This window comes from Equus quagga, chromosome 8, assembly GCF_021613505.1.
Source record: "Equus quagga isolate Etosha38 chromosome 8, UCLA_HA_Equagga_1.0, whole genome shotgun sequence".
Classification (NCBI taxonomy): Eukaryota; Metazoa; Chordata; class Mammalia; order Perissodactyla; family Equidae; genus Equus; species Equus quagga.
Genome location: NC_060274.1, coordinates 54300989 through 54589346, shown reverse-complemented (window position 1 = coordinate 54589346; position 288358 = coordinate 54300989). Strand labels below are relative to the sequence as shown.

The 288358-nt window shown below is 35.5% G+C and overlaps 1 protein-coding gene and 1 non-coding gene across 4 annotated transcripts; one reads left to right on the top strand and one right to left on the bottom strand.

Annotated features, from left to right (window-relative positions):
- Nucleotides 1-53776: 53776 nt before the first annotated feature.
- SEMA3D (semaphorin 3D) lies at nt 53777-239564 on the top strand. 3 transcript variants are annotated; one of them, XM_046670512.1, is made up of 18 exons: nt 53777-54165; nt 116089-116279; nt 136435-136595; nt 154391-154453; nt 163126-163245; nt 168181-168274; nt 170850-170978; nt 180805-180947; nt 196074-196188; nt 197378-197447; nt 199667-199811; nt 210792-211014; nt 213360-213448; nt 215272-215313; nt 218154-218311; nt 220588-220652; nt 228250-228278; nt 235324-239564. In XM_046670512.1, exons 2-18 carry the CDS (start codon nt 116129-116131, stop codon nt 235747-235749), a joined length of 2223 nt encoding a protein of 740 aa, XP_046526468.1. In that variant the 5' UTR covers nt 53777-54165; nt 116089-116128; the 3' UTR covers nt 235750-239564. The 3 variants fall into 3 exon arrangements, with proteins under 3 accessions (XP_046526468.1, XP_046526467.1, XP_046526469.1); XM_046670511.1 differs by having other exon boundaries at nt 228250-228389; XM_046670513.1 differs by lacking the exon at nt 235324-239564 and adding an exon at nt 228676-228790 and having other exon boundaries at nt 228250-228389.
- LOC124244295 (U6 spliceosomal RNA) lies at nt 148488-148593 on the bottom strand. The gene has a single exon (XR_006889945.1). It is a non-coding gene; the product is annotated as a U6 spliceosomal RNA (small nuclear RNA).
- Nucleotides 239565-288358: the final 48794 nt, after the last annotated feature.

The window sequence follows — 288358 nt, the reverse complement described above, 5'->3', positions numbered from 1 at the left end:
TTTAATTCTTGACATTTTAATTATGATATGTCTTGGTTTGGGCCTCTTTGGGTTTATCTTGTTTAGTGTTTTCTACACTTCCTGTACCTGGATGTCTGTTTCTTTCTTTAGGTCAGGAAAGTATTCAACTATTATTTCTTTGAAGAGAATTGCTGCCCCTTTCTTTCTCTCTTCTCCTTCTGGTACACCTGTTATATGGATGTTAGTGTGCTTGATGTTGTCCCAGAGGTCCCTCAGACTGTCCTCATTCTTTTTAATCCTTTTTTCTTTTTTTTTGTTCAGCTTGGGTGATACCCTCTATTCTTTCACCCAGCTCACTGATCCATTCTTATGTATCATCCACTCTGCTATTGATTCCTTCTAGTGAATTTTTCATTTCAATTATTATATTTTTCAGTTCTGATTGGCTCTTTTTTATATCTTCCAATTCTTTGTTGAAGTTCTCACTGTATTCATTCATTCTTTTCCCTAAATCAGTGAGCATCCTTATGACTATTAGTTTATACTCTTTATCAGGTAGGTTGTTTATCTTTGTTTCATTTGGTTCTCTTTCTGAGGATTTTTCATATTTCCCTATTTGGAACACATTCCTTTGTCTCCTCATCTTCCCTCTTTCTTTATGCTTATATCTATGTATTCGGTAGATCGGCTATGTCTCCCGATCTTAGAGAATTAGCCTTATGTAAGAGATGCCTTATGAGGCCCAGCAATGTGCTTCCCTCTCATCACCAGTTCCAAATGTTCCAGCAGTGTCCCCTGTGTGGGCACATGTGACCTTCCATCATGGCAGAGTTGCTCATGCTACAGGTGCTTGGGAAGGCTAGGCTGTCCCCCTCCTGACTAGTTGTAGCATAGCTACTATGGTCCCTTCACTCACTTTATTGGGTGTGAGGAGGCCCAACACAGTTGGCTACAAGGCCTAATAGCACATTCCTGTTGCAGTTTTTCTGTTAAGTGAGTAAGCCCCAGCATGGCTGGTTGCTAGGCTCAGGGGCTTACAATTGCTGTAAGCCTCTGGCCTGTAAAGCTGTTGTCAGCTCTTTCAGTAGTGCAACTGGGTGGGGCCAGACCCAGGCATGGCAGCACACAATTTTTTCAGGTGTTGGAAAGAGGGTGCTGATCCCCTATGTGGCTTTTTGAGAAGCACAAGTCTGCTGCAGCTGACAAACTCCACTGCCCACAGGTCCACACTCCCCATCAGTGCAGTCCTGCCCCATGCACATGCTCCACCCACTGAAGTGGACCCACTTGCCCTGCTGCAGAGTTCCCACACTCCCTACCTATGTGGACTCATAAGTTGCCCAAGGGCTTTTTGTTGGGTGGGGCTAGTCCCTAGGGCAGGCTGCCTTCCTTAGCTGAGCTGGATTAAATTGGTGCTCTAGTTGGTGAGGCAGACCCCTGCACTAACAGGCCAGGGGAAGAAATCCAATGGCATCTACCAGCATCTGTGCCAGCATGCCTGTACTAGGTTACAATAATGGCTGGTGTCAATCTCTCAGTTCCTGGGGAAGTGGTCCCAGCCTAGGGAGGTCTCACCTCTTGCTGAGATTCACCCAGAGCCAATCAAGTGAGTGTCTTTTCACCAAAGGATTGTGCATCTTTCTTTCTGGTGGTATTAGGTTGCTTTCTGAAATAGGTGAATTTGTGTGTGGGTCCTTTAAGAACAGGCTTTTCTTTCCCTTATGTTTGATAGCTTTTCTGGGGGTATTCCCTGTTATATTTAATAGCAAGCAAAGCCAGATATTATGACATTCATCTTGGTTGTGCTGAGTTCAAAAGCTGCTTATTATGGCTAAGCTCTTGGGCTCAGATCCCCTGCTTCTCCAGGGAAAGAGTTGTACCTTAAGATTGCTCCTGACTGTGAAGTGCCATGGCTGGAAATTGACTTTTTTCTCTCCAGAAAGGAATTTGGCCCTCTTCCACCTCAATCAGTACTGTCCCTTGTTGTGGGTTCTTTTAATCTAGTTTCTGGTTCTCTCTCAGAGGTAATTTTTCCAAGGATGTTTGTAAATCTGTTGTGTCCATGGGAGGAGGTGAGTTCAGAGTCCTCCTATGCTGCCATCTTCCCAGAAATCTGTTCAAAATAAGAAATTCTGAATTAGCAAAGTCTTCAGTGGGATGATGTTAGAATGAATCCAAGATAAAGGCATTTCATACTCTTTCATACATAAGGCAGTCCTGAAAAGAGCTACAACTCAAATATTAAAAATGTTTCATTTGGAAGATTCCATTTTTAGTTAGTTAAAAAAATCTATAAAATCCATTAACTATCAGTGCATGTGAAACTGGTAAAATTTGAATAATTTCAGTTTATGGTACCAGTCCAAATGCTGATTTAATTTTGTAGTAGAGTATTGTTAAATTTTAGTAATATGCGAAACTTTGTGAAGAGTGCACTATATTTCTCTGTACTATTTCTTGCAACTTCATGTGAATATAAAATTATCTGAAAATAAAAATGCATTAACTCTATCTCCTTCTTTAGACAAATTTTCAATTATATAGCTCTAGTATTTTGTGCCTATTCTTCATGTTAGGTACTTTACTCAAAAATTGATAAGTTGACTCACTTATGTCAAATTAGAATGCAATCAATGGTCAAAGATTTGATCTTTTTAAAATACCTAATTATTTCCACTTTATCTCAGTATATTCATTTAATGAGATATTGATTTTAACATGAGTGACATCACTTTTATTTTTCTATATTCCATTCATTTAATGAAACCTCAAAACAAAATACTAAAAATTAAAATCATTAAACCAGCAAAGTGTTCTGATAGAGAGGATGACACTGTAAAAAGGAGTTCTTGGATTGCAGGCAGTGTCACCAGGAAATAGCTTGAAATGTTACAAATCTGTTCATAATAGTTTGACTTTGGTATATAAAAGCCAGTGAGAAGTGTCAATGTGCAACTTCAAAAAGAGTGGGCTGTCTAAATGCATGTATGAAAATCTGGAGTAAAAGGTAATAGCATGAAGTCTAAAGGGCAGATGACCTTACAAAATCTTAGTTGCACAAAATAAACTGATAATCTAATACATTTTTTATAGGAAGTTTAGACAGTGAAGAAATTAGAATATCCCTATAACAAAATGCAAATATTTAACTTTGACCAGCCACCTCTCCCATTTCTTTTTTTTTTTTTTAAGATTTTATTTTTTTCCTTTTTCTCCCCAAAGCCCCCCAGTACATAGTTGTATATTCTTCGTTGTGGGTCCTTCTAGTTGTGGCATGTGGGACGCTGCCTCAGCGTGGTTTGATGAGCAGTGCCATGTCCGCGCCCAGGATTCGAACCAACGAAACACTGGGCCGCCTGCAGCGGAGCGCGCAAACTTAACCACTCGGCCACAGGGGCAGCCCCTCACCTCTCCCATTTCTGTCACCTGTTTGCTGCTTGCCACTCTCCTCACACTGCCCTCACTATCTGCAGCAGCACTCCGTGCTATTCATAGAGAAAACATATGTCTCACATAAAATTGTGCCTACATGGTCATCATTTTCATCCTCTGACACACAGTTAAAAGTGTTCCTCATTATTCTAGGCCAATTCTTCCACTTGTGTCTCAAAATCATGAACTCTATTTCTTTTGAAGACTTTATCAATATTATTTTCCTTTCACCCGTATCATTCACTAACCCTCTCAAGTGACTCCTCATCCTCAGCTGAGTCCTGCTCAAATCGCTTCCACCAGAAAAACCCAAAAATCCTTCTCTTGAACATATATCCCCTTCTAAATATTACCTTTCTTTGCCTTCTGAGAAACAGCCATAAAATTATGACACTTTGGGTATATGTTAAATTAGTATACTTAATTGTCTTTTTTATAATGTCCACTCATCGGTTGTTTAGATTTGTTTTTCAGAAAAAATGAATTTTTTTTTTTTTTGGAGAGGAAGATTTGGCCTGAGCTAACATCCATTGCCAATCTTCCTCTTTTTTTTTTTTTTTCTGTTGCTTGAGGATGATTAGCCCTGAGCTAACATCTGTGCCAATCTGCCTCTTATTTTTTTGTATGTGGGATTCCTCCACAGGATGGCTGATGAGTGGAGTAGGTCCACGCCAGGATCTGAACTGTTGAACCTGGACTGCTGAGGTGGAGCATGCAGACTTTAACCACTTGGCTGTGGGACCAGCCCCCAGAAAAATTAATTTTTTTTTTCGTGAGGAAGATTGGCCCTAAACTAACACCTATTGCCAATCTTCCTCTTTTAGCTTGAGGAAGATTGTTGCTGAGCTAACATCTGTGCCAATATTCCTCTATTTTGCATGGGATACTGCCACAGTATGGCTTCAGGAGTGGTGCTAGGTCTGCACCTGGGATCCGAACCTGTGAACCCCAGGCCACTGAAGTGGAGCATACAAACTTAACCACTATGTCACCTGGCCAGCCCCAGGAAAGACTAAATTTTTAAGCCATAAATAAGACAGGAGCACACACTCTTTGCTTTATAAAATACCTTATTCTCATACATTTAATAGGACATTCAAATTCTGCTGGACAAAAATAATTTTTACATATCTAAAAGAACTCACAACAATATGTAAATTTGGAAGAGAAATAGCACATATATAGATTTCTTTTCCCTACTACTAACAGAATTGCAATGATCTCAGAGAGTGAATTTTTTTAGAGAAGGGAAAATAAAACTGTCCACCACCAGTGTTATTTTCCTCTTCCTTAATATGCCCAAAGGTGCTGCAGAACAGTCCTGGGGCAGTTATGGCTTATCTGTCTAAATACCTTGCTGAGGTTAATGGTATACACACCTGTGCCAGCTCCTATCAAGCTCAGCTGGCTCCCTAAGCAGCTGAGAAATTCCTTAGGAAGCAGTGTTTATCTGAGCCCCTGAGGGCTGCTGGCCAGCACCTGGTGAGAGAGCCTCTGCTCAAACAGATCTGTGATAAAGAACCAGGCAGTGGCACAAAAAGACTCTCCCTCGTCTCCTTATTTTGCAAACTTTGTTTTGCCAAGCAATACATTCTAAGAGGAAGAATTAAAGTGAATAATACTATTTGCCTCATTATTTCTTAGAACTGTCAAAATAATTTTAGTTCTTCTAAAACAACTATTCTATTATCTTTTAACATGATTTCTCTGAAAATATGTTTTATGCTGGATATCTATTTATTTCTAAACGTGATTAAGAGGGGAAAGTTTTAACTTTATAAGCATTTCAAGAGGTTTTCTGAGCTTTTCTTAAGCTTTTCTAGGTGCAGCCCTCAAGCAACTGTCATTGGAGAGTTTGCCAGTGAGCAATTCATTTGTAATAAGACCACTGATCTCTGCACAATCTCTTGCTTATTTTCCAGTGGTTTCTGCTTCACAGTTGCCTCCTTTTGGGCCCCAGTAACCCTGAAGGAAAATATTCTGGTGGATGGCATGATATGAACCTATTCTGGTTTGTCTCAAAGGGTTTGGGCTTATATCATTTTGTCCTTTTCCAACACTTTACTAAAGCTTCCAGCTTTCTCTTCTTTTTTTTAAATTGCAGTTACATTGGTTTATAGCATTATATAAGTTTCAGGTATACATCATTATATTTCGATTTCTGGGTGGACTACATCATGTTCACCAGCTATGGAAAACAGTATGGAGATTCCTCAAAATATTAAGACTAGAACTACCAGCTTTGTCTTCTTTATCACAATCTTCAGAGTATGCCCAGGGCCATTACAAAAGATGACAGATGAGAGTTAGATACTGAATCCTTCATCTTGGCTGGTGGCCTTCAGGGTCTTTCAGCAACTACACCCACTCTACTTCCAGAAACCTGAAAAGTTTCAGTTGAAGCTTTTATTTTTTCCTGAAACATTTAAGAGAAAAGTTGTAGACAGCATTCCCCTTTACCTCTAAAAACTTCGGCTTGTAATATCTAAGAACAGCAACATTTCTTACATTTATAAATGTACAGTTATCAAATTAAGGAAATTAAACATTGATAAAATATGGTTATCTAATATACTTCCTTCATTCAGTTTTTTGACAGATGTCCCTATAATATCATTTATGACATTTTCCCATGATCTGGATCCAGTTCAGTATCTTGCATTGCCTTTGGTTGCCATGTCATTCTAGTCTCTTTCAATCTGGAAGAGTTCTGTACCTTTTCTTGTCTTTCATAACCATGATATTTTCGAAGTACGGGCTGTTTTGTAGGAGTAGAAGCTTTTATTATTGTTTTCTTTATTCTTATTGTTATTATTGATATCTCTTCCTCTACATCAGCCATCAGCACTGATAAAACTAGCCATCACCCCCTATTCCCATAGCCTATCCAAGATGATTACAAACATCTTTCTCTTCCCTCCTTTTCATAACAATATCAAGAACTGAACAAAGTTGGTAAGGGTGAAGGTTGCACAGAGGCATGCTCTGTCTAGGTAAACATAATGTGAAGCCTAGATTCAACCTAGTTCTAGAGTATTTAATAATCCTCTGGACTGTGTGTTCTGATCAGATTATCCAACCTAATCATATATGTACACACTTTCTTTTTGCCTTCTGGTGAGAATTTGCAAGTGAGGAAACTTCAGTGGCACAGGATTCATAAGTTAACAGTGTTTGTATCATGGCCCATATGTAGGAGGATATTGTCCCACCTTACCCAAGATAGATGCCAAGCTATTCCTCTCTACACTGCCGCCACTCCTCTGGGTGTAAAGTCCACCTATCTTTTGTTAGAGGTTCTTACAAATGTCCAGACATTAGAAAAACAGGATAATTTAGATGAGGGTTAGCAAGTGTTTGGTAACGGGTAGTTGTTCTGCTGGATGGTGTAATGGTGATTTGAATTCATGAGTTCAAGCTCACATTCCACAAAGCAATGGCATGTGGTCAGCAAGTATTGAGCTAGCTTCCAGTGATTCCCCAGTAGTGACAGTTTGATGCTACTCTACTCCTTTTCCCAATGCCCACTGCATCCCTCCCTCATCCCTAGCACTCCTCCCTCAGGTCATTGTCTCCTATCTACTTCTCTTCCCTGTCTCAGCCCAAGTAATCCTCTGCTTATGGCCTACTCCATCAGGTGGAGGGAATGAATCTTCTTCATTTTCTTTCTAATTTGACTACTTTTATTAACTATTTCCTGCTTTCTTCTACCCTTCCTTCTGATAGACGGGGACCTTATTTTTTAAGAAAAAGAGGAATTATTTTGTTTTTCCTCTTTATACTCTGCCTATAACTGTGCCACTTTTCCCTCAGCCAACATGAAGCCTCTGAATGACTTGAAGAAAAATCATATGTAATGAAATAAGAAAAAGAAAAGTGCAAAAAGTAAAATCTCAACATATCTTGCTACATAAGAAACTCAGTGAAGATTGATACCAGAGGACTTTATTGCTAGTTCAATGTGATGGTTGAAAGAATTCAGTGATGATTTGGAGATTTCACTCTTAGATGTTTAGGAAGCTTACAGTATTTTTTAAAAAACAGAAATACAGAAATTAACAATTAATTTGGAATTGCAGAGGTTGAGTTCTCAGTGCTTACAACACACCAAGATGGATAATCCTAACAACCGTTTAGAAATATGTTTCTGGAGTTTAGGAGAGATGTTGGAATAAGTCTACACAAAGGTGTAGATTCATCCATATAGACAATGGAGTAAATACTATAACACAGTAATGGGATTGGAGAGGAAGAAGACAAAGCCAAGGCTAAAATCTTGAGAGTGTCTACATTTAGGGCAGAGAAAGGAAAGAAACTTATGAAGACACAAATGATAAAAAGGCAAGGTGAGAGAACTAGAAAAAAAATTTACAAGAACGACAACCAATATAACAGGCAAGGAGCACTCCTCAAAGAGGAGAAGGTGTAAAATATCACAGGAACTGAGCTCAAAGTGTTCAAGGGCTGGAACCAAAGCACATCATTAGGGGGAAACTGTTGTTCTTGTTGAGTTTGTTGCAATGGGCAACAGGAGATGAATGGGAAGCTGAGTGAGGATAAGAAAATTCAGCAGGCAAGCAGAGATTACTCCTTTGTGCCCTTTGACATTGAGAGGAAGGAGAGTGGTTTAAGGACTGCATGAGAAAGTGAAAAGGTTGAAGGGAAGGCCTTTTGATGTAGGGACGAATTAAGCAAGCATGAAAAGTAGCAAGCAAACAGCCTAGGATGAGAGGAGATCTCAATACCATGGAAGAAGTGTGATCATTAATGAATTAAATGGCCAGGGGGGATCCAGCACATTAATAGGGACTTTAATCTTAATAAGAAAAACGAGAGAATGGATAATGAGAAGAAGAGAACTATTAAACCTTCTCTCAATCAATGACCTCTATTTCTACAGTGTAGGAAATGAGATATGTTGACTGATTTAGCAAGAGTAGGGCATAATTATGCAAGATAAAAATAATCTGAAACACTGTTGGTAATTCAATAGACTGTCAAAATCAAGGACCTTGGAGGGTTGATTTCATGCATACGTATTGAACCCAAAGAACAGCCCAAAATTACCAACACAGAAACTATAGTGTAGAGACACCCAAGGTTTTGATTTTGGTAAAGTAAGTGAAGGAAAGAAGAGATTCTTAGGGTTCTAGCAATGCCATCGTGAAATTGGTTGAGCATGATAGAGACATGTGATTCTGTAAGGGCTCTAAAAAGCTTAGTGAAGAGAGGCTGAATAAGTTACAGAGGAGACTCATGGTGGCAAAAGTCAGATTCAAGAGAATGGAGGGGATAAGAGATGTCAAAACAAGGGGGGTCATGGATTAAGATGCAGAGATACAGATGGACAGTCAAACTTGTTTTGTTGTACAATGATCTGGAAGTGGTGGTGGAAGAGCAAGATATACTGATTGGAGGTCAATAAATGAACTACAGAACAGAAGATATTTGAGTTTTGCCATTCAAGTTAACTAAGCTTTATTTAAAGCAGTTAAGAGGAGTTGTTTGTTTGTTTGTTTGTTTGTTTTTAAATAAGATGCACACTGGAGTTTGCTTACATTTAAAACCAGATTCCAAAGGATAGGATAGAAAGTAAATAGTAGTCTGGCAAAGTAGGTAGTTGGGAATAAATGATCAACAGGAATAAGGGAAGCAAAAGATTTAGAAAGAGGCTGGATCAAAATGTTAGTTAAGCAGAGGGGAAAATTCTAAATACGTTAAATATGTAAAATTCTGCTGTTGGAAGATTTTATATTTAATCATTTCCAGTGTTCCATTGGAATGCTAGCAAGACAAAATACGACTATAAAATTTTACTTACTTTATTTTTATTTTTCATAAAAGACACTAAAGCCGTACTCATATTAAAGTGAGACATGTTACCAAACAGTATAGGTAATATTTGAGGTTTAGCAATAACGCATTTATTAAAAATAATTTCTTAAAAATAATGACCATTGTTTTGGATAAGATCTAATGGGGTAGATCCTCTTCCCATTGGATGTTCTTGTTAAATATGAGAAAGATTTTATATGATTTTATTGAATAAAATATTCAGTTATTGGAGGACATTTTTCAAGTTGGCAATGAATCATGACACTTATTTAATAATGCAGCATTTCAAGTAGATTTTGAAAAGTATTTTGCTTTCTTTGAGAGTGAACTGATAGTTGGCAAAATCTTTCTAAGATAAAAGGATTATCTCATAAACTAATATGTTTTTTTTAAAGATGTTTATCTTCTGGAGGCTTAAGTTTATATGTGATTTCAAGATTTCTAAAATATTGTGACATTTTCTCTTTATTAAACACAGAAAGGTTCTATTTAATTCCTGAGCATTTCCTCTTTCTTATAGTGAACAACACTTGGATAAGAAAAGAAATAAATACAATGGAAATAAGAAATGCAATTTTCAAAGAAAAGTTAAAAAATTAAGGTTTTATTTTATTTAGGAAATAAACTGAATGTAAAATCATTGAAACAAGTCCTGGAGTTCCTTTTATTACTTTATGGAAAACTTACATAATGTATTGTGGCCAATATGCTGTGCTAGGTAAGGCTTTGTATAAACCGGACAACTCAGCTGTCCTCTAGAAATTACCCGCATTGCAACAAATAGGTCACAAGACACTGACTAGGTTTAGTTTGTTGCTGTTTGCCTCCTAGCCTAGAGCAATGAGTTGCAAAGTAGGCATATGACTTCCTCTCTCTTCACCCTTCTCATAATTCTCTCATCTCCACTTTAAAAAGTGGAATCACAAGGGCCATCCCTGTGGTGTAGTGGTTAAGTCTGGTGCACTCCGCTTTGTTGGCGTGGGTTCATAGTTTCAGATCCCAGGCCCAGACCTACACCACTCATCAAGCCATGCTGTGGCAGTGACCCACATACAAAGTAGAGGAAGACTGGCACAGATGTTAGCCAAGGGCTAATCTCTGCAAGCAAAAAAGGAGGAAGATTGGCAACAGATGTTAGCTCAGAGCGAAACTTCCTCATCAAAAAAGAAAAGTGGAATCACAAAACTGGCAGTTTTTAAGATGGCAAAAAAACAATAAGAAAAATAGAGGAGGTAAAATGAAAGATCAGAAGAATAAAGGATCGCTAGGCCCTTTTGAAAAACAATTTTTCAAAACATGTGGGTGGTTGAAGAAAAGAATAGAATCAAGAGATTACATGAAGAAAGATAGAATTTCAACTCTGCAGCCTGAAAGGCGTCAACACAGGTTATCTGATGAGATTTTCAGATCTTACATTGGAAGTAAATATTAGACCACTGGGTACCAGTAGATTTTTGTAGTCTTACATGTCTCTCAATAGAAAAATAGATAAATGATAGTTATCTAGATAGATAGGTAGATAGAAAGATAAATAGATAGATAGATAAAGAGGGAGAGATATCTCTGATTTGTTCCATTTTTGAATAAGCATACTGCTTAGTTAATGATAAAAACCTGATCAAAAAATGAAAATAAAGTCATTCAGAAAGTTGACATTTAGTGTAGAAAAATATCTAGATGATTGTTTCTTTCCCTCTTTTTATCTGGACATATTTAAATTATTTAGCCACAACTTTGTAGTGTGTAGAATACATATAGACTTTTCATGGGCAAATGTTTTACAAGAAAAACAAAAATAGAATCCCCCAAAATATATATCAGTATGACAAACATATTAAAAGTTCAAAGTTACATAAGAAAGTAGTCACAGTTGTAAGTGAAAATATGTTGCTGTCCTGTATAAAATTTTAAAGTACAGTACAATATTGTGCCTGTGACCAGTTTAATACATTATAAAATAACAAATATTAAAAACAGTGTTTTCCTATATCTCTATGCCAAGTTGATTAGTATGAAAATTGAGGAGGGAGATAAGAATAATTTTTTAATTTATAAATTATTTGATGCACTTATTCATTGCCAACGTTGATCTTTGTTTTTAATGTGATTTGCTTTGGAAAAATATATTATTGATCACAAGCAAATGAAAGACTTTCATATTGTACAAAGAACCTGAGAGAGATTGTACTTATAAGTAACGAAGTTTAACAGTTTCTTCACAACTAAACGGTAAGCAGAACTCTTGTGAAACTCATCATATATTTTATTCCTAAAAAAGGAATACAAACTTTTTATCTCTAGACTTTATATTATATCTATTTATATATATTACATATGTTTCAATTAAATGTTATATGAATTGACAATGTTTCAAAGCTAGTGATGTGGATATTTTTATTTTGTTCAAACATTTTCAGCCCTAATCCTTATAATTCACAGACAGAACATTTACAATTTTTAAAGAAGTATTTTCCAGCAAGATAAATACTTTGCAGTAAAAGATATATATACAAAGGATAAAAAGAGTCAACTAATATTTTTTCAAAAAAATAAACTGTAGAAAATTATCTCAATCATTATTTTTATGATTCTATTTTATTTTTATTTGAAAGAGCACAAAGGTTATTGTGCTTAATGCACATGCCTTATAAGGAACCACAAGGCATTTTTTTATTTGCCATCAGTTATTCACTGATATCTGGATAAACCTTTACAGTCCCATAAATTTCCACAATATAAACTCAATAAAAGGCTACATGGCATGTACTTTGAAAACGTCTGCCTTTGCTATCTATAATGTTTCTATACCAAAAAGAAGACTATGTTTAATCTTCACTTTAAACAATACTAATTAATTTGACGCAAATCTTTGGCTTAGGATACAAACACTTTTCTTGGATATGATCAAGAACATCAAAAATCAGTATCTTAGGCTTTCAATGTCAAAACTGGAAAACTGCCTTCCTTTCATGTAACCATGTCATCAAAGCAAACTCTGAGTTCAAAATCCTTTTTGATACCACAACTACCACAAAATCTGCAAACATGCTATCTAGGATCCTTACACCACCACAGAAATTGAAGGAATATTTGCTATCATTTATAGTTTAATTCTTAAGTAAAGAAAAAGAGGTCACCAAGTGCACAATGTGTGCCATTACGTATGTGAACTAGTTTTATAAAAATATGGATACTGAATTGTCTCTGGATTGAAACTGAAAAAACTTCAAGCTATATTATTTTCACCTGCAACATGAAGTTGCCATTTTAATTTGTCAAACCTTAAAAAAAAAGGGATGTAATGGGTATATCTTAGGTTTTTTTGAAACTGAACTCGAGCCCACTTCCAAAAAAAGCTTTATGTTTAACAGGCTATCATATAAATTCAAGCTGGTAAAGAATATTTATACTAGAGAGAATGAATAAAACAGATGAAAGCCATGGAATTTTAAACAGACTTAATACCGTAGAAAAATGTGCTAATAATGCACTTGTAGAAAAATATGGTAATTTGATGGAGAGGGGCCGAACAAGACTTTTGACAATTTAATGATGAATTGATGAAAGAGAAACTATAAATGTAATTTAAGGAAAGTTTCTCCTGTTTTAAATCAAAATTAGTACAATGTAGAAGCTTTAGAGTCTATTGCGTAATTTTGTATTTGTATAGTTTAGTAAGTAAGGCTTTCAAGGTAATGTAGTTAATGTCTTTTAAAAATTATGTTTGCAGCATGAAATCATAAAATCCATTTTTTTATTTAAAAATTTATGCTAACATTAAAAGCTTAAAATATTTCAATGCAACATGCTGTAGGAAAAATTCAAGACACAACCTATACTGAGGAATAAATTTTGATGTAGCATATATATATTGATTGCTGATGTTTCTCTGTGCCGGCAGTAACAATCATGTATTTCACAACTTTTTTATTTCATAAGTTGAGGATAACTTCACAGTTATATCTTTCAGAGAAAGTGAAGGTAAAATTACTTTAAAAATGTATCTAGTAAAAGTGTGTTTAATAATAGATCTGTGTTTTACATCTAAATAAGCCACTAAATACAGTAGGCTTGTGGTACTCATGGCACTCCTTTTACTTACTGATCCTAACCAGTTATAGAAAATCCTTTGAAAAATTATCCAAAAGATAATAAATACTCAAGGTAAACATAATTTAAAAATTAAAGAAGAGTAGGGGCTGGCTCAGTGGCATAGCAGTTAGGTTCGCGTGCTCTGCTTTGGTGGCCCGGGGTTTGCCAGTTCAGGTCCTGGGCGCAGACCTAGCACCGCTTATCAAGCCATGCTGTGGCAGGCGTCCCACAAATAAAATAGAGAAAGATGGGCACAGATGTAGGCTTAGGGCTAATCTTCCTCAGCAAAAAGAGAAGGATTGGCAAATGTTAGCTCAGGGCCAATCTCCCCCCCCCAAAAAAAATTAAAGGAGAGTATAGCCTAAAAAGTACAGTCTCTCAGTTAACTCCTCCTTCATTCCAGAGTATCTATGAAATATACTTATCATATTTACATACATTTCCTTGCATATATTTAGTATTGCCACTGCATATACATAAATTCTTTGCTTTATACAAATAACTCTCCTCAATCATGTTGTTTGCAATAAAAATATAGATTGGCCACATTTCCATATCAGTACATATAGATCTCCTAAATTCTTTTGAAGTTATATATTATTCCACTATACTGATACATTAAAATTTATATTACTGTTCTCTTAGAAATGAAACTTTAATTTGCCTCCAGCTTTTCTTACTACTTTAATGCTGAAATGAAAATTCTTGAACATATATATCACTGTAACTTATTAGAGTATGTTAGTAGAATACGTGATTAGAAATTAAATTTTTGGCAAATATTGATTGTAAAAATAAATTTGATTAATTATGTCTGCAAATGAGATTTATTCAATCCATTGTCTGTAAATTTATGCAATTAATAGATTTCTAAAGAAGAAATTAGTTCCTATTAATATTGATGTTATGGACTGAATGTTTGTGTTCCCCTCCAAAATTCCTATGTTGAAGACCTAAGCATGGACTGGCTGTATTTGGAGATGGGGCCTCTAAGGAAGTAATTAGGGTTAAACGAGGTCATAAGAGTGAGGCCCTGTTCCAACAGGATTAGTATCGTTATAGGAAGAGATGCCAGAGAGCTTGCTCACTCACTCACCTCGCACACACACTGAGGAAAGGCCATATGAGAACATAGCGAGAAAGTGGCTGTCTACAAGCTAGGAAGAACGCCTTCACCAGAAACCAACCATGCTGACACCTTGATCTCAGACAGCTAGCTTCCAGAACTGTGAGAAAATAAATTTCTATTCTTTAGGCCACCCAGTCTGTGGTATTTTGTTCTGACTGCCTAAGCAGATTAAGACGATTGATGTCACAATTTTTCTGTCAATTAGATAGAATAATTATCTAAATAAAAATTGCTGATAATTATCCAGAAAAACTTTTATATTTATATATACTTACTGTATATACTTAACATATCTTTATATACTTACTCTCCTACATCCCCCATAATGAAAATCACACACTGTAAGATAGAAGTAGTATTCTTAGTGAAATTTTGCAGATGAGGAAACTCGGGCTCAGGGAAATGAGGAAATGCACCCAAGGTCTCAAAACCAGTAAATTATAGTGTAAAGATACGAACCAAGATTTCATGAGTATCAAAGCTTATGTCCTTTCACCTGCAATGCATTCAGGTTATACCCTCAGTGATTTAAGCTTTGGGAAATATTAAAATTAAACAGCATAAAGTAAATCTTTTGAATTTGACCTTTACAAGTAAAAATATTTAGGGAAATAAGAAAGAGAGAAATTTTATCTCTGAGCATATCTAAAAATTCTCTGTTAAGAAATTGTGGAATGTATTACCTTGAGCTGTAGGTACACAGTGAATGATCTAGAAAATCAGTATCTTTCTTTAGCCACTGTATGAAAACCAATGAAATAAAATTTGTATATCCCAATTTCTAGCATGAAAAATTCTGATTACTAGAAAAATGTTGTTCTACCTAGCTAGTTCAAGAAACACAGTGAATTAGACTACATCTATTTTTAAATTTACTTTGTGACATCAAGTAGGTTAATTTGAAATACTAAGGTAGTGATTACTGAGTAGGAGGGTGATTATAAACTACAGGAGAATAGTCTTTTAATTTAATATTTCCTGTCAGCACAGAGAATTTCAAAACCAGTAGCTACTGTACAATTTCATTTCTATAAATTTGTTTAGGTGTTTGTGTTATAAAGAATAACACACTATCAAGAGAAGTTAAGGATGCTGTAGTAACTTATAAACCAAGGTGTGTGACTTTATGAAAAGCAGCTATATCTTCTTTCTGTTAGAACCAGAGTACTAAGCTACCTAAACAGACCAGGGCAATACTGGTGGTGTTTACAGTCTTATTTTGCTCTAAATTTGGAAAACAGTCAATAAATATCAGCTGAGAGTTAAATAATTTTCTCGAGTGTATCTCTCTTTGAATTTTTATTAAAATAAACATTCTCCTTAATTACTACTTTTGGATTATGAAAGGATCAATTTTTCAAGCACTTCTCTATATCATGGATTATAACCAAGAAATTTTCTGGTAGGATACTGTGCATCTCTCTAACAGAAAACCATGAAATCTATTTGTGAAGTGCTGTCTTCACCCCAAGAGGAATGTTATGATGAGATCCTATTGTGCTACTCTCTGTGATACTACAGTTCAACCACTGCAAACTGTTACAACTCATTGTCCCATCAGAAGAGGATACAAGAGCTTTTTTCAACTTCCCTTCTCTATTACCTACAGTCGTTTGAGCTATGCAGACTCAGATATAAATGCAGGTAAGCCTGCTGCTGTTACTGACGTGACCAGTTTCCCCCTGGTACAACGCTCTGTATGCAAAGTGGAGATAAACAAAATCAGTCCATTTCCATCATTTCTATGATGTTAAAAAAAGAGGCTGATGCCTTGTATAAAGGTCATTTGCCCTTTAGTTTGCAGAAACATAGAAATTCATGTTGTACACTTATTGCTTGGAGGGGTCTTTTGACTATATATTGTAGTTGAAATGTGAATTTTTGTATTTAGTAAAAACGTGATTGAGTTTGTATGAGAACTAGCAGAATGTAACAGCTGTCTGTGGTATAATGAGGGGGCCATCATATGAATTGCTAGTTATGGGTGCACATTGATTGTTTTTAACATGAAATAATGATTTTTTATTCATGGTCCTATTATACTGAAACAAAAACCAGAGCAAGCAGAACTGTTTTAGAAAATTTATGTTATAAAGTCCAAAGCCTGAATGTGAGCCCAAAGTCTGCTATGTGTCCATCAGGAGGCAATTTTTGGAATGACTCATTTGTAGGCAAAGTCAAAATTCAAGAAGATTGAAGCACTTTACTTACTCAGTCTTGCAGTAGAGATAGCTAGCTGCCTATGGAAATCTGTGTTCCTCCATTTACCATGCAGATTTATCACTGGAAAGTGCTGTCCAGCCCTCCTTGCACCTAGAATGGGACATATGATAGTTCGTGCCAATGCAACACAAGCAGAATTGATGTGTGCTATTTATGGGCCAAGGCATTTAAGATGAGTGTGTCATCTCCACTTTCCCTTTCTCTTCTACCAGCGGAATGCATAGAATTCCATGCTTTAGGGGAGGAAGGAGCCACGAGATAGAAGAAGCCTGGTTCCCTAAATGTCCCTATGGAATAAAGCTTCCCACAGACCAGAACAACCGTATCAGGCTAATTGATATATGAGCAATAATTAATCATGTTAAGGCACGGAAATTTGGGGATTATTTAAGAAATTATCATTACTCTATACAGTTCTCTGTGATAATCAAATAATGATTTGGGGCAGGGAAAAGGTAGGGTACAGGAAAAAAGAGAAGAGATGAGCATAGATGTGATGGGGATGTTATTAATGTGTGAACAAAATGATATACTAAACGATATAGCTAATACTGGACTAGTGGTTAAAACATGCACGTTCTAGTCCCACATCTATTACTGTTACTTTAGGCAACTTTGCTTTACTTTACATAACTTTTCTGGGCCTTTTCTTACTTGCAAAATAAGAAATTCCACTAGATGAACTTTATCATTACTTTCAGCTATAACATTCTCGTTCCATATTTCCACTAACACGTGAAGTGATGTACTTTAAGTTACAGGGTGAACTAGCATTTATCCAAGAAGAATTGTGCCACAGAGTAAAGAACACAGCACTGGGAGTCACCGACCAGGATTCCAGGGTTTGCTCTACCTCTAGATGGCTGTGGGTATTTAGAAAGGTTATTTAAATTCTCTGGACTTCAGTTCCATCACCTATAAAGTAAAAACAAAGGTAAGACAGTTTTTAGATTTCTTTTAAGCTCTATATTCAGCAATTCTATAAATAGTCCAGTTGGTGTGATTTTTATGGAAATGAAAAGCAATAGCACTAGTGTGCTTCTAAGTACAGGACATACCTTTCTTTATAAAGTGTTATCAAGAAGTTAGGCAAAAATCTGTAGACCCATAAATAATTTTTAAGAGCGCATGACATTTCACCAGCCCTTTTCTCACTTATCTTTTCCTTAGTATAAGGAAACTCCCCCTGAACAGTATGGGAGAAGCAGCAGAAGTGCAAATTTATAGTTAGCTCCTAGCCCCTAGGCCAGGGTCACATTCCTTACTGGTGATGTACTCCCAGGGCTGGAGCCCACTGGAGACTGAAATGCAGTGCAAGGCCTTCCTTTCTGTGAGGCAGAGGAGGGTTGCTTGTGCCATGACTAGCCACGGATGAGAAGATGAAATTTTCTCAAATTAAGTTTTGAAAGCATCAATTAATTCTGTCCATGTCTTTATGAAAGCTCAAATCCTTCATACACAGAAAAGTGAATCGCCTGAAGTCATCTAAAAAATAAGAAAAAAACAAGGGAAATGACAGGTCAATTTAACCTTTAACCATTAGTAGGTGCACACGTGCACACACAGAGACAGAGAGAGAAAGAGAGAGAGAGAAATCTTTTTTTATTATTAATATATGCATTGTAGTGGAATGGTTAGTTTCTACCCATCTCTAGACAGCCACCTTAGGTAGTAATTTGAATACAAAATTCTAATTTTAGCTTTAGCTACTTAGAAAGGAGCTTCATTTAAATAAAATGTCAACTCATTGTCAAAAGTATAAACACAAGTAAATGTTTAGCTTCGGGGGGGGGAGTAGTATCAGAATAAATTTGAGAAATAAAGACTTCCAGATTTTCTTTTAGTTTTAAGGGTGTATATTCTATAACTGAGGGTACATATTATGATAAGTGGACAAGTAACGTACACATCTTGAGAACCAACAGCTAAACTTGATTGGCGACTTCTAATGTGTATGTGTGTACATTTTATGTGAGTGACCATAATATGGAAAATTGAGCTATTACATACTTAGCTATCTATTTTATATTTACTCATATTTTGAGAGCACTAAACATGATAAACTATCATTGGTGACCACCAGATGAGAACACGTTGACAACCATCTTGGAGAGTATGATGTAGGGTTCAAGAACACGGGGTTTGACAGCAGACAAAACTATATTCAAATCCTGATCAGTATGTCAAGTGACCTTTGGCCTATGCTGTATTCTCTCAAGGCTCAGTTTTCTTGGCTATAAAGTGAGGGTGTGTTAAAGCCTTAGCATTTAAATTGATGCAGTTTCTACTTCAAACAACAGAGTGTTATCTGAATTTCTATTTTACCTCCTTTTGCAGTTTAATTTGCATTTTAATAATATTTTTTTGAATTTTTTTTTACTCATATTTTCCTCTCTCCCTAACATGGGCATCTACTGTCCAAAATGAAATTGCCTGGTTGAACAATGGACAGTTTAGATATGGTCTCATCATTCCTTCTCTAATGGTTCAATGGGATCCATGCTAGTTTTGTCTGTTTCTCTGCTAGGGTCATGATATCGGAGTGCAGGTCTGCTTGAAAAGATCTAAGTCAGGGCTCTCTGGACTCCCCATCATTTTTCTACCCAGCCCTGACCCTTATTTTAAAAATGTACATTTGCTGCTCCAACTTCTTCACTGCTCTGACCCAGTTTTCTGTTGCATTCTTTGTCCTACAGTTTGTGCAACATGATTTTCTAAAATTGAGTCCTGGCCCCTCTGACCTGAAACAACTGATTGCATGATGAGTTTAAGTGATCACTCCGGTTGGATCAAAGAAGCAGAAACTTCCTTTCATTCTCTGTCAACACCATCTCAGTAGCTGTCTTTCAAACAGCAATGACTCTTTTTCAGGCAAAAGTAAAACACTAATTTTAAATCTGTAGTCTTTAGATTTTACAAAGCCCATATATACCTGTTATCTTTTTAATACCTTCTACTAATAAAATGCTGTAGATAAAGCAAGTGTTACCATAGTCCTGATTTTATAGACAAGAAAGCTAAAACCCAGAGACGTTAAATGGATTGCCCAAAGTCACACAGTAAACAAGGCACAAAACTGAGATATAATCTCACACTTTTTGAATCAAAAACCACCATGTTTTTCCCATCATTTTCTTTTCTCTGACTTGAGCTGTTCATAAAGTGTGAATTAAAATGAGGGAAGACAGGGCCGGCCAGTGGCCAAATGGTTAAGTTCGCACATTCTGCTTCAGTGGCTCAGGGTTTCGGCGTTTTGGATCCTGGGCATGGACATGGCACCACTCATCAGGCCACACTGAGGCACTGTCCCACATAGCACAACCAGAAGGACCTACAACTAGAATATACAACTATGTCCTGGGGGACAATGGGAAGAAGAAGAAGGGGGAAAAAAGAAAAGAAGATTGGCAACAGGTGTTAGCTCAGGTGCCAATCTGTTAAACAGAAAAAATGAGGGAAGACAGAGTACCAATAAACATTTTTTGTTTCTTTTCAGGAGAAGAAGTGTGGCCAGAAATAACATAATGATAAATTGTACATAAATTTATGAATAGAACATTGCCTGAAGAGAAAAAAATGGACCTTGAAACTCTGCCACACATAAGTACTTTTTATTGAAATGTTTTTAGGCTGGCTTGTTGATACAGCCCAAGAAACCAAAGTGTCACTAAAAGAGTGTACTGTTTAGGTACACAGCCGCAATACATGGTGTCCAGATCTGACTCAGAACATCTAGGATATATTACCAGTTGTTAATATAAAGAACACCTGAAAGAATAAGATGACATAAACTAGGAAAATAAAAACAGTGATTTTTTATTATTAAAGCTAGAAGCAAATGTATTTGGAGGAGTTACTGACAATTTGTTAATGACATAAAATAACATATTTAAGTCTTGTTGATTTGAAATTTCGTATTGACAAAATTGGAATAATATTGATGAAAAAAATCCTCCGAGCCAATTGTGGGAGATGTTAAGTGTGTTCTTTATTTGTGTATGAATAATTTATCATTCAAAGTACTTTACAGTAATTTTTATTTATTTTTCTTCCACAAATTTCCTGTGGGGTGGTTAAACCATATTGCTGAGTGTAATATGAGATACTTTGTGTGCATAATTATAGAATTATGCAAATCTTCCACCAGTATTACTATCTCTCCCATGATAAGCATATATTTTGATCATTCTCTCATCATTTCAAAGATGTCTACAGTCTGCAATAGCTTTCCTGTGACTGCATGCGTGTGTGTGGGTGCATGAGTTATGACTCTGCACTCTTCTATTAGGAATCTTATTTAAAAATAGATATTTTACTGTAACTACCTAACTGCTTTTACTAGATATATTGCATCTATGAAATAAACTAAACTCACATATAATTACTATATGATAGAGAATACCTATAGAATTGGTAACATATTGTTGAGCAAACCAAAATATCCTCTATTCCATATTAATCAATTATGAACCTGTACCAGGTATGAATACAATACTTGAAATACAAACATGAATGAAATATGATCGGTGTCTACTCTGAGCTCTGATGCACTGAGGTATTGTCAGAGAGGCCAATAGAACCAATTCTGATATTTTGTAGTAGGAACCTCTTCAGGTCCCAAACGGCTCCTAGATTTCTTTCTTTTTCTTTTCTGAGTTCTAAAGAACAGTCGACATTCTTTTCTCTGGCAGCTGCCACTGCAAACTCTTCTCCATAGGGCTTTTCACCACACATGCCTGAGTATACAGAGGATTTGGCCTTCTAAGCTGTACTTCCCTTGCTTGGTACCACTCAAGATGTGAGGATGCACCATATTCTATTTAACAGATCTCCAATTGACCATGATTAAGAAGCAAAGAGATTGTCCAAAATTAGTGCATAGAAACTTCTAGAGTCTATATCTTCTACTTCTCAATTTCAAGTGTATTTCAGAATCACTTGGAGAGTACACTAAAAACATACAACATGGGGCCCACCCAGGACCTATTGAATCAAATCTATGGTAGTTGGGACCTTGGAATTTTCCTATTTTAAACAAGCCTCCTAAGTGATAAAAATTGCTTTAAAATCTCGTAATATAGTCCCTCATTACAGATGGTAAATATAATTCGAGGACATTGTTCTCAAAAGAAGGTAAATGACCCTGGCTTGCTAAAAACAGGAATACAATAGTCCAACTATTATATATATTAATCTCCATCTAAAGTGAATGATTAAATTATTTTCTGTTAAAGCTCAGATTGAAGATTATGCTGCTAGTACAAACACAAATGAAACACAAAAATAAGAGGAAGAGCAGACATATCTTCCCCAAGCATAAACTCTTTGAACTATGCATCATAAAGTAAAATCAATGATGATCTCATCAGATATACAAAGAAATCATACAAAAATATCCAAAATCTTCAAGACTATTTGAAATATAGAGTCACATCAAAGATAGTTAATAGTATACTTTTAATGAAAAAGTCAAAATATATTGAAATACTATTTACTTAATAATTATTTTATTCCTAATTCTTATTTTATGCATGTTTTATAAGGTACATTATGTATTAGTACAGTAGTAAATGTACATCATTTATAAATAAACAAATACATATATGTTGGGATACATTCAAATAGTTTTCACTCAAAGAAGTGTGCAGTCAGAAAAGTCTAGAGAACAAGTCTAGAGACCTCCTATTTTATCCAGTGAAAGGATACATTTCTTCACAAAGTCTCTACTTTTAATGCAGGAAACTCAGTCAATGAAGAATAATTGAGTGCCCTTTTATGTCAAATGAACAATTTGTGTTTCTTTGGGACTCCTACCCAGGTGGCACTATTCGGGCCCTCAGCTATGCCCAAGAATGACTTCCCCTTGTAGACAAATCTATAAATGGCAAATTAATTAGCTAACGAATGATTATTATCAAAGCATACAACTCTGTGAATGCTACAATTGATCACTTAAAATGATGAGCCCAGTGAATAGTAGTAATAAGTGATAATAATTTAACGACAGGTTGATGGCAAGGTGCTAAAAATTTATCAAAAGCAGTTATTATCTCCATGTATAAATGAGGAAACACCTATATCAAGGAAACTAATTGCTTGGCAGAGTCATGAAAGTCTTTATAAGAGACAACATTTTTACTGGTCCTTGACAAATAAATGGGTGTTTGCTTATGCTCCTCTTGGCAAAAGACATTCCTGGACAAAGAAACATCATAACAGAAGGGTCCTCACAAATTAGTTTCTGGGAGTTAGAACACTCTCATTCATCTATCCTCTGTTTTACTGGCTAAGTCTTACACTTCTTTATGATATTGACTTCTCTCCATTTATCAGTCTTCCTTGTTTATTGAATTGTGTTCCAAAACACATATGTTGATTTCTCATTTTATTATTTGTCTGTAATCTCCCAACGTTCTTTTCACTAGACAATAAGAACTGTGAAAACAAGGACCTCTCTCTCACCCATCTTTATCTTTCCAGAGTCTAGGAGTATGTAAACATATAGTAGGTACTGAATAAATATTTGATGGATGAATGACTGAATATATTAATCTGGCTTGATAACAGGCATATCCAACTATCACCTCATTGTAACTAGGCAGAGTAAAAATAAGTACTAGTTTAGCTTAAGTTTTGAAGGCCTATAAATAAATAGAAGTCACAGCACTATAATTAAAGAAGTGTAGATAACCAGAGGAGAAAAAAAAGGGTACATACCAGATGAAACAAATTGGCCTTGAATCCAAGATGCTCCAGATTATTCACTCTGCGATACTAGCCAGCAATCTCTTGATACTTCTAAGCCTCAGTGTCCTTATTACTAGTATGTGAATAACAATAACACCTATTTCATAAGCTCTTTACAGAGGTAGATGTAACATGAAACTAATGAAGCTTCTGCTTCAAGGCCTGTGATTTGCACAGGCACCTTCAAAGTCCTAGTAAATTAGTGTAGTAGTTACTATTGAGAGTAGTTTCCATTCTCTGTTAAAGAAAATCTGAAATGTCCTAAAACCTCACACCTTTTATATGAAAAACTTAGTAGAATTTGCTGCAAATTTGACATTCCTAAATGTTTATATGACCTTGGCCATAAGAAGTTATAAAGCTGAAATGACCTTTCCTAAATTATCAATAATAAAATACAAATTTTAAATAACCTTGATAGAGAAAAAACTGATCTTTTTCCTATTTTTTGTAGGAAAAAATATTACAAAAATATTGTCACATGAGAAGGCCAAATAAGAATCATAGGAAGATGTGTATATGTGACATTCCCTAGCTTACTTGATTTGGGGTTTATATGTAGGAAGAACCACTTAAATCATCATTATGTAGAACAGACGTTAAATTAAAACTATTAAAGGAACAACCATCTCACTCTCACTAGAATAAAATTAAATAACCTCTTTCTTTTTATTTGTCATTTGTTTCTCCCCTTCCCTAATGAATGATACTAGAGAGGTCATCCTAGGTACAACTGATAAAATAGTGCAACCGTTTTATTATGAAATGAACATAACTAAACCATAGTTTCTAATGATGACCAATGTTGGAATGTGGAAAAGCTCTTTGTTGCTATCAATCCAAACACTGAATTAATGATTTTGCTCTAAATAGTGGATTGTGTTCGTTAGGAAGAAAGTGCCAACTAACCAAAATAATATGTGTATCCTATTATTCTTCCCATTTGATATTCGACAAAATAAAATGGTACCTACCCAAACCACAATATCAGGTTATGTATCCAACTGGATTTTCTTTATTTGAATTGATACACAGGATTGTGCACGTTTATGGGTTTATATTACCATAGCCACAGATGGTAGCCACTGAATGTATGACCTTTTTACATAGATGCACATGTTTTCAATGATGCTAAACTTAATAATTTACATATTTTTATATAGCCCATGAGACTGAAAGGCAGCCAAAGAGAGCCACATCTAGAAATGTTGCTGATGTAAACTAAATTAAGTTTAGCATAATGTTGGGCAAACAAAATGAAAATTAAAAATAAAACACATGTATCAAGTGCAGTTTTAGTACTAATAAAATACTGTGGGTCACAAAGGTTAAAGACATAATGCACTTATATTAAGTGTTTAAAGGGAGAACAGCTTCTGTTTAATGCCCCAGAATACTCTCCCCTCTTCTCTTCTTAAAGGATACACAGCACTAAAGAGAAGAACATACTTCATCTATCTGTGAAGAAATACAGACTGTGGCAGATACAGGCGGATCATCAATACACTGAATCACTAGAAAACAGTTCCCTGGAGATACAGAATTTAAAGAGTGACTGTTTAGAAAACAAAAATATGCTCTAGAATTTTACAATAACAAAAAATCCCTTACCTGAAACTTACTGGAAAGCAGTTTTTTTCTTGCAATTAATATTTAGCTCACCTGATACCATATAAATGAAGTGAAAAATGTCATAGTGGAATTTAGCAGACTATGCTTTCAAAGGAATTTCAACTATTAAAGCTTAGTATCTCTTCAGGTGCTTTCAGCATTTGTAGAAATTATTCAAAAGTCTCGTAAAGTCTTTTCACATGCTATTGCTGAAAATAGAAACAATTTTTAATTCTTTACAGGTGCGTTTATAAACTAAGCACACTATGTTTATTAGTTAACTGCTTACTGATAAAATATGTGGCAAAAAAAATGACCATAACTGATGTGTCCAACATATGGCAACTGTGAGTCTTTAAAATCAATACATTGCTTAACATCTGGGAAAACTGATCTCGTAATAATACTAGTATTAAAATCCCTAAATGCATTCTAATATGTTTTGTTATAAACCGATAATTTAGAACTTCTAGGATAAATTTGCAAGAATAGGAAAGAGTTCTTTTAATATTTGACAAAATAAGCTTTCCTATAGGCAAAATTTAGGCAAGTCTATGATTCTGTCTAATGCACCATTATTACATGAGGTTTCATTTAACAGACAGTTTGCCTGAAATGCAATTAGATGGGATAAAGTTGCTATAAATTGAGTGGAAATGAAAAATACCTAAAAATGAATAATAAATAGTGCATGTTTTCAAAATAATGCTATAAATGTATAAATTAGATTTTGGAAGAAAACCTTGTTACCAAAGCTGAAGTTTTAATATCAAACAAGTTATCTTTGATAAATCATTGAACAAGGGTTAATTTATTCCAACTGTATAAAATTTTGATATTAAAAGGAAGAATATTTTTCAAGTGTGTAATTACATGAATACACCCACACATACATGCACACACACACGATTCACAAACAGACTTATTTTTTTTAAACCTAAGCCCATGTCAAAGCTGAAAAGTGGAAGAGACCACATGGGTACCATATTTCTCAGAAGAACTGATTAGCCCTGAAGTCTGCTTTGGGAAAAAAACAAGCTTAAAAGGCAGCCACGATGTTCTGAGGCTGGGGGTTTTCTGGCAAACACAATTTTTGCTCTGCTGAAGTTCTTTGATGCTAAGAATGAAAGTATCATATGAAAGAAAATTATCAGGCTTCCCATCTCCACCTAAAGGTGTGGGACGCATGAATGCTCGCTAAAAAAGATACAGCAAAGAAAAAGACAGAGGGAAAATAGTGAATTCAATCTGGAAAAAGCCTTCAATAGAGATTAGCAAGCACAGAGGAGAATCAGAGAATAAAAACAACCAAATGTTTAGATTTGGAGCCTATCTCTCTTTATATTTGCACCGATTTTTAGGAATTCATCTTTAGTGGCTCAAAATTTTTCAGAAATTTCTTAAACTTGCTTTTAAACCTTTTCATCCTCTTTGGTTAAATAGCATTGATGATTGCTGTGTGTAAAACGCTGAGTTGGGAGGGTAGAGAATCAGGGAATTCCCTACTTAATCTCACATAGCACCATGCACCCTACTTCCCAACATTTATCACAGTTCCAATTTGACATTTATTTGAGAGTTAATTTGATAGTATCTGTTTCTCAACTAAACCATAAGTTCAGAGATTGTTTTCACTGACCATTTATCTCTAGCATCTGCAGCATTGTCTGAGTCATAGTAGGCATTCAATATAATATTAGATGAATGAATAAAAAGAGGTGACCATAAAAAAATCCTTTGGCCTAATCCTGCTGAAGACCATAGTAAGCAATAAGCTTAATAGCCCTGCAGATCATATATTGACTCATATCTTACAGTATGTGCAGATCAAACAAATTAGATGGAGTAATGCTTCACATAAGTTAGCAGAGCAGCTTTCTATTTTTTGTCCTCTGTTCTTTAGAATAGATAAAACAGTTTCCATCTCTAAATATGGTCTCTTTCAAAACAATCTTTAATCCTATTGAATGTTTAATTTTATATCTAACTCTTTGAACTGGTTACTAATGTAAAAGAAAGAATATGGTCAATGATGTAATTTTATTCATTTCAGATCTATGCTTTGCATCTAGTTACCTGGAATCTTTTGTCATTGTACCTTTCCTATGTGAACTCCTAATGATCTTAAAATGTGTATGCACATATAGAAGATTTCCATTTAACTTTGGAATGTTGAATGCTTGTAATTGAGGAATTCACTAAAATCATAAATTAAATAAAAAAAGGAGTAAGCCTATCTTGTATAAAGTAGTTTAAAATTAACTTTTCATTTTAAAAATGATTTGTTATGCTACATGATGATTAACCAATGTTTTGATAGGAGAAAGAAAGGCAAGATATCAATTGATTATCTTCCAAAGTATAGAAATGTATGTTTTGTTATCAAAAGGAAGGTTTGTGATGATATTACTATATTAGTATCTGCTAAGAGAGGCTGTGGTATCAAATAGAATCTGCACAAGATGGATCCTAGTTCAGGATCTCCCAATTAGCTAATGGTGTGACCTTGGGAAAACCATTCTGACCCTCAATTTATTCATCTGTAAACAAGGAGGTTGGATCAATAAATTCCAATCCTAAAGTTCCACAATTTTCTATAGTAGCCCCAGAGGTTATCATTCTAGTTCTTGCAAATGTTTTAATGGAGAATTTGAACACATTGTAGATAGTTTGCTAGGTTTAATAATAACCAAGACAAAGACTAAGAACTGCAGTAAAGAGTAGTTTTTTGTTGTTGTTTTAAAGAAAACATATTTCAGTTGACCTTGATGAGAATTGGATATGTAGACACTGCATGTAAAATGTTTACAGCCTACGAGCTCAAAAACTAGTTGATCATTTATTATTGAAAAATCTTAATGTATTGAATTGAACATTTTGAGTTTTAGAGTTTGTACTGCTTGGTATAAAATTTTATTTGAGGAGAAAAGAAATGAAGCATTAGAAAATGTCCAAGGAAAGTTGGGGATGAGGGGGATAAGATGGAGAGAAAGGGAGATGATCAATAAAGCATAATAATTCTTTTTGGTCTTAAAAGCTTTTAGATAATTGGTTGGTGAGAAACAGAACATCTACTCAGTGGTGATGCATTGTGATGTGTTCATCTCCCCGCACTCCCCCTCCCTTAGCCTTTCAGAGACTTCCTCCTGATTCACAAATGCCTAACTAGCACCTACCCAGGGGACCAGATTGTGTACGTCAACTATGATGACTATAATTTGCACAAAGCTTTTGTACTATAGCACCGGTTGTACTGTGTGTATATGTGTATATTATGTTTAAAATCTACACTGTTATACACTAGAAAAAATAAGCGGTAATCTTACAGACTCAGTTTTGCCGTCAGTCATATCAGTTGATGTATTTGAGTCTGTTTTGTTGAAGAAATTTTACGCTCAAACTACTCTATACACTAATTTTGACTAATACATTTTATTGTTTAGTACTAGTTATTAAATTGAAAAGTTAACCATATGTTGTGCTGAGTTGGTGTTAAATAAGACTAATTGGGTTGGAGTTAAATAAGATGGATGTTAAATAAGATGGAGTTATATAAGACCAGTGGGGTGTAAAAGAGCCAATTGCCCTTGGCTACATTCAATTAGGATGTTCACATAACTTATACTTGTCTTTACTCAGAGGGATTGATCTCTCAAAGTCTGAAACAAATTTTCCCCCTTCCAATGAACGTATCTACATTATTTGTAATGATGTGTGGATTTTCTTTGCTCTTTAAAGCTGTGTGTGTGTGTGTGTGTGTCAGAGAAGGATATAGCTGATAAGTGCCTTGGCTTACTTACTTTCCTTGCCACTCTTCTCTTCTCACATTTCTCAATGGCAGTGTAGGGTGAGACATGGAATAGGTGAGAGTAAGGAAAGCTTATCATCTTCTCAAAGTCACCACTGTTGTTTCTCCAGGCCAGATTTCCAATTTTTTTGATTCCGTACAAAGGATATGATGAATTTATATTTTGGAAAATGTCAAATGAGCAAGTAGCAAATCAAAATTAGGCCTAACCTGAGATTAAATCTGAATCTCACCATCATAGAACAAACACCTAGGAAACAAAAAAATTAAAACATTATTTAAAAATTATTTTCCAAAACAATTCAATGGTTAAGTTTTTAAAGTTTGGCTTATAATGCACTAATTTCTTAACACTGTCCATAGCTTCTTTGTTTGTGCAGTTACTCTATTGTAAATTTGCAATATCATATGGTTGCTCAAATATGATACTTTTTGGTTGCTATGATGATGATAATACAATGATTAAATAAGGCAGAGTCTCAAATTGTTTTGACACATCTGTATGTTAAATTTTTAAAATTAAGCAATGTTTTACAATTGATGTAGTTTCAATAGATGCAAATGTAATTATGCAAATCAAATGTTTATGATGTTTTATAATTAATAAAGAGTTACTGACTTTCCTTTATAAATTAGTGTGTGCAAGTTTGAAAATTGAATCTACGTAAATTAGTATTCATTTATCATATTATTTAAATAAATGAAATTGAAATTTTGAAAGATAGATGCCCATTCTCTCCTGAGGTCAGTAAAAGAAACAAGATATTTTCCTCTAACTCTGTCAGTAAGCACTAAGATGGTGATCCTCTAACTAATTTATTAAACTATTTTTCTTCCTATAGTAAGTGACCAAGATAAAGACCTATCTCCACGTTAGCTCCAGAACTTAACGACTGGTAAAGATGAAATTTCACTGAGGCAATTCACAAATAATTTTTAATGATTAAAGAAAATACTTACAGAATATTTTCACAAAGTTAACATGATTGCCCCAACTTATATTTTTATTTGTATTTGTATGTACCTGCTACTTCACAAAATCACTTGGAAAAAAATCCTTAATCCTTGGAACTAGATACATGGCAACAGATCGATGCAATTGGCATTCAAGATAAAAAGAAATAAATTTTCTGAATTTCCACTGGATCTTCACTTTCATTGAATATACAGTTTGTTCAACATCTTTTCTAGAGTAGTGTGATTAGTAGAGGCTTCACAGCAGATATCACAAGAAACATTTGCACTCTGAAACAATATCATTTTGATTTCTCCTACAGCTGCTTTCAGCAAACTACTTTCTGTGCAAGCAACCATTGGATGTTATTAAGTATATGCTATCTGAAAAGCACTATATTAAGACATTTGTTAAAGCATCCTTTTCAATGTGAAAACAGCTATTCTACCTTGTTGGAACATCTTGCATAAATAAATGCCAACACAGTTATAAAACCTCTCCTCTTTTATGGAGTTTGGCTGAAGGAGAATGATGAAAACATCCTATTATCTTTCCGCTTACAACCAGTAATTCTGTCACATCTCATTTTAACTTCTTTATAAACACATAACTAAAGAATGTGAAAAAACATTTTAATATTTCTCAGTTAATCATAACCTTCACTGTGTCTGTTCTCTTATCTATGACAATTGTATAATAATTACTAAATTTCCATGATATAAATATTGCTACTTTTATGAGATCAAGAAATCTGTTGGTAAGAATGTAAAGCAGAAATAGAATTTATTTGATATGATGATGATCTAGTAATCATAGAATCGTTGATCATGCAAATATTCAAACACAACAAAAATAGTGTGGAAGTAGGTATTTGGCAAATAGCATGTTTGAGTGAAGCACTAAGTCGGAAGCTACACATTAATGACTACATATTGTACATAGACTTTCCTTCCCTAACTCTAGGCCAGAGTCAAAAGTCATTCACATTCTGGTGAGGAAATGCCATCTAGATGATATTCTGGGCATCTTCTCCCAAATTGGTGATATTATTTTAAGCATTTGAGCATCTTACTTTAATCTTTAGACCCTAAAGATACCTCATTAGCGTTTCAGTATACATAACAAGGATACGATTTTAAAAGTTCTTCATGTACTTCCCTTCCACCTTTCTGAGCCCTTGGCATTCTCCAGTTCTGCCCATAGTGTCTGTTTCCTGGAGCCCTGGAATTTGTTTCAGAAATGATGCATAGAAAAAGAACAACATTCTGCATATGACGTGCAATGATAAGATTTTGCAGCAAGCAATAGTTTTGTGAAGGAGGATTTTCCTCAAAGAAAGTTGTCTATTTTTCCCTTCATCCTCTAACATGTTCAGAGCCAAGTTTGGCTTGCTAGATCAAAGAGTTTTATATAAAGTAAGTTATACATATTTGGAAGTAAGAAGAGGAGAAGGAAAACCTTGGTGATTTCCAGCCAATGGGGGTTAAAAAGCAGAAGAGAGAATGAAGGCAGAGGCATGAATCAGTCAAACAGATCCCAACGTAGGCCTGGAGAGGGGAAAGTTTATTGTAAGTCAGTGTAGAGGGAGGTTATTACCCCAACCATGTACCAACCCTGGGCCCACATACATCAACTTGGTGATCTCTCCGAGGGAGGCCCTGAGATGCCATTTTCCTCAAACTTTCATTCTCACGGGACCCAGCTAAAGAGACAGCTAAGTTTCTGAAGAGACTGCCAAAGTCAAGATGTCATAGCAAGAAACTCTGCATTGATTGTTTCAGAGGAAACTGCCTGAGCTGTGGCTACATGGGCATAGGAGGAAGATCTCAGTGTTCTACAGAACCAGTGAGGGCTGAGGTAAGCCTGAGATAGTCATGAAATGCTACTGGGCCTGAAGAAATCAAAAGATCACTAGTCGGCCCCATCATGGACCTTAGTGAAGAAGCCGACAGGGCAATCATCACCTGTATAGGTAAGGGTATGCTGTGGAGGACAGAAAAAGCGGAAGACATCACGCTCCAGGACTCTGGTACTTCCCTGCTCCTGGGAGGCTATGCAAGCACCAGGTCATGATTTTAGGGAAAGAAGCAAAGGGAGGGACAAACTGTCCCATAGTTTGGTCACTTTTTTATCCAAAAGAGACTGAAAACAACTTAAAGGAAAGTTTGAATTATTGATTTTAGCTACGGTAAGTGAAGGTAAAGGAGAACAGAGGAAAGAGATAGTGAAAAGTGACAAAATAAAGGAAAATTTTTTTGTTTTAATTTCTCTCTGATTACTGATGTTACAACTTATTAGAAAATTTCAAAATGTCTCTGAGTTTCTTTCTGGGTCTAGATAGTACCACGAAAAATTGTAATAATGTGTCAGAGTTCTTACTGAATTTGGAAAGAATGAAACCAGGAGTGTTGATAGGGAAAAAGAATGCAAGAAAGCCAATTCCTAAGGTAAGAGGAAGAAAACACTGAGATGGGAAACTAACCCTGGTTCCAGGGATCTCCTTACTTCCCAAAACCTCTATTCAGGACACTCCTTCCTCTTAGCCTCATCAGTGTGTAAGAAGCCTCTTCCCTCTGATCACACTAACAATTAACAATATGGAAGGGAGCAGGTACCCATACCCATCACTGCTAGGAGTCCTCTCCTCATCCCACATTGAAAGAACTATAAATGTCTTCTCCATAGAAATGTTATCTATTACATAGCAAGTTTAGGTTGCATTGCACTGGCTTAGGTCTGGGGGCTGTTACTAGGAAATGTTAATTTCTAAGTCTAACCAAATCAATATATGACCTTGGAAGGCTATTTTTATGTGGTCAACAGTCCGTTTTTATCATATTAGATCAATAGCTGCCGTTTGAAAGGTCTATTCATTCAAGTGCTTTTGAGTAGTGCTCAGTCAGTTTCAAACGCCTTTAGCAAATTGGAAAAGTCACTGCCCTCAGATGACTAAAGCGGAAAAGGTCAATTAAGTAATAGTCTATTCCAGTCTACCAAGCCTCTTCCCTGCCAATGCCGAAGTATGAAGTTAAGTTTTAGGAACTCAAAGATTTTAAAAATGTTTTAAATTATGAATTAGTTATACAAAATATGTATTTATTTTTAAAAGCTACTTTTTCTGTTTAATCTAGGTTACATGGGATACATTATTTTCAACTATTTCTCATACCTGAGCATTCTCCCAATTCTATGAGTCATTCCTTGGGTTCAGATTCTTATTACTCTGGAATATTGGAATAAATTCTTAAAAGGACTTCTTGCTTCTAATTTCTCCCACCTCTAACACATGCTCTTGGCAGGTTAGGCTTCTTCAACCAAGAAGTGTTGCTATTACTACTGTGTTCAAAGGTTTTTTTATTTGTTTGGTTTTTTGTTTTGTTTTTTTCAATCGTTTTCAGTTGGTTTGTTTTTCTCTCTCCTATTCAATTTGTAAAGTCCTAGCTTTCTTAGTCAGGCATCCCAAACCTGCTGTGATATCTTGCACATCTACTTGTTGAGTCTTGTTTCTTACTCTCCACTTTGATAGATCCTCATTCTAGGAAAATCAGACATTTTCATATTCCCTTAACACATTGCGCACGTTCTCACCTTTTTACTTTGTTCACATGGTTTTCCCATGAAATAGCCTCACCTTGTAACTTCTCCCACTTATATCCGCACACTTCCCAGGCGCTTATATCCTGTTCATCCTGCAGGACCTTGCTCAAAAGCCATCTTAGCTACAGTCTATCCATACACTTAACTTTATAATCTCTTCTGCACAACCTTAGGTTATGTCTGTTTTCTCCGAACACCAATAGAACTTTATAGTGAGTCTTTTTTGAAATATCCCTTTTTGTCTTCAAAACAAGACAGAATTACAATTCTGGTTAAATTTAACACTTCATTTAATCAGCCTATGAAAACATATATTATATGAACATATTCATATTTCCGAAATAAATTAGGATAAAAACATACAACCATGCTGATTTTCTTGCTAGCATGCCCATGTTCTTCTGGATATCTATTCCAAACTTCCAGTCTCTCCTCATTATACCCACTCCACTTTTCACTTCAGCTACTGGTCTTAATCCTACATTCCTAAGAAAAGAGAGGCAGTAAGGAGAGAACCTCCACAATCTCACACTGAATCTTCTACCCATTGACCTGCACATAACTCTGCCCTCCCTCACTTTACCACAAACTGTCCTTGCTATTATTAACAGTAACTTTTCATCTTGAGTACTAGACCTCATCCTCTCTGACCTATGCAAGAATATCATTCCAGAATTTCTCTCCTAATTCTGAAGAATCGAATACCTTTCTATTTCTACTATATAATTTCCATCAGTACAAAACCATACTGTAATTGTTTTTATGGAAAAAAGAAAAATCTTCTGGGTTTCTGTAGAATAATGGCAACCACCTACATTGGAATCCTTCCCCAAAGCCTCTAAAAACCCATATAGAACAAGAAGGAATGCACATGAAACCACCCTTAAGTCATTCTTAGATCTTAAGGAGACATAAAATACCAAAATCCTAAATTTAAATGTAAATAAGGAAATGAACATCCCAAAATGAGTAGGACCATATCTGGAACCCACAGTGGAACTAAGACTGAGGAAGAAACTGAATAGAAACAAGCAGAGGGTGGTAGGCCCTAAGCAATGGTAGAAAATATAAAATGACCCATGAGAGAAAGAGTCCCGCACTTAGATACTGAGAAGAGGTCACAGCATGGACTGCTGGGGAATTGTAAAGAAGGGACTTGAAAATGCAGGATCAAAACTAGTAGGTTTAGAAAGGCACAGCTCCTGGGAGAGAGGGAAGCATTCCTTGGGAGATGGTACTGGTGGGAAAGAACAGAATAAATGGTGGAAACTAAGGATCCTATGGAAACAAAAGAGAATTGTAAAATCAGAAGAGTTACCCATCTTTCTTGTCTCCTGAAATGAAAGAAGCCATCTATGAATAAAACTGCCATTTACTGTACCAAAAGAAGACTGTATTTTAGAACTAATAAACTACACACTTAAATTCTCTTCATAGAGAATTACCTGTATTTGCTGGTCTAGGAAAATCTGTTCTTTCAAAAGGAACAGACATTAGCAAAAACATCCACATATAATTTAGTGACAAGAAAGCATAAAATGAGAATCGAAACATTTTAGCTGATGAAAATCATTCTCATTTGAAATAAACAATATTAAAAAAGAGAAAAAGAGAGCAAAACAAAGGAAAAGAAGACAACATAAAAAAATTATAAAAATATAACACTATATATACAGTACATAGAGCACATAATAATACGACTGAGTTTTGTAAAGAGAAATTAGTCATATTAGATGTAATGGGCTTAATCCACCTACTAAAAGATAGACATATTCAAACTAGCTCATGAAGTAAAAGTCAATTATATGCTGAATTCATGAGACAAACCTAAAATGATGTTATTCAGAAAGCTAAAATAAAAGGATGGGCAAAGCTGTAACAGGAAATGTAAACAATAAGAAAACATGGGTTGTAATCCTCATAACAGATAAGGTAGAAGAGGTAAAAAAGCATTAAAAGGGACAATTTCTATTACTAAAGAGCACAATACACAATGGAGATGTCATGGTTGTCTATGGAACAAATATCAGAACAACCAACTTTATAAAGTAGAAACTACAGGTAATGCAAGAGAAATAGACAGACAACCACTAAAAGTAGGAGACTACCACTCTCAGGGCAATAGAAAGCAAGGGAACAAAAAAAATAAGGTTAAAGAATAATTAAGCAACATAATCTAGAGGATAGACTTTGTGGAAATATATAGAATAGCAGAAAAATTGCCTTCATTTTAAGTGCACAAAAAAATAGACATGAAAATTGACCAAATATTTGGTCCCTCAAATCCCCAAAATTTCTGTAAAGTATATTACAAAGAACATTTTCTTACAGAGATACAATAGATTTAGAAAATAACATAATTTAAAACTAAACAATAACGGGGGTCAGCCCCATGGCCGAGTGGTTGAGTTCCACGTGCTCTGCTTTGGCAGCCTGGGTTTGTGGGTTTGGATCCCAGGCACAGACCTACTCCACTCACTAGCCATGCTGTAGAGGCATCCCACATACAAAATGGAGGACAACTGGCACAGATGTTAGCTCAGGATGAATCTTCCTCATCAAAAAAAACCAAACTAAACGATAACAACACCAGCATCTCCTTCTCCTGGAGTTAAAAAAACAAACAAACTGGGAGGCACTGGGGTAAAAGGGGCCTGGCCAGCTGAGCAATCTGCTGGCTGCATCTAGCAAGCAAAGCCCTGCTGCGGCCCTGAGGAGGCAAGAGAGACCCAGTGGGATGGTGCAAGTGGGCAGTGACAATTTGGAGCCCCAGCAAGACTGCTCCTCAGTCCAGGCGGAAAATCCACAGTCCCTCTACTCGGCAATAGCAGAGAGGCCCTGCCCAGCAATCAGACCACTGGAAGGCCCTGGGGCAAAAGGGACCTGGTTGGCTGAGCAACCTGCCAGCTGCACCTAACAAACAAAGACCTGCTGTGGCCCCAAGGATGAAAGGGAGACCCACTGGGATGGCACAAGTGGGCAGTGACAATCTTGAACCCCAGCCTGACGCTCCCTGTCCAGGGGGAAAATCCATGGTCCCACAGATGCCGCAGGGAAAGCCTCTGCCCAGCACTAGTGGAGAGGCCCTGCCCAGCAATCAGAAGGCTGAGATGCCCTGGGGCAAAAAGCACTGCCAGCTGAGCAACCTTTGGCTGCATTGAACACACACAGCACTGCTGTGGCCCAGAGGGGGCAAGGGAGAGCCAGCAGGACTCTGTGAGTGGGCAGTGACAATTTGGAGCCCCAGCCTGACTGTTCCCTTGCCCAGGGGGAAAATCCACAGTCCCACAGCAGCCACATCGAAAGCCTCTGCTCAGCAGTATTGGAGAGGCCCCACCCAGCATGCACAAGTCTGGAAGACCCTGGGCAGAAGTGGCACAGCTGGGTGAGCTCACCACAGACTGCAGTAGATACCCATAGCTCTGCTGCAGCCCACTGTGGACAAGTGAGATCTTGCAGGACCTAATGGTGGCAGAGCTGCGAGTCTAGGTGAACCTGATCCCGGCCACTGTGAAAGCCCATAACACCACTGTAGACCCTAAGAAGGGAGTGTGTCTAGGTGGTCTGTGAGAGTAGGTACCAGCAACCTGAGGTCCCCTTGCAATTGTTCCCACAGCTGACGAGAGAACCCACAAGGCCACTGCAATTACAAGGAGGGGCCCAGGCTTGGTCAGGAAGAGCTGACAGGGATCCTGGTCAGTGCAGATTACACAGCTGCTGCCCACCCACACCACCAGTAGAAGCAAGGGGAAGCAGTAACCAAACTCTATCTCTATGCAGAGGCACAAACCCACACCATCAAGCAGTATGAAAAAATATATTAAATCTCCAGAACAGAAGGAAAATGACAAGTACCCAGAAAATAATACCGAAGACACTGAAATCTGTAACCTAAATGACAATGAATTCAAAATAGCCATCATTAAAAAACTCAATGAGTTAAAAGGGAACACACATAGACAACTCAACAAGTTCAGGAGCTTTGTCACAAAAGAGCTTGATACTATAAAGAAGAACCAATCAGAAATGTTGGAGATGAAGAACACGATGGAGGAGATTAAGAAAAATCTGGAATCTCTGAAGAGTAGGGTCAATAATAGAGAAGACAGAATAAGCAATTTGGAGGATAGGAATATAGAAATGCTGCAGATAGAGGAGGAGAGAGAATTAAAAAAGAAATGAAGAAACTCTCCGAGAAATATCCAACTTAATCAGGAAATGCAACATAAGGATTATAAGTATCCAAGAGGGAGAAGAGAAGGAGAAGGGGGCAGAAAGCCTGTTCAAAGAAATAGTGGCTGAGAACTTCGCAAACCTAGGGAGAGAGATGGAACTCCATGTGACAGAAGCTAATAGAGCTCCGAACTTTATTAATGTAAAAACACCAACCCTAAGGCATATAGTAGTGAAGCTTGCAAAAGTCAATGACAAAGAGAAAATATTAAGGGCAGCAAGGCAGAAGAAAATAACCTACAAAGGAACCCCCATAACGCTGTCAGCAGATTTCTCAGCAGATGCCTTAGAGGCTAGAAGAGAGTGGAATGATGTATTCAAAACTCTGAAGGACAATAAATTGCAGCCAAGAATACTCTATCCAGTGAAAATATCCTTCAAATATGATGGAGAAATAAAAACATTCCCAGATAAACAAAAGTTAAGGGAGTTCATTGCCACAAGACCCCCCACTCCAAGAAATGCTCAAGAACACCCTCATACCTGAAAAAAGAAAAAAAGGAAAGGGGTTACAAAACCCAGACCTAAGGAGATAAGTAGAAAGACAAAATCAGAAACTTGCAGCTCTCTGTCAGAACAGGCTACCAGAGGCTAAGTATAACATTAAAGATAAAAGGAAGGGAAACACCAAGAATAAACATAATCTTGTCATTTTAACCACAAACTCACAACACAAGAAGGAAGAAAAAAAAATCTGACAATAACAACCTAGAAGGGTAAGAAGAAAGGGACCGAATGGCTTAATCTAAGGAAATAAGATGCTATCAGAAAATGGACTATCTCATTTATGTGATGTTTTATACAAACCACATGGTAACCACTAAACAAGAACAAAGACACAAATTACCAATAAGAAGAAAGCCAAAATAGAAAACTACCTACCTGAATTGGGAGTCCAAAAATCGTGGGACAAGACACAAAGGAAATGTAAGAGAACCAGAAAACAAGTGATAAAATGGCAGCATTAGGCCCCCACATTCAATAATCACTCTAAATGTAAATGGATTGAACTCTCCAATCAAAAGATACAGTGGCAGGATGGATTAAAGAACAAGACCCAACAATATGCTGCCTCCAGGAAACACACCTCAGCCACAAAGACAAACACAGACTTAGAGTGAAGGGATGGAAGACAATACCCCAAGCTAATAACGAACATAAGAAAGAAGGTGTTGCCATACTTATATCAGACAAAGTAGACTTCAAAGCAAAACAGATAAAGAGAGACAAAGAGGGGGAGTTTATAATGATAAAACGGACACTCTACCAAGAATACATAACATTTATAAATATATATGCACCCAACACAGGAGCACCAAAGTATGTAAAGCAAATATTAACAAAATTAAAAGGAGATATCAACAACAATACAATAATAGTAGGTGACCTCAACACCCTACTAACACCAAAGGATAGATCATCCAGACAGAAAGTCAACAAGGAAATGACAGAATTAAATGAAAAACTAAACCAGATGGACTTAATAGATATATATAGAACACTCCATCCAAAACCAGCATGTTACACGTTTTTCTCAAGTGCACATGGAACATTCCCAGGGATCGACCATATGTTGGGAAACAAAGCAAGCCTCAACTAATTCAAGAGGGTTGAAATAATATCAAGCATCTTTTCCAAACATAATGCTATGAAACTAAAAATCAACTACAAGAATAAAGCTGGGGAAGGGGCAAAAATATGGAGATTAAAAACCATGCTACTGAACAACCAATGATCATTGAAGAAATTAAAGAAGAAATAAAATATTATCTGGAGATAAACGAAAATGAAAACATGCCATACCAACTCATTTGGGACACAGCAAAAGCAGTCCTAAGAGGGAAATTCATTGCAATACAGGCTCACCTCAATAAACAAGAAAAATCTCAGATAAGCAATCTCAAACAATACCTAACAGAATTAGAAAAAGAAGAATAAAGAAAGCCCAAAGTCAGTAGAAGGAGGGAAATAATAAAAATTAGAGCAGAAATAAATGAAATTGAAACAAAAAAGACAGTAGAAAGGATCAATGAAACAAAAAAGACAGTAGAAAGGATCAATGAAACAAAGAGTTGGTTCTTTGAGATAATAAACAAAATTGACAAACCCTTAGCCAGGCTCACTAAGAGAAAAAGAGAGAAGACTCAAATAAAATTAGAAATGAAAGAAGAGAAATCACAGCAGATACCACAGAAATACAAAAGATAATAAGAGAATACTATGAAAAAAATATGCCAACAAATTGGACAACCTAGAAGAAGTGGATAAATTCTTAGACTCTTACAACCTCCCAAAACTGAAACAGGATGAAATAGAGAATCTGAACAGACCAATCACAAATACAGAAATTGAAACAGTAATCAAAAACCTCCCCAAAACTAAAAGTCCAGGACCAGACAGCTTCTCTGGTGAATTCTACCAAACATTCAATGAAGACTTAATACCTATCCTTCTCAAACTATTCTAGAAAATAGAGGAAGATGGAGCACTTCCTAACACATTCTATGAAGCCTACATCACCCTGATCCCAAAACCAGGCAAGGACAGCACAAAGAAGGAAAACTACAGGCCAATGAACATAGATGCAAAAATTCTCAACAAAATTTTGGCAAACCGAATACAGCAATACACTAAAAAGATCATACAGCATGAGCAAGTGGGATTAATACCATGGACACAGGGATGGTTCAACATCCGCAAATCAATCAACATGATACACTACTTTAACAAAATGAGAAACAAAAACCACATGATCGTCTCAATAGATGCAGGGAAAGCTTTTGACAAGATGCAACATCCATTTATGATAAAAACCCCCAATAAAATGGGTATAGAAGGAAAGGACCTCAACATAATAAAGGCCATATATGACAAACTCACAGCCAACATCATACTCAATGGGCAAAAACTGAAAACCATCCCTCTAGGAACAGGAACAAGAGAAGCGTGTCCACTCTCACCACTCTTATTCAACATAGTACTGGAGGTTTTGGACAGAGCAATTAGGCAGGAAAAAGAAATAAAAGGGACCCAAGTAGGCAATGAAGAACTGACACTCTCACTGTTTGCAGATGACAGGATCTTACATATAGAAAACCCCAAAGAATCCACTGGAAAGCTATTATAAATAATCAACAGTTACAGCAAAGTTTCAGAGTATAAAATCAACTTACATAAATCAGTAGCATTTCTATACTCTAACAACGAACTAACTGAAAAAGAACTCAAGAACACAATCCCATTCACAATTGTGAGAATGAGAATAAAATACCTTGGGGTAAATTTAACCAAGGAAGTGAAAGACCTATACAACAAAAACTACAAGACTTTCCTGAAAGAAATTGATGATGACATAAAGAGATGGAAAGAGATTCCATGCACATAGATTGGAAGAATAAACATAGTTAAAATGTCCATACTACCTAAAGCAATCTACAGATTCAATGCTATCCCAATTAGAATCCCAATGACGTTCTTTACAGAAATAGAACAAAGAATCCTAAAATTCATATGGGGCAACAAAAGACCCTAAATCGCTAAAGCAATCCTGAGAAAAAAGAACAAAGCTGGAGGCATCACAATCCCTGACTTCAAAACATACTACAAAGCTACAGTAATCAAAACAGCATGGCATTGGTACAAAAACAGGTGCACAGATCCAACAGAACAGAATTGAAAGCCCAGAAATAAAACCACACATCTATGGACAGCTAATCTTCAACAAAGGAGGTGAGGGCATACAATGGAGAAAAGAAAGTCTCTTCAACAAATGGTGCTGGGAAAAGTGGAAAGCCACATGTAAAAGAATGAAAATTGACCATTCTTTTTCACCATTCACAAAAATAAACTCAAAATGGATCAAAGACCTAAAGATAAGACATGAAACCATAAGATTTCTAGAAGAAAATATAGGCAGTACACTCTTTGACATCAGTAACAAAAGAATCTTTTCAGACACCATGTCTTCTCAGAGAAGGGAAACAATAGAAAGAATAAACAAATGGGACTTCATGAGACTAAAGGGCTTCTTCAAGTCAAGGCAAAACAGGATTGAAACAAAGAAACACCCCGCCAATAGGGAAGAAAATATTTGCAAGTCATATATCCGACAAAGGGTTAATCTCTATACTATATAAAATACATGCACAACTCAAGAACAAAAAATCAAACCACCCAATCAAAAAATGGGCAGGAGATGTGAACAGACATTTCTCCAAAGAAGCTATACAGATGGCCAATAGACACATGAAAAGATGCTCATCATCACTAATCATCAGGGAAATGCAAAGCAAAACTACACTAAGATATCACCTTACACCTGTTAGAATGGCAAAAATAACCAAAACAAAAAGTGACAAATGTCAGAGAGGTGTGGAGAAAAAGGAACCCTCATACACTGCTGGTGGGAATGCAAACTGGTGCAACCACTAGGGAAACAATATGGAGATTTCTAAAAATATTAAAAATAGAAATACTGTATGACTTCGCCATCCCACCACTGGGTATCTATCAAAGAACTTGAAATCGGCAATTCCAGAAGTCCCATGCACCCCTATGTTCATTGCAGCGTTATTTACCATAACCAAGATGTGGAAGCAACCTAAGTGCCCATCAACTGATGATTGCATAAAGAAGATATGGTATATATCTATATCTATATCTATAGATATATATATACAGTGGAATACTACTCAGCCATAAAAAAGGATAAAATCATCCCATTCACAACAACATAGATGGACCTTGAGGGTATTATGTCAAGTGAAATAAGCCAGATAGAGAACGACAATCTCTGTATGACTCCACTCATATGTGGAAGTTAAACATGTAGACAAAGAGAACAGATTAGTGGTTACCAGGGGAAAGGGTGGGTGGGGGAGTGGACACAAAGAGTGAACGGGTGCACCTACAACATGACTGACAAACAATAATGTACAACTGAAATTTCACAAGGTTGTAAACTATCATAATATTAATAAAAAGTAAACAAAACAAAAACAACAACAAAACACCCCCAAAAACTGTACTCATTTATTGGAGAGAGAGGAAATAGGAAATTAATTTGAAGAATTTCTGAAAAAAGAATTCAGCCCTACATATCAGACACCACTGGCTCTAATTAAAGTTATAATCAGAAGAAAATGTAATGCTTTATGTTTTTATATTAATAAAAAGCAAAGACTGAAAATGGTTGAATTACCAAAACAAATCTTAAAAAAAAAAAACAGAAAGGGGGCTAGCCTGGTGTAGTGGTTAAGTTCATGCACTCTACTTCAGTGCCCAGGGTTCACAGGTTTGGATCCTGGGCGCAGACCTAGCACCACTTGTCAAACCATGCTGTGGCAGCATCCTACACATAAAACAGAGGAAGATTGGCACAGATGTTAACTCAGGGCCAATCTTCCTCACCACAAGAAAACTAAACAAAACCCCAAAACAGTTGATATACTACTGCTTTATGCCTGCTTGCTAAATGTGATTTAAAATAAAAAATAAATTTAAAAAATTTTAAAAACATAAAGAAAGCATAAACATAAGAAATTACAAGTGCTAAGAATTATTGAAACAAAAATATTAAAAATTAAATCACTATTTTGTCTGACTCTACACAAATAAATTTGTAAACCTAAATGAAACAGATAGCATTCTAGGAAAATACAATTTACCTATATTTATCCTAGTAGATATAGAAAGGTTAACCTTCTAGAGAAGAAAAAAGTTATTAAAGATTTCCACCAAAAATTTCATAGACCAGATAATAACAATCATATGATAGTATTCATGAATAATCCAAAAGAATCCATGATAAAGTAAAGAAAGAATAAAAGAATTTAGAAAATTAACAGAATATAAAATTAACATACAGAAAGCAATAGCTTCTACACATACAAACAATATCCAGTTAGAAGACATAATGAAAGAGAAACTTCATTTACAATATCAGAAATAAAGTAAAATATTTAAAAGAAATATTATTTAAAAATCTACAAAACCAATGAGAAAAGTTTTAAAACGTTATGGAAAGACACCAATGGAATGATGTTCCTTGTTAGTGGTTTGGAAGAGTCAAGATCATAAAAGAGTCAATTCTCCTAACCTTGCACGGTAATTTTCTATATGAATCTTAAAGTCAACTTGTTTACCTAGGGAAAAAAAAAGATTAATTATGAATTATACTATGTGTGTCTGTCTTCTTTCACTAACCATTGGTTTTCCGAAATTCATGTAAATTGGTGGTACAGTTGACTTTATTTACTTTTATTTCTGTATAACTTTCCATTGTGTGAACTGCCTACAATATGTTATCGATTCTATTGTTGAGGATAGTTTGCATGGTTTCCAATGTGAGATTATTTTACAAAATTTTGCCAGGGAATGTTATTGTACATTTATTTTGATGGACCTATGCATAAATTTTTCTTGGGCTCTATCTATGCATAGAATTTCTGGTTATAGGGTATGCATATATTTAGTGTTTAGCAAATAATGCTAAAGAATTTTCCAAAGTGGTTATATAAATTTATACTTTTTGCCCACAGTGTATGAGAATTCTGATCCTTTCATCCTTACCAACTATTGGCAATTTATCTTTTTCTTTTAGTCGTTCTGGTAAATATGTAGTGAAATCACATTGAGGTTTTAATTTGCATTTCTTTAATGACTACAGAAGTTATTGGCCCTTTGAAAACCTTTGAGTCTGCTCAAGTCATTAGACCATTTTTCTATTGGATTATCTGTCTTTTTCTCAATCACTTGAACAATATCCTGAATTCTGAGACTTTGTGAAATACAAGGATTGCATATATCTTCTCTAACCCTGTGGATGTCCTTTTCCTGTGTTAATGGTGACTTTTGATGACCAGAAATTCTTAATCTAATATAGTCCAATTTTTCAAGTCATTCCTTTATGATCAGCAGCTTTGTGTACTGTTCAAGCTATCTTTGCCTACTCCAAGGCATGAAGATGTTCTCCCTTGTTGGCTTCAAGGGATTTATTGTTTTACCTTTCACTCTGAGATCCGAAATCCACCTGTAATTACTTTTGTATAGGTGTGAAGTAGGGTTCTAGATTCATTTTTATTTTAATTCTGAATCTTCAATTTTCGTAGACCCCGTTGGTTCATTTTTACATTCAAAACATTAATAAATGCATTCTATTTGGGGAAATATTGTAAAAGAAAAGGTACTAAATTTTCCCAATATTTAATTAGTCATTATATTCTAATAATTATTATTTATCTTTGTCTCACTAATTTAAAATACCATCTTTGAATATATCTATATCACATATATTTTGGAGATAACATTTTTTGGGGTACAAATATTTTTATCTCAATTGTTCCTGGTTACCTCACGACCCACTATTCACTGAGTCGCTAGTATTCCAGGCCCTAGGGGGTCATTAATTGAAAGGAAGACCCAAAGGAATGCCATGAAACAAAGAGAATCAATTTTGAGCTTTAAGATTTCCAAACAGATTTCTTAGAACTCCTATCAGGATCTCAAAAGGCAAGCCTTTGTATTTGCACAAAAAAATTCTGTTTGTTTTCAAATTTGTAAATCCTCAGTAATAAAGTATATACTATAAATGAGAGATAAGAAAGAGAATAGATGAAAAACCAGATTATCCCTACTCAGCGACTACATGAAGTTTTACCATTCTGGGAAGTTAGCATTTTGTGGAAGAGGCAAAAAAATTAGATGGGAATACGGGTTTCCTCCAGCTTACCAATGTTTGACAAAGTCTGTGGATGATAAAATATCTTGTATATTTGGTAAAATAATAGTAAAGGAGATTAGTATCTTACCTCTGGACCTCTGGAGCTAGCAGCCTTACAGTTTGTGCACCATAATACAACGGTGTAGAGTCGATAAGTAGCACCGAGAGACTAAGATGTTTAGCTATAAGAGGACCCAAGAAAGCCACCAGCATTCCCAACCCTATTTTTCACAGACTTTGGAGTATCAAGGGAGAACATGGCATGTAAGTATCTGAGAGGGGGCTAATGATCCCAACGGAGCCTTGCATTTAGAACAAAGAATAACCTGAGAGGAATTTATGACTGGATGATGGGTAATCAAGAGACAGAGTGGGAAAAGAGGATAAATTCCAGGAGGGGACTTTGTATTCATTTTAGTGTATTCCAGTGGAAGAAAGAAAATGTCTATAAACAAGATATCCCCTTCCCTCTTGTTATGGACTGAATTGTGTCTCCCTCAAAATTCATATGACAAGATCCTAACTCCTAGTACCTCAGATTGTGACTGTATTTGAAGATAGTGCCTTCGAAGAAGTAACTAAGGTAAAATGAGGTCATGTGGGTGGGTCCTAATCCAATATGACAGATGCCTTATAAGAAGAGGAGATAGGACATACACACAGAAGAAAGACCATGTGAAGACACTGCAAGAAGATGGCTATCTCTAAGCCAAGAAGACAAGGAGAGAGGCCTTAGAAGAAGCCAATGCTGCCAACACATTGATCTCAAACTTCTAACCTCCGGACCTATGAGAAAATAAATTTCTGTTGTTTAAGCCACCCAGGCTATGGTGCTTGTTATGGTGGTCCTAGCAAATTAGTACGCCTTTTTTCAACTCTTGGATTTATTTACGCCCCCTTAGAATTTAAATACTATCATTGAGAGAAAGTAAAGAAGAACTCTGGATTTGAATGTTATTAAAGTTTGAAATGACTGAGAAATCACTACTTGGCTGTTTACCTGAGAACAACTAAGTTAAATTTTCTGCTGTCTGTTAGAAATGAGGGCTTGTGTTGCTTATTTGCCTATCTCTGAACCCAATATCACCTCTTTTATACTTTATCTGGCCCTAGGAATCTGAAAATTACATTTTGTACTACTTTGCCATCTGGCCCTTGGTAAGATTCAGTCAGGAGAAGAAATTTTCAGAAGATCAGTAGGCAAGAGAAACAGAAATGCTTTATGCTTCTGGCTCTCAGAATGAGGCAGGTACTGGCAGTTTCTGGCAGTTGCAGGTTGAGAAATAACAGGGTCAAGGTGTTTCTACCTCCAGCACTGCAGAGACAACACCTTTCAGAAGTCCAGTCCTGGTCAAAGCAGCTCATCTTAACAGATCCAATATGTACTGGAACATCATGCCCAACAGTGCAGCAGCTGGTGGATTTAGAGACTTTTAGCCTTGGGGCATTAGTAGCATCTAATCTCTGAGTATCATTCTACCTTTCCTTTCACTCTTGCAGATCCCACCCCCCTTGCTCCTTCCACTATCTTTTCATCCAATTCCCTATATTAAATCCTTTGGTTTGACACACTTGGGCTGGTTTCTGTGATCATAACCGGCTCACAAAGGCCTTGAGACAGACTTTAAGTTGGGTAACAAAAATAAGGTGACGTATACAAGCATGTTTATGCAGCATGGTTAGAAATAGCAAAATATTGGAAACAACCAACCATCAATCTGATAATGGATAACTCATGATATATTTATACAATCATATAATTAAAAGCAATGAAAGTAAACAAAACAATAGCACACACAATAGGGAATATGAATTGTAGTGCTGAGTAAAGAAAGTCACAGAAAATTACTGTTTTTATGAAGCTGATACTACTTATAAAAAGCTAATAACACATCATGCAATGTATTGTTTAGAGCCATATACCTATGTGGGGATAAACAGAAGAGAAAATAAGCACTAAATTTAGAATATTGTTTACTTCTGTGTGGTAGGCAAAAGGATGGAATCAGGGAGGAATGCATAGATAATTTCAAAAATACTTGTAATGTTCTAATTCTGAAGTTGGGTACCATATCTTGAGTGGGAATTCTATTTTATTGCACGTGTGTGTTTGTATATAGTATTTATTGTATTTCAAATGCTACACAACAAAAGCAATTTTTAGAAAGGAAGTCATTTATTGTCCACTCAACTTTAGAGCCAGAAAAATTCCAAATATATACGTAGATTATAATATATATCTAAATCTGTTTTCTGGACTTCTAATTTGTTTTATTTGGTTATCTATTCACTAACCAGCACCCCACTGTTTTAATACCTTAAATTTATAATGTCTTAATAGCTAATATTGGCAGATCACCATTTTTAACATTGGGCATGCTATCCACAGCATCATAACTTAAAATATTGACTTTTATTATTATGAATGACTTGTCTTTTATTCTTAATTAGTGACATGTTAATTTTATTTCTTAATACAATATTTCAGTGGCCATGCTTTTGTGTTTTAAAATTGGCTCCATTCTTTGAATTGGAAGTTTTAAATATAATAAAATTAGAGATGATTTTTAAAATAAATGTATTATCATAGACTTTTAATGTAGACACTTTTTTGGCAAACACGTGAATAAAATTTGGAAAGTAAAACTTTGCTTTACACAGGAAAAGAAAATTTCACTGAAATGTCAAGAAGAAAGAGAATTCAATTTGTTAATAGTATACTATAGTGATTCATTATTTTTCACTAAATTAAAAGCAAATAAAATTAAACATCTTGAACTGTTTTATGAATGCTCTTTGCAAATGATAATTCTAATGAAAGTATATCTGTGCTTTAAAGGTAAGAATGATCACTGAACGAGATAAACTTAAAGAACAGGATTTGATTTTAGCAATAACTTAGAAAAACAAGAACTCTGTGTATTAAATTTTGGAAAGTTGTACTTATTCTTTCCAATAAGTAAAACATAATTTGGTCCATTTCAGCAGCAACTTGCTACACAAAGGATGCAAGTTAGGAAATGGCCCACTGGCCCGCTCACTACACACGCAGATCCAGTCAAATGGAAAAGATGTGATTTAAGTGACTTAACTTTAAGTTTCTTTGCATGTAAAATAATAATAATGTTAATCATAATTATTATTATTATTATTATTATTATAGGGCTGACTAAGGAGTTAGCAACCTGGCCTGTTTTAAATCTTTGACATTCACTTAGTTGCTAAGTTATTTAAATCACAGTTATGTGAAAGTCATTCTCTAGATCAGCAGAGGTCATTTCCCACTAAACCCATCTCCGCTTTGCTGTTTTAGGACAACACGGTAGGCATTTTTTGTGGTATCAGGAAATTACTTATATCCGCAAATCATAGGATGTAACACATTTGTTATATACTCATTTCTGTGTAAACCGGGGGGAAAGAAGAAAAAAAATACACACAGAATGATAATCAGTCTTCTCTTAATTGGTTTATGTTTTACTTTTCTTAATGGAAAAATCAGCATTGTCTCACAGTTAAAGAAATAGAGGCACAAATACAGTAGGAAAGGATATCATGAATTTTCTCCTATTTGTGGAAACTGATGGTTTAAGTTTGTCCAAAACAAACCTATTTAGGAAAGAAATTCTATCTAATGCATTTATTTGGAAGACATTTTTATAATATCCGTAAGAATCTGTGGGTTATTTTGGAAAATATTCCCCGTTTTTAGGAATACTGATTTTGTTGTGGCTAGGCAGCTGCTTATGACCTTGAACAAAGCAGAAGTCTTGGAATGCCATCCTGCGGTGTGCATGGACCTGTTCTCTCCAGTTATTGCACAAAGAAATAGTTTAATTCCACTTGGAATATAGGTATGTTTGAGTTTCAGGAAATAATAGAGAACTGTTGATAATTTGTGAACTAGAACAAATAAACCACAAGAGGGCATATTTTTCTTGGTTTCATCATTTTTATACAAATAAGGCATGCCTTGACTAGGTATCATAAGAATCGCTCCTCCTCCCCCACCTGCTCTCCCATTGTCTTAGAAGAATACACTGTATCTAAAGTATGCTCTAAGGGTGCAGTGGTGGTGGTGTGAGTTATTAAGAAAAGCAAAGTTTAAGATGACTTTTTTTTCTTATATGATGTAAGTTATATGATGATGAAAGTTGTTTATTTTTCCTAAAATCCTTCCTTGGGGATGTTTGTTGATGTAAGAACATTGTTAAAAATTTTAAAAATTAAAAAACAAAGAGTCGTTTATTTGACTATAAACCCACCCCCATTTCTGCAACGGCTATGTGGAGTCCTGTATCAGGCACAGAAAGGCTTTCTAACCTCTAGCAAATGTTCATAGTCAAGGAGGTTTTCTCTTCTGAGGTCTCAGGACTTGAGCCAAAGGGGTTGGGCTGTGTTTTTATTTTTATTTTGAAGTGCATTCCTGCTGAATTTAATTATTCACCACACCCCAACCCAGCTAAGTAAATATAACCTTAAGATTCTGGCTTGGAAAGGTTTTGAAAAATAGCTGATTTTTTTCTTTTTTTCTTTTTGCTTCAAGGAAAGTCTCTATGGCAGGGTGCTGTATTGTGGAGGGCAGTGAGGCTGGAGTCAGAGGAGCTGGGTGATCATTCCTTCTTCTTGGCATTGGTTTCCTCATGTATAACATCGGAGCTACAAGGTCTCCAGGCCTCTCCTAACTCTGAATGTTTATGATTATTTATGGTGTTATGAGTTTAAAACTAAAGGACATAAAGCAAAGTTCTAACAGTTTTACATTCTGATTAACTAACCATAAATGATCTTCCGTCTTTATCTGATGATGAGACTCAGGGATACATTTACTTTTGAGAGTTCTATGTATATATAAGTAATACCGTAATAAAGATAAAAGTAAACTGTGTTCTTTTCCATCACTAAATATGATCTAATGATCTTAATATGTAACTAATGATCCAGCGATGAGTAGATTGCCACAGTCAAATGAAACAGAGTGAAACAAAAATATCTGAAGTTTATAAAGGGAAAACACCTGACAGAAGATCAGGAGGTGGGTGAGTTGCTTTCAACTCATGTCATCACTGGTTCCAATTAGACATAAACTAACATATATTCCAGTTTTCTCACATTTCTTATCTGTCAGTACTGATATGTTAGGATGTGGGAGCACATTCATAAAGTAGTACTTATTATAAGGCAGAGAGGTTTTATGTATGACCAAAGTATGACTAGTTTTATAGAAGTGACACTGAAAGGCTTGGGTTTTATCTCCATTTTCCTTGTCTCTCGCACAGAACTTTGCAATTTGTCTTTATCTATTTCCCTTCAAATTCACCAAATTTGTCTTTGTTTTGTGAATAGAAAACTGTACAGAGAGAACGAGGACTATAGATTTTGTTGGAAAAGAACCACAGGCTAGTAACTTCTGCTGAAAGTGCAGCCAAATCCTCTGAGATCCTGCTAGATTTATATTCTAGACCCAGTAATTATCTTCCTCCTGTCTTCTGGACAGAAGCAGCTATATGTGGAGTTGGAGAAGCCTAGAATACACCTATTCTACCTCTACCTATCCCTGCTGCCTTCCTCTTTGGCTCCCAACATAGATCGATGATTCCTGAAATTCTACAATTAGAACTTTATTTTTTGGCTTCATTCAGTATCAAAATGTAAACCTTTGAGAAATAGTGTATTTCACATTATCTAACAAATACCTACTACCATACGGTAAGAATCACTTACTCAGATTCAATCTGCGAGCTCCAACGGCGAAGGGTGAGGGGTGGTATGTCACAGAGGAAGAGTCGTGACAAGCTTACTTATTTAACAATTTTCCAAGCACCTGGAAAGTACTTTGTTTTCTTTCCTTATTTTTTCCCCTCTCAGACTGAAACAGGCATAGCTGCAGCAATTAGGTCGTTCTAACTGATGATATACACATCTCTTTCAGTGCAATTAAGGATCACTTGTTGAATCTTGAATAGTCACTCTTGGAAATCAGCTAAACTGTATAATACACCTAACATTTTAGCAAAATTTAATGTAAAATAGACTTTTCCCATTGGGTGGTACTGCAAGAATCCAGATAGGGTATTGCCAAATTGCTTCTGGTGACAGTAAATCTCAGACTCTTAGAGAGGACTGTAAAACCATGCTGGTGGGGTCCTGTATAGTTAGTAGAAATTCAGAAATAAATTGACTGAAAATAAAGTGACTGATTATCATCATCATATCCACTGTTTTCATTAACTCATTTAACCCCCAAATATTTGTTAAACACCTACCACATACAAGACACTCAGAGAAGTACCTTGAGGATTGCGAAGCCGTGGACACAGCCGAGGCCATTCATCACAACTTTGGGCTGTGCAGCTGATTTTGCCTGCTGTGTGTTCAGAGTAATTAAAAGGAAGGAAAGCACAGAGCCTAGTTTCCAGATGCTGTCTTCTCATGGTATATTCAGGATGCCCTAGTTAATGCAGTCTGAATTTGAAGTCAGGATACTTCAAACTAAATCAGTTCAGTACAAATTTACAGGCATTGTTTTAGGGGCTGAGACAACAAGACACAAAACAGCCAACACACTTGTTTGAGATGCAGACACATGCATAACTAATTATGATATAACATGAAAAGGCCTTATAATAGTGAAATCAAAGTGCTTTGGGAAAACAGGAGGGTGTGATTAATTCTGTAGGGGTTTTGTAGAAAAGGCTGAAATAGCAAGAGGGAGATATCATTTGGTTTGAGTATATTAACCTAGAATTTAGACAGGAAGGAAAAAGGGGAAATCCAGAGTTAACCACAATGCTAGTTAAACACAATATTCTGGCCAAAAAATGACAAAATTATTAGAAAAAAAAAATAAATAAATAAAGTGACAAAATTATTAGAAAATTCATAGAGAGTTTTTAAGGATCAAAAACTACTCATTATGAATGCACCATATGCAAAAAGCTAAACTATGCTGTGGGAGACAAAGGAGGTACTTTGTCCTCAGACTGAGCTTGCAGTTTGGATTGAGAGGCAATGGCATAAACAAATAAAAACAATATAAAAATACAGAAAAATGCAATAAGCACACCAAGGATACAGTTAATTAAAAAATCAGTGGTAGAACATTAACTATGAAGCATTCAGGAAAAAAAAGTTGCTATAGGTTCGAATAATCTATAGGGACTTAAATTTTCTTGTATCCAAAGAGGAAAATTATGAGTTTGGTTGGTTGACAGTCAAAACCAAAGTCACAGAGATGGGGCAGCATGAGATATAGGAAAGAACCTTGGTGAGAGTTAGAGAACTTGAGTCCCTTCTGAGGCTGGCTCTGCCACCAACTACCTGTGACTTAAAATGATTCATTTAGTTTCCGTGGCCTTCAGCTCTCTGCTGCTGAGGGGAGGCTGAATGAGGAGTCTCCTCCCCACTTGCAGTTCTTCCATTGTAGCCATTGTCTGCTCACTACCCCCAAACCAAAACACCCTTTCGCATTTGCCAAGGGAGCTCTGGGACTTTACAAGCTGTGCTCTTAAATCAAGCTGACAAATGCAGGACCCCGGGGCTGCGTTTTTTCTACTACTCCATCTCAAGTCAGCTTTATGTTTTGGACTAATAAGTGCAAGGTGTGTGACTACAGACCTAGAGTTCCAATTACAAAAGGATTTACCATGCAGCTAATAAGGCCCAAGCTTCAGGACTCATCACTTGCACAGGCCCTTTCCATGACCCTGAGGGCAGCCCGACAATGAATTCACATGGTCATATGTTTCTGTAAAAATCTGTAAAATTAAGCTATTTCTGCATAATTTTCTTTAAGAGGATCCCATCTCCAAATTGTCTAAGCTCCAGGCTCCTCAAAATGTGGATCCACTCTGGTCCCCATAAACTTCCAAGTTTCCTGTTGCATTACCAAGGTATGTACACATCAACAAAGGAAACCTCCTAAGACATATCCTTGTTGGCCTGGTATGAGGTAAAGAGGACAGAAGACTTACACCTTGTTATTTTTTTCTTTCTTTCCCCTGTTTGCTCCTTCCTCGGTGCCAGCCCCTTAAAGGAGGGCTGATCTCTGTCGCTCATCCTCCTGTCTGCTCTTTCAAGGCCAGTCACAGTGGACCGGGGTTTTACATACTGGAATATAGCTACTTTATCTGTGGCTCAAAATTTGTAAGACACTGTCCAGTTTTTTCCCGCAGGTCCTTAGAGACTTTATGGTACAGAATAAACAGGTCCTAAAGTCATCCGGGCGCAGGCTCAAACAGCAGAGGATTCTTTACAGACAAAGTGCCTTGTCCGGAGGAACACCCCTCGGCGCGCCCAGAGCTGTCTGTGATCTGCGCTGTGGCCGCGCCAGCACGGATGGCCTTCTAGAAGCACGCCCGGGAGGGCTGGCGCGCGCCGGCGGGGGGCGAGGGCTGGGGGTGGAGATCGGAAGGGGAGAGGTAATCCCCGGCGTTTGGAGCATCCCCTTTTTAGAAAGACTGAGTCTCTCCCCGGACAGCTGCTGCGGTCACACCACAAACTTAAAAGGCGCCCTCCCTCTTGGAGCGCGTCTCTCCGCGCCAGCCTCGCCTTCCCGCAGCTCAGCTGGTGCCTGGCGCGCCGCCTGGCCGGCGCGGCGCTCGCTCGGGGCCCGCAGCGCCCCCTGCCTCCAGGCCGGCCTCGGCGGCGCAGCCTCCGCTCTCCGCCAGGGCCGCCGGCGGCTCCGGCTCAGGCAGCGCAGCGGCTCCGAGGAGTCTTGCCGGCGCCCGGGTCGCTGCTCGCACGCCCCCAGCCCGCATCCCCTTCCTCTCGCCCTGAAGGGACAGCAGGCAGAGAGAGCGGGAGTGAGGAGTTCGCGGCAGGTAAGGCTGGTTTCAGGTCACCTGCTATTCCAGTGGGAGGGCGCGCTGGGGACCGCGGTGGTAAGCAGAGGTGACGGAATTTAGGGGTGGCTGTGGGTCCGAAGTGAGGATGCGGAGCGGCTGGGAGATAAGGAATCGTCCTGGGACGGAGAAAGCGCCCTGGAGCTGACGGAGGGGCCGCGCCGGGGCCCAGGCGGGGTCGGTGCGCCGAGGGGCGGCGGGCCGGGCATGCGGCGCCGGGCCAGCGTGGCGGCCGGGCGCGCTCCCACCCCTCGCCGCCCCCGCCCGAGCCCGGCGGCCGGCCAGCGCGGTTTGCCTCCTCGCGCGCCCAGGAACTTCGCTCGCCCTCGCCTTCGCGCCGGCGCAGCGGAGGCGGCGGGGAGCGCGTTTGCACTAGCCCCCCGGCTTCCGCCGGCTGCAGGTTCACTCGGCGACGTCTCGGTACAGGCCGTCTGCGGAGGACCCGACCGACGGCATCTGCGCCCTCGCTCGCCCCTTTCCGGGTGGGCCGGGGAAGGGCACGGGGAGACCATAGTGCTAGTTTGGTTGTGGTGCTTTTGGGGAGGCACGGGCGACGCCTTTTGCTTGGGGCGGGAATCGCCGCGCTCCGGCTGCACGCGGCGTGCGTCCTTCTTTCCTGAGCCGGAGGGGAAAGTTGGCGTCGGACGGCAGCCCAGCGTTGGCTGGCAGGGAAGCGCGGTGCCTGCAAACGCGCGCTGCCCGAGCGGGGCATCCCTTGGCAGCCTGGGTTTGGCTCGCTCGGGAAAAGCCTGGATTCGATCCCCCTGGGAATTGGACCCTCGGGTGTTCCCTTCCGGCCCGCTGCCGCCGCGGGCCACCCTGGCCACTTCTCCAGCTCTCCGGACTTGTGCTCGGCTTCGGGGACTGAGGTGCTCTGCCTCGGTCCCAGCGCGCGGAGGGGACTTGGCTGGAGGCCGAGCCGCCGCGTCTCGCTGCAGCCTGGAGTCGAGAGCCCTGGATGGCGGCGCGCGCCCCGCCACTGCGACCGGGAGGTCCCGGGTGCCTCGCCAGGGAGACCCGAGCTAGATAGGCGGACTTGCCGCCATTTAGCCCCGAGGGAACCCGTAATAAAAGGGAGGCGTCCCCACGAGGACTCTTCGTTTTCCACCCAAACTTCTCCCAGAGGGTTACTTTAAGTCTCAAGTTTAGCTGGAAAGGGTTCTTCTGTGACTATGCGTGTGTCTGTGGGGGGTGGGTGGGGGGGGGTTCCCTAACGGGCAGGAAAGCGTTGAGAGGGAGGTAGAGGAAAGGACATGAGACCCCTTCTGGGTCTGATGCGGCTATTGTGTAACCATGGCAACCGCCAGGGCAAGTGTGGTCAGAGCTTTCTGGGTTCCGCACGTGGAAAGAAAAATATGAAGGCTGGGGAAAGGAGAGAGCCACATGTCATCACTCCAGTGATGCCTTCGCTTCTCCCGCAGCTCCGAGGCCAGACAGCTAGGAGGATGAGCGGGAAGAGTCGGGATTGGAAGTGAGCAGCACCAGCCAGAAATTGCTTTAACTCTGTCCAGCCTTGGAGTCGCTGAGGCTTGCCTGATGAGCTAAAGCTGGCCAGAGAAGCCACTGCTAACAGACTACAAAGTGATGGTCCAGGTCAGGGAGATGGGAAAAGACCTTGGTCCTTGGAAGAGAAAGGCCAGGAAATACAGGAAGGTGATGTGGGAAGAGATAAGAACAGGGTCAAGAGGTAGCCTAGAGACAACAAGACGGTGCTGATCTGGACTGCCAACATTTCAAATGGAATTTGCCCATTTATGAAATGGAAAATTGGTGGAGAAGGGAAGGGATATTTATCTAACAGTTATTGCATTGCATGTGCTTTGTACGTTATCACCATTAACATGCCCAACAATACTACACAAAGTGTCATTCCTTTTTTGTGGATGGAAAAAAGGCAGAGAGACAGAGTTAGAAATGGGTGGTGTCCTGCTCTGGCCCTTGCAATCTTAACCAAGAATTATAATTTTTAAAAATAGTATTGATGGTTAGGGGAGTGGACAAAGCAGTTCTTCTCATTTTAGAGATGAGAATGAGATGTAAAAGTGTGAATTGATGTGTCCAAATACAAGCTAGTGAGGGGCAAAGCCGAGACTAGAACTGTTTTACCTGGATGTGGATCACCTTTCAGGGACTTCAGGCCACTTTCCATGACCTCACTTAAGGGGATGACCTTTATAAGATCAGGTTGACGCTGTATCTGTATATTATAATTTGTAGGGGAAGAACACTCACAAATTTAAACGGGATCCATGGTTGAGGATGTATCTGTGCCAGCAAGTCTGTAGGCCATGAGTCATATGTACATGATATTAATAATCTATACAGTTCTTATTGTACCACCATATAGGAATTATTAGTGGCTTTAATAATGTTTCTAAAGGAAAAATGAAAACAAAAGAAACATATTTTGTCAAATGGTAACCCCATGGCTGTGTTGAGAAAATTTCCTGAGATTAGTAACGTTTCCCTTAGTCTACTTACTGCTTTCATGACCTGAATACCTAAAAAATTATTTCATATTTCAGCACCACTGGTTTACCTTTATAAGACTCTGTTGCCCATTCCCTTAGCAGGAGTAATGATTTGACTCCTATTACCTTCCTGCTGTCTCTCTGAGAAGGGAGACCAAGAAAAAATGGGGCAATGCAGAGTGTTTTGGAATTATCAGCAAACTATAATCAACATGAGCAGAAACGAAGGGTAAAAAGGAGATAAATTATTATGTGGCTTTTCTTTTGCCTTCTTATAGAATTGCCTTTAATGAATTTTGATTTATAGTTTTTCATAGGAAAAATGCGCAAAGATAAACTGAATATTTAATCTCTTTTTGTGTGTGTGGAGAGGGTTGGTAAGGGTGGGACTGGGAATTATTTTTGGTGGCAGAGAAGGTCAGGAATATAAACAATTACAAAGGCAGAGGAAGCACATGTACTGTTTCAATGATAGGGTATAGGTTTCAACTTGAGTCACTGAGCTGGGTTACTCTCACATCTTTTCTTTTCCAAATCTAGGAAATACATTGTTTGGGGTTGGAGTTAAATTAAGACAGGACGTTTCATGGTGCTTAGTTCTTATTCTTCATACAATGTTCTCTTTCCATTGCATGGGCATTTGTGAACTACCAAAAGGTTTATCACAGACCTGAAAGTGTTTCTGAAGATGTCTTTTGGAATTGGCAGGTATCTCTGTGGCCCAGCTTGTGTTGACTGCTTTTACAGAGTTCTTAGGTTAAATCCTCCCCATTTTTATTAAACATTTGGAATATCAACTTCCCAGTCTCAAGGGGAAAACATTCCATTTGGTGCTGGTTTAATGAGCATTAATATATCTTCAGATTGTTTGTCATAGCTTCGTTATTTTGGGAAAAACAAATGTGACTCTGAACTTTACCTTTCTGTCTGGGAGATAATGCTTTGATGACATATGTTCCTTGGGAAGCGTTCTTGTCAATTAACAAATGATTTATTTAAAAAACAAGAGTAACTGTAGCTCTATTTTGAAAAGTTATTATTCTATATTTAGGGCCGGCCCGGTGGCATAATGGTTAAATTCGTGCACTCCGCTTCAATGGCCTGGGGTTTGCGGGTTCGGATCTGGGTGCAGACCTATGCACAAATCATGAAGCCATGCTGTGGCTGTGTCCCGTATACAAAATGGAGTAAGATTGGCACAGATGTTAGCTCAGGGACCATCTTCCTCAAGCAAAAAGAAGAAGATTGGTAACAGATGTTAGCTCAGGGCCAATCTTCCTCTCCCAAAAATAAAATAAATAAGATTAACCAAAGCTCCATTTGGAAAAGTTGTTATTCTTTCTGTAAATATCTGGAGCTATATGGAGTACACAAGTTAAGTGGTAAGTATTTCAACACTCAATAACATATTCCCTGAAAGGAAAAAGAAATATTCACATTTGTGAAATAAGTGATAATAACAATAATAATATTGATTGACCATGGACAAAACTTATCACATTCCTTCCTATCTCAAAACTTGGTGAAAAAATACTCCCTTGCTCTAAGAAATGTTGGCCAAAATCCCTTTTTATTTTTACGTCTTCATCATGCCTTTCAATCTAATATTCTAAGTTTTCAGTTATTTGTTTTCTTCTTTACTTTTGTCATTGTTTATGATTCCTGACGAGATCATAAAAACCTTGAAGAAAGGAATTTGTCTTTTCTAACTTTTTATACCTTCAGGTTAGTACAGTGCTAAACATATTCTAGATACTTAGCACATATTGAAGTCTGATTAATTAAGCAGTTAATAGAGTGATTTTGAATCTCTTCATTGCCTAGAAAAGATTTTATGCTTTACTTTCTCTGAGATTTTAGGAAGGAGAGTTTTCTCTTATTTCTGAGTTTAACCTTTTCGTAGAAAACAGTGGTGAGATGCTCAGGGTTTTATCGTAATACATAACATCCAAGAGTGGCGTAATGATCATGTGAAATAGGGTATATAAGAATAGTTAGTAAAAAGTTGCATGCTACAAAGTTATTATTTTATTTTTAAATTTTTTGTGTCTTTTAGAAAGACCCAGTTGATCAATTACATCATCCATGTCCAGGTTAGTTCACCTTAACTTTAAATACCTAAATAATAATTAGAAAGAAGATACAGAAAAAGCAAAATTGACTATAAACTAGAAATACACTGAGAAGCAACTGAAACACCTTTGAGATTATTTTGAAATTTAAGTAATAATAATGAGATACACTTCAATTATTAGACAAACAAATATAACATTAAAAAGTTAAGTGCTTCAAATCACTGGAATATATAATGAAGTATACTATTCATACTTAGATTTTAAATGATTTTGATGATTTTTAATCTTTGTTAATATTTGATCATTTGTCTCCATGTTAATTAACAATATTTAATAATTTCTAACAGTCATGAACCAGGATATCTTTAACCAGCTTTCTAATCTTTTACTGGTAAATTTAGACAGTTTGTTCATTCTTTTAGAAAGCTCAATAAACTACAGATATTACCCTCCCATAGTAGGGTATACAAGAAATTGAGATTTACTGCCCAAAGGCTCCTAGAAGAGTCTCTGCCTCTCTGAATGTGCATCTGTCATCCCTTTAAAGATGTGATACCTTCTGCTTCAGAGATTAGGAATGACATACTTCACGTCCCTGTTTCTTCTATTGGGTATTTAACAGAATAACTTCAACATTTTGTTTTTAAAACTGGTGGTTAATAATGTGTTCTGTTAGTGAGTTTTACTAGCAAATCACAGGAGAAATGGAAACATTTTGCTGTGTTTTTCTAATTAAATAGAATTAAGTGTTGTGAAATGGGACTATTACTACTAACAGCAAAGTCAATTGAATAAGCAGGAAAGTCTCAATTACTGAGTATCTTAAAAGAAACATAGTACAGTACTGTTACTTTCATGGAAAATAAAATGGTATCAGTATATAAAGCTGACATTAATCTACTATTAGATAAATGTCCCATTTATTTTTCCTATGTTAATTATATATTTTACTAGGTTTCTTCTTTAGTCTATCTTTTGTATATCTTAATCAACTTTTAGGATTACTGTGTCATATTTGGTCCAGAATTGAGCCTACTTAACTGTACCTAATAACTGTGTTAAACATGTATACTTTCAAGTATATCACATTAGCAGAAATTGGACTAACAAAATTGCTCAGTAGAGATATTATCTGGGGTTGCCTTAGTGAAGAGACAGAGAAGTAGCATAATCCGTACGTTTATTATCAGTATGTATGAACTGCCTAAAAACAATGTCCAGAAAAAAAATAGTACCCTCTTAAATTGCTTAAATAGTCCCATAGAAACCTTTTTTTCACGTTTGACAGCTGGACTCATGCCTAATGATGTCACGACTTCAAATTGTGTCTAAATAATCTGGTTTTCTTTGATGAGATGTATAAAATCAGTGTTAGGCTTTTAACTCTCCGTTTTTGTTTTTTATTCCTATCATAAAGACCAGTCCATACATGTGAAATTCAGGCATTCTTGGGTTTTGGTATTTGTTATTGTTGATGCTTTCAGATGAATATCATATTAGGAATGATTATACTGTGAAAGAAAGAAGTGCTTTCTAAGGCAAAAAAAATGAACACTATTCTTATTTTGAGGAACACTTTCAATTTTGAAATATAACACTTCATTTCAAAGATAGGTATTTAGAACTCTCAGAATTCTCTGTTTACTTGTAATACTAAATACTTGGTCAGTAGAAATTGATACTAATTTGAATTTTCTTTTTGAAATGGGGCATATGTTTTTTGTAGATCTTTTATTATTATAGTAATTTCATTACAATATAGTTCGTGATCATTACTGAAAAACTAAAAAGTGCAGATAAGCATAAAGTAGAGAAGTATTAGTAAAAAATTTATTCATTAATCTACTACACTCAAAGATAGATGTTAATTCTTATCTTAAACACGAAATTTATTTTAAAAATAAATTTTGTATGTGACACCAAGTGCCTAGATTTTTTCTACTACTGTTCTCCAATAAAAGGATCCTTGGAGAAACAGCTGATTATAGGACTGTGGCAGGAAATATACAGTGTGAGCCTGGAGCATCTTGTATGCCAAAACATAAAGAAGTGCTCAAAAATCACACATACACCACACCACATACACACAATGATAGGGGTATGTCAAAGAGACACAGGAGCCAATTGAAAGAACCCCCAGTGGCCAAAGCTGGAACAATTTGAGCAAAAAAAATAAAGTATTGATTATAAGCCAAAGTATAAAATAAATATCCTTGAGACCATGCTAATAGAAATAAATTAATAAATGGAAGAAAAAGAGACAAATCCCCCATGCAGTAGAATTTCAAATGATTTATCTAGATGCTTTGCTCTCAAGGAAGGGGAGCATAACTCTCTATTTCTAAAGTGTTAGCTGAGCGTAGTCACTTCCTCCAAGGAGTATGGTATGAAAAGTGGGGAAAAAAGAGTACTTTACAGTGGACAAGCCTAGCAAATACTGTCTCAGCCAGGTGATCAAGGGCAACATCAGCAGTCATAAAGTGTGTTGATAGTATATGCTTTTGATATGATGGGATGAAAATGACACTTTACCCCTGCAGTCTCTGTCCCCAAAACCCATAACCCCAGTATAAGCATGAGAACATATCAGACAAATTCCAATAGAGGAGCAATTTACAATATACGTGACCACTACTCCTCAAACCTCTCAAGATCATCAAAACCAAGGAAAGTCTGAGAAACTGTCACAGGCAAGAGAGACAGACTAGGTGTAATGTGGTATCTTGAATGGGATCCATGAGAAGAGAAAGAAAATTAGGTAAACACTAAGGAAATCAGAATAAACTATGGACTTTAGTTAATAATAATGTATAAATATTGGTGCATTAATTGAAATAAATGTCCATACTAATATAAGATGTAAAAATAATAGGGGAGACTGGGTGTGGGTTATAGAGGAGCTCTCTGTACTATCTCCTCAATGTTTTTGTAAATCTAAACTCTTCTAAGAAAAGTCTATTTTTAAAACTTATGTTTGAAAGCATATAGATTAACCATGATGAGAAACTATATAAAAGGTGAACCATTCTCTGGTTAGCAAGGTTAATGTCATTCAGTTAAATGCTTACTTAATTCTCTAGTTCAAGGTACTACTATTCTGCCATTTTTTTTCTGTTGATGCTAAATATAGTAGATCTTATCATAATAAACACACATTTTGAATTAGTTCTCATAATTACTTATTTTTTGAAATATAATGTATTATTTGGATTACTAAAAATTTTCAGATTGTTATTATAGGTTCTCCTGCAAAGAAACCTATGTATTAGTTATGTTCTATAAATCAATCTTAAATATTAAAAGAAAAGGCAGTTTTCTTCCTACTTGTGTCTTTGGGATTTTATTGGTATTGACAAGATCTGTCGTCAGTGCCACATGTCTTCAGTTCTCGATGATGGTTATGCTTCCAAAATTCTTGCCAAAATGGCTCGATGACTATTTATTACTTTTTCCCCCTCTTTGAATTTCAAGGACATCTACTACGTTACGTATGTTAAAGATTATTCTCTATCAAGTATATTTATGTATAATACAAATATCATTACTATTTTGAAAGTTAAAAATATACCTAGGAGGCCTCTATGTCCCAAAACACTCCTGGAAGCTGAAACTTATGTGTGTGTTCCAGCCAGTGTAGAGTGGGCAGGAAATAGGGGCTGCCATTTCCCTTTCTACCTGTGTGTGTGTTTGTGTGTGTGTGTGTTTTTCAGTGCTTTCCCTCACTTTCTATAGATACTTTCTCTGTCTATATAAATCACATTATTTCTTTTCTTCCCTGTGTTCCAAATTGTTACTTTTTTTTCTTGAGGAAGATTAGCCCTGAGTGTGCACATCTTCCTCTACTTCACATGTGGGACACCTGCCACAGCGTGGCTAGATAAGTGGTGTGTAGGTCCCTGCCCGGGATCTGAACTGGTGAACCCCAGGCTGCCAAAGCACAGCATGTGAACTTAACCACTGTGCACCTGGGCCGGCTCCCCAAATTGTTACATATTTTGTAAAATTTGAGTTTTATTCTCTTTTAGTAAGCTCTCCTTACAGTTGGACCAAAAGTCCTGTCATTTTGCTTTTCTTATCTAAGCTTTTATTCATGCTGATGTCTTATTTTTGATTGTTACCCTCATATTTATAATTATTTAACAACTACCTGACTCTCTGCTTTACAGTTAGCTACAGTTTCTACTGAATTTGTATTTCACTGTGGCAGTTGTTGGAAAGTTTACCCATGCCTTTTTTCCCCTCTTTTTAGTTTGTATGAGTCATAGCCTAAAAGCACATTTCAAGAGCTTGTTTGGGAAAGGTCATGGAACCCTATTCCAGAATATGTGACTAAAGGGCTTCTTTTTGAATTATACTTCACTGCTTTTCCTAAAATAATGAAAGTGTCTGAAAACAACTCAGATCAATATGACTAATAAGCTCTGGGCTCTCACTGGAATCTTAGATTCAGGGCATTTCATTTTTGTTACACAAGAGAATTGAATAATTTTTTTAAAAGAGATCCTGCCTATGGTAATTTAACTCAGTCAAAAAGAGGAATGAAGAAATGTAACATTCTGACCAAAACCTCATAAAATGCATACCTAGTTTGCATAATAGAGATATGTCCAATTCATATTTTTGCATAGACTAACATGTTTCCTTTTCTTACTTCCTATCAATACATTTTCAAGTAATTGATGGCCTGGGAATACATAATTATAACTAGAGTACTATCTTTTAAAAATGTCTTTGTAAATAAAAATAGCTTAAATATTATCAACTTTGAGGTTTGACTCTGTAGTAGAGGAAAATTTTTTGAATAATAGTGCGATTGCCTACTTACTAATTTTATCCTTGACATATATTCTGACTCAAAATGTGCTCTTCTGACCACACCAGCTTCTGTTTTATAGCTTCATATGTTACCGGATCATGATCGAATTAGTGTGTTGTAAGTTGCTCTCTGAGAGGGTTGGTAGAAGGTTAAAGTAGCCACACTATTTTGTCTGCAGAAGTACTTGCATGATGAAATAGTGTAAGATGAGTTATTTATCATTTTAAAATGGGAAGTTAATACAAATCAAGAAATTCTGTCAAGTTTTGAAGTTAAGACTTTTATCTACCTGTAAAGTAGCTGTTCAAAAGCATTGGTACTGGATATACAGATGAGAGAAGAACATTTCCCTTCCTTTGGCTTGATTCATATTTCACAGAGCCGTGGGGATTGTTGTCTTAGACTATACTGTGATGAGGTTTGGCAGAGTGTGTTCATTGTTCAGGTTTTTAAAAGGGCAAGTGTTTGGCAGGAGTAACTTGCATAGTGAAGGAATGCTGTGCTTACACATGTGCACTCAATAAACCCTTCAGAGAGCTGGGCGAAGATGCTACGGATTCTTCGCCCACCCTACCCTCAGTCTCTGCATGTTGATTGTTTAGAACTCATCTTCTGTTGTGTCACTCTTACATAGGCCTTTTCATACTCCAGGAAATAGTACTTTTGATGCATATTTCAAAAGTTATTAGAGTACAGTGAGTAGTTACTTCATATCCTGTGCACTTTCACTTGAAATTTATTAAAAATACCAATTGTATTCAGATCTGTTTTCCCCTAATATTTATCAATCACACTACCATCAGCTCCATGACAGCCAACAATCGTCCTTTTTATATATTTGTAACACTTGGTTATATCTGATAATGAAAAATAAAGATTTAGAGTTGCCCTTTTTTCCTTTATTGTGAGCAAAGAGTGTTGAAAGGTATTTGTGCTTTAAGTAGATAATGTATGAGGATGAGCAAAAATAAAAAGTTTTGTCAATTCCTCAAATCAATTAACAGGACAAACCAGCATCAACAATGAGGTCCTACAGTCTCTGTACTCTTTCCTCAGGGGCCTTTGGCTGTCCTGATTTCTCCTTTCGCTTGGAGTAGTTTTGTCTTTTACTGCCACCACCTCTCCTGGCCCTTAAGTGATGCCCACTCTCCTTGCCACTGTCACATATCCACTAAATCTTGCCTGGAAAAGTGCTTTTCATTCAAATTCTACCCACCAGTCCTTAAGGTCTTTTTCAGTCCCCAATAACTTTTACCTTCTGTCTTCTAGTATCACAAGATTAAGTTTCTCAAAGATGAAGACTAAGTGGTTGTTACTTCGACATTTCTTTATATTCCCATAGCACATCACCAAGTCTTCTGCATAGTAGGTAGACAATCTGTAATGCTTGAATTGAAATTAATCCATTTAGAATCCATTACCTCTGCTTTTTCCTCTTGTGACTACTTTAGATATGTAATTCATCAAAAAGTTTATTTCACACATATATTCCTTCATCACAAAGGTTATTTCACACGTATTCATATTACTCTTGATGCCTTCCTATCTCTAATTCCCTTTCCATCTTTTAATTCAAGAAATATTTATTGAGTGCCTGCTATGTGCTGGGCACTATAAGAGTCATTGATGAAATACAGATGAAAAAATATGACCTTTATCTTAAAGCAGACAATTATAAAAGAATTCAGTGTCATCATGTGTCAAATCAAATCTCTTTATGATATTAAATCCAATAAATAAAGGTCCTACTCATAGTCTTAGTCTTTTCTCTCTATAGTCTTGTCTTTAATTATATCATCTTCTTCCCTAACTTCTATTTTTAACTATGTGGTAGTTATGCCCAGAGTATTATCTCCAACCCTGTCTTCTCTCGGGTCCCGTTATTTCACCACACCACTACACCACCTGCGGATTAGTCTTCATTGTTCAGTACTCATAAAGGATTATTATAACTGAAATTTTCAGAGTCTTTGATTAGTTTAATTTTAAACTGGGACTTTAAAGTGTGGGAGGGAATATGGTACAGTGGTTAAGACTATGCCCTATTTAAGCAGACAGCCTGGGTTCAGATCCGAGCTGTCACCTCATAGCTGTGTGATTCAAACAAGTTACTCCTCTTTTCTACATCTGTTTCCCATCTTTTAACTGGAAGTTCAGGAAAGTACTAACCTCATATGATTACTGTGAGGAATAAATGGGTTAATTTAGGAAAATCAAATGCTCTGTGGCATATTGCAATATCTGTGTAAGTGCTATCTTTTCTTTATCCTTACATAGATTATGCATATTGCACATAGATCAGATGTTCACGCTGTCTACACACTGTTCTGCTGTCTTCTTATTCTGTGTCTGCTGAGTTCCATTCACCTCACTGAAAGAACAGTCCTTTGGTGACCTCCCTCAGTTATATTCCTGGATAAGAGAATGACATTTTAGGATTGACTATTCCCACATCCTCTTTTGCACAGAAGTGTGTTTAAAGAGACATAATATGGGGGCACATTGCAACAGGCCGTGATACAGGGTTGTGAGGAAGAATCCCGCAAGGAACTCTTCAATGCTGGTTGCCAAGAAGAGGCAGCTAGTTATAGAGGCTAAATATGTGCCCCACCTAAATTTCCAGGCTTATTTCTTAGCTTCCCACCATTTTCTTATAGCTGTCTAGTCCTTGATTTTTTTTTTTAAGATTGGCACCTGAGCTAATAATGTTGCCAATCTTTTTTTCCCCCGTGCTTTTTCTCCCCTAGTCCCCCCAGTACATAGTTGTATACTTTTAGTTGTGGGTCCTGCTAGGTGTAGCATGTGAGACCCTGCCTCAATGTGGCCTGATGAGCAGTGCCATGTCTGCGTCCAGGATCTGAATCGGTGAAACCCTGGGCCACCGAAGGCGGAGCACGTGAACTTAACCACTCGGCCACGGGGCCAGCCCCTAGTTGTTGATTTTCAACATAACGTAGTTCCTTGCTGAAGAGGTCCATCTTCAAATAGGTAGTACAGGTTTGTTCAACAGCCTCTCTTTTTTGTCTTACCTAATGCATCTATATTTTTTAGCCCTCCAACATGCGCTTGCTGTCATTTGGATCCTCTTGCTTAGAGCTTACTTCCAGTATTTGATCACTACCTTGTCCCTGTACCTCTCCTAACCAGGTATTGCTCTTGGACCCGCTCCTTAAATGCTTTCACTATTCTGCAGTTTCAGAATGTTCCAGTTTAGTTCCCTTTATAAGGAAGTGAAGAGAAATGAAGTGAGCTAATTCACTGTCCACCACTTGAGGATCTGGAAATGTGCCCAGCAACATTCTCCTGTAGTGTAGTCTCCTGCCCAGGGACTAGACCTTTTCTAGACCACATGCCAGTGCTGAACTTGCCTTACCTGTGCTTCCAGCTACTAAGAGAGCCCTACTTGTTCCTGACTCCCTAAATTCTGAGTTTTCGGGCACCTTGCAGGAACCTGCAATGCGGTGCTTATGGGATCGAGTTGGCTATGTGAAGCTAAGCCCTCATCCTGCAAGGAGGAAGTTTAGGAAAAGCCCAGAGATAAGTCAGTGACTCCTGCATCTAGACGTAAGCAGTCTAATACCCAAAGGGTGTCTTTATTCCAGGCTGCCTCATATGGTTGGCAGTTCTCTGGAATATAACTAATAGATGCAGCAAGTATGGTAATCAGTGATGATTTCCAGGAGTTGAAGTTAAAGGTCATGTCATCTTCTGAGCAAGTGGAAGTGAAACTGAAAAATGTTTTAGTTATTTTATGGGAAAATACTTTTTGAATGCCTTTTTGGTATTATTTCAGATTAGTCTGTTCCTGTAATTGTCACTTCTGCTTGTGAATGTTCATCAATATACCTTATATTAGTAGTAATTTATAAGTAGTTTATATCTTATATTGATTATATATCTTATCTTAACAATTTATAAAACCCTATTTCTGTTTCACAGAAAGTGAAATGTTGTAGAGATAGGATAAATAAGATTTACTTGAAATAATTTCTGAATATTTTCTAAATAATCATAAAGCCTATCATTCTACAATATTCATCCTAGGAATATGAAATATTTTCCTATGGTTGCAAATAGATAGATGTAAATAGGTATAAAGTGTTTCATTTATCTTTTCATATGCAGGGAAAAAAGTGGTTTATATATATATACATATAAATAAATGTGACATTTATTATTCTCTGTAGCATGTGGCATTTTTTATTCCATTAGTTCTTAAAGATAATTTTGTTAGAGCAAATCAGGAGAAGGAAACAATTTTAAGACTAGAACCAAGAGTCAATTTAGTTTGCTTTGTTTTTATAAATTCACTATTATTCCTATCTTTTTTGTTACATTAGTGAGTAAATATAGATTTCCTGGCTTCTCTCTTGATGGAATTTTTAAGTAAAGGAGATATTTTATGTTACTTTCTAACTATTTTGATGGGGCAGGGGGGATTTCTTTATCAAATGATTACTCTTAGGTGTCATTCTTTGGGACCAGCCAGATTAGTAGTGGATTATCCAGGTATTCCAGGGTCACTGAAAAAGGGTGATCTGGGTCAAGGTAACAACTCTTGCTCCAGGTCCGTAGGCCAGGATTGAAGACAGTTAGAGAAGTGGGAACATCCTAGGGCTGTCATGCAGGTTCTTATTTTGGGGCCCCTATTTTTCCTCAGTTGTATCTGACTGTCCCTTCTCTAGCTCCATCACTGGCTCCCCTTTCTCTTCCTCCAGCTAATTCCACTTTGCCCATAGTTCTGTTCTTTTCTCTCTATAGACTCTCCTCAATGAGCCATTCACTTTCCTCTTTTCAGTTATTATTTAAATGGGAAAGACACATAAATTATTAACGCTGACCTCTCTCCTGGTCTTGAGCACTCTGCCGGTGCTCTTTTCAGTAAACCCTAGTATAAGGCAATTGATCATCCACTTAACAAGCAATTTATGATCTCATCATGTGCTTTATTCCATCGTAGTTGTGATTTTGCACACAGAAGTATTCACACCATATTGTGGTGCAAAGGGAGTGCACTTTGGAGTCACAATTTATTATTTGGGAAAATTCGGTTATTTAACTGTATCAGGTTTGGTATACTTACATACTGGAAAGGAGTAAATGACAACTTTGCATACAAAATTATGCATGAGAATGCATATTGCATGCTTGAGAGGGAATATTAAATGAGAAAATATAAATAAAGAATCTCTCCCAGTGCCTGACACTATTGTTATTTAACAAATCAACGAACACTAATAGGGTCATTGGCCATAAAAAGACATTTAGGTCATCAACGGATGGCATATAGGATAGTGGTCTCATAAGATTGGTATCATATAGCCTAGGTCTGTGGTAGGCTATACCATCTAGGTTTGTGTGAATATACTTTATGATGTTCGCATAATGACTAAATCGCCTAATGATGCATTTCTCAGAATGTATTCCCGTCATTAAGCCATGCATGACTGTATTTCATGATTTTGCCCTATTATATATACAAAGCATTATTATTATGATGGGAACTTTGCACTCAGCCTGACTTAGAACTGTTTTATATTCCTCTCAGAACCTAGATGTGTTAACCTTCAGACTTTCTCATTGATGTTATACTTTTTGAAACGAATGTATATTATTTCCAAAATTCACAATGGAATGAGTAATATCTCCCCACATATAAGGTCTAAGACTTGATTCCAGCAGGATATAGATTACCTCAAGAATTTTTTCCTGCTAAAGGAAGTTGAATATTTCAAGTTCCTGAAATAATCTTTGGATGCAAAAGATGGAGAGTTTGTGTAGACGGCAACTTTCAGGCAGATATTATGGAATTGGAAGTAGAAGCCAACGTTAATCATAACTAAGTATTTAGTTTGTGAAATAAAACAATGAATCCTTATTTTGTTGTCATATAAGTTTAATGTTCAGTGTTGCTTGTGCTGTTCATCATGAATACAGTTCTTTCATCTTTTTATTACTTTTTAAAAATTTCTTAGTATCCCGTCCATTTTTCAAAGCTAATTAAAATATCACCCTCTTCTTCAGGATAACAATTCAGAAAACATAAATAAGTTCAATAACTTATTTTCCCTGCCACAAAAATTCAGATTTTATAATAAATCATTTTCATGTAAAATTATTTTATATGTATACATTTTATATCCCTAGCAAACTATCATCTCCTTAGGGTAGAGAGGTCTATCCACGTCTGGTATTCACTTTCCTTGACACCTAGTACAGCAGTCAGACTTTGTTGATTTTTAATTGCAACTGAAAAAGATAAAATCAATGTAGAGTTGAGAGGGTCAAAAATAAGGTGTTGAATCATAATTGCATCAGTAAACTGTTATTTTGTTTAAATAAATGATGAAATAGATACTCCAGCTACTCTTTTTCAGTTTTACTTAGAATCAGGAAGTCTTAGAATGATTATCTCTCTCTCCAATCAAAGACATCTAAAGTAAGTCTCATAGATAGCAGCAGGTTCTTAAAAAAATATGTTAGGTGCTAGGATGAGCTTTTTATGGCCTTCTGTACTATTAATAAGCTATGAAAATGGTCCAAGTACTCTATTTTGCCTCCTTACTGTCAGTTCATTTTGGCTTTAGATTATCTGCATTCAAAAGAATATTAAAAACAAAAAGTACTGTTTGAAAGTAGCACACACCCTGTTCATGGTCAGAAAATAGTATTCCTAAAGCTCAATTTTACAGTCTAAATATATTGAATTTGGCATATCCAATACAGAATTTTGCAATTTCTCCAACATGGTGTTTTGGGGGTTTTTTGTTATTTTTTTTTGGTGAGGAAGATTGGCCTTGAGCTAACATCTGTTGCCAATCTTCCTCTTTTTGCTTGAGGAAGATTGCCACTGAGCAAACATCTGTGCCTGTCTTCCTCTATTTTGTATGTGGGATGCTGCCACAGCATGGCTTAATGAGCCATGTGTAAGTCCATGCCCAGGATCCGTACCCACTAACCCTGGGCCACCGAAGCAGAGTGCACGTACTTAACCACTATACCACCAAGCCAGTCCCCCAACATAGTGTATTTTGTTAAAACTTGTTTAGCAGAACTAATACCTGAAGAGTTTTGTTTGTTTGCCTTAATTCCAGCCTTGGAAATAATCAGAGTGTAAGCCTGATAAACTCAGTCTCAAGATATCTATTTGAAAATATCTTTAATTAAAAATAAATTATAAATAGTAAAATAATTTTTGTCTAGTTTGTTTCATAGACTTATAATATTTCAGAATAAAAACATGTGAGAGAATGTCTAGTCCAATTTCTTCATTTTACAGAGAGGACTGAGAAGGAAGTAATGTGAATTCTCTCTCCCCTCCCCACCTCCTTCCCTCTGTTCTTGCTTCCCTCCCTCTCTCCCTTACTTCCTTCCTTAAACATGAAAGAGCCACTTCTGTATTTTAAGATTGCAGAATATGTCACCCCAAAATATGCCTCTTTGGCATAAGGATTATCTAGACTTGGTTATTTTTAAGAAACAGCAGACGCAGGAGAAACTCTGAAAACCTAGTAGAATTTAACTTTTTGTAAGAGAAGTTTACCTTTATAAGGAAAATCTCCAGTTTTAAAGGTCTTCCTCTCCATACCAGGAAGCAAAGTGTGACTAAATCTTAAACTCTTAACAATGGAGAAGAGCACTGGTTTAAGTCCGCGTAACAACCATAGCCTTGTTTACCGCTCTTTTCCTGTTAACCTTTCATAACTGGCCCCCCCCCCCAATCTTTCTTTCATTTTTAGCTGAAGAAGGTATTTAAGGTGATAGGTTGGGCCATTTTGAGAAGTTGCTCGGTTTTCCTGAGTGTCTCCCGTGTACAGTATGCAAGAGGTATACATGTTATTAAACTTCTGTTTATTTTTCTCCTGTTAGGCTGTCTTTCTATTACAGGGGGTTCTCAGCCAAGAATAAAGGGAATATTATTTTTCTTCCCCTACAATCTCTATATATGTGCATTTGTATGTCTTTTATGCAACATGTTAATCTTTTACTATGTATATGGTTATATATACTGTATATAGGGTTACATATACTTTATATTTAGGATGTAGTTTTATGTATACACGTGTGTGTGTGTGTGTGTGTATCTATGTCTAGTAAGATTAACATGTTAGATGGTAGACATAAGGTGGTAATAAAGTTTTGGAAAGTTATTAAATTTTAAAAAATTTATTAAGAAAGAATCAGAGCGCTGGGGCAAAAGAGGGAAATCCTACTGTTTCATGTAAAGTAGTTTTTATAATAACCATAAATGATGTGAAAGCACATACCGTTTCAAACTCTCCTCTCACACTTGAAACACTACTCCCTTGAAATTGCCTGTTTTCTAGACTGTGTCCTCCATTATAATGTAAGTTCTGTAAAGGCAGGAATATGTCTGTCTTGATCACCATGTTATCACTACAGTGCTAATAAATACATGATAGGTCCTCAATAACTATTAAATGAATGATTCTTATATAGGATGAATGTCTGTGAAATGTCCTTTGTGATGCTCTCTCTGGTTTAGGACATTCAAGAAGATTCTTCCAGACCCTGGAAAACGTGAAGTCTTTTCATTTGCTTTCTTTTTCTTATTTCAATTTACCTTCTAATTTACCTTGTTGTTATCTATCCATTTTAGAATAACTTCCTCATTTAAGAAAGCTAAACCAGAGGTAGATTTATTTGAAGACAACTTGTACTCATGCATATTCTATAACTCATTTGTAAAGAGAAGCTTTTGGTAGTAACTCAGCTATTTTAAAATAAAAAATAAAAATAGACCATAAACATTGTTAAAAGTTGTTCAGGGGCCGGCCCTGTGGCGTAGCAGTTAAGTTCATATGTTCCGCTTCTTGGCGGCCTGCGATTCGCCGGTTCAAATCCCAGGTGGGGATTTGGCACCGGTTGGCATGCCATGCTGTGGTAGGCGTCCCATGTATAAAGTAGAGGAAGATGGGCCCGGATGTTAGTTACGGCCAGGCTTCCTCAGCAAAAAAGAGGAAGACTGGCAGTAGTGAGCTCAGGGCTAATCTTCCTCAAAAAAAAAAAAAAAAAAAAAAGCCGTTCAGTAGTATTTGCTATTAATTATTCCTTGGACAATTTGTTCTGAGTAACTTGTAGAAAGGATGAAGCTCTCTTGGGACTTGTGTCTAACTGCACCACTCCCTCTCCAAAATGCTAAGTAAAGGCTAGATTATGTGGGTAGAGATGGGTCCTTTTTCACATTTTTAAAATAAGAAACCCTAATACAAAATGCTGTGAAACCATCTAACTCTAGTGTATACTTTAATACAAAATAAATGGCTTCATCAAAATTATTTATGTTAACAGTATACAATGCAGCTATTGGTTAGTTGTTTATAGTTCTCTTTGTTTGTAGGGAGTACAGACTTATCTAAAATGTTGCTACTTTCTGTTTATCATCTGGGTGTGAACAAAGAAAAAGAGATAACGTTTTTACACAATATCGTGCTTTCTTGATGTAGTCACCTTTAATAATAGAAACCAAAAGAAACATTTCCCAGTATATTCATCATAATTCTACCAGGAAGCAGATGTGCAGTCTTATTTTTGTTTTAATCATGTATTTATTTATTGTATTACATCTTTCAGTTGTGGATATTTTTTTGTAGAGGGAAATTTCATCTTTCCTGGAATAATAATCCCCCAAGTTTTATATGTATTTTTTTACACTGATGAGTTTATGTGAAAATACACTCTCCCTTCATATATGTATTGGTCTTTTGATTATATGTCTATACATGTTGAGCTTGAGTGCTTATAATTCTTCCTGAGGATGTTTCTGTGGTGTCATAAAAATAATCCAGAGAATTTTAGGGGGAAATAATCATATTCCTACTAAAATACAAACAAATGGTTCTCCACCACTAGTATCAGTCTCATGAGTTCATAATAGTTTACATCATTGTGAAATTTCAGTTGTACATTATTTCTTGTCTGTTACCACATACATGCTCCCCTTTACCCCCTGTGCCCACCCCACACCCTCTTCTCCTGGTAACCACTGAACTGTTTTCTTTGTCCATGTGTTTGTTTATATTCTACATATGAGTGAAATATAGTGTTTGTCTTTCTCAGTCTGGCTTATTTCACTTAGCATAATATCCTCCAGGTCCATCCATTTTGTTGCAAGTGGGATGATTTTGTCTTTTTTTATGTCTGAGTAGTATTCCATTGTATATATATACCACATCTTCTTTATCCAGTCATCAGTTGATGGGCACTTGGATTGTTTCCATGTCTTGGCTATTGTGAATGGTGCTTCAGTGAACACAGGGGTACATATGTTACTTGGGATTGTTGATTTCAAGTTGTTTGGGTAGATACCCAGTAGGGGATACCTGGGTCATATGGTATTTCTACTTTTAGTCTTTTGAGGAATCTCCATACTGTTTTCCATAGTGGCTGCACCAGTTTGCATTCGTCATACAGCAGTGTATGAGGGTTCCCTTTTCTCCACACCCTTTCCAACATTTGTTATTTTTAGTCTTAGTGATTATAGCCATTTTAACAGGTGTGAGGTGGTATCTTAGTGTAGTTTTGATTTGCATTTCCCTGATGATTAGTTATATTGAACAACTTTTCATGTGTTTATTGGCCATCTGTATATCTTCTTTGGAAAAATGTCAGTTCATATCCTCTGCCCATTTTTTTATCAGGCTGTTTGTTTTTTTTGTTGTTCAGTTGTGTGAGTCCCTTATATATTATGGAGATTAACCCCTTGTTGGGTATATAATTTATAAATATTTTCTCCCAATTGGTGGGTTGTCTTTTTGTTTTGACCTTAGTTTCTTTTGCCTTGCAGAAGCTCTTTAGTCTGGTGAAGTCCCATTTGTTTATTTTTCATTTGTTTCCCTTGTCTGAGAAGACATGGTATTTGAAAAGATCCTTTTAAGTTCGATGTCAGAGTGTACTACCTACATTTTCTTCCATGAGTTTTATGGTTTCAGGACTTATCTTCAAGTCTGTGATCCATTTTGAGTTTATTTTCATGTATAGCGTGAGATAATGGTCTACTTTCATTCTTTTGCATGTGGCTGTCCAGTTTTCCCAACACTATTTATTGAAGAGAATATCTCTCCTCCACTGTACGTTCTTGGCACCTTTGTCAAAGATTAGCTGTCCATAGATGTGCGGTCTTATTTCTGGGCTTTCAGTCCTGTTCCATTGATCTGTGTGCCTATTTTTGTACCAATACCATGCTGCTTTGATTACTTTGGCTTTGTAGTACATTTTGAAGTCAGGGATTGTGATGCCTCCAGCTTTGTTCTTTTTTCTCAATATTGCTTTAGCAATTTGGGGTCTTTGGTTGCCCCATACGAATTTTAGGATTCTTGGTTTTATTTCCGTGAAGAATGTCATTGGGATTCTTGATTGGGATTGCATTGAATCTGTAGGTTGCTTTGGGTAGTATGGACAGTTTAACTATGTTTATTCTTCCAAAACATGTGCATCTCTTTCCATATCTTTATGTCATCATCTATTTCTTTCAATAATGTCTTATAGTTTTCATTGTATACGTCCTTCACCTCCTTGGTTAAATTTATTGCTAGGTACTTTATTCTTTTTGTTGCAATTGTAAATGGAATTATATTGTTGAGTTCTCTTTCTGTAAGTTCGTTATTATAGTATAGAAATGCTACTGATATTTGTAAGTTGATTATGTACCCTGCAACTTTACTGTAGTTGTTAATTATTTCTAATAGTTTCCTGATGGATGCTTTAGGGTTTTCTATATATAAGATCATGTCGTCAGCAAACAGTGAGAGTTTCACTTCCTTACTCCCTATTTGGATTCCTTTTATTCCTTTTTCTTGCCTAATTGCTCTGGCCAAAACTTCTAGTACTATGCTGAATAAGAGTGGTGATAGTGGGCATCCTTGTCTTGTTCCTCTTCTCAGAAGGATGGTGTTCAGTTTTTGCCCATTGAGTATGATGTTGGCTGTGGGTTTGTTACATATGGCTTTTATTATGTTGAGGTAATGTCCTTCTATCCCCATTTTGTTAAGAGTTTTTGTCATAAATGGATGTTGGATCTTGTCAAATGGTTTCTCTGCATCTGTTGAGATGATCATGCAGTTTTTATTCCTCATTTTCTTAATGTGGTCTATCGCATTGATTGATTTGTGGATTTGAACCATCCCTGTGTCCCTCGTATAAATCCACTTGATCATGATGTATGATCTTTTTGATGTATTGCTGCATTTGGGTTACCAATATTTTGTTGAGGATTTTTGCATTTATGTTCATCAGCAATACGGGCCTGTAGTTTTCCTTTTTTTTTTGTCCTTGTCTGACTTTGGTATCAGAGTGATGTTGGCCTCTTCCCTTTAAAATGTAATTTGACATCTTGGAATATACTGGTTTTCCCTCTCCTATTCCTCACCTTTCATACACAGTCTCTGCCCTTCCAGGTCATTAGCTCACTGCTTGGGATGTCCTTGGTCTCTAAACTTCTGCCCTGCACCATTCAATCCTGACTCAGTCCCTTTACTTATGTCTTCCAAGGATTCCAAACATTTTAAATGTTATTTTCCTTTCAGTCAGTTCCAAGATGATGTTTGCCTCTGCTAAGTGTATTTCCTTTCAGCTACTGGAATCTTCTGTTCCGCAGATTGCTCCTTGGTGCATGTCAGAAGTTGCCAAGTTTCTTTTTCTGCATATGATTGTTTTTCAGTTGCTGGAAACTTGACAGAGCTTCCACTCTTTTTCTACATTCTTCTTCCTCAAGTTTTGCCACACACTCCCACGGTACCTCTGCCTTATTGTTTTTTTTCTACCCCATTCACTTCAGAATATCCTCTTGTTCTGAATGCTTAAATCTACCTGAAACTTCCACTGTCTTTTTCCACTGTGGCAACAGTGGCATTTTAATGAACTATGATATGTCATTCTGTGAAAACAAAGGGCTACACATGCTGGAAACTTACACAACTGAGTTTAGTTTTTATTATTTTTTACCTGATCTTCTTCATTTGCTTCTTTTAGTCCTCTTTTATAATATCTGTGCTTTAGTGACTCCCAAGAAACTCATGATGAGGATGTGGCTTTACACAATAATCACTGTTTTGCGAACTCTAAGTGTTTATTGGTGTGTGATTGAGGACATGAATAATGTAAGAAATACAGTGCAATGGAAAGATCACAGGGCGTGAAGAGGCCAGTCTTTGCTGTTGGTGGTTCTTCTTGTCTTCTTGAATTTAGCTTCTCTATACTCCTCTCATTCTCATCTTTGTTATTTGGAAAATGGAGAATTAATAATGCCTAGTTCCAAAGGTGAGTTTCAAATGAGAGTAAAAGCACACATCTGCTTTACAAATTGGAAATAGCTACACAGCAGGTACAGATTATTGTATTGACTCTCAAAGCACAGAAATGAATGTTTGTCAAGCACATAAAAATTTAAATGAAAATAAATGGAAAATATGACTAGAGTAGTATAAGAATTTCATTTATTCAGTTTTCCATTCAGCATCAAGAGTTTTCCTAAAATATTTAAATCTACGGCTTGTTTTTTATTTAGTAAAAGAAAACTAGGTTGCCCTGTGAATATTGAGTGTGTGGGTAACATACCTGTTTTTGCTGACCCAAATGTCATAATCCCAAAATAATACCTGAGTGGGTGGTTCACAGTTTCTTCCTATGATAGGATGGGTACTCCAGTGTGATTCATAGGGAAAACACAGATGGCCTATGTACACATGCATTAGCATGTATTATCATGGATGAAGTTCCACCTGGGAATCCTTTGCTTCCTTCTGTGAGCAGCCATTTCGCTCCCACAGGAATGGTGATTTCAAGCTTTTATATCTAGCCACATATCTAATTATATAAGTGATTCATTTATGTTTTAATCTTTAAAAATACCATTTTGCAAACCAACACATAGAATCACTGAATACAATATTAAAAGGGCTTATTGTCCCATTTTATTCCCTTCTGGAAAGTGCTGAATGCCATTTCAAGTCATTAATTAATGAAGACCATTGTATGAACAAAGTATGGAGGATAAAGCTAAATTTTCAGTCCCTTTGAAAACTGAGCTTGAATTATTATCATGATTCCAGTATTTATTCTATTGATTGTGTTGTCTTCTAAAATCGTGGTAACCATCTGTGTGGTCAAGTGTCTTGTGTCTTATACATGCAGACTGATAATCAGCTGTTTCCCAGGACAGTGTCTTATTCCATATCAGGTGAACAGATTTATCACTTGTGTGTTTACACTTCCCTTTCTAATTTTAGGATTGCCTTCGTTTTTGCCTTAATGCAATTATTCTCCATAAACCTCTCCTCCTGGCACTAGGTTAAATGATAGTGTTTCCCTCTAGATTATTTATATCTTTTGGCTGTTTGTAGCTAGTTAGTTTGCCCGTAAACTTGTTGCTCAGCTAAGCTGTACTTGCTTAGTGCTTTAATCTTTCATCATAAATCATTTTTCTCTGCACCTTAATCATTTTTCCATCATGTCTCTGAACTCCTTCCAGCTTCTCTTTACCTTTTGGATAATGAGGTGCCTGGGTCTGAACACCAGGTGCAGCCCGACTAGTCCTGTCTAGGAGGGTCCCATTGCCTCCAGTGCTGCTATGATGCCTTTTTGTTCCCTGAGACACTCGTTAGAAAGATGATGCCTGTCTCTACAGGCAGAGTCAAGCATGACTACATCTCACTCATTCTCCTGTAACTCCCTTCTGGATAACTGTTTTTCCAGAGTGAAAATCTCAGTCTCTCTCTTTCTTTCCCATTTGCTTGCTCTTTAGCTCTCACTATAACTCTCTCTCTGTTCTTTACTGTTTTTGTTTTACTCATCCTGCCTGATTCATGATCTAATTCGTTTATTTATTTCCCTTGTTATCTCTTGATCTAGCCCAACATCTTCCCAGTTTCACAATTTCATACTTGGTGCTAACAGCACTGTCTGCTGTTCTGATTGCATATGCATCCGGCTCTTAATCACATCAACTTCTTTCACACCTCCGTGGGAAAATATTGATTTATTCCCTTACATTTATCTAATGTCTTTTCTTTTTTTTTTTAGTCAAATTGATAGGTAGTTTGCATTATTCTGTTAGGCTGGAAATTTTAATTTTATCACAGTTGCTCAGAGAATTGTGCTATAAATTATTATTAATTTTTAATTTTTCGTTGTTTTTGGTGAGGAAGATTGGCCGTGAGCTAACATCTGTTGCCAGTCATCTTCTTTTTTCTTGAAGAAGATTGTCCCTGAGCTAATATCTGTGCCAGTCTTCCTCTGTTTTGTATGTGGGATGCTACCCCAGCGTGGCTTGATGAGTGATGCATAGGTCCACCCCCAGGATCTGAACCTGTGAACCCTGGGCCCCAAAGCTTAGAGTGCGAACTTAACCACTATGTCACCATATGGACCCTATAAATTATTTTTAATACTATTGTTTGGAATTTAATAAAATAACAGTTCAGTTTTTTATCCATAAATTATATATTTTTGCGAAAGATATGGTAGATATGGTATCTCTGACATAGTTAACAATGCAAATTATGGCTTGTGTTTCTTAAAATACTAGTAAATCCTTCTTTCTTCCTTCACTCCATCCTTTCCTGTCTTTCCTGCTTCCTTCTTCCAGTCATATAATGGTTACTGAAATCCTGCCATCTGCAGGACAGTGTGAAGGAGAGAATACAGCACCTGTATTCTAGACCCTGCTCTACAAGTGATTAATTGTGCAGCTACATCAAATCATTTACATTCTGTCACTTGTGTTCTCATACATAACAAGAGTGGCATTCAAAAATGTGATGAATAACTGAGAATAAGACAGCATTTTATTCACAAATTATAGGAATAGTGAGAGATAAATTCCAAGTAAAGTTTTGGATCAGATTGAGGAAGACCTTGAAAACTTGAAAAGTTGTATATAAGACAACAAAAGGCTCCCCATTGCCTGCCAAATACATTTTATCCAAACAGCTCCAGAGTATGAATGTGACTTGTGTGTGAATGGAGAATTGAAGTAAGAGAGGCTGGAAAAGGAGCTAGGGAAATATTGTAATAGTGCAAGAATTAGGTAATAAGGACAGATAAGGATTAGAGCTTGGAGGAGAATTTGAGTCTGGTGCTGTGGATTGGGGAACCAACTTTAAAACCAGTGGCTGGTCAGAAGTAGTTGGATTGAGTCTTGCCACTTGGAGTGTTTTCATGCTTAATCCAAATTCCTGAGCACCCCACTGTGATTTGCTGAAATGGGATAGTATTTGGAGATGGCAGTGTGGAAGCTGTAATTGTTTCAGTCGCCTCAGTTGATTCCTATGCTTATTGCCCGTTACCAAATTTTCAGGTGCAAGAGCAGTTATTATCAAAATAGGTTGATTTTAGGATCTAGTGTGAGTAGGAAAAGAATGGATAGCCAAAGGGAGTTAATGGACTGAGAGACCGGGATCATGGAGGGAAAAACCAGTAGCTGCAGTGAGGGAGTGATATGGTTAACAAAACAGGTAAACACAATGGACACAGTTAATGGGAACCGGTGAAAGAAGTTAAAAGTAAGGAATTTGTGAGAGGCCTAGAAATTCTGAGCTTTTGCTTTTAGTAGAATAGAAACACTTCTGAGTGATGTTGCAAATCAGTGTGCTTTGGGTGACTAAAGTGAAAGTTGAGGACAGAATATTGTTGGGGAAGGGAACTGCACCTCTGGCCAGCAGAAATGTTGTTGTTTTATTTGTTTTGTTTTCCCTAAATAATGCTGATGCATATACAGCTGGAAATTGATGCTTTTCATTTACTTCTAAGTCTTGGGAAAAAAAGATAGAAAAGTAAATGGTAATCATCTAGGAGCACAGTGCGAAAGACCCAGACATTAGAATATTAGAGCGAGCACTTAAGATAATATACATAGGGTTTGGGCAAGGGTCAAATAGTGGAGAAAAGACATCAATTGTACAGTGAGGAGCTGTTTAGGGATACCACCTTCTTAACTTAATTGTAGAAGCATCTTTTTAGGAACTTAATCTAACATGGAGAATTGAATTTAAAAATCTGTTAGTATTTTGAAAATAACCAGAATCTTTCATTCAAATTATTTTCATTTATATTATACCAGTATTTTAACATTAACATCAAAATTGTTACCTCATTTGATGTTAATATAATTTATTTACTGCCACATTGTTAACATTGACTTTCTCTACCCAACTAAGCAAATAATAGTGAATCTTTTTTCTTATAAAATGAAGAAATAGAATCAAAATCTAAATCTTTTTTTTTTTAATCTGACTAAATGGATAGACTTGTGTCAGGGCTAGTGAGATTTTCTATATTTCAAAGTGGCATTTATTCCTGAAGCTTGTCAGCTTCTCTGCACAGTGACTTACTGTGTTTATCTTTGTAAAGAGTAAAGTAAACTATTAATGCAACCTCACTTCCATTTGGGAACTGTGGTGCCAAGTGTTAATGGCATCATTATTCCAAACAAAATGTGTTAGAACTATTACTTTTTGTGATAGGTTTCTTGTGGGAGTTTCCTTGAAGGGTTTGTGGCATATAAGAAATTCACATGGCATAACTAGTTTCTTTTTACTATCTGTTATGCTAATGATTTTCTTGGTAGACAGGTTGGCCCTTTTTATAAATTAACGTCGACTTATTAATCTTTGCTAGCTATCTTTTTATATGTGTCCTCTATACTAAATGAATATGGATGACATATAGGTGATAGCTTTGGGGAGAAATGTAAACAACACATAAGGGGATGGAGTTTGTTCATAAGTTGGTAACCATCTTAAAAAAATTCAGTATTGCATTAGAATATCATCAAAACCGTAAGTCATAAAGAAAGACTTATTTTTCTCAAGAGAGAATTGTGGAACTTTATACTCTTGGAAATCCACTTATGCCTTCATGTTGGTAGAATCAGCTCTAGCTTTCTGTGAAATACATAAAAGTGGAGGCTGCTTTATTATATTAAGAATTACTTATCTTATGGCATAACGTGAAATATAAATATATTAACACCTTATTTTGTCTACATGTAGTATTTCTAAGTTTATGTGAGTGTGTGTGTATATATATATATGTATTTCTGATATATATCAGAAATAGTTTATGAAAACTCCCAATCTTCAGAAGAAAAATCAAAAGAATTGAATAAATCCAGATAAATTTGGATTTAAAAGCACATCAAGTAAAATAAAGAGAATTGTATAAATGTAATGAATCATATTGTTCATTCCTATTTTTAATAGCTCAGCATTAAATTGTTTTTGATTAAGGTGCCTCAGTTTTTTAACGAGAAATCAAGGACCATTTCCTTGTTGTTCTATGATAGGTAAAAAAGATCACCCTGGTAATATCAGACTCTTTAATAATTTGCTTCTATTGAAAAGCCAAACTGCGTTAGAAATATATATCTGAAATAAAATAAAACATTCATATCTGTAAATATGATACACCTAGAAGGTAAATAAGCTATAATTGTTTTATTATACTTTTTAAAATAATAAATCTGTTTCACAGTCACTAAATATATAAATGAATCATTCACAAGATGTCTTTAATATCATCAGTAGGAGCTGGTCGTTGATTACACTATAACTAAAGCTTTGTGTATTCTTGCATGTTACTCCCCTGTTGAAAATATGTTAAGTTTCAGCATGAGTAAGTGTTATTAGGGGTTTAATTTGTATCCATGGAAAAGAAAATAACTAATTGATCCATTAAGGAGGTTAAAACTGAGACCACAGCCTCATAAGCCGTAAGCTCTAATGGACAAATTAACTAGCATCCTAGTGATTTAGCGGACAGTAAGAAGTGTATTTTATTAATTATTAGTATTCTTAGCAACCTATTTTTAAGTTGCAAGAGAAAAGTATTTATATCATGCTAGAGTGTTTAGGAGTGAAGTGTACTGATATCTTCATTTCACTTGGAAAAACATTTTTTTAAAAAAATTCAGATGGATTGGCAGGATGGATACGTATGTGATAAAGCAAATATAGGAAAATGTTAATTGTAGAATCCAGGTCTGGATGTATGGATGTTTGCTGTACACTTTATCTTTTATGTATATCTGAAAGGTTTCATAATAAAATTTTGGAAAAACATTTGCAACATAAGAAAGACTATTACATCATTTTTGAAAGCAATCGATGTGATAAAACATGAAACAGAGATGCCAGTGATAACATGACATGATTCCTTATAAGCAGAAAGACAAGCTATGCTATGTTTTAACATGAGAAGTATATTTTTAAGTACATACGAACTTTAGCTAAATTCTTTTCAGATTTATGCATTTTTTTGAGAAAGATTTTATTCTTTTCTCTAGATTATATGTTTAAACCTAATTATTTTTTATGGTTGTCTATTATTTAGGGCTAAGCTAAAATTAGCACCTTGTGCTGTATTCTTGTCAATGGGCTTATTCAGTTTTATGGTTCTCTCTGGTACGTTTACGAAGTGCACTTTATAATGCACTTCTAGTTCCCTATAAACAAAGAAACAATCTGTACTACTGTATTTCAAATCATTGCCATCCCAACCATTACTTCATTTGCAATAAAAAGCACAAATAAACTGGGCAAGTGCATTTCATAAATGTTCATTTCTAGAGTGTTAATAAGTAAATGTCTGGTTAGTCTTGGCATAGAGGAAGTGCCAGAACCCCCACGTGGTGGGATTTCTGTGACGTTTGATGGGAGACCAAGAGTGTACCTCCTTGCCCATTCCCCTCTCTTCTACTAGTCCTTCCAGTTTTTGTCCCATCTTTTTTTAAATAAAATATTTAAGGAGTCTCTAGAAATGTAAATGTTATCAGTCACTATGAGTTATTAATTAATATCTGAACTTTAACTAGTGTATATCCTAGACAGTCCTAAGAAAATGGGTCATAGGGAGAGTGTGGAACTTAGAAATTCCCTTATATCTGCAATATCTGAACATTTCTTGGTTCTGCAGGCACAGGGGAGATAGCATCGATGCCAGGCAGGCAGGAGCAAGCCCTGAGGCACTGTGTGCCAAAAAAGAGGAGCAAGAGAAGGGCTTTGGGCTGAGGTGACAGAAGGAGAGGAGACAGTCTACATGATAGTTTGCCAAGGCTAGCAGTCTTTGGGTAATTTATGTCGATACCACATGCAATATTCTTTATAGATACGATTACTTCAAAAACATGTTGGATTACAGATGATGGTTGGGTCTCTGCTATATGCCTTTACTGATATTTTTCGTTGAAACAAATACAGGGTAAAGTCATTATGATGCCTTGGGTCTTATTAGTTGTATACTTTCCCTAATGTTGTCACTAGGTTAGAAATTACCTGTAAACAGTGACTTAGCTCTCTCAGAATTAGCAGCCACAGCTTTCCACTAATTGCTCAATATGAACAAGTGCAAGTGTCTTAATTTCTGAGGCTACTTAAATTTGATTTGCATAGGCGCCAGACCAAAAGATTGACAACTATACTAGGGCTTTGTATTCTCTTATTAGTTTTATAGAATAACAAAATTTACCATATGGGCAACAAGCAATTGGTCAGTTTCTTGCCTGAATCCCTATTTATTTTGTTTCCTAAAATATACTTTTTGTGTAGAAATTGTTTTGATAATGGGATTATTAATATATATTGGAAGGCATATTGCTGGTACATAATCTTAGCAATGCTCTTTTATTATTAAATTATTACTAGCTATCGTATTCTCTATTAATGTTCTGCTATTTTACTGTTTGCCAAGCATCATCAATAGCTCTCAGTTTTCTTTTACAATAAGATTGTAATGATTAACCTTTTACACATTTACATAGCCCGAGATCATTTTCATTCTTGCCAACTTGTCTTCTCCACAAATTCGACATAGGTTTACGTGTCCTCATATGATAGACTACTCTTATTTGGGGAAGAAGAGGAATGTCTTTTGGCTACCAAATCATTTAATTTGTTCATCTGAGATCAAATTTATTTGAAAATGTTGATATCTCTTTGACTTGCTTATGGTTAACAGTGATCCTTCCACATGCAGCTTTGGCTTAGCCTAATAATCAGTAAGAGGTCAATTGAGTCATTACTTATTGACGTATTTCAGTAAAGTTTGTCCAGTATGTGGTTGAAATAATCAAGACCTAAGATCAAAAATCACCCTCTTCGAATAAACAAATATTTTCCTGCAAGTAAGTGTGGGTGTAAAGGAAAACAAAAAAAACAAGGAAGGGATAGAAGTCCCAATAAATGGTTAATAAATCAGAGGAAAGCAGAAAAGTGTACAGTGATGATATTTTCCTGTATTTTGTTATCAGATGATGAGCAAACATACGATAATCAACATTTAATATAATTAGAAAGTAGAGAAAACCTCTCAGGACATGTAACATGTATGTAAGAAGTTTTCTTTGCAAATTAGTTTCGTGACCTTTTAATTATTTTGATCAAAGTAATTTCAGAAAACTTTTCGTTCTTTTTTGAGAGGATCTAAAATTTGTGAATTTATAATGTGAATTAATCATTTAACATCTTTCAGGAAAAGTCTAATATAAAAGCTTAAGGTGGTCTAGAACCTTTAGTTCAATATGGTGAACTGAATATGAAATATTAATGTACAAAGCATTATACAAGATGCTTTGAGGATGTAAAAAGAATAATATTCAAATAAACTATAATAACTAAATTAAAAACTGCATGCCTATATGATCATCATAAATATACACAAATCAATTAGGAAGCTCAATTTTAACCAATATTGAAATCTATTCTTGTCTAATATTGACTCTTCTGATGAAGAACTATATACTTTCTAGAAGTGATTTTGAAAATAATCTATTACTCTTTGTTAAGAACATCACATTCCTTTTGTTTGCTTGTATGTTTGCTTTGTTTTGTTTTAACTTGGGATTGGAAAGGATTTCCAGAAATTATTTATATATGTGTAAACGTAGAGAAATTTACCTGGTTTTATTGAAAATTTCCAAAGTGAGGAATGGAGGAAGGAAAGAAGACAGACTATGGAGAACCAAAAGAAGGATGAGAAGATGAACAAACTTCATGAATAACTATTTTCTCTATTCAAGTTTTACATAAGGTTTCTCTGGCAATTTCCTTGTTATTTAGCTTTACCTGCCTTTTAGTCTAGTAATATCAGATAACCTTTCTAATTCCGTAGGAATGTGTGTGTGTGTGTGTGTGTGCATTTCTTTGTTGCAGGTAACAGTGCTATTGAAACATTTATATTGCTTACCGTTTGAAGAAAGTTCAAGATAATACTAAGCTTTTAAATATTACAACTGAGTTAAATTATTTTTAAAACTTTCAGGACATTGTTTTGAAGTATTATTTTGTCTAGCCCACATTTACAATGAAAGGAGTTTATAGGAAACAAAATAACGCCATCACCACAGGGGGACGTCAGAGTGAAGAAAGTCAGTGTTGGACTCTTTTCCAGCAGGGTTTAATTGTAGTTCTACAATAAGGACATTGTTATACCTGGCTTCTACCTACCTGGTAAACTTGGACATGAACTCAGAAAACAGCAACTTAGAAACACTTCAATGACCATAGTCTTGGGCTATAAATCTAGCAAAAGCTGGAACATATGGAAGAGTAAAGGAGACAACGAAACGAAGCTTGAAGATGCAGGTGGTAAATCAGTTAGTGCTGTATATTGCGTATGCAAATTCTCCTTCAGCTAGGATTTGGTGGGTGATCTTACTAGCAGCAATACATTTTTAAATTTTCTAGAAAAGCGTTAGAATGGAAGTTTCCAAAGTTTTTCAGTTCATAGTACCTTAGCAGCTCAGTAATATTTTTATGACACCACTAGGCCAAAAACAAACAAAAAACACGAACTCTGTTTATTGAGTAATTGCAGCCAAATAACTTATCAGTTACTGCCAAACAACTTAATAGGTATTTATGTCCTGATAACCTAAATTGAAAGAATAAAATAAAACCAATATTTTATTTTCTTTCTTAAATACCACAATTACTTGTTAATGAGTGTGTATTTGTGTTTACATGTTGGACATTGCAAAACTTCTCAGACCTTGGAAACAGATTGAATGCTGCCAACTTCATTACCTGTTCCACATGGATTTTCAGGAGGTACTGGTTTTTTATCACAACACCTGTGGGAAAACCAGCTTCAAACAGCTAAGACACCCTTGAAAGGAATGTTGCACTCTCTAATGTTGAAACTGTGAAATACCTTGACTTGTAGTTTGTATAGTGTCTGACAGATGTTGAATGTTGTGTTTACCCTGACGTTTTAAAATCTCCCACAGCATGCCCGGTGAGTTCACTGCAGTGCCCCAGGGTGCCTTAGCACTCAGTTTTGGAATTACAAATTTAAATTATTAGACGCTAATATGAATTGTAAAATGGAGAAGTCAAAAAGCCTCTGCCACAGTAAAAGCGATTGGAAAGGACTGTAAAGCAACTATAAAAGCTCATATCTTATTCTTTAATCTCAGTGTTTTCTGGCTTTCTCAGTCTAGTTATTGCAAATATTTCTCAGGATTCACAGTATAATTTTCTGTGGCTTTGGAAATCTGATGCTAGCATGCACAGTGGTTGTGCATGGTACCCTCATCATTGCTTGAGGCAAGTGTTAGTTTTATATTTTTAAGAAAATAATATTATCAGTATCTAGGACACTTTAAATTTTAAATTTTGACATGGTATGTTAGGATTTGGACTGAATGTTGTTCAAAGTTTCGAACTACATTTTTTTCAGTCAGAAGAGCTACGTTATTTAACAATTCATAATTCATACTGAGAGGAGAGTTTCTGGATTCTCAAATGTATATCCTAACTGCAAATAAACCCTGGGCTGCTCTAAGTCAGGGAGTTTGAACTAATTTTCAATTTTATCTCATTTTAGCATTTCAGTAACCCCATTAACTACATAAACATTGTTTCCTTTAAAAAAAAATATCGTATGGAAATGTGTATTTGCTCTCAGCTAAGGAACTCGGAGGATCTTATCTGGATTGGTAGAAGAAATCAAATAAGAGACTTTTTTTTTTTTGGTGAGGAAAATTGTCCCTGAGCTAACATCTGTACCAATCTTCTTCTATTTTATGTGGGATGCTGCCACAGCTTGGCTTGACGAGCTGTGTTAGGTCTGTGTCCAGGATCCAGGCCTGCAAACTCCAGGCCACCAAAGTGGAGCACGCGATCTTAACCATATGCCATCAGCCCAGCCCCAAGAATTTTTAAACCAGATGATGTTATCCATTTCCTGCGTAATAAACTGAGATCTATCAATGTCTCCAACTGAAGTCTCAGAACAGAAAGTTAAAGCAAGCTATGTTAACGTGAATCATCTAGAATATAAACCAATTTTTAAATGAAGATAAAAACAGAAAATATAATAGCATAGAGCTCTTCTTCGGTACCTCAGGCAGGGCTAATGTTGGTCATTAATGGTGATATCTAATTCTTATCACTGACATTCTTATGATTTTGAATTCAAATTTTGAGTTATTCATTTTTTCCCATCTGTTCATTTTTAATCCTAATTTCCTAATTTGTTGATAAAGTTTCCCTACCTTTAAATAGATTGTGTCATCATAATCTCTGGGTGTGGTAACAAATTAGCTGGCTTTAGTAGCAAGAATCATTTGTTTAATTTTTATTTACTGGTTGAAATCATTATCATCTCCCAGACAGTAGGAGTTTGACAAATGAATCCCAGAACTAATGGTAGGCAGGCTGGGGTGCCTGGGACCTTGTGAATTGTCTCAGCTGAAAGAGTCCTAAAAATCTATAGGGAGATAACAGGCAGTTGGTCACATGAATGAAAGCTGTTTGGAGGTAACAGGAAGAACACTTCACCTGTTATATGTCCAGGACTGACTGGTTATTTCATATCCAATTTAAAGAGCAGAAAGCAATAAATCAGCTGATATTGTGATGTGCAATATATAGGTAAGTGAACTATTAAGAGAAAGATATAATATGTAACTAATAAGGTACTAGAAGAAAAATAATTTGATTTTTTTCATTTCATGGAATCCTTTCACCTAAATGTCGTAAATATAAGTGTGTGTGTCTATGTATAGGCACATATATTTACGTGTATGTGTGTGTGTTTCCAGATTTTGCATCTAAATTGACTGTGGCATTATATTGTCCATGATTAGTATTGAATTGTTTTCTAGCTAGTAGCAGGTCTAAGTTAGAGACCTATTTACGGATAGTTAGAGACAGAGATGATTAGAAGGATGGACAGAAACTCTGCCCCTGTGCCTGTGACAGTGTGCGAATAATGTTAGCATTGTGGTTTGCAGCAGGATGAACTCTTTCCCTGGAGGAATGAACAGTGTTTTCCTGGTTCACTTACTTCATCCTAATTGCTATACCAAAGTTTCCTCGTTTGGACTTTCCGTTCCTGAGGCCCTTCCCTTGAATAGTCCATGTTACGTTTGCTATTCCTCAGAGCACACACAAGATTTGCAATAGCCTTTTGTAGCTTACTTCAAAAGTCTGCTGCCATGTTCTCAAAAGTATCTGGAGATTTTGCTGTGCATTTCTTCATAAACGTATGTATTTGTAAACATATGAGAAGACTGGGTCTTGCATCCCACTCCTCCATTTCTTTTATCTATGGTATCTGCCACTATGCTAGACTTTTTCTTTTGAAAATAGGCTAATTTCTTCTTATCAGTACAATGACATCCTATCTTAAATGCAGAATCAAGTAAGGAATTTTAAAATAGCATAATATATATAATGTGATGGTGTATGTGTGTACATATATGTATTACGAAACTATAAAGTACTGCACGAGTATCAGGTAAGTTGAAGTATCCTTTTACACCAACTAGTTTTTCTTTATGTGTATGTGTTTTGAATCTCTCAAAGTTTTATATTTGAGTCATCCAAAATAACTTCTCCTTGCAAATACATTATAATTTTCCCCAATGTAGATCCTTCTTCCTAACAGATTTTTTGTTATTAAACACACTCTATTATCTTGCTGAGTGAGAAGGTTGACTGCTGATAATTTCCTGTGCCTTTCATGGGAGTTCTTTCCTATGAGTTGTATTTTCAGTACTCCGAGTTTCCAGCCAGGTAGCTTTTAAAATGCCAAGTTACTCTAATATTTTCCATAGACTTGAGAAAATATGTTAAAATTGGCGGGGGAGAGAAATGCATAGTTTTTCAATTTGTCATTCGGTTCTTAAATACCTTTAGAACTAAAAATGAACAACAACAATAGCATAAATATGTATCAATATCTTATGATTATATTATTATTATTATTTTTTTGCAGGGAAAGATTCTCCCTAAGCTAACATCTGTTGCCAATATTCCTCCATTTTCCCCCTCCAAAGCCCCAGTACATAGTTATATATTCTAGCTGTAAGTCCTTATGGCTCTTCTGTGTGAGCCGCCACCACCACATGGCTACTGACAGACAAGTAGTGTGGTTCTGCAACTGGGAGCTGAACCTGGGCCAGCAAAGCAGAGGGCACTGAACTTTAACCACTAGGCCATCAGGGCTGGCTCTGATTATATTATTGTTTGATTTAAGGATATAATTTTTTGTCCGCATCCTCCCAAAATGATAAAACATTAAAGGCAACTCAGGTATGTTGTTCAGACTTTTGTGTCTATGTCAATACTTTACAACTTCTATTTGGCTCCATTCATTTATTTACTCATTGTTCCTTTCATTCTACATAAAAAGTTGAACATGTCTTATGTAGAAAGCATTATGCCAGACTGAGAATAAAATATAGGGTAAAAAGTAAAAGTATCCTCATAATTCCTGTACTTCAATGGAACCATTCCAGGAAGAGGTTAAAAATTTGGAAGGTAGATTATTGTGATGCTGTCATTTATATTCAACAATTCAGAGACTTGAAACACTCTTAATAGGTTTCAAGGATTATGTTTTCCCTCCTTGCCTTATAAACAAATAAATTAAGTCAAACTAAACCCTAATAAAAGCCAAGCAAGAACTGTGTATATTATCCAGCTGCTCCAGGATTTCCCTCCAAAACTTATTTGTTCTTCTTAGTTAAGTACAGTGGCCACCAAAGCCAGACTGATTTGTAATGGCAATTTCTCCCATCTTTTAAATGTTGATCAATGGATTGAAATTAAAGTAGGAATCCAGGTAAATCTTAATCAAATCCTGTGAAATATTAATATCTGCTTTATGTTAATCAGACGTTACAAAGTAGGGGTGAAGGACACAGGGCAGATAAGAACAAATGTGGCTTTAATTTTGGGCTCTAGACTGACTTAATCGCATCTTACAGGCTGGTTACAAAAAAAATAAAAGAAGAAATCTGTATATAAATGCTTGGAAACCTTGCTAACAAACCTCACAGAAATTGTGATGGCTGTGTAAATTGTGTTAATTTTTCTGTCTTGTGAATTCTAAGGCAAAAAATGTATCTCTATGCTAGGAATCCGTTCCCCTTAATTTCACAGCAAAGTATGTTTTCCACCTCTGGGGACAAGGATGAAGGGTGCAGATTTCCACATCTTACCTAGGTTTCAAAGCAAGCTTCAAATTCACCATTTATTTTATTTTAATTAAGATTAAATTTAAAAATTGATAGTTCACCTATTGGAAAAGTTTTAAGTTTGTTTGAAACAACTATGGTATATTTAATCTCTTTCTTCAATTGTAAATTTTATGAATCTGGATATATAGTGCAAGTATTTCTGATGAAAATTTAGCATCCAAATAGAGAAATGCTGAAAGTGTAAAATGCACAGCTGGTTTTCACGCCTTAGTGTGAAAAACATAAAACATCTGATTAATAATTTATGCATTGATTACACGTTAAAGTGATGATATTTTACTGTAATGGATTAAATAAAATATAAAAAATTGGTCTTATCTGTTACCTTTTACTTTTCTTATGTGGCCCCCACAATTTTACAATTACATATGTCTTATTTTCGTTAGATGGAACTAGTATATATTTTAGAACTGGATTATATTACATATATATTTTACTTTTGGTATTTTTATCTTTAGCCATCTGGAAATTAATGTAATAATAAAATGATTAACATTTACTTTAGAGCTATCTGGAAATCGCTTTACTTATATACTTATTTATTTATATACTTATATAGCTGACTATATGTGGATATGCCATGTCATCTCATTTTCATACCTAATTGCATGAAGCTTCATGATAGGTATGTGGTAGGTACTCATAATTATTCTTGTGAATGGTTAATTTTTAAGATGATCTTTTAGGAAATAGTTTTTGCGTTATGGGTAAGGGTATGAGAGACAGGGTTATTGAAAAGAAGAGAGAAAGTTTAGCAAATTGTCTGAAGTAGACTTGCTCTTCCCTTTACTCTCCCTACTTAAGGTGGTACTGTCGTAGCATTTGGGATTCCCAGAGAATTCATGGGTATGGCTCAAGAGGGAAATATTCAGGAAAAAATGTATAAGATGGGTTATATTTATTTTGAGAATCCATCACTCAGCCAAAAAGAGAAAAAGTTATTACATTCACATCATATTGCTTGTCTTGGAATCTTTCTAGCGAGAAAGCAAAAGGAGCCATAAAATTACAGAAAACACTGACAGGGTTTTCGGACACTAAGAAATGCCATCCCTCTTTCCTTTCATATGAAGAACCTTTTTCTGGGATCTCTGAAACCAAACAAATAACAAGAGCCTTTATTCTTCTTTCTAAAACTTGTCTACATCTTGCTTTTTGAGATCCATGATGAATGAAAATTGGGGAAAATGCTATATTGTCATGGAGAAGGATTAAATAAAAATAGGACCACCATGAGATAGATTCCTTATTTCCCTGATGTAGTCTTTGTCTTTTTTAAATAAATTATGACATCTTCAGAGAGTTTCTATTATGGGGTTTTAAATATGTTTGTAATTTCATGTCTAGGAGAAATAAATGTTGACTTTTAAAACAATAAAATTTGTATGGAATTAATTCTAGCTGATACTGAAGTTGTAGATAAAACCAAGCACTTTCTTAACATTTTACTAGGTATTTTTGGTTCAAAACTCTGTTATCTTGGTAAAGAAATGACTCTTCAAGGCTTAAGTATCTAATTGAATAATGTAAAAATTGAGGGAGAAACACCCAGCAAATTGTCTTTTTAGTGATGTTGATATATCATTGCTTAGAAATTCTTTTTTTATTTTTGGTGAGGAAGATTGTTGATGAGCTAACATCTGTGCCAATCTTCCTCTATTTTATGTGGGATGCCACCACAGTGTGACTTAATGAGCAGTGAGTAGGTCCATGCCCAGGACTTGAACCCACAAACTCCAGGCTGTGGAAGCTGAGTGTGTGAACCTAACCACTACAGCACTGGGATGGCCCCTAGAAATTCTTATACACCCAAACCAACTAAAATGGATTGCCAACTTCTATATAATTCACAAAAACACATTGTTTTTCTTTTTCTCTCTTTTTTTTGGGGGGGCAGAGGGAGTGTCTTTTAAGTTTACATAGTACGCGGAGGTGGACCATTGGCGTAGTGGGTTAAGTTCAGGTGCTCTGCTTCAGTGGCCTGGGGTTCACTGGTTCAGATCCTGGATGTGGACCTACAAACCACTCATCAACCTATGCTGTGGCAGCATCCCACATAGAAGAGCTAGAAGGACTTTTAACTATGCACTGAGGCTTTGGGGAGAAAATGGACAAAAAAAAAAAGAGGAAGATTGGCAACAGATGTTAGCACAGGGCCAATCTTCCTCACCAAAAAAGCATACCTTAAAAAAATTTACATAGTATATTAATGTATTAAATATCTGTTTAAACACATTTTTTTCTCTTTTCCTATTTTCTTTCTTTGAGTGCAAAGTGCATGGCACACATCATAAATTAGTACTGAGAAATTCAAATTTACCCCAATAAGATCTCTTAGTCATGATTTTATAAAATAGGCCCTGGTTTATTCTGTGTGTGGCCACTTTGGTTCTTAGTAGGGGTTATGCTGACTGCCTTTTCCCAGGTTTATGAGACTTGGCAAAAAACCTTGAGAAAACAGAGCCCAGCTTCTCTCAATAGAAAACATTATTAGATACTAAATAAACATTAATACTAAATAAACTGGTACTACTCAGCCCAACAGGAATACCCCCTTATTTAGATTTCACTCTAATAGGTGGAAGAATACATGGAGGGGAGGGTTTGCTTTATAGAGAACATCCAGAAGATACATTTAAGTAATAGCTAAGACTTCGTCTTAGAATACCTTCCTGCTTATTCATGAAGGGCAGTGCTCCTCTGCCAGGGAGGCATACATCATGTCCTTCTGCAGTGCAGAAAGATCAAGAGAACGCTCAATCTTTGTAAATTAGCAAAGAATCCCTGATAGCACAATGATTACTTTTCTCTGGATTCCGACAAAAGTTTTGAGAAATAACCATATTATGCGGTTAGTTAACACATAGTTTTCAAGTAACTTATTAACTCTTGATGGCATTGAAGTTTATGAAGAGGTTAAAGCATTTTTAAAGGATAACTTGAACCTATATCTCATCAACAAGTTAATGTGATGAAACAAAAAGGGGGCGATAATTTTTGTGCTAGATTCAAAATGATAGAGACTCAACAGCTAGGTACAGTGTTTCACACTGAATTGGATCCTAAGTTGGATAAATCAGCTGTGAAGAACAGTTTGGGGACAATCTTGAAAATTTTAATATGCACTAGATATTATATAAAATGAAAATTTATTGACAGGCACAATGGAGATAATTATAAATAGGTTACAAAATGGAATATTTGATATAATCTTATTCTGATAAAACATTTACATATATGCAGAAAAAAGATAAGCAAAATTTGAAGAGTGAAAAAGTCTGAGTGGAGTATGAATAGCAATATGATGTTTTAATTTTCTTTTTGCTTACCTGTGTTGTAACTGGGCAGAGTGCAACCATACTACTTTTGTAATAATTAGAATCTATTAATAAAATAATTAGCCAGCAGTAAAATTTACCTTGATGTTGAGATACTATATATTGTGAAAGAACAGAAAGAACCCTTAGACTTTAGTCAGTATTGTGAGAGAATATAAAGCACATCTAGGCTTTAGTTAGTGCAGTGGGTAATATCTTTATTTTGTGGTGTAGAATCCCATAGGTTGTTTTAATGATATGAAATTTGTTTTTATTGATACTAAACTAGTTGGTACAAAGAAAACACTCAGAGTTTGCTAAGAAATATCAAGTCTCTTTCTCTGTGATAAGAAATAGATTAAAGCAGATCATTTTTTTCTTTTGAGAATTCCAAATGCATTTTGAATTTTCCCATTTAAAAAACCAAGAACATTGCTCTAAATAGAAGAGTTTATCAAATTCCTTTCACTCTCATCCCTAGTCATGTTATGCATTCATTCATTTGGCATTAGGCCATTCCCACAGGAAAACTTCTTGAAACTTGAATTAAATAGATTTGGCTCTTAATAAGGACTGTGGTAATCTGAAACTGTTAATAATGTGTTTGTGTCCTTCAAGTTGTAGACTATAGATTATACAGAATAAATGATATATGACAGAGTCGGGAAATAAGAACTCTGCTGAACAGGTTGGACCAAATTGTGTGCTGATGTTTGAAGTGACTATGATGAAGAATGTCTCAGCTTTTTTGTGTGTGTGTGAAGAAGATTGGCCCTGAGCTAACATCTGTTGCCAATCTTCCTCTTTTTGTTTGTTTCTCCTGAAAGCCCCCCAGTACGTAGTTGTATATCCTAGTTGTAGGTTCTTCTAGTTCCTCCGTGTGGGATGCCGCCTCAGCATGGCTTGATGAGCAGTTCTAGATCCACGCCCAGGATCCAAGCTGGCGAAACTCTGGGCCGCTGAAGTAGAGCACATGAACTCAACCACTTGGCCACCGGGCCAGCCCCTTGTTTTGTTTTTTAATGTAAGTGATCTTGCACACATTACAACAGTAAAACACCTTAAAGACCATCTTCACTAGTCTCTTCACTTAAAGATGTGGAACCTGCAATTCACAAAGAATAGAGTAATTTGCCAACAGTCATACTGATTTATTGGCAGAACTTAAACCAGATCTTGACTTACATGATTTTAATACTGTGTATTTTCTCTCTGCTATACTAAAAAGTTTTCCATATTTGAGGAAGAGGAGAAAATGCAAAGTATTATTTAATAAATCAGTATGCATTATAGAAAATCATATTGAAATTACAAATGAAAGCTTGATGTGAAGCTGACTTCTCTTGGATGACCAAATAGCTCCCTCTAAAAATTCAAGAACGGTAATCTTAAGCACTTTAGCTCATTTCCGGTGGTGCTATGAATTTACTGTTGCATTCTATATAGTATATAGCATTAGATAATGCCATTTAATTTAATTAGTTCTCATGTTCAGAGAACATATAACTCTTATAAGAATTATGAATCCAGGTATTCACTTATTACTCATCTCAAGGCTGATCGAATATGAGTAGGCTGATTATATTTTCACTCTAATTTGGATTTCAAAAAGAAACAGCTTTTTGCTATGTTCTGCAAAAACTTCTTTTACATTTGTCTTTTGAATTTTCATGTCAACTGAGGTATTCTGGTTTGTAACCATTTCATGAAAATACTTTTAGACATTTTTACGATCCCACCTGGCATATCTAGAGAGGAGCAGTGCCAGGTGAAAAAGAGATCAGAGGCTATTTCTTTTCACTTTAGAAAGAAAGTCATTCTCCTAGTTACACTTAAGGAAACAAAACTCTGTTCTAACCCTATATGTGCAGAAAGTACAAAGCTCCACATGAGATTTAAGTCATTTCTTTGAAGGCAGTTAACTCTGAAAAAAGTAGAAATGGTTCAAATGTTCACAGTAAGCCTACTTAATGTCACTTAAGTTGTCCTATTCAGATGGCAACTTCTGCATCTCACCTTTTTATCACTTCCATTTTTCTCCACAGCACTTACCACATTCTGACACATTATATAATTTCCTTTGTGTTTGCTTTCTGTTCCTTCTTCTAAAATATAAGCTGCTTGAATAGAAGGTCTTCCTTCTGTGTTCACTCAGTGTCTGCAGCACCTGGAAAGGTGCTTGACACTTAGAAGGTGCTCAACAAATATTCTCTTGAATGAATAAATCAATTAATAGTCATCCACAATAATGGTTCAATTATTTTAAATCAGGTAAAATAGAATAGTTTTCTCCTTATGTTAACAAGTGTTATATTTTAAAAATGCTATCATCTCTTTTAAATCATCTCTTATAAACTTTACTAATATGTTAGTAAATATTTTTCATATACATTTAAAAATTATATGACAATAATAGTCTATAGTAATATGTTAACTGCTCTATAATTAATTACAGCATACAACAAATTTATGTAATTTTAACTGTTTTGACAGTTCTTACTTTTTCTGCTATGCTGATAGCTAACTCTACAGTTTTGACCTTCACCTCGAAAGGAAAGAGGTAGTGATTCAGTGTGTTTGTTGTTATTGTTATGTTAATAAGTGCTTATTCTGCAAAAGTACTATAAATTATAGTGTTTATCATTTGTCATATTTTTTGATAAAAAAATAGAATGTATATCTTAGTCTAGCCACAAAAGGGAGATAATTCTATAGTATTTCATGAATTCTAAGATGAGTATTTTTTTCTATTTTAATGTCTCTGAAAGCAGGATGCATCTTACATCCAAGTGTGTGTCTTAGTTTGGCAACATTTTTTCTTAGTGAGACCTAACATAATAATGTCTATTATAATAGCATCTTAAGTTGATTAAATAAGGCATAATAAATAATATTAATTCACTTTCTTAGAAATGTTTTCACAACGTAGTTAAAAGAATCATTACTGAAAAACAGTTTTCATCTGTACCTCTTTGTGAGAAAGAAAGAAATGTTTCTTGTTACATTGATTTCAGCTTACTATAAGCCTTAAACTTAAAGCATTTGCTGATGGAAAATGGTATTTTCATTATTAAAAACATATAAAATAGATAGCAGTTGATATTTTTATGTACTGCATAACTCTTAGTACCATTTATATCCAATAGTCAATTCTCAGATATCAGTTTTTGACGTATGAGGAACATTTAGCACAGTGGCTTTCTAGATCAGTTCATCTTCCTCTAAAGATCTCACATGAATTCAGAGCCCCACCCACTTCTGGTTTTCCTCCTCCCTCACTAGCAGCTTTTTCCCAGTCTTGGTTGCTGATTCTGCCTCATCTCCCTGGCCTTTGAACACCGCAGGCTGCCCGAGATTGGTGTCTGCACCTGTTCTTTCCTTTACTTGCATTCCTGCCCTTGATAATCTCACTTCGTAAATTCCATCTACACACTGATGACTACCAAAGGTACACTTCTATCCCTGACTACTACGCTTGCCTTCTTACTTTAATCCAGCTGTCTTTTCAGTGTGGCCAGATGGATGTCCAGTAGGCAAATTTAACATATCCACAAGCCAAAGCTTGATCTTCCCCCAGACATCCTCTTGAGCATGCTCTCATACCCTCTATCTAGTCTCTCAGTTGATGGTGTTAGCTCTATCCTCCGAACACATGCAGAGCCTGACCATCACTTTTTTGTCACCTCCGCAGCTAAGTTTCATTCACTGAATTTTGACTTTCTCCAGATCTTTGCTCCAATTTAGCTTTGCATTGAGGTCTTCTGTAAGCATCATCTTTAAAATTGCAAATCCAAACCAGGGGCATTCTTTATCCTTTTCTTTTTCATATTCTTTCTTTCTGTAGCACTTGTCATGATCTGTGTGATATGTGTTTTGACTATTATCTACCTCCCTGTATATATATACTTAATAGAAAGTAAATTCCACTAGGGGAAGAACTTATCTGTTTGTTTCTATGCTTTGTTCTCAACACCTAGAAGAGTCTCCATCACATTGTAAGTGCTCTATAAGTAATAGTTGAATGAACTTAAAACCATCAGCATTATCATCATAGAAAATATTCTTTCTTTCTGTCTCTCCTTCCCTCTTTATCTACCTACCTCCCCTCTTTTTTTCCTGTTTCTTTCCTTCCTTCCTTTCTTTTTTTCCTTTCTTCCTTTGTCCCTCCCCGTATCCCTCCCTCCCTCCCTCTCCTCCTTCCAGCAAAACATATGACTTGGCCCATGTTTCAGACCTTTGGCTCATAGAGCAGATACTTTAGTTAGCTATGCATCCAAACTTATGACAACTGTTTATAAAACACAATTTTTAGATTATCTGTTTGCTGATAATGTATCCTATATTTTTATGAAGATAAGTAGAGTTATCCCAGGTTAACTCATAAAATAATTCCATGATGTACTTTTCTCGTCACTGGGTAGAGTTAGACTGCATTTATCATGTTTACGGATAAAACATACATCTCCTGTCAGCCATGACTTGAAGTCATGTTTTATATTTGCCCATTCTTTTTTAACTTCTAATCAGTTTCAAGTTGATTATTATTAGACTTTTGATCCACCTTCATTAACAGTTTATTAGCTAGAACTTAAGCAGTAGCACTATTTTTCTAGTTGCTGTTAAGAGAACATGCCTGTGAAATTCCATAGCAAAAATAAAGAAAGAATAGCAGAAGTAAGACAAAAACATAGTTGACCATTGATTGAGAACTGCTGAAATACATTTGACTGAGAAAGCTGAAATTTTACAAAGATTAAAGGGAATCTAATCTGCTAATTCTTATCCTCAGATTCTTTCTGTCTTGTTACCCTGAGTCCCTCAAAACGTTGCCCTCAGCTGCAGTGTCACAGAGCTGGCTGACAAGCACTTTTTCTTCGTTCTGCCTGTTTGAGTAGGGAATGAAAGGGAACGGAGGCAAGCAATTTATTTTAAAGAAGTGTCAAGTGTGTTATACACATCACTTTGAATTAGTGAGAATTTATTGACCCTGTCCCACTAGCTGTGAGAGAGAGGATGGGAAATGTAGCTTCTGCCATGTACCTGTTCACATTCAGCTGATCTATATCTGTTCCTAACGTGAAGAAAGAGTGTTCATACCCCTAACTTGAAGTAGGGGTGTTGATACTGGGAGACAGTATTTCCTGCCACGCTCATATGCCAGTTCCCATGATAAGATAGAAATTTTTTAAACAGATTTTTTTTTCAAGGAAAACACATTTGTAATGTTAAAAGCAAATTTTTATCTTCATTATAATTTCATTATAGATTTTCAAACCATACTTTACTAAAAATCACAGTTCTTTTGTGAGTATATATGTAAATCATAACCACAACTTTGGATATCTTGTCTGAAATGTGATTTTTTTAGGCTGAATTATAAACCCATTGGAAGATTTTTGAAAAAGCAATTTAAAATGAGAATTTGTTTTAAAATGAAATCATCCTATTTATGGCTAAACATCTTATAGAAATGGATACTGTCAGAACTAAAGTAAAGAATGGTTCAACTACACACAGGTGTCTGGGAAACAGTATGTGTTTCCTCATCTACAGCTCAATATTTTCTTTTATTCATAAAGGATAACCTATCTCTCAAATTTCTTATAATAATAGTCAATTTTGTCAGATTCTCTATCACAAATTTACATGTGACTTCCAGGTTATCAAAGAATAACATTTATTTCTCTTAGAAAATTTATAGAACTTTGTATCCCCCAAATTCATTAGTGTTTAAGAAGTCAGAAGAGCAGATGTTTTTATTATATTTTCCCTTTATAATTGGTTGATTTCTTATCTATCTAGTGAACATTTGTTAGGCTTATACTCTGAGCATACTCAGCTTCTGTAGGCTATTTGATGTAGATTTAAAAAAAAATACGTGTTCTGTGTTTAAGCATCTCCCAATATTTTAGAGAGTTAAGTGGTGCATATAATTCAGGCCATATACAAGATAATTTGACTGTAAGTTAATGTGGTGGAGAAAAATGTGCTGTAATGATCCTGATAGAGAGTGAATGTTTTGACTTGGAATTTATCCATAAATTCTTTTTGGATGAGATTTGATCTAGAAGGGCCGGATATCATGCACAGGGAGAAGGAAATGAACATGACTTGGATGACAGGTGTTCGTTGACCATCTTAACTCGAACAGGGAGTGCACATTGAAGAAAAGAGAGAGAAAGTAATTTATGTAAAGAAGGAATTGGCATGCCAAGCTAAGGAGTTTATATTTTAAATTAGGGATGGCGTTATGAAAACAAACACTTAAAGAAAATAATCTGGAAACACCAGGCACTCCCAGGATTGGAGTCTACAGGCAGAGTCCAGAATACTAATTATAGTAACCCAGGCATACAGTCATAACAACTAATGGCTCCATGAATGGCCTTGAAAATAGAGTAGAAAAAATTAATTGTAAGGATAAAATAATATGTACGTTATTAAATGTCGTCACTGATACAGATAACAATCTTGTTTTACACTTAAAGAACGGAAATTCCTTTGCCTTTCCCTCTGGTAGGTATATATATATGTACACACATACATATTATATATATACATATTACTTCTCTATTTGATAAAGACAAATTAGAATCTGAAAATTAGAATTAGATCTAAAAGCAGAGTTTCTGCTATCTGACTGCACTAGACAAGATCCAAGAACATTGATCCTTGAGAGAGCAAAATTGAAGTAAATTGAAAAAGTGAATTGCTTTCAAGAGATAGGTTTCTGTATGTTGTCTGTTAATCATTTTAAAGATATTTATATGCACTTTACTTTGCTGGAACTACATAATATCCCTGTTAAGTTGATGACATATCAACATGCTATATTTACATAAAGGAACTCTAACACTCTGTGGGGTTGATTAAATTCCTGAAGATAAGATGTCCTGTATGAGGCAAAGCCCAGGACTTCAGTTCAGACTTATAACTCAGTGTTCTATCTGCTACAACACGGTTCATCCCTGTTCATGTTCTCTGCATCCTTAATAAAATAGTAACTGGAGAAGCTGGCATATGTTTAAAAAGTTATATTTTAATAGTTCAAGTTGTGTGACAGAAATCTTTAAATAGCAAAATAGTGAAAATATCTTTTCCCGGTTGAGAGAAATTCATTTTTAGCAGCAATAAGGCATATTTGCCTTCTCATGATAATGATTATATCTTTTTTATACTATTTGAAGTAAAAAAAAACCATTATAGACAATTGTATAATTTGATTGCTCTAAACATAAATAATCTTGAAATACCATTTATAGATTTTAATAATTTTTCCTAAAATATATGAATATACAAATTTGTGCTAGATAGATGATATTTATGTTTTTTTAAATGAATCAAATGAAATATTTGAAAAATCAAAGTTGCATGATTACTTAATACTGATGGTTGTTACAGTTCCTGGCAGGCAGCCCTTTTTGTATGAATAAGTAAAAAGTACGTAAGGTAACTTTTAAAAAGAGAACTCGTAATTTTACTAGAGTAATGCAATACAAGAGTTTTATTAAAGAGATGTCAGGAAAACTGACTTTGAAGTGCCAAGGATAGGAAGATATCCTTTTCTCATTGTTTTATAATCAAGAATTATTTGCTGTTCTTCGACATTCCAAAAGATGCATGCGTGCACTATTACAATTGAACTTCACATTCTTTCTTCCTCAAGACAGCAATAACCTTTACATCTCTCTCTCTATTGTTTTCTGTAAGTGGCTTGTGTATTTTACCACTTAGACACTGCTCTCCTATCCCCTTTGAATTGGGATGCACATTTACTTAGGACAGGTTTTGTACTGTGAATGTTCTAGGAATGTGGGAATTGTAAAGACAGGATGAATACTTAATGGCTAATTCTTAAATATGTGCTTAATTTCTGCTTATGGCAATTTTATCTTTTGTCTTCTGTATAAAACACAAGTGACAGAAAGAGAAAGAACAAGGCTAAAGGTGATAGTAAAGAAAGAATTACATTAAAATATCATTTTTTTATTATTAAAGTTTCTCCACTGAGATCGTGGGAATATGAGGGGGTAAAACATAACAGAATTTCTGAAGTTGCTAATGAGCATTTGCTTACTTCCAAATTGTGGTACCAATAGGATACATTGGCAGACCACACCCACTTGGGGAATGGGACCATCCTAATCTGTAATAAAAAATCACCATCATAACAATTAATGTTTGTTTTACACATACTATGTGGATAGGGATTTTGATTTATATTATTTTACACATACTGTGTGCATATGGATTTTAATGTATATTATTTCACATTGAATAACATAACAAAGTTGCCATTATTTCCTAAATTTCAAAGAAATTCTTGTCCAGAAAATGGTAAAACTCCAAATTTCAGTCTTCATTATCTCATCACCCCTCTCTACATAGAGGTTTCCTGTAACATTGTCAAATGATGTTAGAGAGAAATGAGATTCTGAAAACTCCTGAAAAAAGATACCCAGAAATACCAAGAGTCTCCCTGACTCACTCAGTCATTCCTCCTGTTTTTCTTTGGGTGTGAATCTTTGTAGCAGCCATGGGTCATTCTGGATTGGTCCAAAAGTTCTCGTATGTTTCTGGTACTCTTGAGGCTATGCAAGGTTTTCAGGTCTTCATGATATCACACACAGGGAAGAGGTTTAGAGATTTCAGCTGCTTCATCACCGTACATCATAGAAGTGGGCTGGTAAAGGAAAGAGGGGGAGATTGACTGTTTCTTTCATTTATTTGACTGATATATGCTCATCTCTTATTCTGTGCCAGGCACTGTGCTAGACGTTGGGGATAGAGTGGTGAATGTGATTCATGTCTCTGCCTTCAAGTGGCTTAAAAGAAGTATATGTGTCTGTAGATGGAGATTACACTTGTTCTGGAAGGTACAAATGCAAATTTTGTGAGATGTAGGGAATGGCCTAAATATCATTTGGAAAGATTTTTTAAACTGTGATTTTACAGCACTATAGCAATTCAATGTTTTGAATACTCTGAAAAAGTACAGCAGTTATAATTGAAACTAAAGATTTTTTTTTTTTTTTTTTTTTTTAAAGATTTTATTTTTTCCTTTTTCTCCCCAAAGCCCCCCGGTACATAGTTGTGTATTCTTCGTTGTGGGTTCCTCTAGTTGTAGCATGTGGGACGCTGCCTCAGCGTGGTCCGACGAGCAGTGCCATGTCCGCGCCCAGGATTCGAACCGACGAAACACTGGGCCGCCTGCAGCGGAGCGCGCGAACTTAACCACTCGGCCACGGGGCCAGCCCCGAAACTAAAGTTTTTTATGTGTATAAACTCTTTTGGCTCTTGTAATATTCAAATAAGCTTTTAGAGGTAACTTTAGGTTGACTTGCTGTCAAAACTGTTTCTAAATATTAATCTCTGTTCAAAGACCTTCTCCATAGACCTTTTCTTCAAACACATTTAGTAACCCCAAATTGAATATTCTAAAAGAAAAACATTTATTTGTCACTCTGCCTTTATTTTTATTGTCTAGCAATTTCCATATCCAATAAAGCAATTGAGTGTATTCTTTTGTCTAGGATTTCATTTTGGCAGTGCATATAGCTCAACAAATTGGATGTTTAAAAGTGTGTTATTGTTATTGTCATAGGGATTTTATCTAATTGTGCACTGAAAAATTTACATTGTGGAATGAAGATTGGGAACTTTAATGCCAAATTACACAAACATATTTGCAAGCATGATAGGAGAACATGAGATTTTCCAGGTTTCCTTTTAAGTTTTTTATCCACTTACTGTCTTTGGAAAAATAGTTGCTATCACAGTCCATGCAAAAATGGAAGAACTTTAAGCTAACAGTTTTTGAGTCTAGCTATGTGCCGAAGTGCTTAGTGCTTTCCATGCGTTGTCATTGTATTCTTGAAACAACCATATTTAGTAAGAACTGATAATCCTGTTTTATAGATGAGGAAACTGGACTTAGAGAAATTAAGTGAATTCTTCCAAGGTGTAAATCTGATAAGTAGCAAAACAGGGATTACAGCTCAAACCATAAACCACGGCCTGAGCTCTTAGGCTGTGTTACCCCTGGGAGATTCAAGAATTTTCTCTCAGTTTCTATAACATGTAGTAAAAATAAATGAGTTTCATTATTGAGGATTTTGTGAGATTATCTTAGGTGAATTCTGTATTATAAAATCCAGACTACAGTGCTAGTTTCACTTTTGTATCTTCGGAGGTCATGTAGTAGAAGGTAGTATGACATTTTCCCTAAGAGAGAAATACGTAAAAAGTAAAAATGAGGAAATGTCCATCTATAGCAGTATGCTCAATTCAGGAATCCCCTGCTTATCCTTTCTGAGGCAAAAAGACTTGGGGTGGCCATTTAAATTCAGTTTTTCAGATATAGCCAAGGATATAATGATAGGATTAAACACAGCTCAGAAACTGATATTTAAATTGATACAATGTTATATATCAATTTTATCTCAATAAAAAAGAAAAAGAGAAAAGAAACTGATGCTAGTAGATAAAGCACCAGATAAAGATGGCAATGAGTGTGGAAGGGGAAATTAGACAGCCACATATCCAGTATACGGCTTTAACAGAGCAATCATTAAAAAAGGCAAAATATGTTTACATAAGGAAGACCAGAACGGTGTTTAAAAATATGGGGCTGCCTGATAAGGAAGTTGAAATTTCTGGTACTTTATCAGTCTCATCTTGTAAAACGGCACCTCAATCCAATCTTTACATAGGCATATTGCTCATGCACTGAGCAATTGCAAGTTACTCTTAAAATTCAAATATGTGAGTTGAAGACTTACTCTCTTATATGCATTAAGAGAATGTACGTAAAGGGATTAATTCAGCTTCACCCATGAGCTCTTTAACAAGGTCCACACTGTGCTTCCACATTGCATATCCAGCATATCTGATAGTGCTCCTGAAAGAAAGTGTTATACTTTAAAATATGGTATCTTCATGTGAAGGTATATATAAAGACAGTTTAAAACATATTAATTACAAAATAATGTTTGATCGTTTTGCAATAATGCTATTTGGTATTTCATAATGCATTGTCATATTTATTTTTAGTTTTATCCATCTCTAATTAACATGAATTGAAATATGCATTTTGAGGACAGTGAAGCTCATGTTATAGAAGCATTGAATGGTTATGCAAATATGTATTTGAATAATTATTGAATATGGAAGGAACTTTTTTAATATGTGCTTTAATGTTGCATCTTAGGGTTAGCAGATATATTTAGATGTTCTAAGAGGTACAGAAACTCTTTGAATCTGTGGGAGAGACAACCTCAAATCTGTGGTATGCTATTAATGTAGCAATTTTTGAAAACTGTTATAAATAATACTTGGCATGTTTACAGATCTGGAAAGGTTTAAGATGTAATTGAAAGTTTTGTCTTTCTTTTTAATTTACTAAACCTTGCTGAATATTCACATATCTAATTTGCTCTGCTTTCAGTCAGGAGATATTGCTTGCCTGCTTACTGCGTTATTATAGACAATAAACTAAAAATTCTTTTTGAGCCCCTGTTATATATCAAGTTTTTGCTATGTTATGATGTATAATCATAAGGTGTTAATAATGAAGTTAGACCAACCATGTTTTGTAAGCTGCTATGAATTTCAAAATATACTTTATAATAAACTAATTTTAAGGTAAGTGAAAATACTTGTAAAAAAGTAGATCTTGTATAAAATATAACTGTTTTTAAATGTGATTGTTTTTTCATGCAGGAAAATCATTTTAATTAATTATTTAAAATAAGAATGTGCACATGTCAAAAGATGTCAGCAACTTATAAAATATGAACTATGTAAACTTTTTAAGTGGCATAATTAGGCAGAGTAATTTGTTTAAAGAAAATGAAAAACATTAGTAAGAGTTTGTCAAAGATCTTTATAACCATTTTAAAAATGAAGGTGAGTGGTAGGAATGGAAAATAGTACAGTGATTAAATAGGATGGATAGCTGCATAAAAATTAAAAAATATATAAGCATTAAGATCCAGTACAAAGGATATAATGAATTATAGACATGTTATTGTTATACTTTGAATATAACAATGAGTATGTGGAATGCTTCAATCCCACGTGGCCTACACGGTTATTTAAATTCCCTATTTTCCTCCTTTGAAACTAGTATCCTTTCTGGAAAAGACACCAAGAGAAGCTTAATGTTTTTACTCTTTTTAATACAGGTGAAAATCTTAAAGCCAAGTATTTTACATATTCACCAATGTTTATTCTATTTTTTATTTTATGGTTTTATATGAAGTTATTATTTTATTGGGTATTAGTTGTTTTCCCTTTCTTGAAAAATTACTTCATTTACTATAAATGAGTAGCATTGGAAGCACTCCAGATAAAATTGTATTTTATCCTTCATAAAAAAATTCAAACCATCGTTGATTTCCCCCTCTTAAACCATAGAAATGGAGTTTGTTTATTTGCTTGCATGTTCATTTGTTTGTTTTGATGATATCCTATAATTATTGTCTTCATATTCTTGGAGGCTATATAATAATTTCCTGAGATCTCTTTGTTTTACAATCCTTGTAAACTGTAGGCGTTCAGGTCATTATTAAATGTCTTTAAAACTATTATTTGCTTTTATACTTAAAAAGAATTAAAATTTAGACAAATTGAATACATTAGATTTAAAATGGCTAATACTCTTTGATCACTTACTGTGTACTGGGCATGGTGTAGTGCTTTATATTATGGTTTTTTAATCCTTATAACAAATAAATTAAGTACTCTTGTTATCTACTCTTTTAAATGTGATAAGTGAGACACAGTGAGGTTAAGTAACTTTCCCATCTGTAAACGGGAGGCGAGTGGCAGACCTGGGGTTTGTGCTTGAGTGCTTAATCACTGTGCTACTCTCCTTTTAACATGTCCTGGAGGAGTTACAGGAGATATAACTGGGGACATTTAGAAATGTAGGTAGAAGAAATTTAACAATGCAGTCATATAAGGGTACAAAAATGAAAATTATAGTATCAGTCTATTTATAAAAGTTGTAACTTTATTTTTAAAATTATTTTTAGTGTTATAATAGCAGAACTGAACCAAATGTGAGAATATTGACTGGGTCAGTCAGGGTCTTGGGAACTCTTGAATTTCTGGTAGTAGTTGGTAGATTATCTGTGGCAAAATTCACAAAGCTTTACTATGGATAACTGTCTTCCAGAGACCAAACTCTTTTCTGGACTAGCAGTCCCTACAATGAGCATATACAAACTCATTTTGTACTATTCACCTAAGAAAAACACAATTAGAAATATAAAAAGTGAAAGTAACAATAGTTCTTATATAACCAAGAATTAGTTCTGTTTAGCTTGTAAACATTAGTTTCCAATGCCATGGAAATAAAAAGATATATGAAAGAGTACCTTTGTCACCATCATACTCAAATCCATTTATTGCCCATATTAGCAAAAATATTAGATGAATATTATAAAGTCTGGGAAAATCTTTATTGGACATGTAACTCAATGTCTAAATTAATAACTAAATGTGTATTTCAGGAAAGAAAGTTAAAATTTTTGGATATTTACCAAAATATCACTCACTTATCCAATTACTCAATATTCCTAAGAGATAAAAGCAATAAAATAAGTTACAGAGAAGAAACTCTTAATAATAAACACATGGTTAATTATTATTTTATTATTTCAAGATAATATAACTGATTTGCCTTTTTTTTCTTTGCTCCCCAAAGTCCTCAGTGCATAGTTGTGTATCCTAGTCGTAAGTCCTTCTAGTTCTTTTATGTGAGCTGCCACCAAAGCATGGCAACTGACAGGTGGGTAGTGTGGTTCTGCGACCTGGAAACAAACCCAGGCTGCTGAAGTGGTGAGAGCGCTGAACTTTAACCACTAGGCCATCAGGGCTGGCTCTGATCTGCCTTCTTAATTGTGGTAATTCCTACTCTGCTTTATTCAATATTCTATTTATGAAAAAAAAAGCCCGCCCCCAATTTTTTTAAATGTAGGGTGCACATATCAGAATATTTGAGGTAGAGGGTGTTAAGTTTTAAAAACAATCAGTTTAAATAGTATACATTTGTATTTTTGGATATAAAAGGCAGACATTAAAATTTGACAAATTTTCTATAATTTCTATAGAATATCTGCAAATATTCTATAAGTCTCAAAAAGCCTATCAGAATTCCAAAGAGTGAGAAGATTATCTTGGTCATGAAAAGGTGCATGGATTAAAATGCCCTCTGGAGTGTGAGAATTTGAAAAGGAAAGTCTTAAATCTTTGTATGGTGGACTAGTCAAATTTAAAGAGACCAACTATGATTATGCTGTTTGTGCTTTCTCTGACCATGCAAAGTGATAACTGTCAGTGCTCTGATTTGAGTAGCAAATTGATAAAGATTTAGGATAAGGAAGATAATTGCAATGAGGTCATTTACAGTGGTGTTTTATTATTTTTTGTAGATATGTTAATTATTTGAGCACTTTGTATTTGATTTCTTTAGGACCTCTTTACAACATCAGCATTGTTTTGTTGTTACTGTTAAGTTTGGGAAAAAATGCAACCCACAGTATTAAATCTAATAAATTCTACATGTCTGTTCTGAAATCTCACTACTTTATAATTTTTGTTGAGCTGGATTCATTAGGGGTAAGATCCTGAAGAATGTGGTCTGGCTATAAGTACAAGGCTGTAAGGCAAACCCAAGTACCATGTAACAGTAGTGCTTTGTTGGGCAGATATTTATATAAGAATATACTTGCAGTGTGTTTTAGAAACGTAAACATTGTGTTTAAACCATTGCAAAATAAAAATGTAACTACTGTAATTTATCTTTTCTGCCAAAGAGTTTAGCTCAACTTTACAACTGATTACTGATGATATTTGCATTTAACTTGGCATGTAGTGAAATAACACTGGCTATTACCATAAGGATTTTAGGAAGTAGATTAACATTTAATTAAATATAAGTCTCTTCTTCATGAGCTCTGAAAACTCAGCTGGTCTTCCAGATTCTATGGGAATATATCAATTGATGAAGAATTCATGACATATGAAGGCAGTGAAGTCCATTAATGAACAGTTAAAATTTTTCAGCCAAAAGTTGCTGCCTTGTTAATTCTGTTCATTGATAATAGTACTGTACACTTAAGAAGTGATTGCATACCCGTGAATGTCCCAAAGTAGTAGGATATTATGTATATTAGAAAATTTAGAAAGGATAAGATAAAATAAATGTATCTTAAAATTTTAGCATTTCAAATTCCATTCTGGTGGATCTTCATACTTACCACTTGCGTCCTGATTTGATATCAATGCACTTGCTCAATGGAATATAAGATAGCCCTCTGCAAACATAAAGCTTCTCTTTTTTTGCTATATTGTCTTTTTGGCTCTCAAGTTTCTTCTGTTTATATTTGTTTTTTGTCTATATCCATGTTATGAAGTAATGTTACTAATAATTGATCAGTCTTGTGTACCCTAAGGGAAAACTATCTAATCAAACAACTCAAAAATATGAGCTACAATTAGGCCAAAGTGAGTTTATATTTTTTAATAAAATTAATTTCATTAAATTTGAGGGTGGTCATAGGTCCTCGTGTCTCCTGAGATTAAAAAGTTCTTGGGGCTGGCCCCGTGGCTGAGTGGTTAAGTCCATGGACTCTGCTTTGGTGTTCCAGGGTTCACCTGTTCTGATACTGGGCTCAGACCTAGCACTGCTCACCAGGCCATGCTGTGGTAGCATCCCACATAGAACAACTAGAATGACTTACAGATAGGATATACAACTATGTACTGGGGCTTTGGCGAGGATAAAAAAAGGAAAGTTGACAACAGATGTTAGCTCAGGACCAATCTTCCTCACCAGGAAAAAAAAGAGAGAGAGCGAGAGAGAGAAATTCTCTAGTGACCTTATGTGTACCATAAAGATATGAAGAGCAAATAGCTCTTTATAAATTAAAAAAATTGGGGCCAGCTCAGAGGCGCAGTGGTTAACTTCACACGTTCCACTTTCTCGGCAGCCCGGGGTTCACCAGTTCGGATCCCGGGTTCGGACTTGGCACCACTTGGCAAAAGCCATGCTGTGGTAGGTATCCCACATATAAAGTAGAGGATGATGGGCATGGATGTTAGCTCAGGGCCAGTCTTCCTCAGCAAAAAGAGGAGGATTGGCAGTAGTTAGCTCAGGGCTAATCTTCCTCAAAAAACAGAAAAAAGACAATAAATTAAAAAAATTAAAGATTCTTTTCCTCTCTTCTCTAACCTACCCACACACACAGACACACAAACACACATGGACATGCACACACACATCTGAGGGAGAATCCTAAATCTAAATGTTCAAGATTTTCATGTGTGAAGACTTAGTGTGTATTTTAATTCTTGTCATATGCATACCATCTACTTTTTCATCATAATTATGTATTATCTTTCCTTAATGACTTTTGGAACAAATGGATATAAATAAGTAAGGCAAATCAATGAAGTTCACATAGAAGATTTTATATTCTTTGCTCCTCAAATAATATTTTTGACGAGTTATTATCCGTCTAATAAGTTCTGGACCTTTGTATTCCTTTGGGAAATGACACAAGACCTTCTTGATTGTTAGATTATGCGTTTGGATCTCTGATTTAGTGGAACAGTGTGTAAAAATCTCTCATAATGAGAATACTCCCTATTGGCTCCACATCCAGGGATCCCCAAGAGCGCTGTGTGTCCCAAGGAACATCTGGAATGGATTATGTGCAGTTAATTGGCTCCAGGTCGAGCTTGTTACAGACAGTAGCATGTAGTATAACCTATGCAGTTCACTAAATCCACCCACTGTAGGTTAAATCACACCTCCTTCTCTCTATAATTCCTCCCAGATGCAGGACACACACACATCTGCATACACAAAACACACACATCTGCACACAAACATGCACTGGAAGATTGCAAAATATCAATGGATTACTGGAGAGGTTGTTGGCAATACATTTAACCCATAAATTATCTCAATTAAAAGATTAACTTCAATTCAAAGGATTCTTGGGGAGAAAAACAAAGAATCAGGAGCAGTAGATTATAGAGAGTGACTATTTTATAGTAGAAAAAGATTTGAAGTTAAAAAGAAAGGTTCCAGCAGGTTCAGGATGTTTTGTTTTATTTTGTCCCTTACCCTTAGCATATGTTTCAGCACGTGTAGACACTTATCAGGATGTCATAGTAGCAAGGAAGGCAGTGCTTTGATTTTTAACTTATTTAACAATATTAATGAGCTGGACTACAAGGAACAGTATGACTACTGTGCATTGAAACCTGAAACATCAATCTTCTTAACTTATAGAGTTGGAGGCACAGGGCATGTCTTAGCAATTAATGACCAGTTGGAGGAGTAGATATCTCAATACATAGCCAAGGGCCATTAACCCCAACTGATCATTAATTCCCAGGAAATGTCCTGTACTGAAGTCATTATTGTTAATGAAATGCACACACGGAGAGTTCCCTCTCTTTTGCCTGTGTACATAACCGTACATTCACATTACATATGTTGTTGCATGTCATGAAAACAAGTAGTATTTCACATGCCCAGAGTGCCAAAAAACTCAGCCTAATGAGAAATTTAATATATTTAATCCCTACATTCAGTTTACCTTTCACTTTTTTTTTTTTTGAGGAAGATTAGCCCTGAGCTAACTACTGCCAATAGTCCTCTTTTTCCTGAGGAAGACTGGCCCTGAGCTAACGTCCGTGCCCATCTTCCTCTACTGTATATGTGGGATGCCTACCACAGCATGGCGTACTAAGTGGTGCCATGTCCCCACCTGGGATCCGAACTGACGAACCGAGGGCCACCAAAGCGGAAGGTGCGCCCTTTGCTGCACCACCAGGCTGGCCCCAACCTTTAACTTTTTTTGAAGGATGTGGGTAGGTGGAAGAATACTTGTTTGTAAGTCAAGGCTGTGAATCGGCTGTTAAGGTGGATATAGGGAAAAATGAAAGGAACAGGGAAATGGGATTAGAGAAGCGCTAATGAATATGGATGGAACCAGCACGCATGCTCTACTACCAAAGGCAGTGTGGAGTAATGGCATTGTTTGAGTCATAGTATATTAGGTACCAGAACAGGTATGAGGCACCTTTAAGAGTTAGGTCAAGTTCCTTTTTTGGTGCCCTCTCTCTTCCATCCTACTGGTTTATGCTGTGTTCTCTCTTCCTTCTCCTCATAGCAATCTAACCAAGTCTATCATGCTTCTAGTGTTTCAGGAACCCTTAACTAGGTATATCTGTTCTCTGGAACTGTCTCTTTTTGCTTTCCATTTTCCTTTGTCTGTTCTCCATGAAACTATCCTTGTCTTGCTTAAACCTATATGATACTCCTTTGAGCTGTTTTTTATAGCATCCCATAAAGTCTCTATTTTGGCAATTATTTCATGGAACTTTAATTATTTGCATATATTCAACCACTCCTTTCAGAAAAGAAGTTTATCTTTTTCCTCATCTTGATAAATGGTTGGGGATTAGCTATGGTGTTAATAACTGTTAAAAATATGTTTATGGGGCTGACCCCGAGGCTGAGTGGTTAAGTTTGTGCACTCTGCTTTGGTGGCCCCATGTTTTGCCAGTTCAGATCCTGGGTGTGGACATGGCACCACTCATCAGGGCATACTGAAGCGGCGTACCACACAGCACAACCAGAAGGACCTACATCTAGAATATACAACTATGTACTGGGGGGAAGGGGGTGGCTTCAGGGAGAAGAAGAAGGGAAAAGAAAAAGATTGGCAGCAGATGTTAGCTCAGGTGCCAATCCTTAAAAAAAAAGAATATGTTTATATTTTTATATGTATTTTCTTATTTGTGTAAAAGCAGTAAGTTTTTAAGGAGGATCTGTAAGTCAGAGAATGGATCTACTTTTTACTGGTGTAAAAGTCATATTGAAAAGTTACAAGGATGCATTTCTTACAAGATTAATTTAAAACTCACATAATTGAAAGCTAATCCTGATAATTTTTTCTGTAGACCTGCTAAAGTAACTCTGTTTCATGGCAATAGCATAAACATGTTTTCCTACTAGCTCTGAAAGAATATAATTCTTTAGTTTTTAAGAGTTTGTTTTAAATATGTCATTTAAGGGACTTCATTAGTGTTTTATATTAAAATGTATATTATTGAAATTTTAAAAACTAGAATTTTCATAAAGGGTTGCTGATGGTATAGATCCTTTTGGTCAGAAGGATATTCCTGTTTTCTCTCAAATTAAGTCTTATTAGGTGAAACCATCAAGAAGTATCAAGTACATGTGAATAAAATATGTGATATGTGGCATATTTAGTACAATATTCTTAATAAGTATCTAAATCAACTTGATTATTTGCATTGTAGTAATCTTCTAAATCAAAGAATTTAAATATGCACATATTACACACAAGACAGAACAGTTTGATGCTTCCTATAGGTATCTTTGAAGGTAATTAAAGTAACTGAGAAAATATAATTTATTAAACATTCATGTTCAACATTTCTTGAAGAAACAACATAAAATTTGTAGTCTATCCTTAAAATGTTTGTCGTGTATAAAAATAAATACATGTATCCCTAAATTCTATTTCACTTTACCAGATTGATCTTAACTTCTGAGATTTAAGGTAACTAAAACCTTACTATTCAAAATCTGTGAGGCGTCTTAGTAAAGAGTTGATCTTCCATAAAAAAAAGAAATTCATTCTTATTAGCCCTTTACTTAAAACTAAACCATACAGACATAAAATATTTATTTTGATATTAAATAATTAGAAAATTACTTAAAGTGTAGTACTTTTTTATTATGGCTAAAGCTGTCATCAAGGATGTAGAGAAATTATTGGGACAAAAGTTGAAGCAGGTACCACATCTGGAATCCTCCCTGGGAGTAGGCATAGCAAGATCCTTTCTGTGGGCTATTTCTTAGAAAGACAGCGATAACTTTGTGGAGAAGGAAGAGAAGTTGAAAACTGCATCAAGAGTTGACGATGACTTGATTCTGCCTTAATGAAAAGCACCCAAAGACGTAGGGGTTAAGAGGGCTGACTCTAGTTACAGTCCCGAACAAACATTTTAATCCATCTCTTATTTGCCATGTGACCTTAGGAGAACTGTTTATCTCTGTACCTCAGTTTCCTCATCATGAAATGAGGTAAATAATTACCTGTCCTTCTTGGCTGTCATTAGTGTTGACAAAAAGTAAGTGGAGGTGTATTAAAATTTTTAAGAGTTTCTTTGAGCAAAAATCAATTTGAATTGGGCAGCACCAAACTGGAAGTGGTTAGGCACACTCCACCGACAGGAATCAGGGGAAACACATAGAGAAAGTATGGCAGCAATGAAAGGAAATTATTTTATTGGCTATAGCTTAGAGCCTGATTGGCTGTTTGTTGATTGGTTGTCCTTAGTGTTTTGAGTTCATAACTTTGAGGCATTAACAGGCTTAGATTTCTGTTTGCTTAAGTAGGCACAATAGCATCAGAGCCACGTCACTCTAATGGCCTCTGTTTAATTAATTTAACAGCATTAGGTCATTTAATTTATGTAAAGTACTTTTTAGAAAGTATCCGGTACATATAAATACTGAGTGAATGTTGTTTGTAATTACTATTATTAGCGTAGTTTGAAATATGTGAGTTTTGATTTATTCCATGTCTTAAAAAAGACGACCAAGGGAGCTTGTTTATGGCAACCTAGTAAATAACTACCTCCTCCCTCTTATAAACTTTTATTTTACAGTTTGTTTTTCTATTTAGTGTGTTGAATTCAAACAAATAGACTGCCAGTTCTTTCTCCAGGAAAAATGGGTTTATTTGGGATCAGCAAAGAATTGCAATTCTGTATCTGCAACCATGGCAAGCTGTGTGCAAATCCCCAGCAGCAAGAGGAAGAGAACCATTATTATAGAAGGGAAGAGGAAGTTGGGAGGACTATTGTAAACAGAGTCCATTGGAGGAATCAAGAGTTTCATGTGTAGTGGCTTTCCATTGGCTAGGTTGTGACAGTCTTTCATTGGCTGAGCTCCTTGCTGGTCAAGAAGAGCAAGTCTTTCTTCTTGCTGTTGGGCTCTGCTATGGACACTGGGCGTGAAAGCTATCCCTTGTGGCCTCTTGTCTCCATTTTAATGAGGTTTTTGTTTGTTTGTTTCCACAAGTGCTGCCCTGTGTGGAGTAGGGTAGAGTGCAGGTTAGATTGCATTGTCCCAGGCATAAAATCTGTACTGCTTTCCCTGACCTGATCATGTGCAATTTTAAGTAGAATTTTAAAATACCTTTTCGGTCAGAAACACTCCCTCAAAATAAGAGCTTTTGTTTTGTTTTGTTTTTCTTCGGGGTCTTTTCCTTTGGGAATGATTTGGGGGAAAGAGTAGGCTTCTACCAGTATTCTTATCTGATCAAAGAATTCATCAAGTTTAGAAAGAATTAGTTCCTCCTGCATTTGCATGAAAAAAAAATTTAGTAGAGGAAGAGATGCTAATTAACATAAGCAGTTGAATTTTTAGTTGTGTACCTGTCTCCACATCTGAGTAGAGCCAGATCTGAATTTTATTACTCAGTTCTAATTCATTTTCCCTGCAGCAATTTGTAAAAATTGTAAAAAAAAAAAAAAAAGGAAAAAAGAGAGAAAAGGAGCAATTATTTTTTAAAATCTATATACATTCAGAAAATTATAATTTAGTAAGTCTAGGAAAATCTGCAAACTGCTATATTAATAGTTCTTTTCTTACTTTTAGATTAAATTAACGCTGTTTGAAAGAGAACATTGTTTTCATCATGAATGCTAATAAAGATGATAGACCAAAGTCCAGAAGCCACGACTTTTACATTTTTCATGCCTTGGTGGTGCTAAGCATGACCGTGCTGTTTCTTCCAGTCATTGAAACTTCTAAACAAAATATTCCACGAGTCAAGCTAACCTACAAAGGTAAATGTGTAAAGGTTTTTCAGATTGTCCTTGTCTTTTTGATTACTGTATTTCTTTTATTTAAAAATGCATACTGACTTTAGTGAAATGTTTGTAGTATTGGCATCAGTTAATAAAAATACTATTGTAGAACACAAAGCCCAACTATTCATTATTTTTGTGAGGAAAATAGACACCCAAACTGTTAATATATATTTTTCAGCCAGTTGTTTACAATGATCACCTACTGATAAGCATAATTAGGAAATTTTGGTCTATAAGTTGTAATCAGTTTTGTATTAAAATAAATCAATCCCTAAAAATAGAAAAAAACATTAATTCCATATAGCTTCTACTAATTAGTTTATCCCTAGAGGGTTTTCTTTTTTTAAATAGTAAGATATCTTCAGAAAAAATTAACACACTAAAATACCTTTAACTTCTCAAGCATATACGTTTTATTATTTTTAAAAAGCAATGTGAAAGGCTTAAAGTATAAAGATGAAAAAAGTATTTAAGAAATGAAGTCCACTAAGCTAATTGTTTTTAAATGTATAAATTAATATAAAAGCAAAGTTTATATGAGTTATATTTACTTATCTTGTATATATGTATGTGTAATATATATAAAGGGAGAGGTCAAGAGAAAGAAAGAGAGAAAGCCAAATTTCATGCTCAAAGATTTATTTCTTTTGTTTTCTTTTCTGTGATATACACTTGGCTTCTTTAATATTTTAAGTAATGATAGGAATGTAGGGAACTCAGACTCCTTTATTCTGAACTGGCAGGTAAAAATTATGCTGGCAGTTTTAATATTCTCTGATCTTTAAGACAGCTTATTCTCAGCTCAAATTATATATCAGTAATAAAAGCCAATTTGATGACAAATGTGAATGGAAGTGGAATTAGCGTATTATACTCATTACCCATTTTGTATGTTGGTATTTGTTTGGAATTTATATGTCATGAATTAAAGTTAAGGCAACATATTATTTTTTAGTTTTTATATTCTTCTAGAATTTTTAGAACAGATAAAACTAATCTGTTAAAAAAGAAAAATCAGAACATTGCCTTTCCGCTGTTGAGGGAATGATTGATGGGAAAGGGATATGAGAGGAAACTTTCTGGGGTTATGGAAACGTTCTCTATCCACACAGAGATGTGGAGCACCCAAGTACAGCATATGGATTTTTTGCAACCTGTCATACTGCACATGTCGGATTTATTTATTTACCTATATTCAAAGTGTGCCTTAAGAAAAGAAAAGAGACAAATTTTAAAAGCAAACAATAAAAAGAAAAGAAACTTTGAAAATAAAGAGATTGAAGGGAAAAAAAAGGAAACACTATGTAGTTTCTATGGTATAGTGAGAAGCACAAGAACCTTGCCTTGATAAGTGTGAACAATGAAAAATAAATCAGACTTGCAACAAAACTTTTCTAATAGTTAATAATCACTTGCTGTGGATGCAGTGCCTGATCCTGTTTCTCAGAGCCTATACATAAGGAGTTCTTCCCTGAAGCACTTACCTCCCACAGTGAACTTTGAAGTTTACCCAAGCATCATCCTGATATTTGATGAACTGATTATATGATTTTCAGTTGTCAGAATTAAATGGAGTTGAAGAAGACCACATGCTTTGTTTAAGATCACTGGGTGGCCAAAAGAGATTTACAGATTTGTGGGCTTTTATGCCCTTTGATTAATTTATGGAAAAAAAGTAGATTGTCATTGTGATAATTTGGGTTCATAAGCAAAATTTCATATGAGTATTTGTAAAATATTAACTCAAATGTGGTAACTTGATCATTTGAAAATAACAAATCAATAAAAATAGAAAAACCTCAACTAATTTCATATAGCTACTACAAATTAGTTACCCCTAGTTATGGAGGTTTCTTTTTTGTATGATTATATGTTTTTGGATTGGAATCAACCCTCTAAGAGTTCAAAATCTTGTTTTATTCATCTCTCTATAGATTCTCACTCTTCTCAGCACCTAGTGCTTATATAAAAGAACTGGTGCAAGTGTTGGATTAAATGCAATGAGAACTATTCTTTTGATAGTTCTTATGTTCAGTAGGCTTTCCAAATGTTACATTGTTTAGGTTTTTATCTACATGTAGGTTATCTCCATGTCAAAGGCTGGTAAACAGTAGAAACTATTGAATGCAGGGTAGGAATTACAGAAATCTCCTCCCAACCCACCCTCAATAGCTCTCCGTGGCTGCTATTAGCCATTCATTTCCAGATTGTATGCTAATAATAGAATTAGTCATCTTGGCTAGGAGAATTACTGACAGCCTGTACAGAGCACTCTTCTTTCCACTTTAAAGAAAGTGGAGTCTTGTCTTTGGAAATCATCAGTTCAGCATTATGAAGCCTACATTTTCCATCCACTTTCAAGAATTTCAAGTTTCCCTATCCACCTATACTGTATCTGAGAGTTTAGAAGGAAAGTAGTTCAAATCTTGATATACTACCTTTTAAAAGTGGCCTATTCGTGAATAAACAAGTTTATGATATAAAAATTATTGCTAATTTAGGGTTATGGTGAGAAAAATTGCTTGTATACCACAATCCTACTTCTGAGATAATAATCACAGCTCTTCCATGGCATTGTGTCTTTCTCTTATGACTCTGACTAGTGAATTGAGATCAGCTACCACACCCATTGCTTAGATAGTTTCGAGAGAGTCAAATGTTTGTGCTTGAGCACTATAACACTGCCAGAATGTGAGATTAGAAAAATTAGCCAAAATGAAAGCTCAGTTTTGTTTTCAAAAATATTAGTTTAATGGGCATGAAACCAGCCTTGTTTTCTTTGCTTTCCATAATTCATGCTTCCTTAGGTGCTGACGCCATGCAGCCAGTATCAGAAGAGTTGGCTACTTCAAACAGCTTCAAGATTATTTTGAGGGATTTCTTAAAGGCCAGTGGAAATATAATAGCCATTTTATCCAAAGAATGCTCTTTGATAAAGACTTAGCTTTGAATCTCTGAATCCACAGGAGCTTGTTTGGTTCTTTCGTTGAGTAGAGAGATTTCCCTTCTGTTCCATATTTTGAATTCTTGCACATTTATGCATACTAAATCTGTTCCTTGAGTAATAAGTAAGGAACTTTGGAGATCAGGATGTCCTGTATTTCTGGATTTTGTGTTAGAAAGTTAATATATATATTTTGCCCTACAAGGTGGGCTTCTCACAGTGACTGTTACAGTTTATACTGCAGATGTAATAAAAATAATTTTTGAGAGATGATCTACTTCACTTTTTCTTCTTCTACTTCACTGCTACACTATTACACTTGTAATAGTGTAAATATTTTCTATCTTACAATCATCATGAAGAAACTCATGTGAGTTGACGGTGTTTATACCCAGGAGTTGTTCGTATTTGTAATGTTATTTGTTTGGAAAACTCCAGAAGATGAGTTAGGTAACATAGCTAAAGAGGAAGTGGACAAAAACTTTAGAGAAGGAAGAAAAAATGAAAGTTAACCAATATACAAAGATTCATCCCTTAAGATGCATTGTAATTTCTTTCATCTTTTTTTCTTTTTTGCATATTCTCTTTAACCTTTCTTCTTCTTTCCTGTTTTAGAGTCTAGTATTATCTTACATTTGAATGGCTTATAGCAGATATAGATGTCGATCTGTCATACATATAGAGTCTGTTTTCTTACTGCATCCTTTTGAGCCTGTGATAAGGAGAATTCAGCAATCAATTCCATTTGAATATTTTCCCCAAAAAACTCTTGCTCTCTCAAAGAATCACAGTAAACCTGCAAAGCACCAGTTAATTAACACTGAATCCACACATATAAGACATCAGGAAGGAATCTAAACCACTAATGCTTACCATGTGTTCACCTATTCTACAATTACATATTGAGCGACCGCTATGTACCTGGCACTGTTCTAGCTCAGAGAAAAGTCACAGTCCCCTTTGAGTTTTTTTCCAGATACAGAGACAGACAATGGACAGGTAAATAAACAAATGAATATCATTTCAAATAGTGGGAAGTGCTATGAAGAATAGAATGCAAGAGAATGACTGGGTACAGGTACTCTACTTAGACTTTATCATGTCTAAGTTTTATGACACCCTGAAAACCATTTTTTATGCCCATTTTATAGATAAAAAACATGAGGCTCAGCGTCTGAAGGCCTACCCTAAAGCAAGAAGCTCTCAAGTGACAGAACTAAGTTGTGTGTTTTCATTTCTCTAGTTCAAGGCCCATGCTCTTGCCACCTTGTGCCCTCCAGGAAAACATTACATATTCAGGAATACAAGTGTCAAGATATAAAAATGTCAGATTTCACGATTACGTCTTTGGCAGTATGCTCTTTTCAATAACTACTGATAACACTAAATGTGTTCTGCTTCTTCAAAACTTATATGTATTTTCATAGAGAAGAAAAACTTGAAATCACTTTTAAAATTTTATCTGCTATTGTATAACTAAACATTAATGTTTTTGATAGAATGTTTTGTTGGAATTTTCTGAGATATAATTGGATAAGTCTGTCTTTGTTATTTACAAATGACTTTATTTAGGTGTGAAATACAGCATGTTTCTCAAGTGGAGATTCATGGCTATTTGACTCATCTAACTTGTTTCATTTGCTTCATCTAATATTAGTTCTATTGTCTTGATTCCGTATAGTATAACAGTGAAGAGAGCAAGTTCTGAAGCCAAACTGCATAGGTCTTAACTGCTGTTACTAGTTGTGAGATAGTTGGATGTTTATTTTCTGTGCTGCAGTTTTCTTATTCATAACGTAGTAAATCTAAATGCACTAATTTAATTCTAATAAGGTTGTTGTGAAGGTGTGTTGATCCATGTGAAGCACCTAAAACAGTGTTTGGCATAGTAAGCATTTAATAAATGCTTTCAATTATTATTTTTTGTGAAACATTATTATCTTTCTAGATATTAATGGTTGTCCCCAGACCAAAGGTTTCCCTATGTAAGCAGGTTTGAAAAATAGTTCCCTGTTGGAGATTTACAACATACATTAAAATTGCTTCTGTTTACTACCAAAGTATTTTCTACTAGAGTTAGTTTCCCTCAGTCAAGCACCAACTACAGACTGTGAATTTATTGAAGGTACTTTCCAGTATTTTTACCTTTGTGGTCTTCTAGTAGTTAACAAGCTATTACAGTTTAAAAGGTTGTTCTTGACCTTGATAAGAGTAGTGTCTTTGAGTGCGAGAATCATAGCACAATTAGGACGGCTTCTGAAGAGTGTGAGCTCAGGGACAGGGCGTGGTAATAGATAATTCTTTGAGTGTCTTTTTTTTTTTGAGGAAGATTAGCCCCGAGCTAACATCTGCTGCCAATCCTCCTCTTTTTGCTGAGGAAGACTGGCCCTGAGCTCACATCCGTGCCCATCTTCCTCTATTTTATATGTGGGATGCCTGCCACAGCATGGCTTGACAAGTAGTGTGTAGGTCCACACCCGGGTTCTGAACCGGTGAACCCTGGGCCACTGAAGCGGAATGTGCAAAGTTAACCTCTGCACCACCAGGCCTGCCCCCTTTGAGTGTCTTTGAGTGGTTGGTAGCCCTCAGAGTGGGTTAAAATGAATCATAAAATCATTCAGGAGTTCAGACTATATGATGCAATCTAAAGTGGGCATTTTTGTTGTCAAATTAATGGGAAAAGAAGATAGCTTGCCTGAATACCTGCCCCTAAGTACTTGATAAGGAAGCATTATCAATCTTATGGTAAGAATTCCCATATAATATTTTTTTCTATAAAGCAAGTCATTGATAGTTTAATTTCGGTGGATGTGCCGTGTTTGAAGGAACTCACTTGTTTTCTGAGACATATTTTCTTTAAACTCAGGCTGTGCAGTTGGGCTTTCACAGGTTTAAGAGTTCAAGGAGAATGTTATTGTGTATATGATTTCCAACTGTCAACAGTCAATAGTTTCTGAATGCCCACTTTGTTTCTAGCCTTGTTCTGGCAACAAAGGGGTATATCAGCAAATAGAAGAGGCAAAAATCCCTGTCATCATGTAGTTTATAGTCTTATATGGAAAGGCAGACCATACATAAGTACATTACATAGCAAGATAGATGATAAGTACTATGGAGAAAAATGAATCAGGAAAGTTAGCTGAAGAGTGGTGAGGGTGTAGGAGTCAAATATGGTGGTCAGGGAAGAGCTCATTGGGAGAGTGATGTTTTCACGAATACTTAGAGAAATTACTGTTGCCAGTCATGCAGATACTTGGGAAAAGAATGTTTTTTGGGAAAAGGAATAGCAGGTGCAAAGGTCCTGAGGCAAAAAGATGTCTGGCATGTTCAAGGATCCAAAAAAGAGAGTATGGCTAAAAAAACAGTGGGGTGGGGCAAAGAAAAGGATTGATTAAATCAGAGAGTTAATAGGAGGGAAGAAGGATTAGATTCTTTCACTGTTGCCATTGTTAAAATATTGGCTTTTATTTAGTCTGAGTGTTATGGAAATCCACTGGAGAATTTTGAGCACAGAGGTAACATGATGTGACTCTCATTGTTGTAGGACACAACAGTGGTTTCTGTAGGACACAACAGTGGTTTCTGTGTTTTGAATACACTGAAAGGGAGAGATCAGGGAAATAGGGAGCCAAATTTGAAGCTGTTGTAATAATCCAGATGAGAAATGATGGTCTGTGGGCCAGACTGGTTGCAGTGGAGGTAGAAGAAAAGGATATGAAGGTAGGGCCAACAGGATTTGTTGATAGATTGGATATGAAGTAAGAGACTCCATTTTTTGTTTTTTTTTTTTTTGAGCTAAGGATGGAGTTACCATTAATTGAGATAGCAAAGATTGTGAAAGAAGTAAGTTTTGGGGGGAAGATCAAGTGGACGTATTTGTTTGAGCAGGCTTTTAGATATCTAAGTGAGATGACAAGAAGGCATTTAAATATGTAATTTCTGGAATTTATGGGAGATGTCAATTGAAGGCATGAATTTGTCAGTTAGTATATAGGAATTTTTAAATTCATGAGACTCTGTGAGATAACCAAGGAATGTAGAAGAATTTGAAGGTTGAATTCTGGGATACTCTTAAGTCAGGAAATTAGAGAAAGGAGGAATGACATCAGTGTGAACTAAAAAGTGCCCAGGGATGTAGGAGAAAAATCAGGAGTTGTAGTATACAAGTTAAAGAAAGAAAGGAAAGGACAAGGGATTATCAGCAGTGTCATTCAGCTAATGTGTCATGAAAGATGATAAGTAAAAATTAACAACAAAAGTTTATAGTTGACCTTGATGAGACAGCGTCTTTGACCGTGGGAGCCACAGCACAATTTGGGTGGATTCTTAAAATCATAAGCTCAGGGACTGGAGACAATTGTAGATAATTCTTACAAGCAGTTTTCCTGTAATGGAGACGTGGGCAGTAGTAGCTGGAAGGACAGTGAGATCAAGACACTTGTTTTTTAAAAACAGCATATTTATATGCTAATTAAAATAATCGGGAAAGGAATAGTTGAGGATTCAGGAGAGACATGGGACAGTCCATACCCTATTGAAGAAAATGTTGGTGACACTTCATTTTGTTCTCTAAAAACAGGCTACTTTTAAAACATATGTTAATAAAAGTGGCTTATTTTGCATAATAAACTCTTATCTGGTTCATTATCAGTTTCAACTATGTCTAGATGGAAAGAGAGGTTAAAAAGATATAAGAATGTTTTCAAGGAGGAGTATGTTCAGTTTGATATAGTGATACAGGTTGTAAGTACGATATATGTTTAGCAAATTGATGTGTAAGGATTTGGAAATGAAGTTCCAGAAAGGTTAAATATAATAACCTCAGGGTTGTATAAGTAGATAATTAAAAAACTGATCCAAGTCTCCTGCTTTGCAGTTCAATAATGTTTGTGCTACAACTTGCCTGTATCCAACACTATTATTTAATAATAATTAAAATCTATTTCACATTGTATGTGGAGCACTATTCTAAATACTAGTGATCTGTGGAGGTTCACAGAGTGGTAGAAGTTACACGGTAATATATGGTAATATATGATGTAATATTGCCAAACACGTATTCTACAAACAGCCTTCCTGGAATGAAGAAGATATATAAAAGTCACTGAGGTCTACACTGGTCAGCAGTGTCCTCCTGGAAGGGTAAAAAGGAACTTCGTCATGAGACAATTTGGTTGTGTCTTTGGATATGCATACATATGGAAGGAACTTTAGAAGGGGGCGTAGCTTATGTAAAGGCAGTTTTTTCTGGGATTAAACGCAGTCAACTATTGTTTTGGTTTAAAAAGTTCTTTTTGAACAGATCTTTTATGTAGTTGGTTTATTATTTGCTAAATTATTGAGGAGATAAAAATTTTTATGTGCAACTGCTTGTTTTATGACTTCATTTAACTAAAATTTGGCTCTAATTCCTTGGATCTTATTAAAGGAATTTTTACAGTGAGATTCTTTCAATATATGTATAAAATATAAATTTAAGGACATTTTTAAATGAATATCATTGGATCTTTTTTAACAGAATATTTGACAAATTCCTCTCTGTTTCGTAAGAACTAGTAACAGACATTTTGCATTTTTCTAACAGTCTTTTAAACGTACTGATTTAAATTCTATTCAAAAGAGGCATAAATTAGAACTAAAGTGCTTTTTACTTATAAAGAAAGATACTCGTAAAGGAGTTTATTTGACTCAAGCCACAATGAGCCAGACACAGTCTAGAAAATAAGATACATACTTCCGTGATCCCAATGGAATGGTGAAGCAGAAAGAGCAATAGAAGTGAACTTGTCTGTGGGTATATGTATTCTGTAAAAATGTAAGTAGCGTTGTTTTGAAAAAGAATCTTAATTTTTATTAAGTAATGATAAATCTTAAAATATAAAATATAACTGTTGGGGCCGGCCCTATGGCACAGTGGTTAAGTTCGCACGTTCCGCTTTGGTGGCCCGGGGTTTGCTGATTCAGATCCCGGGTGCGGACATGGCACCGCTTGGCACACCATGCTGTGGTAGGCATCCCACATATAAAGTAGAGGAAGATGGGCACAGATGTTAGCTCAGGGCCAGGCTTCCTTAGCAAAAAAGAGGAGGATTGGCAGCAGATGTTAGCTCAGGGCTGATCTTCCTCAAAAAAATAAAATAAAATAAAATATAGCTGTAATGGGTCATGGGGCTTAGAGTTAGAAGACCTGGATAGGTTTTAGCTCTTTCTCTGGCATGTCCTGTCCATGCACCATTAGAAGAATTATTTCCTCCTTCTAAGTCTAGGTTTTCTCATCTGAAAATTAGTGATAATCCCTCTGGTTCTCCTTAAGGATCGCATTGAACGATAGAAGGAAAGCTCCTTGGATGTTAGAAAGGACAAAATTGATGTTATGACAGGCTTCAAAGAGAGACCAAACATAATTTATTATTGAGTTAATTGAAGTAAGATACGAGGAAAATTGAAGGTCTTTAAAAATATAATTATATTTAGGCATCTTATGAAGAATTTCTGCTGCCACAGATAACAGGAAAATTACTTAAACGTCAATAAGAAATCATAACTTGTCATCTTTGCATCTTGCTTCCAGGTTAATATTAAATAAATGTACTTCTCTTCTTTATATGAGAAAACTGAGGGGAAAAAGTTTATATATCATTGGTTTAAACTAAGCAGGTCATTTATTACTTGTAGGAATTGTTAGTTATAACTTAATTAAGTTAGAATAAGTTAAGGATGTACACATTTGACCAATGTAGACTTGTGAAGGAAAAAAATAATAATTTGGCCCTCTTGCATAAACTAACACATGCTATCATTTAAGGATTTGAGAGAAACTCCAGTATAGAGAAAAGGGAAAGAGTGCAGCTCTTCCATGCAATGGGGCCACAGTGTTCTTTAGCCATTCTACCCCAGGTATGGTTCAAGGACCATCAGCAGCATACTCTGGGAGCTTGTTAGACATGCAGAATCTCACGCTTCTTCCCAGATTTCTAAATGAGAATCTGTATCTTAACAAGAATCCCAGTTGATTAGAATGCACGTCAAATCCTGAGAAGGTCTTCTCTAGGGTGTTTTGTTTCAGACCCCCTCGCTTCTCCCCCACCCCCGACATGAGCATTTGGAGATGACAACAGGAACCCCTTATGATTGCAAAGCATTAGAGCTACAGTTGGGTCTCCAAATGGCACATTAACCTTTAAATTATTAGTAAGACTGTAATAAATCTGATTTAGGTGGAAGGTAGATAAACCAACATAAACAAGAATCACTAGTTTGAAGAGTCATTAATTAAGTGTTTATTAGGCTTCTTCTGTACAAGAAGTGGTGATGAATTGCAGCTGTGATTTAGACATTATTCTTATCTGCAAGTGCTTCTGGTCTTTTTAAGGGACAAACTAACTGCAAAAAGATTAATACCATTGGATTAGGGTAAATAAAACCAAACATTTAAAAGAATTTCAGAGGAGGTTGAGTATGAAGTTGAACTTTGAACACTGGAGGAAATTTAGAGCTTATTGAATGCAGTATATGTTGGCACTGGAGGATTTTTGATCATGAAATTGACCTAACTTAATTGTGATTTAGGGGGAAAAACACAGTAGGCTACATTATGTGGTAGGGATAGGTGGGGGGGGGGGGACAGAACACGGTTGTTTATAAGACTGTTATAGTAATTTAGAGAAGTAGTAATATTGATCTTGGCCCAGCTGACAGTAGGAATAAATATTTGAGGAGGAAGAATAGAAAGTTTGTGTGATAGAATCTATAAAGCTTTAAATTTAGCTGGAAATTGATGTGAGGGAAGTGAAATAGACTTAGAAGTACTAATTGTTTTTAAATAGGGGAAAAAGGAGTAAGGGAATAGGAAGGGAAACAAAAAACGATTCTGATCTTTTGAGCCTGGGGCCTAGGCCATGTCATTAAAGTCATTAAAAGTCAGTAGGATGAGGGGCTGGCCCAGTAGTGTAGTGGTTAAGTTCACGTGCTCTACTTCAGCTGCCTGGGGTTTGCAGGTTCAGATACTGGGTGCAGACCTACACACTGCTTGTCAAGCCTTGCTGTGGCAGTGTCCCACATAGAAAACAGAGGGAGATTGGCACAGATGTTAGCTCAGGGAAAATCTTTCTTAAGCAAAGAGAGGAAAATTGGTGACAGATGTTACCTCAGGGCCAATCCTCCTCACCAAAAACAAACAAAAAAAGTCATTAGGATGAGATGGTTGGGGGTAGGGGTGTGGGGAACTGACAATATCAAGCAGGTTATTGGAAATTCTGAACTGTGACTTAGGAGAGGCAGTTGCATTTTAGGTGTCTATTTTGAAGTCATTAGTAGAGAACTAACAAGTCATGAAAGAAAAACAATTTATAGGAAACTATAAATAGAAAACATTATTTTATTGCTTATGCCCTATAAATACTGCCTGAAATTAAGGATAACATTATTCTATGACTCTTTTTAATCTTGCTTTTGCAAGTCTATGTGCATATTCTGATGAAAATTCTCTGCACGTGTCTATCAGGATTATCCTTCTTGGACAAGTGATTAGAGAACCCTTTCTGGGGGAAACCTAGAGAAAAGTTAAACAGATAATTGATTTCTGTTCATTTTGAATGAAAAGCCAAACTGAAAACTTCCTGAATCAGTGGAAGTTAGATTTCAGATCAGCTGTTGCACTGGGTCTCCAGTGTGATAAATGAAAAAAAACCCAAAAAAACAAAAAAACCCCCCAAACAAAAACCAAAACATATTCAGACCAATTATTTTAAATTTCATAATGGCAAAATATCAAGATTGAAGAGGTGATTCAGATAACCTCCAGGAAAAATAGAAGATACATTCAAAGGCTTTGGGATCTGGCATGAGACTTCTCAAGCGTGACTTTGGAAGTTGGAAGGTAGTGTATAAATGCCTCAGATCTCTGACAGTGAGTTCTGTTCAACTCAGAATTCAATAGTTAGCCCAACTATCAGTAAAGGTAAAGTACAGACATTTTCACACATGGAAAATTTCAAAACTTTAATTCTCAGTCACCCTTTCTTAGGAAGCTTCTGGAGATGTGCTCACTAAATAAGATAATAAATCAAGGAGGAAGACATGGGATTCAGGAAAGATGGGATTCATAATAGGAGAGAAGTAGAAGGAAATTTGAGAAAGCTGTTTCTTAGGCCAGAGACCAGCCAATCTATAGGAAGAGGAAGAAAGACCCTAGGAGGGATGTCTCCAGGATAAAAACAAAGAACAATCTGACAGAATTTCACTTGAAAATTTTATGGAGGCGTTTTTCAGAAAGTGTAGAAAGATTTGATCATGATCTTAAAGAAAATTAATCAAATGTCACAACTGGGAAATTACTAATAAAAGCAATGTTTTTTTCAAGAAAGAAAGTATAATCAGAGAACACTGCTTTCCTAAGTAGGGAAAAATATTCACCTTGCAATAGTAATGGAATCGTTGAACACAGCTTTCATAAAAATGGGCATAATTATAATGTTAGGAGCTTGGTAGAAGGGAAAGAGTTGGCATAAGAAAACTAAAATTCTCAACTTCTGTAAAGAGGAATTCAATGGAAATGTCTGAGAATGATTTTTTAAAGGATAGTGTATGCTTAATATTTATAAATATAAAAATGAATAGAAAATATACTACTAAGTGTGTTATTATGGGGGCTAGATTGGGGGGAGACAGGAGATGGGAGAAGAGACTGATGGGCTTACAGACGCCTTTTAACATTACTTTCTGACATACGTATGCTTAACTTTGATTAATATAATTAATTTTTAAAGGTAATATTGTTATATTTTAAGTTATTCTCATAACTCTTTCCTCTATACATGAATTGTGGTGATCTTAGCTTGAGGGATTATTTGCTACTCTCATACTATTTACATTCAGTAGTAGGTGGTGTACTGAGATATGACTTTGAGTTTTTTAAAAATTAAATTCACATATTTGATTGAAAACAAATCCACATTCATTTGTGACATGGTGTTTTAATTTTAAACATTCCTTGAGATTTGAAAAAGAGAAATTCTCAATACTTTAAAAGGAGTTAGGAAAATAATTGTCAACAAATCAATCTTCCCCAGAATTATCCTCTCAACTATGTCTAAGGAAGTTTATTCTATTATGGCATTGGTCTTCTGGAAATGTACTAGATATTTATAATGTTAGCCTTTTTTAAAGGTCAGTAGGAAAAATTATCATAGCAAAGCTTTTGAGAATATAAAAGGACTCATTCTTACTCAAAGTAAGAATTTATAAGTACTCATAATCATAAATTATGAATCTAACATGTGATGGACTATATAAAGCATCTGCTATTGAAAGCTAGCCAAATAAGAATAAACCTGTGATTTAAAATCATGGATGTAGAGGGAAATGTGACAATGTAAAATTGCCACACTGCTACTCCACATCCTGTCCTGGCAAGAACATAGCTCTGATGATATAATAGGCTTTATTTGTTTCTAATTTGTTTCCCTATGAGATATCATGTGATTTATTATTGACATAGATAATGTACTAAGACCTAATGAACAGAATGATCTCTAACATTCCATTGCAGAAGAGCAAATGAGAATTTAATTTTTTTTTTCCTGATTTGACTTGCATTTGCAGGAAGGAAAACGTTTAGGGTTGAACTTCTCACCAAAGTAGAAGGATAATATAATGTTGAAGTAGTCTTTTGTAGGGATTTTAGGTTTGAATAACGTTCTTTTTTTATATAGTTGATATTGCTTGAACAGTTAGCTCTGGAGACTAAATGTATATAAATAGAAAATAATTCGCATTTTTAATAGGTGGAGGTGAGCTATCATGGTAACCAAAATCTTTTCGTATGATCTCAAGCCTCAGAAAATGAACTGAAAGGTCTCCTGGGGCCAATTCAAGATGAGTTAATTTTCCAAAGTTTGCATCCAAGAAAGAATACTTGCTGCCTTGGCCTAAAAGCTGGAGAAGCAAATACAGGTTCACAGAGAGCCAAGGGCTCAATGAGCCACAACATTGGGGGCTAATTTTCATTTTAGAATCAACAGTTTGATCTCTTTATTCAATTCCTGACTAAACTGAGAACAGGCTTTCTTGGAGAGGAATGGTTTGGTAGCCAAAACATTTCTGGAAGCTGTGGGAGGAAGGAATTCCATAGAAAGAATATTTGGATACTAACAGTCAGCATGAAAGTGCTGGGAATTCAGAGATCAAGGAGGAAAGCTGAATTTATGGAAAAGGCAGGAATAAAAACTCTTTCGCTTCTTTACTTAGACAGCTTTGCAGAGAACACACTGGAGATGTGACCATGTTCAAGAAACCTCAGAACAGCCCTACTGATATAATGGCTATTTCCTTGAGGAGGAGAGGAGTGGGTGGGGTAAGAATTTGTGCCAAATGTCCTGAAATGGAAGGGAAAGGCGACCGGGTTTTGATCTGGATCCATTTTTGGTTGTAAACTTTCTCTGCTGAGGAATTCCACTTTAGATTGGAGTTAATTGGAAATTGACTTTCCTCAAAGGGGATTTTCTTTTTACCTCATGAAGTTTGCCTTTAATAACCTTGAGTTTCTTATTTAAAAAAAAAAAAAAAAAACTTGCCCTTAAATGTTCTTTTTTAAAAGATGTGGGAAGCCATTTTTTAGCTATGTAGTCTTCTGGTGAAAGAAACTGTCAACTCCACCCAGTTGAGCATTTCTGGCAATAAATGCAGGATTTCAAAGGTATAGGATTTTGTTCATTTAACGGTCAAACGTTGAGGAAGTCTGTGTTGTTTAATCCAAAATTTATTAGATTCAACGTGACTAACCACTCCCTTCCTTTCTGGGGTGAAGAGGAAGAATGTAGATCATCAGGTCAAATGTTTCTTCAGGCTGAGTGAACAATTGTATTGGGGATAGTAAAGGGAGATACAAAGAATTCTTTTCAGAACAAAAGTTTATTTCAAATAGGAACAGGGATTATCTGATTCTTAGCCTTTGCCTCACACAGAGGGGCATCTGGTTGTGAGTGAGTAGATTCATTTTTGCTGCACTGCACCACTAAGGGCTAACTGGTTTTGTGAAGCCCACTTAACGGTTCTGGACCTCACTGAATTGGTAACATGTAAATCAAACGGGATTATTGATAAGATCTCCCTTTAGCTTTAATTGCTTTATGCTGTATTTCTGTTCTTCCTAGAGAGGATAGAGACTGCCTGCTCCAAAGGAACAGAGCAATGGCCAAGAATAGATAGGTGAATGACGATTTGTTACTTGATGCCTCAATTTTAAGAACGTTAAACACAAGGTTCTAAGGCCATAGATCACCGGTGCTGGAAGGAGCTTAGTGACCATTTGGTTTCTCTACCCCCGCATATTGATGAGAGAACTGAAGTGGCAATATTGGATTTGCTAAAGGAAATGCAGATAGGAAGTTCTTTCCATTTTACTATCAAAGATATTTAAGAGTCTACTACTTTAAGTATTATTGTTCTTTGTCTCAAATATATTTTCATTTTTGTTGTGAGTGAGCATTTCCTCTCCACTAGGCTGTAACATCCATGAGAGTGGAACTTATCAGTTTTTGCAGCACGTGCAGAGTATCTGGCGATCTCAGATGAGTCAGTTGTTTGCCTTCAAAAGTCAAGTTTTATGAGGGTAGTGACTCACTTTCTTGTGCTAGAAATGAGAAATTATTCTAAACATGGTTATTAACTGTATGTGGGAAACATACAATTTTCCCTGTTAATGTTGGTAAGATGTCAGGAGATGTCAATGCATACTTTGTACATACCTTTCAGAAAATGCACACATACATAGAAACATATGAAAATATCATGTTGTTTATAGGGTTTTTGATCCTCAGAACCATCCTGTGGATCTATAGTGGTTTATGGATCATGAACATCTTTTCTGTGTCATCATTGAATTAAAATCTATCATGTGCATGATTTCCATATTTAAACTAGTGGAATAAGTGAATAATCATATCTTTGCCTCATTTATTTCAGAAGTAATTAGCTTGTAGATCTTCCAAGAGTATATTGCTAGAATGAGAGCAGGAATTTGAGGGCCTGGATGATTGAGTCAGATTATAAACCGAGAAAGAGGTGGTAGGATGATGAACTGCTAAAAAGAATGGTTCGAAAGAGTGATAGTGTGGCTTAGGTCAGAGGTTTGGCAGAAAGAACAAAGAATACATTTAGGACCTAGAGGTAAATGCTGCGGTCATGTGAGGGAAGGTGGGGCTGGTTAAGCACCTACAGAGCAGGCCTCCTCTGAATGGCATGTGTGGAGTAACACACTCACCCCACCAACCAAGGGGGGGAAAGAGATAGAGGTCCTGTTCAAAAGGATCGTAAACTTTGGATAATCTTAAAAATCACGTGCCTGAGACTTGTCAGTTTAGGAGAAGAAAAAATAAAGCTCTCAAATATATTGTAAGTTATTAGTCATTAAGGTTCATGAGTTTGTAGCCTGTGGAGCCAGAATGCATCTCTGATTCCTGAGGTCCTGGGAGTGTGTTAGCCATAGGTGTTAAGGTGCAGGCTCTGGATTTAACTTTTCTTCCTGGGCTTTAGTTGATGATCTCGTGGAAACAAAATTGACTTTGCTTGGTTTGGCAGAAATGCAAGAAAGATAAGCTGCTTGGGGAAGAGGAAACCTGTTCCAATCCCAGTCCCAAGGTCTTTTCAAAATGTGTGCATCAGCCCAAGAAATTTTCATATGTAATGCTTAAGTCTAATTATTTAGTTTGGCTTCAAAGGATTGACGAAGCATACTTTAATTGTTTTGATGCTAACATTGTCACAGCCAACATTAGATCATTCTGAAATGATAATACTTCAGGTTAGTCACTATTTTTGCAGCTGTTTTTCCTTGTCAAATTTGTTTGAAGCTAAACCCAGTAGAAGTGGTTATGGTAAAAGAAAATAAAACAAATGACTATGTCAAATTTGTATTTATTTTACTCACTGTGTACGTAGAAACAAAAAATGAGATGCAAAATCCTTAAACATCTCCCTCCTCCTCTTGGCATTGCCATAATTCACCATCTTTTAGAGACTGCTGGGTAGTCTCCCTGCCCCTGCCTTTCCCTTTCTCGTCCATCCTCAACACTGCAGCCAGACTTATTTTTCTAACACTCACTTGTAGTCTTAATCACTTTCCTGCATAAAACCTTTTAGTGGCTTCCCATTACCTATGTATTAACCAAACTCTCCAGCCTGCCGTCTCAGGCACTGATTATCTGGAGGTTGCCTTTACGTCCAGCCTCACTTCTCAGTGCCCCCACATATTCTCTATGTTCCAGTATGCCGAATACTTCAATTCCACAAATATCTGTTAAGTACTTAATTTATCTCAGACTCTGAGCTATGTAGGTGCTGGGGATTCAAAGATAATAAGACATAGTCTTTGTCCTTAAGGAGGTCTCACTCCAGAGTAGGAGACGTACTAAAAATACCATGTGTGAGTGCAACATACGGTGATATCTGTCCTTGTATATTTTAGTGTTCTTCTGCCTGGAATAAGCTGTTATTTGTCTCTTTCCTATAAATCTTCTATCTGTCCTTCAAGACTGTTCTCATTTATAACCTCCTTTTGTAAGGTGATGAACGATTAATTACTTGAAAGCTTTGTTAACCTTTTGTGTATACTTAGATGAGAATTTATTTCACCTATGTTGTGTTTTATTTACAGATCTATTTGCACATTGACCTGTAAGCCACTTGAAGGCAGGGCCTACTCATCCCACAACCTTAACTACATGCTCAATACTTAACTCGTAGTAGGTGCTTATAAACATTTGTGGACTGAATAGCTTTTTAATATTATTGCAACATTATAAAACAATACACACGTTCTAATTTTCATAAGTCAGATTTAATGAAAGATGAGACAATATTTTTCTTTAATAGAACTTATTTAGATCAACTCAGAGTTTAATAATCATATTCAAAATAATAATTAGTATTTATTGAACTTTTTCTACATTCAAGGCATTGTTCCAAGAACTTTATGTAAATTACCACCTTTAATCATGAGTTGAGAAATACTATGACTTCCTTTTTATAGATTTTGTATAGAGTTTAAAAAATACATCATCATCGTTATAATAGTTGATAGTTACATAGCACTTACTGTGTGCCAGACACTATTTTAATGCTGATCATATATTAAATCATTTACTCCTCACACTTACATGATTTATTACATAGTTTCTATTTTTATCCCCATTTTATAGATGGGAAAACTAAGGCACAGAGAAGTTAAGTTTCTTGCCTTAGATCACACAGCTAGAGTTATGAGGCTAGGATATGACCCACGTGGTGTGGATGTAAAGCTCACACTCTCACTCATTAGGCTAAGACTAGTTTCATTTTGTAATTAACATTGCAAAGCATGGTTCAAAGTAGTTGATTATTATCTGTGAGCACTTGAAATAATAAGGATTTATATCATATACCCTACTTTCCTCTATTAGTTGGGTCAAGATATACTCTTGGAAATCCCCTTATATACTTTCCATTTTGCCTATTTTGTTCTTTGTTTAAACAAGAAGAAATCCTATGGAAGATATAGAATCGCCTGAATGAATAAAAGTTGTGTGAAACATTTTCTCTTGTTAAGGCTTTAGGTTATATCTGTCTTATCTGTTCTGTTGGTTCCATTCTTCTCTCCTCAGTTCTACTTTAAAACCAGTTTGGAATGTTTATTGGATATTAGCCCTGCAAAAATAGGCTTACTGCATTGGGAGATGCTAAAATATATTATTCCATTCTGTCTCTGGTCTGAAAAACTATTAAAATTATGTTTAGCTTAATAGAAAAATAATTAGTATAGAGTTCAGACTTCCATCTTATGTACATAAGGCATGATTCATAAATATTAATAAGACATTTATGTTTAGTAAAGCCACACTCATTTGAGATAGTATTCTCAAAGACAGATAGTATTCTGTCTTTTTCAGCGTACAGCCTTTTGTTTTGTCAAAACTAAGACAAAAATCTGTGTAAGTTACTAAGGGAAATAATGTTTAACCATTGTAAGTTAGAAAAAAGAGTGAAAGGAATTTTCAACAATATGAAATAATAATAAAGTTCACACTTGATGGATGGAATATATAGGCTTTAAATTTAAGGGACTCAAATATCCATTTTACAGAGGTTGAAAACCGCCAGGATACATTTTAGAAGTTTCTTGATGCCTGTTTCTGAGACATTATCTCTTTTTATCTTTCTCATCAATTAATAATGAATTGCTTGAAAATAATGATTTAATTTCAAAGTCTGGTAACATACAGTGGACTTTAATACATGATGAGTGATATTATTACCTTATTGGTATTTATTACTCTAGGGTTGTAGAAATGAGAGAGTATGATAAGTACTTGGGATAAAATCTATTGAAAAGATGTGGGTTCCTGTAAACCCAGACCTAAATTTAAATAGGAGTCCATCCATGTCATAGTTATAAATGAAACAAAGAATTAGCACCTACAGACAAGTGTCAAAGAGAAGGGGAGACTGGGACTAAGGTTATATTATCAGCTCTGCCACCACATGCTTTTGTGACTTTAGGGCATGTGACTTCACCTTGCTGGAATTAAGTAACTTCCTTTGTCAAATCATGAATTTGCATTAATTGATTTTCAGGGTCCCTTCCCACTTCACAGTTCTGATTCTATTACTGGTTCAGGATCATATCTCTTTCAGAATCCATTTTCTTGGCTTCAGCCTCTTTGTCTACATCTTCCTGAATATATGAAGTAAGCACGGTGTAATCCTCCAAACAAGGGCATCAGTCTAAACACTATCAAAAGTAGGAGGGGAAGAAATGCTATGAGATTTATCACACACTTGGTTTGATGCTTATTTTGCATATATTGATTAATTTAATCAGTTTGAAAGTATTACCATAGGTAGATGCTTTAATTTATAACTTATGATGAATACAGGTTGTGAAATATTTTGCATTTATTTGCTTTTGAATTAACATTTTATATTTATTTTAATATCATTCATTTGTTCATATGTAAGATAAATATTGTATCTACAAATATGATAAATTATGTGTATTTCTAAATGAGAATGTGCTAAAAACTGTATATTATATGCATATATCTAATTGGAGTTTTCATGCTGTATATATGTATTTACATAGTAAGACAATGTATGTGTTGAGGCAAATAAATATTTTGCTTATTAAGAATTTTTTCTTTCATTTTCCCATAGACTTGCTACTTTCAAATAGCTGTATTCCCTTTTTGGGTTCATCAGAAGGACTGGATTTCCAAACTATTCTGTTAGATGAGGAGAGGGGCAGGCTGCTTCTGGGAGCCAAGGACCACATCTTCCTGCTCAGTCTGGTTGACTTAAACAAAAATTTTAAGAAGGTCAGTTTATTTATATATAGTTGACTGGATGCATTTATTTCCTCTATACCCTTCTCTTTTGTGTTAAGTGACTCAATGTCAAATACATGTCAAAAAAATATTGAAAGAACATATTGCCTCTGACATGTTTTGGATTTTTATGGATTAAAGTACATATACATGTTCTTTGTTAAGAGTGAATGAGTATGATACTAAAACTTTTGAAAAAATGAATTAAAGTCATGAAAAATAAATGGATACTATATTACTCCATAGAAATGCAAAGTTTTGAAGAGCTGGCAAATGAAGTATTCAGCAAGGCTTAACATTTATATCTGTAGCAATTATTGTAAAATTAAAATTTTTATTAACTTTCAATTAACAAACATACTGTCAATTGATAGTGTGACTATGGTAGCATTTTAACATTGCGCTGTTTTCTCCACACTCTCATTTTATATCTGAACAGGTTTCTCCTATGGCCCAGTCACACTCAGATAGTGAAGATTAATGATGTCCCAACCGTGGGCTCATAATCTTTCTACTAGAAGGAAATATATACTAGTTATTCAAAACACAAAAAGCAACTCCTGCTGTAGGCTACATTTTCAACTAGGACCACAATACCCAAGGGAAAGAGTGCCACACCTTAGGCCTTGTCAATTATTCTTAGCTAGTTCTTCAGCAAATATCAATATCTATGCAAGCAAGATGAGTGCCAAGACTAGAAGGGATTGAATGACTGATAAGAAGACATAATAGATAACATATTCTGCATCTATTAGGCATCTTTAATTGGGTTTTCTTTTTCTTCTTTTTCAGAAGTATTGCCAAAGAAATACTAGGAGCCATTGCAAGGTTTTAGGTCAATAGTTCCCAATATTCAATTAGTAGATGCTTCTTCCCATTCAAAAAGAGTTGTTTCTAGATCCTTTTAGGACCTTGAAGCTTCCACATAGAGTTCATCTACAATGACCACTTTAACTTAACCTTCTAATTTTGAGATGCCTTTAATAACTAAATATCAGTTGCTAAGTTATTTGAATATTATCAGCACTCAGGGCTTTAGTCTACATAGGCAAAATATTTATCTCCATATGTGTTAATATTGCCTAATTACACCTTCATTAGAAACAATGGTTTTTGCTTTTTAGTCATGTAAGTTTGAAGTAGTTCTTCTGCACATTTTTCACTAAAGTTCACCAAAGGAAAAGTAGTTGTTTCTTATGAGTCTTCAGACCTCATAAAGAAATAATCTTTGAATGCAAATGTATATACTTGCATTTCATGTAATCTGTGTTCCCAGAAGAAAGAATCAGAGCTAAAATATTGCCAGTGGTTGTTCTCGACTTGTGTTAAATCCCCAAAATACTTACAAGCTTATAAAGTTATCTTATTTGAAAGAAATTATAATTATTCTATTATCTGGATATTGTTTACAGTAAGGTGAAATAAGCAGTTGATTATGTGCTAGAATTTGAAAAGCTTACCCTCCATTCTGCCATTCTAGCCCTGTTCCGTTTATTCTTAAGGGTGTATTTTTTCCTTAGGAATTTCTTAAAAAGTGCTCCTACTCCTAGGAGAGTCTATTGATGTTATCAACTAATGTCTCAATCATCAGTAAATATCTTAGCAGGGGATGACTATTTTTATGAAAGAAGGCAAAGAAAATCTTTGTCAGCTTTGCACTTTTGCTTTAAGAGATACATGGCTAACAAAGCATTTTTCGAAATATATCTGTTTTAGTACAGTAGCAAAAAGCAGTTCATACTTTTAAGGGAATTTGTTCTTGTGTTGTTTCTGCCTTCAGGCGTTGGAAGAAAAAGTCCATTTATCTGAACCAAGTGTATTAGATCATTGCTTAAAATAAATTCTGATAGCGTAGCTTCCTTCTGTGACTATTTTAAGCAAATCTCTCTTTGGCCATATTCCATGCTTAAATGTGCTAATATTTAATAAAATAAATGTTTATGAAATTTTACTTTCCCTTATGATGTTAGTGAAATAAACCGTTATTTGAACACACTATAAAATTAGAGCCTGTACTGTGATTTTTGCTGCCTAGATGATTTTTCTTTATCTTTATAAACTATGAAATTCATAAAGGTGTTATGTATGCAAAGGTAAGAATTTATGTTTATGTAGGTATCTGCATTTAAAATTTATATAAGTCACTCCAGTGCTAAAAGGTACTCTACAGTGGCAAGTAAGTGTCAAGATTTAGTATTTTAGCAGTATTCAGACCTATGTGGTTTGCACTGGCTCAACGCCCTTCGGCAAAAATCCAAACTCTTCTGTGGAAGAAACTACTCATGTTGGGACTCTGGGGGGCTGAAGGATGTCCTTTGTACTCTTTAGAGTTAAAGCAATCTACAACACATAACTGAGTTATGAGTGACTGATTGGGAATTTTCTCCTCTGGAAAATTTAAAAAAAAATTTATTGAAAATATTCAAGTGAAGTATCAAAATTTAGGATATATGTTTACTTGAAGTTTTTATACAAAGCTATGCCTATTGAGAAATAGCCATGACCATTTCATATTTGCCGCAGGCCTTTAGTGTGGAATCACCAGAAATTATAGGAAAATCATTTACAAAACTAACTCATTAATAAATATTTGGTAATACCCTTCTTATTATCTTTAGTCCGTTTAGACTAGATTTTGAGTCTAGTACAATGAATGGTGCAGGTATATGCTCAATAGACTTTGATGAGTATTTACTGTAGAGGAAGAAAGTCAAAATTAGACCTTTCAGGGCATTTCTAATCTCTAGAATATAAAAATTAAGTAGACTGAGCTGATTTGTTTTGTTTTGTTTTAACTCTCTGACATTTGGATAAGAGGGATAAGATTCTGATCTTTTTTTTTTAAGAGGAAGGACTGTTTCTATAGTCTGTATTTCTAGAGAGACTTAATAGACTGAAGGGCAAGTATAAGCACCTCATGGGGATGTGATACCTCACAATTTAAGTAGGCTTTTCCGAAGTTGGCCCGTAAGGCCTCTCTTCAGTTAGGGAATACCCTGTGGATTCATCCCCGGGACAGGTTTGGGACAGATGTGGACATTGTTTCGACATTCTCTTTCCCCAACACTAGACCAAATGGAGCAATTAGAACCAGCCTGAAGTGAACACATTCCGAGGGAAGGACAGGGATCTAGAACTGTAATTACCTCTCCTGACAGTTGTATTGTAGGTTGAATTCCCTCAGAAGCCAACTATGAGATGAAGAATAGTTTACAGGATGTTTGTAAGATAGTGTTCTTATGCTTGGGGTCAACTCATGTGAGAGGGTAGCTAGGGAAGTTGTATCAGACAAAGGGAGAACTGTGATGCAGTTCCCACAAACGCTTCAGCTGACAGTCCAGCCTGATAAGGTGGCAAACATTTCAATAGTTTCCTCTAGCATAAGTCATAATACTATTATTCAACTGGGTTTATCTTATAAAAGAGAATCTCCATTTTTTCCATATCTGTTTCATTCACCATGACCATCAGTGTTATCTCTTAAAAAAAATAAACATCTGATCGCATTTCATCTCTGTTTATACACTTCTGGTGTTCTTGATTTACGAGGAAATTTAACGAATTCCAGATTTCTGTTGACTTCGAAGGCTCTTCCCAACCCATTTCCACCCTGTGTCCAGTTCCAGTTTCATTTTTATCCACTGTTCATTGTTCCCTCACTTGCACTTTACTTTCTGCTTCTCTCTCTCTCTCTCATTCTTTTACTGAAGCTGCCCTACTAGAACTTGTCGAAATAATTTTCTTTCAAATTTTGTGCCTTTGCTAAAGCTTTCCGAAATTGCCGTTTACTTTCTTGCTCATCTCACTCCTAATTCTGAAGGCACTTATCTAATTTTACTCTTTTATTGCCTTTTGCTCTCCAAGGCTTTCTCGTCCTTAGGAGACATAACTATTTTTTGTGTTTTCTAAGGCGCATTGGTGTTTAATACCAATGTCAGATGCCCTATCTAATAAATTACCATTATTCATTTGTGTAAATATATCCTCCATGCAAATTACACACTCCTTGAATGGTAGGACTACTTTTCATGCACTTCTGATTCTGCTTTAGCAGATAGTACAGTGTCTTACACATAAACACTAAATAATGGATTTCTTCAAGTTTTTTGAATTGCTGATTTTGTTATCTTTTCCTCTCTTGGATGTGAGATCAATATATTACTCTTGTCAATTAATATGCTGTCAGCTTAGAATAAAAGACACCTATCTTGGACTGGTAAAAAATAAGGAAATTATTATTATTATATTATACAGTAAGAATAATCTCCAGGGTTTGGGTGCCCACAGAGGTAGTAATATCATCTGCTTAAGGATCATATCAAGGACTCAGCTCTTTCTGTCTCTTCTGTCTGCCATTCTCGGTGTTGGCATTATCCTCAGGTTGGTAGGAAGATGGCTGCAACAGTTTCATGAGTCACATCCAGACAAGGAAATATAAAGGGATAAAAGACAATCACTTATTGTGTCGCTTTCTTAGGATCACAGAAATGTTTCACAGAACCCTGCCTCACGTCTCATTGGCCAGGAACATGTCAAGTCCAGTTTTTAGATTGGACAGGGGGCTGGAGTGACTATGATTTGCTTACCTCAATCAATTACCTTAGGTAGAAGAAGGGTTCGGGAATCAATCACATTGATCACTGCACTTACAGAGAGGGTGTAGAAAACCAGCTTTCTGAAAAAAATAATTTACTTAGGGGACTGATTTTTTCTCATTAACATAGGTTACCAGAGGCAAACATAAAGTTTTCTCAGCCAATCAAAAAAGAAAGGTGTATGTTGTCTATTTGGAGAGAATTATAAAGATAAGCTAGTTCTACAAGGAAATTATCTGGAAGGATTTATTTTTCTTTCAAGAGATAGCCTTAGAAGGTATTCACTGCAAGTGAAAATTCTTGAAATAATTTATTTTCCTCTACTCCGCATGGTAAAAATTGAAAAATCTGCTAAGCTTTGCAAATACTTCTCTTGCTTATGTAAGAGTTCATTTGCCTCTGTAAAAGTTTTCTGTTGTTCTTTATTTAATCTAAGCTTATGAAATCTAAACTTTATAAAATCTAGGCTTCTTCAGATCTCTTCAAATTTGCTGATCTCCTGTAAGTTTTCTTCCTTCAATATGGTGATTGTTGAGGGGTGACGTCAGGAGGGAGTAGATTACAGTTTAACCCAAATTCAACATTATATCATTATTCTGTAGTAATAGTATTTAGCATCATCCACTAAATAGTTAATGTACAGAGAACATAGTTTTTAAAAATCAAGTAACTAAGTATGACTTAAGCATCATTGAATGTATTTCCTAGCAGAATTATATCTACAATAATGCTGCTTTGATTGATTTGCTTTTATCAGTCTCTGAGGTTGAAACCAATTATATGCATTTGTAGAAGTAAAACTTGGAATACTTCTTGGTGACTGAATTTTGGATAATTTTTTTCTTTTCTCCTTTTACATTAGTCAGTATTTATTTTTCACTTTTTCATGAAAAACTCATTTGAATGTCTACTGTTGGCACTAAGAACATTGTAATAGAAGACAAAGCTCAAGTCTTCTCATTGCTTATGCCCTAGTTAGGGGGAGAGGGCATAACGCGGTTAAATGAGTTGTAAGGTAAGTCAGAAAATCCCTAAATGTCTGAAATAATGAGACATGCATATTGTAGGAATTCAGGGAGGGGGAAAAATCACATGTTGTGCATGGGATTTGAACTAGTTCAAGATGGATGGGTAAAATTTGGCTTGTTGTTAACTGGTTAGTTCTAAATAGTTTGCATTTTGATTTGGAACTTGAGGTTTATTGTTTCCTTGTTTGGTTAGGATGAGGAAAAAACGATTGAGAAATGTAGAAGAGAATCGTTTCTGCACTCCATGTGTATATTTCTCATAATTTAAATTAAGGACACAAGATTTTCCTTCCCCAGCCCTTAATATCCTATCCCATCTCTAGAGTCAGAGGTAGTGTATAAAAAAAGAATTTTAATAGTCCTTGAGAAAGGTAGTCAACTGTAGATGGACATTTATATCCATTTATCATTTATTTATAAGTGATGCTTTAGAAACCTGTTCAGTGTAGGCATCATAATAATGAAAGTGTTTGACATTTGTAGAATGTGGTTTAAGGATCTATGGTTTCTAAACAAATGATTCTAAACTACCTGACATCTGTCACTTTGACTGCAAGTGAACATTCCCCACCTCAGCCAGCCTTGAGTAGCCCTAACAATAATTCATATAAAATCCAGAGCCTTCTCTATGTAAACTTTGGGAGCAGTGTATACAAGCTGAAAGTGTCTCCCTCTCTCTTTCTCTCTCACGTGTTTTAATGGAGTCATAGTTGACAGTAAAAAAATGTCCAATACTCTCTGGTTATGTTGTTCAGTTGGGCTTTTGAGTTAATGAATTGTTGGAATCCTTCCACCTGAAAATGTTACTCATTTTAGAAGCAGTTCAAACCATGCATGGATGGAGTGAGTCTCTAAACCAGCATGTAAGCAAACAGGTCACAAAGGGAATGACTTATTAAACTAAAAGTGCTGCTTTTGTAGCTATATTATGCAAGCATTTGTTTCTTAGTTTTCTTTCTTTTTTCTTCTCTCTCTTTTTAAGTGGGTTATAGAGAGACAAGTAGACCAATGAGAAATAAACTTACTCTGAGACCAAAATTATTATTTATTTTACCTACTCATCTAACAGCAACTGATATGTCAACCATGGAGTGTAGTAGTAAACAACTTTATTTTCCCTCCCGTAATTGCTTTCAACTTACTCTGTGGGACTAGTTCTTTTCCTGGACCCGTTCCAAAACTCCAGCAGGTCCTATGGCTTGTGAGATCACTCTTAGGTAACACAGACAGTTGGTATCCAGCAATTAAAAGATCCAGTTCAATGTAATAAAACTTCCAACCTCACTTAAAATTGAACCTCTGCTCCCTACATGTGCCCCCACTGGGCATGCCATGTGGGGGAGGGCTCCCAAGGAGGGAAATGTTCAGAGGCTTCCTCTCTCTTGTCTCTACCTAGCGTTCCTCCTCTTCTCTAAGCTTGATAAACACAGTGTATGACCCTCTAGAGTCAAATTAGGAAGGAAAAGGAAAGGAGTTCAGAGAAGTGTCTACTCTACTGTTATTGTCAGAGGGACCTCACTTCTCATCTTCCTGGCCTTGTCAGACGCTTAAAAGTGACTTTTCTTTCATAGGCAGCTTTGTGAGTTTTTGGAATTTCCTCTTTCTGGAGTTCTGTCCCTTGCAGTTCTCTAGATAAGCGTGACTGCATTTCTCTTCTGACTAGTATGTTCTGATTCTTTATCCTGAGGCAAATTGCAATTCAGCCAGGTAGGTGTTAATTTGCGAAGTCTTTTCACTCAACCCTCTTGAACAGGATGTCAGGTGACCTCATGCCATCCCATTTTTGAGTGAGCACAGCTCCCATCTGTTCCATGGGAAGCCACCGCGTGTATTTTCCTGGAGACTCTGGAAGTTCAGGATGATGCCAATATAGCCTTTGAGCCTGGCCTCTGTTTTCATTGCAGCTTGTCCGTCTCTCTCTGGTCCTTTAGACATTAGTCTACAATGTCCCACAGCTTGCAAGTTCAACAGCAAGTGCTTCTCAAGGTCCCATTAAAGCCTTCCCTGGCACCTACTCCTCACCCTGAGGGTTGTAGGATCCATGATAAAACTGTCTCAGATGAAATATCCTTCTCAAGGGAAAGGAAAACACTTTCTAATAGCTAGTTTCCAACTATTTTATGACTTGAACATGGGTGAAATCATCTAAATGATTCTTGGCCACCTACTTTGAAAATTTTTACATCTTGAGTTAACATCTCATTTTGAATTTTTCCTCAGCTAAAACTTCTCTTTTAATATCTTGGTATACTATCAAAGCCATAAAATGAGCTCTCCAAAGAATGTTATTTTATCTCTAAACGTAATAGGCGAGCTCATTTATATCATTCCTGAAGTATACATATTGGAATCAAATGGGTAACCAAATGGAGAATGTTAAGATTCTTATTAATATTACTTACCTTTTGGATATTAATAACCTCAACCAAAACATTTGCTATTTTACATCTTGTTTCCTATGCTTTTCCATACTATTTCTGCTGGGTTCCAGCAAAGCTAAGCTATAACCAACACTCTAAAAGAGAGAATAGGACATGAATCAATCCATTTTTAAATGATCTTCAAAATTAATTTTCAAGTAGTTTTATGGTAATAGGCATCTTTATTCCTTTTCTATTCTTTTTTTTTAATTGAGAAAGATTAACCCTGAACTAACTACAGCCAATCCTCCTCTTTTTGCTGAGGAAGACTGGCCCTGAGCTAACATCTGTGCCCATCTTCCTCTAGTTTATACGTGGGACACCTGCCACAGCATGGCTTGATAAGCGGTGCGTAGGTCTGCGCCCAGGATCCAAACAGGCAAACCCCGGACTGCTGAAGTGGAGCATGCAAACTTAACCACTATGTCACTGGCCTGGGCCCTCTTTATTCCTTTTTATTTAATTAATTAAAATTTCTTTTTTCTCTTGAAACTAATATGTGTCAAAATTATATATTGTATATAAAATGTTCAAAGAATTGCTATGTTAGCTAATCTAAAGTGAAGATCTTTAACTGGGCCCCAACAGCAACCTGTTAGCTAAATTTATGTTATTGAAGACAAAAGAAGTATAAGTTTTCTGTTTAAAGTAATTTACATTTGTTTTTAATGTAAAATATACTAAATGTGTTTGGGGGTAACACAGGAAGTTTTTCTATGGGTTTTAAAATGAGAAAGCAGTGCACCAAAGCAATATATACATTGCATAGCCTACCTAAGATTACTGTGTATTTTTATGGAATAAGCTGAAACAATTTCATTTCACCTTGCTAAAATTTAGGTCCCTGCATTTGCTTAAGAATCTTACTCTGTTGGTTGTTTAACCAAAAATAATCAGAATTATTTTAAGGGAAACATTGGATAAACTTAAAGATGAAACACTTAAGCTAGAACTTGGACACTCTGAGAGGATTGAATTTTCTTTTTTTTAGCAGATTGTTAATAAGATAATTCGATATTTATAAATGTGACAGATTGTTTTCTTCCACCTAGCAATCATAATGTAATTTTTACATTATTTTTCTCCTTATTTAACATGAAAGCTAGATATGTGATTATGAAAACTAGTCAGATTACTTGAAATTTATCAAACTGTGCCCCTATTTTTAAGCATTTATAAGAGAAGAATAAGTAAGCTAAATGAGTTTGTAATTTTAAATATAATACTTTTCAGTGGAATAGTTAAACACCCTTCTTTGTATAGCATGAAAAAGCACTTTGTTATTTCCCTTTCATTAAAGAAGTCTAAAACAAGAGGGTTTTCATACATGAGGATTCTGTACTTACTTGCTTTATATTGAGTATAAGCAGAAATGCTTTTATAAATCAGAATGACCTTCTGACTCCAGTTCTGTTCACTTACTTCATGGCTGAATAAGACATTTTCATCTAGTGCTTTACCCTGTAAGTCTATTATTTAGGGGGAAGGACTCAGAATAAATAATGTCTCATTTAAAATCAAGTTATTGATAAAAGAAAATTACCAGTCTTTTTATTCTTAGTTAGTACTAGAATTTAAGAAAATATAAACACTTGGAAACCATGTGGACATCCCAGTAAATTAACTTTTGGTATAAGGCACCCTGCTTAGTTTCATGGTGATTAATCTTTTCCTATTGCCTGCAGAACACATGCTGTCTAGTAACCACAGAGGTAAAACAATCGCCCAGTTCATGGATGTGTTGGCTCCCCAACCCGGGTGCTGATGTGCAGGTCCCATCTGCTCACTGTAATGGACTGTCAGGATGTTGTTCAGACTGCTCAGACTCCTGCCAGAACTCCGACAAGAACTCTTTCTCTGTCTCCAATTTTAAGCGAAACTCTGGATCACTTTTCAATAATTACTGAGTGCTTATTATGTGTGTGATACTGTACCAGATGCTAACGAGAGTGGGAAGAAGAAGCAGTGTTGCTTGTCACTCCAGACCAGTGGTCACTAAGCTTCAATGAGTTAAATACTTGTTTAAGAAGATAGTGGAGGCTGTGACCTCATTCCTTACAAAATTTTGAGAAGATTTGATGAAGAAAAAAGAAAACAAGATAATATTTAGTGTTGCGTTATTTTTAAAAATTTGGCGATATTCCTGGGAAACTGTTTTAGCTTGGTCTTCAGAAAAGGCCTTCCTGCAGAGGCGGTATTAAAGTGGACACTTATTTATAAGAAGAGACCATCCAGAGGAGGTCAGGTGTATTCCAGGCAGAACAAGTCCATTTTAAGGATAATACTAAGATAATATTTGAAAGAACAGCATTAGCTGCTAAAGAGCGGTGTAGTACTCATCTGCTACAGAAGGTGGAATTCATCTTCTAATTTCATTGATCTTTACTGTTAGGAAAAGGTCCCAGGCTAAATTTACTTGCAAAAAGAAAGTGGCAGATGGATGCAATAAACATGAGTGTATTAGAATTCAGAGAGGGTTGCTGGAGAAGGCTCAATGTAAAAGAAATTTTGAACTGAATTCTAGAAAGGGAAAGGAAGAGACACAGACAGTTCTCACCCAAGACTTCACGAAGGAAGCTTGTGGGCAGACCAGACCCAAAACTTGAGAGCTAAACTTCCCAACTGTAACAGTCTCTACCCCAGCCAGTTTCAATTATGCAAGCTTTACTTTCCGTGCTCCTGTCATTATTTTTTAATACTCCATTCTTTGATCTCTGATGTCCTACCTCTTTCTGTCCTTGGAACCCAGAATAGTCATTGCTCCCTCAGTTGTTCAAATACTTGTACCATACGGCATTTAGAACAACATTTCTCCAACTTCTTTACAACCATTCAAAAACTAGAATTCTGTTCATTAATAGAGATGGCCACTTGCATTTTTAGGTCTTTGAATTTTTCTGAGTAATTAGGTTTTATGAACAAGTTCTAACTTCCTCTTGTATATTCCATTCAGTTGTTTTGGTATCTCTGAAATTAGGCCAAAGGACATTTGACTGACCTTGTACTTGCTAACTTGAGTCCATTAAATTGCTTCTCCAAAGATGAAACAAAGAACAGATATAATTATAATTTCCTTAGGATGTTGTTATAAGACCTTATCACTGTTTGAATGTTTCTGTAACTTGCTTAAAATTAAATAATTAAAAATAAGTTGCCTGACATTTTCACCTTACCAAATGATAACTGTTAATGAATTATATAAATTTTGAATGAAACAGTAATTGTTAAGGACATTGCAGTATTTTACTTGTGAGTTCCTCCTGCCTGCTTGTATTCAAAGTGAAGAAAAAATGCTTCAAAAAACAAAGAAATAGGTAGTTTTGGATTTTGGATAGAGATAAGCAAATAAAATCAATTTAAGATAACTAGATTATAGATGGCATATATATATATATTTTTTTTTTTTTTTCTTTTTTTTTGCTGACGAAGATTACCCATGAGCTAACATCTGTGCCAATCTTCCTCCACTTTATACGTGGGTTGCCTCCACAGCATGGCTGAGGAGTGGTGTAGGTCCACACCTGGGGTCTGAAACCGCGAACCCAGGTCGCCGAATTGGAGAGCACCGAACTTAACCACTACACCACAGGGCCAGCCCCATATGTTGTATTTTTAAATGCATGTGGCTCCTACTATATTTTCATAAGAAAATCAATATTAAATGACTTTTGAAAAATGTGTTTAAAATATAAATTTGTAGCATATGAACATATATAAAGACACACTGAAGACAATTTTCATTTAATTAGAATGATCTCTTTTCATATTGGTAATCTATATTCTATAACTCTAAAAGAAAAAATACGTACATATTTGTTTTTATTCTCCTTGTTTTTTAAAAGAAGTATGGAATGCTTCCCAAATTTGTATGTCTTCCTTGTGCAGGGGCCATGCTAATCTTCTCTATATGATTCAATTTCAATATATGTGCTGCTGAGGTGAGCATTATGTCTATGTTTTTTGAAGTTAATAGTTGATCCTTCCAAGTGTATCATGCAAAAATTAATCCTCTATAAATGGTCAATTTCAACTGCAAAATCTTATGAAAACAATAGGAACATACTACCATGGGTAAGTCAGTAAATTATAGAATATGGGGACTAACTTGTCAGACATACTTGTTTTAAAACATTAATGCATAAATTATCACTTCTAAGTGGAGAAATTTTATAAATTTATTCTGTTTCCAACAGTAGTTTTCTGTTATCAGCTTGGTTTATAAGATTAGCACTCAAATCAAAGCCAATTTGTAACCCCTAATTGTTTAGCAGTGGTTAATTAATAGTTACACCTTGGATAATTATTTTGAGAGGAATTCTTGGGCCCATCCGGTTCCACAGAAAAGATCTGTTTGATTTCTGATGTCTGCCCTGCACGTGGGTAGAGAGAGCAGCAGTAAGCTTTCTGCATATTTGAGATCCTTGATATCAAAGCTCCAAGGTTCCAATGACTACTATCCACCAAAATGATAGCCTTAAATCCTGTACCTGGTACGTCATACAGTGTTAGTTAAGAATTAGTGTGCTGTGGGAATATTTCAGGACAATTAAACTATGAGAATTATGCAAGTGGCATCTCTGCTTCTGATATACCTCTTTGATAAGTGAAAGAAAAATATCTGTGGGTAGCTTTCTAAAGGAGTAGTGAAGCTTTTAGAAACAGAAATATGTATTTTGTCCTCTTAATGCACCTTTTAATATGGCATAATGCTGCATGTGCAAGGGACTAAAGTGTGAGGAAATATATATGTCATTTTATTGCTGACAAATTCAGGAAGCAATGAGAATATTAATAATCACTGCTTCAAAACTGTTCACATTACCTAATGTTCAAGAGAGCTTTTTATAGATATTGCGGACATTGTATTTTTAAGTGTGAGGTGTGCTTCCTGTCTGAGAGTGAGGCAGTCTCAAAGTATACTGACTGAGCTACTGAAATAATCTCAGGATCTCGGGTACCTCTTGGGCTTTTGTATAAACTATGCTGAAACTTGCGACTATATATGAACTGTTACTCTATACCCAATTGGAGTTAATATCTCTCTCTCTTCCTCTAGGTGTCTGTGTGTATCCTTCTCTATTTCTCTCTCTTACTGTTTTTCCCACTCCATAACCATCTACACACATAATTTGACTAGAAAAATATGGAAGTGGTGGAATGCTTTTATATAGATAAGGAGATAGAGATATATGTCATATTATATATGTCACTTGAAAAGATTAATGAAAAACAACATGTTATTTGAACATATTTCTGCAAACCCTATGTAACTATAAAGTGATTTTTTTGTTGTGAATTTTTTTTTGTTTTGCTTTTTTTTTTTTTTTTTTTGAGGAAGATTAGCCCTGAGCTAACTGCTGCCAATCCTCCTCTTCTTGCTGAGGAACACTGGCCCTGAGCTAACATCCATGCGCATCTTCCTCTACAGCATGACTTTTGCCAAGTGGTGCTATGTCCGCACCCGGGATCTGAACTGGTGAACCCCAGGCCGCCGAGAAGTGGAACGTGCGAACTTAACCACTGCACCACCAGGCCAGCCCCTGCTTTGTTTTGTTTTTAGATTAAATTAAAAGAAATTGTTTCCTTAAATTTTTTCCAACAAGGAATCAAAAGAAATATTAAAAGAAAATAAACCCTTTATTCCAATGACTAGTTTGCAAGGAAAAGAAAACCCCATCATAAATCATAATTAAAATGATATCTTTTAAATATTGGCACAACTACAATGATTTTTCTTCCTTTTAAGTAAATGTTTAGAGTCTGGATGATAATCAGATATCTCCTAGGTGGTTGTTATTAATTCTATTTGTGATTCCTAGATTCTTGACAGCATAGAGTCAAAATAAGCCAATATATGATCTCAATTAATCTTTATTTTTAAGGCTTGAATGTTGCCTTAAGAAGTAAAGTGATATCATCTTAGAATTCCTGTACAATAATAATAATGATCTAAGAAAAAATTCTATTTTTAACAGGTTCTAGACTTATGAAATTGAAGGTGAATGATGAAAAGTGAGATAAAATTTGTGGGGAAAATCTGCTTTATAAACAGAAGTTAGAAGATTTATTCAAGTTGTTTTCTGGAGTCCAGCAAATTCTCAGTGCTTGTATATCTTTGTATCACATTTACCCACTAGTCAAAAACCCGATTCTCTGACTCTTGTAATTTTAGTTTTATTGCTTCATTAACTAGGATGGCATAACTCAATTTACAATTATATGAGTTATAACTAATAACTGAAAATGTCCAACAGAACCATTAAAACATCCTTTAGAGATCTGTATTCCTTTGCAAAAAGAAAAAAGAATCTGCACTTAGTATTTTAGTGTCAAGTCCTTAATACAAAATTAGAGTTGAAACTATTCAGCTAAACTCAACTATTACATTAGAGTTGAAACTCTTAAGAGCAAGTAATTTAAAACAATAGCTCAAAAGTTGGGGCTGGTAGAGACTGTGTTTAGCACTCATTGCTCGCTAGTGCTCCTGGGGTATAGTGGCTCCATCCTCTGTGCTCTCTCCTCACTTTCTTTGGATCTCCTGTGGCAATGCAGTTACCCTATCAGTTTACAGAACTATCTTCCTGACTCAAATTTACGTGCCTCAATGGCATACAGAAGGCCCTTCACAATTTGTGTCTATGATTAATGAACATTAACTACTATGTGCTAACTTTGGAACTTTCATTTAGATTTCAAAATTGATATAAGGATTGCTTCCACATTTTTTCAATCTTTAAATAACTCCCTCCTTTTAGAAGCCTCTTTAAATATAGTCAAAATCAATTTTAGAAACATTATTTGTCTCATAATTTGCTTTAACTCAATCACCCAATATACTGGTTTAAGGTAAAAAATAGACCCCTGTGATGATTTTTTCCCTCTTAAGTTTCATTTACTTAATATGAAAGAGTTCTATATTTTCCTTTTTTATATAGTATTAATATCCATAAGATATTCAGGTCTGAATAAATCTATAAATATTTGTTCTAAATTTATTTCTGAAATGTGATTAAATGTAGCATATAAAACAGAAAAGAACAGGATCTGACATATTGAAAAGGCTCAAAGAAACATTAATCTAGACTTGAGACCAAATAAAATGAGCTAAAGATTAAACCAATTGACAGATCATGGACATGCATTCTGGGTACAATTTATTTTCAGTCCAATGATACAAAGTTGTCCTCTGTAAAATCACTATAATATTCAAGAATCAGCAAGTATAGAGTTGCAGTTTTGAAAGATGAAAGAATTCTGGAGATTTGTTGCACAAACTAAATATACTTAACAATATTGAACTGTACCCTTAAAATGGATAAGATGGTAAATTTCATGTTATGTATATTTTACCACAATTAAAAATAATAAAAAAAGAATCAGCAAAAAAATAGTAAGAGGATGTTTTGAGTTTATAAGCTCAAATATGAAGCAAAGATTCCATAAATTCAAGATGCCATTTTTAAAGGAAGGAAAAAGAACACTCAGTATTTTTTTTTTTGCTACCAGTGGTTTAAAAAGAAGCCAAAACAAACAAGCAAGCAAAAACAATTTGAAGAAACTTTCAAATTTCCTGCCACCTGCAGTGTTTTATTTTTACTGTTCATTTATTCATTTAAGACTTTGTGATTCTAGCTTGATGACTGACTGTTGTCAGTTGGCCTATGCATGGCCCATTTTGATTTATTTATTTACTAACTTACATTACTTAGTTGTTTGTAATTATGTATTAAAAACCTGAAAATGCACCATCCAGAACAAAAGTTAAGATCTGGTAAAGAACTGTTTTTTGCCACCAATTCAACCTTTTCCTTTTTTCTAAATTTGGGTAAACATCTTTCTGTATCCTGTATTCATCACTCTCTTGCATTTCTTTTCACATATTTGTTGCATCTATATATATACCTAAAATATGCCTGTTTTAGTTGTGTTTAACATTATTCTAGGAGGATCATGCTGTTTGTAATTTGGGGGAATATACTTTTTTCACCTAATAATGAATTGCTAAGATCCATCCATATTGCTCTTCATTCCTGTAGTCCATTCATGTTTTACTGCTGGCTATTATTCAATATTGTGTGAAAATATAATTGCAGTGATTTAAACTATTTCTGAATAAATAGAATCTTTAGGTCCTCATTGTGAACCACAACAAAGTTAGCTTGTCATTTGATCCTACAGCTGGCTCATCCACCCTGCTTATATACACCTTTAGATTGTAATTTGTAGTTTTTTAAAATGGACTCCAGGGGCTGGCCTGGTGGCGCAGCAGTTAACATTTGTACGTTCCACTTTGGCAGCCCAGGATTTGCTGGTTTGAATCCTGGGTGTGGACCTACATACTGCTTATCAAGCCATGCTGTGGCAGGCGTCCCACATATAAAAAAGAGGAAGATGGGCACAGATGTTAGCTCAGGGCCACTCTTCCTCAGCAAAAAGAGGAGGATTGATGGCAGATCTTCCTCAAAAAAAACAAAGTACTCTAAACGAACAACGTTGCTTCATTTAAAAATCTGAATAAGTTCATTGTATTTATCTACTAAGAGAGTTTGAGTTCTATTCTCTTTTTTTCCTTATTCGGAGACATAAAACCCTAAAATTCCACTACGAAGATAATATCATATAAACGTTAGTGACATAAATCATTTGTTAATTCCAAATTTGAGAAGTCTCTTTCAGTGTATTCCCTCAGGATATTCTCTTTTTTCCTCACCTATTAGAAGATTTTCTGCTAACATTGGTGAGAAACATAGTAAAAGTTTGTCAGGAACTCTTGGAACGTTATAAGCAACTCAGAGCTTGCTTTTCTTGTTTGGTCTTGCCTATAGCTTAATGGAGAGCATTTCCTTCTCTAAGCTAATGTAGCAGTGTAACTGTTTAAACCTTATGTTGCAAAAACTTCCCGACAGAATTCCAAAAGTGTGTTTAAAAACCAAAACAAAACCTTTGTGATAAATTCAAGATGGTTAAAGCATGATTAATAGCTACCAGTCAAGGAGTTTGCTGCCCTTGTCTTTAATCATTTGCCCAAATAATATTTATTATTCAGTGATTAAGACCCCCCCAGTTCAGGAGACAGATAGACTTTGGGTCATATTTTGGCTCTGCTGCAAACTAGCTTCCTGGCCCTTGACATGTTATTTAACAACTGTATGAATAACTTTTTGGACCGGAAAATGGGGAGAGTAAGTGCAGCTATCTCATAGTGTCATTATGAGATTTAAGTAAGATAATGCTTATAAAATCAGTGACAGATGATCTGCCCTCCAAACATGTTAAATATTGTCAACAAATCCACACTGGTCTTTGACTTGGAGCAATAACTTCTGCTTATGACAAAGAGCTGTTCCCACACCTCACTGTACATGTTTATAATGTACTACCACTGAGGAAACATAGAGTAAATAGGGTAAATAGAATCTCTTAAGCAAATGCTAATCTGAAATTCTGTTGATATCACAATAAGAATTTATGGCCTTCCCAACATAATTTATCTATTGTTAAATACATTTATAAAGAAATTTGAATATTGACAAATAAAAGTGGATAATTCTGCATAGTTTTTTCTTAGAAACTTTTTAGGATGGCCTAGGAAAATATTTAAATCTCAAAATTCTTACAGTATACCTAACGGCATGTTCTTGGCTTGATATCCACTCTTAAATTTCATGTACTCACTTCCCTAATTAGAATTGTACAGTGTTTTCAGATGTTCAAATTCTAACACACCTTGAAATGTTTTGCAGATATATTGGCCGGCTGCAAAGGAACGAGTGGAATTATGTAAATTAGCTGGGAAAGATGCCAGTGTAAGTATGAGACTTTAAAAAATATCTTTGTTAAACTAGTGTTAATATGATAGTAAATATTTATATTGGGTTTTTTTCAATTGATGGCATTAGTATATTACTTTTAACCACACTAACTTTTTGTGTAAACATTAATATGATGTAAAATATTTCTACCTTGCCAAAGGGAATAACATTGTCAGAAATTTAGAAATGCTATACTTTCTAAAGTGTTAATTTTGAATATTATTTTTTAACAAATCTTAGAAATACATTTAAAATATTAAAAAACAACCATCAGAAAATATTGTGTTTCTAGGATTGTGTATTTTTCATTTATATGTATTTTGTAAGTGTACACAAAATCATCAGTTCTTTTAGCGTTATAAACATTCAGTTGATATTTAGTTTAATTTGGGTTGAAATTAAACTTGCCACATCTGGAAGAATTCTTTGAAAAGTTGAGATTATAGAGATATTAAGAAGGATTGGTTGAAAATGAATGACAACATTCTGGATTAAGAACTAGAAATAATTTACTCTAAAATTTACATAAGCATAATTATATGAAATAACTTATAAAGGATAAATAGTGGGGTCCTAATAGAAACTTTTAGTTGAAGCTGCCTTAAGGACCAGAGCACACCCTTAGGTAGGTGTGACTACTGTAACTGTCTTCGGGGCATCCCGTCTGGATTGCTTTTGCATCCTGCAGGTTGTCCTGCATGCTCCATAAATTGTGTTGCCTATTTTACCTCCAGCAGCGACTGAAGAGCACTGTGGCTACGACTGCTTCTTCTCCTCATCAAAGTATTCTGATACAGGCCAGATGCTCCATGTTCTTACCTGACTTCTTGCACAGTGGTGATAGGCAGAATTGCTTTTTTGGCAAAATAAATTACTTCCTGAATATTAACTCAAGATGAAGAGAGGTTCTAACTTTGGATCGAATCATGAACATCTTGAGGCTTCTTTTGCAACATCCTCTAATGTTGCCTCTAACCATAATAACTCAGGAATCTAAAGCTGATCAATGCCTTCATATTTAATAATAACAAATAGTGTGTATCTGAAAGCATAATTAAATTAAAAATTCTCACTTTATCACTGTGATAAAAGTAAAACAACATGACACATGATGCTTAATGAAGTAAGGGGAAGCTTACAAGACTAAGAATCTGAGACAATAGGTTTGTTTACTCATCTGTTCATTCATTTATTCAACAAATGTTTATTAAAAGCTGAAATATGTGCATAAACATGTGTATGAAATTGATACAGTATCAGCTTTCCTGGAGCTTTCTGTCTAATGAGAGATACAGCTATTACTCAAATGATGAAATACAGTTGGCCTTCCGTATCTGTGGGTTCTGCATCCTTGAATTCAACCAACTGAGGCCTACAGTGGTTGTGTCTGTACTGAATATCTGCAGACTTTTTTTCTTGTCATTATTGCCTAAACAATACAGTACACTAACAATTTACATAACATTTACATTGTATTAGGTATCAAAAGTAATCCAGAGATGATTTAAGTGTATGGGAAGGAGACGTGAGTAGCTTATATGCAAATGCTATGCCATTTTATAAGAGACTTGAGCACCTGAAGATTTTGGTATGGGGGGAGAGGGGGTCTTATAACCAGTCCCCACCATGTATACTGAGGGACTACTGTGCATAGTAATGGTAGTGCAAAACAAAATAATCAAAACAAAAGAAAGAAGCTTTTGTTATGCCTGATTTTGTACTCAGTGTTAAATGTGATTTTTTCAGGAACATTTATGTTAGCAGAAATATATCAGGGAGTGTTAGTATCAAATGCAATAGGAAATAATTTTTACATTTAGTTTTCTAGAAATGAAAGAGATTAAACTATTTTAGAATTTATTCTTCTTCCTTTCATGTCTCTAATCTCTTCACCCTGTTCAATATCCCAGCTCTGAGCAGATGCCCAGGTCTGCAAAAGCGTCAATATTTTTTTGATCTCATAGGGAAAAAGATGCTGTGCTTATGAGAGTTTTCAAAATTATGTTGTTGAAAAACAGTAGAAGCATGTCATAAACAGTATGAGCACTTTTACATTTTGTGTTTCACCAGTATAGAGTGTATGATAAGGAGGCAAGTAGGAAAAGGGTATTTTTAATTTACACCGATAAACTAATGCCACTTTTCCTACGGAGTAGATGAGGAGTAAATACTCAAGGTCAAAGAATCAATGAAGTTTCAGTTGTGACAGTGTTCTCATTTCAGTATGGCCACTAATTCCAGTTATATAGTGACTCAGTTGTCTCTATTATTAAGTTAAAGCAAAGGATGATAAACTTTTCTGGAGGCCGTATCCTAGAGCACGTAGGACCCAGTATATGGAACCTGTTCTTCCGCTTCAGTTGTATTTGGGAGCCGGTAATCATCTCTAACCTTTACACATACCTACTACCAAAATAGGATTAGAGGTTTGGGGAGATTTTCTCTTTCTTCTGAGCTCTGTAAAGTTTGATGTTGAACCATGTAGGGATAATGTAAGTCTTTGTCTCTTTTTTAATGTTTCCCTTTAAAATAATATTATATTTTAGAGTTACTAAGAATAGCTAACACTTTTATAGCACTTACCACATTCCAGGAACTATTTTCAATACCTTATATTTCTAATCTCATTTAATCCTTACAACAATACTGTATGCTGTATTTTATTATTATTCCTCATTTTCCAGATAAGAAGACTGAGGCCAGAAAAATTAAATGACTTGCCCAATATCACATATCTAGTAAATAGTGAAGCCAGGAATTGAATCTGGAAGTCTTGCCCACGATCTGTGTTCTTAGACAACACTATAATCTATGCATAAATATCTGAACTGTACATATAAGATCTGAAAACTGTATCCATCAAATCATTTCTCTCTTCAATATCACTGTAACATAGACCCTTATTTTACAGCATTGCATAGATTTTGGCCAACAAAAAACTGAGACAAGTGTGTGGTTTTATTGACATCTTTTACTACTTTTGGCATTGCTCTCTCTCCTCCCTTCTCTCTAGTAATTTTTACCTACTTCCCAAGTGTGTGTTTAGGATTAACAAGTGTTTGGAAAGACTGTCCCTTTACACACAGGTACTATATAACTGAAAAATAGTGAATTATTTACCATAATGAAAGTTAGCTAATTGGGGTGGGGAGGGAGCAGACGATGAGGAAACAAAGGAGAACTATTCCACTTTCTTCAGCACAGTGCCTAGTTCATGCCAAGAACGGAAGAGATGACAGGAAGCTCTTTGGTAGTATTTTGTTTCTTACTTAGAATATTATTCAAAAGAAAGTCACTAAAGAAATATTTTAATCCTGACTCTGAAGAGTAGGGTAAACAGCTCAGTGCAGGCGAAAGAACACACCAAGTGTGGGCAGCATGGCCTGTCTGTCAGTTTAATCATAGAGGAGCACAACTTCGTCAATAGAGACAGTACATAGAGTTAAGGATCTTCCATCTCTAAAGGTCTATGATTACATTCTTTCTTTTCTTTTCTTTGTTTTTTAAAGAAGAACATTTAAAAGCAAAACAAAGTGTTCATTGTAGGAAGTTTGCAAATTATATAGAAGTCATCTGTAAATATCTCCTCCCCCATGGACATTACCCAGAGATAGCTTGTGACATTTTGATGTTTATTCTATCTTATCTATTTACTATTTTTCAGAATGAAATCATTGTATACATAGTCCCTTAAAACATTTTTTTTCACTTTGCAGACTGCCATGAGCAGTTTCCCATGTCATTAAATTCCTTTTTATAACACTACTTTTAATAGCTACAATGCATTCCTTTATATATTATTTCATCAATCCCCTATTGTTAGAAGTTTGATATGTATCCAGTTTTTATTGTTGTAGATGATGCTGCACATGAAAAACCTTATATATAAATATTTTGAACATCTATGATTATTGAGTAGAATTACTGGTCAAAGGATATAAAATTTTTTACACACATTGAAAAATTGTCCTCCAGAAAATTTATGCCTGCTATGCTTTATAACCAACAGTGCATGCTCATGAGAGGGTATATTTCCTCATGTCCTTGGTAATATTGGACAGAGCATATAGTTAAGATTTAATACTAATACATAAATGAATAAAATAAATATAGTTAATCTCTGCCAACAAAGAGAAAATTATTTTTGTTGTTTTAGTTTGAATTCTTTCATTTGTGTAAAGACTAAATATTTTATGTGGCTGTAAAATTAGAATTTATTTTTTGGAATGACAGATCCCTACAATTTGTTTATTTTGAAATTTTAGTGTTTGTCTTTTCCTTACTGATTATTTACAGATTATATATATGTATAAAGTATATTTATATATAAAATATTATTACTTTGTGATCCATTCAAGTAAAAAATATTCTTTCTCAGTTATCCTATGTGATATATAGATTTTTAAATATTTAAATAGGCATATCTCTCATTTTTTTAAAAAAGTGTTTTCCTTTGCCCTTTTACCACAACTGGCTTTTTTGCTCTGTAGAAATCTCTACCGTTAGATCTTCCATTTTTAAGAGAAAAATGTGATATTTGGATTTTCATGTATTTGAAGTGTTGACAACTTATTAAAATATTTTCAATTTTATAAGACCTAGACAGATATCTCTGCAGACTGGATTCTATCCGAAGTCTGCATGACAAACCTAACATGTAGCACAATGACATGCATGTGGTGAGTGATCAAAAAATGTTGGATGATCACAATATTATGCAAAATAAACTAAAAATAAAAACAGATAAGATTTCTAAACTATGAGTGTCTTTCCATATATAACCTAAATAAATTAAAATTGCAGTTGAAAGTCATTTATCAGAAATATGTGGAAAGCTGATTGGATTTAATTGAACTATATGTAAGTCTGTGAGAATTACAAGTACTCTGTTTTGCTAATCTTTTTCCAGGTACTGGGGAGAACTAAAATTCCAACTGTTAATACATAGACTAATATATATTTGTGTTTTCTCCAAGTATTAATTCAGTTTTATATTTGCTTTATTTATTTAATTATATATACATGTATGGATGCATAGATGTAAAATATTAAAACAAGTAATGTTACTTGAGAGAATTGAAAAGTTGATGCTTGTTTCTAAATCTCTCTCTCTCTCTTTCTCTCTCTCTGTTCCAGTCAGGGAGATGGCTGGGGGGGAAGGAGGAGTAGGGAGGAAGAAGAGGGAAGGAAGGAGAAATTCGGTACTTTTCGGAAGTTGAGTATATTACTTGCCGAATTGAATTTTTTGGTCACATACGGCAACCCTTGCCATTGTGGGCAATAGCTGACAAATTAGCCAGCTTTCAGGGAAAGTTTAAATCACTGCTTCTCAAAGTAATCTTTCTTCATGCCTCACAGAATTAAGCTACCATTAATCCATGAAGGTCGCTAAGTGAATTAAATCAAGTTAATTATTGCCCATGCTATTTAAGCAAAACTTTGAAACTTTGTGCATTAAAAGAAAATGACACAATCTTTGGGTCTTAAAAAATAAGTTATCAATTAAATGAGAAATCATTGTAAAGTTTTTGCATTGTATTGCATCGTATGTTTAGCTGAAATGTCCACTCCAGTCCAAATTTAAAATGAGACCTTATCTTTTAGAATCTCTGTTCCCAGTTCTTTCCTTCAGACAACCAATGCCTTTTCATTGCCTCCATGCTGCTTAGTGAACTACCCTCCCTCCACTTCACTACAGAAAACTTTGAGCGGAACTGACTTTTTTATAAACTGTGTCAGATAATGCAGAACTTATCCATCTATTGTTCTCTTCCATGTCAGCCCAATCTGACAGAAGGGAGGAATTTCATAAATAAATCCTTGGTAATGTCTTACCAAGTCAGAAACTAGCATAAAAGGTTACTTTCCAGGGCTGGCTGCATGTTAATAAAGTACTCCTAGAAAAGTTAAAAGATGTGAAATGTTTTAGGTAGTTTCAGAGCTTTTTTTAAAGTTTATTAAAATTATATCTCCTATGTGTATAAAACTTCCCCCTGGTCCTTATTTGCCTTTTTAGACAGTGCTGTATTCCTCATCATCCCTAGTCTTTCTGGCTCCATAATTTATAATCTGGAAAGGGAGTTGCTTTATTTCTTTATACAAAGATTTATTTCACAATCTTGTAAAATTACTGTTTTAGTCGGGTTGGGCTGCTATAACAAAATACCTTAAACTAGGTGGTTTAAACAACAGACATTCACTTCTCACAGGAGGCTGGGAAGTCCAAAATCAAGTCTCATGCAATATTCAGATGATTATTTGGTTCCTGGTGAGAATTCTCTTCCTGGCTTGGAGATGGCCATCTTCCTTTTGTATCTTCATGTGGCAGAGAGACTGAGACAGCAAGCCCATGGTCTCTTCTTATAAAGGCACTAATCCCATGATGAGGATCCCAGTCTCAAGACATCTTCTAAAGCTGATTACTTCCCAAAGGCCTCACCTCCTATTACACTGAGGGGTTAAGGTTTCAACCTGTGAATTTTGGGAAGACATAAATGTGAAATCCATAAAAATTATCCTCTAAATTCTATGACAATTTTACAATGGTAAAACTGAGATTTTGAAAAATGATGAAATAACTAGAAATGAGTCAGTCCCATCTCATTCCAGCTAAATAATTCTACTCTTCTCTTCCGTGTGTATTGTTCCTTGTGTAGATCTCACCCTTGCATAAATCTCTTCATGGGGGAAAGACAAAGAAATAAAAGTCCTTTCAGTGAGCATGAGTGGGCAAAATAAAGGCTGAAGACTATTCAAACCTCTTACCCTAGCAATGAGGCTAGCATTATAATTCATCTGATGATCATGTAGTAGTTTCTTACAGTGCTTTTGTGCAAATAGAAGATAAGTTCTCTTCATCAGACACCTTGATGGAAGGGTAGAAAGCTGACATAATATGATTTTGTTAAACAGGACTATCTGCCATAAAATTGTCTTAATGAATATAAAATTTTTCTTTCATGGGAGTCTACATATAATAAATATAGGAGAACATATACTAAACATATGAAAATATTCCGGATAATAAAGATGTCTGTAGTGTGATTTGCACATCCTTAGATAGGACCTTTTTTGTAGCATACAACCCAAGCAACTATATGTGGTGGCCCTCTTCCTGTTGGAGAGTGCTGAATCTTCCTACCTGATAAGGAAACATCCTTTACTTGCATGGCTAACTGAGGGACAGATATTGTCCTTTCGTATGGTCTTAGGCAACTGCTTTGTTTATAAGGAAGCAGAGAGCAGAAGACTCAATGAGTTCATTGTAACATTCTTTGTGGTAGAATGTGCACTTTTTATTAACTGGAATCTACAACTTCTTGAGACATAAAATTGCCAGGCTCACTGGACAAAGGAAGAACTAGATACAGGCCATAGCTATTCACTATAAAATCAGAACAGCCACTGGGATATTGGTATTTTGTATAGGACAAAATCAGTGTAAGTAATAAGCAATTATTAAATGTAATGTTATTTAGTGTAATCCATATAACAATTATAAGAAGCCTATCAGTTGTTATCTGTCTTTTAAAACTTTTACTTAATTTTAAGAACCACCTTATCAGTTAAGTCGTTGTCTTTTTTTTTTTTTTTTTTAATATATTCCTTCTAACAACAACAGTGACCAAGGGGTCAATACCTGACTGGTGAGGAACCCACGGCCATTCAGACAGGGAGAAACTGGACTTTTTCAATGATTCCCGGTGGTTTCATAGGTTTTCAACTTGCTTAGTGAACACCTGCTATCCCCTGGGTAGGGTTAATCTAGAATAAAAGTATGCTACAGCCTAATGTTCCTCGGGGGTCTTTGGGTCCAGGAATATGAAGCCATGGTTAAGAAATTGTTTCCAATAATTATGTTAATGATAAGGAATCACTTACAGGGGATAAATGGAAAATAATCTAACAAGAATGACTATCCTGAAATATTGAGAGTCACTATTTACAAGTAACTGGGGTACAGAAAATAATTAAGTTACAAAGATAATGAGGATGTAAAGAAATATTTTTAGGCCTAAGCATATACAAAACAAGCAAAAATGTAAAACACTTCAAATATTTGACGTGGTGTTAAAAAATATTCATGGGAAAAACAGAGAGATTCTTGGAATAAGCAGAATTAAGCTGAATCTTAAAGGTTCTAACATTGAAAATGAAATAACGTGGTAGGATATTATGGCCAATAAGAATAGAATACATTTATAGGAATACACATCCGTGTCCAGTGCTTTGTTCAGTGTAGCTGAGACAGTTGATGTTGCAAACAGTAGAATCTACATGGGATGGACAATGTAGGAACATCAGAACATGATGGGTTTTGTTCTCTAGGTAATTCTTGAAAGAAAGTAGGTATAGCTCATTCGTATTCTGTATATATCCATTCTCTAGGCCCCATTGAGTACCACTAGAGGGATGTGCATTCTAGCACTCTGATTAGTTAAAAACATTTAAAACTTCAAAAAGCTTCAAAGTTATTCATTTAAGCTACAGTTTCTAATTTGTTTTGTCTCCTTTGCTAAGTCAGGTGTTTAAACATTTCTCATAAATTTTTTTCATTTTAGTTCTGTTTTTTGATGATTTATCTCCTTGGAAAACAGGTGGTATGAACGATAATCTTTCAAAAACCTGAATTATGTGATAATGCTTTTATTTTTTATGCCCAATAGACAGAATGTGCAAATTTCATCCGAGTACTTCAACCCTATAACAAAACTCATGTTTATGTGTGTGGAACTGGAGCATTTCATCCAATATGTGGATATATTGATCTTGGAGTCTACAAGGAGGTAATATAATGAAATAGCATGAAAACAATTTATCATAACACCTTGTTACTTAATGTCTATGATATAAAACAGGCAGATTTGAATATAAAGATTGAATCGTTTAGTTTTTGAACTGTATAAGAACTCATGTTCCCAATTGCTTTATGGATTGTCATTTTGATTATACACTTTATATACCTAATAAAAAATCTTTCTTTAAAAGTTTTCTTAACGGGATGATCAAAATTGATAGTGTAAAATGTTGAAAGTACTTAATTTCTATGGGCTCTATGTGTGTCTTTATTTTCTCTTGAGTTTCCTTTATAAGTAGATCTATAAGGTATGTTGCTATTGGTAAAAATACATTTCCCATAAGACCTTGCAATGTAATTGTATCTGACAAATAATTTCATTTTTCCCACCTAACAAATTTGACCTGTTACCTACATTTACAATAGTGGACACTAAGTACAGAGAATGTTAAAGATTTTCTTAAAAATGTATAGATAATCATTAGCACACTGAACTCATTGTTTCTGCCAGACCAAATTTACATAGTAGAAATAAAGGATGTGTTACTTAGGAGTAATGTATTCCAGCTTTCAATGCATTTTAATAAATGAGAAACAGGCAGATATTAGTAATTTAATTAGTAACTCATTCATTAGAGTGCTTTTTTTGTGCCATAGACTCTGCGGCCACTTTACACGGATTGTTTCTTGGGAATTTCACAGCACTCTTAATGGAGTTAGTATCTTTATAACTCCCAATTTACAAGTTAGTAGAAATTGAGTCTCAATGAAATTAAATAACATGCCTAAAATCACCCAACTAATAAATGGCGTTGCTAGGAATTGAACCAAAGCAATCTATATCTAGAGCAAGCATGCCCAACTGAGCTTTAGAGTATGTACTCTAAAGTGGTTCTCTGTTTGGGTTGATGGGTTGCACTGTCATCCTTATGTTTGTGTATGTACTTCTTGTGAATAACCACACATATTTGCAGGATAATTGGCTGCATGTTTGAAAGTAAAGTCTGTGCTTATGGAACAGGTTTATTTACATTGATTTAACTGATTCATGCAGAAATCAAACCCACAACTGTGGCTGGATTAATTTTCCTCTCTAACCAACTTGTCTAGCCAGCCCAGACTCAACTCTTTGAAAATAACGCAACTGTGATAGTCAAATCTCTGAACCACTAGGACACTTGGCAACTTGAATCCATCATTCTTTGTTGCTGGTATAATATTCTCTTGCCAAGCTTTGATGAAGGGTTATATAAAACAGTAGCTCATAGCATAGGGTGTAATTATGAGATAGTCCCACATCTTGGATGTGTTTTGAGGCCTAAGGCTAAAGGCCAACTCTCAACCTGCTAAGGGATGCAAGTAGTGTTCTTCAGCTCCCAAAATTCACAAGTTCTGAAAGGGAATTAGATGGAGCTAATTACTTAGCTTGGGACTGTCAAGAAGCCCTGGGGCAGTCAAATTTCCAAGTTCTGTATATAAGAGAATTATGGGTGAACAGGGGTATTGAGCTTCATGAGTTTTCCGCTGGTCAGGAGTACAGCTAATTGTATGTCAGCCCTGATTGAAGATTGTTAACTTTTTAAATGAATTGTTAGTCCCAGGAATTCCTTGTCCTTCCAGAGGGAATTTAGAAGGCCCATTTTCAACACATAAGGCTACTCCTAAGGTGGCTGGGAAGAAGGAACAGCAATATATAAAAGGGATGGAGGAGAGAAGTGTGGGATGTCCCCTTTCTGGGAACTTCTGTTCACTGTGGCTGAGACAATAGGGAGAAAGAAGAAAAAGCTAAAATGAATCCCAGATTTGTGTCTTTGGCAGTGAGTTGGAGAGTGGTGTTATTTATTGAGGTAAGAACGGGAACAAGTTTGTGAGGAAAATGGTGAGTTAGTGTTGTACATTCTGCATTCGAGAAATGTTCAGTAGGTTACACCAAGTGGGCAGTTGGATTTGGTTTTCAGGACAGAAGTCAGGGCTTCTGTCAACAACTAATACTTTGAGCATGGGGAGCCAGAGTTTGAATGATGGCCCCAGTCATTTACCAGCTCTGTGGTCTCATGCACACTGCATAAACTTTCTAAGCTTCTTTTAATTCAGCAAAATGATGAAGATAATAGTAACTACCTCACAGAGTTATTTTGAGGATACAAAGAGAAACTGATTGTATAGGCTTTGGCATAGCACTTGCTTCATTCCAGTCACTTAATATTCAGCCATACTAGGCAACAAGGAACACAGAAAGGTAAAGAGGCAAAGGTAAAGTATAAAGGTAAACCCTATATAAAAATAATGTCTGCAATATATGTATGTGTATATATATATGTGTGTGTATGTATACACACACACACACACTCTGCAATACTGAGAGTGCCCGCTAGTTCAATAATTAGATCGGAAGTATGCTCTTTCCTCTGGGATCTCCTCTCTGCTGCTGCAAATCTCGTCTTTCAGTGGGGATGCTATTAGTAATAACTTTGCCTAGTTGTTGTGATGATTAAGTGTTTCCTATCATTCTTATCCTCTTATCTCTTTAACAGTATTTTCTGTGTGCAGCTTAGGTGCTTTTTTGCATAATTAATCAGGAATTTAGTGGGAAAAATCTTATAAAATTGAAGTCTCAAAAGTTAGAATGTTACGTAATTCATTTTTTCTCAGGAAGTCCATTTAACCAGCCATCATTTTTTTACATCATTTTCTTGTTAGTGTCCTTGACTCTGGCTTAAGGAAACTTGCTTTGCCTGCTATCTTCATTCTCCGGGAGATTATAAGGCAGACCTTCTCCTCAGCCTCCACAAATGCCAATTTTTTTTTTTTAAAGATTTTACTTTTTCCTTTTTCTCCCCAAAGCCCCCCAGTACATAGGTGTATATTCTTCGTTGTGGGTCCTTCTAGTTGTGGCATGTGGGACGCTGCCCCAGCGTGGCTTGACGAGCAGTGCAATGTCCGCACCCAGGATTCGAACCAACGAAACACTGGGCCGCCTGCAGCGGAGCGCGCAAACTCAACCACTCGGCCACGGGGCCAGCCCCCACAAATGCCAATTTTATAGGGTTATCTTAAGAATTTAACGAAATGTTGCATTTTGAAAACAGAAGTCTGTACAATTATAAGGTTTTATTTAGTACTTTGCATCAACTATGACATTCTCCCAGATATTTTCTTGTCTTTTCTTTTTTAGCTTTTTACCATAATCTTCTGGAGCACTAGGATTCAGTTTACTTTTTCCCTTTACAATGTTCCATTATAGGCTTTAGAGTCCACAGTTCTGTTTGACCTGTGGAGAATAATGTGCCCTTCATGATATTTGAAGATACTTAGGGGCCACTATCTACAGGTGTATTTTCCTGACATATCTCTAGCCCCAACACAGTTGGGAAGCAAGCCCTAAATGTGTTCTCACTGGGCTTCTTTTCATGCCTAGGCTCCACTATCACAACATGCCATTAGCTAACCTGTTCTAACTAAACATATTTGGGCTTGATCATTTTACATGGTCATAGTGCATCTATAAATTGATTTCAACACATTTTTAAATCCATAAGTTTGAAAGTCTGAGACTAGATTAGTTAAGAACATGAACTTAGGAGACAGCCCTGAGTCCAAGCTATGGTTTTGCTTCTTAGTAGCTATGTGATGCTTAACAAGGTACTTAACCCCTTCTATCCCCAATATTGCTCTTCTAAAGCTCAAATTCTTAAAGTGGCTACATCTTTAGGTTTATGGTGAGGATTCAGTGAGACAATGTACATAAACTTCCTGGCCCATGGTTAGTACTAGTTAACTGCTAGGTACCAGTACTGTTAGTATTAAAGTGCCTTTACTTAAAACTATGAAATAGCAGTTGTTAATCATGTTATATAAATTGCTATATTATTATTTTTTAATAAGGCAGTAGTTACTATTGGTCCTGTTCAAAAGAAAAAGATCTGAAATGACAACATAATACAACAAATGGTCCAATTTCCTCTATGCCTTTTGCTTCATTGCTTGCTTTCTAGATAAGTAGCACTGAATGGTTCTTTCTTGTTACATGTCCTCTGACAAAACTTTGTAGATATGCCATCTAGAGAGAATATCTGAAATGCCTAATTTCTCTAACTAGTGCATATGAAGGGTGAGTCATCAGCCTTTTTGCTGGATGGTGGTGTTATCATTGTTATGAAATCCTCAAGCTCATGGAGCCATATTCATTATACATTCATATTTTTCTTGGAAAGTGCAACTTAAGATGTTATTTTTTCCTGAATATTAAAAGTCTGTCCGTGTCATTCTGTCTGTGGCCACTACTGTAAAAATAGATGTTTCAGCCAAAATAACTATGTGGCTTTAATGTGTTCAGTGTTTTCATAATAGTGAAAAATACTACAACAGGATTTTTTTTTGCCCGCATATATCAACAGCTCTGAGAATGAACTGCCTGCCTTAGAGCACTTTTATATCACTAAAATTACAAAATATCATAAGGCTCAAATAATTTGGTATAGTTGCAGGTGCTTAAGTAAATAGACCACAATAGTTGTGAAAGTATAATTATTATTATAGTTAATTTATTTCTTAGATGAGGAAATTGGCTTGTGAGGCTCAATATATTAGTTATTAGGCTTAAGAAATATGTATGCTTGATTTTTTTTTTATAATGATAGTGGTCCAGACTAAATGAATTGATGAATATATTACTACTTTCAATTGAAAAATTCGTTCAGTATTATCATTACTACTTTGGGCAGATAGAGAGCAAAACATGGGAATTGAGTCTTGCCAGAAATAATATTTGCTAGAGCATTATGGAGCACAGCATGAAGCACCTGCTATATGCTCAGTCAGTGTTTGTTGAATTAAGGAGTTAGAATTTAGTTCTTGTCTCCTATGTTCTTTCTGATCCTGATATTTTTAAAAATCTCACTTATGTTAATATTTCTCATAACAGGAAGTTATGTTCAAACTAGACACACATATTTTGGAGTCTGGCAGACTGAAATGTCCTTTTGATCCTCAGCAGCCTTTTGCTTCAGTAATGACAGGTAAGATCAATGACAGGCAGCTCTTGCTTTTAGGTGGTTTTCTAAAAAGGTATGTGTAGATTAAACCACATTCTTTTATTGAGTTAAAGATTATTTTGGATTAATCTTCCACTGGCTATTTGATTATAGTATTCTAGTGCCAAATCTCTCTATATTTAGTATCCTTATCAATAAAGTGAGTCCCCATCAATCCTTAATGTCTGCTCAGTTGCTGCTTTTTAAATAAACTTCTGGTTGAATTCTTTTTAGATACAAATGACACATGCTCACTTGTTCTATAATTTTACATTGAGATGTCTCAGATTGTTTTTATATTAAGCTATGTCCCTATTTGGCTCTCTATGGAAGTTAAATTTAGCAATTCCTTAAAATTAATATGTTACAAAATATATTGAAGATTTGAGTGGAAAGATTAATAATAAGGCATAGTAGATAAATAATTAAAACAAATGAATCAACTATTGAATACAGATAATAGAATTTTATAATACTTTTCCCCAAATTTCCCCATAACCTGATTATGTTAATGGAAATGTGAGATTTTTGCTAGCCCATTCAGACTTCTCTTGTTTTGTGTACATCTTAAATTCTCTTATGAGGTGACTATCCTGTTTAAAGAAAGCAGTACTGTGTGGTCTGAAGTGTGTTCTGAGGAATGTCAGCATGACCTCTGAATTTCAGCCATTATAAGAACTCCTTTTGTCTTGGTTTGGTTCATGACTTTAGTCTCTTTTTATTTAACCTGTCTATCAAATGTTTGAATAGATAAGAATGAAGCACCATGGCATTTTAATTTCCACTTGGTGAGAACTAGTGATCTTCCTTTGAAGTGAGGGAGTGTGTGTTTTTGTGTGTTTTGAAAATTATATGACTAATGTTCAGTCATTATCCTCAGAAAATGAGATAGATGATTTGTGATTGTGATCTGTCAGGTGGGGTTGACCACCCTTAATAAAAAACAGTACATTGCGGGCTTTGATGACCCTTCTTAGGAATCCCTAAGTAATTTAAAAACAAAGAAGACAATTTTAAAACCTAGATATACAGTTCCAACATTTAGTTTGAAACATACCATTTTTTTCTGACAAAACGTTCAAATATAAGCAATTTTATATCTTTCAAACTAATGGCTTGTTTCCTTTACTCTTGCCAAATTTGTTTCGTAATGTCTTTGTTGATGTTATTTTTGTTCTTCTATTTTTTTAAAATTTGCCCCACAATACAATGTTGCCATTTACCATATATTTTCAGGAAATGCTTTAAGAGATGGAAGCATTATTATATCTACATTCACTTTACATAACTGGATTTGTGTTTTGTTTCATTTGTGTTTTTTTCTTTTTTCCTTTGGAAGTTGACTGTTGTCATTATTTAGGTTGGTTGTCTCAATAGTTCAGTAAAAGGCTTTTTTAGATGGATATAATCAAGGGAAACTATCTGAATCACTTATACAAAGGCAAAATTTTAAAGATACATTTCTGAGGAAAATCAAATTTCAGTGTTAAAGCAGTGTTTCCATTTTTCTTATATTTAGACATCGAAAACATCTAAATGCCCTGCAGAAATTAGCCGTTTCTTATTTTGGTCTATTAAGTGCAAACCAAAGTAGCTGACTATAAAGATTTCTTGAAATAGAGTCTTAGCTCTCAAGGGGCAACATATTCTACTGTAGGGACAGCATTCTTCCTGCCCTCACCCCCCACAAAGTGCTGACTAACAGTAGGGAACATTGACCCCTGCTCTCCTCTTTTTCTCCCCCCAATCCATTTCTGCCTTCATCCCCTCTACTCTCCCTTCCCTTTCTTCTCCTTCTCCTCCCCTTCTTCTTCTGTCTTTCTCACCCTCCTTTCTCTCTCTGCCTCCTTCTCGTTCTCCTGCCTCCTTTCTCCTCTCCTCTTCTCTTCTCAGCTCTTCTTTCTCTCTTTCTTTCTCTCAAAACATGGCTATGCACTTTACATAAATAAGGAGACAAAGAAGTTTGGTATGCAGTAATGGCAACATCCTTCCCTTTTCAGGAATTTCTGTTTATCAGAACTATTAGAGACATGATTAGCTACAAGGAATGCAACATGTTATAATTACAAAGAATGACTTCAGTGCTGAAAGCTCCCTTTCAGCAGAGGTTAGGCAAAGAAAAGTTGTGGTCATTGAGGTTGTGTCGGTTAAGTAAATACTAATTACAGAATCTATTCCTCATTATGGCATTTACGTTTTAATGTTTTTTGTGTTGCAACAAAGAGGAAATCCTAATGATGATGTATCCTTGAATTATTTGTGGGGAGAAGGGAAAGAAGAAGTTATTCATAAGAGAAGCTAACCTATATGCAATTATTAATTCAGAATACTTTGGCTTTTTTAGTATTTAAGCTTCTAACATCAGCTTACCAAAGTTCATTGAGTTATCTTTTCTTCAACTAAACAAATTTTTCAAAATTTGAAAGTGACGTTTATGAAACAATATATTCTGATGTTAAGCAATAAACTTCTTTGGTTTCATGCTGTGAAATTAGTGTATTGTAAATAGTATCTGCTGGTATACTCTTAGAAGTCCTATGTATTCTTTTCTCCCTCCCAGATGAGTACCTCTACTCTGGAACAGCTTCTGATTTCCTTGGCAAAGATACTGCATTCACACGGTCCCTTGGGCCTACTCACGACCACCATTACATCAGAACTGACATTTCAGAGCACTACTGGCTCAATGGTTAGTGATTTTTCTCACTTTTTACTGTTTTGTCTTTGCTTTTGGGTAGATAAGAAACTCATTATTATCCATTCCAATGTGTTTGAGGATAAGCAATTTAGCTCAACATTATAAAATACATTTGAAATAATTCCCCACTAAGACAAATCTCCAGAACCTGTTGTCTATATAATAATAATAGCTGACAGTTATTGAGTGTGGGCTATTGTCCATGAAACTATTCTATGCTGTAATTGAGTTTTTTAGTATTCAAAATGACATATGAGGTCTATGTTATTATTATGTGCTTTTTAAAGATAAGTAAACTGAGGTCGAAGTTGAGTAATTGGTCAAGGTCTTACAACTTGTTAGTGCAGAGCTGGGGTTCAAGTTGGCAATCTTTCTCCTGCAGTCTGGTTTTTAAGGCCTAAACCAAGTACTGTCTATTAGCCTAATGGAAAGGGGTTAGATTGTACTGTTAACTTCTTTTGTTTAAAGATAATTTATGTTTGGGTTAAGATATGTCTTTGTAAAATTTTAAGCATATTAATATTGGCATTAATTTGTCTATTACCTTTTTGTTTAGGGGCTATACAGTATTTTGAGTTTTCAAAAAAACTTCCTCCTAAATGAATTTATGTAATTCAAGGAATAATGCAAGGCTTTTTTTTTTCCCCACTGCCTTACAACAGGTTGTTTTGTCATGATTTCCTAATGTTTTCTAATTAACATAGGACTTTATTCCATTGCATGGCAGAATAACATAACTGCTATTTAAGCACGCAGACAGCATTTCTCATTCCCGCAACAAATATTGAGTTTTAGTGGAGGAAGCCAGAGTAGAGATTTTTTAGGGACTATCTCTGTATCTCTCAGTATCATTTAAGTAGTAACAATGTAAACAAAGGGGAAAAACACTTTTAAAACATTTCTTTAGTCAAAACCTCCAGATCCGTTTGTTTACACATCAATGTGATGGCTATTGGCCAAAAACGAACTCTACCTAATGGGGAAAACAGATTTAGAATATTCCCAACTACATGATTACTCACTACTTTCCTAATGCTCATGTAAGGCAAGACTATCTTCTTGAGCATTGTGAGGTTTTTGTGGAAATGCTTGGTTTGAGAGTGACACCATAGATTTTACCGATAGAAAAGCTTAGATATCTTTTTAGGTAACAAGATATACTTATGGCTTTAGAATGAAGTATAGATTGTATTTCCCAATCTTGGGATGGCAAATATCATCATATTGCCACTCTTTTCAGAGATTATTCTGTTTTTTTCCTTAACTGTGAGATGTCCATAAAGAAGTTTGCAGCATTGCTAAAACAATAAATGTAGGAAATGTTTATCCAACTATTATTTGCCTAGCATGCTGTTCTTAGTGCTGTGTGATGAGAATTACAAAGGAGAGAGTCTTTGAGTTGGTTTAACATTCTCTTAACAGACAACTTTTGAGGGCCTATGGCATACTGAGTACTATTTTACCCATTGGACCTGCAAAGATTATACAGGAGGCTTGCTGACTTCATGGATGATGAATGCCTGGAGTTTAAGAAGAGAGTGGGAGATTGGTGTGCAAGGCCGTAAATATTATCCTGAAACAAATGGGAAGTTATCTATAGTTTAGTTCTTTTTTTTTATATATTTTTGAGGTGTAATTGACATATAATGTTATATCAGTTTCAGTTATACAACATAATGATTTGATATTTCTATATTTGATCACCACAAGTCTAGTTAACATTCATCATCATACATAGTTCCAAATTTTTTTTCTTGTGATGAGAACTTTTAAGGTTTACTCTCTTAGCAACTTTCAAATATGCAAGACAGTATTACTAACTGTAGTCACCATGCTGTACGTTATACCCCCATGACTTATTTATTTTATAACTGGAAGTTTATATCTTTTGATCCCCTTCACCCATTCCCTGATCTTAGTCAAGGAATAAGATCATTGTTTTTTATAAAGGTAACTGACAGTATCGTGAAGGCAAGACTCCAGGAGAATGAAGACAGAGAGCAGAGGCCATTGCACGAAAACAGAAAGATGAGGATGGGACAGAAATAGAGGTAGTGGCAATGGAGGTGGACGTGAGAATATACAGCAATGGATATTTGAAATAGAAAATGTTTGTTTGGAATAGAAGAATCCAAGGATATGAGGAAGAATTCAAGAGAAGACTTTGGATACTGGGAAAACTTTCCAAATAAAGAAGTCAGTAGAAAGGAAGAAATTGAAGGTCAGAGAAAGGATACACAGTAAAAGATGTCTCAATGGAGTGAATGCAGGCAAATGATTAAGAATTAGGAGAAATAACATTTATGATTCTAGGACAGGCAAGGCAGACTGTTTAGTGGTTAATAACCAGGGGTCTATATAGCCTGGTTTGCTGGACATTTCTAGGTTACTTTTGCTGTTCTTTAATTCTCAAAAGTGTCCAAGTTTAGACAAAAATTATAGCTCCATTTCTGTGAAATTTAGTTTAAATCCTGACTTTCAGTTAATTGTGACCTTGGTGAGATCTTTCTGTGCATCCAAATTCTTTGTCTAAAAATTTAGCATGATAATAGTATCTGTTCACAGGGTTGTTGTAAGGATTAAATTAGATCATATAGGGAAATCTGATGGAAGACAATTTTAAGAGCAATTCAGTGTCAATATTATCATCACCATCATTATCATTATTCCTGAAAGTGAGGGAGGTAGGAGATGGGACCAAAACCCTGAATGCTCTGTGATTCTCTGACATCTATTTAGCATTTTAAAGTGTTGACCACCTTTTCTTTCTCTCTCTTTCCATTCATTATTCTGTGAGCTCATCCATTCTAATAGATAAACGTTTCAATTGTTTCCAGTGTTCCAGTGTTGCCTAAAATTATATTTCTAACTTTTTCCTGTAACTAAGTGCCCTTAAAAATATTTATTTGGATATCTTACATTTTCATCTCAGATTAAAAGAAAGAAACTGGTTGTTTAATGTGGGAATAAAGATATCTAAGCCTTAGCCTTGATTGTGCCACTGATATGCTTTGAGATTTTTCTAAGTGGTTTAATGATCCTTTGCTTGAGTTTCTTCAAATATGTAGAGGTACAGATATAGATATATAAAAGACTAATTGGATCTAAAATCGAAAATCCTGTGAATCTAACTAAAAATTATATTGTTTTTCCCTTTCTAACCTGCCTTTCAGTGCCGGTTTCCTGATTTTTGTCTCTTAACTTTCTTAACTTCATCCACCCAATTACCTTGAAGTTATCTTTGATTCCTTCCTCTCCTTCATCCCCTTTATCTAATGTATCACAAAGAACCTTTACTTCCTTCAGAATATCTATTATTGTTCTTTCCATGGCCGCCATCTTCCTATACATCTTCATCACCTCATCTCTGGCTTATTGCCACAATGTTATTGTTTGTTAAATAATTTCTCTATCTCTAGTCTCTTGTGCTTCAAATTCATTTTATATAGCATCCATGCTAGTCACTATATTAGGCACTTTAAAAGTATTGTTTTATTCACTGGTATAATCCTGAGAGAATTACTATGTCCACTTTACATTTGGGGATAGATTAAAAGTCAGTTAAATAGTCCATAGTTAGATAGCTAGTGGATGTGAGATTGGAACTCAGGTATGTCTTTCTTGCTCTAGATACTTTTTGCATTGTATGATACAATCCATGAACCTAAATTCTACTCTTTTGACTGTACATCGTCTGCTCTTATAGCCTCACTACAAACAGGGTCTGTGTCTCCATGTCTTATTGGGCAACAGCAAACTGAGGATGTGGATCTGATTGTGGAGACGAGGACAGATAGAGAAAGTGTGGTTAGGCAGGCAATGTGGAAGACCTAGGTGGTCCAGCTGGAGTCAGGGTTGGTGCCAGCATTAGGTCAGACATTTGCTGAGGGACAGGCAGGCTGGAATGAGAAGAGCACAATGCTTCAGAAGGCCCAGTCAATCAGGAGCTTCTTGGCATGGAAACCTAGGGCAGAGCAAGGGATAAATTATAGAAACTGTATGAGAATCTTGTAGTGAGGAAGTACCTGACATGCTAAGGTGAAAGATTGGCTTGCATAGGGAGCGTTTCTGTCCTCCATTCTGAGAAGTGGCCATTTTCCAGATATAGTCATCCTAGCATCCAAAGACAGAGGTCACGGAAGTCATCTGGCTAGTGTCAGGAGTATGGGGAGACAAAATACAGTGGTTGTTAGAGGAACTATGGTGATTATTGGGAATGAATGTTATCTTCAACATTCAACTTCATATTTTACAAATTGAGACTCATATGAAGACAGGATGTGTTCAAGTCTCCTGATTGCTAGGCCCATCTTTCCGTTACAATACGAAACTTCTGAGAAGAGTAGCATATCATGTCTCCTGAATCTGGAAGCTTGACTGTCATTTTGGTTGCAGTTATGGAGATAAAGACTCTGTTTCTTACTTATCACTGGGCTTGACATAGCAGTTACTGACACAGGCTCCCTGCTCTAAGGCTACACTAGCCACATGTGGCTATTTAAATGTAAATAATTAAAATTTACTTCCTTAGTCACACTAGTCGTATTTTAAGTACTTAATAGCCGTGTGGGCCACAGGCTACCATACTGGACAGCATAGATATAAAACATTTTCATCAACACAGAAATTTCTATTGGACAGCGCTGGTCTAAAGTGTACTTGTTTACTAATTAGGTACAATAGCCCACAATCACATAGTGTAACACATGTAGATTTTCCTGACTATTCGTTTAGTGTGTAAATGTGAAACTCACTCCTAGGTTTCATAACATTGTTGCCAGGTTGAAAGAACTGACAGTTATTTGATATTTCAAATAATAGGGTCAATGTCAATGTCTGATTAGTTTCTCCCATATATTTTTACATCATTGTATCATTTATTTCAGGTTAGACAGTTTGAGAATTTTTTTCTGTTAAATTTTAATCTCTGTACTTTCATTTTCAGTTTAAAATTCTACTTTTTACATTCTGTGATGAACTAAACTCTTGTAAATTGATTTTTACATTATATTTACATTACCCCAACCCTAACCAAAACCGTAACTTCATCCATTTTAGGGCAGGTATTCCAAATGCAAAAGGGGAGAAATGTGCTATAATAAAGCCCACATGTCTAGATTAAGTGACTGTTGATTAAGTGACATATAAAAATTAAATTAAATTTACAATTGGGTGTCACTAAGATGCAAATTTTAATAATTAATCTTTTAAAAAATATGATCCTATGTGAATCTTTTATAAGTCCGTTTTTATCACTGAACCACTTTGGAAGTTTAAAATCCTTGATGCTTGTGAGTATGCCATATTTTGGTTTTTGCCCTGCCTAGAATTAACCAGAGTGAGACCAGCTAACCTCTTCACTTACCAGTCCAAGGATCCTTGTCAGAATTTCCCGAGGACTTAAATCCAAAAGACTTAAGCAGGAATCCCGATTCATTCTTTGAGGAAGCAATCCGCCTACTAAATACCTCACAGGAGGATGAAGCACTGCAAAAATGAAATACAATGGGAAGTTCTGGATGAAGATGGAGATGGTTTCACAGTTTTCTTTATCAACTTAATCTTGGAACACATCAGGAACTAGAAATAAAGATACGAGTCAGAGTGGTTTACTCACAGTTGAGTTTTTGTGAGAATTTTAGGATGAAACTAAAAAGTATGACCATTTGGAAAATGAGAACAAACAATGACACCTCAGATGCATGTGTTTTTTTTTTTCTTTCCTGGAGTAGATGAGAACTTTTATTTTAAATGTTCATTTTTAACATATGGAGGCAGTTTTCATTTAAAGTTTCTCTTAAGAGTGCTCTGTTGTATATAAATTCTTCTTCCACACAAAAGGATAACATTTTTCAAAAATGGTAGGAAAAAGATATTACTAGAAGAAGTACAGGAAAGTAAAGAGCTCACTGTATTAAGTCATGGTGTAGGTATGCTCATCTGGGTAAAAAGATGTTCAAAGGCAGAAATGAAAGTGATGGGTACTGCAAGCCACATGGATTTATGCCATTTTCATTTGGCAGGGACTCTGGGTGTCATGCTAAAAGTTCATTTGTGAAAATGCATGATTTCAAACTCCATCCCTATTAGGGCATGTATTTCAAATGCCAAAGGGGAGAAATGTGCTATAATAAATCCCAGGTGTCTATTAGTATGATTTTAAATTATTTAATTCAACAACTATGCGTCGCATACAGTGATTGAATGATACCTATTTTTACCAAAACTTGGCAGCAAGTCAGGAAAGAGTTTTCATCATAATATACAACCAGCAATGTTCTGAGGCAGGACCTCAATTGAATCTGCAAGAAAGAAACTCTTTATTCTTGAAACTTGTATTTATTTTTAACTTACAAGTATGCTTATTATTTAAACCACAGAATACAGTACTATTTGATACTAACTCTTTTTTCATAATTAGATTTCTTCCTGTAATAACATTTGGCTTAAACACCTCCATCATTCAATTTTCTTACAGTACTCCAAAATAATTTTCTTGTAGTACTTGAAAAAGAAACAACATTTAAAAGAGAGTCCAGTAAAACCAACAGTCACTGAATAAACACAACAAGACCATCTATGTTATATATTAGTTGAAAGTTAAAATAAATACAACTTGGAAAGGTATCTACTCTACTTTCCCCCATTAATGTCTTAAATGAAATTCCTAGAATGTGGACTGGTGTCATACTCTACCTTTTGACCATTTCAAATGGTAATACCTGGCAACACCTGGATAATGTTTCGCATATGCAAAGTAGCTTGTTCTGTGTATTTCTGCAATAGGAGAATATGGATTGCTGTATTTATTTGTATTCCTTTTGGACAGTGTACATTCTGCTGTGTTGTAGAATTGTGTTTCTTTTGTTGAACTCTGTACACAAGTGAAGCCCTAACAATTAGCTCATGTAACCACTTCTCCCATCTGAGTGTCTGAGGAAAGCTTCACAAGAACTCTCCCTCACACTGGAATTCCTTAACCTGTGATGATTTTCTGTTTCAGATCACTGAGTTCTCATCTCCTCTCTGGGGAGAAACGATTGTGTAAATTTTGTACCACTATGTTATTTTTAAAATTATAAATTCAACTCAATCATTAAGTTGGTCTGATAGGATACTAACATGGGTCATCATGCTGCATGTGTAACTACTTAAATTATGTTTAAGTGCCATGATAAGTTCTACTTGTGTTACTCCCCATTTTAAACTCACATATTTGTTAAGATAAGACAAGCTAATCATATTCCTATAATTTCTGTATAGGTTCATTTTTCTCCCTTTTTTGTCCCACTGTAATTACTTAAGAATGTGTATTTATTATCAGTCCTAACTCCCCCTGTCCATCCATGCATCTGCATTATTAACCTTGGGTTAATGAGTCCTATCTATATCCTTTTTCCCATATATTAAATGGTAGTCTATATTAGTAACTCTTAAACTTAGATGCTTTTAAGAATCACCTATAAGGTTTTATTTATTTTTGTATTTCTATATTTTTAAAATACACATGCCAGTGCAGCTGGAGATTTTCATCCAGGTTGGTGGCATTGAATTTAGGCATCTGTAAATTCAAAAATGTTCTATAGATTATTACTAATGCTTGGCCTATGTCTGTGGGAGCCCACAGTTGGTTGTCTTTTTCCCTATTCATTGTTGTGGTCTCCTTTCACATCATTGGAAACATCAAGACTGGGCCTTCTCCTTAGCCATATCTTGGCCATATGTTAATATTTTCTTAATCCAGATTATAATTGGTTTGAAGTGATGAGTCAGTTCTTACTCATTTTTGTATTATTTGATCCTAGCAGTATTTCTTAAGTGCCTTGAATATAGTAGTAATTAAATATATTCTTTGCTTTCATGAATTTACTGAAATCCCCAATGCCACATTTGTAGGAAAATTTGTTTCCACAAAGAGTTTTTTTAAGAAAACATAATATATTTAAATCAAAAATTAGAAGTGATAATTTGTGACTACAAAAAAGTTTTACTGTGCTCATGGATTCAAAATCTAGTGTTTATGATTCATCAACAATTTAAAAGAGGGACTGGAGGGAAAAAAAATAACCAAAAAGCCTCAAGTAGAATTGTTAGTGGACCTTGCTAATTTAAGATTAATTAAAAAGAAAATTAAAAAAAAATACATGGTTTTCTAAACTTTAATTTTTATGTAATCTACGACCATTTCAACAAGTGAGATTATCAGGAGCATAAGAATCCATTGGAGTCCTAAATTCCAGGGAAATAATAAGGAACAAAGGAGAGAAAGTTCATACACATATTTACCCCTTCTCTTTTCCTCTTAAGGTTTCCCATTTAAGGAAAGAAGAGATTGGATGGGAGACCCAGGGTTGACCCGGAGAGGCTGGGCTGATACAGACTGAACTACCCATCTCTTGAAATCAAACATTAACTTTTGTCTATTGAAGAAGACTATTGTGAAGTCTTGTTTACTGGGCTATTGATCAACTGCTGTACATTTGTAGGGGGATGATTTTCAATACTTCTGGGGTACACAGCAATCAGGGCTCTAGGCAAAACTCTTCTCTAGAGAAGGTGGTAATGTTGATCTTTTTCATCTCCCACTTATTCTTTTTTTTGTGGAAACTTTCTGTCGTCTTTTGTCCTCTGCATCTACTTCCTAAGTAGTGCTGTGTGCTTCCTTTCAGATGTTTCACATTTTCTTCTTAATTGAAGTCCTTCCTTCCTTCCTGAATAACCACTCTTTCTCTGTTTTCTTTGCTTTATCAAAAGGATTATTTTTGAACTAGTATCACTCAATTACCCAATTACAGATCTGTTACCTAGTTAATTCACAATTATGTAGAACCAAGACTTAAAATGCCTAGTACATTTTAAACAAGAAATTAGTAAGCCAAATTCACTTGTCATTGGGGCTACGCAAAGGTGTCAATTGTATTGCAAATACTTTTTCACTTAGCATGTATGATGGACATCTTTCCATGCCTACAGAGTTAGAACTACTTCATTTTTAACAATTACATATTCTTACAATTGTATGCATGTGCTCAATTGTCCATCATTCTCTTGTTTGTGGTCATAATAATCATAATAATGATTGTCATCCCAATCATCATCTTAATAATAAATAGTATTTATTGAACCCTTATTATGTGTCAGGCACTGCCAGATAGTAAATAGTTTATATAGCATTAATTTACTTGCTTATCATATCAGTTATCCTACTAGGTAGATGATATTCGTAGCCTTGTCTTGGATATGAGAAAATTGAGGCATAGGGAAGGTAAATGATTTGCCTAAGGTCACTCTCCCAGTAAGTGGCAGAGACAGGATAGAAAGCTGGAAAGAGTGTCTCCAGAGCCTACTCTGGAGTCGACCCAAGTGCTATTGATTGCTTCAATTTTTTTACCTTTGGAAATTACACAAAATGCAGCAAATAACATCATCATATATTAAAATTTGGGATATGTTTATAGTTTTTCCTAAGCTCTTGATAATAGACATTGTGGTTAAAAAAAAGTGACTCCGCCACATAAAAGGAAAATATAAGCTCCTAGAATCTCCAGGTTTGAAAAGACTTTCTTAGTTAAGTTAGTTGAGTTGTAACCATTGTGAATGTTAGCCAGTCTTGTTACCTCTTCCATTACCTCTTCGTGGTAATGCTTGTTTCTACACTGCATCATGTTTATTTGTATGCACATCTCATTTTCCACATTTTACTCATGGTTAATTTTATTTATTCTGCTGCTAATTGTTTTACATACAAAAGACACCAGTATTATCATGGCTGAATTACTTCAGTATTTTAATTTATAGCTTCTTTTCTTTCAAACAGGAGCAAAGTTTATTGGAACTTTCCCCATACCAGACACCTATAATCCAGATGATGATAAAATATATTTCTTCTTTCGTGAATCATCTCAAGAAGGCAGTACTTCTGATAAAACCATCCTTTCTCGAGTTGGAAGAGTTTGTAAGGCAAGATATATTTATTTCATTTAAGGCATCTATGTATATGTATGAACAATTAACCATGTAATGTTGAAGTAAAGTTAATGCTCATTATTCGTAAGTGGTCGGATAAATTCATACTATTTTACATGTATAATTTTTGAGGTCCAAAAGTAAAAAGAAAAAATGGTTCAAATTTTTCCAGTATTAAAGTTTATTTTTCCAGTGCCTGAACTGTTGCCCAAATGTGAGTTAGATCTCTTTGGCAGCTTGCACCTTTTATTGAGAGGCTAAACCTTTGCTAGTTACTGCTATCTTGATAAGATTGCCACATTGTCCTAATCCATAGAGGTTAAAATGTTTTTGTAAGATTATTTTGAAATTGAAAGCGTCTTAGTGTAATCACTAGAATAACTTAAGCACCAACAGAATCACATCTTGTGTTTTTATCAAAATACACATCACACATGTAAAATTACTTATTTTTACCAAATAAATTGAAAATATGGTTATAGTATTATTACAATAAATATTTTTAGAAATTAATCTAGATTACAGTCTGAGAGAAAATGGGCTAAAGAGGAAAAAAGGAAACAAACCAAAATGCAAAGTATTTATTTTAAAGAACATTGTAATTAGTTGTTTAATATTGCCATTTTATGTAGATTACAGGAAAACATAGAAACTCTATGAGACACTTCCATTTTATGCCATCAAAGTTCTCATTTGAGTGAATACAAGCTTTATCGACTAATAATGCTACTGGAATCATACTTTTGACTTTAGTGTATTATTTTTTGAAAAGTTAGGTTTGTCTTCACTGAAATAACATTTCTTAAATAGACACTTTCAGTGTAAACTCAATTATTAAGAGGAAGAGCTGTAAAGTTAATAAATACTCTAAGCGGGAATCTTTCTTTAGTCTTGTACAAACTTTTCATTCCTTCCATCTGAGCCTATCACTTTTTGTCTCCATCTGCGCCCTCAGGGTTTTGATCACTTTCAGGGACAGAAATACAAACCATCGTTGCACTTAAAAGTGCTAATGAAAGCATGGCTTTTGAATGAGGCCAACTTGTGAGTGCAGAGCATTCTTTACCTAGTGTCCTAGCCAGTAAAACTGTCTCCCACTGATCCCTTCACCCGCAGGGGACAGATTCTCTAAAAAGCATCCTCTTTCTTTCAGAGTCTAAAAATTCACAGTAATTTCTCTTGAAGCTTCTCGCCTAGAGATGAACGGCCATTGTTTGGAGTAGTCATAGTGTGTTCGTGTATGGAAGCATGCCTTAAAACAGCAGTTTCTCGACCCTGAAAAGCTGTGCTGTGGATTGACATCATTTGTAAAAATGAGCTACCTTAAATATGTCATAAGAGATTTATAATCAATTAAATGTATTTCAAGAATGACTGCCTGATGAACATATATAACAAATGTGTGTTGTGTGAACCAGTTTAATACTTATTCCTTGATAGGTCTTAGCTATTTGATAGAAATTCATTTATAACAAAGTAGTGTTCTTCCTCTACTATTAAATATACTGAAAGTTATTCTTAGAGGTGGAGAAATATATTAAAGAAAAAGTTAGTCGCCCATTTATAAATTTCTATATTAAAAATATAATCTAAACTTTTAAGTATCAGCCATGGGGTATTTTATTTAAATTATAAACAAACTCCTGTAGAACTGAAAAAGCAGAGAGGATTGTAGTACATGAGTCTTCCCACCACAAAAACCTCTGAGACCACAGAGCAAGATTTTGTCATGCTATTGTGTTTGGATAAAAAGCTAGCAAGTTGTGAGATCAAATAAGGACGTGATGGATGAATTTCCTTTAAAAATAGATGGAACAGAGGTTCTACTCAGATTAGTCTATTTCTTTACTCAATCACTGTTTTCAGATAGCACTGTCTTCAGAATTTCTCACTATGCATATCACCCATTGGTCAAATGTTTACAATATTTGTTTCTAAATGCATCTTTGTAATTTCTTAATTGCAGCATACCCTGCCTATGTTTTTAACTTTACTTAATAATTTAGGATTAAAGTGTGGGGAAAAAGTGAGCACTTCTCAGTAGAGATTTCACTGACAAGATTAAAAATGACTTGAAATCTTTTAAAAAATGTTATGTGCTGCAAGAGAATAACAAGTTTAATTTAAAAACGGCTATTCAGCATCATTATTTTTGCTGTTGTATATTATTTTCACATAAGAAAAACATTCTTCTGACATTATTTGGAACATATTATTCCTCTCTGTTTCATTTTTTAAACCCACAGGGTTACTATAATATTATTTTTCTATTTTCAACAAATAATAACAGAATGTATGTCTATGCTATGAAACAAAATGGCATTTGATTGATATAAGCAAAGATTTAAGAAGGAAGGAAGAGATCGTATTAGAGAGAATGAAGAGTTAACTGTGTACACTTTACTGGGTTTATAGAGCTTTTCAGCAATACGGAAATCCTTCCTACTGTTTGTTCCACCAGGATAGTCCCACAGTACCTATTTATTTGGAAGTATTCAGGTTTTGTTGTTCTTATTGTTATTGTTTTTTCTTATTTGTTTTCATTTTTAACTGATAACCTTTAGCCCAATGCAAAACGTTTGACAATTTAAGAGCTCCCTACCTCTTCAGCTACTAAAGTAAAAGTTGTTTTATTGACCTGTCACACTTATTACTATTAGACTGAGTAGTATACAGTGATTGGTGGGGAGGAGATTTTGAAAGTACGCAAAAATTACAAAAAATGAGTAAAAAATTGTTTAGAGAATATGAATGAGTCTTTTCAATTTTGTAACCTATTCATTCATTATTTTATCATTTCATTATTTCAATAACAACAACAAAATATAAGTTCTGCACAAAATGCAGTACACTGGACACTGGGAGATAAGTAAGCCACTATCTCTTTTCTTTAAAACCTCACAGTACAGTGAGGGTAATAGAGATATAAACAGATAATCACAATATAATGTGATAGAAGTTGGAACTGAGAACTCTACACATTCACTGAAGCTCCAAAATTGAGTCCTGCAGGAGGAGGAGGGCTGCTCCAGGGAAAGGAAATGAAGATAGGAATTTTAGGCAGCTTTGTGACAGAGTATTTTGTTTAAGAACCATCAAATCTTGTAAGTGGAACTTAGGGATATGTATGGGGAGCAATATCATTTGAGATTGGATTGGTAAGTTGGAAGATAAGAAGTCTTATTTACATGTTAAGGAGTTTAAACTCTATCCTGTAGACAGTGGGGAGTTATAAATGCTTTTAGGCAAAGAAGTGATGTGATACGTAGATATATTTAGCAGTAATTTGAGGAATCCATCTGGATTAAGAAATATTTGTGACTAGGAGACCTGTAGGGTGGTTCCCTAAAGAAAATAGGAATGAATAGATAAGGGTAAGCTCAAGAGATATTTCTAAGATAGAGTCTGTATGTAGATTTCTAAAAAGCCCTTAATTTATTACCACTCCTTTATTAATTGCTTAGTGTACACTAGTGCTGTCCAATAGAACTTTCTGCGATGATGGGAAGTTCTATATCTCTGCCCTCCAACACAGTAGCCATGTGGCTTTTAGTGTTGACATATGACTAGTATGGACAAGGAACTGAATTTTTAATATTACTTAATTTTAATTAATGTTAATTTAGATAGCCTCATGTGGCTATTGGCTACAATATAAATATAGACTATTAAAGCATTCGTTTACTCAACACATTTTTTGGTAACTGACCCTGTGCATGACACTGTGCTAAACAGTAGTTTTATAGAAGTTTAAACAAAAAGACATGAGGCCAGCCCAGTGACATAGTGGTTAAGTTTGCACACTCTACTTCAGTGGCCTGGAGTTCGTGGGTTCAGATCCCAGGCACGGACCTACACACCGCTCATCAACCCATGCTGAGATGGTGTCGTACATACAAAATAGAGGAAGATTGGCACAGATGTGAGCTCAGTGACCACCTTCCTCAAGCAAAAAGAGGGAGCTTGGCAACAGATGTTTGCTCAGGGCCAATCTTCCTCAGACACGTACACAAAAAAGACATGATACTTGTGCTCACTGAGCTTACAACCTAGTAGATGATATATGCTTAAATAAGAAAATACACAGATTGACATATAATTGGAAAGTGTGATAAGTGCTAAAATGGAAAAATCACAGGGTGAAATTAGGAAAAATGGGTGGGCTTTAGCTTAGTTATAGAAGGTCTCTCTGAGAAAATGACTTTTGAACCCAATGTTGAAAATGATTAGGAAATTGCAGGGCAAAGCTGACAGCGACAGGCAAGAATATTTCAGGCATAAAGAAAAGCTTGTGCAAAATCTTAGAGGTGGGAAAAAGCATGTAAGGGATTAAAAGAGATTTACTGTGACTGGAGCATAATGAGTAAATAGAAGATTAGCAGGATAGTGATTGTTTTCCTTTTTAAACACATAAAATTTCAACAATCTTCAGAAGTTTTATATTCCCTGTTTATACAGTCATGCACCACATAGCAACGTTTTGGTGAATGGCAGACTGCACATACAATGGTGGTCCCATAAGATTAGTACCATATAGCCTAGGTGTGTAGTAGGTTATATCTTTTAGGTTTGTGTAAGTACACTCTGTGATGTTCACACAGTGACAAAATTGCCTATCGACTCATTTATGAGAACATATCCCCATCATTAAGTGATGCATGACTATGATTAGTACAGACTGATATTACAGATACTGACTCCACAATGTATATGAAAGGCTGCAACAAGTTCATGTTCTATTAGATCCTTGATGCATTTTAATTCTCCCTTACTCCTATCCCAGAGACTTGATACTTGCCCTGTGGACAAGGGCTCTATGTTCTTAGTAATTGTGGTTTCCAGAAGATAAAGCAGAGATTGGGAAAAGATACAAAGACTACATTCTGTTATTTGAGATGAGAAACACAAAAAAGGTTTCTGGGCGTAGATTTTATATTTGGACAGTTGAACTTGATGTGGCTCTGGAATATGCTGTCATGATAGCCAGTTGAAAATATGAACCTGAGGCTCAGTAGTTCTGAACTCATGAATTTGAAAATCACGAGTATATTGGTAGTTCTTGAAATCATGGAAGTGTCTGAAATTGCCCAGGAAAATTTGTAGTGCGAGATCAAACAGCAAAGACACAATTCTGAGGAACAATGACATTTAAGAAAAAGCAGAGGAAAAAAGTCCACAAAGGCAATTGAGAAGTAGTTTGATAGGTAGGTGGAGAACTGAACGAGAGTGTTGTCACAAGTCAAGGAAAACAAACTGCTTTAAGAAGAAAGCAGTTGTCAGTAATTGGCACACACCCAAAAGGATATCAAGTAAGATTAGGATTCAAAATCAGGTATTTGGGGGGCCGGCCCGTGGCCGAGTGGTTAAGTTTGCGTGCTCCGCTTTGGCGGCCCAGGGTTTCGCCAGTTTGGATCCTGAGCACAGACATGGCACTGCTCATCAGGCCATGCTGAGGCGGCATCCCACATAGCACAACCAGAGGCACTCACAACTAGAATACACAACTATGTACTGGGGGGCTTTGGGGAGAAGAAGAGGGGGGTGAAGGAGATTGGCAACAGTTGTGCCAATCTTAAAAGAAAAAAAAATCAGGTATTTGACAGTAAGGATATCATTGATAATTTGCTCAAATGCTATGAATGTTCAACCTGAAATCATAGCTGGGCTTACATCTTTGCTCTACTTCTTCCTCGCTCAGTTTCTTGACCTAGACAATGAGGACACCCATCTTTTCCATGATTATTTTACCCAGCAAATGAAAGGTTTAAATTAGATCATATGAATTTTGATGTGACAGATACTGAGGAAGGTACTAGAAAATAAGGGTGACTTAGATAGATTTGTTTTCAAGCAGTTAACAATCTAAGAAATTGACGTAAATAATCTAAGTACATGGTCATACTACAGTGAGTTAAATGTCAAAGATCACATGGACACACACATACATATATGTCATACATAAACACTTTTGGAGCCAGATCAACTAACCATGCTTAGGAGTAGAAGAGTGGTAGTGTGTGTATATTGGGGGGTTAGAGACAGGACAGTTACCAAAGGTTACTGGGAAGAGATGATATTTTATTAGTTTTAAAGGTTGAAATTGCTATTAATATTTTGCCCTCATTTTTAGCAATGTTTATACTTTGAGGATGGATCTTATTTCTGGATATATTCAGAGGCATTTGGAGACATATCTGGTGAGAATTGTGTGAACGATTTGAACAATGCAAATTTTGGACAAAAGGTGTGGACAAGGAGAAGCACTAAATAGTAAAGAAACTGACTTAGAGGTTAATTTCATAAGGCAGTATTGATCACTGACACCTCAGGAGAATAAGTACCTTCATCCAAAGAAACTCTTTCAAACTCAGTATGTTTATTATTGTACATGGCAGAATACATTTGCTAATGAATTATTTTTTGGTTGTGTCATTACTTTCCAGTCAAACTACTTAATCAGTTGTTTCATATTTAAAATAAGGTGCTTAGTTAGCCTAGAATGATTTCTAAAGTCCTTGCCAGGTGCTATAATTCCTTGATTCTGTCGAACAGTCAGGATTTTCAAGCACTAAATGGTGTACTTTACACCCTGGACTGCTCTCATAGATGGTAAATTACACAGATCTTTGTGGTGAGGTACTAAATGCTGACTGAACCTGTTCAGATGAAACAGCATGTAATAAACACTTTGAAAAGATTTCTGTCTATTTACTTTGAAAGTTAGTCCTTTCAGATATTATTATTTATATCTGTATGTTGTTTATTACCGTGTGTGTGTGTGCCTGTGTGTTTCCCTTCAAGACCCACCCTGTTAAGTTAATGTGTGGGTACCAGTCCCTTCAGTGAGGCTTGCTTGCAGTTTTCCACCTCGAGGCTGTTTTGCATTATTTTTGGATTCTGTTCACTTTGGGAAGTGTTGTCCATTAGCTTACTTACGCTAGCCCACTCCGGATTCCAGCTGCAAGTTATGCCAGTTCTCATTTTTGTTCTGCAGTATTTCCTTTTGTCCATGCCAGGAATTCAGTTTGGATGGCCCTTTCACATAACTTGCCTGGAGGTCTAGTTAATAGCCCTTTGCTTCAGTTCCACTTGCATTGTCTATTTTGATATATGGTCCCATTTGAACAATTACTGCCTTTGAAGATTTGTGTTTTTAGGTCGATGACACTTTCCGTATTTATTGATCTCTACCAAGTTGTGGTTTTTTTTTTGCTCACTTTCAGTGTGTCACTTACAACCTGAATGAGAGATTTAGAGCCACAAGTTACAGATGTGTTTTTGCTTCACTTCCATCTGTTTTCCTGTCAGAAATTCCTAGGCAAGAATTTACACCATTGGCAATAGCTTTTATTTTTTTTATTTAATGAACTCTGGTTCTCCCTGAAAAAAGCAGCTTAACATGCCTAGATTAACCTAATTTTAATCTGTTAAATCTTAGAAACTGAATTCTTGAACATACTATATTACCCCCAGTCCTGCATTTTTAATAATATTTACAAGCTTTTGAAATAGTTAGAAAGACATGTTCTCCATTTCAACTGTCCAATGGCAAATCAAAAACAGTCATCTCTAAACATTAGAGTTCTTTTTTTGGCGGGGGAGGGGAGTGAGGAAGATTGGCCCTGAGCTAAGATCAGTTGCCAATCTTCCGCTTTTTGCTTGAGGAAGGTTGTTGTGTGAGCTAACAGCTTTGCCAGTCTTCCTCTATTTTGTATGTGGGACACCACCACAGCATGGCCTGATGAACAGTGCATAGGTCCATGCCTGGGATCTGAACCCGCAAACCTCAGGCCATCAAAGCGGAGCGTGCAAACTTAACCACTATGACACCAGGCCGACCTCTAGACATTCTTTGAAGAAAAAAAAATTATTTTTTGCCTTGAAAGCCTCTACAGAATCTATCACTTAAAAACCTCTGTGTTCAATACCTGCCATACAAGTTTTTTGTTTGTTTTTTCTTCTCTTCTCTCCTTTGTCTGAGATGTCTGAGTTTGGATGGTTTTGTTTCTTCCACTGTTAAGGTATTTCAGGATTATTAGTGGATGAAGTACAAGACTCATTATTATTTTCTTTTTTTGCTTTTATATTGTAGTGATCAGAACTTTTTTCTGGCATCTCAATGAAACGGTTACATGAAACATAGTTATAGCATATTGCAAAAAAGACTCGGGCTGAAAGGAAAGTACAACATAGTTCTCTCATTTGATTCAGTGGGTATGATTTCACTGTCTTCCATTAGTTCATTTAATGTATTAAAATATCCTCACTTAAGCTCTTCCTCTCAGTGTAACAATGTATTTTAATTTATATGGCATGCCCTTCTAATGAGGCTCTGAGGATCTTACTCTGAGTTTTATTTTTTGTTTCTCTCTCATCATGATCATAGCTTCAAGTTTTCAAATAGGCCATCCTGTGTTTGGATTATCCCCATCATTCTTATTTACTTATACAGCCCCATATAGACCATCTGTATTAAGTTTACAAAGATTCTAAAATCTGTCCCTAGAAATAACTCAGTGAAAATTGAGGCAGCACAGAGAGAAGTAGAGTGGACAATTGCTCTATGTCAGTGGTTGTGATCCTACCTCCAGTGTTTCCTGGTGCAAATGAGTTTTTAGGCTATTGGATGGCACTTCTCAACATAAGACAATAACCTGCAAGGTACAGCTGTTATTATAAGTAACAAATCAGATAAAGAATATGAATGATGTATTGAAATGCAATTGGCATTAAATAGAAAACACAAAAGTATGAAATTGCCCTAATCTTATTCGTTGAATTTGTAAAGAGGGTCAATAGAAAGTCTATGTATTTGCCTCAAAGTGACAGTTTCAGTTATGGAGAAACATTTTTATTGATTTGCAATACTGTAGTATTTAGATTACACTTCAAAGGAAGGTGAGTAGTGTTAGTTCAAGCTAAAATCTCTGAGATTAAGTGTTATTAATGGGTAGAACTGGGGAGAGGTGCATAGATTATGGCTTTCAAAGTGTTTCAGGGAATTCCATTTTCTTGCCTGCACAAAGATGCAGAAGAGCAGCAGTAAGCGAAAGAAGTAATTTTAAGCAAAGGAAAATTTATCTCTGACTCCAGCATCAAACCTTTTTTTTTTTAAGTGCTTGAGGTATATCATGTTCCAGTGTCTATTGATTTGAAAAGCCTAGTGTCCTTCAACTTGAGTAAATTAATATGGGTAAAATCTCTGAATGCATATCAACATTTGAATAGAATTCATGTTCACAGATGTCTTGGAGATTTCATTAATTTATAAAATCTTCAGGATTTAAGAGCATAGGAGCTGAAAGTCGATTATTACATTTTGTAAGATCTTCTGTTTCCCAATGTATAGGTGAAAATGACAATATTTATAAAGTGCTCAGAGATCCTCAAAGAAGATGATATATACAGATAAAACTGAGTTTAACAAATGTACCCAGCATAGTGATCTAAAGGTCAAAAGACATACTCAATAAAAGTTCATTTGTGACAGCTTGTAGCTACTCTGCATGTCTATGTGAGATTTATAAGGACTTGAGTTTGCTGGGACAGCAGAAGGAAATGGAATCACCATTAATCTGCTTCATAACTGATCTCCCCATTAGCAGATACTGTGATTAGAAGATAGTAGTATTTCATAATATGCAGCTAACATCCAATCAAATGATTCAGAAAGACTATATTTTAAAGCTGCTGAAAGATGGTAAACTGTTTTGCTTCTATTTAAATTTTTCTTTTATCTTTTTATTTATCACTTTAAAATTCAGAAATATTGCAAACATAAAAGCTATAGAGGGCCCAGCCTAGTGGCGCAGCAGTTAAGTGCACACGTTCGGCTTTGCAGCCAGGGGTTCACTGGTTCAGATCCCAGGTGTGGACGTGGCCCGGCTTGGCACGCCATGCTGTGGTAGGCGTTCCACAAATAAAGTAGAGGAAGATGGGCACAGATGTTAGCTCAGGGCCAGTCTTCCTCAGGGAAGGAAAAAAAAGAGGATTGGCAGCAGTTAGCTCAGGGCTAATCTTCCTCAAAAAAAAAAAAAAGCTATAGAGAATAAGAAAAAAGGCACCGTCTACATTCACCACCCAGGTTGAACACATGTGGTTGGGCTTGTTTACATTTAATTCTCCGTTACTTTCATCTGCATCTTTGTGTAGAGGATGGCAAGGCTTTTGGCAGTTTGACCACAAAGAAGCTGTGATAAATAGAGTGGAGACACATAGAAGTGACTGGTGACTAAAAGCTGCTGATTCTGACATCTCACTAATAAATCTATTGTGTAGGTGAGACAGTTGTGTTCTTTAGAGCTTCACAAAAATAAGCAAGGAGGTGACAATTTAGTACAAACGTGGTTACCTCTCTTTCAGCCCTGTTCAGGGCTTAAATTTCTGAGGGGAGATTGTGTTGATTTGTAAACAAATGCAGGGACTGAGAGCCGGTCAACAAAGTCAATCCACTGACGCTTCCTCACAGAGGAAATACACCTCCTTGTGAACTGAACTATGCCAGGCCGTGCCTCTGGATGTCTATAAGAGTTACTATCCAGTCACTAAATGCTTAGAATCCATTCCTGAGAGCTATTATCCAGAAACTATACTTGTTTCCCTGCTAACAGCAGGTGGCTTTCATCTTTGACCTGGCTTTTTAGAAATTTTTATGTTCTTATTCCTTGAGGGGCCAGGGAAGTCTGCTAGATGGGTAGCCAAGAGCATTTAAAGATTCTTTTGTTCAAAGCATTGCAATTTCCATTTGTCAGGTTAAAAAAAATATGCAAGTACAGTATGAAAACATTTCCTGTCCAACAAATTTGGAGTTAGTAGAATAATTATAATTTTTTCATGTTCTTTCTTAAATATGGGTGATAATTGCAGATAGAAAGGGGGACAATATTTGAAAATGACATTTATTGTCACTTTTATGTAATAAAATGTTTAAAAGAGAATGTGATTGCTCATTATGATGATGAATAGTGGTGTATATACTTGTTAAAGGAATGTTGTGGAGCAAATATTCGATATATCTGTTTACTCATTAGCAAAATCATTTGAGCAGCCATGCTGTGCTAGAGGTAAAGCAGTAAAGCAAACATAATCCCTGGCATTATATTCATGATAGCTGATATATTTCTCTCTATATTAAATCAACAGCATTTTCAATATTTATTGCTGACTCTCAAAATATACAAATATAGGCAGTGAAAATTTTATAAATATCACAAATATATAAGAAGAATGCATTTAAATAGGTTTTAACTAGAACTCTGCTTGGTACAACTAGGGCTTTGCTAAAAAAATATAAAAGCTAGTATGTGAATTTAAAAAGATAATTTAAGCGTCTTGAGAAAAATGAGGTAACTTATATTTTTTAATTTATTTAAAATTTCTTTCTTTCTGAGTAATTCCAGATAATACATTTTCCCACTGGAATCCTACTTTATATTAACATAGAATTCATTGTTACATTAGGGGGAAACATCAGTAATTTTGCCTGTTCATATTAACATCTGGATTTATATTTATTAAATCATCTGAGGATATTAGCCTTAAAAATAAAAGTCATATCTAGTTAAATCTGCCTTCACATCTGTAGACATTGGAAATCATCCAATAGCTAGGTAGAATACTATTTTTATTGTTGAGCAATGATATTCAAATAATAGAAGCACCATATACAAAATATAAATTTAATGTCAATTATAGACATGTTTGTTTCTAGAGGGTTATTATATAGAATATGTTATATATTCATTTTCTCAAAGGAAAACTCTCATCATTTCACTTCTTTGCTAATTACTAAATCTTTCAGTAGTTCTTCAGTTGTGTGCTAAATAACATACAGATGCTTCAGCCTCGTATTAAAGCCTTACTTTATCTTACCCCAATTTACTTTTATAACATTTTCCTCCACTATTTCAATTTATCCCAGTCTTCATCTAAACCAAATTTGTCCTGGTTCTCCATACATGATCTGAATTGTCCCACCTGTTGTCCTTTTCCCCTAGTTACCAGCATCTATACTATTTCCTGAACCAATCTCTACATGTCTGAACCCACCTGTTATTGTAAAGACAGTATGAAATCTAGCTCTTTGGTGACGCCTGTCCTCATTTTCTTACTACAAAGAAATTTCAGAGGAGACTCAAATTCCTTTGCATTTATCTATACTTTTCTAAAGACTTGAATCAACTTTATCTTGTATTTTTAGTTATTCCTTAATTATTAAGCATGTTTTTATTAAATATCTGACAAGCAGGGTGCTAATGACATATCTAGAGTAAAAACTGGGTAAAAGGAAAAAAGGAATAAAGGAGCATATTTTGTGGTGATAATTAAAAACTATTAGAAAATCAACTAGATGTTATGCTTTTTATTCTCACAATGTGTCAGCAATTCTAAATAGTATCAGTGATAAGATACTACTGCCAGCAAAGTCTTTTGTTTGTCCAAGTTCCAAACAATTGGTGTGGTTACCACCGTGTTTCTATTATTTGTATGTATATATACACAGTTATGTATAGTCAGCCCCCAACACACATGAAAATCAGCTACACACGTATTTCAAGAGTAATGAATGACTTGGAATCATTTAAAATTTAAAACAGTGAAAGGATGTGGGAAAAAAGGAAACCCCTACACCATGGTGGGAATGTGAATTGCTGCAGCCACTATAGAAAACAGTATGGAGATTCCTCAAAAAATTAAGAATAGAACTGCTATATGATCCAGCTATTCCACTTCTGAGTATTTATCCAAAGAATATGAGAACACTAATTTAAAAAGATATATGCACCCCTATGTACATTGCAGCATTATTTACATTGCCAACACATGGAAACAACCTAAGTGCCCATCGATGGATGAATGGATAAAGAAGATGTAGTATTTAGATAAACAATGGAATACTGCTCAACCATAAAAAAAATGAAATCTTACCATTTGCAACAGCTTGGATGGACCTTGAGAGTATTATGCTAAGTGAAATAAGTCAGATGGAGAAAGACAAATACTGTATGATACTCATATGTGGAAAATAAAGAAGCAAACACACATATAGATATAGAGAATAGATTGGTGTTTACCAGAGACCAAGGGGATGGGGACAGGGCAAAATGAGTAAAGGGGATTATTTGTATGGTGACAGATGGAAACTATACTTTTGGTCGTGAACAAGATGTAATGTATACAGAATTTGAATTATAATGATGGATATCTGAAATCTATATAAAGTTATAAAACAATGTTATCTCAATTAAAAAAACCAGTGAGCCATAGTGCAACTGTGAGGTGTGATATTTTGTTCAAGTGCAAATTTTGGTTCATATGTGAAATATTTTATTGAATTGGAATATCTTTAAATTTCAAGAGTATTATTCTTTTAAAATTATTTGTTATAAACCCAGAGAACAACTAAAGAAAGTAATAATTATTGTTTATTTACATAGAGCTATTAGTGAAAATTATTTTGTTGTTTAGCAGAGAGGGATGTGAAACACAATTCATTCTGGGTGTCACAGTGCGCCCTTGGTGTTAGGTGCTAAGACTGTAAAGGTAGCTGTGGTCTCTGGGCTCAGTCTGAAGGATTTTACTTACTTTCTCAGTTCTCCCACAAATCCAAGAGCCGTCTGAGAATTTGTATTTTCATGTTACCCATGTTAATACTAAAAGGGAGCTCTCCCTCTTCTTTTTTTTCCTTCTCCTTCTTTCCTCAGGAATAGCAACTATTTATATGGCTTTGAATTCTCTCGTTTGGAGTAGTCATTTTGATGCTCTTCTCTAATTTAATTTCATTTTCAGAGATAAAAAGAACACAGAGAAGACTGTTCCTAGATATTCAGACTTGAAATTTGATGGTGAACTTTTTATTTACAGAAGATAGACTGCATGAAAGATAAAGCTTATTGGAGAATTTATATTTAAATGTAAATGCATTAATGGAAATAGTGGCTCCAAAAATCATTTTTGAAAGGCAAAATTGAATACTTGATATATTTATACCATGAAACAGTCTCACTTTATTATAAACATAGCAGATCTAGTTGAGTCAAACAAAAAAATCATATTAATTTAGTGTTCACAGGGACATGTTAAATTAAAAGTAAAAAATATAGGGGCTGGCCCGGTGGCACAGTGGTTAAGTTCGCACATTCTACTTCGGTGGCCTTGAGTTTACTGGTTCGGATCCTGGGTGCAGACCTACGCACTGCTTGTCAAGCCATGCTGTGTCAGTTGTCCCACATATAAAGTAGGGGAAGATGGGCACAGGTGTTAGCTCAGGGGCAGTCTTCCTCAGCAAAAAAAAGGAGGATTGGTGGCAGATGTTAGCTCAGAGCTAATCTTTCTTAAAAAAAGAAAAAATACATCTTTTTGTGTTGAATTATTGAACATCATAACCCTGTTTATTCCATTTAATTGATTTAAAAGCTTATGTTTTGCTAAATGTCTAAAGAACATTTTTAATGAAAGATTTCAGAGGAAAATAAAGTATGGAAAAACATCAGTTAGTATTTAAAACAAGATTGCTCTTATATGAAGGTTATTGTCTGTATGTTTATGCTGCCTTGGTGTTTAATTAGTAGAGCACTAAATTTGGGAAAAGGGCTATGTTTAAGTCTGTACCAAGGAGTATTCTAAAGGATGCAAAAATTGACCCAAATCGTATGCATAATATACAAGTCAGTGCTAGCATTTATTGAACAGAAATTGCCTGGCCTTTGCTAAGCACTTTAAACATGTGAGCATCCTTATATACATTTTTCTATTTAATCATCAGAACAATCATATTTCAAGGCAGTAATCATGTTTTATTGATGAGAAAACAGAGACTTGGAGAATTAAACAGTGTTTTGTAGGTCACGGAATAAAAATTGGCAGAGATGGGAGTTGATTCTAAGCCTGCCTTACTTACTGTTGCTTTGCATGCATCTGCTCATTCATTAGAGCTATGTTGGTTACACTGCATTCATTTAACCATGAGAAGAGTCTTTAATGTTGAGGGACAAAACTGTCTTTTCCCTCATTCGAAAGTTCCAGGACTTAAATATGTAGCTTTCTGCCTTTGTAAATAGTTTTAGTTGGTGATAGACGCATGTTGGTAAATCTGTATCTTTATTTTTTCCTCTTTTTCAGAATGATGTAGGAGGACAGCGCAGCCTGATAAACAAATGGACAACTTTTCTTAAGGCCAGATTGATTTGCTCAATTCCTGGAAGTGATGGGGCAGACACTCATTTTGATGAGCTTCGTAAGTCACGTGTTTCTTTTTTCTTAAAAAAAGTCTTACTGCCTAATGAAGTAATCCAGCATTTATTTTATTTTAGCCCCAAATGCCTAATTATATAGCGCAGTCAGCTTGCAGGAGTGGTTCTCACTAAGTTTGCACACACAAAGAACATGGAGGTGCTCTAGGTCTGGGTGCACATTGTAATGAAGCAATTCCTCTCTTTGTAAGAGCCTTGAAAGTTATGAGGGAAACAAAGCTACAGCAAGAGACAGAAAGATACAGCTCTGGGATTACAGTGTCCGTCCGTTCTCCATGCAGTCTTTCGCTTTAAAATGAGCCCATCTGTAGGTAGCAAGAACTTGGGTTCCTTATTCTGCAACGCCCTCTGCTGGAGAGCGCGGGAGATTTGGTGAACTATGTCACTCCAGCTTGTTAATAAAAAGTGCTTTCCAGAGAAGCATTAGACAGACTTTTTATCCTTTATTTTCCCTGTTTACTCCCCTCAAAGCTAATTCCAGAAGGATTTTTTTTGATTGTATAAAAAGTTAATTAACATCATTAGCTTTTATCTTCTTGAACTTGTTTTTGTTGGCTGTGTAAAACTGGTTATATCATTGATGATTTCGTCAGTATTGTATTTCACAGTGTTAAAGTATACATTCAGTATTCACCGATGATCTCTCATGTTGTATATAAGTATGCTCACATCTTAAATAATCTCTTAAAGAATATTATTTACACATACTTTAGTACCAATACCTCACAAGTAATACTGTACAAGTAATTAACTTGTGTAGTTATTTTCAAATTGTTATCAAATAGGTAATTGAATTACTAATAAGTTGACACAATTATAGGACAAGACTTTTTTACACTGGAGGGTAAAAATAACCTGTGTTTTTAGTTTCTTTTTTATGTGAAATTACATACTCCTAATTGGAAAGAGTCATGGAGATTATCAACCGAACCAGCCCATTTCTAGGTGATTGAAGTAAACACCTAAGAGGTTAAATGTCCAACTCAATGTCACGTAGCTAGTGAGAGCCAGTCTTTTACCTTTAGTTTCTGATGTCATAATGTAATGACTTTCACTATATTAATTTTATATATTGTTTAGAGTCTCAGAAATATCACTTTATTAAAGAAAAAGCAAACGTATAATACTGAAAAATAAAACTATAGAGAATCATTATTTTTTTCCCATTAATAGAAGATATTTACTTACTGCCCACAAGAGATGAAAGAAATCCTGTAGTATATGGCGTCTTTACCACAACCAGGTAAGTTAAAAAAAGATGCTTGTAAACTGTCATCATATGCTATCTTATTTATGCTTCCCCATTATCCTACAAAGATGGGAGTGTCACTGTTATTATCACTATTTCACTGCTCTGCTAATCTAGGCAAAAGAAATTTGCCCAAAGAAGACTTTGGCCAGAGAAGAGGAGCCTATTCATAGTAAAAATTGGACTAGACCTAAAGATGCTTTCCTAATTTCTACCCCTGTATTCTTGTCTTCTTTCTATATAATACTGCCCTATACTTGTTCCTGACACTCTATGACTTCCGTAAATGTTGTCTTGGCATCTAGGAAGCTGTCTCAAACAATATATGGGCCCTACTGTCTTAATTTTATTTAGTTCGGTAACTTACATTTGACTGTGTTCAAAGTGTGCCTTTATTCTTGTTATGTATTACTGCCTACAATACATTCTTTGAAATACTTTTCACTTTTTCCACAACTCTTCTATCAATGTTTATCAATATATATTGATATTAGTATTGGAGGAATTGGCAGTAATATTGGTATTAGAGAAATGGTCTTACTGCCTCCTTTTGAATAAATTATTAAGATATTTTGTAGGTAAATTACAATTTTTTTTCTGTAGCATTACCCTGATTTAGTTTGCAATACCTTATGTGTAAACGCAAATCTACTATTGGTTCAGAATATATCAGAAAACAAAATACTATTTGATTAATTATAAGATATAGAATGTAAATACTTAAATATGAGAGTAAAGAAGATAACCCTAAGAAGTTGCTATTTTGGACTCCATTTTTCTTCTAATTTAGATCTGAACTAAAGAGGTGTGAGAAGAGTAAGTGCCTGTGGTTACTCCAGTTAAGTATCTCAGCCCTGGTTCTCTTGGCATCTTTCCATTCACAGAGCTTTCTTTGAAGGCACTGTGTGTTCCACACACAAGGCATAGATATGTGCCAGGGAAATGTAGCCCCAAGATAGTTCTTTTCTCTACCAAGTTTCAGCCTACCCAGAGTGTGAAGTTACAAGTCAGCTCTTTGTTCTTGTTGTATTTTATCATTTCATTTTTCATGCCGTCCTGAAGACTCAGGGAATGCCGGGATGCATGTCACATCTTTTGTCCAATGAGATGATGTAATTAATCTGCAATAATAGCAATGCCATTAAGTATGATGCATCATTCCTTTTGAATATCATAAGCAGATCATGTGATTTTTATGGGAACATCACTTTCCTTCTTAGCAGTTAGTTTTCTCCCAGCTGCCTGTTTACTCTCAGCTCTTGGTGTTTCCCATTAGTGTCTTTCCAAGAATATTAATTATTGAGTTACTCATGCTAGAGAAGCCTGAGGTCATTTATATAGTGCTGAGATGCTGTGTCTTTTAGATCATAAAGAATGCTCTTGTCTTTAAGAACAGGAATCACTGAAAGTTTTAGACTCAGATAAAATGTCTTTTAATTTCCAGAAATAAAACAAAAATGAAACATCTGATGACTAACAATTTTCATCATTAGTTTACAAAAATTTGTAGAATTCCCATGGAGCTTTCTGCCTCTTCATTATGTATACTCCAATCCTGCGTAATTATGATTAATTTTAAGCATCAGATAAGTTACATACGTAAACTCAGAAACTCAGGAAGGAGCAAAAATTTAAATTAATAAAAATTATATGAGGAAATTATTAATAGCCAGTATTTATGGATTTATGGACGTTCACCCACTTTAAGATAACAGATAAATAAGATATTTATTATTTATATATCTAAATTATTCCTTTTTTAAAAAAGGAAGTAATAATGTAACTTATTTTGTAAGTTCATTAGAAGGCATTATGCCAGAATAACTTAAAATAAAATTCAAGAGCATGTGGATAAATATAATACTCTTTCCTGCATATTCCTTTCTCCCCTCCAATTTTTCTAGGTAATTCCATTTTATCCATTGTGTCAAGTTAGACACCACCTACTCCCTGAAAACTTGACAGCCTGTATTGGGTGCCTATCTGCATGCTTGAAGCTTATTACTATAATCACCTGTAATGTAACTGCTATCACACTTTATTCAGGATTACTTGGCTGTAAGCTCCTTGAGACATACATACATTTTGTCTGCCGCACCTATCAAATAGAATATGCTGAATATATTTGTCCACAGCACCTGGTTATAGTGTGCGCTTAATAAATGTCCATTGAATGAACCAGTGAATGATTGAATCATGTTGCTTTCTTTCAGCTCCATCTTCAAAGGCTCTGCGGTTTGTGTATATAGCATGGCTGACATCAGAGCAGTTTTTAATGGTCCATATGCTCATAAAGAAAGTGCAGACCATCGTTGGGTGCAGTATGATGGAAGAATTCCTTATCCCCGACCTGGCACAGTATGTATCCAACTTAATAATCAAATTATTTGCTTACACTCATATTCTATTCCTAATTCTATTATAATAAACTATGCTATTCACCACAGCAACATGTACTGTGGTTTTTAAAATAGCTATTATTTATTTACAGTGAAATATTCGCATTTCCATCCTTTTCAGAACTTAACATTTTTCTTCTGAGTAACAATCTTAAGTACTACAGGAAACAAAGCACTACATCGTAAGGAGCACACTATGCTGAGAATGTATGCTTATCCTCCATAAGTCTATAGAATCATCAAAATGATTTATTGTATAGGATGATGAATATTCCAAGTTAGATGGAAGTGCCAAATAAGTGTTTAATCTGCACGTACAGCTCTGCTTATAGCTGGAGTCTTCTAGTTTCCACTTCTACTTTGAAAAGACTACATCAGTTATAATGGTTCATTTAAATTATCTCCTTTCTTGTTATGCATTTATCTTTTTTATTATGTTGCACCTTGGAGTAATATGCATATTTTAGATGGGGAAAAGACCTAGAGAACCCTGAGTCCAAAATTCTATTCAGATAGTATAAATTATGTTTAAAGCACAGATGGAACAAGTAAGAAATGTATTTTAGAGTTTATGTATCTGTTTAAAAAAGAAAACCTGCAGTTTATAATCCATATGTGCAATGTAAATGTAGGCTTTTGTTTTGTTTTGTTGACATGATTAAAACAGTTTATTTAAATATTTTAAGGTTGGTTAATTGACCTAATATAAAAGAATTTTCTTTAATATTTTTCATGTAAAATCATTATGAATATTTCTACAAAGAGATCTAAACTAATCATCAAAATCTCTGAAAAAAATTGTTGAGTTAACCTGTGTAATTCTACTGAATTTTGTCTTTTCATATGTTCCTTCTTAAAGGGGAAACTGCTGGTAGCCAGGCTTTCTGAATGCGCTTTTCATCCTTCTGTTATATAACCTGATTAAATTTGGGAAACACATTTTACAGCCATGTCCATTTTCCCTTTTGTAATTCCTCAATACAAGTATGTTTCGGTGATATTTTCTGGACTGATTATAAGGTAATCACAACTTTTGTGGAAATAATTTTTTTTTGCAAATAATATGATTTTCAGGATTCACTTTTTTATTTTATTGAACATCAAAGCTATACTTACTTATTTTATTTTATTTTTTTACCAGTAACATGGGGTGTAGGGACTTTTAGGGTATGCGGGTACCCTTCTAAAGGCTTTACAGTTTTTAATTTTCATAGTGACTCTCTGAAGCAAGTGCTGTTACTATTAATGCCATTTTGCAGATGAGCAATCTCAGACACAGATAGGTGCAGTAACTTGCCCAAGGCTACAAAGCTAGTGAGTGGTACAGCTGAGTTTTAAACCCAGACACTCTGATGGCTGAGTCCAAGCTCTTAGTCCTTGTATTATGATACTATATTAAAACCTTTTTCTATTAAATTATATTTCTTTTCCCCTTCCATGGAAGATCTTTTTTTCTTTTTTTTTTTGAGGAAGTGTAGCCCTGAGCTAACTGCTGCCAATCCTCCTCCTTTCTCTGAGGAAGACTAGCCCTGAGCTAACATCCGTGCCTGTCTTCCTCTACTTTATATGTGGGATGCCTGCCACAGCATGGCATGACAAGCAGCGCCATGTCTGCACCTGGGATCCAAACTGGTGACCCCCGGGCCGCCAAAGCGGAACGTGCGCACTTAACCACTGCGCCACCAGGCCGGCCCCAGAAGATCTTTTATTGAGTGTACATCCCATACATACACATATATATGTGTATACAGACATATATTTGGATTGTTTTTTTGAGGAGGAGGATGGTTAAAATTCAGAGGGAGCTCTAGCTGGGGAAATTTTACCATATTAGGATTATGGGGTTAAGTATCATAGACTATCACATTCTGAGCTGTTTCTGTATGAGTTTGTTTTAAAAAAGAAAGACTGACCATTCAGGCCATTTTTAAAAAACATCTCTAACATCTGGATGTTATAGGAGAAAGAATTTAGGACTGAAACCGTACACATTAATTGCAGAAAATTATTTGAATTCATACATATATAGCAGTTGATTCTTATAATACTAAGACATTGAAATTAATTATCAAAATGATCACATGCTTATGCTTCCAGATTACATTGCTTTCCAATTATAGGGTAGGTTAGAGGTGCTGCAGAGGTGGCTATTGTCATTGCTTCCCTTCTCCTGCCTGAACGAACTGTGAAGGCCATATGAGGCTTAAAGAGAACTCACATGCTCTGACTCTCATGCTCCTGACTCTCCTAAGGACACAGACACTTCTCTGAAATGTGAATAAGTGACCCTCCCCCCCACCAGATAGTAAAGCGTATATGTCAGTGATGAGGGTGTTTCATCAATGAGAAAAGAAGCACCAGTCTTTGCTGCTGAGGACTCAAAAGTTTACACATAGGTATTTTCTTGAAGAGTTCAGAATTATCTAGGGAATAGGCTGTATCCAGACTACTAAAGAAATAGTTAACTTTTTTCTATTTAACAATTTAGAAAAGGAAGAATATTATCAGGCATAAATAAATGCCATTTAACCGAGTTGTTCCTTTATCCTTTCTAAATATCAGTATTTCTCATAGAATTCCTATGCTTTTTAAAAATGTGTTAACACATTCACATTTTAAGCTGAGCTTTGAGAATTATGCCTAATCTTTTATCCATAGCCCATTCTCAGGCCACTGTTGGTAACAGAGACAGAAAGGCAAAATCTCCCTCAGAAAGATTCCATCAGAATACTCTCTTTGAACAGGTAGATTATGTCCTTTTTATGGAACTTAGAGAGAGGAAAGAAATTATACTGGTTGCTGTCAGAGGTTATTTATTTTGCTTTATAGTTTATGTTAAAAGTGTGGTTCTTTCTTCTTCTTCTTCTGAACTAAGCTCAGATATGTCTATGCTGATTTTAAATGGGGAGCAACGATATAAGCCGGTCTAAAGAATTTATTTATGTGAAATAATAATATGAAGGTATTTTTAAACTATTTTTTATTGACCAAACTCTTCCAGTTGGTCCTGTGTAAAAAGAGTGGTGACCACTGCTCCTGAAAGGTTTGCGGGAGCATTGAGCTAGAAAGCTACAGTAGCCAAGGGGTATCAGTTGTTTCCCATAACTAGGTACTTTTATAGTCTCTTTGAAATCTCTATGACCAAATTTGAAAATATCTGTAAAATCATACATAAATGTGTAAGCTTTTGGCTTCATTACTTTCTTAGTTTTTTAAAAATGGTATCTTACTTTTTATTTGCAAATAATGCTATTAGTTGGATTTTCCACATTATATTTCATATTTGGAGGGCTGATGTTGAAGTTAGGAACATCATTATCTGTTATGAGAATCTGTTACACAAATATGCTTTTTATAAACTAACTTTGCCGTTTTAAATAACTCTGTATTCATAAAATTATTGCAGTTATACTTCACAGTGTATCGAATAACTATACTTGTAAAATTTGATAATCTGTGAACCCAGTGGATGATAGAGACCACATAATTCAGCCTCATTTTGCAGAGGAGGAAGCCGATGCCCAGAATAATTAAATAACTTCCCCAATGTCATATTGCCAAACACAGAAGAGGGAAGAGGGATGGTGGAGTTTTCTGACCAGTCTTCTCTCCTTTACTCTTTAATATTCTCTGATATTCACATATTCTCTAAATGTACCTGATTGATGTACTGCTAAATGCCTATCTAACATTAACTGCATTTATTTTTACATAATCTCCTGACATTCTCTCTCATCTAATTTTTTTAAGCAACCTAATTTCAGTAATTTTTGTTTAAGTGAAGTTATGAGTCTTCTTATTTTCTACAAACCTCCAGTTCAGAACCTCCAGTGAACCACCAGTTCAGAAATTTCAAAACCATATTGAACAGGCTTTATGATCCAAACACAGGCGTAAGCATTTATTTGTTATCTCAGTACTTCCTTGCAACAACATAGTAATGTAGATATTATTATCATAATTTTATAGATAAGAAAAAGCCGACTGAGGATACATGCATGCTCCTGTTCTCAGAATTAGTGAAGTGGGGAGACAGACCGGGATGAAACTTAGATTGACATAACTCCAACTCAAATGCCATTATCCTCCATGCCTTTCTATCCTGAAAGAGATAAAAACAAATAACTTGATAGAATTTTGTTTCTCCAGAGATTGATCTGTTGTCTGTACAAATATTAATGAAGTTTTGAAACCTTATTATACGTACCATAAGATCCACCAATCCCACTTCTGGGTATTTATCCCAAAAAATTGAAATCAGGATCTTGAACAGAGATTAGCACTCCCATGTTCATTGTGGCACCATTCACAGTAACCAAAATGTGGAAAGTACTTATTTTTGAAGTTCAAATATTTAAGAAATGTTTCGCTATTCTTGAATCACTTTGCCACAGTTTTTGACAATTTCTAAACCTCTAATTTTGTAAAAATAACAATTCATTTTTAAATTCAGTTTTCCTCCAAATAGTTACTGCTTTTACTATTAAATGTTTTAGCTTTACTTTTAAAGATCAAAACCTACACGTGCATTTCCCAACTAAGGCTCCATTTTTTTTTGGTAGAGAACAAAAAGAGGTAGCTATGGATACTCTCTTTTAATTTAATAACATGATTTTACTAAGTGTACACTGGTGAATGATAAACACATTGTAATTCCCATTAATAGCTTAAACACGAGTAAAATATGTTCTTTCTTTGTATATAGATACTAAAAATAGGTAATGTGCATAGTGACTGCAAGGATTCCTGTGAATTTCTGGGTTCAAATATTTGAAACAAAGCCTTGTTTCAAGGAACACCATGACATGGTAAAAACCATCCTTGACTGAATACTAAGGACTAGACTTCTCACCACAGCTCTGCCTCTTACACTACCTGATGCTGGACACGTTGAAGAAATGCTCATTTTCAGTTCTAACTTTCCAATTCTTTTTGTTGTTAGTTTTCTTTGTTTGCTCTTAAGACACATGAAATATCAAAACCACTAAGCTAACCTCCTTCTTCCTATTTATTGCCTCTCCATGTTTTATTTCTGAGCATAGATAATATGCCCTTGTCCTTTTAGTGAGAAAAAGAAGAAAAATACTAAAATGTCCTGTAAAAACTTGGCTAAAAATTATTAAATCTCAAATAATCCCTGAATAAACGTCTCCCCTCTCCAATTCTATTTTAGGAATTCAGATCTTTAGAAAAATTTTAAATCCTTTTGCTGAAGCCAAATCCTTATATTAGTCAATTGCCTATTTAATTTAACTGACCCAGTACAAACCAGTGTTAAAGTGATTTTTCAACTACCACTAAATGTATAATAATGAAATCTCTCCCTTTCTATAACATTTCAAATCTTCGTCTAAACAAGAAGTCCCACCGTGTACAGTTCCTCCCTGTTTCCCCCCTTTGCGGAAAGGCCCTTATTGTCCATCTTCTCTGCTACAAGAGGAAATCCCCCAAACTATGGATGTGGTTGTGGATGCGTCTAACAGTCCTTATTTATGTCCCAGCAAGTTGTTAAACTTTCTAACTGTGTAAAAGACATTGAAAGATCACAAAGTTCTTTTGGTTCCAGGTCCACTAGAGACTTCATCTTCCAATTATGCTACCATAGACCAGCTCTGGGTCCTCGCATGTGCACCTGTTCTAAAAGGCCCTTTTTACTCTAACGTATCAAAGTGTCACTGCTTTCACTGAGATTGACTTATGATTTTGCTTCAAAAAAGCAAATCTTGGAGAGATTGTATCATAGGTAATACTACGTAATGTCAATAACTCTGTCTATGTAGTAGACTAGGTAGATGTAATGGTACTTTACTGAGAACTAGAATGACTGCTGAGAAATTCCAGCTTTCACCTTGGACTCCACGAGGTCCCACACTCTTTGGGGACTCTGTTTTCTCTCCCTGATCCACCTAAAATATTTGGCTTGAGCAATGACATTCTCCTGCATGCGTTTTTTTGACAGAGCAGATGATTCTTAGAATTGTATGTCTTCATTAATCTCTTAAATTAGATCTGGGTTTACCTAGGCTGGCCCCATTAAGTAAGAATTGTCTTGATTATATTGTGAAAGAGATGTTTTAAGGTTGACTTCAAAAATAGGTTTGCAAAAAGAAAAATCTGAAATTCAAAAAAGTTTCCTAAACTTCCTTTTGATTTGTATAGTGTTGTACTGTGATAATCTTACCAAATGGGACTGGAGAATAGTGGAAGAATTCTCTCACAGTGTCTCACACTGTCTTCTCATTTATGCACCTGAGGAATATGGCTAACATTTTGTTGTTGTTGTTGGTTTTGTTTTGTTTTAAGTAAAGCTTTCTTAATTAATTTAAAATCTGTGGAAAACTCTGCGCTCTTATGCATCACTATCTCATAGATGCCTCTCTATCATTAAATTCACAATTTTATTTTCTTCCCAACATTGCTCACTGCATGGCCTTCCACTTATTGGATAACACACTGTTACTTTGTCACATCTTTAAATTACTGAGGATACCTTTAATTCTATTTCTTTTAGGTTTTTGATTCTAGAAGGGAGAAGCAGAGGCAGGACTAGAATCTGGGCCTCCTGACTCCAAGATCCTAAATCTGATTACACTGAAGGTGTATGACAGAGCATCATGATCATTTTCCTTTAACTGTATATAGGCTGTGTTTCTCTGAAATGGTGAGAGGCAACTGATTCCTAACATAAATTTATCTTTTCAACTGGCTTTCAGCTTTCTTTTTGCTAGGGCCAACATTCACTTTTAAAATGAGATTCTCCAAATCCCAGGCTACTTACTATGTTCAGTAGTGTTTTCCTTTTGCTAGTATAGAAATTCCTCTAAGAGAAAGAGTATCTTAAAAAAGAGAGAGAGAGGAATTTACCTCTATATATGTTACCTCTCATATTGAATATAGGGTCCATATCTGTTATAAACTGACTTAATAAGCAGGGGGATAGGATGGCACCTATTAAATTTTTACCTTATAAATAAAAAACAGGCTTCCTTTACACATTTAGTTTATTTTTCCCAGCTTGCTGAAAATGAAAGCCTGGTTCAATCTTTCCTTGTGTCATGTCTTCCCTCACATTAGTCATTCCTCTGATTTGTTTTAAAAGGAAACTGCAACCTGTAGAAAGTAGCCTGAAGCAGCAGGGGGAGAAAACTTTTAACAGCTGTCTGGTGCCTTGCCAAGGGGCAAAGTTCTCTCGTTGGATAAAAACCATTTTTCTCCTCTTATCCATTGCTTCCCACTGCACTACCAAAGGCCCTGTACAAACATGCAGATCTGCCAAGCATAACACGATCACACCTAGCCAGCTGTGGCAGCCGGCCATGGGAGATAGGCGCTGAACCAGGATTGGGTTCACCCTTTCATCTCAGGATCTGCCTAGGCAGGTCTCCTTTCTCTTCTACCCTTATGCTGGTATTGTTTCCAGCAAGATACTGACATTTTAAAGTTTTGGTAATCGCTTTCTTTCTTTTTTTCTTCTTAAATTTTAAACTGTCTTAGAGTTTTTCAAAACAGTAGGTGGAGACGCAGTTAAGTTCCTGATTTGTTTCCTATAGTCATTGGAGCTAATATGTGGAAGTCAGGTAAATGTTAAATGCTGGGGGCAGAAATAAATGGCCCTCTACAGTGTAGTCAGAGAGACTGTATTAACAGGTAGAAATTAAAAGTGCATACCTACAGAGAAAAGGTCAGTAGATTTTTAACATCTGGGGTATATAGCTGCAATAGGAAATTTTCTAGGATTTTTTGAAGAGAAATAATTGAATATGTTCATTTGCTTTAGATGTAGCATTTTCCCAGACTTTCTCTTTCTCCGTTATAGAATTTTTCTTTCCTCCTTTACTCTTACCTACATACATTGCTTGGTGTCTCAAGTTATTTTTAGATCTGTGTGCTACTCTGCTAGCTATATATCAAAGGAAAAATTCCACTGGTTTCTAATGTACAGAAATAACAATACTTGGTTCAAATTGTGCTATTTTAAACCTCAGGGACTAACTACCAAATCACTTGCATTTGTGAAATCATAGTGGAGCCACAGACCTGAGAGATCACACACAGCCACCCAGAGGATAAAGATATTATCCAAACACTGGCAGCATGCCATGAGGAAAAGCTGCCACAAGAAAAAATACATTTTCAAAGATCATTTTATAATAGTCAATAGAAACCAGGTTTTCCTTCCCTTCCTTTTTTCTTAGATTTTATTACACTTAAATTTTTTTGTCAGGGGTGAGCAATGAGAAAAATTGTCATATTTGTTTCTTTGCTAAATGTTCATTTCTTCATTCACCTATACTTTTTCACATTAAAATTTCTTATAATTTGAAAGTTTGAAATCAAAAACTGTGGCTCAAATGTCATGATATTTCTTTTGAAATTTTGGCTACTGCGTGACTACAGCTGCAAGGTCAAAAGAGATCTTTTTCCTTAAGTTGCAGGGCTGCTTCAAAAATGTAATGCAGGCAAAGTCTTGTTTTTGCTTTGATTTTAATGATAGAACAACCAGATTGTGCTGCAGACATTATAAACAATACCCCTATGAATGGCTTTGACTGAGCCTCAAACATGCAACCTGTAATTGGGCAAGAGCTTTGTATCATTTGAGCTTCATATCCATTTTGAGTCGCAGCTTAATGTATTTAATATAGGGTTCCTTCCGTTATTGAGTTGACAGATTCCACTTGGCTGAAAGCTAAGTACTAGAAACAACAGATTTAGATCTTGAGACCAACATCCAGTTAAGAATATGCTAAGTGATTACCAAATGACTAATATTCTAGGACATTTCTAACCTCTTTGGTGTAAACCTGGGACAAGTAAATAGATATCAAGAAAAGATCAGTTTCTTAAGATCACGCATGCAAGATTTTTGTGAAAGACAAAGATAGTCTCAAATTATTTATAGAAAATCATTAGCAGATTTTTTTAGCATAACTCCTTTGATATTTCTTCTAATTTGTGAGCCATTATGATTTTATTGCTATTAAATTTAAAGTCAGGGTCATATGTTGTGATCACCCTAGTGTCTTTAGTTCCACTGCCATTAGTTCCCTGAGAAGTGCCCCTCTTGAATGCCTTGGAACCTTGGCAAGATTCTAATTAATGCCTCATAAAAATGACTCAAATCAATGGAGCTTATAATTCCAACTTGTGTAAAAACTAAAATAGGACAAAAGCAGCACGCTTTTTACAAACTTTCCTTAATGTAAGTCATTTTCTTCTCTATGCCTGCCTCATATAGCCAAAATTTTCCTTTCCAAAAGTATGTATTAGCTCATTAAAAATTGAAATGTGATAACAGAATTCTTCTATCTGAGGTAACTTTCTAAATTACAGTATATTGAAATCATAAAATAGATTTAGTATGTGGGAGGGGAGATATTTACTGAAAAAAAGTCAGATTATAAAGTAATTCCCTCTTACTCATGTTCTTTTGGTAGTCACATCAATTTCATTGGATTTGTACTAGTTTGAACTTTTTCCTTTTACCACCAGGGGGCAGGGTATGCTAACTATTGAATTAGTGAACACTAAAAGGCACATGAGACAATTTTAGAAGAGAAAAATCCCTTGAGGGTTTCTCCACAGATCCTTCAAGGGAAGAGCTTTTGAATTATTCATGGTATAATTTTAACATCAGTTATAAGAAAACTAGATATTTATGATGTCCAGCTATTAAAGCTCTTTTACAGTAATTTTTCTGTGTTGATTTGTTCCATTTTATTTTTAATAATCATGGTTTTAATTTAAAACTGAAAAATTGATTAAAGGGAATTGAAAATAGTGGCTTCTTTTATATTCCCATGTTTATAGATCACTTTCTTCATAATTATTTCAACTCATTTCATGTATCTTCATAAGAAACAATAATCTTCATAAGAAAAGAGCTCTCCTTGAAAACTTTAGAAAATATAGATAAATAGATATAATTTAGAATTTTTTTTGAAGAAGCATTGAGAAACTTTAACAAGTAAGGATAATTTGTTTCACAAGTTTCTCTTTGATGACCATTAGCCATTCCACATGCCAGCAAGTGAAAACATTGTCTTGAAATCTGGTTAATTTTAGAAGAGAACTGTTCGAAAGACAGTGGAAATATCTAGCATGGGTGTTTTATGATCTGTTTTCTGAGGTCAGCCTTCTTGGAAGGAAAGACATTGTCTTGGGATTGAAATGATAAATTTCACTTGTGCCAATGCAGCTGGAAAGAGCATCCCAAGAGGGCATTGATAAAAGACTTAAAATATGTGCAGAATTAATTTTTGTATTGAGGTATAATTGACATATAACATTATATTAGCTTCAGGTGTACAACATAATGATTCTATATTTGTATATGTTGTGAAATGATCATCACAAGTCTGTTAACATCCAGTTAAAAAATTTTTTTTCTTATGGTGTAATGAGAGCTTTTAAGATCTACTTTCTTAGCAACTTTCAAATATACCATACAGTATTAGAAAATATATTAAAAGTTTGTACCTTTTGACCCCCTTCACGCATTTTACCTACTCCTCCACTCCCACCTCTGCTAACTACCAGCCTGTTCTCTGTATCTGTAAGCTTGGTTTTTGTTTGCTGTTTGTTTGTTTTTTCAGATTCCACATATAAGTGAGATCATACAGTCTTTGTCTGATTTATTTCACTTAGCATAATGCCCTCAAGGTCTATCTATGTTATCACAAATGGCAAGATTTCCTTCTTTTTTATGGCTGAATAGTATTCCATTGTAATAATTTAGAATAGTTTTGAGAGAGAAAACTAGATTTAAATATATTTGAAGTAAACTTCATTTATTTACAAGTACATATGATTCCATATTGATCCTGTTGACCATTCCTTTAATATTATCAGTGATAATATTTAAAACCTTTATTAGAAGTAAATGTAAATTTCTCAAGTGCATGAACAATGCTTTACTCCTCTCCTCATTTCTTTTCAGTGTCCAAGTAAAACCTATGACCCGCTGATTAAATCCACACGAGATTTTCCAGATGATGTCATCAGTTTCATAAAGCGGCACCCTGTGATGTATAAGTCAGTATATCCAGTTGCAGGAGGACCAACATTCAAGCGAATCAATGTGGATTATAGACTGACACAGATTGTGGTGGATCATGTCGTTGCAGAAGATGGCCAGTATGATGTAATGTTTCTTGGAACAGGTACGCTAAAACCAGCTTATGTTTTCTTTCAAAGGAATTTTTCATTATTAGACAAAGAAAACAAAACCTTCAAAAAATTTATTGTTCAAAATCAAAATGAATAATTATTAGATAATACCTAGTTAGTATTTCTTAAAATTTCATAACATGTGCTTTTAATTGACAATCATAAATATCTCCCAGCCTTCGTTACTGTTATTTGAGCTTTCAAAATATATTTGTATATTATGACTGCAATGTTCCTGCTATAGATTAGGTGCTCAATACATATTTGTTGAAAGATTAAGGACTAAAATTAAACAAGTAGGACAAAGCAATGTTTCTTTATTTTCAAACTTCACCTTTCCCTCTCTCCACAGAGATATTTGATAAGCCCTACCTCAAAGGATCCCATTACCCAATTTGGAGATTCGCTAACTTAGTTGACTTAAGATAGCTTTTCAAAAGAGTTAATCGCTGCTTTGTAAAAATCTTTAAGTAGAAGCTTCTCAGCGATTATTTTTCCCCTCCTTGAATTTTGTAGATCCAGTATCACTTTCATTATTAGAGCTTCTTCTATTTGTTTATTATTTTGTCTGCCAATTCAGTAATTATAAAATGGTTAAAACATATTTTTTCTAGAAAAAGAAATATTGCTTATTTGTTGCGTCTCAAAAAATAAAAATAAAGTATTATTGGGGGCTGGCCCAGTAGCATAGTGATTAAGTTTGCATGCTCTGCTTTGGGGACCTGGGGTTCACAGGTTCGGGTCCCGGATGCAGACCTACACACCACTCATCAAACCATGCTGTGGCAGCATCCCACATACAAAATAGAGGAAGATTGGCACAGATGTTAGCCTCAGGGCCAATCTCCCTCACCAAAAAATAAAATAAAGTATTATCTAATAATGTCATGTGAATTCTAATGGCAGTAAAGATAACGTGTCATTAAAACAAAAGCACTGCATCCTAGACAATGTTATCTAATTTAATGGATCAAGCATTGCATAAAGAAATAGAAATTAATGGGTTTCCAAAAGGTGGACTTTTTTATCAAAATAGGTTTTCAGGACTACAAAACAATTTTAGAATAATTTTATTTTTAAATATATTGGTTTTTAAAAAGTTAGGTTTATTAGGAAGTGTGTGTGTGTGATAGACTCAGGGGCTTTCAAGAACACCAGTTGTCAAGCCTGATTATGTTGCAGATGGCAATACCAAGGCCCAGTAAAATAAGTGATGCTTTCAAGACTACAGAGATTACTATTGAAGCATCAAAACTTAAAGTAGTTTTTCACTAATTCTAATGATTTTGCCGCTTAATTTGCACTGCCCACCCAACGCTCATTCCTAGATCTTCAACATTTAAGTGTCGTCAATGCCATTCAGCCACTAGGTGGTATTACCTAACTTTTACAGAGAAAATTATAAGGATAGATATTCTATTATGACATTTGGAAAATATTTATTTAATATTTTCCAAAAATCCTAGAGTTATTTAAATACAGAGTTAAATAATCCCAACTATTTTGTGTAAACAGGATCATTCCTACACATGTTAATATACCCCAACCCCAGTGTTCAGAAGTTTAAAAGCATCTATTTTCTATAAGTTAATTTCCAAATGGGATTTTTTTCTTTTTCTAAAATGTTCTTTTGAATGTATTTCTCTAAAGACACTTTGTAGGACTGCAATGTCAGATCCTGTATTTAAGGCATCTTTTTTAAATGTCAATTTTGGGTTTATATTATTAAATATATAGACTTGTTATAGTCTTTTAAATTGAACTACAATAATCTTAAACAAAATTTCAATTTCTAGCCCATTAATGTTTCTGTAAGTAAAATATATTTGATGAATGAGCTATAATTTCCCCCATGTAGACAGTGTCAATGATTTCTCTTCCATTTGTTAACATTGTTAAAAATACATATATCTTGCCTTTCATGGTGAATTGATATAATAAGTACTGAATAAATATTTCTTACATTAAGAGAGAACTTTTTATTCTAATATATTTTAACCTTTTTAATTAAGTTCCAAAAATGTCATTCCACTTTTGTTATCATTTCAACTAATATTTAAATGAGACATATATAGTCCTTTTGTTAGGAATAATTTCTAAGTATGTGTCTTTTTATATTTTCTTTATAAATATGTGTTTTATGAGCTAAAACTTATAATATTTCAGGAGGGAAGAATCATATACATTAAGCTTACCTTCTTGCATGCGTTATTAAATCTGATTTCTTGAAAGGCATCTAAAGAAAAATGAGGGGTGCCATGTGAAGATTGTTAGGAATATACTTACAGCTAAACATCGAAATAGAAACAGCAGGGTCATGGGTTATATATTTTTTCAGACGTTGGAACAGTCCTAAAAGTCGTCAGCATTTCAAAGGAGAAGTGGAATATGGAAGAGGTGGTACTGGAGGAGCTGCAGGTATTCAAGGTAAGACTTAATCTAAAGTTCCAGAGGAGATGGTGAAACCGAGTGGTCATTGTTACGGGACAGGTTTGTTTTAATACATCATCACTTTTCCTGGAGAAGTCTGTGTAGTTAGCTCCTTTATTTTCCTTCTCCTTAAGCGAGGGAAAATAGTTTTAAAAGCAGCTAAGAATGAGGCTCACCTTCCCCTGTAGAATACCACTGAATTTGGAGCTCCTGGGATTGCCCCTTATTACTGCATTCTCTAAGCATGTGCTCAGACAAATTGCCACAGTAAATGAAAGTCTGGGGTCTCTTTTGCTATCCAGATGTTTTTCTACTTTATAAATTTTGCTTTTGAATTTTTCCTCAATTGAATTTGAGAAAACTGGAAGAGTGTCTGAATCGTGTGTCCTTGCTTTTCGGTAAGGAAGTTTTTTAGAAAGGTTGCATGATAGTGAGTCTACCTGTATGCAAAACTTCCCTCACTCACCAAAAGAGTTAGTAGGTCTAAAATAATAGTCCTCCAGATTTGGGGAATGTCTTTGACTTTTAACAACAAATTTGAATTGTGGCATTCTTTGTAGATCCTCAGCGAAATTCAATTTAAAATTATTTCTTGAAAATAACATTGGAAATAAAATTGTATTTCTCAGAAGAGCTTTTAAAAAATATGCTGTGCCTTTCATAACATTTTTGTTGAGGCAGACTAGAATGGACTGTTTCCATGTAAACACCTATTGCCTTAAAAGAGAGTAGAGCTTTCCGCTGTGAGGGGTGCAAGTTAATTAACATGCTGCGTTCCATAAGATCCTGTTTACACTGTGATGATAATAGTGGTCAAGGAGTTAACAAGAACAAGCCCTGCTATCTGGCATGTACCAAAAACAAAATCTTGGGAGATTCCTAAGGGAAAAGCCAATGTCAAATATAAGTGTGAATCCAAATCCAAAAATAAAACCCCCAAACACATATTGGCACATTCAAACAAGTGTCACTCATTGGTTGTTAATGGTCAAGAGGAATTGTTTGGATTCCATTGTTAAGATTAAATAATGAACCTGTTTTGTTAATTCATAACAAAAAAGTTATTGGACAGAACTTCCTCTCTTTAAAATTTTTCCTTCATATATTTTCTTAAATTTGTGACATCTGCTGCTGTTTGCCAATTAGTAAATTTTGGCTGATGGGAAATGAATGAATAGTAGATAGATAGATAGATAATAGATGAAAAAATTTTTAAACATTCCATCCTTTTTAGTTTGGTAGCTTTTGTGTTCATGTTTCTGATTTTATATTGCATGCGTAGAGCCATATTTTCTACAAATAAAACTGGTCCTAGTTCATATCATGTACGTCCACATCGTGCAGTGTTCCATAATGAATATGGTCATCCTTAAGGAACACTATAACTTTCAGAACTCTGCTACTTGAACAAGTTTTTGAACTACTGATCTAAGTAAGAGCAGAAAGAGGTAATAAATGATTATGGAGATGTTCTTGTCAACGCTAGTTTGAATTATATGGAAGCTGTTAAGATAAGCAGATTTAGAAGCAGGAGAAATTTGTGGGTAACTGGAAACTATTTTCAATGCAGAGTGTTTCCTCATACATTTAGGTGATTTTTCTTTAGTAAGGTACTTTAAAACAACTATTTTAATAATTTCCATTAAGGTAGAATCACTGCCCATTGGAAGGAAATAGCAAACACTAAGATCCTTTTCTCCCTTAGATAACGAGCCTTGAAGTTTACTTCAGTGATCTTTGGTTTAAGATGAAACAACATATTGGCTACTATAAAAGATTGCTAATGATTATCTTTATTAACATTTAACTTCTATTTTCAGCACTCGTCAATCATCTTGAACATGGAGTTGTCCCTGAAGCAGGTACTTTCTAATTTTTGTGTAAAAATTGACAAAAGCAAATTGAATCAAAGTTCATTTTAGGGAAAATCCATTTAAATTGAAAGTTAAATTATAAATAATGTGAAAAACTTTAGATTGTTTCTTTTCTAACTGATTAGAGGCCCTTGTTTCAGTCTTGCCATTGGAGAAATTGAACCAAATTTCATTAATTGAATAATATATTCTCCTCTTCCTTTGCCTCTTGAAAATCAAGCTCATGTTTCTAGTCTCATGAGAATGTCTTTCTGTCAAAGCCATAAGGAATTCATATAGAATACCAGCCCTAATCATTAAAAATGGTGTTTAATCAGGGAGCCTAGGAGGTAGACTATGGTCGGTGGTGGCAAAGAGCCCAAGAATCAACCTCCAACCTTCCACTTAATATCTGACTCCTGCAATCAATTTCCTCAACAGTAATGTTAGAAAATAATATCCACCTCCTAATAAATAGGATGCTGCATGCAAAATTCTAGAGAGAGAGCTGGTACATTAAATGTGAAGTAAATGGTAGTTAATAATAATAACAACCATAATAACATTTAACATGATTTCACAGTTCTTGGATATGATACTCCAAATCCCAATTGATTCAAGGCATTCAGACTTGTATTAACATTTCTCTATGTACCCCTAAGATTTAAGAAAGTCATGTGATAATATATTCCACATTAAGGTGTTGCTAACATTGTCTTAATCCACTAGGACTAGTATGGTACAGGGTTTTTAGGGAAAAGATCTAAATAGGTTTCTTCTTCAGGTCTTTTCCATTAATTTGTTCATTCATTCAACATTTAGTTCTTGAAGCCCTGCTACTTAGAGGATATAGAAATGAATGAATGACATAGCCTTTAACCTCCAGAAGTTCATGGTTGCTGGAAGACAAAGAAGCATGCTAACAATGCAGAGCAATAATGGAAGCATGTACTAGGGAGACACAGGAGAGGAACTGGCCTAAAAGGGAGCCAGGAGCAGTAGGGGAAGGTAGCTAAAAGAAAAGAGACGTAACCTGAGCTATGAAGGATGTTGCAGTTAACCAGATAAGGAGAAAGGGGTATGGGATGGGGAAGCTTTGACAAGTAGGAGGTTGTAAAGAGTATGAAGAGTGAAAAGATGTGAAGAGTGAGAGACAATAGCTTATTCTAAGAACTTTGTATACAAAGGACATATGTATGCCTAAGAGCAAAGGATGCTAGAAATGAATCTGGAGAAGTAAGACAGAGCAAGATTAGGCACATCCTTATATTTCCTCCTAAGAAGTATAACAATTTTATCTAAGGACAATGAAAACCTTTAAATATTTTAAGCAGGAGGGTGGCGTGATAAGAGTTTACTTTTAGAAAAATTGGTCTGGCGTGGCAGTGTGGAAGATGGATTGAGTCCTGAGGTAGAGGTGGGGGTTGCTGGAAAACAAGGCTGAACCCAGCAGAAATATTAGGAGACTTATAAGTAATCCAGGAAAGAAATGATAAGGACAGAAACAAAGGCAGTGGCAGTGGAGAGGGAGAGGACGAAGAGATTAGAGAGTTCTATCTGAGAGAATGGAAAAGATATGGCGACAGACTCAATGACAAAGAAAGAAGATTCAAAGACAACTCCCACCTTTGTGTCTTGGGTAACTGGGATGGTGTCTCTCGCCAAGGTAGGGTAGCAGGAGTAGATTTAGGGGAATGAGTATGTCCACATTTATGTTATTTACAAGATATATCTGAGCCTTTGTACAATAAGGAAGGTAAAGAAATGAGAATAGAAAAGAGGGAAACCCGGCAAAGAAAAGAATCATCAATGGAGACAGAAGTCTTAGGCAGAAATAAAAAGGGAGAAAAGGAGAAAGTGAAGAGAGTTTCAACGAGAATGTGGTCCCTGGCGTCAAATACTATGGAGAATTTTTGTAAAACAAGTGCAATGTACATTGCATTTAGTAACCAGGAAGTCTTAACTGACATTTTAATGGGTGGCAATGGTATAAGATACATTTCTGTAGGTTGAGTACATGGATATTATTTATGTCAATATCTATTTCTCAGGTTTTTTTCCTCCACTTAAAGTGTGCTATAGTTCACTAGAATTGACCATGAGTTCCTTGAAGGCGCAGAAGATGGTTTATTCACTTGTATCATCCCTCTCCCCACCCCACCCCTCACCACCTACACTCAGATGAATACATACAGGGAGCAGTGCATTATTTTCAGACCTTATTTTCAATATGTAATTTTATTTGCTAAGTTTTTCAATATCATGCAGCCTTTCATTTGTGATATGGCATCCCTCAAGTCTCCTTAATACTTTCTTCACAGTAATATCAAATACTTTCTCTCCCACTTATAACCCATTTTCCTTTAGGAATCAGTAAGTACTTCATTAGCAAATGAAATGCTTGGTTAAAACCACAGGAAAGTTTTATAAATCTCTTTCAGTCATCTCTCATGTAAGGAGCCACAGCAGGGGAAGACCATCAGTGTTGCCTACAGCATCTGTGCTTGATATTATCTACCAAAGTGTATTTTCAACTATTGAGAAAGAATTTGACATCTTAATTCCTCAGTCTGGCAGCTGGTTTTTGACCTTCTTAAATTACTGCCAAGGTTACTCTAGCTCCGTAGAATGCTGTCCATTTCAGTATCAACATCTTCAAACCACGATCCTGCCAGGGGCAGAAGTGATTGACTTATCTTACTCTTCGTTACATGTCTGTACAAGTGTTTACAATGGGCAGGACACCTGAGAAGACAGATTTAGGTCTGTGATGGGGTATTCAAGAAAGGGGAGTTCTTGAGACTAATCGGAAAGATGCTACTAATTCATTTGTTTTGCCTGATTTGCAGCAACAATTGTACATTGGTTCCCAAGATGGATTGGTTCAGCTTTCCTTGCACAGATGCGACACTTATGGGAAAGCCTGTGCCGACTGTTGTCTTGCCAGAGATCCCTACTGTGCCTGGGATGGAAATGCATGCTCTCGCTATGCACCCACTTCGAAAAGGTAAGAGGCCCATAGAGTGATACGAAGCCTTCATTTTACACAGTGAATATATCACACAAATACCTTGTCTAATAGTTTAAAGAGAACATCTATAGATAACATGGTCAGTGGTAGGAATATTAAAATTAAAATATTGTTTTATAGTTTTGCATTAAACTAAATGTTGAAGGAGGATAAAGTGGAATGTTCTGAAATTCTGAAATGTGAAACTTTTAAAAATTCTGACAAATTGTTTATATTCTTTTCCTTCGTCTATGTTAAATACCATTAAAAGTTTATTTTTCTTTACTACTTTGCCCTTTCTACATCTTCCCTTGTTCCCTTATTTCTAAATATGTATATACTCATACTTACTGTTTTACAAATAATGTATAAATATAGGTGTTTGTAAAAGTGTGGATTATAAACAGCTCACAGCACATCCCAGTGACTCGGGACAATTTGCCTTTTACTGTAATAACTCTAACTTGGTCAATTTCTGCCACTCAGATGTACTTAAACATCAAACTATTTTCCTGCAGTTTGTAGTTCACTGCTTTTTGTGCTCTTAAAGAGAATGCTATTTTGAGCCAACAATACCCAGCTAGGAATTTATTCTATACACACATAGGCAAAAGTACCACAAAGTTACATGTTCAAGGATGCTCATTTCAGCACTGTCTGCAATAGTAAAATTACTGGAAACAACCCAAATGTCCACGAATATGACTGATGCTAGCTAAATATAGTATGATATAATTGTTTTAATATGTGGATTATAGTAACACTTTTTTCCTAACCTAAAGTATTTTTCAAAGTATATTTTTCTCTAGGCAAAATGTCAGCAAATTGTATATGGTATTTTTTTTATCTTTAGGCTTTATTAACAAAATAAGGTAACAGGTAAGCCTATGTTAGTCCCACTAGTACATATGCACTTTTTTCTTTTGAAAGTTTACTGATTTGTCAAGTTGCAAATTCTTGGAAACACAGATGAAATATATAGTGCAACAGCAGATACTGCTTAAAATTAGGAGACATCATATATGCCCTGAAATCTCTTAATTAAATGTGAGTGAGATACCAGTATTACAAGTTGGAAGTAAAAAGCAGCAATATTTTGTTATAGTTTTTGGCTGAGAATATATTTATCATAGTGAGTCTTTGGGCAATGTTTTTCTTTTCTAGAAGCTAGAAAACAAAAGTGCTCATTAGCTGGTAATTGAACCTTCAGTTTGATGAATTGACCCTGTTCCTTAAGAAGCCAAGATTTACAAACGTTCTTGACCTTATGTGCCTTATACCACCATAATTTTTTCTTCTTGTATTTCCCAAGACTGTCTCTCTGATCTTGCAGACATGCCACTGTGATGTTTTCCCTTACCTAACATAATGTCCATGTGAGCCAAAAAACGTGTGTGATAGATGACTCTTGTACAGGATTGTCATCTGGTCAGCATTGCCCTTAAGGAACACCCTAGATATTGCAGAAGTTTTACTGTGACCTCTGTGATCACTGAAGTGGCAACGTAAAATAGCCAAAGCAAATGAAAATATACTATAAGAATATAAAACTTGTTTAACTTAGAGGTAGCAGATTTTCTTTTTTTTATACAATAGTGCTATTTTCTCTTAAGGGAAATATGTGACAACAATGCACAAAACCATTATAATTATCTTTAATATCATTATCACTATCAGAAAAACAGTGTGAACTATACTATCAGCAGATAGGAATCAATTCTACTCATTCACACCATTTCAAATTCGTACTTCTATTTCAAGTGACAGTATTTATCTTGTCACTTAATCAAATTTGTGTAATAATGAATCTTCATATGAAAGGGGTTTTGTATTTGTGTGTACATTCCTACCCACTAACTAAAGCTCTTTTATATCTTATTATTTTCACAATGACTGACTGAAAAAAGAGGGTAGGGATAGTTACCCCTGTTTGATGTACATAAAACCTGAATTATATTTATATTCAACCTGTTCTGTTGAATAACTTGTCAAAAGTAAAGGAAAGAGAAAGCTGTAGTAGTTAAATAAAATTCACATCATCTTATGGGCAAAACAAGATTCATTCCATTAGGAACAACTAGTGCCTAATACTGGTTCTACTACGAGTAGTGTTTGAGTTAATGTTAGAGTGATTGGAATATTGACCTGCATTGAAGTTAAGTAGTAAGACAAGCATAGTTCTCCTTCTGCCACTGTTGTTGTGTTAGATGTAGACTTTGGATAGTCCAGTTATCAGGCTTGAAGTTCTAAACAGTTTAATTCTTTTTCCACAGGAGAGCTAGACGCCAAGATGTAAAGTATGGAGACCCAATCACCCAGTGCTGGGACATAGAAGACAGTAAGTATAGGTTTGATATGTTTTTCTCCCATTTAAAATTTTAAGCTTACTCTTTGTGTGTCTTTATACTATATAACTTAAAACCTCTATTATATAGGAAGATCTCATTTTGTATAATGCTGTGTTCTGGAAAAGCAATAGAAGGTTTTATAAATCAACCCCCGTCTATATGCCTAAGTGAATAATCCTTTGTTATTTCATTATTTGTTTCATATGTCTTTTAAAATTCCCCTCCTTTTTTTTCTTTTTTACTGCCTTATCCATCCTTGTAAAGTTTGAAAACGGCTGTTAGATATAAAGCAGGATATAGTCCAAAACATATGGACATTTAGAGTAAGCTCAAAGACACCCTCCGAGAAAAGTCTAACGAAAGTGTAGGCACTTATTAGAAATAAGTTTTAGGGAGGCTATGCATTATTTGTATTCACTATCCATGTTTTCATTCAATGATAAAATATTTACTAAGTGACTTCCATGTGCATACACTTGTCTCAGGTAGACTTTGAGACAAAGAAACTCCTTAGAGAGCTTATGGTTCTTTGGGGAGATGTCATAAGGCAAAATTAGTGATATGGGAATTTAGCAAAAAGGAGAGGTCACTAGAGACCATTCAGAGATATTGTTCGGAGAAAATTTCATAGAATGGAAGATCTTGAAAGTCTGACTATGAGCGGGGTAGAGTAAAAAATAGGGAGGACGTCTGTTGAGTGAGTCTGGTAACAGAGAAAAAAAAATCTTTGAGAGTGTGTATTCCAGAGCTTCAGTTACTTTCAACTGTCAAGCTGAACCTTCAGATAGAAGACACACGTGCACACACATGTGCATGCACACGCACACACAACTGGGGAAAGAAAAAAGAACTGCCTTCCCTTAATCACATTGTTAGGAACTGCCCAAGCACTGAATAAACAACCCAAATTTCATACTTGGTGGTCCAGCAGTTTTCTTAATTTAAAAACAGAACAAATTGTATTATTCATAATTTCATTCTTCTGAAAAATAAGCTGTGGTCCAGAATAGTAGAATAGTATGTTTGACTTCTTGTTCTAATTTGTACGTGACTCACTATCATGTCCAGTGTTTTATTTAGCAATCATTACTGTGTCCTATGTGTACGATTTTTCACATGTGCATAGGAGATTTATCAGGAATGTTATAGGTATTGAAGATATACCAATGAACAAAAAAAGAAAGGAATCTGTGCATTCATGGATATACATTCAAGTGTGTATTAGGGGAGGGAGCAGGCAATAAACATGAAAACAAGTAAAATATATGTTTTCTCAGATAATGATAAATGTTATAAAGAAGATGATATAAAACAGTTGCTGCTTAAGGCACTCACAATTATTGTCTCCATTTCACCATATCCCATTCTTGCTATAACCCATTGCTGTAACCCTCTTTTCTAATCATCAGCATCACTCTACTCAGTCCATTTATTGTCAAGATCATCAGCATTTTCCTCCTTGCCAAATCCAATCACCAACTTTCAGTTCTCATTTTTACTTAATCTCTAACTCCCTCCTGCTTGAAAGACTTTCTTCTCTTGACTTCCAGGCAATGATGTGCTAGGGCCAGTTCCTTTGGTCCTATAAGAGCTGATGGTTTCTTCTTTAGGAATTTTGTGAGCTGGTTTTCAACCATTGGTAGCTTGAATCAGCCATAGTGAGAATTTTTACACGAGGAAAATCACAAGCACTACAAATCAGGGCTTTTTGTTTTCAAACAGATGGTGTCCCAGCATACCAATGCTCATAGCACCGCATGGTTCTGGTTTTCCTCTTACCTTACAGGCTGCTCCTTCTGAGTGTTCTTAACTTTGCTTTCCATCTCACCATGTAAATATCCAATCTCTGCCTATTCACTCCCTAATACCATCAATTTCAATACTATCAGAGGTAATTTGACTCCCAAATTCATAGTCCAGTTCTGAACTCTACCCTGTGTGCCAAATTTGTATGGCTTGTAGGCCTACTCAAGAACCCTTCTTAAATGCCTAATAAGTATCTGAAATTATATCTTAGAAAGAATTGTTGTTATCGTCTCCAAAATTTATTTGTTCTGCAGACTTTCCCGTATTAATAAATAGCACCACCATTCACCCAACTGCTTAGGTAAAAAAGCAGCTAGGAGTCATCTTTTTATTTTTCACTTTCTTTCATATCCCAGCACCAGCCTCTCATAAGTCCTTTGGGTTCTATGGCCACAACTATTAATACTTCTCATCACCTCCATAGATGCCAACCTAACTGAAGCCACCATACCTCCTCAGTAGCTGCTTAACTCGTCTCCCTGCTTCCATGCTTGCCCCTCGTCAGTCTGTACCCTACTTAGAAGCCAGAGTAACCTTTTTAGAAACTTCAGTCAGATCATTTCCTTACTTCATTCTCTTACTCAAAATCTTTCACTAGCTTCTTAGAACAGTTAGTAAAAGATCCACAGCCTTTACCATGGCTTACAGATTCTACTTCGTCTGATTCCTAATACATCCACTGACCCTCTCTCGCATCACTGTTGCATGGCTTGCTCACTGGCTTTCTCTTTTTCAGAAGCACCAGTCTGGTTCCTGCCTCACCCATGTTTGCATTTGTTTCCTCTCTACATGAGGAACTCTTCTCTTCAGATGTCCACATAGCTCCATCTTCACATCATTTAATTCTGTGCCTAAAATGTTGATTTCTTAGAGACACCTTTCCTGACCATCCTTCCTTTCTCCCTTTCTTCCCCTTATTCCCTAATCTGCTTTATTTTTATTTGTAGTGCATAACACTGCCAGATACTAAATTCTTTATTTATTCACTTGATTACTTTGTCTCTGTCACTAGAATGTAAGTTTCTTGAGGGCGGTAAATTTGCCTGTCCTAGTCACCAGTACATCCCCAACACCTAAAGCAATGCCAGTATGGAAGGCACATGGGAATGTTTGCATAATGCGTGGGTAAAAGGCAGGGTACTCAAATGGATAGCATTTGAGCTATTCCATAAGCAGAAAGTCACATTTTACGAAGTAGATGAAGTAATGATATGTAAAATCAGAAAGACCTTGCACAGGTTAGGTTAAGTTTGTGACGCTATGTTATTCTCTGGAGTTTATGTTTACCCTGTAGGTAATAAGGAGCTATTTCATATTTCTAAGAAAAGTCACTTTTTAAAATAAAAGTAATTGACAGCTGTATAGATAATTGATTGGAAGAGGAGAAGACAGAGACAGAGAATCAATTGTGGGAATTAAAGTAAAGATTAGAAGTGTTTTTACAAACTAAATTATTTGCAACCTTAAGGGAGAGAAGGGGTCAGATTTGAACAGTAGTTTGTAATAAAGAAGAAAGGAGGTGGCTTGCTTATAATCCACCGTAACTATATGTTGCACTTTACTTGATAATCGTCTTGATAATTGGCAGATACATGTTTTCTTCCTTCCTTCCTTCCTTTCTTCCTTCCTTCCTCCCTTCCCTCCTTCCCTCCCCTTCCCTTCTTTGTTCAGTGCTTTAATGGTTATATGCTGTGATGCTGCATGATCATGATTAACAATGTTAAACACATCTAATCTTGCTGCAGCGACTAATACATGACTTCAGTGGTATGTCATATATTTACTATAAAGAACTATTCCAGATATTTCACTATGAAAAACGTGTTTTTATTCTAACCAGGAAAGTTAAAATTTTATCTTCAAAATTATTTTACACTCAATGAGGAGATATTCTGCTACTTTGAAACATTATTGTATACAACTCTTATACCTTTAAAAATTGATAGTAATAGAATATTATATATAATATGGATGTATATGTATATACATGTGTAGATTTACATGCATATGTACATGCATACATATATTTTTAAATTAAAAAATAGGAATTATTTTTGAGGTGTAATTGACATAACATATTAGTTTCAGGTGCACAGCATAATGATTCAACATTTGTATACATTGTGAAATGATCACCATAATAAATGTAGTTAACATCCATCACCACACAGTTACAAAAAATTTTTTTTATTGTAATGAGAACTTTCAAGATTTACTGTCTTAGTGACTTTCAGATATGCAATAGAGTATTATTAACTATAGTCACCATGTGGTACATTACATCCCCAACATTTATTTCATAACTGAAGTTTGTACCTTTTGACTTCCTTCAACCATTTTGCCCACCTCCTAGCCCTGCCTCTGGCAACCACCAATCTGTTGTCTGTATCTATAAGCTTGCCTTTTTTTTTTTTTCTTAGATTCCACATATAAGTGAGATAATACAGTATTTGTCTTTCTCTGTCTGACTTACTTCACTTAGCAGAGTGCCAAGAAGGTCCATCTGTGTTGTTGAAAATGGCAAGATTTCCCTTTTTTATGGCTAAATAATATTCCTCTGTGTGTGTTGCACATGTATGTATGTATACATATCACATTTTATTTATCCATTAATCCATTGATGGACACTTAAGTTGTTTCTATTTATTGGCTATTGTAAATAATCCTGCAATGAATATTGGGGTACATATATCATTTCAAGTTAATGTTTTTGTTTTCTTCAGATAAATACTCAGAAGTGAGTAGTTCTATTTTTAATTTTTTGAGGAACCTCCATAATGTTTTCTGTAGTGTCTGCACCAATTTACCTTTCCACCAGCAGTACACAAGCGTTCCCTTTTTTCTACAGCCTTGCCAACACTTGTTATTTCTTGTCTTTTTTTGCTAATAGCCATTCTAACAGGTGTGGGTGATATCTCATTGTGGTTTTGATTTGCATTTCCCTGATGATTAGTGATGTTCAGCATCTTTTCACGTACCTGTTGGCCATCTGTATGTCTTCTTTGCAAAAATGTCTATTCATTTCTTCTGCTTATTTTTAGTTGGATTGTTTGATTTTTTGCTATTGAGTTGTTTATTTATTTTCAATATTAACTCTTTATCAGATATATGATTTGTAAGTATTTTCTCACATTCAGTAGGTTGCCATTTCGTTTCTTGGTGATTTCCTTTGCTGTGCAGAAGCTTTTTAGCTTGATGTAGTCTCACTTGTATGTTTTGGCTTTTGTTCCTTGTGCTTTTGGCGTCAGATTCAGAAATTCACCAAGGAGCTTCCCACCTATGTTTTCTTCTAGGAGTTTTATGGTTTTAGGTCTTACATTCAAGACTTTAATCCACGTTGAGTTAATTTTTGTGTATTCTGTAAGATAATGGTCCAGTTTCATTCTTTTGCATGTGGTTGTCCAGTTTTCCCAACACCATTTATTGAAGAGATTTTCCTTTCCCCATTGTATATTCTTGCCTCCTTTGTTGTAAATTAATTGATCATATATGCATGAGTTTATTTCTGAGCTCTCTATTCTGTTTCATTGATTTATGTGTCTATTTTTATTCCAATACCATACTGTTTTGATTACTTTAGCTTTGTAATATAGTTTGAAATCAGGGAGTGTGGTGCCTCCAGCTTTGTTCTTCTGTCTCAAGATTGCTTTCGCTATTTGGGGTCTTTTGTGGGTCCATACAAATTTTAGGATTGTTGGGGCTGGCCCAGTGATGTAGCAGTTAAGTGCACACTTTCCACTACGGGGCCCGGGGTTCACAGGTTCAGATCCTGGGTGCGGACATGGCACCACTTGGCAAGCCATGCTGTGGTAGGTGTTCCACATATAAAGCAGAGGAAGATGGGCATGGATGTTAGCTCAGGGCCAGTCTTCCTCAGCAAAAAGAGGAAGATTGGCAGCAGATATTAGTTCAGGACTACTCTTCCTCTAAAAAAACAAAACAAAACAAAACGAATTTTAGGATTCTTTATTCTGTTTCTTTGAAAAATGCTGTTGGAATTTTAATAGGGATTGCACTGAATCTATTCGATTTCTTTGAGTAGTAGGGACACTTTAACAATATTAATTTTTATAATTCATGAGTATGGAATATCTTTCCATTAATTTATGTCTTTAATATTGTTCATTAGTGTCTTATAGTTTGCAATGTACAGATCTTTCACCTCATTTGTTAAATTTATTCCTAGGTATTTTATTCTTTTTGATGAAATTATAAATGTGATTGTTAAGAATAGGAAATTTAAAACTCAGAAATGAAACAAATATTATTGGAGGCAACAGTAAGTTTATTTCCAGTCAAATTGATATAGTGATGACTTTGTGTTAAACAGTCATTGTTTTTACCAATTTGAAAAAGTATTTCATACAAACAGCTATTTCATTTCTCCAGCTAATTCCACTAATTTATCTTTGACCTAATTGACCAATTCTTTGGTTGAATCAGTCTAACTGATTTTCTCCTGAGCCCTTGTCACATCACCTAACAACCAAACTGCATCCTCCCTGCTTTGTTCATGAACTCCCTTTGCTAAGGAAAACACTATCTGTTACTATGAAATGCATGTCTATCTTCTCCATGATCAACGCTGGTGATCTTTCTCTACATTAGGAATTTATTAACTGTGAAAATCATAGATATACTCTGTTGAATTGGCAGAGATAGTGGATGGATTACAGGTTTAAAATGGAATCCACACATTTTGAAGGTTAGATGAGGTTAATTCATAATGGTGCCAGCATGCTTGACTTAATCATTGCTGATAAAACACAAATAAGTTCAAATGAAATTTTGTGAAAAGAAAGCCTAACTATTGTATATATGTGCGTTCATGCCATTTGCTGGTAGTTTTGTGTACTTAGATTTGGATTCATTTAGGTCCCTTAAAACTCACTCTGGTTTATGCCTAAAATGCTAAGTAGGCCCATCTGCAGAATTGAGACATCTGAATATATGATGAAAAAGTGCAAGTTTGGGCCAGGCTGAGCAGCCGTCATTTTTTATTTCATCAAATTTGAGCTACAGATCTTAGATCACACATGGGACACAGCCTTTGGCTACTCTGGATGGAATGTATTTCAGAGGGTGCAGTTGATTTACAAGAATAGGGTATCTGAGACACTGCTCCTTTAGCATCCCATTAGCTATCTTACAGCAAATCCATGTTGGGTTAAAGTATCCCTCTTTGAATAAAAGAGAACATTTTTTGGTAAATAATACAGATAAGGTTCAGATTCTGGGTATTAGAGCATCTATTATCATCATTATAGAATTTCATCAAGTATGGACCACTGTACTTAATTTTCTGACCTCAGAATTTCTTAATGTTATGTGGTCGGCTCTGTGGACCATTTCATGATAGAATTTCCATTTAAATATGAAGTAAATTGCTCTTCCAGAGCTATCTACAAAATTGGTTATATTTTGTACAAACTAAAAGGTGTTAAAGCATTGAAAGATGCTAAAGTTTTATTCAATTCAGCTCAGAGAAAGAGACTCAATGTTTAGAATTAGATCTTGTGAATTCTTATTTTAAAAAATCAATTGCAAATTGTTAATATATTGATGAAAGAGTAGAAATTGCAATGTAGAGATGGAGTTTTAAAAATCACTTTGTTAGATAATATTTGACTCTTAGGTAACAATATTATAGCATGGATTTCCTTTCTTTTTAATAATGTGTATAAATCGTTCTCCCATGGCATCTGTTCTAAATCAGTCTGTTTTCCCATTGCTTTTAAAATCAGGTCAAGGGTAATCTCCTATTCTATGTTTGCTTTCCAGGCATTAGTCATGAAACTGCTGATGAAAAGGTGATTTTTGGCATTGAATTTAATTCAACCTTTCTAGAATGTATACCTAAATCCCAACAAGCATCTATTAAGTGGTATATCCAGTGGTCAGGAGATGAACATCGAGAGGAGGTAAGTTATAGTCATCAAAGAATGCTCACCTTGAAGGAAATAGTGTAAAACTTAAATCAGGTTTTGGTTGTGAGAGATGTTCAACTTTTAGTGCCATATGGTACTCTCATCACTGTTTGATAAAAAGGAAAATAACAGTTTATACTCACTAACGTCAAAGGTAACAATGCCTTTGAATAAGAGTAGGCCAATTCAATACCAATGTGTTAATAAAATATAGTTAAAAGAATATTGAATTTTTAAAAAGAAGTTTACGTGGTTCTTTTCAAATTTTTATTTCTCATAGATTGTCTACATTTTAGAACAATTCCCTCATCAGGAACAAGAACACAAGATTTTCCCCCCACAGTAGCACAATGACTAAATTTTAATTCATATTGTGTTTGATTTAAATCATAAAATGAAACATGTCAAGTATGTTTAAAAATATAAATATCTATCTTTATCATATCATATGAACAAGTTGGATAAGTATCTGGACATATGTACTTTTTCACTCTTATGTATTAAAATTAAATCAACAGAGAGAAAAGTAATATGGGTATTTTTTTCATCTTTTGACTTTCTGTTTCAATCTTGTTGACATATACGTGTGATTGCAACATATCACAGAGATTTTATGAGGGAGATAGGTTACATATGTTAGTGAACTTAGATGAGTTTGTGTAGTCTGAGGAATCCTATATTAATATTATTTGAATGTCATGAAATGAAGATTAATTAGCAGAATTTTTATTTTTCTATTTCAGTGCCTAAGAGAAACCAATAATACTCAGTCTAGAGTTCTAAAATTCCCAATATTAAACTAAGGACACTGTAATGAGTAAAGGAATGAACACAGGATTCAGAATTAGATGTCTTGAGTTGAATCACGGTCCTGTGTCCTCAGGTAATATCACTGAGCCCCTGTGGGCCAGAATTTTCTAATGTGAACAACATAAATTTGAAAGTTACTTTGGAAATAAAATGAGAAAACACATATGAGAATGTGAATTTCAAAGCAGAGGGTTACTCACAAGTGTAAAATATGCATATAAAATTGCAGATATTCTCTATCAGGGAGGATGTATGAAATAGGAAATAACACTGATCATGTGTTCAGCTTGACTGCTGAGGATTCATGAGCAGGTTATGACTTCTCTAACACCTCGTTTCTCTGTCATATAAGTAGGTGGACCAAATGCTCTCTAAAATATCAGCCTCCTCGATGAGTCTATGAACATTTAAAATAGTATATGTAATCAGTCAAGCATTAGTGTAGAATAGTGGTTCTCAACCTCAGGTGATTTTGCTCCCAGAGAGTCCACATTTGGCAATATCTGGAGGCATTTTTGGTTGTCACAACTGGGTGGGTGGGTGGAGAGTACTGCTGGCATCTAGTGGGTAGAGGTCAAGGATGATGCTAAACATACTGCAATGCACAATCTCTCACATTCAAGAATTATCAGGCCCCAAATGTCAGTAGTGTTAGGTTGAGAAACCTTCTAAATCAAATTTTATCATAAATTAATTTAATTTAAATATATGTTCCACTATTACATTAAGAAGTTAATATCATTCTCTTCATCTAAGATCTTCAAGAATAAATTTTTCTATCAAAATGTTAACTCTTTACATGCTTAATACCAAGGGAATAACTCCATTCTTTATTATGTCAAATTTCTCCACTAAAACTTGATTCTTCATCATTACTGACATCCATAAATTCTTAGATTACACCGTATCCGTATTTATTCTAAATGTTTATTTTAAAGGTCCCATTTTTACCAATATATATTCAAGTATTATCTGACATGGAAGTGATTATGTAATTTTGAAATATAAAGCATCTACCTTTTAGCCAAGAAATATTGGATGAATGTTACCTAAATTTTTTTAACATGCAGTTTTTCTTTTAATTACGTTGCATATTTTACTTTTAAACATCTCAACCAGTAGTTTTAATTTTATAGTTAATAAAGTTTGATAATTTCTTTTTAGTTAAATATAATTCTTTAGTAATGATTTTTCCTATGGAAAATTTAGTCTGACTTTTAGAAAAATATGGTTCTCTGATTGGAGTAATCTCCTAGTTATAGGTACATATATTTGCCTATGCATGTTTACATTCACATCTCTTATATTCCTGAAAATGCTATGCTTTACTTTAATGGACCTTTTAATAGTATATCATACAGTCATGGTGTTACCACGCTCCATGAATTTCAATGGAGCAGAAATAGTATATTTATTGAATTTTATTTAAAAGTATTGTAGCTGTAATATTTCAACTGGCATTTTCATCTATCTTTGTAAATAGGTAGTTATACATTGTCCAGAATACACAATACTGCTTCCCGAGCTGAGGAAAGGGGCAAAATCCAGACTGCATTTGAAGCATTTTTCCCAGCAGGATACCTTCTGCTCCTTACCAAAAAGGTCACAGTCTGGAATCTTTCCTCCCCTCAAATAAGCCTGAGGGAGGGACCAGGATCTCCTGTGGCACAGAGGCTGTCACCAGGTTATTCTCTGCCAGGAGGAGAACATTTCCTTACTGAGCTGTTTCACGGTTGGGTGCTGTTGGCGAGGTCATAAGGCAGTTATCTGCTGACTTTCTTATAAAGCTGTTCTTGAAACTGATGATGTTTATGCTGTAACTTAGCAAGTTACTCAGCAGTCTCCAAGCTTCTGTGGAACTTTTGGGATCTGAATGAATAAAAGAGGCAATACCTTTTGCCATTTGTGGTAGTATATTTTTCTGTAGATTTTTTAAGTATTGTGAAAACATCTTCAAATATTTACATTTTTCTATTTGTAGGTCTTTGTTTTATTGTTGTTCTTTTTATTGTAAAGCATTATAAGTGGTTTTGAAAATGTGGTAATACATAAAGAACTATAAGGCCACTAAGTGTAAGTGAGCACAAATACTATTTTGATGTCTATCCCAGGGGATTTTCCTACTAACCATTACATTGTGAGCATTTTCTCTTATCATTCAATTTTCATGCCAGGTTTTTGCTGTCATCCACCCCCACCACCCTGATGGCATGGGCATCCATGAGTGGTCTATGCTTTATTTAAATAGTTCATGTATCCTCTTTAAAAACGAGTCAACTTCCCTATATCTAAATCTTTCTCTACTTGTCTAACTATTTTCTTAGGGCAAATTGCTAGATGTAAAATAAGTGAGTTAAAGGCTTTAATTATTTTTATAGCTTTGGATAAACAACTGTATATTGCTAATTTCCCATCAAAATCTCTATATTAGTGCCTTCTCTGAACTCCTGAGGCAAAATTGTGTATTATAATTTATGAAAATCATTACCAGTTTGATATGAAAAATAGCACACTGTCTTAGCCTCTATTTCTTTGAATATTAGTGGATGTGAACTCACTTTCTCATGTTTCTTGGCTGTTGGTTTCAGTTGTATTTGGTGAATTGCCTTACCTGTCATTTGTTTAGTTTACATTGATATATTCATTTAAAAATTATTTTAACAATCCCTTTATATATTATAGATATGAACATTTTAGTTTTATACATATTATAAGTAACTTTTTATTATATTTTATATCTCTGAAATTTTTCTGTGTTCCTTAGATACAAAAGTTTTATATTTTATATAGACTAATCTGTTGATTTATATGTGTATGATTTCTCACTTATTATACTTAGAAATTCCTTCCCTGATAAAACAGCAAATATATATTTTCTAGTTATTTTATGATTTTATTTTTACAATTACAGCTTACACTTTATATTTGCATTTACTCAAAGATAATAATTAATCTTGGGGTTAGTTATGTATAAATTTGATTATTTTTCTTTTAAATAATGAGCCAGTTGCCTGAGCACTATTTTGAAGTGTCTTCCTTCTGTGTTTGTTGAAAAAAGGAGATATTCTTGAAGATACTTCCAAGACAGGTGCAATGCTTTAGCTGTGAAAGAACTGACAGGTGAATTTATCTGCAAAGGAATTACCATTAGGCTGCTATTATCAGAGAATGAAGTCCCTCACCTTTACCTGCTGCTTAGTACCTAAATGTCCTTTGTCCCTTTCCATGTTACTCTTCTCGTTTTAAATGAATTGCCCTTCACTGAAGATCTGCATTTAATAATGCCAAATATATTATCCTTGTTCACATTAGGCAAATGGATAATTGACCCCTGTTCAAGCATGATCTTGATTTGTAAGGCTGAGGAGGTTTTTACTTATCACTTCTAGAATGGAGAAAATTCCATGAGTTTAAATCAGTGGCTGGAGGTTACATTCTTTCTTTGTACAGGAGCTGAATTTTCTAAATTAACTGTGCTGACATTTTGCTGTCGAGATACAGTCTGAATAATGCATCCTATTCCAGCATGGAATGAAAGCATTGCAGAGAATGAGAATGTAAAGTAGGCAAATGTTAATCAACCACCTAATTTCTGGGTCACATATTTCTGTCTCTAGATTGCAAAAATCCTATGAAAATGTATCAATTCAAAATGTATTTCCTTAGACATGCCATTTCATTAAAGGCATATTTTAAAATTTTAGAAAGAAAAAGTCACTCAAATGATCTAGTAGACATTAGATAAATCCAGAAAGAAGTTTATTGAAGCAAGTTTTAAATCTGTAGGTAAAAAACCCAGGAAAAATTAAGCCTTCCATGGAAGAAAGGAAAGGTAAAGGATCATGATGGAATAATGAAATGCCAGGTGTTTATGACACTGTAGGGACAGAAGTAGACTAGAAAGGAGGGAAAGGAACCTCACTTCAGAGTAAAACAATGTAAACAGGATACAAAAAGAGAATAGCAAAAATAATGATGAAGTGTTGTGTAATATGTGTGAAATCAAAATCATAATTTCTTCCTGTCAGAATATTAAAGAGAACAATAAAAAGTAGTGAGTCAGAACTGCTGTGACAATCTCTAAAAGCCACAGTAAATTCAGTTTAAATATTAGCAAGAATACCAATTATGAGAAGGAAATCTAGAGATGAACCGGAACTGAAGTCAGCCACTTTGATTGTCATGCTAATAACTACAGGCCATTTTCTATTAAGAGAATTACAGAAATAAAGGCTTCAGAACATCACCTCTCCAGCAACATGGCAGTGGTCTATAATATTGCTAGTAATACTTCACGTTTTAACTTTCAAACAGCTTTACTTTTAACCCCGCAAATACACCATATGCTCTTTCACCAACTTGATAAATGGGAAACCAACTGGGAAAGATAAATGAGTAATCCTAGGAAGCAGATCATACCGGGATGAGAACCTAGACTCTGGAGTCAGAATGTGATAATCTAAGATGTATTTAAGTTTTAAAAAATAATTTCTACAATAAAATTATTTAAAGGAAAATATACAGTGTGTTAAATTTGAGATTGATATTTCTGCTTAAGATTGGCCCTTTAGAACCCTACTGGTTCAAATTCACATTTAGTTTAGACATGAGACTACTATAGTTTCTGAGAATGTAAGTAAATTCAATGTTAGTTTGTATAACAATAGCATTTTAAGATGTCTAGACCTTTAGAATAAATCCACAGGGAAAAAAATACTACACACCCAACTCAGCAAATGAACAAAGTAAGGGAAACAAACAAACAAACAAAACCGGGATGGTGTTGATTCAGTGTAGAGTGAAGGCGGGGCTGGAGACCATTCGGCCTCGTTAACCGGGGATCTGAGCTGTGACCTGCCTTTGGCCTCACATGGTACCCCGCCAGCTGCACTTCTCTGGCACAGAGGGTGGTTGGCCATATATTTGTTAGTTAACTGGGCTGGTAGCCAGAGATGTTGCTTTTCCTTTTCTCATATTTCCAGAATTGGAGGGATTTTTCCTACATATTTTTCACATAAAGCTGCAGAGTATGGTCCACCCACTGTGAATAAATTTAATTTAGCCATCTTTATGCCTCCTCGATTTCCATCAACTAAAAGTCTACAATATAGGGGCAGATGTGTAAACTGGGAAATCTTCCAGACTTCTTTGTTGTTGTTGTTATTCTACTTAATGCTGAGCCACTCAACAATAGTCTGCATTAAACAAGCCTCCTGTGTTGGTAAACATGCCTCTAGTTTTATTGAAGATAGGTTTCCTATTCACACCAGATTGTGGGCCAGGCAAGCTTAAATGTCTGAACTTTCAGTACTACTGCTTCAAAGGGTAAAGAGCATCACTTTTCAGAGAGGTTCTTTTTGTTCATTGAACTTTCTCACACTTGAAATCACATTACCATGCTATAGTATATCCAGGTATGGCAAATATTTCCACAAATGAGATAGTCTAAAGTATCACAGATACACACAGTATCAAAATTCAATCCATAATAAAGAGGGAAATTCAGCTTTAAATGTTGCTAACCTTCTGACTATGGTCCTACTCAGGTACAGCTCTAACATCCAAAAAGCTGTATCCATACCTTTCCACTTTACTTTTAACAGGTCACCACTTACAGCTTCCATATGCTATTCATATCATTTATTTGGCCATATGTAGAAAACAGAGTTAACTCCTTTTGGGATCATTGTTCTATTCTTCATTACAGGTGGTAACATGCACTAAAGCTCTTCTTCTGCACAATGATTGTCAAAGTCACATTCCAGCTCTGAAATTCAGAGACCAGTTGGTGTTCTTAAATAAGTAAATATGGTCAGTTGATAGTTTCCAGTTTTACTTCATTAATTTTCACAGCTTTTCATTCCTATCTGTAGACTGGGAGAAAAACTAACTGTATTCCAAAGGTTCGGTCAGACGTCATAAGACGCAAACATGCATATTTGGGGTCTATTAGTTGAATTTTTTCTCTCTCTTTGACTATAGCTGACAATAGTATGCTTGATGACAGAGAGGGAATATATCTTTTAGGTTCATCTAAGTAAAACTACATAACCTGTTTTCATTTGCTCATAGCCCTCTCTGTTTTTCATTTATTACCTACATTTTTCCAATTCTGCAGTTGAAACCCGATGAAAGGATCATCAAAACAGAATATGGGCTACTGATTCGAAGTTTGCAGAAGAAGGACTCTGGGATATATTACTGCAAAGCACAGGAGCACACTTTTATCCACACCATAGTGAAGCTGACTTTGAATGTCATTGAGAATGAACAGATGCAAAATACCCAGAGGGCACAGCACGACGAGGGGCAGGTCAAGGATCTGTTGGCTGAGTCACGGTTGAGATACAAAGACTACATCCAAATCCTTAGCAGCCCAAACTTCAGCCTCGACCAGTACTGCGAACAGATGTGGCACAGGGAGAAGCGGAGACAGCGAAATAAGGGCGGCCCAAAGTGGAAGCACATGCAGGAAATGAAGAAGAAACGAAATCGAAGACATCACAGAAACCTGGATGAGCTTCCTGGAGCTGTGGCCACGTAGTTTTCTATTTAATTTAAAGAAAGAAGTCTTACCTGCAAAAATACTGTCTTCTGTTTTGTATATCCCTTAAACTAACTCAAAAGAGCTTTCCATGAAATTTTGCTAAGGCACAAGAACAAAATCTAAATAAGATTATCTGTGGTGAATATGGCATAGTATGGGCAAATAATTCATCTGAACCAGTTTTCCATGAACTAAACTTGTACCTGCGAAGTATCAGAATTATCCTCAAAACAGGGGTTTTAAATTTGTAAATGTTTTTATGTTCTTCTGAGTTTTTGAATTTGTCATGTAAATAATTGAGCTAAGCAGGCATCAAATTTGATATTGTAATAAGGTGCTTTATTTCCCTTTCATGGCCATTAAGCATGGGGCTTACCATGGAGTTGTGCTATATGTTCTTATGAACAGATATATGATTCCCCTCTAGAACTGGCTGCCTTGTGGTAGAAACTGGAGGGAAGACACAAATTCATACAGCTCACATAATCAACAGAAACTTTCCCAGTGAGCCATTCACTTTTGGTGCATGGATTGGGAATCTGGAGAGGTGCATTATTTCTTCAGCCCCCAAAGCTTCCATTTAATGCACTGCAGCATTGATTTACTGAAGGGTATAAATGCTCCTCCCAGGATTCCTTATGACTTGTCAGGAGTAACAGGTTCATAGAGAGAAGTTGGTGCTCAGTTATGTGTTTTTAGAATATATTCTGAGCTTTACAGAGACAGAGGTTTAATAAATATTTTAGTAAGACATGGGAAAACATTTTAATAAAAGAAGGGAAACATCGTGATGTATACTGCATCCTAATGGGAAGGCATGCAGATGGGACTTGTTAAGAGACAGCAGGAAAGACAGCCATAAATTCTGGCTTTGGGGAAAACTCATATCACCACAGAAAGGAAGAACAATCACAAATAAAGTGGGAGAAATGTAATGTAGCTTTATTCACTGGAGTATAAGTAGTGGTCAATTTGCAATCCATCTGTTAAAAAAAATCTAGATTGTAGTAAACTGCTAGCAAAAGTCTGAGGAAAAGTAAATTTTCTAAAGGATCATGGGAAGAATGAACACAAATTTTATTCACAACCAATGTGATTTTAGTAGATATTTCTTTTTTCTAAAAATAAATCATACTCTGTAAGTTATTTCCATTTACTGCCTTTATTCTTTCCTGAATATTGGATTATTGGATTTTATCTGAGTGAGTAGGAAAAAACTATATATATATAGGGAGATGATAGAATTAGGTAGACAGCAGTGGTGGGGATTGGGGATATATATTTGTTGAATAATAGAACAAATGCAAGAATTTTAGCAACGGAAAGGGTTAAATTAACTCTTTGACATCGTCACATAATCTTTTTGCATTTCTGAGATTATATGATGTAATTCAAGTAGCATTGTTTTAGTAATTTAATAATAAATAAGCCTACTGCATGTAAAGAAAAACTCACAACATTGACATAAACATTTTTCATATTTCAGTAGCACTTTCAAATGTTTCCAAATTACTTCCCCTCTGAATATGTTTGGTATGTTTCCTGCCTGTTTAAGCAGGACTCACCTTTCCTTTATAGAACACAAAACCCTTAGCCTTCTTCTGTTTTGCCTTTTCATGCCCTTTTTAGTGTGAAATGAAAAATTAGTCACTTCCTCACATGGAAGGCAGCGTTTCAAAAAACTAAACAGACATTGCTCGTTTCTCATGCCTTCTACATGTCTTGAAAGAAAAACCTATGAGAACCCGTCTGATTAGAGGGCAACTTATTACAGAGCTCAGTATCATGTTTGTGACCGGCTTTGTTCAAAACGTTTTCTCTCTCACATGTTCATTTTATTTGCATCGCTTACCTATCTCAAGGTAGTCACACTGATCTATGAGGTTAAGTAGCCCTTTTGAAATGATACTCATAAATATTTGTAGATGTTTCACTATAAGGAAAACTTAAGAAAGGTAGGTTTTAAAAAAAGTGAACCAGAATAAGTCATTCTTAAAAAGTAATGCATAAGAAGAGCAGCAAGATCAGACTGCTGACTGAATATCATAACAAGAGTGTTTATAATTATTGATTTTCTGGGTTAAAGTGTCCCAAGAACTCACAGGAAGCTCAAAGCAAATATGTGGGAGAAGATTTAATTTTTTAAAAACTTCCAAATATTTGTATATCAGACGGTAATGATCAAATTGTCGATGGCTTTGAGAAAATTACATGAAGCTCAAATGTTAGGATTGACTTGTGAAAATAAATTTGGTTTTCATCAAAATATGGATGTCCAAACCATTCTTTAATTACTTCTTTCTGATCCTAGTTATTCAGACCAAATTTGGGGAACCTGTTTTACTTTACAGCTAATATTCTGGCTGCTTTGGATCTAAAACTATTAATTTATGATAATTACTTAAAATATATTTGAAATATTGTTAGGAAAATAAAATGTCATATAATAAAACATATGGTCAAAGATTTATATATATTTATAAAGATAGAGGACATCTAAGCTATAATTAATTTTTTAATCTTTTAATTGCCTTACTTATAGGAACAGTGTGATTATGTTAAATCTAAAGATGAGACACAATATATACTTCATCACCACTGAGGATTTTACCAAGTTTTCTTTGAAATAATGAAAAATAAAATTATAGTTAATAGTTTCAAGTACTTTTGCTAAGGAATCAACTCTCTTTGGAGAGGTCTTAAAATGTCTGTGTTTATTCTTGGTTTCATATTTTTCTCTCCTGTTGTGAATACATATATCTTTGACTTGCATATTCTCGCCTGCATTTCATTCCAGCTATTTATGCTGCTAAGTGGAATCCTGCATGTTTGCATTCATTTACATTAAATTTATTGGGAATTTTCAGAGTTTGTTTAGAAATGGATAGTCTAAGTAATTAATTTATGTAGAACTTTTTTTCCTTAAAGAGCTCAAAACACTACATTCGTATTATTGAATAAACATTTTTGAAAACAACCAAATTACTTAAGAGATGGAAAAATAGTCATAGAGAAATTTAGATTTTGCAAAGCCACAACAGTAGTAGAAGAATTATAATTCACACCAAATTTCATCTGTTGGCTAAATAATGCTCATTTACAATATGCTGCCTGCAAAATGCTCTTACTCTTAAATTTTGCCTATGGTCTATACTTTGGTTCTTCATATTCTTTTAAGTTTTGTTCCTGCTGAATTGTATAGACTCAACCAAAAGAATAAGTCTACGGTGGCTAGTGCCTGTTTTTCAACATCAAAATTAAATTTTCAAAGATAATTTGATATCATCCAGATGTCCACAAAATATTAAGTTGAACAAGAACATCAGTTAAACACTGATATTTTAAACTTAAATACGAGATATATTTCATATATATCATAAGAACAAATGGAAATCAAAACTGAAATATCTTCCCTTTTGAATGTTACATTTGTCTTAGACAACACCATGGAATTTTTAGCCTTATTGGGAATGGATAGTTTAGAAAAAAATAGATATTTGAAATGTTTTTATAGAAAAATTTCTTTTTCTCACAGTATAAGACCCTGATATTAAAGTAATTTAGCTTACATGTGAGGTTAAAAAATAAGATCTAAAATTCCAAGATTTGACAGTGCAAAAGCAGGAACATGCACGTGACTTGTACCTCTCATTTAAATATTTTTTAGTATAAAGTATTTATGGTAAGTTTGAGATAGATGATTTTTTAGGAAGGGCAAAATCTGTCAGTTAATCATGTAATTTGATTTTCGTAAGTGGTTAGCAATCAATTTTGAATTTACAGTTTTGCTATTTTAAAAGAAACGTAGTCTTGTAATCTAAAATAATTGAAAATTGTTAAATGTATATTTTGATTGTATTATAATAAAACACAAACATTAGTGTTTTATATTTATAAACAGAGTGTTGGTTTGTGTGCTAGTTTTGTTTTCAAGCCCGAAACACAGTAGCCGAATTTTACACATAGAATTGCACTGAATCAAATACCAAAGAAAATGCATTCTGATAATTTTCAGTAGATATATTTTGCACTGTAAGTGTGCAATAATTTCCCTTATAAAAGGAAAGAATGTGTCTCCCCCCAATTAATACAATTATGTAGTTAAACTTCATTGTGATTTAAATTTAGACTTTGGTGGACTGAAATGAACATTACTATACAAGTAACTGCTTTTAAGATTTCCAATTAAATCCCATTTTAAAATACTCAGCTATATGTTTAACTGTATAATTTATTAAAGGAGCAAGCTAAAGTTTTTGTTTTTGCTCTCAAAAGACATTTCTTGAATTTCTTTTAGAGAAAATTTGTATTTCTTGCCAGTATGGTACACACATGAAGTATATTTTATATTTACAAATAGATAATATTATAACATCCCCCTAAACCTGGTAATAAAATAATGTGTAGAGATTTTATGTAGAGAAATGTTAAGTTTTTTGAGTGCTCTAACAAGCCTCAAACATAAGAGTTTACAGTAATGTATAATCTTTAAGAGAAAAAATAATTTAACATAGGTCACTCTTAGGTCCTAGATCATGTTCAAGCTGTTACTGTAAACAAAATACAACACAAGGTTAATAATTGAGAAAATTCTAGTTGTATTTGTTTGAATATAGAAAAACACACAAGTGATTCTCAAGACAAAAGAAACAAGAGTTTAGCGTTAAAGTTGAAAATCAAAAGCATTGATAACCACACAACTTGTTCTCTGCACTAACGAAGCTTACTAGTCCAGGAAACTCCTGTCTATGATGATGAAGCTGCAAATAACTTTATTGTTTGTTTCAGAAACTCATATACCTTTCCTTTGTGTATATATTAGTATAAACACACATCTTGGAAAGTGATTTGGCAATATGTAATGAAGTTTAAAATGCATGTACTCCAAGAAACAGCTTTTCACAATTAAGTATCTACCCTATAGAACCTGCTCCATATGTGTAATAACAGACATTTTCAAAAATATTTATTGTCGGGTTAATTATAACAGAAAAAGAGCACAGTCTATATGTTCTACAAAAGGAGAGTGGATAAGCTGAAATATAGTCACTAAATGGATAAAAGTTTAAATAATAAAAAGCTATGCATCAACATAGAAAATCTCAGAAACATAACGTTAAAGGAATAAAATCAAGGAATGTACGAATGCAAACAGAGTTATACTGTATATATCAAGTTTAAAGAAGCAAATGATACTGCATATGGATACATACATTCATATGTAAGTAGTAAACATATGAAAAACATTTCTGGAAAAGCTAAGCGCCAAATTCAAAATAGACTTTCCTCTAAGAACAGAATGAGGACACGGGGATTTACAACTGTTTCAATAATGTTTCATTTCTTCAAAAGACATGTCTAAAACCAATATTATATTTATATTATATTACACATATTGTTAGGAATTAGTAGTCTTAAATGTTAATATTTGGCAAAGTTGGGCATTGGATTACAATTTAAATATATTACTGTCAACATAATTCTGTGTGCTTGAAATATTTGATAATAAAAAAGTAGATTAAAGATCTAAATCTCAATAAAAGAACAAATTACTCAATAGTAAATTCTAAAGAGAGAGAGAAAGAAAAAGGGAAAGAGAGAAAAGAATAACAGAAATATTAGCTATTCAGCCATCTTAACGGAAGCAGCCTTCCACTTCTGGTTACTCCTACATTATGGACTTTCTTGGACACCCTGATTATTTTTAAAATGTGACAGCTAGGACCTTGTTTGGCCTCAGGGACTAGGGATAATGTCTGGTTTTCAAACAACACCTTATTGTTATGGAAATGCCTAAGGCATCTAGGATATCGAACTATGTGCTTAATATGCCAAAAGACTCCAAACAGCTGAGTTGGCCTTTCTTGGAGTGAACACTGTTCAAGGTTGATACTTAAAATATGGGGTTTCTTCTTTCTGACTTACATATCAAAACCAACTCATGCTCTTTAGGTAACCTGGAGAGGGAAGAGAAACGTTTATATCTCCCAAAATGTCTTTAAATGATCCCACAAATCATTCTTTTCTGTAGGAAAGATTGTATATCAATGTAATGCACACTTTTAATGTACTCTGATGTTTTGTTCATGTGTGGAGATAGGCCAAAATTTAGCTCAACATTTTTGCCCTTTATAAATTCTCAATTTTATTGGGTCCTATTAGTGAGGGGCTAGTAAATTTAAATATGTATTGTAGGAGCATAAGGGAGTATATTCAGAGAGTATTAATTTAAAGTACATAAACTTGAATAAGAAGAAAATGAAATCAGTTATCATTTGGAATCAGGAAAAGGGCTGTTTAAAGGGCCATATCCCTCTAAGCTTTTAATACATTGAAACAAATTCCTATTGGGTAATTATCTCCAATTACTGAATTTTATAATTGTAGCTCTTCCTACAGGTCATTTTTACTGCTGAAAAACAAACAAACAAAAACTTAGAATCTCCTGTGGTAATTTGTGTTGTTGTAGTTCGTTTTTCATCAACTTTTAGGAGTAGTCTTAGGTTCAGTGACCACAGGCAAATTTAAGAGTGAGAACTGCCACACTTATTCATATGTGAAAATCAAAGAAAGCTGCATGAGAAAGCAAGGGTCTGATTATTATCAATTTTATAATTCAGACTAGAGATTTAATCCTACAGACAGGGGGAGACATTTTGGAGAGGGAAGAGAAACATTTTGGGACATTTTGGTATTTTCAAGCAGGGAAATGACTTAATGAGATTTTCATTAAATTTGCATATGAGTAATAAACATAAAGTGAAATAAAACCTCTTGATTTCCATGTTTTTTAACTGGGTTAATGACAGTTAAAAAAAGAGTAAGTACAGTGGGGAAAAAAGATTAAGGTGGGGAAGAACATGGTTTCAGCATTGAACACTGAGTCTGAGGTGATTTGAGGAGTGCCTGGGTTTGGTGCTCAGGAGAAATGAAAGCTAGAATGACTTTGTGGTCGCTGGAAGCAATGTAGAAGGGAACGCAGTGAAACTAAGAAAAACTGGGTGGTCAACTTGGAGCCTAAATAAGTGTGTATCCCGGTATAAGTTATCATTACTTTCTCTGTACCACAATGAGATGTCTCTAAGGTACCAAACAGCTTAAAAATTTGAATTTTCCTTATTTCTTCCACCAGAAACTAAATTTCTTGAGGACGAAATCTCTATCCTAATATCGAGTGAAATTTCTGGTAACTAAAAAATACAGTTAAATCTGTACTGCAAAACAACAAAAGAGTTTCCCTCAAAACTATTATAATTCATCATTTAAGGAATTAGAAAAAATTCCACCAAATGGAAGCATTTTCTAAAATTCCTACCCCATGTGCTTCTTTTTAAATCAAATTGGTAAATTGATGAAGGTCTATTCTCATTTTGAATGTTCGTCTGTTTTAAACAAAACAATTACAAACTGGTGGTGTTGGTTGTTTTCCTTTGATTCAGGTGGACACAGTGCCGTGAACTACAAGGTTTAAACTGGTAGAAAGAAGGTCCACATTAATTTTTAATGGATGATTTGTTTAAGCACAAGGACTTTGAAGAGGTCTTTGAAGAAAACTTTAAAGATTTAAAGACACAGCACAGTAAAGAATGGATAGATGACTGACAGATATTCTTTGGATAAAAATATTTTGAGTTATTTTATTTTTGACCTAGTATTTCCTGGTTCAATTTTCATTGAAGAGCACATGAGTCTTAAATGGATCGTCTTAGAAAAACATCCTACTAGTCCTTCAAAGTCCAGTGTTAAATGAGGGCAAACAAAAGTTGTAATACTAAATCTTTATCCATTTTCATCCTCTTTATATTGTCTCAAAAGTGTAGTTGAATTAGCCATATTGGTTACATTTACACGTTTTATCTCTTAAATAGCAAAATAATAAAGTTAATTTCTGTCACTGACTTACAACTATTAAGATGCATTTAAAAAGTAAAATACTGATATATGAGAGTTTTGATTTTAATTTGAACCCAGGATGATGTACGCAATTTGATAAGCAGAAATCAGCTCTTCAAGGTCCTGCTCCTGAAAAACAAACATTCCTAGCCATTAGCAAAGCTTAGAAATATTTTCTTTCTTTGTGATTATATAAAAACAAAAACAACAAACTATAGTCCTCTCTTTTGGACACTTAATATTCATTAAAGCTATTCATGCACATATTTATGTAGCAGCATTTTATATATCATGTGTACAAATAATTTAACAAAAATATAAAACTAATTATAGAGAGTTGTCTGAGATTTACATGATTTAGATGTATAGCTAGGAAATCCAAAAAAGAACTCCCCACCACACACATTTACACAACTCTCCCTTTACACTTCATCTCACCAAGGGAGTGACTATTATGGAGAAGAAGTTTGTGGTACCTCTTGCCAAGATGGCAAATTAGGTAAGGTTCTAGTTCATCCCTCTCAATGTCAATATGATGGTGTGAGAGGTGATGGGGATCAAAAAGAAATAAAAGGGTGCTCAATTCTTGTCTTACTGGTGGGGAGATATAGATATTGGTAAGCGTAAGGAATCAGTAACAGTGAATTAGTAGGAGTATATGTCTTAAGCTGAGGATAAACTCCATAGAAATTTAAGAAAAAGAACTGGGCTCAATTCTGAATTTAGCACGGACAAGTGGGGATTTATAACTAAGAAACAGGGTGGGCGTCAGTGGATGGAAAATTACTAGGAGTACTAGGAGGAAACATCAGGGGTCAGGGGGGATTCTTAACCAACTTGATGGGATTCTTGCTGAAGGCAGGCCAAAGAGATCAGATGTCACTTAGGAGATGGCTGGGGATGAGGAATTTATCAAGACCCAGAGTGGCCAGATATTGAGGGTAGGGGATTCTGGCTGAACCAACTTGACAGGATGCTTGCTAAAACTGGCTGATCCAAGCCCAACAAGGATGGACACTGAAGCCCAGGGTCAAAGCCTAGCTGAGAAGAGGTCTTAGAGGAGCCTGACTAAAGTTTGTTCAAAGAAAGAGTCTGTCACGAAGGCATCCCAAAGCCCAAGAAGGGGCTAGTGGTGGAGGATGGAATACAGATGGACAGCCTGGGTATTCACATGCACATGCTTAAGGCCCCTTAAAGTTCAGGAAGCAGAGAGAGTGAATCAGGTGCCTGAGGCCTGAGGCCTCCATTTATACTCTTGCCCCAGCCCTGCAAATACAATGGGCTAGCCTAGATATGGGGATGAAATAAACAAGGAAATAAACAAAGAGAGGGGATTTGCGTGAACCAACGACAATAATGTGTGATGAACTGCGGACTACAATCAACTCAAGCCTCTGTAGCTCAGGTTACTAAGGAAGAGAAAGCACATTGCATGTGTGCAGACCGACAGGAGACGACAGCTACTGGATTGCTGGTCCACAGGGACATCTGCCCCTTTGTGGACAAACAGCCCACCACGGAAGTTACTGCAAGAAGAAGTCTCCCTCCTGTGAAGGTAGCCATAGTCCAGACTTCCTAAGTGGGTACTTAGATTGCTACATTTTCATTCAAATATTGCTTTTGTTTTAGTTAAGTTTTTAGAGAAACGTGGACTTTTCCAAGATACTGGCCGCAATTTTAAATATAGCTTCTTGGGGAAAATGTGGTTTGAGTTTCAAACCACGGAATACAACAAAAATGAAAGTTACTAATACCCACCAATTATTGGATGCTTACCGTGTACCAGCTGCTTTGCAGACATGATCGCAGTTACTGTGCACAACAACACTTAGACATAGGAATTATTGTCCACATTTTTCAGAAGAAGTTGAGTCTCAACAGAGAATAAATGTGTGACCTAATATCATTACAGTATTACAAAGCTGATAAGTGGCAGAGCTAAGATTCACATTCAGGCTGTCTGATTCTAAATTCCAAGTTGTTAACAGTAATGATATTTTCTTTTGGCCCATTTGTAAATTGTAGATGTGTATAATAAGTGTTCTTATTACTGCTACATGGCTACATGGAGGTTTAATTTTGTTTATATTTATTAATAACTAATATTTATTTAGAAGCTAATATTTACTTAATGCAATCTTCATTAAATTATTGTAACAATCTAATAAAGTAAGTACTATTTTAATTTATATTTACCAATGAAAAACTCAGAATTCTAGAGATTAAATGAACTTTCCAATGATATTTTATTTGCTTTACACGTACTAATATAAACATAGTTTGCACCAGTTCTAAGTGTTTTAGAAATATTAACTCATTTAATTCCCACAAGCTCCCATGAAACTAGTCCTATTTTCATCCAGATTTTACAAATGAGGAAACTAAGGCACAGAGAGATTAAATAATTTGTCTGAGGCCACACGGGGGCAGAGAGAGAGAGTTTGAACCCAAATAAGTGGGTTCCAAATTGTTCTGCGTTGCCTTACAGCTAGCTGCAAATTGATAAAAGCAAGCACTGACTCTCAAACCCAACCCTTAAACTCTATTCTAAGAACATCTATATTATGTTATCATAGTCAAGAAATTACACTTAGAATGACTATTAGGTGACAAAAATTGAATAATCATACTAATTTTCCATGTTTCAGCATAAGAATTCTTATTAACTGGATTTGTTCTATTTCTTCTGAGATGCTGTCCATCTTTATGATTCTCTGAATTAATATATTCCCATAGATTTAGGAAATGCAATCATAAAATTAGGAGACAGCATTGAATTAACTGAGTGGTAGTTGTGGCACTAGTAAAATATTCATGTTCATAAATTCAATTAATAGCATTCTAGTTATTCATTCACTTCATGAAATTGAAACCTTCTCTTTCATAAATATTTAGTTACTTTTGTGTTAGCCTTTCAGCTAAGATCAATTGTGGTTTCCAGAGTGAATATCAAATGAATATCAAATTAAGGCTCTTTGCTAAGGCTGAGAGGGTCCGTTGATCAAAAGCTATTCCTCTTCTGCTTAGAAGTAATGAATGATAGTGTCTGTAGAACTTAAGTGAATTATGGCTCCATTTTAGGAGGCATGTTAGACAGAAAACCTCTGCTGGAGACTGAGAGGACTTAATTCCATCTTTTCTGTTGGCATAGATTGTTTTCACTCCAGGGAGCCAAGTTTGTAATCAGGACATATGTCAGGTAACACTATCAATGGGAGCAGGCTGTGCTTTTCTCCACAACAGCGTTTGTGTATTCAGTGCTGACCAAAGCATAAGACTGATTACACCCAAACGACTACACACAGAAGTGTAGATTCCAAAAGAAAGTTGCAGACAATTATTATAACAGATATTTATAAAAACAATGAGCTGGAGAGAACACCTTGTCCTAAGACTTTGACTAGAAGCAAAAATAGAAAAAAATAAGAGATGAAGGAGTGATGATTAATAATGTTCTGAATTGTAGGTTTCTGGTGGGTGGAAGTCTAGCAATTTTCCACCAATATTTTATTCTTTATTTCAAATTGTCTCCTGTCAACTTTTTTTATTTAAGAAGGATTTATTATGTGAACACATTGTGAATTAATACATATATACTATATAATCATTCAATATTACAAGAGAGAGTGAAGCAACACAGACAGGTTTATAAAACTGTCTTTTCTTCCGCCTCAGACCTGCTTGTGGAAGTTTCCATGTCACTGCTCAAGTAGAGAGATCCCTAAAGCAGTAGGATCAGACTTATTTCATTAGAACAATAATCTCTTTAGAAGCAGAATCTAAACTCTTCAGATTTATTTGTGTGTGCGTGTGTGTAGGCAATCTTTACTCATCATTCTCACTTCTGCTTTGAAGATATGTGAGGTGAGAAATGAATCTGGCCAGGGAAAAGGAAGCAGAAAGTGCACAGAAAAGACTGTTTTTCTATGAAGATCTTAGTATGCTAGACAGTTGAGAGTGGTTTATGTCTTGCTTTTCCTGGAATCATTTCCCATATGATTTCCATAGTTTCTTCCAGCCTAGTAAAACTACAGTATCCTTCCTGGCCATGTGTCCATAGTTTAACCAGTCACAAATGTTCAATCACATACTCATTTGACTTTGTACACACCTTCCTGGGTAGTAATGAAGACACACCCTGAATAGTTGGTATCAATCACATGTTTAGCTATGCATTATACCCATTTATATACACACACAATGTGCCCCCACATAACAGGTGTTACGAGAGTTTGATACATCAAGAGTGAAGAAGTGAAGGCTAGTGAACAGAGCGAGGGGACTGGGATAAGAGAAAAAGGAAGGTTGAATTTGTGATGCAAGTAGTAGAGATTACAGCTACATAATGAACAGAATAAAACCTGGATAAGGAGCCAAGGAAATGGCCTGGAAGAAGGCAAAGTAAGAGTCTCAAAAGGTGGCACTCAAATTCTGAGATTGACTTGGAAGTAATATAGACAGTGAGATAGGGAGAATTATATGAACTATGGGAGAGCTATGCTGAGCAAAGACTTTTACTCGAGGGAAAGACATAATCCTCAGCTAGAAGGACCCCAGTGAAAATACGATGAAAGCCAATACATAAATTAAATGGTGATATATCTTCCATCAGGGTGAGAGAGGCTGAAGGGATTGTGTTGAATGCAAGAAAGAATGGAAGACGGAGCTACAGCAGTGCGGGCGATGAGACCTTCATTCTTCTCTCCTTCACCCCTGCTAGATTGGGACTCAGTTTTGTTAGCATAGCCAAAGTGAAACATCCCTAGGAAGTTTTCCTAGCACTGCTTTTTCTGCAAAAGAACTTAAGTGCTAGTCAAGTTTCTCCTCATTTCCTGGTTTAGGTGAGTCACCTCGACAATGTGATACACAGTGTTAGAAACTCTCCTTTGACCACAGAATAATTCCTCCCATTCATCTGCTATGATGTTTGACTTTTCCAGTTTTAGAAATGTGAGGATTTTTTTTAAGGATAAGGTCTTCTATCTCCTTTTGTAAAAAAAAATTAAAATGCATTTTTTTAAATTTCTCAAAAGAAAGAAATTCTCAGGTGCAAATTTCTTCAACTTCCTGCTTATCTGTGTTACACCTGCACCTACTCTTATCTCTTTAAATTGTATCCTAGAATTCGAGGGTGACCTGTCCATTATGCTTTCCATCTCATTCACTTCCGTCTTCACCAAGAACCTATTAGATCAATTCTTTTTCTCTATTTTAAACATCACTTCTTCCTCTGCTATATTGTCTGTTTATATCTCTTCCAATCTCCTTTCCTTTATGGTCATGGTTCAAGATAAAATTTCTACAATTGCTGTATCTATTTCTTCTCTTTCCTTATATGCCTCAAATCACCCAGGACTGCAGTTTTGCTAAAATAACCAGTGATCTGGGAGGTGACAATTCAAACAGGTTGTTTTTATTCTTCTTTCACTTGATCTCTCTACCACCTCTGACGCTGATGGTTAACATCATCTTCTTGAATTAATTTCATCTTTGAATTCTATTACATGAATCTCTGGATTCTTCCTACTTCTCTGCCATTCTTCTTAAAGTCTTTTTGCAGCTTCTTCTTATTTCATCTACTACTTAAATTCTGACATAACCCAGGGAAGATTCTAAGCTATCTGAAGACATATTTCTTTGGTTCAAATCCAGGCTTTACTGTGTGAGAGCTATGAGACTTTTGGAAATTTATTTATCCTTTCTGTGGCCAACCAGTAAATTAGGGGTAATAACAATATCATAATATGTGTAATGTAAGTATTAGCTATAACTACTGTATTCCATAGACAATTTATTTCTTTCCTTTAGATCTGTCTGCCATTTCTATTCTAAAGATTCCCAAAGAAACCTCTTGTACTGAGACTCTTCTCCTAAGCTCAAGACTCTTTATGGAAAAATTTCTATTAGCCATCAGTTTCTGGATTTATCATTCATCTTACAGTAACATAACCAAATCTGAACACATGTCCTCATATTGTTTATTTTGGTGGGCAGCAACATCTAGAATTTTCCCTCTCCCTGTTTTGGTCCCAAATCTGACATCAACTATTATTAATTTACTTTGGTTGACTCTTATTTATTAACTCCCAAGAGAAGCTAAACGCTTTTCATTCCATCTTCTCATTATCTCAATTATTATTGCCTTAATATAGGTCCGTCCACTTGCCTCCTGAATTATTGCCTAATTGTTTTCACTTTCTTTCTGCTTCCCCTGACTCTTGCCTCATGCCTCTACAATTCATTCTTCACAGAGATGCCAGTGAAGTTTCTCTAAAGAGGAAATCTGAAAACTCTGCTGATTTTCCTCAGCATCCTCTAAAATTTCTTTATCATTAACAAATTCCAAATTCTCATGTTACAGTAACCCTCCTGAGTTGGCTCCTTCCTGCCATTCCAGCTCATCTTCTGATAGGTGCCCCCCCCCCCCCCCCCCGTCCTTTATGCTCAAACAATACATGCAGTTTCCCTTCTGGGCCCCCACATATGCTGTGTCCTCCACCTAGACTGCCAATTTTTTTTGTGTCTACTTGGCAGACACACGTCTTTAGGGGCTCAGATTAAACACAGCTTCCTCAGTAATTCATGCCCTGGGTCCAGCTGTCAGCCTTGAGGGCTTTCTTCTCCCCAAATATCTCTGTTTATTGAATTATAGTTGATCCTTATTATTTGGGGATTCTGTATCTGAGAATTTGCCTTCTCACTAAAATTTATTTGTCACCCTAAAATCAATACTCACAGCACTCCTGCAGGCAATTGCAAACATGTAGATAAGCTTTGTTCAGGCATGAGTTACAGGCTGTTGGCATTGAGTTCAATGTTAATGAATCAACGATATATTTGAATAAGGTGTCTTTAAACAGAATAAAACATAAAACAAAGTTATGTACTGATTGGTTGATGAAAATGTGACTAGAGACTCGCAGGAATCTAACCCTGACTTTCCCCTAGAAGTGATGGTTCAGTGTTCGTAATACAGTGTTTGCAGTGACTCTATATAACATTACTACAGCCAATAATGAAAATCAACTGAGTATTTATTTGTTTGCAGATCCATATGCAATTTTTTGAGGCTTGTTATTCTGACTTTTCATATTGTCTATCTTCAGGGTCTTGAACAATCCTTAACACAAAGTAGATATCTAATAAATATTTGTTGAATATTGAATAACATGTAAAGGTATGTATACAGGGATTTGAATATATGGCAGCATACTTATTGTAGTATGCATATAATCTCTGTAAAAGTAGAATAAATTAGGTGAATTTCCCTGAACAGAAAGAAGGAAAGGATTAGTTGAGGATAGACGTGGTTAGGGCACTGCTGTCCTGATTTCCGTGTCCTAGGAAGGGGCCTAGGGTAAGTGAAAGAAGAGGAGCAATGAGATGGGAAGTAGCTTGGATCAAGAGTCCCTGGGCAAAAGAAGCTTTAAAAGAAGTGACCAAGAACAGATGGGTTACATGGAAGGCTTCAAGAAGCAAAACTTACCATCCTTCATATCTAGTGAGAGTTTCTAGTTTCCCTTCACTGTCTTGAATTTTTTATGTGCAAATATGTTGACAAACCATCCTAGTTCACCTAGGACTGTTCTGGTTTTAGCATTGAAAGTCCTACCTCATGGTAAACCCCTTGATCTTGGGCAAACTAGGATGGTTGGGCACCCTGTTTGCAAGCTACCATATCTTGAAGCGTAACTTATGTTTTTTTGGTGAGTAAGATTGTCTGTGAGCTAACATCTGTTGCCAATCTTCCTCTTTTTGCTTGAGGAAGATTTCCCTGAGCTAACATCTGTGCCAATCTTCCTCTATTTCGTACGTGGGATGCCACTTCAGCATGGCCTGATGAGTAGTGTGTGGGTCCATGCCTGGGATCCTAACCTGCAAACTCTGGGCCGCCAAAGTGGAGCATGCAAACTTAACCACTATGCCACAGGGCCAACCCCAAAGCATAACATATTTTGCAAATTAAGACAGTGTTAATTTAGTGTTCATCCATTGTATTATATTCAATTATATTGAAACATCCATTATATTAAAACTATAACTTGAAAATTACAATTACTTGACAGTCACTGTTTAGTTCTTGAGGACACATGGGAATTTAATACTGACCTTTTCCTCAAGGATCCACATGTAATATCTCAAAATAATTTATACTTCAAATTGTTTTATATATATATATATATATGGAGTCAGGCTGAAGATTCACAACAATACGTACTTCTGATATAGATTTTTTTAATAAAGACTTTATTTTTTTTATAGCTGTTTTAGGTTTATAATAAAATTGAGAGGGAGGTACAGAGATTTCCCCTACACCCCCTACTCCCACGCATGCATAATCTCCTCCATCATCAACATCATTCACCAGAATGGTGCATTTTTCACCAAGCATGAACCTACATTGACACCTCATAGTCACCCAAAGTCCGTAATTTACCTTAGGGTTCACTCTTGGTGATGTACATTCCGTGGGTTTGGAGAAATGTATAATGACATATATCCATCGTTATATTATACAGAGTATTTTCACTGCCCTAAAATTCTGTGCTCTGCCTATTCTTCTCTCTTCCCCACCCCCAGCTCCTGGGAACCACTGATCTTTTTATTGTCCCCACAGTTTTGCCTTTTCCAGAGAGTCATAGAGTTGAAATCATACAGTATGAAGCCTTCTCAGATTGGCTTCTTTTGCTTAGTAATATGCACTTGAGGTTTCTCATGTATTTTCATGTCTCAGTAGCTCATTTCTTTTTAGTGCTAAATACTTTTCCACTGTCTGGATGTACCAAAGTTTATTTTTCCACTCACCTATTGAAGGGCACCTTCGTTGCTCCCACATTTTGGCAATTACGAATAAAGCTGCTATAAGCATCTCTGTGTAGGTTTTTGTGTGGACATAAGTTTTCAACTGCTTTGGGTAAATACCAAGGAATGTGATCACTGGATCGTATGGTAAAAGTACGTTTAGTTTTGTAAGAAGCCACCAAATTGTCTTCCAAAGTGTCTGTGACATTTTGCATTCCCACCAGCAATGAATGAGAGTTCATGTTGCTCCTCATCCTCACCAGCATTTGGTGGCGTCTGTGTTCCAGACTTTGACCATTCTAAAAGGTATGTAGTGGTATCTCATTTTTGGATTCCTCATCGAGCTGAAAACCAAAATGTTATTCCAGAGAAAGGGAATATGTAAATGCTAGAGCCATTTTTTTTTTTTTAAGATTTTTTTTTTCCTTTTTCTCCCCAAAGCCCCCCGGTACATAGTTGTATATTCTTCGTTGTGGGTCCCTCCAGTTGCGGCATGTGGGACGCTGCCTCAGCATGGTTTGAAGAGCAGTGCCATGTCCACGCCCAGGATTCGAACCAATGAAACACTGGGCCGCCTGCAGCGGAGCGCACGAACCTAACCACTCGGCCACCAGGCCAGCCCCGCTAAAGCCATTTTTACGTTATACTGAGGTAGGGCAGGTAACAGCACTTGAAGAAAGAAAGATCTTGACAACGCAGGCAGGAGAAACATACTGCATAATAACATACTTGTGGAAAGATGGCACAGGAAAGCTTCTGTTCTCTTATACTGCATGTTATTAAGCTTCTTGAAGAAGCAGAAACCCATGCCTCTGAATCACAAGAAGGAAAAATAAATAGGTTCCTTTCATGTACAGCTAATCCTCCATTAGAATGTGATAACTTTTTTTCTAGAGTAAGTAGTTTGTGATACTGTAATCAACGATTCTTTTTTTAATAATAAACAGTCATAAATGCATTCCCTGTGAAAACATGATAATATAATTATTGTACAAGATGGTTAAATTAATTCAAATTTTATCTTGGTTTAAAAATAATAGTTCTTACTAATGGCAATAATCAGATTTTTAGGTATATTTTACTTTCTAAGTTATCTCCAGATTGGTAAAATTACACTTCCTATTCAATTTACCACATAGTTTAAAAGAGCTCCAGAGGAAAGTTCCAGAAGATCTTCGCATAAAAATGCTAATATTTTTCCTTGACTCAATACTTAACAGCTACAATCCCACCCCAGTTTTGTTTACTAAGCTAAGTACTCTCATAGTAGCTTCACCACTGATACTTTCATCCAAGAAACTAATATATTTTGTATATTATTAAAATGTTAAACTTGATTAATAGCAAAACTGCTTATTTACAAAAGGGGCTTCAATCAATGCTTTATTCTGAGAGTGAAGTAGACACATAAACATTAGATTCAGACTAAATTTGCAGTTGTGGCAATGAAGAGAAACATGATAGGCCAACTTGAGCTACTTGACTATGTTTCACTGGCCATAATCAAAGATTTAGACAATTTATATTGATTCCTATCAGTCTTATAGCATTCAATTTACATTAAAAGTATATATAAGTATTTGGCAAGATAGTCATATACAAACAAAGAATAAAACAAAGCAGCTTTGACAGTTTAGGATTAGCTGTTTGTTAGTGCCGTCGAGTTGATTCCAACTCCTAGCAACCCTGTGTACAACAAAGCGGAACCCTGCCTGGTCTTTTTGTGCCATCTTCTCACCTTCCAGTGCTGTATCAGACAATGCTCCTCTGCTATTCATAGGGCTTTCATGGCCAATTTTTACAGAAGTGGGGGGCCAGGTCCTTCTTCCTAGTCTGTCTTAGCCTGGAAGTTCTGCTGAACCTGTCCACCATGGGTGACCCTACTAGTATTTGAAATACTGGTGGTGGCATAGCTTTCAGCATCACAGCAACATGTAGACACCACAGTACGACAACCAATAGACAGGTGGTGTTGTTCCCTGACTGGGAAACGAGCCCAGGCTGGGGTAGGGAGAGCACTGAATCTTAACCACTGGGTCACCAGGGCTGCCTTTTGAGGATTATTTACTTAATTATAAATTCATTAATTAATGAAACAACTCTTCAATATATTCTAAAACAATAAAGAGATAATACAATTTTATATAGACAAGTGCGTTTAACAATGATCATTAGTGGTGATATGCATACATATTTGAAGTATGTGATATAGTAAAATAATTAGCTTGGAAATCAGGGTCTTGAGTACCATTCCGGGAATTGACACTAACACATTATGGATATATCACTTACATTATCTCTGCCAGATTTCTTTCATAAAAATGAGAAAGTTGGGATAGATGTGTTTCCCAAACTGCTTTTTGAAATATTCTTCTAAAAAATTTTAACAGATATGGCATTAAAAAGGGGTTGATTGATCACATATGTTTGAGAAATACTGTGTTTTTATACCCCGTCTTGAAAACTCACAGTGCATATTTGTAAGTTAAAGACTCTAAATAAATTAAGCCTGCAATTTACATTTTTGGGGGACAGTTTGTTTAACAAGGTTAATTGGATTTGGATCACATTTTTCATATTAGTTTTAGACACGTTTATAAACTAAATGACTTCCAAAGTCCTTCTCATTTTTGAAAGTCCATGATTATATCTCCAGAAACATTTAAATAACATGCCAATTAAAAGGAAATAAATCTTAATCAATCAGATCTAAATTAATGAGCAATGGCAGAAATAAAGATTTTAAGGTATTTTGTTTTTATCAGACACTGATGGATGCAGAAAGTGCGGACTCCATATTTCACTTGTAAACTGTGTTTTTCTGATCACATCAAAATGCCTTCATTTCCTTACTCCACAGTCACTGGGGTCAAGGGTCAGTGATTAGGATTTTCTGGGGGAGGAAAGGAAGGAAGTTTGAAGTATAACATTAGATTAATTTCTGTTGACTAAATCCTCCCTTAAGAACAGATCAGCAGGTTTGTAAGTTGGCTGAATGGTCATCCCTTAGATACATCTGTGTTTGAAACTCTGGGCTATGTGGCAGAAGGACACCTGAGATTTCCCTTACCTAAGGTTATTGACAGCATCTTTTTTTTTTTTTTTTTTTGAGGAAGATTAGCCCTGAGCTAACATCTGCTGCCAATCCTCCTCTTTTTGCTGAGGAAGACTGGCCCTGAGCTAACATCTGTGCCCATCTTCCTTCACTTTATATGTGGGACGCCTACCACAGCACGGATTGCCAAGTGGTGCCATGTCCGCATCCAGGATCCGAACCAGCGAACCCGGGGCCACCAAAGCAGAACCTGTGAACTTACCACTGCACCACCAGGCCGGCCCCTTGAAAGCATCTTTAAGTCTACTTACTACAGAGTCTATTTCCCTCTCATTTGGAGAGGAAAATTCTGCCTGAGAATTTTGTGTTGATGAAATTTTGCAGAAATTACAACTATTTGCACGTAAAAATTTTTAAATATTCATTATGAAAAATTTACCCTTTCTCAGTCTTTAGACATCACATACATTTCTCCAGATAAGAGAGTGAAATGACTACTACCTCCCAACCAATTGTCCTTCCTTCCTTGTCAGTTTGCATCAAAATTACCAACAGGATATAAAAATAAGGAAAAGCTACATCAGTACAGAAAACTAAAGAAGTCTATTACTGAAGACCGCCCAGAAATTTTAGAGTCTTTGTTATATCTAGACAGATGGGATAATTTTAAAGGATAGCATGGAAAAAACACTTGGAATTTTCCCTGTATTATTGTAGTTTGGTGGTAATCCTGACAAAGCCCACAAATATCACTTACACAAAATAGAAACCACAAGGGAAGGTTAAAGTTAGTGGGACCATCGATCCAAAAATAAGATACTTGGGACTTATCCTTGAATTGTGTGGCCAAGTCAGGCAGAGTGCTGGCACCTACTAGGCTCATTTATGCCTCCGGATAGCTTCACAGGAGCAAAGCTCTATGCTGTGACTTCTCTGACTCTGGCTCTGTCTTTATTCTCCAGCTGAGATCTTTGATATTACAAAGAAAATTCACAGTTGCTCTATTTTCCTTCTTTCTTTTTGTAGACCTGAAGATTTCAGGAAGGGATCCATACCAGTATCTATGGGATTTATCTCATTTTCTGCTTGGATATAAATCAATGATTTCAAGTAGAAAAGACCTCTAGGGAGAAGTATGAGCAAAAGAAGACCAATAACTACATGAATAAAAAGTTGGAACCTGGCAACCCAGATCTGCTAGCTAGGCCTAATGTTTCCAACTGAACATGAACAATGTTTGCATAACATAAACCATACCCAGACCTGGCCACCTGGTGACTGTGGTGGACTAGACAGGCAAGGCCACTACATGACTACGCCTGAAACAAGACAGAAGCAAGGATGCACTCTACAAATACAAAAATAGCAGCCCTGCTGCTGATTGACATGAGAGACAACTGCTTCTTTATCAATGACAGCTTTAGCTTGACTTTAATCCTCTTGCCTTCTAGATAAAAATGACTAAGACAATGAGTCACTAAACTGCCCCTGCTTCTTGACAGCACTCAATCCCAAATGGGCCTCCATTTTGTCCATCTCTTCTTAGTATTACATAGTCCAAGGCAAAATGCTATAATAAGCTCCTCCCAAAAACTTCTCCAGATAACCCACATGTCCACAGCGAAGCAAATAAACCTAACAGGTGTTTTCCTGGAAGTCACGACTGGTGGGCTTCAACACCATCTTGAATCATCAGATGATGTGATTTGGTATGAATTAGTTTGAAAGAAAACAAATCAAAACAAAACCAACAACACAAAAGATAACAGGAGAGAGAAAACTCTGGATTTCTATTTTTTTCTCCTTTTGAAAGAAATTCAAGAGAATATAGAATTCTGAAACTTGAACAAACAATAAGGTAAAGGGAAATTTAAGCCAAAGGAAGATTTCGTGAAGACAAGAAGCAGAAAGAACCAATAAATTTAAAAGTATAAGGTAGTCAGTGACCACTAGATTGAAGATTGCACAAAATGAGTTGAGTGAAAGAAAAGACAGTAGAAGCCATAGGTGTTACCAAGCTACATCCACCTAGAGGAAGGGGAGCATTTTTACTCCCAAAACACCATTTGTCTAGAAGACACAAAGGTCAGAATAGGCTAATATGAGACCTGAAGAAAAGTATATTTCAAGTGAAATTTTCATAGACTACCTTAGCGCATCCCAGGCAATAAGCCACAACACATGCAGGTGCTCAGAAACTCAACTGCTCATCCTTTGTGCATCCTGTAAGAACTGGGGAAGGCTGGATCCTTGAAGTCAAACCACAACCATTTACCACCATTTGCCACACATTTTCTAAGCCTGATGTGACAGGAAAAGGTTGTGGAAGCATTGGCCTTGAACAATTCATTTATTCAGTCAGCCAGTATTTATCAAGTTCCCCTGTTGCACTCCATTCTGGAGAGCAGCTGAACAAAAGAGTTAAGGACCCTGCTTGCACCCTATAGTTCTCCACATGACAACATGGTTTGCAATGTCCTCCTGATTTTATTCTCTCTCCTACTACCATACAATTCTTCTTTGGACCAATAGCATCTTAATCTATAGAATCATTGAGTTCTAGATGTCTTCACCATTAGTTTGAGATAAAATAATAATAATAATAATAAAATGCTCAGTTTGGGTGAATATATGTTGTGTGTGTGTTGGGTAAGATATAAATTTGGTATTAAAAAGGTCAGCATGTGGGTGACGTGTACCTCACAAATATAGTTCAAGTCGGTTCTATTTGTGTATTGAGTATCTCTAGTAAGTTTCTTATTGCTCAGTCAGTTTCGTCAAGTTGAAAGTAGTCAGTTCTTCTGCCGGGGCCATTGCAGAAATTAACTCAGGTTTAAATATTTCTAAGAGCTTCTCTTATCCTTTTCTCTTACTTTGTAGGTCCTTACATGAGGCCTAACAGTTTCAGTTGTTTTTTGTTTCTGCCAAATCTAAGCATTCTGCTCTCAATTTTCACTTTGAATTATTTTCTTCAGCTTCTCTTATAATCTTTGAATAGAATTAAAATATTTCGTATCTGACTTTCAGGTTTAAATCATTGTGAGGAGTGAAGGAAGAAAATAAAACAAACAAAAAGAATATCAAACAATACAAAACTAAAAGTGATAGTGGCTTCATAGCTACTTCTTTGACCATCACCATTACCCTTGTTGTCCTCCTTCAGAAACTCTCTTTTACAGCTAATTTCTCATTCTAGGTCCTAATATAGGTCTTCTCTCCACATTAAATCCTTCTGAATACTCTTCCCCTCTGTCTTATCCTCCTTCCCCTTATGCACTTTCACCAGGTACTGAACCTGAACTCTTTATTTAGCAGCCTTCATTTTGGGTCCTTCAAGAGATCATATTCCTTGAATCAAAATTAAGACATATGGGTCAAAAACAGAACAAAATTTCTAAAATTGTGAGGGTGAACCAGTATTGGTTCATGGCAGCAAATAAGAGAAACACTGTGGATGGCTTCAGCAAAAAGGGAGTGAGTGAACTGTGAGGACACTGGGGAGCTCATAGAATTGATGAAGCTTAGCAAACTGCCTGGAGTGGACAGGCTGTCTGTCCCCACTTAAACTGTCATAGTCAAAGGTCGCTCCTTTCTGTTCAGTTCTCTGTGTTCTAGCTCCTTTTCATGGGCTGCTATGGCCACTGTTCAGCTTTCCTGTTTATTTATGATGTGCCCAGCACAGTGCTTAACACACTATAGATGTCCAATTAATGTAGGTTTCACTTTTCTTACCTTTTCTGTTTGAGGGTATCTTTTCCCCAAGGTTTCTCTCTCCTACCTGGCCTACCAAAATGCTTTTTCCAACACCTCATTCTGTATATAATCTAGGAAGACATTATTCACAATTCTGGACTTCATCATATTTGTAACTTAAAAGCAATGCCAACTCCAGCTATCTTTTAAAATACTAAAGGCCCAGTGATTACATTTCAAAAAAAAAAATATGTTAAGTCCATTGTTTGGAAAAACTATTCAAATCCATAGTTCTTTTTTCTGAGTGTGGTATTATTCTATTATTTCCCCATCAAGTGAGAAGTCCCAATTCATTAGACCCAGTATCTTTTCTGCTCACATATCCCTTTATTTTATCCACTTGTCCAAATTCTACATTAGGAAGGAAGACCAAAAGGAAGAGGTAAAGCTTATTTCTAAGTTTTCAAATTTTTTCCCTGAGTTCCCTTGAGAACTAGGGCTCCGAATCATACAGATATTGTTTCCTTTAAGATAAAAGGAGATACTGTTACCCCACATGGTGAATAAATCATAATAAATCTAAGACATAGAACAAGATGAGCATTAGCAAGAGACCAGAGAGCAAGTTTGGAAAATCTGAGGATTAGCCAATTGCTCCCTAATGTCAAACCAAGATCCAGGAGAAAAATCATTCTGGCATCTGACAGAAGAAGTCAAAGGTCAGCATTCAATGTGGCCATAGTCTGATTTCCCAACTTCATCGAGCAGGTGCTTAATAAGGCATGATTATTTGTTATGTTTAAAGAATTTAGAGCAAAGAAAGATGTAGAGGCACAAAAGAGAGTGATTCCCAGCTCTAATCTTCTGGCGAGTACACTGTAACCTTTTTGTTAACGACAATTATGTTGAAGTCATTACTTTGTCAGAGTTGATTTCTTTGCCTAAGAAAAATATGGAATTCAAACATATTAGATTACACAAAACTACTAATGTCACTGATGAGTCTTCGGTGATTATAAAGGAAAAGAAAGAATTTAAGGTCAGCAGAAAGAGCCCTGAATAATTGGGTGATTAGATAAAAATGTGTTTTACTGTGACATCTAAGTGAAAAGGTTGTGTAAAGTTGGCAGAAATTTCCACACAACCACCACGATTTATTCACAAAAAGGAAGAGAGAATAAGAGCAACAGCTGGGTGAACAAGACTGAGACAGAGAGAAAGAAAGAGATCTTTTTTACAGCACATGTAATTAATGCTGACTGTAAGAAGTTGCGGTTAATGAGAACTTCTTTAATCACAACAACGACAACATCAAGGATTTAAAATATTGCTCAGTAGGCCTGTTTTCTTTTTTTTCTTACAAGTTGTTTACATCAACAAAATTAACATTTAAACACTTAACAAATAGGACAGGAGCTCAGGAATCAGAACACCTGCCTGGGCTTGAATCCCAGGTTCCCCACTTACTTCACCTCTCTGTTACTTTGAAATAACAGTACACAATCATGACATTAACAGTGACAATCATTGTGAAATAAATACTTGTTGAAAGTCTAATCAACACTCAGGAACACTAATCTCCATGCCTCCTGGTATTTATGCCCTTGTGTATTTCCCTTCCACCCTGAATCTGTGCTGGTCTGTGACTCACTTCTAACAATAGCAATATTTAAATGGCACAAAAGTGACACTGTGCAAGTCTCAGATCTAAGCCTTAAAAAGGCCTGGAAGTTTCTACTTTTGAGCTTTTGGGAGCCCTGAACCACCATGTATTACATCTGATTATCCTGCTAAAGAGACCACATGGAGACAGCGTGTATAGAGGGAGAGGCCTTGAGGCTGGAGAAGGAGAGAGAGGCCTGGCCATCACAGCATCCTAGCTCAGCCCAACCTTGCAGCTGTCCCAGCAAGGAACCAGAATTGTGATAAGGCTATTTTGGACATTCCAGCCCCAGTGTCTCTCTAAACACCATCAGCATGAAAGACATAAAGCAAGACCAGAAAATGACTATGAGGTCAACTCAAAGAATTATGGGATTTAATAAACTGGTTTTTTAAGGCACTGATTTTGGGCGAGGTTGGGGGTAGAAGGTTGCTGTACAGTACATAACAGAAGCAAGCAACAAGGAAAACGTGGAGCTGTGTTGTTCAATGTGGTAGCCACAAGCCACAAGTAGCTACTGAGCCCTTGAAATGTGGCACGTATTCTTGAGAAACTGAATTTTGAATTTTATGTAGTCTCATTAATTTAAATTTAAAAGCTGCAGCAGTATGAAATAGTTTTTCTGTTAAACACAACTTTGTTTTGGTAGGATGAAATTTTACTTTAACTGTTGTGTTGTCTACAATATTGTTATTGGATTGTAGTTCTGTCAGGCACCTGTGTTGTTTCTAGTATCACACATAAAAACACTACCAAAAAAGATTGCAATATACGTTCTTAATGATTACTTTTTGAAACAATAATATTTGGAATATATTAGGCTACATAAAATAAAACATTCTTAACATTAATTTCACCTATTTCTTTTTACTTTTTGAAATGTGACTTCTAGGAAACTTAAAATTACATAAGTGTTTTGTATTATATTTCTATTTGACAGAACTGTTATAAAAGATGAAATGTAGAATTGTTTTAAAGTAGACTTTATTTTTCAGAACTGTTTTAGATGCATATACCCCAAACCCAATTTCCACTATTATTAACATCTTGCATTACTATGGTTCATTTGTTACAATGAATAAACTAATATTGATATATTATCATTAACTAAAGTCCATTCTTTATTCAGATTTCCTTGGTCATTACCCAATGTCCTTTGTGTATTCTAGGATCCTATCCAGGATACCATATTATATTTAGTCATTAGGGTTTCTTAGGCTCTTCTTGGCCTTCACAGTTTCTCAGACATTCTTTATTTTATTGTATTTTATTTATTTATTTTTAAAGATTGGTACCTGAGCTAATAACTCTAGCCAATCTTTTCTTTTTCCTGCTTTTTCTCCCCAAATCCCCCCAGTACATAGTTGTATATTTTAGTTGTGGCATGTGGGACGCTGCCTCAATGTGGCCTGATGAGCAGTGCCATGTCCATGCCCAGGATCCGAACCCGAGAAACCCTGGGCAGCTGAAGCACAGCGTGCGAACTTAACCACTCGGCCACAGGGCCGGCCCTGACATTTTTTATTTTAGATGAATGGAGTGGTTTGAATGGTGACCATCAAAAAGATGTTTCCACATCCTAATCCCTAAAACCTGTGAATGTGACTTTATTCTTTATTCGGAAAAAGGGTCTTTTATATGTAATTAAGTTAAGGGTCTCCAGATGAGGTCATCCTAGATTATCTGGGTGGGCCTTCAATTCGATAACAAGTGTCCTTATAAGAAACAGACAAAGGAGAGACATACAGAGAGAAGAGGAAGAAGCAATATGATCACTGTGCAGAGATGGGAGTGATGCACCCACAACCACAGGAATGCTGACAAGCACCAGAAGCTGGAAGGATCAAGGGAAGGAATCTCTGCTAGAACCCTGGAGGGAGCACAGCCCTGCCAACACATTTGGAAGCTAAAACAATGACCTTGACAGTTCTGACAGTAATGTTCAGATATTTTCTTGAATGCCCCCTATTGGAATTCGTCTGGTGTTTTTCTTATGGTTAGACTGGAGATACGAATTCTTCAGAGGAAGATCACAGAGGTAAAGTATTGCTTTCATCACATTGTATCAAATGCATATACTATCAACATGATTTATCACTGTTGATGTTGACCTAGATCATCTGATTGAGGTAGCATTTCTCCACTGTGAAGTTACTCTTTTTTCTACTCCTTTCCATACCATACCCTTTGGAAAGAATTTTGACACATCAAAATAAAACTTATAATCAAATGGAAAGGAAGAGATATCCATGGGAACTGCTAAGAGGGAAGAGAAGACACTGAAGGCCTACTGATCAAAGAGAAAAATAGATCAATAATAATCACAGTGTAAAAACGGTGGGGCCACATTTGAAAAGGAGGGAAGAACTTTACTGCTCTGAAACAAAAAGAAATAAATAAAGGAGAGGTAAAGAAAGGGAAATATTGAATAGGTAATGCTAAGAAAGGTTAAAGACCTCATAGATAAAGTCATCTTCTCATAAAGTAAAATTCAACTCAATTCAACAAACATTGAGACTTACTATATACCAGACCCTGAACTTGGACCCTGAAGAATCCAAATTTAACAAGATTTAGTGTCTGTCTTAAGATATTTACCATTTGAAAATGAAGGATATCATACGAATAAGGAATAAAAATAAATATAGCAATGTAGGGATATTTTAAAAGAGCGAGAGAAGAGTAGCATTCACATCCATCTGAAACTCAGGAAAGTTCCCAAGATCATCTGGTATTTGAGAGAAAAACCACTAACCACAAAAACTGACATGGTAGCATGACCTAAAAATAATTGCAAAAATAGTTTCTCAACTTTGAAGTTTCTGAAATGCCATTTATTACTGACACAGAATTGATTAGACTTGGGGGTAGAATTCAAGCCAAGAAAAATCATAAAAATACAAACCAGAATGAAAAGTATTAATTATATTGAGAACTAAAACTGTCAAAAAGCTTTATGTGGAAAAATTAGACAAAAAATGGAACTATTAGAAGATGATATTATTTGATGGGCCTTGAGTGGGAGAATGGGGTATTAGTTATTTACATGGGTTCAATGTGTAAAGGCATTAACCTAGCAAGATTCAGTTTCATAGTCTACGAAAAATGAGAATAGAAATAGCTCTTATATCAAAAGATCAAATGAAGTGAGGCACGCATAGCACAGGGTCTGGAACATAATAAATCCCCAGGAATTATTATCATTACTATGACCATTATTGTTTGTTTAGCCATCATTTTCCTCCCCCATTCTAGGTTCTTTCAAAAGGGCAGCCATATCGTATTCATTTATGCTTCTCTACTGGCTAGGAAAGTGCTTGTCACCAACAAGAAATACAATAATGAGCTTATTCTTCTTAATTAAAGAGGAGTCGATTGTATCAAGGATCAAGAATAAAAGTAATTCAGGGGTTGATAGAAACAATGTGCTTCAAACTAAGCTGTTCCTTAACAAAAGGGAAAAAATAAAAATATTTGTCCATTTGAAAAAAGTCTTATTAAAAGCCATTTTAATGCTCATGAATATATACATAAGAAAATGTACATATGAAAAAGCTGTAATTCCCTTTACAGCAATACTGTGTCCTGTTCTTGATTAAATGGAAAGAATTAAAGGCAAGCACAAGGGAGCAGGGATTGGGGTGGTTGTGGTTTGGAGACTTGGTTGCTATTTATAAGTAAAAAATGGAAGAGAAGGTGTCATAAACTTGAACTAGGGAGGTCCAATACTAACTAAGTCACAATGTTGTCTCTGTGGACTGCGCTAAGCCCCTTAACAACTTCTCTGTTTTATTCTCTCCATCTGTTTTACTAGACTATTGGGAGGATTATTTAGTTAATGTGGAAGACTATATTTATCAATTCCACAAAATGTCTGCTATTTAATGATGAGAGAGCTCTAAACGACGCTGTGGGAGTATCACAGGGGCTAACAACAGCGTGATTGTCGGTCGAGTCCTTCAGAGACCCACAGGACATAATACGATATGCAGTTCTCAGAGCATTTGGAATTGTATTTCAATAATTATTTCTCCCTCTTACTCCTCCAAGTCAACTGAGTTTTCTACTTTGTGGGCTTGACAAGCAATTTGTTTTTTATGTGGTGGAAATTTTGAGTGGTCTCTAACATTATTCTGAAAATGATTCTTCTAAACAGAAATTACAGTGACACAATGCACTACAGGTGATAACCTCTCTTTCTACATAACCAGGAATGTGAATACTTCACTTTAACTCCTTACCCAAGATCGTTCTTTTTTCCTTTAGTGAAAGAAACAGTCTAATTTCTAGTAACTTGATCCTAAACTATGGACTGGGAAGCCCTCAATATATCACATGTAATTGCAAATTTTTCTATAGGATATACAAAACAGAGAAGCTCAGAATTTGAAATAACACCATATGCTGAATACTTTAAGGACAAAAGAATTTCCTTGAAACAGGGTTTATAAACAGTCTGCATTTTAATAATTCCATAATAGGTATGATTCTGACTCATTGAAGATGAAAACACAGCACAACATGTTTTGCATACCCCTGATTTGCAGTTCTAGAGTATTAACTCAGCACCTTGTAATCTGCAACTAAAAACAAAACTTCCTACTTCAAAAAAGGACCATAGAGAAGAAAAATATTTCAATACGCTCTTAATCAGCATACAATGTGTCAGTCCTCCAATAAGGCCTGGTAAATAAAATCCTCTCTACAATGAAACCTCCATGTTAGGAAAATCAGTTCTTTCATGTCAGTAGGGCAGCATTTGGTAAATTACCTCTGCGCCTTTCTACCATGAGAGACTGATATTACCTCACATATGTGGGCTAGTAATGCTCACCATGCATCAAACCCTTCTGAATTGCTCCAAGGATCACGCTCAGTTTGACTAAGACAGAAAATATTATTAATGGACAATTTAGACTTTAGGCCTGAGGCTAGATTCATGCCATTACTTGGTCAGGATATTAGCACTTTCCCTTCTTTAAATTATGTTTGCACAACAGTGACATGAGCTAAGCTCGAATATCCTTCTGGAAATCTGGCCTGAATCCCTCTTTGTGTGGGTGTAATTTACACCCTTCGTAGTTTTTCTGTGTATTATAGTTGCTTTCATACCAGGTTGAATGGAATTTCAGACATGATTGAAAAGAGTTCTATTTTCATAATTCAAAATTAATCCTGCCCTGGCAACATGAACATAGCTCTCTGGGTGGTAATCCTGGAGTTAATGTTCTCACTTGAAAATGAAAATACTCATTTGTGATCTTTATTGAAGGTTATCATGTCTACAGAACATGTGTTTGGCGTGACTTCAGAGTGTGGTTCCAGTAATTTCTACTGTGCTGCATGTTAATCATGTTAAAGCAGGGGCTCAGTTTCACATCAGAATCATAAACAGAGCTGGAGTCCCGAATGCCTTCCAATGTGGAGGAGGGTGGTGGTAACTGAGATGTCCAGGCAGGGTCAGCAGGGGCCCAGAGGCAGCTTCACAGAAGGTAGAGGTTAAGATACAGATTCCTGAACCTGGCCACTTAATATTTCTTGTCTTTTTTCCCTCTGTAATACTGGAGCGGCTTGTACTAGATAAGTACTTGTTTCAATTGGCAATCACTCCTGGAAAATTAGGAGGCTTGACCTACATACTCCAACATAAATTTCACAGTTCAGCATTCTGCACCCCTGCTATCTTCTCCAATCAACTCAGTCCTTCTTCCTACCTCCTCCTTCACTCCCCACGCCTCTTGCCGGACCATCCAAAAAACCCTCTACAGATTCTAGCACAATACTGAGCTCTGGATGATCCCTCATAGATCAATGATTATTTGAATGAACTGTGTGTTGGACTAAAAATTTAACAATCGTTTGAATCATTTTGTGTGTGTGTCTGGTTTTCTAGGCAACATTCACATTTTAATAGTATCCCTTAATAATTTGAACTAAAGGCAGTGGCAGGTGAATTATGAGGTGTCTGCCTGTCTCACATCCTATTTGTAAGAAAACCAGTCCTGTCTGCAACTGTGCATATTAGATTCTTCCCCCATTCAGCCTTGCTTGATTGGTCAGGGATAGACACCCAAGGTGTGGACAATCAAATGAACTCTTTGGGGAATTAAGATTTGAGGATCAGAGAGGGGATTAAGTAGCTCTTGAGAGCACAATGGGGGAAAAAATAGCAAGTACAATCATGCATTAAAGGCAGCACTTCTTGATGTTCAATTGTGAGTAGACAGATAAAGGGAAGTCAATCTATAAAGAGAAAAAGAAAATAAAGCAAGTATGTTGAAGAAAATGAAGATGAGGGTATCTCTTATAAAAGAAAGTATCTTAATTACTTTTCAGTTCTTTTGAGGCCTGCTTTTTATTTTGTGAGTGGGTTTTACAAGACATGTAAAATTTCCTTTCTCTATCTGCCGCGTATCATTCTTCTTTTCTAGTGCTCTCTTGCACTTTCTTGTTCTCCCTCCCTCCTCTGTTTCTCTTACTCACTTGGTCTCTAAATCTGTCTCTCTTTGTCTTTCTCTTTTTTTCCCTCTGTCTCTCAAGCTCTCTGTCCCCTTCACTCTCACCCTTTTCTTTGGTAATCTCTCTCTCTCTCTCCCTGTAGCTCTCTGTCTGTTTCCTCCTCTCCATTTCTTTTTAAAGTTGAATTTCTCTAGATTTAGTTTCCTTGCAATTAAATAGGATGATGAGATTTTTAATCACCTTGATAGGACCAGTGGGCAATCCAACTTCTTTTATAAGTGAGTATGCTGTTTTGGGGGATTTCCTCTGTGCTCCTCAAATCACATCCACTTCACCTAAGTGTATGTAAGAACAGCATTTGTAGTAATCCCTTCTAAAATACTGGATATTAAAGGTTCTGATGGCCTATTGTGAAAAATAGCATGAACTGCTGGCAGAGCTACGATCTATTTTCAGACATGAGAATGGGAATTGTGAACTCTGAGAAACCTGGTGGTATTACCGCTAAATCATTTGTATACTGTTAAACGATATACTGACGAGGGCGCCGGTTCCTTCAGCAGTATTCCCTTGATATTTCCAACTCTCGAAGCCCTTTCACAACTGAAATCATTGAGTAGAAGGGAGACATAAAATGTAGAAATTTGGAATTAAATCTTTCATTTGGGAATTCACTGAATAGAAGGGAGTGTGAGCTCTTTCAGCTATTTTAAAGTCTGAGGACAATTTAGAAGGAATGAAACCTCATGTTCTGTATGGTGCTGTAGTTTCACATGTGGTCATTTTAATGAGACTCAATAATCACCTGCTCAAAAAAAGTAATTGGTTTAAATAACCTAAGGGTATTTCTCTATCTTTATTCAAATTAAGGACTCTGTTGTGTTATTTCTCTTGGATTAGGCATTATCTAAAAAATATTCATTAATTGGGTAGAGAGTTTATAATGTTAAATCTGCATGTTAAACTATAATGAGAAAACCAACCTTGTTTTTTCTATCCACCAATCAACTTAAGAAATAGAAACTCAAATATAATGTAAGCTCCTTCTGTAGCCCTGGTATAAATTTTACTCGTTCTTTTTCAATTCATTTTCTTCTTTTGCCTGCCCCCCATATTTCCCTGTTTAGGATGCCAGACAAGGGAAAATATAAGTAAAGAGACTTTTCATCCTTGCCTTGTTCTCATCTTATTGTTTTCAGTGTTTCACCATTAAGTATGATGTTTACTTTACGTTTTTTGTTGTTTCCTTTTATCAGAATGAGAAAGTTCCCCTAAATTCCTGGTTTGCTGAAAGTTTTTTTTATCAGTAATGGAGACTGAATTTTGTCAAATGATTTTTTTCTACATCTATTGAATGATTCATGTAATTTTTTCTTTTATTCTGCACTAGACACTCACTATAAATTCTAACTTCTGACCCAAAATTCTCATAAAAGAGAATATGACTGGTCCAGTGTCAGATGTGAATGTGGGTCCAGCCAATTGTAACCCAGGGGAGGAGACAAGTTAGGTCCATGTAGACCATTGCCCATTCATTAGGGACTATGGTTATTGACCCTTCGATCAAGGATGTGGCATGCCCAAAGCATACGTGGGGAGGGGCAATGAGAAGAAGATGATTGTTACCTCTTATATACCTTCTTTCTTGATTTCTTAATTTTACTGTTTATTCGGTAGTCCCTCCTCCAACTAAAGGCAATTGTTGAGTAAATAAAAAATAAATGCAAATGTCATCAGCACTCACTAATTTTTTAAGTCACAAAAGAAAACAACTCCAAAAGTAGAATCAATAACCATCAGAAAGCCATCATTTTTAAAACATTTTTTAACATCTTTCTGCATATTTTACTATTGAAAGAACACATGAGATTCCTTGCTAGATTACGACCAAACTAATTTATATTTAATTTATACACTCAACCTACTTAGGCATTTATAAAAAACTGGATATATTTTATGTCTCATATATCTTGGCACAATACCAAGTTTGACATTAATTGACAGTTATTCTGACTTAAATAAATTGGCGTTTAAAAAAAGTACTCAGTGACAAAGTAATAATCCTGAATGCATCTGTTCATTCAGACAATGACAAATGACAAACACATTATTGATGTAGGATGCAGAAAATCAAAGTGTACCGTGCAGATTTTGGCAAAGTGGAACAACAAGGAATAATGAGACAAAACTTGAGAACCAGTGATTGGACTTCCTGTCCAGGCTGGAAGGGTTGGGGATATTTTCCAACATTTAAACATTTCCAAAGTAAAACCATCTATCAAGTATTAATTCAAAATGCTAAGGATTTTTAACTTAATGCAGTAACTTACTGGAAATTTTTCTTTAACTATCAATATTTGAATTATTATTAGCCTCTCATTCATTAGTTTAGAAAGCAACTTTCTATTAAGACTGCATTGTGCAAAGATGGGAGGTGGGAACCTCTCTGCAATGTGCAGTGCTTTGTTTGTACAGTTCACATGCTTAGTGGTATAAGATATGGAGGAAAGTGATACTTTGGCCAAATTGTTACTGAACAAACCTGTAACTATTTTTATATTGAGAAACTGGATATACAAGTGGACAGTGGTCAGATCGTATATGACAATAAAACTCTGACCCATAATCTGAGGCAGGAGAGGCAAATAGCCTCTGTAGCAATCAGCCCAGAATGGACAGGACTCAGTCAATGACTGCCAGCTCCCCTAATTTTTGCCCCTGGTCCAACTCAGGACCAACTAGCGAAAGTCAACTATGCTTTCCAACCCAATCACATAGGATGCCCCACTTCTAGTTAACCTGCCTCTAGCTTCCCCAAGCCAACAACATTCAGTTGGAGTATATATGAAGGCTTCTTTCTTTTTTTTTTCACTGTAAAGCTTCCCGCTCTCATGACTGCCTCTGAGTCTGCCAAACCCCAGTGAAGGTGGCTGACTCCCTTGTTATAGAAAGCTCTGAATCAATGGTCTCTGTTTGTTCTCATTTGGTGGTCTTCATTTATTTCCACCACATATTTTTCTATTTAAAAGTACATTAAATATTCACTGAAAGACTTAATAGCAGAACAATTTATTCTAATTTTTAAAGTACATAAAATATTTCATGGTATCTTTGAGGGGATACCCAGGGACATTGGTAGACTGATCACATGCATTATCTACTTTCAATGATGCTCATTCAAATGAAGCTTCATCACTGAAAAGAATGGTAACTGAGTATTAGCTGATAAGATATCTCAATACATTTCTAAAAGACAAGGCAAGTTACCTAATGGACATCATGGATGACATTACAGCCTGGAGTACAGTACAGAAGAAGCACATCTTCTCTGAAGAATCACACAGAGGCTAAACAAGAGGTCTTAGAGTCAGAAATGTCTTTTTTTTCTACAGAAACTAAATAAATTTTGCCAGGAGAACTAGAAGATCTAGCGTCCTAAAATAGAGATGTCCGGGCTTTCAAGCTTCCAACATCAATAACCGACTTTCTGCCATCTTCCTTTAAAACCTCACCAATCAAGGAGCTCCGCCGAAATACACGGAGTTCCTAACTGGCATAGCAAAACGGGGAATTCTCTTCTGAGTAAGATGTAATATATCCAAGCAAGACCAAAGATCCCATTACAACAACTAGAAAAAGCTGGTTAAATTACAAAATTCATATTTCTTTTTAAGGCATTAGATAGCTGTGGAGGAAAAGAAGTCCTGACTGGCTCACATTTCAGAGATGGGCTTACCATATAGATGTGAGCTAACAATATGCAGCTTATTTGCTTTGTTGGTTTTTGGTGATTCTGAGCATGGACGTAGGATACAGGCTTGACTCAAGCAAATGGCCTCTACAAGAGGAAAGAGAAACCCAGCAAAGCTTTTGGCAGCTTCACAGAGAAGTAACAAAATTGGATATTTGAGGGGCCTCAACTGAAGGCTGAATTTGTAAAGAATTTGCTGAAGTCTAAGGTAGCAGAGAGGCCAAAAAGCATAGTCTGATAGGCAGAATGTAATCTCCTGCAATCTCACAGTATTTAGGAAAAAAAGACCCTCCTGGGGAGGATCTGAAAACAAGAGAAGGAAGAGATAAAAGCCCTAGAGGGAATGGTGAGTTGACAGTGTGTGCCTATAATCACTTTTCTCCTTGAGGTACTTTCTGATTCTGGACACTGGCTAGTGGCTGAGGAGAAAGAACACTAGGCTTGGGATTTGGCAGAATGCTGTTTCTCAGGAAAGAGATTTGAAGAGTCACATTCTTGGCTAAACAAGACACTTAATGAGGTGCAGCCCCAGTAGGCTTCAGAGGTAAGGTACAAACTATGACTCATGATGATGTATCATAAATATAAAAAAATTTGCCAGATTTTTGACAACATATATGGTCAGAAACTAAAGGGACGTGTATAGATCAGGGTGGAAGGAATATAATGTTGGATTCGTCTAAATGTATTGATATCAGTGCATTAAGCAGAGATTCTGGATTCAGTGTGTTAACTGAAGCAATGATAATGGCTCTAATAGTTTGCTTGATTGGTCTCTATCAAATGAAATTGAAATTGCAGAACTTTCTTGGCATGCTGTAGCAGCAGATATGCAAGAGCTCACAGAGATTGGAATCCTAGAGTAGATTTAGCATTTAAGATCTGCTCAACCATCCTCTTAATATGTTCCCTGGGAGAGTCTAGAGAACACTCTCATTACAGAGCTTTTTAGAAATGCATTGTTGAGGACAGTCCTGGAATCCTGGAAGAGCTCTCTGGGGGCTATTCTCCACAAGCTAGGAACACAGTCGGAATGCTGTTGAACTGGACTCCCTGAATTTAATGTGGATGATGTGCACCTGGGATAGTAGAACCCAAGTAGTGGCGCTTAATCACCAAAGAGAAGGTGAGAACGGCTACTGTAATGGGCACCACAGTCAATGCAGTACTTAAAATGGATTTACCTGCAGAGATTTTTGCCATTGACTGATTGGTCATGGCCTCCTAGAACTGAAATAGATGGCAGTCTACAAAAGTATTACTTGAGGGGCCGGCCCAGTGGCCGAGTGGTTAAGTTCGCGCTCTCCGCTGCGGTGTCCCAGGGTTTCGCTCGTTCGGATCCTGGGCGCGGACATGGCACCGCTCGTCAGGCCATGTTGAGGCGGCGTCCCATATGCCACAACTAGAAGGACCTGCAACTAAGATATACAACTATGTACCAGGGGGGATTTGGGGAGATAAAGCAGAAAAAACCAAAGAAAAAAGATTGGCCACAGTTGTTAGCTCAGGTGCCAATCTTTAAAAAAAAAAAAAAATTACTTGATTTATATATTGGAAAGAGTTCTAAATCTGGTTAATGTTAATAGAAGACTGACTTGAATTACCAAAATAGAAAGTTATAATCCCTCCACCAATTCCCATACTTGATCCAGTTGACAGACTCAGAGCCCCTAGAGCATATGGGAGGCCAGGACTCCTTGAGGAAGGACCCTGCTATACTGCCAAAAACATACTATAAATTTTCTTCCTTCTTCAAAGAACTTGTGGCCATTTTTCAGAGTGACTGTGAATTTGGGAAGGGAGAATAAACAAACTACTCATGGATTACTGGGCACTGACTCTGAACCGACCCTAATTCCTGGAAACACCAAACACTACTCTGACCCAGTAGTCTGAATGGGGGTTATGGAACTTAGGTGATCAATGGAGGTTTGGCTCAGGCCCATCTTAGAGTGTCCAGTGGGTCCATAAGCCCACCTTATGGTTTTTCTTTTTTAATTCAACCCTAGACTTCTTAGTTGTAATAAATATACTGAGCAACTGGCAGAATCCTCACATGTGTTGCTTGACCCATGGAGCAGGTGGAACTTGTGAAAGTTCAGCAGCCAACACTCATAGCAGGTAGAGGATGGGTGTAGCAGTCAGTAAAGGGAATCTGGGGGAGACAACAGTAGCATCCACTACTGCAGATAGCTCTGAAAGGCTGGGTAAGCCAATGTACCCTGACATTTTAAATTTTCACAATTTCATTTTCATTTCATTCTCTTTAGATTTTCATATCATTTCTTTCCCTTTTTGAATTTTATTTCCATATAATATTTTATAATAATTTTAAACAATTCAATGAAGAGAAACTAAATTCTACTTTTGAATTTTCCCTTAAAAGTTAATACAGTTATGGTTTAAAAGTGACTTTCTAACAATTCCTATAGTAAAAATTGGGGATGCCAACCTTTCAACCCCAGACAGAAGCCTTACTCCTCAGAAAATGTAGTAGTAACTGATACTTACTGGCTTTAAAATTTTTAAGACATTCAAATTCTCATTACTTCTGCATGTTTCTGTTGACATTTGTCTTGTGGGATGAGGGCAAAAAGGCCTTTGCAGACAATAAAACAGATCACGTTAGTGCTAAGGAACTGAGAAACCGCTTGGCTTGATCTCCCTATTTAGAGATAATGTTATGAACACACGGAGAAGGAAGGTGAGTTGACCTAGGTGGCAGAGGCTTAGAAGAACCAGGACTCACAACCCCTGTGTTCCAGACCCCTATTAACATGCTTTCTATATGTTTTATGAAGTCCTAATTATCAGACTGAAAGGTTTGTTTATAGGGCTTTTGTTTTCTAATCATCTGTTAAATCCTTTTCTATCAGGAAGAGAGAAATAAGACCAGAGCAGAATCATTTTGCTGTGAATGAATATTCACATTAGTTGAGTATAAAAAATTGACAGAATTATTCAGTTACCAAAGTTTTCCTTAGAGTAAATTTTTCTTCCAGAGGAGAGAAGAGAAGAATGTGACAAATTTTAGGACAGGAATTAAAAATTCCCATTGTTGGATGCCAGAATAAGGGGCAGGATGGGAGCTTCATTTGACCCAGAGACAGCAAATTAGCACTAACAATCATATAAACCAGCAGTCAGTTCCAAAGAGGTCTAATAAAGTGAGAGAGAACCGACCAATAACAAAAGTCTAATAATAAGCAAGGTACAGAAATGTGTAAAGCACACCATGTGACAACATGGATAAAAGTGAATAATACTTTTATTTTTGCTTGTATACATGCAAAATATTTATGAAAGGATACAGCAGGAATTGATTATGTGAATTATTTCCTGACAGGGAACCAGTTAGTTGGCAATAGAGAAGGAATGGAGAATTTCCAATATATATTCTTTGTTAGTCTTCAGTTTTGAACCATTTAAATGTGTTGTCTACTCTAATTTTGAACACTATGAAGTGAAGTTAGGTCTTCAAGTTAAAAAAAAATTGATGATGACAAAAATAATATTTAATAATACATTTGTTAGGCACATATATGTGCCAGGCATTTTACATGCATCACCTCATGTAATCCTTGCATGAATCCCATTCCTCAGATTTTGTGAAACTGAGGTTTGGTGGGCTTGTCCTTTTGATTTTCTATAGGTTTGACCCTGTGTGAAAGATAGGGCACTAATCATTTGCCTTGAATATGAGACTAAGAAATTAATTAAATATTCAGATAAACATTGCTATACCAATTAGCATTACAATTTCTGTAATTGTTTCTTGGAAAACATTGCATGTTAGCCTATCTATATTCTAAAATTTGATTGAAATTGACTTTAAAATAGAAATATTTTGCAGTATCTAAGACATCAAAAAGGCCGAACTGTTGACTACAATTGCAGAGTATGAATATCTTCTGGAGCAACAGAGCTGCCCATAGCTGTGGATCTCGGATCACTCTGCCTCTGTGTCTTCCCTCTCTGCCGCTGCAAGTGATCTTCAAAGCAGAGGACTGGATTGTGGCATGTTGAAAGCCATGTGGAAAGCATTTTCTTCACTGACTGTTGAGACTGAGTGTGAGCTTAAGTTTGCCTTTTGAAAAATATTTTTGATTTAATTTCTAGAATTCTGCTTTATGTTTTGTTGAATATCTGAAAGAAGAGCAACAAAGAACTGTTCTTTAAAGATTGTAAATATTTCCTAAAATATCAAAATTTATCATGTCTTCACACATGTAGCATATTTATGAATGTCTGAGTGCTTCATATTTTTGTGCTGGATATTAGTAACTTTATCTTGATTATTCCACACAGATTTGAAAGGAAGCCCTCTTATATATAAGTATTTTATCAATTTAATTTCCTGGTTCTCAATCTATAATTTCAGAACAGATCACCTTACTTTATGCTAATTACTAATTATTTTAGTGAAAAGAAAGACTTCCTGTCTTGATTCTTTTTTTGTGTGTTCAGATCATATTTGCCTCAATAACAGCTGTTTATTCTACTTTAAAAGAATTCCAGGGATAGGACTCTCCAAGTAAGTGTTGTGTACTGATATAAATGCCTTCTTTTACAGAATGAAATCAATAAATTATGTGCTAGAAGTGATTTTTAGTGATTTATCAATATGATTCTAAAGCAATTAAAATTCAGATTTATGCATTTCACATGTCAATAATGTTAGAACAAAACCTATAGCATTGGGATTTCATCTCCTATAAGTAATTTTATTTTAAAAAGAAACTACAGTTTTCTAGATCAAACTCAAATGTCTCTGATACTGAATTTCACTTGAAACACTATATTCTGTGGAATGATGTTAGAACATATTTAACAAATCCTCTGTTGCTAGATTTTTATTTCTATTTTTAAATCTTTCTAGCAAGGGAACAATTGGCTTCTAAATTTTACTCTTACACCACTCATGTCGCTAAAATTCCATACCACCTGAAAATAATCCAGCACAGGGTTATATCTCACCAAGTCCAAGGGAGATGGAAGCATTTAAGTATCTCTTTGGAGGGAAGGAAATGCTATCTTTAATGTACTTCTCTATATACTGTGTCAACCTCATAGTTCAATTATATTATGGACTCACACCAAGCCCCAGTCATGATCACACCTCTTATCCCTTTGTTAACCTGTAGGTTTTTATGATCTGTTAGACACAGATACACATCTGTTCAACAGACCAAAATCATACCTAGACACCTGCCTAAGTATTTCAAAGGCTACTAGTAAAAATAACTTGAGTGTATAAACAGTGCCTAGCTTCACTTTAAGATGAACATATTTTCTATGCACCACAACCCTCATGACCCTGGTTTTAGCCACTCACATGGTTGACACCTGTGGCTAGTTGGTTCTGGATTTGGGTGAGGCATAACATCTCTAGTTCAAAGTTTGTTGCATCATTTAACAGGAGGAGGGTGCAAATTAGCCACAGGACCATACAATGAAAATTCTTTAAAAATTACTGTACCCAAGTGTAAACTTAATTTGGGTTAACTTTCCTGGATCCAGATAATATTATAGGGATCTCAAGATTTTTAAAAGTAATATTAAAATATTTTTAAAACCTCAATTTAGTTCCATTTATTTCAAAGTCTTAACAACAAAGGAATTGATTAATCACTACAAGCTGGACATGCTATCATTGAAGCATTTTTTTCATTAAAATTTTCTAGTTTTTTTCCTTAAATACACTACCTCAACAATTTTCATTTATGTTAAAAAAACTAAGGAATGCACTTAATAATTAATAAATCTGGGTTGAATTAAAGATCGAAGAGGTAACAGAAGTTTACCTTTAACAGGAAAAAGTCTGGATGTCTATCAAATGATACATAGAAACGAGAGAAAGCTATAGCTAAGATTAATTTTTTTTTTACTATGTCAAGCTACTGGATTTAGAAACAGTTACAAGCAAGAATATGATATTCATCATATAATTTATGAGTCTATATATTATTATATAATGGAGATAAATAGTATTTAAATCGCTGGGTTTTATGTAAAGAAAATATGGACCAATAGTTATATGCTAAGCTGGGATTGTGTTGTAGTTGGAAACGATGTAGTACAGCTAGCCTCTGGTAACCTTTTGGCAAACTTGGAAGAGGTATAGAAAAGGATATTAGGAATTCAATTTGAATAGGGGTAAGGAAAATGTAAATAGGAGTGACACCATCCATTGCTACTATGTTTTTTTGTTGAAGTCTTAATAGGTTATTCTTAAGGGAGTATTGTTTGTAGGCCATGACGTTTAGAAAGAAGAATAAAAAGGTTTCATAAAATGCCATTGATTCTAGTTATAGGAGTTTCATTCTATCTTGAATAATAAATGATAGAAATTTGATTTGAAAGTGTGATATTTGTTACTGATATGCAAATAGCTCTTTTCATTTCTCCTTTATTTATTTTTTTCCTGGAGGAAAAATTCCATCAGAAAATCTACCAAAGTAGATTTGTTATTAGGAGCTGATCCAGGATGAAGAGTTAGTTTTCAAGTGTCTGCAGAATCTCAGCAGACTTTGCGTACGGCTGCAGTCACCAGCAAAATATTTATTCAATGAACACATTACAAACAATTTTGAATATTTTGAATTTACAGTGCCTTTTTGTGGTCTATTTTTTTATGAATTCGAGAAGTCAAAAAGTTGTTTAAAAGTATATTTTTGGATGCCTGTGAAATCTATTGGCCATGAGCAATTTCACACTCATTACTTTGTGTATATTTAAAGTAAAAAAAGCACTTAAGATTTGCAGCTAAAGACAATCTACTCATTGCCCAAAAGCATCTAAAGAATAGAGGATTTCTATTACACTGTATGTCATATGTCTCTGGCAGCTTAAATTTTATTATTTTTATAATGATACAAATGAAAACAGTAACAGTAAATGGTTTTAAAATAAGACAGAAGCAAAAAATATATTACCTACTGTACATTTCCATTGGCTACTACACCTTTCTCTAAAAACCAAAACATCCATATAAACATATATCGTTATAGGTGAGAGACATGGACACATATGGCCACAAATGTCTTCATGATTCTTTCTTAACTTGGTGTTCTCCAGCACTATGATTAAAATATCAGCAAGTAAGATACAATTATGTTGTCAAGGAATCAACAGTGAATATAGGACTTGCTGCTTCATTTCTTCTCATAATTCTTAGGGGCTAGTAGCCCTTTAATACAGGTGTTTGCGGTTATCAATCACTGAGAGAATCTCTGAGCTTTTCTCCTCTTTCAATCAACTTTCACTGACTTGATGCAAGGAGTGCATTTGTCTCAAGCAATTGACTTAAAAGCACTTGTAATTCAGAGAGGAACATTTTATGTTATCTCTGTTAAAGCATTACAATTATGACTTTCTGTCAAATTTGTGGATGGAGAGAGGTACCAATTTATGAGTTCCTGGTAGAAATTACTGGTGTTATGAGAGAACAGAACAGGTAATTCTGCAGTTATCAACAGTTTAGGAAGGTTCATTTCCATTCTTGTTTACCCCATATATGAAATTTGAAGTTATTGTACTACTGATGACAACTGTAGTACAAGCTGGAACGTGAAGAGCTTGTGTAAGCACTATTTCCTTAGACCGCACTAAGCTAAGGATTCAATAGTGTCATTACTAATGAAAAAAGCTCAACCCCAATTGCAGAACTCTGAGAATTATAGGTTCCTTCAGATCCCTCCAGCTATTTTAAGTATTTCCTGTTAGGAAGGGATCTCAACATGCTTTCAAGAATAACTCTTCTGGATTCCATAAAATATATAGTTAGACTTTAAGTGTGCTCCACCTTTGCCAAGACCAGCCTCAAATCCATGGGACTGAATTTTGTTATTGTTTTAGTGATACTCTGTTCAGAAGTTAATCTCTCTCTCTTCCAAACCTTACCAGATGTCTCTAATCTCTCTCTTCAGGAAGGTGTTCCTCCATCAAGTATCTCAGTTCCACATATGCTGGTCCACATTGCTGGCCATTTAGATTTCCTGTTGCAGGTCTCCTGATACTAAAAAAAAATTGACTCTGGTAAAATATACATAAAACTTACCATTCAAACCATTTTTAAGTGTACAGTTCAATGGCATTAAATACATTCACATTGTTGTGTAGCCATCACCTCTATACATTTCTAGAACTTCTCAGCATCCCAAACTGAAACTCTGTACCCATTATATAATAAGTCCCTGTTCCCTCTGCCCCTCAGCCCCTGAAAAGCACCCTTCTACTTTCTGTTCTATGAATTTGACCCCTCTAGGTACCTTCTATAAGTGGAATCACACAATATTTGTCCTATTGTGTCTTGCCATTTTACTTAGCATAATGTCTTCAAGGTTCATCCATATTGTTACATATATCAGAATTTTACTAATTTTTAACACTGAGTAATATTCCACTGTATGTATATGTCACATTTTATTTACCCATTCATCTGTCCATGGACATTTGAGTTATTTCTACATTTTGGCTATTGTGAATAGTACTATTAGGAACACTGGTATACAAAAGCTGTTCAAGTCCCTGCTTTCACTTCTTCTGGATACATGCTGAGAAGTGGAATTGCTGGATCATGTGGTAATTCTATGTTTAACTTTTTGAGGAACTGGCATACTGTTTTCTATAGTGGCTATACCATACGTTCCAATTTTTCCACATCCTGGCCAACACTTGTTATTTCTGTTTTTTTATGATAGCCATACTAATAGGTATGAAGCAGTATCTCGTGGTTTTTATTTGCATATCTCTAATGATTAGTGATAAGCATTTTTTTAAAGATTGGCACCTGAGCTAACAACTGTTGCCAATTTTTTTTTTTTCTGCTTTATTTCCCCAAATCCCCCTGGTACATAGTTGTATATCTTAGTTGCAGGTCCTTATAGTTGTGGCATGTGGGACGCTGCCTCAGTGTGGCCTGATGAGCGGTGCCATGTCTGCCCCCAGGATTCGAACAGGTGAAACCCTGGGCTACCTCAGTGGAGTGCTCGAACTTAACCACGCGGCCACAGGGCCGGCCCCTGGTAAACATTTTTTGATGGGCTTATTTAGCCTCCTGATATTTTAAGGTCATGCTACTACATTTAAAAATAGAATAGTCTTATGCTACAGTATGTAGAGAAAGCAGTAGATTTAGGCATTGAACTGAAGGCCAAGTTAACAAGTTTCTGGTTGTTAAATTGAAATTCATTTCTAACAAATTTAGGAATCTTCTCAGGTCCCTAGTGCCATCCTAACAAAGACTAAAATTGGTACCTTGAAGAAGATGCAGCCTTCAACAAAAACTAATGTATAGGCTATAGGCTTAATGGTCAAGTGGCAAAAGGCAAATAAATAGCTATCTTAGGTTGTAAAACTGGAGATTCATCATATGCAAAGGCAGAAGTTTTATAAAATTGTTTCCTGTAATAGCAAGAATAAAACTAACAGATTTTTACCCCATGGAGAATAACTCTGTGTGAATATTTCTCTTTGAAAAAAGAAACTGGGGTCTGGCATGGTGGCGAAGTTCACATGTTCTGCTTCAGTGGCCTGGGGTTTGCAGGTTCAGATCCCGGGGGTGGGGGCGGGGTGGGCTGCTCATCAAGTCATGCTGTGGTCTCATTCCAAATGTAAAGTAGAGGAAGACTGGCACAGATGTTGGCTCAGGAACAAGCTTCCTTATCGAAAGAAAGAGAGAGGGAGAGGGAGGGAGGGACAGGGAGAGGGAAAGAGGGAAAGAAGAGGGAAAGAAAGAAAAGAGAGAAAGGGAGGAAGGGAGGAAGGGAGGAAGGGAGAAAGGAAGAAGAAAGGAAGAAAGGAAGAAAGGAAGAAAGAAAGAAAGAAAGAAAGAAAGAAACAAAGAAAGAGAAACAAAGAAACAAAGAAACTAGTGCCATTAAAACACTGCTTTAGAACAAAGAGCAAACCCAGGATGTAACCATAAGACAAAGCCTCAGGGCATGACCTATTCAAGGATGCGGCTGGCACAACCTTTGTTAGACCTCTGAAAGGGTTAAGGTAGAACCTTAGAGATTCTTTGAATTGGGCCAAATCATCCTATAAAGATTAAGTGCATAGTGTACTGGAACATGGTATGTCCAAAGCCTCAGTAAATAAGTCTTGAGGAAAAGTTACAGATCAACAAGACGTGTGGCTTGTGAAATTGACTTGAATCAAAAATATAGAATGCCTACAGAATTTTTGAGAACTCTATTGGCAAAAAAATACTTTAATATTCAAGATATAAAAATACCTTTAAGACTGTAACTTTATACAGAAACAAAGTGGGCTTACAAAGCTACCAAACCACCAAGATTATGTTCTTCAACGCCCTTTTCAGATCTGACCAAGACATATGATGTAAAAGAAGGACATCCCATGTGGTAAATCCACAATTCTGGAGAAAAATGGACTGAGGGACTACTCCCAGGAAGTAGATAAGGAGCCTGATACAGGGACATCCTCTACCTACAAGTTAGGTGAACCTTGCAACATTTGGCTTCCAGAATTTCAGAACTGCTGTGGAACAACAGCCACTATGTGACTTTCATTTTCCCTTTTTAAATGAGAGTGTTTATTGCAATTATTCTCTTGTACCAATGGTGCGTGGAGGACAATTTATTTGTCTTTGTTGCTCATAGGTCTTCAGATCAAGAGGATGCTCATCTAGATCTGAGGTAAATCATAAGATCCTGGACTTCAGGCCTGCTTTTGTGATTGGATGATAATTTTGGAGTTGGGACAGGATAAGTAAATTTTGTAGTGGTAAGTTGGATTTTTTCCCCCCAATTCTCCACTTTTCTTCTGCTGGGGGATCTTTCAATTCTTCAGAATGAAGGAGTATATCTCCGCATACTAACATCGAGGCTTAGCAACATAACCAGCTTTGGCTAAAGAAATTTTAGTGGAATATGATATAAGCAAGGGTCTTTAAAGTGTTTGCATGGCATGGCTTTGCCTCTTGTACTCCAGTGATGTACCATGGTATAAGCATGCCCTGGGGAACTGCTGGTCCAAGGAGCATTTAGAGACACGTGGGCTGAATGGAACCCAACCTGAAGCCTGGACCCAAACCGAACTAACATGTAACATGATGCTGGGCCACCCTATTCAAATTGAAAACCTCTAAGTGAGAAAAGGAAATTCTCTTTGCTGTAATCTACTGAGATTTTACAGATGTTTGTTTCATACCTCTAATGTGGCAATACTTGACTAACAAAGAATTAAAATAAATTTCTAATCTGCAAGGAATTTCTTCTTTTCAATTTCCTCTCAAAGTTACTAATAATGAAGAGCAAATCACTCAGGACAGCCTAATTATGTTGCTTTTGGTATCTTGGTTATATTTTTATTAAAAAAACATTTTTACTCCTCCACCCCTCTAGACACTATTTTAATATACTAAATGAACATCCTTGAAGTCTACGCTCTACACATTTAGAGTCCTCGTAAAATACAAACTGTATTGTATCTGTATATGTTTAATTTGCATTAAGTATACATAATTGACTTGTGTTTCTTACTATTTTTCTTTTTTTTTAAAGATTTTATTTTTTTTCCTTTTTCTCCCCGAAGCCCCCCGGTACATAGTTGTGTATTCTTCGTTGTGGGTTCCTCTAGTTGTGGCATGTGGGACGCTGCCTCAGCGTGGTCTGACGAGCAGTGCCATGTCCGCGCCCAGGATTCGAACGAACGAAACACTGGGCCGCCTGCAGCGGAGCGCGCGAACTTAACCACTCGGCCACGGGGCCAGCCCCCTTACTATTTTTCACTGAACATGTTACATTTTTGAGATCTATAATGTTGACATACATGAATCACTTTCCTTGACTCAATATCTCAATGGTATTCCAGCTTATGTAGGTAACAAACTTGATTCTCCTATTCTCCTGGTCATGACACACAGATGATCCTTTTCTTTCACAAACAGGAGCAAGCATGAACATCCTTGTCTACGTTTCCATATAGACCTGCATGAAAGTTTCTCTATGTTATATACCTAAGGGTGAACACACTTGGGTACCCTGAATTCTGTCAAATTGTTCTACAGAATGACTTTGAGTTTATAGTAATTTCTTTGTTATCTTAATTTACACATACGTGATTACTTGTGAATTTATATCACTTTTCCTTTTTTCTTTCCTATTGGATTTAATGCATTTTTCTACTCTTCCCAGAACAAATTAGGAATAGACAAAAGGAATTTAAAAACACGTGTTTCTTAACACTGTTCCCCTTTGCTGTTGGCTGAAGTTCCTTCCACACCACAGTGAAAGCACCTTTGGTCACCCTAATGGTTTTCCCCAGTGTTGAGGGGTGTTGCTGAACATGGGCACTCAGAACAATTAATCTCCCTATATCTCTATGGCCTCTTCAAGCTTGAGATTCATGCTATTTTCCCCCAAACCCAAAGTCTCCATAATATTTTAAACTTTATCAGCTAGTTATGTTGACAATTTCTTATATTCCAATACCAATTGATTTAGAAAAAGACAACACATCTAAAATCAAGTAATATATTTCAACTCTGTTATGGATTGAATGTTTGTGTCCTCCAAAAATTCTTATGTTGAAGCCCTACTACCAATGTGATGGTGTTTGGAGGTGGGGCCTTTTGGAGGTGATCAGTTTTAGATTAGCTCACGAGAGTGGGGACCCCATGATGGGATTATTGTCCTTATAAGAAGAAAAAGAGTAAATTTGTGCAGCCACTATGGACGACAATATGGAGTTTCCTCCAAAAAGTAAACTAGAACTATCATATGATCCAGCAATCCTGCTTCTGGTTATATATCCAAAGGAAATGAAAACAGGATATTGAAGAAATGTCTGCACTCCCATGCTCATTACAGCATTATTCACAATAGCCAAGATACAGAAACAACTTAAATGTCCATCAATGGATGAAAAGATAAAGAAGATGTGAGATATATATATATATATGTATATATATATGTGAATATTGTTCAGCCATAAGAAAGAAGAACATCTTGCCATTTGCAACAATATGGATGGACCTAGAGGGCATTATGCTGAGTGGAATAAGTTCAGAGGGAGATAAATATTGTATGATACCACTTATATGTACAATCTACAAAAACCCACCAAATTCATAGAAAGAAAGACTACAATGGTAGTTAGCAGGGACTTGGAGTGCAGGGGAGATGTTGATCAAAGAGTACAAACTCCCAGTTGTAAGGCGAATAAGTTTTGGAGATTTAATATACAGTATAGTGATTATAGTTAATCATACTGTAGTATATATTTGAAAGTTGCTAAGAGAATAAATCTTAAATGTTTTCACCACAAAAGAAATGGTAATTATGTGATGTGATGTAGGTGTTAGCTAAAGTATGGTGGCAATCATTTTCCAATATATAAGTATATCAAGTAATGCATACATGTGTTAAATTTACACAATAACACAATATCGTGTTAAAAAGAAGAGGAAGAAAGGCTAGAGTCTTTGCCAGCCCAGTGGCTCAGGCATGTTGCGCTTCTTGGTGGCCCAGGGTTTGCCGGTTCGGATCCCAGGTGCAGACATGGCACTGCTTGACAAGCATGCTGTGGTAGGCATCCCACATATAAAGGAGAGGAAGATGGGCACAGATGTTAGCTCAGGGCCAGTCTTCCTCAGCAAAAAGAGGAGGATTGGGGTTGGCCCCACGGCCGAGTGGTTAAATTCGTGCACTCTGCCTTGGCAGCCCAGGGTTTTGCCGGTTCGGATCCTGGGTGTGGACATGGCACCGCTCGTCGGGCCATGCTGAGGCAGCATCTCACAAGCCACAACTAGAAGTACCCACAACTAAAAATATACAACTATGTACCAGGGGGCTTTGGGGAGAAAAAGGAAAAAATTAAATCTTTAAAAAATAAAAAAATAATTGTAGTCAATTAAAAAAAAAGAGGAGGATTGGCAGTAGTTAGTTCAGGGCTAATCTTCCTCAAAAAAAAAGTTAGAGTTCTAGAGTTCCCTTTCTCCTCCATGTGAGGACACGGTGAGAAGGCAGCTGTCTGCAGGCCAGGAAGAGGGCTCTCACTAGGAACCAAATTGGCAGGTACTTTGATCTTGGACTTCCCAGCCTCCAGAACTGTGAGAAATAAATTCTTGTTGTTTAAGCCACCCTGTCTGTGGTATTTCGCTATGACAGCTTGAGCTGACTAACACAAACCTCTTTCTGTGAACAGGTTTTCAAGCATAAAAAATATCTAATGGAATATTTGGCTATTTATCTTCAAAATATATCTGTGTTATACTATGGGAGGACAATTTACAAGTCTTTCCAGTACCTCTCTTGAGTTGTTGCTGGTATGCCTCCTCAATCCCAAGCACCTCAGTGTATTTTGGAAGAGGAGCTATATTTTTTGCCCTATAGCTTTGTATTTACCATATTATAGCATAATAAAATAACCGTCAACTAAAACAAAAGGTCTTAAGTAAAAATTTTTAAACTTAAGAATATTGTCAGTATTATGTGTTATTGCCATATAGAAATATAATTTTTAGAACATTCAGTCTGCTTTGATTTTCAAAACAACTTAAAAAGTAAATTTCATAATTCAACGTGCTTAATTCTAAATTTATAGACAAATTCAGTATATGAACTTAAGTGATTATACTAAATTCTTAACAATAAATTATTTCTCTCTCTACAAACTCAAACATACAGAGAGAATACAAATTAAAATCAGGAAGAAACCAATAATAACTTCTTTAAAAGGAGAGGGGAGGTTTCCCATTTATTTTCTATTTGAAAACTAAAACCAATGCAAGATTCATAATTATAGACTATAAACGTTGTTATCAAGTGACAAATGGAAGACCACACAGCCAGAGAAGATAGTTTGTTTCAAGGGTTATCAGAGCCGTCATTTATTTTTTCACTGGCGTGTACACAGTGTCAATTTGGCCAAGGCTCTATCCATAACCATTGGAGATAAATCACATCACTAGTTGGGTAAACATAAATACTCCCAAATTGAAAATAAAATATCTTTCCAATCATTTTTCAGGAAAATCTTGCAGATGGTATGTTTTCATTCCCAGGACCAATAGAACAGTTTAACAGGGGATACACATCTCTTGACATATTCCAACGAGAAAAAGTGTATGAATTTGATGAAATATTACAGATGGGAGATATTTTCATCTTACAATACATTTCAAAGCACTATTTAAAAAATATATTTTAAAGCATATGACAGCAGAAAAGAAAAATATCCTAAAAAATAAAAAACTATAAGACTATAAGCATTTTTCCATTGTTGATACATTTCCTCATTTAAAAGATTTCCATTTCTTTTTACTGTAACTTAGCTTTTTAGCACAAAATTTCAACAACTTTTATTGTAGCTTACTTGCCTGAGATTTAAATATATTCTAAGGAGAGAATGATAAAATGATGAAATGATAAAATATGTAACTAGCTGCTCAATGGCAAAAATATTTATAGAAAGTATTCTCATTTCGTTCATTAATGATCCATATATGCTCCACCTAGTGAAATAAGACCCAAATGTAGAGTCCTTCCATGGAGCAAAAAGTACCTTACACTTAGCACTTCTTTACCAATGTAGAAATTCACATCCACCTTGCCTAATATGAAAACATTCAAGAAAGGAATCTTTTATCCAAAGAAATGACTTTTCTTTTCTTTTCTTTTTTTTTTTAGTGTCAATCACCCACTCATATGAGTTCTATGCTGTGGGCACATTTAGACCAAAAATACCTAAAAATCAAATAAGAGTTAAAGCAGGATTTCATGGACTTTAATTTCCACAGTATTTAGCAAGCATTGAAATTAATCAGCATTATAAAACAGTCTATGTAAATGTCTTAGGCATTGAGAAAGGAAGGATAAGATTTTATTTAAGGTAGAGAGAATCAATTTAGTTGAATGAAGTTTGAGAAAAATGGGACTTGATTCGAATCAATTTTCCCCAGGCTAAAATGAAAACACCCTTTCTCTTATGGACTATTATGCAAGATTCTTTGACTTTTATATCTATTGTGAGACTATTTTTGACATAAGTAGATACGAAAACAGGATCATTTGAATCTGTTTAGTGTAACAAAAAAAGCTATAGAAATTCTAGAAGGAAAATGCTATTGAGAAACAAATTAGTTTGAATGAAAATGTCAAAAGAAGGACAATTAATTCATTCTCTTGAATACGTTGTTTTAAGTCACCGTATAATAATTAAAAAATTAAACTGCTTTTTAAAAGGAATTATAAGTGAAATCTATTAACTTTTTATTCAAAGGCATGTATGAATATTTGAGTCAATCCATCTCACTAGCAAACCCAAGTTAATTCTGATACCAGAACATTTAATATTCTTGTGAGTTTATTCCAATGTCAAAATCTCTCTACATTATAACATCTATAGATACTAGAAGGCTACTAGAAAATGAAATCTTATATCTTCCTTAGGGATAAGGGTTTACTTATACTTTCCACTTAGTAAATAACATTTTTTCTTTTACATGCTTACTTTAGATTGGACTGAAAGTTATAGCTAAGTGAGAGATGGAATTAAACATAGTTTGACAGGAATAAAATTTCATTTTTAGCAGTTGAAAGCCACTCTCTCTTTATGTTACCCACAGGTTAGAGCATTATTTAGTTTTGAAGATAGGACACATATAAGTAACTATTCCTCAAATGTTGAAGAATATAAATAATCATCAGTTGCTTTGGGATTCTGCCCTAGTTGGGAATGGGGGAAAGTGCTTGGATTAGATCCAGATTTTACTCTCAGAGATGAATTCCATTGTGCATCCTTCTCTAAGGCTCATTCTCTAGAAGGTTCATTTTCTAGAATATTATTCCTTGCTAATTATACTCCATGGAAACACATGAAGTGGGCTTTGGAGAATATCCCTTCTTACTGTATAAATTTCACAGTGAGCATCCTGATCCTATAAATTTGGGCACCCAATGTTAGTTTTAAGCTTCAAACAATCAAATGACTTTGAAATCCAAGCTTGTGGTTTTTTGGGAATATACTTTATTCAAAAATTCTTTCGGGTTCTGGTCTGTTTGTTTCTCATGAGTAACCATGCCAGAAGTTCTTCCTTGCAACTAATTATCAAGCATAAGATATTTCTTTGCTTTTTCCCTCCTGTGACTCTCTCAACTTGATGCTGAGTACTCTGTAGCTATCTGGAAAAGTAGGCTCATTGGGAAGAGGGGTCTCCATGGTAACTTTAAATTCTGCTTGCAAAACGGCCAGTTTTTCTCTAAAAAGCTCATACTCTTGAGGTAACATCACATTCAGCTAGCAATACCCCACTCATAATATC

What these genes read in the sequence shown, in the direction of transcription:
- SEMA3D (XM_046670511.1), top strand. Translation starts at nt 116,129, where the DNA reads ATGAATGCTAATAAAGATGATAGACCAAAGTCCAGAAGCCACGACTTT. An exon ending in CACTCATTTTGATGAGCTTC is followed by an intron (nt 196,189 to 197,377) that starts GTAAGTCACGTG and finishes TCCCATTAATAG; the next exon opens with AAGATATTTACTTACTGCCC. An exon ending in CTTATCCCCGACCTGGCACA is followed by an intron (nt 199,812 to 210,791) that starts GTATGTATCCAA and finishes ATTTCTTTTCAG; the next exon opens with TGTCCAAGTAAAACCTATGA.